The sequence below is a fragment of the Acinonyx jubatus genome, chromosome D4 (genome assembly GCF_027475565.1).
Source record: "Acinonyx jubatus isolate Ajub_Pintada_27869175 chromosome D4, VMU_Ajub_asm_v1.0, whole genome shotgun sequence".
Taxonomy (NCBI): Eukaryota; Metazoa; Chordata; class Mammalia; order Carnivora; family Felidae; genus Acinonyx; species Acinonyx jubatus.
This window is the reverse complement of record NC_069391.1, coordinates 66,544,974-66,801,917: the sequence shown is the minus strand read 5'-3', so window position 1 is coordinate 66,801,917 and position 256,944 is coordinate 66,544,974. Positions and strand designations below refer to the sequence as shown.

At 41.0% G+C, this 256,944-nt stretch overlaps 3 protein-coding genes across 6 annotated transcripts; 2 read left to right on the top strand and 1 right to left on the bottom strand.

The window, feature by feature from the left end:
• The first annotated feature begins 74,167 nt into the window (after positions 1-74,167).
• NAA35 (N-alpha-acetyltransferase 35, NatC auxiliary subunit) lies at positions 74,168-175,242 on the top strand. Of its 4 annotated transcripts, none has more exons than XM_027048158.2 (23): positions 74,168-74,321; positions 75,179-75,307; positions 86,493-86,526; positions 90,641-90,755; positions 91,800-91,874; positions 92,458-92,625; positions 110,573-110,639; positions 110,719-110,762; positions 111,993-112,043; positions 112,924-113,007; positions 113,971-114,085; positions 139,064-139,242; positions 143,397-143,456; positions 147,995-148,101; positions 162,335-162,401; positions 164,216-164,314; positions 165,130-165,308; positions 168,342-168,478; positions 169,343-169,410; positions 170,352-170,492; positions 170,884-171,006; positions 174,072-174,152; positions 174,898-175,242. In XM_027048158.2, exons 2-23 carry the CDS (start codon positions 75,184-75,186, stop codon positions 174,955-174,957), a joined length of 2,178 nt encoding a protein of 725 aa, XP_026903959.1. In that variant the 5' UTR covers positions 74,168-74,321; positions 75,179-75,183; the 3' UTR covers positions 174,958-175,242. The 4 variants fall into 4 exon arrangements, with proteins under 4 accessions (XP_026903959.1, XP_026903960.1, XP_026903961.1 ...); XM_027048159.2 differs by having other exon boundaries at positions 74,209-74,452; XM_027048160.2 differs by lacking the exon at positions 74,168-74,321 and adding an exon at positions 74,532-74,771.
• LOC113596131 (mitochondrial intermembrane space import and assembly protein 40) lies at positions 118,295-131,951 on the top strand. Its single transcript, XM_053205192.1, is given in 1 exon segment — positions 118,295-131,951. A coding segment is annotated over 1 exon segment (417 nt). The 5' UTR covers positions 118,295-129,229; the 3' UTR covers positions 129,647-131,951.
• Positions 175,243-176,479: 1,237 nt separating the features above from the next.
• GOLM1 (golgi membrane protein 1) lies at positions 176,480-233,213 on the bottom strand. Its single transcript, XM_053205193.1, is given in 10 exon segments — positions 176,480-178,708; positions 185,362-185,475; positions 186,961-187,228; positions 187,909-188,079; positions 192,691-192,820; positions 200,144-200,246; positions 203,534-203,588; positions 219,543-219,722; positions 221,538-221,686; positions 233,071-233,213. Coding segments are annotated over 9 exon segments (1,227 nt in total). The 5' UTR covers positions 221,667-221,686; positions 233,071-233,213; the 3' UTR covers positions 176,480-178,631.
• Positions 233,214-256,944: the final 23,731 nt, after the last annotated feature.

Below are 256,944 nucleotides of genomic sequence, written 5' to 3'. Positions count from 1 at the left end.
CTCAGTTGGTTAGGCAACCGACTTCGGCTCAGGTCATGATCTCGCGGTCTATGAGTTCAAGCCCCGTGTCGGGCTCTGTGCTGACAGCTCAGAGCCTGGAGCCTGCTTTGGATTCTATGTCTCCCCCTCTTTCTCCCCCTCCCTGCTCACGCTGTGTGTCTGTCTCTCAATAATAAATAAACGTTAAAAACAAATTAAGAGACAACAAAAAACTCGAATAAACAATCTAACCTTACATCTAAAGGAACTAAAAAAAGAGAACAAAGCCCAAGGTGAGTAGAAGGGAGGAAGTAATATAGACAAGAAATAAATGTCATAGAGACTGAAAAAAACAATAGAGAAAATCAAGGAAACCAAGAGCTGGTTCTTCGAAAAGATAAACAAAATTGATAAGCCCTCAGCCAGACTCATCAAAAAAGAGAAAGGATCCAAATAAATAAAATCAGAAATGAGAGAGGAAACGTAACAACTGACCCCACAGAAATACAAAGTCTTCTAAGAGAATACTATAAAAAAATCATATGCCAACAAATGGGACAACCTAGAAGAAAGGGATAAATTCCTACAAATATATAACTTCCCAAAACTGAGTCAGGAAGAAATAAAAAATCTGAACAGATCAATTATAAGTAACAAAATTGAATCAGTAATCAACTACCAAAAAAATGAAAATCCAGGACCAGATAAATTGACAGTGGGATTCCATCAGGCATTTAAATAAGAGTTAATACCTATTCTTCTCAAACTATTCCTCAAAATAGAAGAGGAAGGAAAGCTTCCCAATACATTCTATGAGGCCAGCACTACCCATGATATGAAAACCAGACAAAGACACCACAAAAAAAGAAAACTATAGGCCAAAATCCCTGATGAACACAGATGCAAAAATCCTCAACAAAATATTAGAAAAACACATACAAAAATACATTTAAAAAAAATCATTCACCATGATCATGGAATTAATTCCCATGATAAAAGGATTATTCAATATTCATAAATCAAGCAATGTCATACACCACATCAACAAAACAAAGGCTAAAAATCATTTGATCATCTCAATAGATGCAGAAAAAGGATTTGACAAGATTCAACATCCATTAATCCGTGCAACGTACAGATTCAATGCAATCCCTACCAAAATACCACAGCATTTTTTCACAAAACTAGAACAAATAATACTAAAATTTGTATGGAACCACAAAAGACCCCATATAACCAAAGCAATCCTGAGAAAACAAGAACGAAGTTACTAGATTTCAAGATATACTAGAAATCTGTAGTAATTGAAGAAATATGATATAGACACAAAAAATAGACACATAGTTCAATGGAACAGATAGAGATTACAGAAATAAACTCACAGTTATTTTCAGTTAATCTATGACAAAAGAAGCAAGAATATACAATGGGGAAAAACAGTCTCTTCAATAAATGGTGCTGGAGAAACTGTAAAAGAATAAAACAGGACCACTTTCTAACACCATACACGAAATAAACTCAAAATGGATTAAATCCCTGAAACCATAAAATTCCTAGAAAAGAGCAGAAGTAGTAATTTCTCTGCCATCAGCCACATTTGTCTAGATATGTCACCTAAAGCAAGGAAAACAAAGCAACAATAAACTATTGGGACTATATCAAAATAAAAAGCTTCTGCACAGCAAAGGAAACCATTAACAAAACAAAAAAGATAGCCTACTGAATGGGAGAAGATATTCGCAAATGATATATCCAGTAAGAGGTTAATGTCCAAAATATATAAGGAACTCAATACCAAAAAAAACAATCCAATTAAAAAATGGGCAGAGTACTTAAAAACATTTTTTCCAAGGACAGACAAAAGGCCAATAAACACATGAAAAGATGCTAATCTTTTCTAATCATCAGGGAAATGCAAATCAAAACTACAAAGAGATATCACCTTACATCAGTTAGAATAGCCAAAATCAAAATGACAAGAAATAACAAGTGTTGGCAAGGTTCTGGAGAAAAACAAACCCTCATACACTGTTGGTGGGAATGTAAATTTGTACAGTCACTGTGGAAAACAGTATGGAAGTTACTCAAAAATTAAAAATAAGAATACTGAATGAGTCAATAATTCCACTATTAGGTATTTACCCAAAGAAAACAAAGACACTAATTCAAAAAGATATATGCACCCATATTTTTTGTTGCGGCATTATTTACAAAAGCCAAGATATGGAACCAACCTAAGTATCTAACAATAGACAAATGAATAAGGAAAATGTCACACACACACACACACACACACGCACACGCACACACACACACAGAATATTGCTTAGCCATAAAAAAAGATCAGACTGTGCCATTCAAGATAACATGATGCATCTAGAGGGTATTATGCTAAGGGAAATAAGTCACACTGAGAAAGACAAATGCCATATCAAAAAGCAGAATCACACCTATAAATACAGAGAATAAATTAATGGTTGCCAGAGGAGAGGGGGATGGTGGAATGGGCAAAATGTGTGAAGGGGAGAGGGTGATACAGGCTTACAGTTCTGGAATGAATAAGCCATGGGAATAAAAGTAATGGCACAAAGAATACCATCAATGATACTGGAACAGTGATGTAATGGGACAAATGGTAGCCACACATGGGGTGAACATAGCATAATGTATAAACTTGTCAAATCACTAACTGATTTGTATAACTGCAATGACTATAACATTGTGTGTCAACTATACTAAATTTTTAAAAATGCATAAATGAAAATAAATTTTAAAATTTTAACATAGAAAATAAAAAAGACTTGAGTCTCCCAAGTTTCCAGCAAGATATTGCAATCACTCACTCTACAAAAATATTCACATTTATATATGTGAATTATATATAAATATTTATAATTTTGCATTTTTTTCCTTTTAGAGGGCTCCCAACAAGTGTGAGAAAAAGAAATTTTTCCATCATTTTCAAGTCAGCTTCTCAATCCTACAATTTAGACAACTGTGTTTGTTTTAAGTGTTTATTTCAATTCCAGTTCGTTAACATCGAGTGTGCAATTAGCGTCAGGTGCACAACATAGTGACTCAGCACTTCCACACAACACCTAGTGCACATCGCAACCAGTGCACTCCATGTCTTTGTTTTGTTTTGACTAACCAAAATAAAATAAACTTTTTAAGCAAAAATCATAAACACCAGAAGTACCATTGTTTCCTATTTAATAAAACTGTTCAGCATTTCCAAAAGACTTCCTCATCAATAACTAACTGATTCGAAAACATTAAAGAAATGTTTCATATCAGCTATTCAGAACTTCCTGGGTAGAATCTGAAACAAGCCCCCTCACCATCGCCTCCCCAACCACAGGGTGGAGGGCACAGAGAAATAAAAAAAAAAAAGAGAGAGAGACAATCCACTCCGGATTGGTAGGTCTTGAGCGGCCACAAGATGAGCTCTCTGCAGCCATCTGACAGTTCGTAAATTGCAGAGGCCTTAACTGGGTTCAGCCACAGATACCACCCAGAAAGTCTCAACACCAGCCATCTCAAGGGCAGCCTCCAGGAGTGGGGAAAGCAAGGAGAACGCACGTTCCAAACACAGGGGAGGGGGTGAGGAGGCTGTGATTTCAGGGGTTCAGCTCACATGAGTCATGTCATCTTGATACTCTCCCCTAATACTAACCATTAATTAGAAGAAATTTAGAAACAGAGTCAAAACTAAATTCACTTTTTCACATTTAAGAAACTTTTCAGTGTCTATTATTGAGAAAAGCAACTTGTTGAACTGTATAGAGTATATGAGCCCATTTGGATTGTTTAAAAATCAATACTATGGATGGGGCGCCTGGGTGTCTCAGTCGGCTGAGCGTCTGACTTCAGCTCAGGTCAGGATGTCTCAGTTTGTGAGTTTGAGCTCTGCATCGGGCTCTGTGCCAACAGCTCAGAGCCTAGAGCCTGCTTGGGATTCTCTCTTTCTCTCTCTCTCTCTCTCTCTCTCTCTCTCTCTGCCCCTCCCCCGTTCACACTCTATCTCTCCATCTCTCTCAAAGATAAACATTAAAAAAAATTTTTTTAAATCAATATGATAGAAGAGACCACGCATTTACACTCTCATTATCAAAGTTATGTCAGGAAAAATAGGATTCTATTTGCTAAGAAAGAGACCGTTCTATTTACTAGAATTACTTGAAGACAAGTTGAGGTAGGTGTAACCACTTTATATATTTTGCACTGTTTAAAACATTTTTAAAGTAAGCATGCAATGTAACCAAAGATAAAATAAAAATTGAAATCCAAAAAATAGAAGAGAGCCTCAAAAATTATATAGGCTTCAAAGCCCACAAATGCTAGATCCTAGAATATACTTTGAAGTTCTAACAACAGTTATCACTTGGCAGTGGGGGTGCAAATCATTTCAAATTTGTTCTTTTTCTTTCTCTGTTTATTACATTTTCTACAATAAAATATTTTAACAAAAAAAAACTAAAACATTCCTTAATTTATAGTCATAACTAACTCTGAAGTTGTGAGTAGATTAAAAGGTAGGGTATATGTTAAAGCAGGCAGTAAATCATAAGGCACTTACAAATGTTAATTACTGTTCACCTGGCTTTAAAGCAGGTGAACACAATAGGCTGGATTAGCCTGAAGCCAGGAGTAAGCATTAGAAAATCTCATTCATACATTAATCTCTTCTGTCACAATGAACCTTGTAGACAAACACCGTTTTTTTAATTTGATTTTTTTTTAGTTTACATCCAAGTTAGTTAGCATCTAGTGCAACAATGATTTCAGGAGTAGATTCCTTAGTGCCCCTAACCCATTTAGCCCATCCCCCCTCCCACAACCCCTCCAGTAACCCTCGGTTTGTTCTCCATATTTAAGAGTCTCTTATGTGTTGCCCACCTTTTAAAACAAGACTTTATGCAGATACGAAGGATTTGGATTTTTTTTTAAGTTTATTTATTTTGGGAGAGAGAGTGCAAGTAGGGAAGGCGCAGAGACACAGAGACAGAGGGAGAGAGAGAGCGAGAGAGAGAGAGAAAGAGAATGAGAATTCCAAGTAGGCTCCATGTTGCCAGCGCAGAGCCCAATGCAGGGCTGAACTCTCGAAGAGGTGAGATCAGACCTAAGCTGAAAACAAGAGTCCGAGGCTTAACTGACTGAGCCACCCAGGCACCCCTGGAAGATTTTAATTATAAAAAAAAATTCACCTGGAATTATTTTAAAACATAATGAATACACTTCCATGATTTCTTGAAGAAATGTTATTTGCTATTTAAGGATATGTGAAATTGGGGGATACCTTCGTCCTCTTGGGACTCAACCGGACTTGGATTCCTGATTCATCACTTTGATTCCTTTGACTCATGTTGAGATGGAAATCTCTGGACAATAACCGATCAGATCAATGAAAGGGCTTATTTATTCCCTGTTTGCATCAGTCTCCATGTTTGAGAGCCAGATCTTGGAGAGAGCCCAGCAGTGACTAACTGGGTGGCTGAGAGGTCACTGTGGTCTGTCTGTGCTTACAGAGATGGCTGGAAATCCACTACCCAGGGTGCTGGGAAAAGCTATTCAAGGGGAGGTGCCTCACTGGAGACACTCCAGTATGACACTGCCTGAAAGAGTGCCAGCTACTGGCCACTGGGTGCTGGTGGTCATCTGGTGACCATCGGTGATTACCCGTGTGCTATAGGTGATGACCTGTGGAAGCCATGTGTTTGGAGAAGGCACCCAAGTGGACATAATGTTTTGCTGTTGGCAAATGAGGCACGTAGCAGCAGCATTAGCCAAGTCACCCTCAGTGAAGGTGAGTCCATGTTCTTGAGCCTCTGTCCCTGCTACCACAGTCACTCTGTCCCAGGGCCTGTTGAGCAAACCCTGGGATGGCTGGATAAAGTGACTGACATCCCAGAGAGCATCATTTAGTTCACCTGATAATTAAGAGCCTTCTCTGCAGTGCATGCCCAGTGGCGGGCCTTAGTGTGGATCTCACATGTGTTCGCAGCTTATGACCTTTTAGAGAGGCTCATCCACATACCTCTTCCCTAAGAGGTGACCCTTCCCTGTCACCCATCTTTCAATCCTGTTTCTTCCAAGCCCCTGACCCACTAGCAACTGCCCAAGAAGCAGTGTGTAGACCCATACTTCTGGCCATCTCTCACTCCAGACGTGGACAACCAAATGTATTGCTTCTGACTCTTGGTTTCAACTCAGGTCATGAACTCACAGTTCCTGAGTTCAAGCCCCACATCGGGCTCTGCGCTGACAGCACAGAGCCTGCTTGGGATTCTCTCTTTCTCCCTCTCTCTCTGCCTCTCCTCCCCTCCCCCATTCCCTCTCTCTCTCTCTCTCAAAATAAAAAAATAAACGTAAAAAAAAGTTCTGCCCACCGAAAGGATTTTCCTTCACCCTTGTCCTTTGGCATCACCACCGAGAAGGGCTGTAATGCTGTAGCTGTGAACTGTAGATGGTTCTAGCACATTGAACAGACCCATCTGTGAGCCAGGTTTGATTATTTTTTCTTCCTCAGACGATTAGTCATATATACAACGTCCCCAAAATATCTAGGTAGTGTCTGTAATGCCTTCACTCTTCTTCCTGTCATGGGAATCCTCAATTTTCCAAAGGATTCTAGACCTGTAATTCCTCCCTGAGAAATTGAGGGTTTCTCATGACCTTACTGTGAAGTCTCTGCAGACGCAACCAACTTTAATTCCGGAATACTGGTAAAAATACTTTACAACTTCCTTTTGCATGGTTTGAGACTCAAAGCGACAAGCTGATACCTTGATTATTTATAAAGAAATTCATGTCAAAAAAATAAGGACATGGGATTCACAAATAAGAGGGATTTCAACCAAAGGATGACCAGTGAGACATGAAAATATTTTACAGGAAAATACTCAGCGACTCTGACCTGCCTTATTGATGAACAATAGTCATAATTTGCTAATATATTATTTCTGTAAGAAATGAAAAAATTTGCAACTTAAGTAGGGCCAGACATTTCAGGCCCCATTTTGGGATTTTCCTGAGAAAACACAGGACAGCATAGAAGGAATGCTCCTTTCCTTTAGGAATTCCCTTCTCCTGGTCCCTGTGGTAGGCATAATGATCCCCCAAAGATGTCCACATTCTAATCCCCACAACCTGTGAATATATCACATTACATGGCAAAGAGATTTTGCAGACTTGATTAAATTACGGGCCTTGAGATAGGAAGATTATTCCGGATTATCAGGATTGTTCTGAATTATCTGAACCCAATGTAATCACCTGAGAACTTGAAAACAGAAAGCCTTTCCTGGCTGCGGTCAGAGGAAGATGTGATTACAGAAGAGATCTCAGAAAGATGCAACATTGCTGGCTTTGAAAAAGGAGAAGAGGTGGTGAGCTGGAAAATGTGTGTGGTCTCTAGAAGCTGAAAAAGGCAACAGAGAGGATCCTCCCAGAACCTCCAGCAAGGAATGCGCCCCGTGAGTATTTTATGCAGGGGCGGTGGGGGTGGGGGGGGCTCAATCTCACAAACCTGGGATCACAACCTGAGCCAAAATCAAGAGTCAGATGCTCAACCAACTGAGCCACCCAGGAACCCCTCTATACTGACTTCCTAAACACACATTTACTCAATTCTAAATGTGTATACACTAGGTTTTTTTTTTCTTTTAAGCTTTCTCGACAGAAAACGTAAATAGGTTTTTTACTTCTGATTTGGAAAAACTTTCATTGTTATGCAATTCTCACCTTACCAACTGCCAACTCCCACCCCCAAGTCAGAATAACTGATTCTCTAAATGAAGTTACGCTTAAAGCAACATGCACACAATAGAGGCTTCATAGGTACGTGACTTCTGATCATTATAACAGTAGTAGTGACCACAGATGAGAAGCGCTCTCTAACCATAAAGAATAAAGCATAGGAACAAAACAACAAAAACCAAAAACCTTTTTTAAAGATTCTACTAAATTAAAAAACCACTTTCACATAGAAACCAGAAATCCTTTCTTCAAGCTAACTGTTACAATTGACAGATATACCCAGAATATCTCAGAAAAAGTAAACAAGGAATTTATAGCAATGTTGGCCTCTGAAGAGAACTGGTAAGCTATAGTTTGTTGAATGCCATATTGTGCTTGTAGATTATACCATATGCACGTAGTGCCTACCGAAATAACTACTTGATTTTTAAATTTTTGAGGCTTTTACGTTAGCCTCAAAATTTAGAATTTAGAATTCTATATAGATAAGATCAAGCTGCACCCGCGTGTAACAGATGATCAAACCGATGAGGACCAGCCAAGTGACATTACATTGTGAACTCCAAATTTAAAAACCCCTTTCAAAAAATAAGGCGTGTATGAGTGGGTGTATATGTGTGTGTGTGTGAACAGCTACTATCTTGGGATGGTGGATAAGGTGATTTTCACTTTGACCTTTTTGTTTTTTAATTTTCTGAAGTGTTATAAAGGACACTCAGGTCACTGTTGGAATTAAAAGAGGAGCCATTTTATTTATTTATTTATGTATTTATTTAGACAGAGACTGCACAAGTGGGGAAGGAACAGAGAGGGAGAGAGAGAATCCCAAGCAGGAGGCCCCCAGCGCAGGGCTCAAATTCACAAAACTGTAAGATCATGACTGGAGCCGAAACCAAGAGTCGGACACTTAACTGACTGAGCCACCCAGGCACCTCTATTTATTTATTTATTTTTAAAGGGACTAGCCACAATCCTTTTTTGTTGTTGTTGTTTATTTATTTATTTTGAAAGGCAGAGAGCATGTGAGCAGTGGAGGGGGAAAGAGAGAGACAGAATCCCAAGCAAGCTCCGTGTTGTCAACACAGAGCCCCACACAGGGCTCAAACTCAAGAACTGTGAGATCATGACCTGAGCCAAAATCGAGAGTTGGATGCTTAACCAACTGAGCCACCCAGGCGTCCCTAGAAAAGGACCCATTTTAAAAGGTAAAAGCTTCCCATGAATTGAGCCCAGTTCACCTGATTGACTCATTTTCCAGTTTCCTTGTAGCAGAGAGAAAGTTTCCAGTTGCTACATGTGAGAGAAGGAGCTATCAGAAAGGATAGTGTGCTGACCACCCCAGGAAAAATCTCAGAAGGGCAATTCCTCATCAATGGGTCTTGTCTTCAACATGGCTAATTATGAAATTCAAATTTTCAGTTGGTGCATCCCAACTTTATCAGTTGGTGAGAAACTAGTTGATGTTAACCAAACTCACAAGTGGCTGAATTATTCCCAGAATGGTAATTTGTTAATGATAAAGTATGTGCTCTTCTGGTGAGCCAAGAGCTCTGGCCTACTATTTTCAAAAGTTTTTTTTAGCAGTGGTCTGCTTTCTTCAAGCAACGGGTTGGTTGGTTTGCTTTCTGTTGTTCTTGTTTTTGTTTTGTGGGGCACCAGTATGTAAAACAAAGAAAATGAATCTGCTCTGGTGGCAGATAGATGAAAATCTGCTCAGCCTCATGTTAATCCTCCTCCCTTCCCCAGATGTCCCCTAAGGGAGCTCCTTAGAATTCCCAGGACTTTGAAGAACACCACTGAACACCAATTCATCTACTGGTACCAAATAAATAAGCAGCAAATTGCTCAGCGAGCAAAGAGAATTGTGGGAATGCTAGGTCCAGGCTCTGGGAAACGCCTGACGAGCTATTCCAGCCCCACGATAACACACACCTCTGTGAAAGATGGAAACACACACTTTCCTGACAGATAGTCTCTGCCTTCAACGGCGCTAGGCAGTGGTAGCCCGCTAACCTAGCTCTCTGAGAACAAAGCAAAACAACACTAACCAGCAAAAAGCCCTAGTCTCTAGCAATTGCCAGTTTCTGTGATATAAACACTCGCACGATGGCTGATTTCAAACCACCGACAGAATTTAACGACGGCTCACAGAATTCCCAAGTATTTCACAATCGGCTCTTATAAATCTGTACTGCCAGCTGCAGCACAACACTGCTATATGTGTGCTCCAAGCAGAACACAACATGCTGTGCCTTCATTGGTTCACAGATTTGGGTTATACTGTAGTTAATTAGGGTACAGCCTTCTCTGGTGATGTTCCTCTCTTAATGATCTATTTAGGTCATCTTTATCAAATGTAGGGGTCTCCTGGATCTCTAATGATCCCACACCTACAAACCATCTCCAGATGATGCTTACGGTAAAAAGGTAAATCTACTTGTCATGTGTTCATCCTTACTGGCATTGTGCAGAGAGCATCCAAATTCGGAAAGTCACATTCTTTATTGACAGCAGTGATTCTGGCAAATTGTAGACATCTCTTTGGCCTCGTGATGATTTCATACCATACAGGCCTTTTCTTCCCTTATGAATCATGCTATTGTTTATTTCTGGAAGGGAGATGGGCAATTTTTAATAAATGCTGTGTTCACATGGGCATGGGAGAATGGGACCCAAACAAATAATTGGGTAAGTCCCTTTTCACTGTGTCTTATCCATGTGTTTTAGTTTTGTACTGAGGACCTGGATGGCCAGTTCTGCTTCCCATGATAAAGTAGTTCCTGGTTCAGCTTTTTGCACAATCATGTAAGATTACCATCTTGCGCAGAATCACAAACATTCTAAAAATTTTCTATTCATCTTCTAGGCAATGTTACCTAGCGTTAGTGGCTGTGAAGGAAAGAAAGTTCAAAATAATTGCCTACTCCAAAATCCATATCTCCAACTGCAGGCACATTGAAATTCCTAGCCTAGGAGTCACTGATATCACATCAATTACACTTCTCCAAAGGAACTTATAGCTATGATATATTTAACCTATGAGGGAGATGGCCTTAGCAGTTAGAAACACAATTTTTATATATTTATGAATTTAATGAAAAGGACACAGGCAACCAAAGAGATTATCACGAACGGAAGGGAGCAAGATGCAGAGCTTGGAAGGATGTCGTGTGCAGGCTCTGGGCAGAGCAAGACTCAGCGAGCTATGAAAGTGAGTATAAACTCAGTCATGAAATGCAAGGGAATAGAAGACAGAGTTTAATTCTGTCACTTTCCTTTGTTTCTCTTGCTGGCTTTGATTCTGGCACATACATGATTCTGGAAAACAAAACACATCTACTGCAGTGCTTCAATTTCCTTTGGCACTGCAGCTGAAACTGACAAGTGTGTGAAGACATACCAGCCCTGTGCAGAGTCCTTTCCTCTAGGAATCAGCAGTAATCGTGAGTATTAGCCAACAGATTACACCTGGAAGGCCGCCAGCATGGAATGCAGTCAGGTACTGCTAACCATTACAGGAAAATGAAAGTCAACAGTAGCTAAAGAAGAATTTGAGCCAAGGCGTGCAGCCTGAAAGCAACTGGAAAGCTGAATCATACTATGTGCAAAATTGATCCTTCCGGTCAGTCTTTGGGAGTCTCCCTTATTGCCAAGAAGGGTTTAATTCAATTAGCAAAGAGCTGTGGGAAAAGGTCTGTGCAACCTTGAGCCTGGCTGGATATCCTTAGCTCTGAAGCAAAGTTATTTTAGGAGAAGCATCATAATTCACTTGCTTCAGCACCTCAGCCCATCCTGGATATGCTCCCTGAAACTCAAAAAAAAAATGCTCCGTCCCACATCCTGTGTTTCTGAATGTAACCTGCCATGAACTTTACTAATGCTCCCTACGCCCACTCCTCGCCCACCCCGCTTCCACTTCCTCTCTACTGAGTTTCCTCATTTCAGAGACACAATCTAGTCCGTCTTTTGCATCCTCCATACACTCCCCTCTCCCTGAATTGGCTGGCCCTATCTCTCCCCCCCGCCCCCCCCCAACAAGTCTCAAGTTATACCCTCCAAGCCAGAGCATCCCTACCAATACTCTACATGATAGCTAGATACTCCTCACAGTGCAGGTCAGCGTTGTGGCAAGACCCTGGAAGTTTCTCATTTACATAAGAAGAAACTGAGACTCAGAGAGGTTAAGTAACTTACTCATGGCCAAACAGCTAAAAAGAACAGCAGCCATAATAGCTATTATTTATTAAGCATTTATATGTCGAAACTGTGCTGAGCCACTTACATACATTATCTTAGAATCAGAAACCTAGGGTTTGATTCTGGCTTTAGTGCCCTTTCCACTTTATCTAATCTATAGTTCCAATTAATATAAAAAGTACTCTAACATGAATCAATGTAAAATACTGTGGGGATACACAGCAGCTTTATTCACAATAGCCCATTTACTGGAAATAACCCAAATGTCCATCAATAGGTAAACAGTTAAACAAATTTTGGTCTATCTGTACAATGGATACTCATCCATGAAAGGAAAAAAACCACTGATACAGACAACAACATAGACAAGCCTCAAAAATATTTTCCTGAGCAAAAGAAGCCAGAGGCCAGAGAGTATGTATTGCTCAGTTCCATTTTTACAAAATTTTGGAAAACAGAAATCTATAGTGACAGAAAACAAATCAGAGATTCCCCCTATGGCTGGGATATGGGGTGCGGGAGGATTAACTTTTGGTCATGAGGGAACTTTTGGAGGGGACAGAAATGTTATATATACTGACTGAATACACAGATGTATTCATTTTTCAAAATTCATTGAACTGTATACTAAAAATAGGCTCATTTCATTGTGTGTAAGTTTTATTGTATCAAAGCTATTTTTTTTTTTAAATAAATCACTGGTAAAAAGAAGAGGGAATGAGTAAAAGAAGAGGGAGTGACTAATCGCCCAGAGGGGCTAAGGAAGATTAGGCAAAGGAGGTAAATAATCTAACTGGGTTTTGAAAGATGAATAGGAGTTCATCAAGGGGAAAGGAATGAGAATGGGAAAATGGAGTGGTATTTTTACATATATCTGTTGCTTCCACTAGACATAAACAAAGGAACAGGAAGTTGGGGACCCTGGCCTACAGGCACTGTGAAAGGGCCTGACAGTGGCGAGAGGGAGTCATCTCTAAACGGAGCCCTTGGGAGAAACTCCCATTCCATATATGCCCTCGGGTAAGCCATACCACCTCTCTGGGCCTTGGTTCTCTCTTTTCTAAAACTGAGAGGCTGGACTATACAATCTCTAAGGTAGCATTTCCAAGTGTGTGTGCCAGGTAATACTAATGCACCAGGAACGGCTCTATGGGCAAGCTGACAGTCATCTGGTGACCCCCAGGTGGTCATGCTGGTGTCCAGTGTACATTCTGATTGGTCAATAGCTGTGCAGTGAAGGTTGTTAACAGTGTGAGGACCATCTCTGGAGACCCCTGGGTCTGCTTTTTCCAGCCACAAACCGCCAGATCTGTTTTTCTTGGGGTACTGTGTATACCCCAATGTCTACGAAAAATGCTGGAAAACATTAGATCCCTTTCAGAACTAACATTCTGTGAACATGTGAGAGTAGACTTTGCATCTTCCAGAGGGAGAGCTTCCAAACCCCTGGAGAAATATGCATGGGAAACCAAATTGGTTTCCTTGGGGAAGCTCAAAAAGGCAAGAAAGGTGTTTTACAGCAGAGGTAGAGAATTTGCAGGTTAGAAATAAGAAGAGTTGGCCTTTGGAGACACATGAATATTTTTTGCACCTGAATAATAAGATAAAAATAAAAAGTCCCTCATGCAGATCTGGCATAAGGATATGCTCAGTAAAAGATGAATGAATATATGACCTTTACTAAGCGGCCTCAGGGTACTAGGATTATACCGATAATCCTGAAGTTCCCTTGGTAGGTCTTAAGCTAGCCATTTAGGTATATCTGTTGCCTCCAGTAGACTCTGAGGGCCTCTTGAGCAAATAAAATTTGTTTTACAGCACTTTACAAAGTGCTTTGGATATACTATCCACTCAATGCAAATGTACTGAGTTTAATTTAATTTAGAGATACCAGTTTGGAACACTCTCTGCTTTTAAAAAATTTGCAGTGCATTGGACAGGGGGAGCAAGGCTAATCAACTTTAATAACTATACACATTACGTTTATTAACATTATAAATTATGTTTATTAATATGCAGATAATTATAAGAATGCTTATTAATAAACTGTACACACAATTCAGTCTTATCTTCATTAAATGCACTTTTCTCTTTACCTTTCAGAGCTCTCCCCTGGGACCTGAAGTTGACATAATTATTTTTTTCTTCCTTGATGGGAGAGTTCTCTACTTTTTGAAAATCACAGTCTTCTTCCTTCTCTCTCGGTGGCTAGCTCCTTTCCAGGCTTCTGGGCTCAACTGGGTTTCAGAGGGATATCTCCAGGGCAGGGACTGACAAAAGGACTTAGGGAAATTTTGCTTTTTTTTTTTTTTTATGTTTATTTATTTTTGACAGGGCTGGGGAGGGGCAGAGAAAGAGGGAGACAGAGGATCTGAAGCTGGCCCAACATGGGGCTCCAACTCCCAATTGGTTAGATCATGACCTGAGCCCAAATGGGATATTTAACCGGCTGAGCCACCCAGGCACCCCTGCATGTGGAAAATCTTGGTAGTCGAAGCTACCAAGAAAGCTCTGAGGCAGAATTGGAGGTGGAGTGCTTGTCCACACACATAGGGGAACTGACCCCTGGAGGTGCAGTTTAAGTCAAGGTGAGTTTAACACTTAGAGAGGCTCTCCGCGAAAGCTGGCAGTCCTTCAATCATCTTGCATAACAATACAGATCATCGTTAAATATTTTTTTAATGTTTATTTTTGAGAGAGAGAGAACCAGAGCCCAAGCAGGGGAGGGGCAGAGAGAGTAGATCATCTTTAATTTACTGATCAAGGTGCATCATTGTTGGCCTTTGCTCATGAAACAGCTAATGTTTTGGGAGCTTTTTTTCCTCTGGGAAAGCCTCCTTCGCTGTTCTCAATCCAGGAGCTTCAAACGAAGACTCCAGTCTGGGTTCTAATAATGGCCGGGAGGCTCCCGTGGGCCAATCAGAGCATCGCGTTCCCAATCAGCCAATGAGAAGTAACGAGATATATCCTGGGGCTTGCTCTTCCCCCAAACTGCTGCAACACTTTGGCACAGTTAGGAGCAAGCTTGTTTCAGCAAGGAGACAAGCCACAGAATGCATTACCAGAAGCACACTTGAAAGAACTCGTTTGGTGACCTAGCCTGAGATGCTAGATAAAACTTTACAGGAAGCAAGCTCTATTTCTGGATTTATTTTTTATTAGCCAAAAAATTCCCCCTTTTTCCACAAGCCAGTTTGGGTTCAGCTTTTCCATCCCTTGCAAATCAATGGGTCTTGTTATATTACCTCACTTACCCCCCTCGTAGACTGTGTATCCCATGACAGCAGAGACCTTATCTGTCTCATTGCCTATTGTATAAGCAGATATTTGCACACTGCCCGGCACATAGGTGCTCGATGAATGTTTGTTGACTTAATTCTCCTTTGCCTTTGAGCAGGGTAAAATACAAAAGGGAGAAAATTCTAATGTTGAAAATAGAATGTTAGTGAAGTGGAGGTCCTGGCAGGAACTCAGGCTCAGATGTCTTAACTGAGACTTTAACGAACAGACTATTTAATGAGGGGACAATTGGTCCTTCATGCAAGAACCAAGCAAGAGATGTTGGGGCATCTAGAGCTTGCAGCAGTGGGAATCCACTGCTGTGCTAGGGCTAAAGAAACAAGGGAATGAAATACTGTCATCTGAGCTTAGGAAGAGCGGAGCTGGGCAGAAGGAACCATCCTGGGAGAGCTGGAGCCATGGAAGGAAGCTGCCACTATTGAAACCACAGAGCCCCAGGGGGTTGAAATGGTGGAATTAATACCCGGACCTCTATCTCTTCCCCATAACCCTGCAAAAACTAACCAGAAATCAGTCTATAAGGGAGCTGGATGACGGAATCCCTAGAGGTAGCCTCCAGGAACAAGGCAAAGAAAGGCAAGAGAATGGATCACGGTCAGTCAAGTGGAGAACATCTACCACAAGTACAAAAGAAGATTTTCTTGAGATCGTAAAGAAAACAGACCAAAGAAAAATGGGAGGAAGTGAAATATGACAGAAACCTTCAAATCAAGTGTCAATGCCGCTGCGCTTCACTTTCATGGGTTTTTTTTCTCCTTGTAGTAGGTATATCTGTCTTCATCTTTTCCTGTTGAACCTAATATTGCCCTCATCTTCCTGAACATTGCCTTTATGTGTACAAATTTTAACTATTACAGAAATTCCCAAGCACTGGGAATACATAAAACTAGAGAGCATTGTATAATATTCCATTATACCACCCAGCTTCAATAATTAAAAACTCATGGGGAATCTTTCTTCCTCTATAATCCCAACCATTACCCCTACCCAGATTATTTAACGCCAACTCCCAGGCATCATACACACATAGTTCAGTATGTATCACTAAGGATGAAAATTCTTTAAAACATAAATACAATATCCTTATCACACCTAAAAAGCTAAGCTGAGTTAGCATCTAAATACCAACAAATATGCAATCAAGCTTTCACAGTTCCCTGATTGTCTCATAAAAAATTTTTATACTTTGTTTTTTGAATCAGAATCCCAGTAGGATATGTCTTAGTTTGTTTGGGCTGCTGTAACAAAAATATCATAAACTGGAGAGCCTAAACAACAAGCATATATCGCTCCCAGCTCTGGAGACTGGGAAGTCCATGATCAAAACAGATTCTGTGTCTGGTGAGGATCCTCTTCCTGATTCACAGGTGGCCATCTTCTTTCTGTGTCCTCACGTGGAAGAAGGGGGAAAGGATTTCTCTGGGATCTTTTTTATAAAGGCACTGGTGCCATTCCTGAGCACCCTATCCCCAAAGACCTAATCAACTTCCTAAAGGTCCTATTCTCCAAATACCAACATATTGGGGATTGGGGTTCAACATATGAATTTTGAGGAGACACATTCAGTTTATTGCAATTGTTTGATATGTCTTACAGCTCAATCTATAGGTTTCTCCTATGTTTTTTAAAATGTCTTGCAACTTTTTATTAAAGAAAAAAAGGTTAGGGGCACCTGGTGGCTCGGTTGGGTGAGCGTCCAACTTTGACTCAGGTCATGATCTCACAGTTCATGAGCTCGAGCCCCACATCAGGCTCTCTGCTGTCAGCACGGAGCCTGCTTAGGATCCTCTGTCTCCCTCTCCCTCTGCCTCTCCCTCACCTGCACTCTCTCAAAAATCAAAAACGTTAAAAAAAAAAAGAAAAGAAAGAAAGGAAGAAAAGAAAAAAGACTAGTTGCTTCCCACAGGCTAGATTTTGTCCCTAGGATTTAATTTAACACATTGCTCTGAACTCTACACTGATGCTTCAATTTAGAGTGTTGACCAGATTCGAGTTTGATATTTGGGGGTGGAGTGTGGGGGGGCAGGCAAGACAATTCCACAGGTGGTGTTACATTCTTCCATCAAAAAGCCTATGCTGGGGGCACCTGGGTGGCTCAGTCGGTTAAGCGTCCAACTTCGGCTTAGGTCATAATCTCACAGCTCGTGAGTTCGAGCCCCGCGTCGGGCTCTGTGCTGACAGCTCAGAGCCTGGAGCCTGCTTCACATTCTGTGTCTCCCTCTCTCTCTGCCCCTTCCCTGCTCATGCTGTGTCTCTCTGTCTCAAAAATAAATAAACATTAAAAAAAAATTTTTTTTAAAAAGCCTATGCTGGCTACTTGTCTTTGCATGTGTGTTTGTGTTAGCCGCTGATGATGATGTTGACTAGATTGATTACTAGAAACTGAAAAATGGAGATACCCTACTTCTATCATTATGCTTGATTCTTTGGCCTTTACCAGTTTTTAAAATAATGAGTTAGCTGGGGCACCTGGGTAGCTGGGTCTCTGCTCTCAACACAGAGCCTGCTTCGGATCCTCTGTCTCCCTCTCTCTCTGCCTCTCTCTCTCTCGCTCGCTCTCTCTTTCTCTCTCTCTCAAAAATAAAAATAAACATCAAAAAAAAAAAAAGTAATGAGTTAGCATCCTCCAAAAGATGACCAATGGTATTTTTTCTTTAGTGTCATTATGAAATCATGGATTTTAAACATACTTGAAGTATTTTAATATCTTTCCCTTATTGATGCTCAAATTTCTCCATCTTTGGCCACTAGAAGTCTATGCAAGTTGGTTCCAAGTCCCCTCCCCCTCTTTTTTACTAGGCGCAGTGTTTCATAATCGTCGTATATATCCTCATATGTATTAAGCAGTATTTTTTACTGAGGTATAATTGACATACATTATATTAGTTCCAGGTGTGAAACATGATGATTCAATATTTGTATATCTTGCAAAATAGTCACCAAGTAAATCTATTTAATATCCATTACTGTATGTAATTATAGAATATTTTTCTCGTGATAAGTTTTAAGATTTACTCTCGTGGCAACTTTCAAACATGCAGCACAATTTTATTAACTATACCCACCATACTTTACATTACATCTCCATGACTTATTTATTTTATAACTGGAAGTTTGTACCTTTCAACAGCCTTCACCCATTTTGCCCACTCCCCATTCCCTGCCTCTGGCAACCACCAATTTGTTTTCTGCATCCATGAGCTTGTTTGTTGTTTAGTTGTTTAGATTTCACACATGAGTGAAATCATAGGATATTTGTCTTTCTCTGACTTATTTCACTTAGCATAATGTCCTCAAGGTCCATCCATGTTTTTGCAAATAGCAAGATTTCATTCTTTTTATGGCTGAATAACACAGAGAGAGAGAGAGAGAGAGAGAGAGAGAGACAGACAGACAGACAGAAAGATATCACATCTTCTTTATCCATTCATCTGTCAACAATGGACACTTAGGTAGTTTCCATATTCCAAGGCCCTTTGATACAACCCTACTAGCCTTGATAGCTTTCTAATGTCTGGTATTATAAGATACTCCAGCCTTATCTTTTACTTTGCTTGCCCAGACCTGGAATCAACCATTTCTCCAAAGAGTTTTGGTGCTTATTCCAACTCATTTGAAAATATCTAGAAACATGGTTTCCCTCTCTCTCTCTCTCTGGGTGGCTCAGTCCGTTAAGCTTCTGACTCTTGATTTCAGCTCAAGTCATGATTTCATGGTTCATGAGTTCAAGACCCAAACTGGGCTCTGTGCGGACAGCATGGAGCCTGCTTGGCATTCTCTCTCTCCTTCTCTCTCTCTCTGCCCCTCCCCTCTCTCTCTGCCCCTCCCCCACTCATACTTTCTCTCTCTCTCTCTCTCTCTCTCTCAAAATAATTTCAGAGGTTGCTCTGAAATCATGATAAATTGTAAAAATGGGCATAAATCCCTCTTCTTCCTGTATGCAATATGTCTCAAAGTGTGACTTTGACACTCACATCAAAAAGTGGAATGTATTTCTCTAACCCAAAAATCTGGGCTTGGCTATGTGGCTTGCCTTGGCTAACAGACCACAGTAAAGTTGACAAAAGCAGAGATTTAAAAAGCACATGTGTGGGGCGCCTGGGTGGCTCAGTCAGTTAAGCGCCCAACTCTTGGTTTTGGCTCAAGTCATGATCTTGCAGTTCATGGGTTCGAACAGCTCCGTGCTGTCAGTGTGGAGCCTGTTTGGGATTCTATCTTTCCTCTCTCTGACCCTCCCCCAAGTGTGCTTGCTCTTTCTCTCTCTCTCTCTCAAAGTAAATAAAAAATAAACATTAAAAAAAAAAAGTGGCCAATGCAGGCTTGTTCACTGTACTTCTAGGAACAAGACTCAGTTAACTTCCTGGAGGATAAAAAACCACATGGACAGAGGCACCCACCATCCTGCCTGATCCAGCTGAGCCCACAGACATGTGAATTATGCTGTCCTACACAATCCCTCCCCAAACTAGCCAACCCAAACCAGAAGACCCACCCAAGTCATTCACAGAATCATGAGAAATGAAAATGTTTCCTGTTTGAAGCCATTCAACTTTGGGATGGTTTGTTAAGCAGCAAAACCTGACTGATACAAAAATACAAATTTTAAAGATAAAGTATATCACATGTTCACATTAATAACTTAATAACCTTGAGTTAAAATCCATATCTGCAGAGTTTTTATGCTTGATCTTCCACTGAGACTTCTTTCTCCTCCGAAAATTCTGATTTTAAGCAAACTGGACATGATTACTCATTTGTTTTACCTCAAGCCACGCATATAAAGGTCTCAGAATAATAGCAAAATACTGCCTCTGTCACAGGTTGGGTTTTCTAGAAGGAGACACTGAGTTAGAGTTAGGATAAAACATGAGAAAGGTCAGGGTGGGGTGGTGCAGAATTAGGCAGACTCCACCCATGTCTACCAGGACCTCTGACAATATGATTACTGAAAACAGTTGAGGATTATTTTTACAGTTCTTAGTCTTTTGGGTATATACCCCTAGGTATATGCAATCAAATTACTATATTTTAAAGATACTTGGAATAATGCCTCTCTCTCTACTTATGCCATCAACTGGATCTACTTTTAAGTTCATTTGATTATATTTTAATTTTACACCTGATTTTATGTTACGATTATGTGAAACATAAACATGGTTCCAAAATCCAAAACACGAACAAAATACATCTGAAGAAATACATTTGAATATTTTTCTGCCCCCTCCATTCTTTCTCTCCTACAGGCAACCTATTTTTTAAATGTAGTGGTTTGTCCTCCCAGTGTATTATTAATTTTAATCACTTCACAAAGTAGTTTTAAGTAACTTATTTTGTTTGGGAATTAGAGCAATTTTGTTAAGCCTTACATTTGTCTAGAACATCACAGTTTACACAAGTCTTCATTGATTCATGATTGCATCACATAAGGGGCTTCCAGAGGAAAAAGTACCATGAAACCTCTTGATGGACCTAATCTCAAGTGAGGTATGATTTTAAAGATGCACATTCCCCCCTTAAAATTAAAAAGACAGGGGCAAGTGTATCAGAGGGCCTGTTTGAAGAATAAAGGTGGGACCATAGGCTAACTAACATTTTTTTCCAGCTGTTGGCCCAGGCTCCTCTACTCTTTCTTGGTTCCACTCCAACAGCTAAATTAAATGAAAAAGAATTTGTCATTTGCTTCCACAACGCAGCGCATATGATTTGGAAAATGGCTGCTAAGTGCCATAGGGGCTAGAACAGAAGGCAACACCCAGCACTTGACTCCAGAAGCTAGGAATCAAGCGGATTTTTAAAACCATTTCAACAACCTCAACGCATCTTTGTTCATTGAAAACAGTCCTATTTCACCTCGAATTGGTATTTTTCTAGGAAGCTTCACCAGACCTTAAGACTTTGAGCCCGAGTTCCAGAGTTTGGCAATAAATCAAATAGGTTCTGCTCCTTTGTTTCTCTTCAGATTAATTGTGGAAAAACTACCTTCTGACTCTAGGGTCATGCCCATGATTCTGTAAAACCAGACCCTTGCTTCTTCAACATTTCTGTGCAGGGTGCAGCTCCCTCCAGCACAGATTGTTCCTGAACAGAACCTCGGGATAACGAGCTAACATGCTATGCTGTCAGAGAGACTTATGTAATATTTCCACATAGCAGCAATTTTTCTCTCTGAGGTTCTGAACTAGAATCTCGAGAGCTGATTGAAACAGTTTTGCAAAGTATCCATAAAATAAATGAACAGAAGGAATAGTTTTTTATACTTTGTATCTTATTTCTAAATTCTCGTATTTAGGAAAGAAAGTAAAGAAAAGGCAGATGACTTTAATTTTTTTCCTGTGTTGTCAACCCTTTAGAAAGTTAAGGGTGTAAAGGTCTGTGATTGTAAACCTTGCAGTCTGCAGATAAGAAGGCGGTGTTTGGGTGTTTTTAAAGGAGGTCATTGCAAATATACAATTGAAATTATAAATCCAAATCTCATCATCTTGTAAACATTCACTTTCTAGCTGCTAGAGTTATAAAAGAAATAGATGATAATACTAATGCTACTAATGTACTATCACATACTTTTTGAATTTAGTGAATACTTAGACCAGGGGTCAGCAAATTATGGTCTGTAGGCTAACTCCAGCCCACTGTCTGGATTTAGGATCTTAAAAAATCCTATCCTCATTTCTGGATTTAAGATCTTAAAAAATCGTATCCTCATTTGTATTTCAGTTTCTTCCTAATCTTCTCATTTATTTCTTCTTTTGACAATTGAAAGAGCTTGACTTTCTGGCCAGCTAATTTTGATGCATGGGCCCAGAGTGAGCCTTAGTTCCTGCCTAAGAACGGTTTTACATTTTGAAGTGGTCAGAGGATAAAATCAAAGGAAAAGTAATATTTCATGGCACATGAAAATTACATATGCAATTTAAATTTCAGCATCCATCAATAAAGGTTAATTGTCACCTTGCCACAACCATTCATTTACATATTGTCTGAGTCTGCCTGTGTGCTACCACAGCTGAATTGAAATGGTGTAACAACCCATGTAGTTCATAAGGCTTAAGATATTTTCTATTTGGCTTTTTATAGAAAAAGTTTACTGACCTGTACCAGGCAGACCAGGGTTGAAGGGTGCACTGATGAGTCATAAAAGACAAGATTCCTTGCCTCATGGAACTTACTGCCAAGATACTATCTCATTTAAATCTCACAGGAGCGCCTAGGTGGTTCTGTCAGTTGAGCCTCTGACTCTTGATTTTGGCTCAGGTCATGATCCCAGAGTCATGGGATCCAGCCCCGAATTGGGCTCCACCCTAAGCATAGAGCCTGCTTACGATTGTCTCTCTCTCTCTCCCTCTGCCCCTCTCCCCCACTTGCACATACTCTTTCTCTCTAAAATAAAAAATTAAATAAAAAAAAATGATTCTCACAAATTTAGGAGAGGAGGTTTGTTGCTATTCTGTCCACAAGGCAACTGATGTGCAGAGAGGCTAAGAATCTTGTCAAAGCCCACACAGATCCCCGAGGGAAGTGGGTTCTGCAGCTCGCCCTAGACCCCGCGACATGCCTGCCCATCCAAGTGAGCTGGCTACCAAGTTACACTCTTTAAATTTTAAAGAAGAAAAAACTGACTATGAAGACATAGTAATGAAGATGCTATTTTATCAATAGACCTGTTTTTGGACAGTTCTAGATTTACAAAATGTTGACCAAATAGTATAGACAGTATCAAAATACTGCCCCCACCTCTGCACAAAGTTGCCCCATTTTTAAAAGTGTTTATTTATTTTGAGAGAGAGAGAGCGTGAGCAGAGGAGGTGCAGAGAGAGAGAAAGAGGGAGAGAGAGGATCCCAAGCAGGCTCCATGCTGTTAGTTCAGAGTCTGACGTGGGGCTCAAACTCACAAACCATGAGATTGTGACCTGAGCCAAAATCAAGAGTTGGACACTCAACCAACTGAGTCAGATTTGCCCCATTTACAAGTGTGTTACGTTTGTTACAATTAATGAGCCAATATTGGCTCATTATTGATGTATTATTAACTATAGTCTACACTTCATTCACATATCCTTAGTTTTTCCCTTATGTCCATGTTTCATCCCAGGATCCCATCCAGGATACCACATGACACCCAGTTGTCATGCCTCCTCTGGGTTCTCTTGGTTGTGACAGTTTCTCAGACTTGCTTTGTTTTTGATGACCTTGGCCATTTTGAGGAGTACTGGTGAAGTTTTTATAAAATGTCTCTCAGTTCAAATTTGGTATTTTTATCATGATAACTAGGATTATGGGTTTGGGGGAGGAAACCACATAAGTGTCATTTCCATCACATCAAAGGTATAGACTATCAACGTGATTTCTAACTGTTGATGTTGACCTTCATCACGTGGCTGAAGTAGTATTTGCCAGGATTCTCCACAGCGAAGTTGTTCCCTTCCTCCCTTTCCATACCATACTGTTTGGAGGGAAGTCACTGCACAGTCCACACTTACAGGATGGGGAGTCATGCTCTCCTCCTTTAGGGCACAGTACCTACATAAACTATTTAGAATTCTTCACAGGAGATTTGCCTCTTCTCCCCCGGTTATGAATTTACTCAATCACTTATTTATATCACTATGGACTCTTGGATATTTATTTTATCTTTTAAGTGTTTTAAATGTTTATTTTTGAGAGAGAGAGAGAGAGAGAGAGAGAGAGACAGAGTAGGGGAGGGGCAGAGAGAGGGAGACACAGAATCTGAAGCAGGCTCCAGGCTCCGAGCTGTCAGCACAGAGCCCAACATGGGGCTTGAACCCATGGACTGTGATATCATGACCTGAGCCAAAGTCAGACACTTAACCGACTGAGCCACTCAGGTGCCCCTCTTGGATATTTATTTTAAATTTTGGGTCATAATCCAATACTACTTTATTTTCTTACTCAAATTTTTCCAACTTTAGCCATTTAGAGGTCTTCCAGTTGACTCCTGTCTGCCTTTAAAACACTCCCATACTGGGGCGCCTGGGTGGCTCAGTCGGTTAAGTGTCCGACTTCAGCTCAGGTCACGATCTCAGGGTCCGTGAGTTCGAGCCCCGCGTCAGGCTCTGGGCTGATGGCTCAGAGTCTGGAGCCTGCTTCCGATTCTGTGTCTCCCTCTCTCTCTGCCCCTCCCCCATTCATGCTCTATCTCTCTCTGTCCCCAAAATAAATAAACATTAAAAAAAATTTTTTTTTTTAAAACACTCCCATAGGGGTTCCTGGGTGGCTCAGTTGGTTTAGGGTCCGACTCTTAATTTTGGCTCAGGTCATGATTCCAGGGTTGTGGGATCGAGCCCCCACCAGCCTCTGCACTAAGCATGGAGCCTCTTTCTCCCTCCCCACCCCCACTTGTGTGCTCTCTCTCTCTCTCTCTCTAAAATAAATAAATAAAATGAAATAAATAAATAAATAATTTAAAAAATAGAAAATAAAAAAAATAAAGCACTCCCATAAATGTTTTTTGCTGTCACTTTGAACACTTCCTTACTTTCTTGCACTACAAAATGTTCCAGGCTCATCTTGTATATTTCCTGTCCCAGTTACAGAATCAGCCATTGCTTCAGGATCCCTGGTTTCTTCTACTGGATAATGGTATTAGAAACCAACATCTGGACAATGGATATACCTGTTGCCACCAGGGTGCTGTTTCTCTTAGGCCCTCTAAGCTGTCAGGGGAAACACATGTGTGTGTACTAATCTGTGTATAGTAAGCCAAAAACGTGCTGCCCCCTCCCTCTCCAAAACCCCTGGAGCCTGTGAATGTAAATCATTTGGAAAAATTGTCTTTGCAATAGTGATTAAGACTCTTGAGATGAGATAATCTTGGATCATCTGGGTGGGCCCTACATGCCACCAAATGCCTCCTTATAAAAGAGACACAAAGAGGAGGAAGTGAAGAGACACCACAGAGGCAGAGATCAGAGCGATGCAGAAATACACCAGGGGATGCCCAAAGCCACCAGAATCTGGAAAAGGCAAGGAATGGACTCTCCCCTAGACTCTCGAGAAAGGGTATAGCCCTGCTGACACATTGACTTTGGACCTCTAGCCTCCTGAACTGTGAAAGAATAGATTTGACCTGTTTCAAGCCATTCAGTTATGGTAATTTGTTACAGCAGCTACAGCAAACTAAAACACCTTGTATATGCACATACATAAATATCTCTCTGTATGATCACCTGTATCTATTTCATGTTAAACCTGAGTTCTTCCTGATGTCGCCAACTCTAAATTGTTACCATATGGGCCATTCTAACCTCCTATCCTGATCTGTCAGCTCCTACTTCAATAGTGGGAAACCTGGCTCCCACATCTGTCCTCAATTTACTTAACTGTTCAAGTCCAGTATACATGTATGGTATCAGCCTTCCTATCCCATTAAAGGAAACAATGTTATCAAATGGAGTAAAGTATTACCGCGGTTCATTTTGCCCTTAGTCTCACAGACTCCATTCATTGCCAGAGTTATTGAGGTCAGCACGTTTTTCTTTGTCCCTCCAGTGAGGTTCACACATTTGTCGTGCAGTTGGAGTCTCCTGTCAAGAGTCTGCATGTTTTCCTGGTACCCCCTGACCTCCCAAATACATCTTTAAATTTGTATACGTTACAATTCACTCTTTGCGTTGCAAGGATCTGTGTGTACATTTTGACCAATACATGATGTCATGCACACACCACAAATAGGTAAATATCTGGTAGTGTGATTGCTGAATCATGGGATGACATGATATTTAGTTAAGGTAGCAAGGATATTTATGGATACTCTTATTCTAGAAAGCACGAGTATTTCAGTGATAGCCTTACTCCTTTAGGTAAGAGAATCCACTATGTTTCAGCATCTGATTGCTTTCTCTGTGTCTTTTTTATTCTCCAGGTCATTTTATTGCCGTGGCAATAAAATCTCATGCATTTAGAAACTCTATTACAAATAAGAAAAACTCTGAATTAGATAATTTTTAGAAATAATTTTACTACCTTCATACATGTAGAGTCAGGAAATTAATGGCCAAGTATGCACTGACTAATAAAGTTCTCATTTACTAATAAAAGAATGCTTTTCACTAACAGATAAGAATGATCAAAGGTAGTACAATATGTAACTGGATTTGAAAACTGTATGAAAGAAATTTGTTTATTAATATATGCCTGACATTCTTTATACTTTTATTAGGATTCTAAGCTCGCCCCTTCTCTCCCCTACCAACAATAAGGTAACCTGTGTGCCTGTGCTCTGCTTCCATTATTTCCCTTATGCATGGCTAATGCTATATATCTCCCCCTAATCCCCTTGAAGCAGGGACTATACTCTCTTCAGTGCTAATTTGTAGCCCAAAGTCTGACATATATTGGCCACTAAGTCAGTGGTCATTAAAAGAGGGATGGGGGCACCTGGGTGGTTCAGTCAGTTAAGCGTCCAACTTCAGCTCAGGTCATGATCGCACAGTTTGTGAGTTCGAGCCCCACATCGGGCTCTCTGCTGTCAGCACAGAGCCTGCCTCAGATCCTATGTCTCCCTCTCCCTCCCTCCCTCTCTCTTTCTCTCTTTCTCAAAAATAAACATGTTAAAAGAAGAGGAGGGATGGATTATCTTGAAACTAGAAAGAACTTTGGTTGTGAGTTAGAGCATCTTTTAGACAAATAACCATCCTCCGAGACCTTGTCTGGACTATCACATATTCTAAATCAGTGGACTCTGAATTAATAAGGTAACTGTTGAAGAATCTGTGCCTCCATACCCAGCACCTTTTACATTTTACTTCTGTTCAGTGTTTATTGTCTGTTACGAACTCAGCAATGTACAGTCAACCACAGCCTGGACGACTTGTCCCCCCAACCACAAACCACAAGGTCAGGGCTGTGTCTGTGGTAATTAACGGCCATCAGATGCCTGGACTAACGACATCCTACAGACACAGAGATCCCACAACCTTGGGAAACGACCTGAGTCAAAATCAAGTGTTGAATGCTCAAATGACTGAGTCACCCATGCACCCCAACATGGGGGAACCTTGAGGGTATTATGCTAAGTGAAACAAGCCAGAAAAAGAGGGACAATTTGATACCACTTGATATCACTTACATGGAAACTGGAAAAAAAAAAAAACACCCAAGATCATAGATACAGAGGACAGACTGGTGGTTGCCAATGGGATGGGGTGGGGGGAAATGTGTGGAAGGCACCAAAAGGTACAAACTTGCAGTTATAAAATAAATAAGTCAAGGTAATGTAATGTACAGTATGGCAACTATAGTTAATAATACTGTAGTCCATATTTTGAAGTTTCTAAGAGAGTAAATCTTAAAAATTCTCACAAGAAAAATAATTATACATGTACAGTGACAGGTGTTATCTCGAATTATAGCAATCACTTAAAATATATACAAATATCAAATCATTATGTTGTACACTTGAAACTAACATAATGTTGTGTCTCAATTATATCTCAATAAAGACTTTTTAATAAAATAAAATTACAAGTAAAGACAGTAAAGCTAATAATAGTTTTCACATGCACACTTTTAAAATATTGAAGTTAGCTTATACCTTACAGAAAGCTGACAAGATTCATTTTCTTTTGGTAATGGTATTTTTTTAATGTTTATTTATTTTTAAAGACAGAGAGAGAGAGAGAGAGAGAGACGGAGGATGAGCAGGGGAGGGACAGAGAGAAAGGGAGACACAGAATCTGAAGCAGGCTCCAGGTTCTGAGCTATCAGCACAGAGTCTGACGCAGGACTCAAACACACAAACCACAAGATCATGATGTGAGCCAAAGTCAGAGGCTTAACCAACTAAGCCACCCAGGCACCCTGGTAATAGTATTTTTAAAAATTAGATGCAGTAGAATTATTTCGTACAGGGAAGTTAGATTCTTTTTTTAATGTTTATTTATTTTTAGAGAAAGGAAATGCATGAGCCAGAGAGGGGCAGAGAGAGAGAGAGAGAGAGAGAGAGAGAGAGAGAATTCTAAGCAGGCTCCATATTGTCAGCACAGAGTCCGATGCAGAGCTCAATCCCATGAACCATGAGATCATGACGTGAGTCAAAATCAAGAGTTGGATGCTTAACCCACTGAGCCATCCAGGCACCCTGGAAGTTAGGTTCTAATCTAAAAGACAAAAATTGTCAAAATTCTCTTTAAAAGCCCTTAAGACACAGAAAAAATATAGTACGTATATATATTTATAATCAGTTTTCGTTTTTGTCAAGTACATGTGTTGAATTCATACAATTTAAAATCATGAGCTATGCTAGACCTCCACTATATAGCATTGGAAAAATAAAAATGCTAAAAATGTATTTCATTAATATCTATTCATCATTGATTCTGGTTTTGTTCAATTAGCAGATAGCTGTTACTCATTTGGTAAGTAAATCTAGCACATACAACAAAGAAGAAAAGGTCCTCTTGGGTAGAAAAAACATTCCTCCATTCCCTGAAATTAAGATCGCATGCATTGGGCATGACTCTAGAAGACCTCAAGAGATCTTAGTTAGCAGTAATATTGTACACGTATACATGCTTTCACATAGCAGAGGGGGAAGACATAAGCTATGAAATGATCAGTGAACATTTGGAACCTGTTTTGTTGGCAGTGAAACCCTGCCGTAATGATCACATCTCTCATAAAAAGATGCAATATGCATTTATTTCATGACTTAATAACCTTACCTAAGTCAAGAGTGGATTTTTTTTTTAATTTTTTAATGTTTATTTATTTTTGAGAGAGAGAAAGAGTGAGAGTGGGGGAGGGGCAGAGAGTGAGGGAGACACAGAATCTGAAACAGGCTCCAGGCCCTGAGCTGTCAGCACAGAGCCTGACCTGAGGTCATGACCTGAACCGAAGTCGGACGCTTAACGGACTGAGCCACCCAGAAGCCCCTAGAGTGAAATTTTATTCTGCCTTTAGGATTTCATGCTGTCCACCCATGAGCTTTTGGAAATGTTATTCAGCCTGCAATTGTTACTGAACAGCTGCACCTATTAGACCACAGTCTAGAACCTGGGTAGAGAGATCTGAATTTGAATGGTTAGTAAAACCAGCTTTAATCAGCCTTAGAGTATATGCAGACTTCTGAGACACTGAGTCCACCAAAAGGAGGAATGGGCATTCTTCTGCTACAACAATGTTAGCTTCAACTTTTTTATAATACTCTCACAGTCTTCCTAAAATTCCCCTGATTACTTTTAAGACTGTTGGTTTTGTCTTGTTCCCCCCATCCCAACACGGGTCTTAAAATAGCTATTCATGTTGGTTGTACTTGAAGTCTTTCAGCACTGGAAACATCTGTACATTTCTTTTTTAATTTCAGTCTTTCCATCCCCAAAACTAAAAGTAGAAATAATTTCATCCTTGTTCTACAGTAAATGCTTTATTGTAGTTATTAGCTTTTGCGTTTCTGGGACAATTATGAGTCACTCAGAAACATACATACTCTCTTGGTATTGACTGTTTTCACATTTAATAATTTCCAAACCAATTTTTAGAACCTATCACCAATTCATGTGCTAAAATTATTTGTGCATATATCTTATCTCTTTGGTGTTAGATTATAAGCAAACTGAGAGGTAGGGTCCTATACTATGCCTTACAATAAATGTATGAATGTTCTTTTCTTTCTATAAAAACTTACATTCTAGAATATTCTTTGACAACATTTGGGAGCCACCCTTATAAAATTGAGAGCAACCAATGCAAAAACATAAGTTTTACAATTTTTTGAAACAAATATTATACATTACTTGGAAACAAGTATTAATTGATTAATTTTTTTTGCAAGTATTACTTTAGAAGAGAGATTTAAGTCAATGTCTGAATTTACTCGAGATTTGAAATATCCAGTAGATACACATATTGATTACATTTATATATGGAGACAAAAAATTCAGAAATGCCAATTTTAACATTATCTGCAGAGTAATATTTTATCAGGTATAGTGTTAGGGTCGGCTAAATTGCTGTAACAGAGAAATCAAGAAATGCAATGGCTCAAACACAAAAGAACTAGACTTCTTACTTGGGTAACACTCCTGATCGGCGGAGTCCAGCGTCTGCTCTCCAGGAGGTGACTCAGGAACCAGACTCCTTCCATCTTGTGGCTCTAGTTTAGGGTCTTGTCTGAAACCACATGATGGAACAGGAAAAAGGGGACAGAGGCATGCACTTATTTCTTTAAAGTCACTTCCACCCATAAGCCATCAGCTAAATTCAGCCACATAATCACATCTCACTGAGAGGAAGGCTGGGAAATGGAGTCTAACTGTGCCATTAGGAAGGGGAAACACATTATTTGTGAGCCATTAACAGTGAGCCATTCCTGCCACATATGGTCAGACAACCACGGGTGATTACTGCTATTTGGGAAGTTATTTTCTAGGTGTGTGGAGTTGTTTGGGTTATGATTTAGGCTAGTCTTTCTTTTTGAAAGATTTTAGTCTGGAGGAGTAGTTTGCCTCCAGTCTTAGTGAACTGTGGGTGTGTATCATAGAGAGGCACTTAGATATAAAACCAGAGCTGACAAGTTGACCTGTCTTCAGTAACAGGAGCTGCTGCCACCTGGAGGAAGAGAGAAAACCCCATTCATGGGAAGCTCAGAACATCCACGAGAATGCCTTCTCTCTTGCTTCTTAAAGTCTCATCTGCAGGTGTAATGGCACGTTGGTTCCAAGTCTTTTCCTTCCTAAACTCTACCCAAGCAACTGTGTTTTTTACCCTCAGAAAAAATAGATACACGTCACAGCAATACAAAGATGAGTCAAACCAAGCTGTGGGGGAAAGCTCTGAGTGCCAGTAGCAAGGCTTTGCTGTGGGGTTTTGAAATCTTTGCATTAAGACCTGGATCTCTTGGGACCCCTGGGTGGCTCAGTCAGTTAAGCCTATGACTTTGGCTCAGGTCGTGATCTCATGTTTTGTGGGTTCAAGCCCCGTGTGGGGCTCTGTGCTGACAGCTCAGAGCCTGGAGCCTGCTTCGGATTCTGTCTCCCTCTCTCTGCCCCTCCCCCACGTGTGTGTGTGTGTGTGTGTGTGTGTGTGTGTGCGCGCGCGCGCGTGCATGCGCTCTCTCTCATTCTCTCAATAAATGAATAAACATTAAAAAAAAAAGACGTGGCTCTTTTGCAATCTAATTGATTAAATTTGTTTTCTCTCTTCAAGTGTATATGAAATAGGAAGAAACAACTTCTACGGATTAAGAATTCCCAGAGTCAGAGATCTTTAGGTGGACAAGGATCGGCTCTGATGTGCAAGCTGTTATACGCTGTCTGGGCATCCATCTGAATGTTCAGGCATCTGCCATAGCCACAAACATTGTTTTTTATTTTTTACTTTTTAATGTTAATTTTTGAGAGGTAGAGGGAGAAGGCAAGCAGGGGAGGGGCAGAGAAAGAGGGAGACACAGAATCCGAAGCAAGCTCCAGGCTCTGAGCTGTCAGCACAGACTTCAACAACGGGGCTTGAACACACAAACCACATGATCATGACCTAAGCCGAAGTCACACGCTTAACCGACTGAGCCACCCAGGTGCCCCCATCATCAAACATGTTTAATATCACCTTGCACAGATCTCTGTCCAAGAATCATTCTGTCAGACTTAGGGATAAGGACTCAGACCTCACAGGAGGGCCTCCTTAAAGTCAGATTTTGATAGGATGCTTCTACTTTGTGAGTAAAGGTTTTTCCCCATTTGGGTAAGGGGTCTGTTCCTCCAAAGCTGGCATCACTATGCCACCTCCAATAAAAGACATGTGCTTCCCTTGAAAGCTATCTCTGAACAAAAGAGGATGGCCCACTTCCATAGGGAATTAGCAAATAAAATTACAAAGTCCCTAATTCAATGATGCTTCTATTTTGATTGATTTCTAGACACTACAAGGTACTTAAATCTCAAATAAGAAGTGTCAAAGATTTCCAGGGGTGGGGTGGGGGGAGAAAGTAAAAGAAAAGAAGTAAAACCTTTAATGCTATATGAGCTATGCTCTATGCTCTTTGAGAAAAACTTTCCAGGATGGAAGAAATAAGTGTGAAGTTCATGGAACTGCCAAGCAGTATGATATACTCTATAACTTGCACAAATACTTTAAAATACATTAAAGAGATCAGTCTTCAGGGAACTAAATCTTATAATGGTTTTCTACCTGGAGAAGATCCTTTTTCTATTCCAAGTAAAAATCAATTACTCAACTGAGTTATGAGACCATTACTTAAAGGTAAGTATCTTTAGCAAATGAAAATATAACTTTGGTTTATTATTCTTCAGGGTCCTTGCATCTGAGTTACAAGATTAGGACCTAAGAAATGCACATTGGCACTGTTGGCATTGGGCCGACAATTAGCAATTGTAAGAAATCTTTAAGGAACGCTTCTGTACTAAGATGTTTTACTAAGATTTAGAGGGTTTTAGTACTAGACCATAAAATTGATTTGGAGAATTCTGGTTTAAGCATTAGCTAAGTTCACTTAATCCTTCTAATACTAAAAAAATCCTTAAACAAATTAACTTTATTTTATGAATTGGATATGAAAGGACAGCTGAGTGTCTTCTCTCTGATTTATATCACAGTGAAAAAATTAAGTGCAAACATGACATTGTCATTTGTGCCAAATCTGAATTTGTTTCTTGGAAGAAAGGTTAATTAACTGTAACCTCCTAAATTTGTTATCCTTATTCCTTACACCATCAATTGATAATATATACAGGGAAACGGATTGCATTAAACTGAATTTTTAAAACAATTGTTACATAATTGGCTTGTAAATTTCTAACATTACTGAAGACTTGCAGACATTCTCCAATCACACTATCCTGGGAGGTTTTCTTTTTCCGATGCCTTCTTAATAGTAACAGGGATTTAATGATTTAATGTCAACTTAGATTATACAGTCTAACTGACTTTGAGACCTTGGAATATTGGTAAATTGAGGTAATTAATGAAGAATCTTATGTCACCAGGAAATTTTCTAAAGAAGTTCACATTTTGAAGGGCAGAGAAGATAAATTATGTGTTGTGTGTGTTTGAATAAAAATTTTATTATTTTTGGATATTGACCAGGATATTGACATTGATACAGTCAAGATACTGGACAGTTCTATCACCATGCAGCACTGTTTGGTCAACTCCTCCCCCCCAAACCCCACTCTGTCCTTAGCCCCAAGCAACCACTACTCTGTTCTCCCTTTCTGTAATTTTTTCATTTCAAGGATGTTACACCAATGGAGCCATTACAGCATGTAACCTTTTTAGATTGGCTTTTTTCATACAGATAAATTCTCTGACGGGTCATCCAAGTTAATATGTGTATCAATATTTCACTCCTTTTTATTGCTGAGCAGTAGCCTGTGGTGTAGACATACCGCAGTCTGTTGAACCATTCACCTGCTTCAAGGTGAAGGGCATACAAGTTATGCTGTGAACACAAAATTTCATCTCTATGGAACAAATGCCCAAGAGTGCAAATGCTAAGTTGTAGGCAAGTTGCATGTTGCATTTTAAGAAACTTCCAGCTTCCCAGAGCAGCTGTACCATATTACATTCCCACCAGTAATATATGAATGATTCAGCTTCTCTGCATCCTCAACAGCGTTTGGTGTTGTCACCATCTTTTATGTTAGCCATTCTCATAGGTGTGTGGTGATATCTCCTCCTGGTTTTAATTTTCATTTCCCTGATGAGCAATGATGTTGAACATCCCTTCAAGTATTTATTTGCCATCTGTGTGTCCTCTTCAGTGCCATGTCTCTTGATGGCTTTTGCCATATTTTATTTAGACTGTTTGTTCTTTTACTGTCGAGTTTTGAGAGCTGTTTATATATTCTTTTTTTTTTTAATTTTTTTTAACGTTTATTTATTTTTGAGACAGAGACAGAGCATGAACAGGGGAAGGGCAGAGAGAGAGGGAGACACAGAATCGGAAGCAGGCTCCAGGCTCTGAACCATCAGCCCAGAGCTCAACACGGGGCTCGAAGTCACGGACCGTGAGATCGTGACCTGAGCTAAAGTCGGACGCTCAACCGACTGAGCCACCCAGGCACCCTTGTTTATATATTCTTAATACTGTTCTTTTGCCAGGTATGTGGCTCACAAGTGTTTTATCCCAATGTGTAGCTTGCTTTTTCATCCTCTTATCAGAGATTTCCACAGAGCAAAAGGTTTTAATTTTGGTCAAGTGCAGTTTATGGATTTTTCCCTCTTTCGATCATGCTTTTGGTGTTGTCTGAGAACTCTTGGCCTAGCCACAGATCCCAAAGATTTTCTGCCATGCTTTTTTCTAAAAGCCTTATACTTTTACATTTTGTATTTAAGTCTGTAACCCACCTAAGTTCATTTTTGTATAAGGCGTGACTGAATCAAGGTTCATTTTTTTTTTGCCAGCAGGTTTCCGGTTGCTCTGGAACCATGTATCAAAAAAGGCTACTCTTCCTCCACTGAATTGCTTTGCACTTTTGTCAAAGATCAGTTGAGGGTCCATTTTTGTGGGTCTATTACTGAGTCCTCTGTTCTTTTCCACTGGTCTATGTGTTCATTCCTTCCCAAGATCACAGTCTTTATTACCGTACTGATACAATAAGTCGTGAAACCAAGTAGATTGGTCCCCCCATTTCGTTCCTTTTTTTTTTTTTTTTCAAAAATTTTTTTAGCTGGTCTAGTTCCTTTACCTTTCCATATACACTTTAGGATGATTTGTCTATATCCACAATTTTTGCTGGGCTCTTGATTGAAATTGTATTAAACCTACATATCTATTTGCGAAGAATGAGCACATTTACTACGTTGACTCTACCAACCTGTGGACAAATTATGTCTCTCAATTTATTAAGATCTTCTTTGATTTCTGTCATTAGTATTACATTGTTTTTAGCATACAAGTCCTATACATTTTCATGGGATTGACACCTACATATTTCTCCCTTTTTTGAGCAATCGTAAATAATACCACATTTTAAATTTTGCTGCCTACATGTTTACTGCTACGCTATAGAAATACAATTGATTTTTGTCTGTTTATCTTATATCCTGTGACCTTGCTGAACTTAAGTTTTAGGAGCATTTTTATATATCCTTTAGGATTTTCTATGTAGACAATCATGTCATCTGCAGATAAGGACAGTTTTATTTATTATTCTTCATGCTTGATAAATCGTAGCTCTGGGCATAATGTTAACTCGGAGATGCAATGTGGCCACTGTTTTTAGGAATGTCTCTGTATTCTTAAATCATAAATACTTGTCAGATTTCTTTACCAACACAGAAGAGGACCATTGGAAGCTTGACTCTGCTGACACATGACTTGAGAATCTGTCTTAATTTAGCATAAGATTGTTAATTTAGAGAGACTTTCATTGGATACCTACATGCATTTTATTCAATAATAAGTTTTCTATTTAGGTTTTATGATATCTTTTAAATACCATTGCAGAAAATAAAATAAATATGAAGCCATTGCTCCATAATATTAGTCTGTACATTCCTCCTTCCAGATAATCAAATTTTCACTGATCCGTATGAAAGGAGAAAAATAACAAGGTGGTGAGCTTTACATAACACCAGTTTATCCAATTTTGAAGGATAATCGTTTATGAAGTTATGTCCCGATTTTTTGGCTGAAGTATACCTTTTTATACTTATAGTATGAGCTTGCTGGTGATGACCTCTCATTTAATGTTTTTTTTCTTGAAAATGCCTTTACTCCTACATCATTTCTAAAGGGCATTTTCACTATTTACTGATTTTACCAAGTAGCTATGGCATCTAATTTCTTCAGCAAATTGAAGGTGCCATTCCATTGTCTTCTAGCTTCCATTTTGTCTATGGAAAAGTAAACTTATCATTTTAGTTGCTCATTTTTAAGACGATCTGCCTTTTTTTCTGGCTGCTTTGAAGATTTTTCTCCTTTTCTTGGGTTTTTGCAATTTTACTCCAAAGCGCCTAAGTGTGCTTTCTTTTTCCAATCCTGCTTAGGGTTCGTAGTGATTCTTGAGTTGGTTGGCTGATTATATGATTATATATCTGTGATTACTACATGATTTATATTTCCTCTGTTTGCTCTCTGTTCCTTTTTCCTCTCTATCTTGACCTCTTTTGTGTTGATTGATTTTTTTTAATTTGACTTTTAATCTCTATTCACTAAGAAGTTACATATTTCACTCTTCTTTTGTGGTTGCCTTAGATATTATAACACGCAGGGTTTTCTAAAAAATATTTTTATAACGTGCAGTTTTTAGCTTGCCAAAGTTTAATATTAGTGGCACTTTTACCCATTCCCAGTACAATTGGAGGTTTCTGGAACAGCACAAATCCATATACCTCCCTCCCAAATTATACACCATTGTGGTCTTATATTCAACCCTACAAATACTTGAAACTAAGACATTATTAATTTTGTTGTATATCATAAAAACACATTTAGATTTACTAATACCATGATTTTTATTATTCCTCACTCCTTTCTGCATCTCTGATCTTCTATACACATTAAAATAAAATAAAATACAATAAAATAAAATAGAATACAATAAAATAAAATAAAAAGAAAGACAGGTCCTAAAATTGCAGTGACCAGAGAATTAGAAAGCAGGAGGCTAAGACTCTCCAGGAGCCAAAGCACCGGTCTCCTGGCTCAAGCCTCTTTTATTTTTGCAAATTGTCTGATAACAGCAAGCACATACAACATAGTATTTGGCATCTGGACAGGTCATGTACCTGCGGTGTATTCCATACTGGGTCAAGAGTACATCTGGCGCCAGACAAAATATTCTTATCCCCAGGCCTGGTGCCCATATGATGTCCTTCTGGAGAGAACGAGCAGTCCCAGCGGCCTTCCGTCCTGGGAATAAAACTGCTTTCAGTTTCGTGCTGCTCCGTCCCTTTCCTCAGGACATTCCTACAGTGCCTCCGGCTTCTTGCTCTCCAACACAATTCAAACACAAAAAACCACAAGCTAATTAAAAAAATAATCCCCCAGGAAGATAGTTCTAAGTTCCTCTTCTCAAACGTATCTATATCACACAACTAACTGCATATAGCCACTTAGCTTTGGTTTGAATTTGTAAACCGTAGGAATCTCACTATGTCACTACATCCTAATCCAGATCATTCTTTTCAAAATTCAGATCCTTTGCCTCCAATATTAAAGTCCTTTCGTTATTGAGCCACAAAGTTCATCCGAGTTTTACTTTATGGAGGCATAGACAATATATCTGTGATAGTCCTCCAAATAGATGAATATGGCTACCTCCTTTTTCCTTCTACCTATCGCAGGTTCTTTGTAACAATGTTTTACATGATCTTCACCATCTTTTTATATTATTTATGAAAACAGCTTTCTTTGGATTTGACCCAGCCTGTCAAATTATTTTTGGATTCTGCTGCCGCTGTTCATCATTTTGGCATGTCCCTCAATTTTGTATCATTGGGAAATGATCCTAAAGCATGTTTTTTCTGTTTTCATTTTGTTCACTGAGAAACGTACTGAAAAACAAAATATTGAATAGAGCACTTTTGATGACAGTGCTTCAAAGCAGGCACTGCAGAACTTTCTCTAAGTTGACCTTGATCCACTGGTCAGCATGCTGAAGGTCTGAGCATTTAAACGTTAATGACAAATATAAATCAATGATAGCAATAACAAGTATAAATCAATAGCCAGCTCACATTTCTCCAATTTGTTTACAAAGTTAGCACGAGAGGCTTTGTTAGAACATTTTACTGAAATTCAGACATGCTAGATCCACTTATCAGACTAGACATAACAATCTCAGTGTGCTAGTAAATCTCACTTCCATTTGTTTATAGGGAAGAGAGGCAACTGTAAAATGCAAGTCTACAGATTTAGGTTATTTTACTGCAATAATCCAGTCCCTCGTCTGTCTATAGGCACTGAAACTGCTGGGCATTACTTTACTAAGAAGATGCCATGTTGGAATGTACTGGATCTTTGAAATCTTGGAGAATCCCCAGTGGTCCCAAAAGCATGTGTAATAAGTAGGTAGAACTAGTGATAGTGTTCAGAGACTTCAGGGGCCATTGCAAAGAATGGCAAGCTAGACAAAAGTCTCCTGGCCTACAAAAAGTTAAAAAAGAGGTCCAACTAAAACTCAGAGGGTGCTGGTCTCAGCATCGAGGTGAAGAAGATCTCTGGGACATTTGATTCATAGCAGCACCCAAAATCTGAGGTTCTTCTTAGTGAAATGGAATCATGGCTATGGACTCCTTTCCTAGGGGATCAGTTGGTTGAGTGTTCGACTTCGGCTCAGGTCATGAACTCATGGTTGGTGGGTTCAAGCCCCGTGTCGGGCTCTGTGCTGACAGCTCAGAGCCTGGAGCCTGCTACGGACTCTGTGTCTCCCTCTCTTTCTGCCCCTCCCCCACTTGTGCTCACTCTCTCTCTCAAAAATAAATGAGTAAACTTAAAAAGAATTCATTATGTTACTAAATCAAACTCCAAAAGGCATAGCAGCCTTTAGAGTTGGTGGATTCCTTAGTGCAGGTCTGTCATCATCAACCCAAGAATATTTTCCTCACTTCACTTTGGAAGAGAAATAGAATTATTACAGTTGACTATACATTATTTATCTGGGGTTGAACATACATGGGTGAATCAACCACTGTGCATCACAGGGATTTTTTAATCTTGTTTTTTTTTAACTATATTCATTATGCTGTACCATTCATCCCCATGACTTATTTATTACTTAACAGGAAGCCTGTATCTCCCACTCCCTTTCACCCATTTTGCCTACTCCCCACCCATTGACTTCTTTTTTAAAAACATTATTTTAACGTTTATTTATTTTTGAGAGAGAGAGAGACAGAGAGAGAGAGAGAGACAGAGCACGAGTGGGGAAGGGGCAGAGAGAAAGGAAGACAGAATCTGAAGCAGACTCCAGGCTCTGAGCAGTCAGCACAGAGCCCAATGTGGGGCTCGAACTCACAGACCATGAGATCATGACCTAAGCCCAAGTCAGACGCCCAACCAACTGAGCCACCCAGGCACCCCTGCCACTCATTGACTTCTGAATGCAGAATAAAACTGGCTCTAAGCCAAAGTCTCCTGACTTTTTAATTACAGTAATAAAATTGAAGTTAAGGGTGTAAACTGACTGACCTGAGAACATCTAATAGGATGTAATTTTACCCCCAGCTATGAAACTATATAGCTGTAAGAGTTTCTCCAACACAACAGTAACATAGTTCTTGAATTCTAATAGAGGCCTGGGGTAAGAGCGCTAACAGAGGCCTGGTGGGAGAGCACTAGTTTCACAGATATAATGTTTGAGAAGAAGCCGTTCTTTTCTTTTCTTTTGGAAGCTCGTGGTGGGAAATCTACCAGAAGGGAAGGACACCTAGCCTAATTTTAATCAACCTAGCCTAATTTTGACAAACAGTAAAACATAAACCTTTGATTTTATATTTCATTGCTCATTCAGTAATAGATTTAGTGGAGAGGATATTTAGAGGAGAGGCTGGAACTAATGAATAAAATTAAAGAATGGGTTGTTGATTTCATTAATGTGTGCTATCCTCACATTTGATCGTGAATATATGAGCAACAATATTTTCCTTAATTTATTTCTTACTTATTGAGATATTTTTAAAAACAGTCAAGGAGGGGCCCCTGGGTGGCTCAGTCGGTTGGGCGTCGGCTCAGGTAATCATCTTGCTGTCCATGAGTTCAAGCCCTGCGTCGGGCTCTGTGCTGACAGCTCAGAGCCTGGAGCCTGCTTCAGATTCTGTGTCTCCCTCTCTCTCTGCCCCTCCCCCACTCATGCTCTGTATCTCTCTCTCTCAAGGGTAAATAAACATTTAAAAATCAGTCAGGGAAATATTTTTGATAGTCTAATTTATCACACATACTAAAATTACAGTGCATGCTAGAAAGAGGAATTATTAGATGAATCACTGAAAATGAAACAGTGATTTTGCCAGGAATGATTTCAATGTTCTTAGACATGTATATTTGTCTCAGTCATGTGGACTGCTCTTTCAAAGAGAAGAGTATTGAAAAGAAGAGAATTTCATTTCTACAGTAAGAGTGTGTAACTTCTGTTGACTAAGAATAAAAATTGCCTTGAATTAAAGCAAACCTCATTCAAGCCACATATTTTCTGTCTAGCTCTACCTTTGGGGAGCATATAAGTTTCCAAGAAATAGACAGGGAGAGTGCCAGATTTGCATACAAATGCTGGTACTTTTTCCAAATTTAGCTCTCCAATGCAGGAAAGCGATCTCAGAAGCTGATAAAATATATTTGAATAATGGAAGCGTGGGTTTAGAAAAGAAAATGTATCTGACGCTTGCACTGTGCTCCATAAATAATTGCAAGTTAATTTTTTATATCAATATTTTAACGCAAATATTTCAATAAAACTTTAAGACTCGCTCAGCTTCCTGTGTATTAATTTAGCTGACTCTTTGCAACTTCATAATTTATTACTTCGTTCAACACATCTGATATGTGCCAAACAACCACTGTTCTAGGCATTGGAGATATAGTGAATACGATGGGTATAGTCCTTGTCCTTGAGGAGATTACATTCTTGGGGTGAGGAGTAGGGAATAACCACGCAGACGAATGAACAAGATAATTTCACATAGTAATAAGAAAATGGGGCAGGATGGCAAGATAGAAAGTGATATAGGAATACGACATGAGCTAGTCAGACATGGCCTTTGCAGAGGTGATCTTTGAGTTGAGACAGAAATGATGCAAGAGAGGCATCCACCTGCGTAAAATCTTAATTCATTCCGATATGAATGATACATAGAAAGGAATAGTGCAGGAGTAGAACAATGATTATTCCTTATGGCTGCCTAAGCACTCAAAAACTTGTCTCATTAATGGGGCGTCTGGGTGGCTCAGTTGGTTGAGCGACCCACTTCGGCTCAGGTCATGATCTTGCGGTCCGTGAGTTCAAGCCCCGCGTCAGGCTCTGTGCTGACCGCTCGGAGCCTGTTTCAGATTCTGTGTCTCTCTCTTTCTCTCTCCTCCCCTGCTTATGCTGTGTCTCTCTCTTCCCAAAAATAAATAAACGTTAAAAAAAGAATTTTTTTTAAACTTGTCTCATTGAAAAAGTGTCACATTTAAATAAAGTGCTCACAACTGTATATGATAATTTGTTAAGCAAAACAGGAACAAATCTAGCACCTGCCTTAAGATGCTGATGTCTGGACTGGGGGTCGCTGAGGACCAAAGGAAGAACTGTAACTTGCTAACTTCTATCTCCAGCTTTACTGGTCAGTTTCAGTTACTAGGGCCTCATGAAATGCTCTTAGTGCAAATGTGAGTATCTATGGCTGCTTTCTTGTTTGATTTCAAGTTGGGATATAAGTTACTTAACAACACAAAAAAGTAGACAGTCACTTTCACACGTCCGAGACACATCTTCCTTAAATATTTCCATGTGTTCTCACTGTAACTATGAGATGGTAGATATGATCAAACACAGAAATGCAGGGGGCTGTTGTCCAAAATAGGCCAGTTGGTAACCTTTCATGAAAATGTATATACGAAGACGCAGTCCTGCCCCTAAACCTTTCTCTAATATTATTTTAAAACAAAATTTTAAGGCCATTTCAGGAAATCACATGATTTTATAAATGTTGAATAACATGTTTTTATACATGTTTAGTATATGTGCTGCCGAAGCGAGCACGTGATTGTTTATAATGGTTCAAACGGTCGGAAATGGCTCATATTGAACATGATATTATTTACACCTCCTCAAGAGATGGGAATTATTCTACGAGGATTTTGTTTTCTGAAAATTCATGACTTAACTCCTGTAATTACCAGGTTGTAACGGAAAGCAAAATTCGTATAAAAGACAAGAGATGCCATGCAACCTGACATATCTAGGACAGTTAATAAATGAGGGGGAAAAAATTAATGAGGATGATTAGGTTATGAGAGGAGCTTCAAAACGGAATAAGTTAACCATCCAAGGATTCTGAAAGGCCTCTTGAGAAATTTGATTACACCCGTAAGTATTTTTGCAAAAACACTCGTGCTGTGAAAGTCGGTTATAAAGGATGGCATCTCCACTATCCTGTAAAACTCAAAGCTAGGATTCTTCTACTTCATTCCATTATTCAAGGCTTAGCTGAAATTATAATCTAAATTTTGTTCAACATAAGAGAAAAGGTTTACACTGTTTAGTTTTGTCTTTCAGGATAAATTTCTAATTGAACTTTTTTTTTTAACAATTTCTATGAAATTCCCCCTATTCGAACTTCTCCCATTGTAGAGAACTTTTTCTAGTACTAGTTATTCCTGATTACCAAATACCTACCTATGCTTCTTACGAAGACTCCCACTCCATAAACCAGGTTCTCATCTGGACCTGCAGCCTTGGTTCCCTCTTAACAGTTAGAAAGTAACTGGAGCGCCTGGATGGCTCAGTAGGTTGAGCATCCAGCTACAGCTCAGGTCATGATCTCACGGCTCATGAGTTCAAGCCCCACGTCGGACTCTGTGCCGACAACTCGGAGCGTGGAGCCTGCTTCGGATTCTGTGACTCCCTCTCTCTCTCTGCCCCTCCCCTGCTCATGCTCTGTCTCTCTCTGTCTCTCAAAAAGTAAATAAATGTTTTAAAAAAATTAAAAAAAGAAAGTAACTTAAGACATTTGTCACATAAGTAATCAAGGGGTGGGTAAAGAGGGCAGTGCACTAGCTGACATCTCTTATGCTATGTAACATCCTAATAAATCTCAACACAGCCACTGATTCCACTTCTTCTTCCTGTCTCCCAGTGGTTCCCCCTGGTATCATGGGCTGTCCCCCCCAGACCCAGAAGAGGAAGTTGTGCACTGATTTAAGGAAAGTGCCATATTTCTGTCTGTAATGCAAGCATCTCCTTTTAGTAGATTTATATGAGGGAGGAGAAATACAACTCCTTCCGGCATTGTTAATTTCCTTGCCAGCTTTTGTTTTCTTCTGGTTTAACACACACATAACACTAGTCACATGCTTGCTTTAACCCATTTAAGTCTCAAAAGTGCCACACAGGATAGGTACTGTTGTTGTCACCTGCACTTTTTAAATGTTTATTTATTTTGAGGAGAGAGAGAGAGAAGGAATGTGCACACAAAATCAAGAGTTGGACGCTTAACCGACTGAGCAACCCAGGCAACCCTACCTGCACTTTTTAGATGTAGAAATATCTACAGACCTCGTTAATGGCAGAGTTGGAGTTTGAACTAAGAGTTTCAGACTCCAGAGCCTGTGCTCTTAACCCCTAATCTTTACTCCCTTCATTGACTATCCTGCCTGCAGTTGAAGACATTCTGTAAATATGTTGTGTATTTGTAAGGTGTAATCAACCCTGATTCAGGCCTATTGCTTTGTATAAAATGCAGACATTCAACAAGCCATAAAGAATTTCCAGATAAGTAATAATCAAGATTGCAATGCTTTGTGACCTGTGTTCACCCTTATCAATGTGACATAAACCACTGTCCCAAAGCTATCACTATCAACCACTGAAGTAACTACAGATAATGTTAATGCCAATCTAAACTTCTCTAAGGATATTATACTATTGAGCAAACAAATTCAGAACAAACATCAGAAAAGCAACTTGCTTTTATTAAGAAGTTGTTAAAATTGTCATTCTATAAGTATTAATTGAATGCTTCTACTTGACAGATAATCGGGGAATTTTAGGGCACTTAATAAATAACATGCTTTGCCCCTCCAGCATTCCAAGTCGATTGAGAAGTGGATAGTCTATATATTAGTTTGTTAGGGCTGCTATAGTTATAAGACCTAAAAAAGCAAGACATATTTATAGCAGCATTATTTACAATAGCCAAATTATAGAAGCAGCCCAAGTGTCAATGAATACACAAGTGGATAAAGATGTCATATATATATGTATATATATATACATATATATATATAGAAATATTACTCAACCATAAAAAAGAATGAAATCTTGCCATTTACAACATGGATGGAGCTAGAAAGTATAATGCTAAGCAAAATAAGTCAGTCAGAGAAAGGCAAATACCATATGATTTCACTCATATGAGGAATTTAATAAACAAACAAGCAAAGAAAAAAGAGAGGGAGAGAAACCAGGAAATAGACTCTTAACTACAGAAAACAAACCGTGGGTACCTGGGTGACTCAGTGGGGTTAATTCCGACTTCAGCTCAGGTCACGATCTTGCAGTTAGTGAGTTTGAACCTGTCGTCAGGCTCTCTGCTGTCAGCACAGAGCCCTCTTCAGATCCTCTGCCCAATCTCTCTCTCTTTCTCTGCCCCTCCCCCTGCTCTCTCTTCTCAAAAATACATAAACATTAAAAAAAGAGAGAGAGTAATAACAAACTGATGGTTACTAGAGGGGAGATGGGTAAGGGATGGGTTAAATAGATTGATGGGGATTAAAGAGTGCACTTGTCATGATGAGCACAGTGATGTATGGAATTGTGGAATCACTATATTGTCACCTGAAATTAATATAACACTGTATGTTAATTATACTGGAACTGAAATAAAAACTTAATTTAAAAAATTTAAGAAATAAAACACTTTAAAAAAATTTTTTAATGTTTACTTATTTTTGAGAGAGAGACAGAGTGCAAGCAGGGGAGGGGGAGAGAGAGAGAGGGAGACACAGAATCTGAAGCAGGCTCCAGGCTCTGAGCCGTTTGTTAGCACAGAGCCTGACGTGGGGCTCGACCCTACGAACCGTGAGATCATGACCTGAGCCAAAATCAAGAGTTGGACACATAACCAACTGAGCCTTCCAGGTGTCCCTAAAAATAAAAGATTTTTTATGAATACAAAAAGAAGGAAATAAAAGTGACAGCTAATAAAAGCGGATGCACAGATGGACACAGTGTTAGAATCAGCAGACAAGGCATTTAAAATAACAGTGACATATAAAGATGGAAAACATGCAGGCAGGGACTTTCATCTCAGAAATGGAAAGTATAGAAAAGATGCAAATGGAAATGCTAGGACTGGAAAAGACAATGTTAGAAATAAAGATTTTACTAGTTGGGCTTCATAGCAGACTTGACAGAGTAGAGGAAAGATCAGGGAATATGTTACAAATTATCCAAACCAAAATGTAATAAGAAAACAAGTGTAAAAACTGAACAAATCCTCTGAGACCGGGGGTTATAATCTAATCATCTGATGCACATGTAATTGAAATCCAAGAGAAAAATAAAAAAAAAAAATCCAAAAAAAATGGGGCAGAATAAATACTTGCACAGGTGATGCCCAAGGCTTTTCCCAGATTGGTGGGGGTTGGGGAGCAGTTCACAGATCCAGAATCTTCAATAAGGGGGTTTTTGCTGACTAATCAGAAGGAATGGAAGCCAGAAGACAATGAAACAACATCCTTAAAATGCTAAAAGAAAAAACCAATCTGTGAACCTAGAATTCCATCTCAGTAAAAATATCCTTCAAAAATAACAGTAAAATAAATACCTTTACAAGCAAAAACTAAAGAATTTATCTTCAGCCAGTACTATAAGAAATACTAGAAGTTTCAGGCACCTCGGTGGCTCAGTGTGTTAAGTGTCAGACTTTGGCTCGAGTCATGGTCTCACTGTTTGTGAGCCCCACGTAGGTCTCTGTGCCTTCAGTGCTGGAGCCTGCCTGGGATTCTCTCTCTCCCTCTCTCTCTCTCTCTGCCCCTTCTCCACTTGTGCACTCTTTCTCTCTGTCAAAAATAAACAAACAGAATCCAAAGCAGGCTCCAGGCTCTGGCTGAGCTGTCAGCACAGAGCCCAAAGCCCGGCTCGAACCCACGAACCAGGAGATGATGACCGGAGACAAAGTCAGACACTTAACCAACTGAGCCACCCAGGCGCCCCTTTAAAAAATACTTTAAAAAAAACAACAACAACAACAAAAGAAATACTAGAAGTTCTTTAACTGTGAAGGGAAATGATACTAGAGGGAAGCTCAAATTTGTAGGAAGGAACGAACAGTATCAGAAAGAGTAAATGTGTGGGGTGCCTGGGTGGCTCAGTCGGTTAAGCCTCCAATTTTGACTCAGGTTATGATCTCATATTTTGTGAGTTTGAGCCCAGCATCAGGCTCTGCGCTGACAACTCAGAGCCTGGAGCCTGCTTCAGATTCTGTGTCTCCTCTCTCTGCTCCTCTCCTGCTCGCACTCTCTTTCTCTCAAAAATGAATAAACATTTAAAAAAAAAAAGAGTAAATGTGTAATGCAAATAAATTTTTTAAAAAAGAATAAATGTGTATACAAACAAAAAATTATTTATCTGTATCACACATTCGTTAATTTCTAGAAAATGTTATTTATTTTTAAAGCAAAAATAATAACAATGTATCATTATATTGTGGGATTTATAACACCTTACTATAATACATAATAACAAGATAAGACAATCTTAAATTGGTTAAGCCCCTGATGGGCTGGGGTCATGATCTCATCATGAGTTCCAGCCTCGCATTGGGCTCTCTGCTGTTAGCACGGAGCCTGCTTCTGATCCTCTGTTCCCCCCGCCCCTCTCCTGCTTGTGCAGGAGCTCACGCTCTGTCTCTCTCAAAAATAAACAAACATACAAAAGAAGAAATAACTCAAAGAATTACATGAAGGAAATGGAGGTGATAAAATGGAATACCAAATAACAACAAAACCAAACTTGATTAACCCAAAGGAAGGTAGGAGAAAAACAAAGGCAAAAAGAAAACACGGGCCAAACAGAAAACAAATAAAAATCAAAAACCACCCACAATAATTACATTGTACTTATTTACATTGAATGTAAAACCTAGGTACTCCAATTAAAAAGGTAAAGAGGAAGATACTGGATTTCCAGAAATGCGCCAAAACCACTCCTAGATCATATTTTCATAAACACACCAATCCCATTCTTAGCCATTTAAGAGAAATGAAAATATATGTCCACAAACAAACATATGCTGTAACGTTTGTGTAGTAGCCTTCTTCGCAAAACTGGAAACAACCCAGACGTCTACTAACAGGAGAGAGGATGAAGAGCTAGTGGTATAGACACACAGTGAAATACTAGTGAGCAATAAGAAAGGATTAAACTGCTACATGCAGCAACATGGATCCCTTTCAAAGAAGACAAACGCAAAAGTACACACTATATGATTTCTTTGCTATGAAGTTCTAGAGGCAGCGAATGTTATCTATTGTGATGAAAATCAATATCTTTCAACTCTGGGGCTGAGCAGGAATTGACCGAGAGGGACACAGGAAAACCCCCCGAAGCGATGGAAATATCCCGAGTCTTGATACAGTGTGGGTTGCACAAGAGGGCATATGTGTATATCCATCGGTTGGATGAGGGAGTAGACAGACATGACCCGCAGGCAAGGACAGTGATAAATAGGTTACGTGTTAGAAACCCAGAGGCACAACATCACACATTTAGAAGTCTGGGGGCACAACATCCTGACTTTGTGACTTCCAAGGTCCCTCATCATCCTGGCCTTCTGGTTTTTAAGACCCTGGGGCTAACAGACTAAGAGCCACAGGTGTAGGACATGTGCTCTCCTCTTCCAGCTCTGCCCCAGGGTAAGCCCTGGACTCATATTGCATTTGCATTGTGGTTTTAGCCGTGCCCTTCATGGCGGGGGAAGGCTGCCATGATGGTTCCAGCATAAACAGGGTAGGGTCAAAAACTCCTCCTCACAACCTGTGGGAGGAGTTCCCCAAAGGATTGGAAGCAGCCTCCCTCAGAGACCACCCAGTCCAGGACCCTAGACGTCCACCCCACCTCACATAAAAAGAAAGGACCCCTGTAGCCTCAGAGCAGTCGCCACCTCTGGCCTTGACCAGAGGATACTGTCTTTAATAAACTGCTTTGTTCTTACTACCTTCCTTCTGGCTGTCTTTATGTGAGCTCGGATCCTCACTTAAGTCTTTCCTGGCAAATCCAAGAACTGAAACCTCCATTCACACAACACAGGCTCTCCTACTGGTAACACAATCACCTCACATTGTGAGTTTCAGATTTGTGTATTTAACTCAATGTGGAATATTCCTCATTTAAGAAAATTAAAGGGCAAAATATAATAGTTAATACATATGAAGTTTTTAAGTAAAAATATTTAAATAAAGCTGAACCTTTTATTTAATTTTAAAAAATCAGTACCGGGTACTTTTATGTCAGGGCGGAGAAGGTGGAGTTTCTTCGTGTTTTTGTTCTCTCTCTCTCTCTCTCTCTCTTTTTCTCTCACTGCTTTTTTAAAAACTAGTATGGGTATACTGGTTATTGGTATATTCTGATTTTTATTTCTGAAATTTGGAGACTTGCGTTGTCTAGAAAAAACTCTTCACTGATGGAAGACCAACATTTGCCACTTTAACATCACAAAGCAAATGGGGCCCCTGGGTGGCTCAGTGGATTAAGCAGCCGACTTTGGCTCAGGTCATGATCTCACGGTCCGTGAGTTCGAGCCCTGCGTTGGGCTCTGTGCTGACAGCTCAGAGCCTGGAGCCTGGAGCCTGTTTCAGATTCTGTGTCTCCCTGTCTCTGACCCTCCCCCATTCATGCTCTGTCTCTCTCTGTCTCAAAAATAAACATTAAAAAAGAAAATTTTTTTTTAAAAATCACAAAGCTAAATAAATAAATAAATAAAGTCACAAAATGGCCACTTCATTCTGTCTCTTGGTGGGTGCTGGGCAGTGGTCCTCAGAGTAAATCAGTTGTCCCTAAGTCCATTATGATTTCAGAACCAAGTAGGAAACAGTGGAGAATCTAACTCTGGATTCAGTAGCCCCTCAATAGGCTCAAGAGTTGGTTCTCCCACTAGATGATTTCTGGTTGGTTCTCAGTTGGTTAATCACTGACCATTATATCAGTTCATCTCAAACAGCCCTAATTTTCACCTATGGTTCCACACAAATTATTATTAGAGCCCCTTCCTCTGAGAAGTAAAGATGATTCATTTTCAGAAATACCAAATAAAAGCTGTGCTGTTTAGTTAACAGTAGGTTTACAATCTATTGGAAATATGTACGACCCTCCCCCCCCCCCCACCTCACCCCCACTCCCACAGTGGAGTCCCAAACCCTTAGACACTTCACTTCCTGGTTCTTCTTCCCTTCTGCCTTTTCAGGGGCTCATTTTCCCAGCTTTGCGATGAGCATGCACCAAAGAACAAAGGAAGAAGGGACTGAAAGTCTCTGCATCACCTCAGGGAAGGTACATTTGTTCCAATCAGACTACTTTTTGCCTTACATGGGTAAGGCTGATTGGGCCTGTAGGCTTTTCCATTCTCAGATATATCCTGGTTTAAATGATAAATCATGTAATCATCCTAAATATGAGGAAAAATCTTACTTTAGGGATTTTTTTATTTTATAGCTTCATAATAATACGCAGAAGAAATAGATACCATGACATAAGGCTGGAAACGAGTACTTTTTGGAAAAACTGGACACTACGCCACTATATTCAGTATTGGAGCCCTCAGGGGAAATGGATATTAAGTTTGAAAATAGTTATGGTGAGAAAGAAACACACTTCAAATAAAACCTAGGGATTGAGACCACTACTATTGCCAACGTTTAAATTTGCAAGGGAACAAAGGGTCTTAAACATCTTTGAGAGATGAGAAAGACTCCATTGGTGAATTATACTCACAGATTGTTTTCAATTTTTTCATTACTGCGAACAATATTGCGGTCACAACTCATATTTTAGTAAAGGAATTTTGTCTCTAATTTCCAGTTTGGGTTGTTGAAAGAATTGACTTGGGAAGGGATTTTATGGCAAAGCATAAAAGATTACATCTTTGGAGGAGATGCCTTTGATCATGGGTGGGGGCAGTGGGGGGTGGACAATTGTGGCATATCACAGATCTTCTACTTGGAGCTACTAAACTGTGTTTGGAGAAATACATGGAAACTTGCCAGTTTCTGGTTGGATCTGACATGGACTCCAGAAGTCAGGTGTTCCATGAGGTTTTTTGGTATTCTAGTGTGATCTTAAGAATTTCGATTTAAACCAGACTTAAATGATGGATACTGTAAGTTGCCTGATGCAACATCCCTTGCACTATATATTTCCTAAGTGGCTTCTATACAAAGCCTGGAAGCTAAACTCTTATTTATCCATTCCCTACAGTTGCTGGTTTTCCCAAACAATGTTGCAACGAACATCCTTGTACATGAGCACTTTGTGACCTGTGTGTATGATTCTCTGGGTGTATGCAATATGGGGTTGTTCTATCACAGAGGATATAGTACACATACCCAATTGACTAAGTACTCTTGGATTACTCTCCAGAATGGTGTGACTGAATGACTCTCCTGACAGAGTATGAGGGTTCCATTTTCCTACATTCTCACCAATATTCGGTGTTATCAGATATTCTAAGCTTTTGCCATCTGATAGGTGAAAGTAATATAACCAGTATGTTGAACAAGCTTGACTTGATTCAGGGAGTGTGGTTAGAAAACACTTTCCTGCCTTTCTCTCTTTTTTTGTTTCAGCTTCCTTGGGTCAGCATTTCAGAGAAACCAGAACAATTTCATATTTTGTTTATGTGACTATTAATGTTTGGTCTAGGGATATATTCAAACTGTAGTCTCTGATTTAGTTTTTCTTTAGAGTGTACAACTTGGTGTTTTGATATACGTGTATATTGTGAAATGATTACCACATATGTTCAGCTAGTGAACATATCCAGCACCTCACATAGTTACAATTTTCTTTTCTCTTTCTTCCTTTTTTTCTTGCGTGTGTGACAAGAGTACTTAAGATCTACTCTCTTCACAGATTGCAAGTATTCAATGCAGTACAGCGGACTCTTGAACAACACAGGCTTTGAATTGCATGGATTTTTTTCTGATAAAGACGGTACAGTACTGTAAATGTCTTTTCTCTTCCTATGATTTTCTTAATAACATTTCCTTTTCTCTAGCTTGCTTTTTTTTGTTTTTTTGCTAGCTTACTTTATTATAAGAATATAGTATACAACATATATAAAGTACAAAATATGTTTTAATTGGCTGTTTATGTCATTGGTAGGGTTACTGCTGGTCAACAGTAGACTATTGGCAGTTAAGTTTTGGGAAAGTCAAAAATTATACATGGATTTTTGACTGCTGGAGGGGTCAGCATTCAAGGGTCAACTGTATTAGTAACTGTAGTCACTATACTGTACATGAAATCCCCAGAAAATATGCATTTTATAAGTGGAAGTTTGTACCCTAGGCCCAACAACTCCCCATTTCCCAACTTCCCTCACCCTCCAACCCCTGGTAACCACCATTCTACTCTGTATCTGAGTTTAGCTTTTTTAAGGTCCTTTTTATCTAGTGTTTTTCAAGTCAGGCGTATCTTTATTGATTTTCTGTCTGGATGTTCTATCCATTATTGAAAGTGAGGTATTGACTCCCGCTATTATCGCATTGCTATAAATTTCTCCCTTCAGATCTGTCAATGTTTGCTTTATAAATCTAGGTGCTCTGATGTTGGGGGATGAATATATTCATAATTGTCATATCTTCTTGTCGAATTAACCCTTTTGTCATACAATAAACTTCTTTGTCTCTATAGCCAGTTTTAATGTCTATTTTGAGATTTATGCTTTCATATTATTTAGCATGTTTTCATTTCAATTTGAAGGACTCTCTTATGCATTTACTGTAACACAGGTCTGATGGCGTTGAACTGTATCAATTTTTGTCTGAAAAAGATTTATCTCTCCTTCATCTCTAAAGAATTCTTTTGTCAGATGTAGTATTCTGGGTTGGCAGTTTTTCTTCCATTTAGTTCTTTGAATATATCATCCTGGTCTCTCCTGGCCTGCAAGGTTTCTGTGGAGAAATCCACTGGTAGCCTCACTGGGGAATCCCTTCTGTGTGGTGAGTCACTCTTCTCTCACTATTTTCAAAATTCCCTCTCTGCCTTTGCCTTTTGACAGTTTAATTAGAATATGTCTCCATATGGACCTCTTTGTAGTCAGCCTATTTAGGATTCTTTGGGCTGCATGGATGTGGATGTCTCCTTCCCCAGTTTCAGGAAGTTTTCAGTCATTGTTTGTTTAGCCAATCTCTCCGATCCCTTTCTCCTCTTTTTCTTCTTCTGAGACTCCCAACAATTCACTTGATGGTGTCCTATAAACCTTGCAGGATTCCTTCATTCTGTTTCATTCTTTTTTCCTCTGTCTCCTTCAAATGGATAATTTCAAAGGATTTATTGAGTTTGCTGATTCTCTTTTCTGTTTGATCGGGTCTGTTGTCTAAACTCTCGACTGCATTTTTTGTATTCCATTCATTATATTCTCCAGCTCCACAACTTCTTCTCCAATGATTTCCATCTCTTTGTTAAACTTCTTGTTTCGTTCATGTATTGCTTTCCTGATTTTGTTGAGTTGTCTATCTGAGCTCAGCTGAGCCCACTGAGCTTCTTTAAAACAAGGGGCATTGAGGAGGACACCTGTTGGGATGAGCACTGGGTGTTGTATGGAAATCAATTTGACAATAAACTTAATATTTAAAAAAACAATTATTTTAGACTTCTTTGTCGGGTAATTCATAGGTATCCATTTCTTTGGGGCCAGTGACTGGAAATTCGTTGTGTTCTTTTGGTGGTGTCACGTTTGCCTGAATTTTTGTGTTCCTTGTAGCCTTGTGTTTCTATCTGTACACTTGAAGAAGTAATCACCTCTTCCAGACTTTCAGGATTAGCATCAGCAGGGAGAGACTTTCAATTGTAGGTGGACAAAGGGGTGTCAGCTGGAGGGGGGGTGGCAGTGCTAGGTCTGGTGCAATATCCAGGGACATGTGGTGATGCTCATTCTATGGACACGTTCTGAGTTCCAACAAGTCCATGGTGTCCCTGGCTCTGGTGGGTATGTAGCATCTCTAGATATGGAGTGGGTGAGTATGAATGCAGTGGTAACAGGGCTGTGAAAGGGAGGTGGGCCACAGTGGGGTTGATTCAGGGGGAGGGGGTACACTGGCTTGGGCTCCCAGCGGCTCCAGCAGCTGAGGTCTCCATTGGCCAAGATGGTTTAGGTCCTTGGCAGTGAAGGCTGTGGGGATCCAAGGAAGGACTGTGGGCTGCTGGAGTCCTTAGTGTTAAAAGCTTCTGGGATCCTTTTGCTCTCCTTATCCCCCTTAGAGGAACACATGGTGTAGGGGATTCCTCTTGGCACTAAGTTGTGCTGGCCTGCTGGGGGGCAAGGGGGCAGGTAAAATGGCTCCTACCTTCTCTGTGTGGCCATTCTTGGTTTTTGTGTTCCTCTGGGTTGCCATAGCTTCTTAATTATAATCTGGAGCATTCCCAGTGCTCTTTTCATCCATGGATAGTTGTTAAATTATTATTTTTTTTGGTTAACCTTTAAAATTCTAGTACAGTTAACATAGAGTATAATATTAGTTTCAGGTGTACAATGTAGTGATTCATGTTAAATTATTTTGTGGGAGCTCTTTGGAGGGCTGGTGGTGGGGGCTGGGACCTCCTTATATGCCGTTTTGCTGAAATTACTCTTTCTTTACTTCCACTCTCCCCTTAAATTTATTCAGTGGGAAGTTACTTTCCCTACTTCTGTTTGAAAATGTAGTCATTCCCATGACATTTCTTTTACTTTTAGGAAATAAAAAAAGAAAGATATAAATTAAAATATAGAATAGAAAAATGAAGCCTTCTGAGATCAGCTGTCTGTATTAGCCTATTTTCCTCTGAGTGAACTCAGACCTGGTGGGCCAGCTCTTTGCTAATCTACTGAAAGGATAGAGGGAATGAACCTCCAGGACCATGCAAATTTGTACCTCCCATGCAATCTGCTTAGGCATCCTTTGGACTGACAAAATATGTCTTGGCTGGACATTGGAATCGTTAGAGAATTCTCTATTCCCTGGCGAAACCCTGACCATTTAAATGAGAGTTTCTGCAGGTGAGATCCAAACATCAGTATTTTTTCAAGCTCTCTAGGAGATTCCAACGTGCAATCAAGTTTCTGTGAACCTCTGCCTCTATAGAAACAAAGGCTTTGAAAGAGGAAACAGAATTACTTTGGGTGATTCAACATAACTTCCACCAACTTCCTCCTGATCATTGATTTATTCGGGTCATCTAGTGCATGGCTTTTAAACGCAGGCAATCCAATCCCATTCCATGTTGCGGTTGGTGCGGAAGGGTAGGATGCAGTGAGCCGTGTTTCTGAGAGTTTCCCAGAATACATATTTTGCTTTCCTTCAACTGTTTCTGTTTCCTTCCGTCTAGCTGAATTTTGTTGCTGGATTTTCAAGATGTGCTCCCTGCCACTTGGTTTGGAGAAACATTTATACCCCTATCTGCACCGGGGCTTTCGTTTTCTCATCAACTGCCTGCTGTGGCCATCAGTGAGCACACCCACAGCCTCTGGTGAGTGACTCCTGCTCCCCTTTGCTTGACTGACTCTTCAGAAGCCCACAACTGACTGGCCTCCCGCTTCCCCTTTTCCTATACGACCACCTCCAAGAACCAAGCTCTGGGCATCTGCTGTGTGCCAGCCGTTGCTGAAAAGTTCTTGACAGTCTGTGCTTTCCCACGTATGATCTTTTAGAAATCTTCTCAATGGTGCTGCGAAGTGAGTACTGTTATTATCCCCATGTCATGGGAACTTTCTCTTTAATAAATCTAAAGCTGACCAAAAAACTGTGTATCTTTTTGCTCCTATAAGACTAGGAACCTATTGAAAATCAATTGTGTTGTTTCTTTTCTAGGTAGCTAATGTAGGGTTTGGAACACACTGGGCACTTATTAAATGCTTGAGGCATGGATTCTGTCCTCTAGTGCAGCGTTAAAGTGTGGTCGAAAGACTAGTAACAAGGCATTACCTGGGAAGTGCAGTCATGGGCCTCATCCTAGACCTACCGAATCAGGATCTCAGGGTGAAGAAGCTCGAGCTAGCAAACTCCCCCTCCCCCAACCTTCCAGGGAGTTCTGATACACTCTCAGGTTTGAAAAGCTCTGCTTCAGTGGCTTCTACTCTGGTAGACTAATGTGAAAATCACTTAAAAATAAATATTCAGAATGGAACCTACGAAAAGCCATGTTAATGTCTCTCTATTAGAATAAAAGAGGTTTGAGGCACCTGGGTGGCTCAGTTGGTAGAGCGTCTGACTTTGGCTCAGGTCCTGATCTCTCTGCTCACGAGTTCAAGCCCCTTGTTGGGCTCTGTGCTGACAGCTCAGAGCCTGGAGCCTGCTTGGGATTCTGTGTCTCCCTCTCTCTCTCTGTCCCTTCCCCTGCTCGCTCGCTCTCTCTCTCCCTAAGATAAAATAATAACACATTAAACACATTAAAAAAAAACAAAAATAATAAAAGAGGTGTGAGTGCCTGGGTGGCTCAGCCGGGTGTCCAACTTTGGCTCAGGTCATGATCTCAAGGTTAGTGAGTTCGAGCCCTGTGTCGGGCTCCGTGTTGACAGCTCAGAGCCTGGAGCCTACTTCTGATTCTGTCTCCCTCTCTCTGCCCCTCTCCACTTATGCTCTCTCTCTCTCTCTTTCTTAAAGATAAAATAATAAGACATTAAAAACAATTTTTAAAAAAAGAATAAAAGAGGTGCTAGTTCACCTCACAACTTTGGCTTTCTCCTTCTCCTGCTTCGTGCCTCTTCATCCCTTCCCTTTTCATGCCTCTGCTGTTCAGAAATCCAGGTAGGAATCGGTTGATGTTTTGCTCCTTTGTGTGCAACACTGAGAGCATCGGCCCACAGACGGGGTTATGAAACTGTTTTTCCCACCTAATGAGTTGGAAGAGAAAGGAACATTCGTTTGTAGAGGTGTGTCAGTATAGCTCTGAGGCAGCAGAGTACGCTCTCATTAGCACAAAACTTCACAAAGATAAGCATCGGCCTCACCTGGAAGGCTTGTTACAACAGATTGCTAAGCTCCGCTCCCAGGGTTTGCAATTGACTAGATCTGGGGCGGTGCCTGGGAATTTATGTTTCTAACAAGTTCCCGGGTGAGGCTGAGGTCTCTGGTCTGGGAAGCATTGATGATACACAAAGATAACAGAGACAGGCGTTTGCACGGGGGGGGGGGGGGGGGGTTGGAGAGCGCCTCCTACAGGAGAAATGCATGAACTTAGGGATATTTAGGGTGACTGCTTTTCTTCCAGGTTTGGGTATTATTATACAACACGGGCTTTTTGAGCTTCTAAAAGGCTGGGTTGCATTTCCAGATGGCAGGAGTTTGAGAAAAGTCCAGAGTGCAGAGAGAAGCGTCTATTTAACAATCAGAGCTTAGCATGTAGAGTCACAGAGGTTAAGTTCCAATGACACAAGTGGAGTGTGTAGGGAGGAAAAAAACTAATGCAAAGCTTTAAGAACCCAAGCAAAGTATTTTATAAAAAAGAATTATCTAGGAATGGAGTGGAGTAGTGGTGAAGATTATTTAGTAGCCCTAATGCTTTTAGTAAACTAAAATATTTAAGACTGTGGTATCTCAGTAATATTAAAGTAAAAACATGAATGAGACTTCTCTAGGCCAGAGGGAAACATTCATTCACCTTCTCCCTATGACTTGATGCTTTCTCCTTTCGATGACCCATGTGCTGGTGAGGGAAACAGAATTGATTGTAGCAGTTCTCGAAGCCACCATGACTAAGTGCTTTAGAAACCTATAGATATGGAAGTCAGTTACATAGCAGTCTGTAAATTTCTCATTGTTTCCCCTCAGTTACCAGGAAAGGAAACTAGGAAACTAGGCTACAGAGAACCAGACAGCTGTCTCCAGTCTCCTTACTCCTGCTCCTGGGTGCCTTTTTGTGTTTCCTGCAGGAGCAGCAGATAGGGCTTGAGATCAAATACCACTGTGACGGTTTATTTTATGTGTCAACTTGAGTTGGCCACAGGGTGCCCAGACATTTGGTCAAACATTATTCTAGTGTGTTTCTGAGGGTATATCTAAATTTTTTTTTAATGTTTATTTATTTTTGACAGAGAGACACACAGCATGAGCGGGGGAGGGGCAAAGAGAGAGGTAGACACAGAATCTGAAGCAGGTTCCAGGCTCTGAGCTGTCAGCGCAGAGTCCGGCACGGGGCTCGAACTCACAGATCAAGAGATCATGACCTGAGCAGAAGTCTGACGCTCAACCGACTGAGCCACCCAGGCGCGCCTCTGAGGGTATATCTAGATAAGATTATTAGCATTTTGTAAAATTGGGTACTAAATGTCATTTATTTTTATTATTATTTTTTTTAATTCAAGTTAGTTAACATATAGCATAGTATTTGTTTCAGGAGTAGAATTTAGTGATTCATCACTTACATACAATAGCCAGTGCTTATCCCAACGAGTGCCCTCTTTAATGCCCATCACCCATTTAGCCCATCCCCCAGCAATCCTCAGTTTGTGCTCTGTATTTAAGAGTCTCTTATGGTTTGCCTCTCTGTTTTTACCTTATTTTATTTGTCTTTCCCTTCCCCTATGTTCATCTGTTTTGTTTCTTAAATTCCACATACGAGTGATATTTCTCTTTCTCTGACTTATTTCAGCTAGCAAAATACACTCCAGTTCCATCCACATTGCTGCAAATGGCAAGATTTCAGTGGATATGATTAACATGTGAATCAGTAGACTGAATAAAGGAGATTCTCTTCTCAAATGTGGATGGGCAGCATCCAATCAGTTGAAGGAATAGAATAAAAAGGCTGACCCTCCTGTGAGTAGGGGGAAACTCTTCCTGCCTGATTGCCTTCTGGCTGGAATATCCATTGGTTTCTCTGCCTTCAGGCTCTAACTAAAATAGTGACTCTTGAATCTCAAACCTGCTTGAACCACACCATCGGCTCTCCTGGGTCTCCAGCTTGCCAATTGCAGATGTTGGAAGTGTTAGCCTCCAGAATGGCACCAGCCATTTTCTCATAATTAATATATGCATACACGTATACACCCTACATTCTATTGGTTCTGTTTCTCTGGAAAACCAATCACAAGCACAACACAGCCTGGCCATAAGCAACTTTTCTGAGGGCACCTGGTGAGGAGGCCAGCAAGAAGGTGTTTTGTTTTGAGTCCAGTGATTCCTGTTAATGAACTGGTCTTGGAACAGAAAGCTGAGCCTTTGTTTTCAGTATATTCATGCTCATCCAAGGTACTTTAGGCTACACCCAGGCTAGATTAGCTAAATTTACATTAGAATTCAATGGTGTGGTTCCCCAGCTTGTATTTTTGACAATTTTCTCTAGAGCAGTGGGTCTCAAGCCTGGCTGTACATCTAGAAATCTCTAACCATACTGCAGACCAAGTAAAGCAGAATCTCTGATGGGGGCTTGGATATCAATATTTAAAGACTTCTTGGTGATTCCAGTGTGCAGCCAAGGTTGAACTTCCGAGTCTAGAAGATTCCAAATTTTGCTAGAAACCAAATATTACCTAAATTACAGGTATGAGTCCCAATGTTTCTTTCGTTATAGTGTATATACTCACCTGACATATTGGGTTCAGAAAAGTAATAAATGTTTAACAACTGATTCTTTTTCATGACCAAATGCTGTGCTGTTTTGTAGGATAAAGTTTATAAACATCTTGATGATGCCTCATTTAATTCTTAACCCAAACCTAAAAGATATGTAGTATTATGACTACTTCCAAGATGGTAAAATTGAAGCTTGGGTATGTTGTGACTTGAAGTTCGGAGAGCTAGTAAATGGTGAAGCCAAAATTAAAACTCAGGTGTTGGTGGATCCAAATTCAGAGTCATGTTTACCCCTGATCTGCCTATCAAATAGTATATTCCTCTGTGTCCTGAGAAATCACTGTTTTCACTTTGCACTAAACTCTAAACTCCTATTAAACTCCTCTTACTGGGAGTCATATAATAGATAATGTAAAATGTGACAATTCTTAGAATTAGTGGGTTATTGGCAAGTTAGTAACCTAAACCTCAATTTAAAGAAACTTAAATGAAATTTCTTAAATAGGCATATTCAAAATTGGAACACTACATTTATAAAACAATCATCCAATGCTGCTGTTTTTTCAGACCACTTCTTTCTTGAGAATCTGTCATGTAAATGTCACATTTTATATTTAAACAGAAATTGCCTTCCCTATCTTGGTAACCTATATTTTTATCCTGCTTTGTTCTTGATTATCAGCAAATATAAAATCAGTCCTTACATGTTTGCTATCTTTTTGTTATCATTACGTCTTTCTGCTCTTTCTCTCTCCTTTTTTTTTTTTTTTTATTTTGAGAGAGAGAGAGAGAATGTGGGAAGGGCAGAGAGAGAGAGAGGGAGAGAGAGAATCCCAACTGGGCTCCAAGATCAAAATCAAGAGTCAGACACTCAACTGAGCCGCCCAGGCATCCCCTGCTCTTTCTGTCTTATTCTGAACCTATCCTGGGAGTGGGGGAGAGTATCTCACTTATTCCTGTGGCTTCAGGGGTATAGAAGAAATTCTCTTATATTTGACAACCCTAAAGACAGGTAGTTCTACAGATGATGAACTTGAGGTTTGGCCAGGAAAAGTAAATTTTCTACTTAGATATTTAGCTGGTAAGTGCCTGAGAAAGACCTCAAGTCCCGCTTCATGCAGTCACTACCACCTACCCTTTGAGATGACCCCCAAACCCACATTTCCAGCTCTTCTGATTTTTCTCCGGAGATCCTACTGTCTTAAGGACTCTGGGCCTCTAGCCCAGCCTGAGCACTTCAACCCACACAGATTAGATGGGCTGTACTAGTATGTCATCCTTTCACTTAATTTCTCCATCAATGTTTGTTTGCTTTCAATTGCCAGGTATGGTACTGATCTTGGACAAGGTACTGTGTAGTGGGCCACATTAGCTTGGTTCCTGGTGGTTGGTAGCTCTCAGCCTAAGACCAAGGCAACATCTTATTCATATGCTACTTGAAGGGTTTTTTGGGATGCCTCTGGAGTTGTGAATATCACAGTAAGTAGCTAAGCTATAGTGAGCGATCAGGGTTCCACGTTTGGCCAGAAACTAGGTACGTGTTTTTACCTGCTCCATGGTCTTAGTGGAATCCTGATGGGCCTGACTGGCAGAGAAAACAGGTAATCAGACAAAGCTCTTTCCTTGCCATTCCAAGTCAGACATCCCGTCTGGATCATAGATACAGTTCTGCCTGCATTGATGGCTAGCCATATGGGTATGTTCTGGCCTGCCAGGCATGGGAGAGAGCAGAGGCACCAGCTGGGTATGACTCTACTTTGTGCAGAAAAATTCTGAACTCCTGACTTCTCCTGGAGTTTTATAGATGAATCCTCCCCCCCGGTCCCCATCCATTTGAACTTTGGCATTCTCTGGGGGTTTTAGAACATTTCATCTGCCAGGAAGCAATCCAATCCAGTGGGTTCAGATAACTTGTGTCCCAAGAAGTTATCTTCTTACACTGCAGTGTAAGAAGATACCATGGATGGCCATGCCGTGCTGGCAAGCCTACTATACATAGCTGTGTGCTCTGAAGGTTCACGTGGGGCCATGACCAAGTGCTCATCTTTACAAGTTGCCTTTTCTTGGCCACCTAACCAGTGGAAAACCAGCATGGGACTAGTCACCTGGAATTTGTGAAATACTATTGTTAGCAGCAACGCCTCTGGGTGTTGAGGCTGGCCACAAATTATGCTGCCTTACGGAACTTCTGCTTCAGGAAGCATACTATTCCAGAAATTTGAGTTCTTACCAAGACTGTTTCTTGCTGTTGAGCCAGAATCCTAAGCCCTCTGAGAGTTTACTTAAGTTATATATCAATACTTTTTATATACCATAAATTTTATTCATTTTAAGGGTATGCCTCAATGATTATTAATAAATTTAAAGTTGTGAAACCATCATTATAATAAAACATTTTCACCACCCCTAAACGATTCATCATGACCATTTGCAGGCAGTCTTCATTCCCACTCCCAGCTACCCCAAATCCTTTTTTTAAAACAGCTTTATTGAGGGGCACCTGGGTGGCTCGGCCGGTTGAGCTTTGGACTCTTGATTTCAGCTCAGATCATGAACCCAGGTCATAGGATCAAGCCCTGCATTGGGCTCCATCCTGAGTGGAGTCTGCTTGAGATTCTCTCTCCCTCTGCCCCTCTCCCCGCCTCATGTGCATGCATGCTCTTTCTCACTCTAAAACAAAAAAATAAATAAAACTGCTTTATTGAGATGTAACCCACAAACCGTACAATTCACCTATTTAAAGTGTATAAGTCCATGGCTTTTAGCATATTCAGAGTTGTGCAATCATTACTAGAATCAATTTCAAAACACTTTAATTACCTCAGAAAGAAACCCTGTTCCCCTTAGCAATCACCCACAACCCTCCATCGCCCCTGGATTTTTGGCTTCTTATCTCTACAGGTTTGCCTATTCTAGATGCTCTGCATAAATGGAATTGTGTGTGATCTTTTGTGATTGGTTTATTTCACTTTGCCTAATGTTTTCAAGGTCCATTCATCTTATAGCACATATCAGTACCTCATCTGTTTCTATAATCTTCCCTTGTATGGGTATACTACATTCTATTTATCCTTCTTCAGTTGATGGGCATTTTGGTTATTTCTATTTTGGGGCTATTATGGATAAGGCTGCTATGAGCATTCATGTCCTTGTTTTTGTGTGGATATATGTTTTCATTTCTTTGGGTAGAAGCCATTCTAGGAGCAGAATGGTCTCCCTATGTTTAGCCTTTTGAGGGATTTCTAGACTGTTTCCAAAGCAGCCGTACCATTTTAAATTCCCATCAGCAACGTATGAGGGTTACAGTTTCTCCACATCCTCGCCAACATTTTTTATGATGGGTCTCTTCTATTGGCATGAAGTGGTATCTCATCGGTATCTCAGTTGATTTGCATTTTCCTGGTAGCTAAAGATGATGATTATCTTTTTGTGTGCTTATTGGCCATTTGTGTATCGTACTTGGATCTTTTGTCCATTGTCAAATTGTTTCTTTTTATTATTGACTTGTAACAGTCTTTAATATACTCTGTTTACAAATCCTATGTCAGGTAAATGAGTTACAAAAATTTTCTTCCATTTTTTGGGTTGTCTTTTCACTTTCTTCAAAGCTTCTACCACTATTGTGGCACTTTACTTCATTGTGGCTCCTGTTGTAGTTGTTAGCTTGTAACTCTCTCCCTTGAAATTAGAAGCCAATTGATGGTCATATCTTTTTTTTTTTTTAATTTTTTTTCCAACGTTTTTCATTTATTTTTGGGACAGAGAGAGACAGAGCATGAACGGGGGAGGGGCAGAGAGAGAGGGAGACACAGAATCGGAAACAGGCTCCAGGCTCTGAGCCATCAGCCCAGAGCCCGAAGCGGGGCTCGAACCCAGGGACCGCGAGATCGTGACCTGGCTGAAGTCGGACGCTTAACCGACTGCGCCACCCAGGCGCCCCATGGTCACATCTTTTAGTATACCCTCAGAACCCAGATTGTTCTCTGCACATATGCACAGTATCTTTGGGGATTGAGGTCTGAATCATAGGTTCTATCATCTGAAGAATGTCAAACATCATCTCTAAAGCCAGAGATTTTGCTTTCTTTCCAAGTAAAGGCAACCAGACTCTTTTCATCTAGATAAAATAAATGGGTGAACACAATTGACTATCCACTGACAATTGTTCCCTTTAACAAGGAAAAATAGCATTGCTGTAACAGTCAAAAGTTTATAAATAAGCCCTATTCCAAAAATTCACTTGCATGGTAGTCATTGGTAATGTCACACATATTTTCTTCTAGCACCAACGCAACAGCAGTTGTTCACTTTACAATTCTGGGTCCGAAAGCCATTTGAATTTTTGAAGACGCTTCATGCTAAGAGTATACCTAAGTACATCCAAGACCAACAAAGCCCTTCGTGATCTGGACTGGCCTGGGAATTGAAGCATCATTAATCATTTTATTTCTATGGGAAAGTATGTCACACCATTGGACAACAGCATAAACATGTGTCTCCTGTCTGTATAAACCCATTACAAGCCTAGCCACTCCTGATCAGCAAGTCCGAAGTTAAAAAAAAAAAAAAAAGGATTTGGGATATAAGTAGCATTTGTCAACAAACCCCAGTAGAGATTAGTTTTCCCTAAGGATGGAATATGTGAACTGGTGTTTGGGATCCCATCCAAATACCAGTCTCAAGAAACAGTGAACACTTGAATATTATCAACGATAAAAATGATGATTGGGGTGCATGGGTGGCTCGGTTGAGCAACTGACTCTTGATTTCGACTGAAATCATGATCCCAGGATCGTGGTATCAAAAGCTGCCTTGGGCTCCATGCTGAGCATGGAGTGTGCTTAATATTCTCTCTCTCTCCCCCCCTCGGCCCCTCTCCCCTCCCCTTAAAATTAAATAAATAAAAATTTTTAAAAATGATAATCATGAAGATTATGCGGTTACATGGGCACACACTTACAAGGAGAAAAACCTAGGATGTGGTACGTTAATACCCCGTCACACTCCTGCCCCCAACAAAGGAAAACAGCCAAAAACTCTGGCAGAGGGGGAGAAAATAACTAGAAGCAAAGAGAGCAAAATACTAATAATAATTGTGTTGGCATAGAATTTCTTTTTCCTGCTTTTCTTTCTTCTGAATTACCTCTAATTAGATTTTTTAATAATAAAACACCAAAATAACTTACCTTCCTAAGTTGTAATTTCTGTGAGAGCAAGGATCTTATTGGTCTTGTATCCTGTGATGTCACCACTGCACAGAAGAGTACTCGACACAGAAAAGGCGCTTAGTAGATATTTGTTGAGTTATGGAAGTAATCAGTAAAAGTTTCAGAACCGAAAAGTGGAGTTTGGAATGCAGGACTTGATAACAAAGTAATTTTTTCTTTATATTTTTCTTATGTGGAATAAAGAGAGGCCATGACCACGTGAAGATTCAAGGAAACCTGTAGTTCTTACATGTCTATGTTATGTGGAAAGATTCCCCAATGTGGATGCACACTGCCATTAGCAGGAAAAAAAATTATGCAGAAATGAAAGTTCTGTACAAAAAAAACTAAGAAAGTCGTTTCATGTCTTGCCCCATCTACTTTAATTTCCAGAAAAGATGAGCAAATAATGAAAGAATAGTGTTCCAAACACCTTGCAGATCTCTCGTACATTGTTTGTTTCATTGCAATATGTGTGTGTGTGGAAGGTTGGGACTCATAGCTTAGCCTCTCCTAGAACCTGCAAGTTATGTTGCTTCAGATTCTTTTTTATAACTCTAGATTTTTCAACACTCATGTGCTGGCATTATATTATAACATGAACTCTATATTTCATATATTGGCATATCTGCAGAAATCCCAGTTCTTGACTGTCTCCAAAGAGAAAAAGGCTAGAACAATACTGGAAATGTTATGAATCATAGTTTGTACCAGATGAACTGTTTTTCCCCCCTACACACTTGCCAGTATATTTTATCTGGATTATTTTCAAATTATTTTGGTAATCATTTTGTAAGGAAGTTTGTTAGAGTAGATTTCATTTTGCATTCTTTAGTTACTGCATTTGGCTTTGAATAAATCTTAGTCTTAACTTCACATTATATATTTTCACTTAATAATACCAATGAATGTTATTCTCCTTTGTTTATCCTCAAGCATATTTTAAGAATAACTGGTGCAGAAAGATGGAAATATACCATTCTATAAATAACAAAGTTTCCTTCATGATTTTCTACATTTGAGTTGCCCAAACTTTAACTTTGGCAGAGTTCTCCAAGGACTCCAGATCCTAAGAGACTGTGCAGATTAAAGTAACATTTCATATTTTCTGAAAGATAAACATGATCATTTGTAGCTTTTTAAGTCCTGTTCAAGGGCGTCTGGGTGGCTTAGTCTGTTAAATGTCTCTTAACAGCAGCTCAGGTCATGATCTCAGTCATGGGATGGAGCCCTGTGTCGGGCTCTGTGCTGAGAATGAAGCCTGCTTGGGATTGTCTCTCTCCCTCTCTCTCTGCCCCTACCCGACTTGCGCTCACTAGCTTGCTCTTTCAAAATAAAACATTAAAAAAATTTTTTTTTCTTAAATAAAAAAATAAAAATCATGTTTGAAGATAAAGAGAAATTTACAAGATCATGTCTCATGTAAGTGTCTATATTTTGGTTCAATTTAGTTAGAATAAAAGTGGTTTAACATTTTATCTCAGGGCTGATAATCATAAGAGGTTTCCTATAAACCTTCAAGCACCTGAAAGCTGTTCTTTAGGCAACTGAAATTATTGTTTTCAACTACACTGCGTACTTGTAAAGTACAGAATCTGAAGCATGAGTGCCTTAATAGTTTTATAAACTCAAGTCACTGAAATGGAATTTTGAAGAGACGGGAATATAAAATAAAGATCCTTTTCCTCAAAGATGTTTAAAAATGGAGTAAGCAGCCATGAATCTGAGTGTGACAAAGTACTAGAACTTTACTTTCAGTATGAAATAGCCTTCTAGACAATATAGACAAGTGGCACTGAATAACCAAAATATCAGAAAAGTAGGGGAAATTTACATTATGTAATTTTATAATCCACTGAAATCAAGAGTTGGATGCTTAACGGACTGGGCCACCCAGGTGCCTCAAAACAGAATTTTTTTTGGTGAAAAAATTGACCAGTTCAAGAAATCTGATATCTGAAGAATATTTCTAGAAGTTGAGGACAGAGGGAAAAGGGAAGCACATAATAAAACACTAAGGTAACTCGCTAGACCTGAAAGATGTGTATTTTTACATTCAAAGGGTTCATTTAATGCCCAGAAAAATACATGAAAGTAAGAGTTATGCCTTAGTAAGTCATTATAAAATTTCAGTACATTAATAAGAATAAGATAGGAATAAATTAGAAAAAATACAAAAAAGACAAAATTAAAAAACTGGTTTTTGAAAAAAAAGGGGTAAATTGTATGAGTTAAACTTCTTACAAGCACAATAAGGAAAAAAATTGACAAGATCAGTATCACAGAGGAGAAATGACCACATCTGTAAGTGGGATTTAAAGGATTCCTGAGTGGGAAAATACTTGTGTGTCTGAGTGTTCTACAATAATGATATTCAGAATGAATCTTGAAGTTAAAAAAATAGAATACAAAACAATATGTACAGTGAGAACCCACTTTTAATAGACAAAATAAAAACCTATATATGCATGGGCAAAATGAATAAATAGTATGAACAAAGGTTTTCTCTTACCTGGGATTATGGGTGATTTTTATGTTTCAGCTTACATGCATGAATAGCTTTTTAGTTTTATTTAAAAAAATTTTTTTTAATGTTTATTTTTGAGAGACAGAGAGAGAGAGAGAGAACATGAGTGAGGGAGGGGCAGAGAGAAAAGGAGACACAGAATCTGTAGCAGGCTCCAAGCTCGGAGCTGTTAGCACAGAGCCTGATGTGGGGTTTGAACCCATGAATCATGAGGTCATTATCTAAGCCAAAGTCGGACGCTCAACCTACTAAGCTACCCAGGTGTTCCAAACTTTTTAGTTTTATAATAAGAAATCTACCTAGTGGTCACTGCAGGACATTTTAAATAAACATTAAAAAAAAATTAGGTCACTGAACAGTAAGTGTTTAGTGTAACATTTAAGGGAAGACATTTTTATTTTTAAAAAAAATTTTTTTTAACGTTCATTTATTTTTGAGACAGAGAGAGACAGAGCATGAACGGGGGAGGGTCAGAGAGAGGGAGACACAGAATCCGAAACAGGCTCTGGGCTCCGAGCTGTCAGCACAGAGCCTGACGCGGGGCTCGAACCCACGGACCGCGAGATCATGACCCGAGCCGAAGTCGGCCGCCCGACCGACCGAGCCACCCAGGTGCCCCAGGGAAGACATTTTTAAATTCCCAGTTTGCAGTGTCCACACCAACATGTTTTATTTCACAGCAACTTACTTGCAGTGTTTTATGTTATTTAAATGGCTAGGTGTCAGAAAGTAGGGGAGAGATGGTAAAGTATCCCCTGAACCGAGTAGGCACTTTGAGACAGGAAAACGAAGCAGGCAACTCCATTCAGTTTACACGAGTTTTATTCAGTGTAACTTCCTACCCGGGAGTATCGGGTGGAGGTTGATCCATGGCAGCTGCTTCATTATTCTCCAAAAAGGGCAGACCTTAGTCCACAGATTTTATAGAGGGAGGGGGCACACCGAATGGCTGTGTAGTGAGATCAAAGTGTTCACATGTGCCTGACAGGTAACCCTTAATTAGACCTTGTGGCATCTCCTGTGTACCAGGAAGGCAAAAGACTGTTATCTCTAACAGAGTCATGGGAAGCCAAAGCAGTCCTCCCCTCTACCTATCCTGACCTTGGCAGGCATTTCTAAGGTATGTATATTAATCTCCAAGGGGCCTGGAAGCCCCAAGAGAGATGAACATGAACAAGATAGAGCATCAAAGATGGCATCAGTATTGTCAGCACTCCTACACTGGGACTATAGTAACACAGCAGAGTAAAGAATATTCTTCAATGAGCTAAAGCCATTAGGGACAAACATGTGGTTCTTAATTTCTTTATTAAGGAAAAGTTTTATTATGGGAAAATTAACCAGACAAAAGTAGAGAGAATAATACTGTGAGTGGTTATATCCATCACCATCTTCCACAATTATGAACACATCTTATTTCCTCTCTCTGTTTATCCCCAACCCACAGGATGATTTTGAAGGAAATACCAGGCATCATATCTTTTCACTTATAAATATTTCAATATGGGTCTCTTAAAAAACAAAGGTTGTTTTTTTTTTAAGATTACTACAATGTCTTTATACCATGTAAAAATATTAATTTCTGGATATCAAATATCCAGTCGCTGTTTAAGTTTGCTCAGTAGTTTCAAATTCTTCTCAGTGTATTTCAATTAGGATCTAAAGTTTATCTAATTCATAAAGGTTTTTTTCCCAGTATTTATTGGTGTCTGCTCTGCTCACTTCCCTTTTGACAGAAGTTTTAGAGTTTCAAGATCTAATGGATTAGTCAACTCATTAAGGGAATTCATAAGAAGTCTACATATGTAGTTAATCCTTTTGTTAAGTAAAAAATTCACATGATAAAGTTTGAAGGAACTGCTGAGAATCATTTATAAAAAGGAATTATGAAAAGATTTTTTACAATGAAAAGACTGTAATAAGTTATGTAAGTCTTATTACAGGGATAATTGAGGGGCACCCAGCTGGCTCAATCAGAGGAGTGCATGGGCTCTTGATCTGGGGGACGGAAGTTCGAGCCCCACATTAGGTTTAGAGATTACTTAAATAAATAAATTTGAAAAAAAAAGAAAAAAATGGAGGAATTGGGCTTCATGAAAATTAAAAAAAAAAAACTTTAAAAAAGAGGGATAATTGAGAGTTGACATCTCTTTCAGATTCAGTGAACCACTCTCCTGATTTTTCTCTTGCTTTGGTCTTTATTCTCAGAGCCCTTCCATAGGTTCTCTTCCTCTACCTGATCTCAAATGTTGGGCTTCCTCAGCACTCCATTTTGATCCTACAGTAAAACCTTGGTTTGTGAGCATAATTCATTCTGGAAACATGCTTGTAATCCAAAGCACTTGTATATCAAAGCGAATTTCCCCATAAGAGATAATGGAAACTCCAATGATTTGTTCCACAACCCAAAAATATTCATATAAAAATGATTACAATACTGTAATATAATACAAAATAATAAAGAAAATACTAAATAAAAAGAAAAATAAATTAACCTGCACTTACCTTTGAAAACCTTCGTGGCTGGTGTGAGGGAGACAAGAGAGAGAGGAGGGTTATTATGTAGGAAGACTTTCACTGTGACTAACAGTATCACTGTTACCTACTGGCTCAATGGAATCTTTCTTCTTTTTGTGCAACGTTAACAAGGAACCTATCCAATGACACTTGCTTTTGCCTCCTTTTGAGGATTTCTCAGAAATGTGCCATTGCATTGATGATCACCCACAATCCCACAGCAAGAGAGAGAAGAACCATTGGCTCAGTTGTGATCATGTAATGTTCAGCTTCACGTACTACTTGTATTGCAAGACATTGCTTGTTTATCAAATTAAAATTTATTAGAAATGTTTGCCCATCTTGCAGACCACTCACAGAACAAGTTACTCACAATCCAAGGTTTTGCCGTAGTTCTCTCTTGACACCATCCTTTTATGGCGTCTCAATAATACCCATAGTACTAAGTGACATCATTGTTGATAAATTTGACTAAAAAATACTTTCATGTAGCAAGTATAAAAGAACAACCAAAAGCAAAGTAAAAAGACATATGACACACTGGTTTAAAAAATTGCAACATAAATCCTTACAAAGTTAATAGTGAGAGCTTCTTAAAAGTAGAAAAGAAAATAACCAGTAATCTACAGGAAAAAAAAGGCTAGAGATAAAAACAAAAAGATATAAAATTCACTTAAAAAGATAAAGAGACTTTCTACCTCATTTGTGATAAGAAAATGCATATTAAAACTATGCTGAGATACCATTTTTATCATGTAGCCACATGGCAAAACTCTAAAAGTTTGACCATATACTGTGTTGATGAGGCCATGGGAAAATGAGTGGTCTTGCATGTTGCTGGTGGACATTAAAAAAGGAACAAACTTGGGGCACCTGGATAGCTCAGTTGGTTGAGTGTCCAACTCTTGATTTCAGCCCAGGTCATGGTCTCGTGGTCATGGGATTGAACCCCGTATCGAGCTCTGCACTGGGCATGGAGTCTTCTTAAGATTCTCTCTCTTCCACTCTGCTCCTCGCCCCTGCTCCTGCACTCACTCTGTCTATAAAATAAAAAATAAAATTTAAAATAATGTTAGAAAAAAAAGGAACAAATTTGGTAGAAGGGTATTTGGCAATATAAAATTACAAATGCATGTATACTTAGACCCCAAATTCTGTTTATGGGATACACTGGCAAAATTGCGAAGAGACATAGGTGCAGAGCTTCTCATGGTGATGCCATCTATAATGGTAAAACCTGGAAACAACCTAAATGTCCATCAACAGAGAGCTAGTTGAATAAATTATGGTACATTCACTCGGTGAAGTTGGGGATTATTTATTTATTTATTTATTTATTTTGAAGTGATCTCTACATCCAAAGTGGGACTCAAACTCATGACCCCGAGATCAAGAGTCAGATGCTCTTCCAACTGAGGTGTCCCTGAGACTCCACTTTTAGGCTATCAATCCAGGACACAGCCATATCGGGAAAAAAGACATATACAATATACACACATGTGTTATCACCTTAATATTAAATTATGAAAACTGGATGTTTATTTGAAACTATTCTGTATTGAATTTTCTGTTACTTAAATGCTGTTATTTAAACAAAACTACAGGACTAGTTAACAGTGGCAATAAGGGATGGATGGAAACAACTAATTAAAAATGTGTGAGAAAATGTATTTATAATGACACATTACAAGCATTTTACAGAGGATAATTATACATTATCCTCTAATACAGAAGTTTACTTTAACTTTTTAAATAACTTTTTATTGGATTTCTGTGTATCATTTTACTTTTTTCTTTATACAGAGGTATAGTTGATACACAATATTACATTAATTTCAGGTATACAGCATAGTGATTCAACAAGTCTGTACATTATGCTATGCTCACCACAAATGTAGCTACCATCTGTTCTCATACAAAGCCATTAAAGGTATCATTGACTACATGCTGTACCTTTTCTCCCCATGAATTATTCATTCCAAACTGGAAGGCTGTATCCACTGCCCTTCACCCATTTGGGCCATTCCCTTGCCCTCTCCCCTCTAGCAATTGAGAGTTTGTTCTCTGTGTTTATAGGTCTGTTTCTGCTTTCTATTTGTTTATTGGTTTGTTTTTTAGATTCCACATGTAAGTGAAATCACATGGTATTTGTCTTTCTCCATCTGACATATTTCCCTTAGCATAATACCCTCTAGGTCCATCTATGTGGTCACAAATTATTTTTATAGCTGGGTAATATTCCATTGTGTGTGTGTGTGTGTGTGTGTGTGTGTGTGTGTGTGTATCACATCTTCTTTATTCATTCATCTATAGATGGATACTTGGGCTGCTTTCATATCCTGGCTATTGTATAACTATGTATTCTTTTTTAAAAAATGTTTTAATGTTTATTTATTTTTGAGAGAGAGAGAGACAGAGTGTGAGTGGGGGGAGGGGCAGAGAGAGATGGAGACACAGAATCCAAAGCAGGCTCCGGGCTCCATGCTGTCAACACAGAGCCTGATGCAGGCCTCGAACTCACCAACCACGAGATCATGACCTGAGCCGAAGTCCGACACTTAACTGACTGAGCCACCCAGGTGTCCCTATACTGTATATTCTTGAGATACATAAGACTTTTAAAAAGGAGAATTAAATACAATAGAACTAACTAAACTGATTTTACCTATACTTAATAAAAAAAATAATGCCATGTTTCTTTCTGTCACATGGAACAGTAGGGTATTTTTACTCCGTTTCCTTTTTTTGAAAGCATTTCTCTGAACTGCCTACAGGCTTTAGGACATCCTTAATTTATTTTATGTAGTGATAAAACTGGATACACTCAGACATAAAGGTCACTTTGGTAGCTCTGCTTTTATCAAACTGATGCTACACTGGTTCCTTGTATCAATATAAAATAATCATATCAAGCTAAATTTCCTTTCAATATTAATGTTTAAGCATGGAATACTTAGGATTTTATGAGTCAAGATTTAGTTTCATGGGAATTTGTTTCCAGCTGGCCAAATTGCTCATCTACTCTATATTTGTAGACATGTTTAGGTAGACAGACTATTTGTTGATCGATTACATTCATTTATTCATCATGTAGTTTATCTAATGTCTAAAATATTCATCATTTTTTAAGCCTGTGAGGCATATGGGATGTCATCATAAATTAAGCCTCTCAGGGAAAATCATTTTTATTTTTATTTATTTTTTTTAAAAAATATTTATTTTTTGGAAAGCTCAATGGGGGAGGGGCAGAGAGAGAGAGAAGAGAGAGGAACAGAGGATCTGAAGCAGGCTTTATGCTGACAGGCTTACAGGAGGAAACCCATTGTGGGGCTGGAACTCAGGAGCCACGAGATCATGGCATTAACCAAAGTCAGCTGCTCAACCAACTAAGCTACCCAATTGCCCAGGGAAAATGGTTTTTAAAGAGGAGAGGTAATTAGAGCTTGTGAAAATTAACTTGAATTTCAAGTGAATTACAATTTTAGTAAAGAAGTTAAGAAAATCCTTTTTCATTTGGCTGCCTTGTTCTGGTGATTTTTTGTTGTTGTTTTGTTTTGTTTTTGAGTTCTGAAGCAGTCTTATTTCAAAACATTGGTAGGGGGTTTTTGTTTTTCTGTTTTCTTGCTATATCAGTTTTTGTCACAATCTACACATAATACTGAATAACTCAGATGCAGTCAGTTCATCCTTTTCTAGATTTCTTATGGCCTCTGCAAAGTTCAGCAAATGGTTTTGGAGAAACAGTATAGATTTTCTTTATTGTAATTGTCCCTTATATTTTCATCCTTAGTGCCTTTAGTGAGAACCTACTACCTGCCAACCACCACCCTAAGTGAGGTGGATATAATTTTGTTCAAAACTGGCAAAGCTCCTGCCATTATAAAACTTATCATTCTGTAAGAGACACAAAGATTACTTTTTACTTTTTTAAAATGGCTACTGGATAGTGGCTACTATAATCAAGAAACAGAACATTTCTATCACCTCAAATCATCTAGCCCTATTCTAGTTAATCCTTCCTTGACATCTGGGCACTCAATGCTCTGTTTTGTCAGTATAAATTGCATTTTTATTTTTAAGAGTTTCATATAGGGGCTCCAGGGGGGCTCAGTTGGTTGAGCGTCTGACTTTGGCTCAGGTCATGACCTCGCAGTTCCATGAGTTCGAGCCCTGCGGCGGGCTTTGTGTTGACAGCTCAGAGCCTGGAGCCTGCTTCAGATTCTGTGTCTCCCTCTCTCTCTGCCCCTTCCCTGCTCATGCTCTGTTTCTGTTTCTCAAAAATGAATAAACGTTAAAAAAATTTTTTTAAAGTTTCATATAAATGGAATCATATTCTTTTGCTTATGCTTTTTATTTCCTTTGCTCAACATAATTTTTTTTGCGATTCATGATTTTGCATGTCAAGTAGTTCACCCCTGTTTGTTGGTAATTATTATTCATTACATTGTATGGATGAGCGGTAAGTTTATCCATTCACCAGTAGATGAACATATGGGTTTCCAGTTTTGGATTATTAAAAATGAAGCTATGAAATGTAAGGTACAAGTGGACACATATTTTCGTATTCTTAGGAAAATACCTGGGAGTGGAATTGCTAGATCAAATGGTAAGTGTATGATCAATTTTCTGGTAAAAGACAAACTGTTAAAAGTGATTGTACCATCTTGCTTTCTCGTCGGCAACAGGAGAGGTCCAGTTGCTCCAAATCCTTGTCAACATTTGGTGTCGTCTTTTAAATTTTGGCCATTTTAATGGGAATTAAATTAGTGGTAAAGATGTGCTTCTTACTCGTGGAAGTCTACTTGCATAATCCCACTTTAAAACTGATCATTTTGTTAACTTTAAGAAAAACGTAAAATATTTACAAGTCTCAAAGAAAATGGCTTGACTCTAGATATTTCGTTTCTCTTTTCCCCCAAGAAACCTCCAGGCTCTCTAGGAAACATAAATCCTGTGTCAGGAAGCACTAGCTCGATGAAATTCACAGCCAGGCTCTTCCGGCGTGGCCACAGCTGCTAAGGTCTACAAATATTGTCCTTGCTTTTTTCCCCCCCCTTAGCGGTACCTTTCTAAAAATATCCCACGGAGCCCGTCTGGGCCAGCTCTGAGACCACCCCCTCTGGCTCCACCCCTCATCGGGACCCGCCCACTGCCCGGGACTCGGCTTGAGGCAGAAGGAAGGTAGCTTCCGGTCTCGCGATTGGCTCTAATCCCGCGAGAAGAGAAGTCGGCTGCCGTCGGCGGCGGTGGTGAGGGAGGGGGTGTGGCCGGGGTATGCGAAGTCCCCAGGAGTGAGGGAGAGGGGGCGGGGTCGCGCGCACCCGGCGTACGCATGCGCGCACGCGGCCGGTCGGGCAGGGCTGAGGGGAGGGGGCGGCGGCGGCAGAGGCGGCGTCGTTATTTCCGCGGTTTGGACGGTGCGTGGCGGCGCGGGCGGCCACGGGAGAAGTAGGTAGGGACCGCCAGCGCAGAGCCATTGAAACTCCCTCCCTCCAGTGTTCTAGAGTCGCAGCCCCCCGTGCGTGTGGCAGACCCTGGGACGCCAGGTCACCCTGGGGCCCCGGCCCTCCCGCCGCGCTTCAGGTAGGAGCTGGAGGCTCTCCCGAGTCCGCTGCCCGCCGAGGCCCGGGCCTTGCCGGGTGTTGCCGGGGCGACGACCCGGCACCGGGCGTGCCCGCCCTCCCGCGCGTCGACAGCTCTGCCCTTGCTTCCGTGCCCTGTGGGGCCGGGGCCGGGGCCGGGCCGGGCTGACCCGGGGAGGGCGGACGTGGGGCGGGTCCCCGCCTCAGGTGCGCCGCCACCCTGGGCCGGGTGGGTTGGACCCCGCGAGGCGCTCCCGCACTCCGTGCCCACCGTGCGAGGCTATGCGGAGGTCCAGGTCGGCCCAGAGAGTTCCGGCCAGGTGAGGGACCACCCTGACTTGAGTAGTTGCCTCATGGGCTCCCGGGCTGTAGGAGGGACTGTGAAGAGTGTCTTGGCCATTTGTGGCCAGTGTGGAAAGTTGAAAGCTCTGGAGTTGGTTCTGTTGGGGCCAGTGGTGGGGCGGCTTGTGATTTTTCTTCTTAGATAGTGGGAAGGCAAACTCTTAGAGCCCTGGTAGGTGCTGGACTATTAGTAAATGAACAGCGATAGTGTCCGTGTAAGATAGTTGCATTAAGGTATTTTTTTTCCAGTACCATCTTCAAACTCGGATGAGGTCTGGCAATTTAGTAAGACTTCCATCGAGTACTTCAGCAAACACACAAGGATTGCAAAAATACCCTTGCCTTGAAAGCAACAATCTCTTTTACACCAGTGTTAATTTTATAGGCATTATGGTCATGAAAGCTTCTGTAGAAGATGATGATTCAGGATGGGAGCTCAGTATACCAGAGAAGATGGAAAAAAGCAATACAAGCTGGGTGGACATAACCCAAGATTTTGAAGAAGCTTGTCGAGGTGAGTTTGAATTTTTGGATTAGAAGCTCAAAATCTGGGAAAAGATAAAATACAGTCTTGATTGTGATTTGTGGACTAACTCATTAAATGTAAGGAAATCAACAGGTAAGTGTGCTTTATCAAGTTTGTTAACCACACGTATTCATTCTCTACCTTCTGATTTTAACTTTCATTCAAAGCCAGTCGGTATTTGATATCGCATGAAATACAGATGTTGAAGCAATTTCTTCAGTTTGTCTAGCTTTAAGTAACAGAGTGGAGAGTACATGGCAGTAATTTCAAACTGTGGAAACATGAGTTGTATGGAACTAAAGATGTTAGTATTGTATGTTTGAGGTTTGTAAATGATCGAATCACATCATTCCCTGTTTAAGAGCCTTCAGTGGCTTCCTGTTCTGTGTAGAATAAAATCCGTATTCTGTCCCCATGGCCTGTGTGTCTGGTGCCTGCCTACCACTGACTTCGTTTTTGTACCACTGCCCCACTAGCCTCATTATGTTAGTCACAAGGTCCTTTTTATGTCATTAAGTACACCAAGGCAGTTTCCCTTTGGACGTCTGTATATTTCCTTTTCTATGTTTTAAACTCCTTTGCTTCCAGGTCTTCACGTAGCCAGCTCCTTAAATGTTACCTCTCCAGTGAGGATTTCTCAAAACAACCGGTCTAAGCAGAGTTAGCCCCATTCTCTTCTGTACAGCTCCACCTCAGTTGAATTACTTGTTTTATTTTTATCGTAATGCTTAACCTACTGTCAGAAACCGTCATTTTCAGTTATTTCTTGTTTATTGTCAACCTTCCCCACTGGAATGTAAGCTCTGTGAGTGCAGAGATCTTGATGTAGCCCTAGCACACAGAACATTTCCTGGTACATTGTAATAGTTTAATAAATGCATAGGCATAAATGATGAGAGAAATGAGCATACTTGTTGTCTGAGAGGAAGGAGCCTTAGGGAGAGACTGAAAAGTGAAAGAAACAAATGGTAGAGTGAGAGCTTGAATTTGAAGAGGATGAGATCAAGAACATGGTAGGGAAATTAACTTTTGGGTATAGAATAAGGACATACTGAGACAGGAGGAACTGAGGTTAGGATTGGTGAAGAAACATATTTCTAAGTGGATGGTGAGACATGGTGGAGGGATGCACACCTGGACGGCTTCTGTTTTGTTACTGAATGAGTTGTTTCTCATGCTGGTGAGGAGGAGTGTTTAGTGCTCTTGAGAGGAAGAGTAGAGACTTGGAGCAGCTGAAGGTGGAAAGAGAGCCAGCTGAATATAAGCAAAATGATAAATCATGTGCCTGCCCATCCACTGTTTCGAGATACGTGTCCAGTTAAAGTATGCGTAAGTGAGATAGTGGAAAGAACATTACACTGGGACTAATTGGGGGACTGCTCATATCTGTGTATCCAAGGGAGAGAGAAAGAAGTCTAAGTTACAGTGTAATTGTTGTACCTAGAGATCTTAAACTATTAAGTGGATCATACCCATCATTTTGCACTGATTATTTATTTATTTACATTTATGTATTTTTGAGAGAGAGAGGCAGAGCACAAGTGGGGGAGGGGGAGAGAGGAGACACAGAATCCAAAGCAGCCTCCAGGCTCCGAGCCATCAGCACAGAGCCCGAGGCAGGGCTTGAACTCACAAACCATGAGATCATGACCCGAGCTGAAGTTGGATGCCCAACTGACTGAGCCATCCAGGTGCCCCTGCACTAATTTTTTAAATGATCTATATTAGAGGGCTGTCATTCTGAACCTAAATGGGAAAGGTTTTATGAAGTTCATAAGGCATGAGTTGGGCTTTAAAGGAGTGATCGAGTTTCTATAAGTGGATGGGAGGGAATTATTCTAGACAGATGAACCATTACAGCCAGAGTTTAGTGAGAGTTTGATGTTTGAGGAAGAATAAATAATTTCGCTGCTTCATGGAAGAAACCTTGAATAGGCAATATGGTTTAATACCTGTTTCAGTGGGGATTGAGAGGGGGTAGCATGTCATTTTGTTGCCAACCTCAAACCATTCTGTTAAATCTTCCATAATTAGCTCTTGCTTTGTCTCAGGAGGCACAGGTGTGAGGCATTCTTGAACCTAAAAAGTTAATGTAGATTTAGGACTTAAAGGCTGTTGGCAGTTCTTGAGCCTGTGGTATCAATAATTTGTTTTCTCTTCCTGAAATAATCAGATTCATGATGTCAATTTATTTTTGTATTTATTTAATGTTTATTTATTTTTGAGAGAAAGAGAGCTCACGTGAGCATGTGCATGTGGGGGAGGGGCAGAGAGAGGGGAGGGAGAATCAGAAGCAGGCTCAAGGCTCCAAGCTGTCAGCACAGAGCCCGACGTGGGGCTCAAACCCATGAGTTTTGAGATTATGACCTGAGTTGAAGTTGGATGCTCAACCGACTGAGCCACCCAGGCGCCCCTCAGTTTATTTTTTAATAGAGTGTGTTGGGGGAGAGAAGCAGGGTAGAGGGAGAGAGAGGGAGAGAATCTCAAGTAGACTCCACACTTAGTGCACAGCCTGAGGGGGCTCGATCCCACAACCCCAGGATCAAAAGCGGGACACTCATCTAACTGAGCCAGCCAGGCACCCCCATGGCGTCAATTTAGTTTAGACTTCTGTTCTAGCAACTTTCAGAAGACCAAATTTAAAACAAATATTCTTAATACCTTTTAACTGTTGTAGTGGTCTCTTCAGTAACACTGTGATGGCATTTGGCTAAACTATGGTGATTTATTTATTTATTTTGGTACTGAGAAAACAATCTGCATAGTGATCACAGTGTTCTTCATGCACATTTCTACTTGTTCTTTTAGTGGCTCGTCAAACTCCTCTGGATCAAATTGTAACTTTCATCACTTCCTTTATCTCCTGTTAGGCAGAGGGCACACATTCCCTTGACATTTCCTGTATCTGACATTGAGGCCCTTGGCTTTTTTTCCCCTGAAATTATTTTGAATATATGGTGCCATTATTGTTACTTTGCCTGATATATAATATATTCATCTAAATAACACCTCTGAGCTTTGCTTCTCCAGGAAACTTTGCCGAATTCAAACCATCTCTGCTTCCTATAAAAAGCTTTTGATCTTCGTATTTCATTTGGTTGTCTAAAGTTAGGTGCTTTCTGAATATAAACAAACCCTCAATTTAGAAATTTCACTTAAACACAGAAGATCATAAAACGTACGTTGCTCCTTCTACCTACCAGATTCCCTTCTTCCACACACTCTGTGGATAGCCAACAGCCTCTCCTAGGATGATGATACCTTCAGGTGACTAGAACCCAGAGGTAATCCAAGGTTCGTTATCATTACTTCATCTTTTTGAGCTTTAGTCTAGAAAGACATGGGCCCTTCCTGTCATCCCATCTTCTTATGTCTTTGATGGCTTCACTCATTCGTCATTAGTCTGTCTTTCTCAGAGGCCCTGTTGTTTAAGGTCTCTTTTCCCGTCCACTTTCTTCAACTCTTGCCCATTACTTTTCTTCAGAAGACTCCTTTTATTGATTTCTCTTCCCTGTTTCAAAACCTAGGATTCTTAAGCTTCTTTCTCTTCCTTTCTATATTGTCTTCTCTCATTTAGAACACTTGTAGGTGTCTAATATATATTTGTTTTAAGAATGAATGAATATATTAAGGCCGTGTTTCTTCAAATCAGAGTATCTGGATCTCCTACTTCAGAAGTTTTAGAACCCCTGCATTACATTAAATGGTATCATTTTGGGTGATTGCCTGAAACTAGCTTCATTATGAACATAAGATTGAGCACTGAAATTGTAGCAATACTTGATTATAAACCTTATTATCCAGTTGGTTTGCAGTATGCTTCTGTAATCTTTTTAAAAAAAATTATCGAACTGATTATATAGCATTTAACAATTATCGTAGAAAAAATATAGACTCCTCCCTTGCTGAATTCATAAACCCCAATTTGAGAATCATTGTTCTAGGAATTTGCTGTTTGTTAGCACTTTATTCAAAGATAAAAACAAAAAAAGATGGATGGACATTGTCTTGGTGAAAGATCTGGGCACCCTGTAAAATACTTTTTTTTCTTTAAGTGATTTTGATTTTGGAAATGAAAATTATGTTTTCCTTGTTCCATCCTATCAAGAGTGTTTTCAGTCGTAAGGCATGGGGACTGGGCAGCGCTGGTAATTGTGGGTCACTTGAGATCAGCAGTTCTCCACCAGGGATGATTTTGCCCCTCAAGGAACACTTGCCAGTGTCTTGCAATGTTTTTGGTTGTCACAGTGGGGGGGTGGACTGTTACTGGTGTCTAGCGGGTACATAGCAAAGATGCTGCACAGGGTAGCCCCCACAAAGAAGTCATTATTCTGCACAAAATGTCAATAGTACTGCATAGTTCACTCTCTTTAGATAACTTTCAAGAATGTTCAACTATCATTTACCCTTTCTGACCCTGGATTCTTCAGGAAAGGAACATATGGATACTGGATGTCTTAACACCTCTAACAACTAGCATTAACATAGAGCAAGCAGTGGGAAGAGAGTGGGACCGTTGATACATTTTGAGGGCTCTTCTGCATTGTTGAATGCATCTATCAGATTTTCTTCTTAATCAGGTGGGTATTGTATATCCTCCTTTATGTTGGGAGGTTTGGTTAACAGAAGAGGTGTCCTCAGAACTCACCCCTTTCCCTCTTTGAGGTGGTTATTCCAGTATTCATAATTATAGATAGCATGCTTCTATTGTTACTTCTTGATTCCTCGCACTCCCAATTTGAAATCACGTATGTACCTCTACCCATATAGTTATAGCTACACTATGGATAAGCAAATATTACCTATTGTGGAGTCAAAGAGTAAAGCTGTTATTTTTCCTTCCCGCACAGTTTTGTTATATACAAAAAACTCTTATTCAGAATCTTTGTAGTTATCATTGGTTCTACCTTAGATTGTTCATTTGTCTTAAGCTCCTTAAGACATTCAGATACCTCAGACATCGTATTGTTTTTCATCTCTTTGAAGAAATTTCTCCTCGAGCCTCTTACTGCTCCAGTCTGAAGCTTTGTACATAGTGTGATCCTGAGATCATCAGCCTGGGGTTTCTTACTTTTATATAGATTAGACATCTTTTTTTTTTTTTTTTAATTTTTTTTACATTTATTTTTGAGAGACAGAGTAAGACAAAGTGAGAGTGAGGGAGGGGCAGAGAGACAGGGAGACACAGGATCAGAAGCAGGCTCCAGGCTCTGAGCTGTCAGCACAGAGCCCTATGTGGGGCTCGAACCCACAGACCGTGAGATCATGACCTGAGCTGAAGTCGGACGCTCAACCGACTGAGCCACCCAGGCACCCCTAGATTAGACATCTTTTTTCTCCTTTTGAGTAAAATGCATGGGAGATACAATTTTTTGAGGCTCTGGGTGTCTGAAAATATTTTTATTTTATCCTCCCACTTTATTGATAACATAGTGTGTCTGGATACCTTTAAGAATTTTGAGGGCATGACCCATTGATGTTTTTGCTCTGATTTTGCTATTAAGTAGTTTGATGACATTCTGATAACTGAGCTTTCCTATGTAACCTTTTAGAGTCTTCTGTTTGACCTCTTATACAGACTTCTCATAGTGGCTTGCCTGGTTGATGACTCTGGGGTCTTCTTACCTTGTCTGATCCTTCAGTTCTAAGAAACTTTCTTTAATTACTCTATTCTTTCTTTCTTTCTTTCTTTCTTTCTTTCTTTCTTTCTTTCTTTCCTTCCTTCCTTCCTTCCTTCCTTCCTTCCTTCCTTCCTTCCTTTCCTTCCTTCCTTTCCTTCCTTCCTTTCCTTCCTTTCTTTCCTTCCTTCCTTTCCTTTCTTTCTTTCTTTCTTTCTTTCTTTCTTTCTTTCTTTCTTTCTTTCTTTCTTTCTTTCTTTCTTTCATTATTTTGTATTCTCCTTACAAAAGGATACTGTTTTTTGGATACTGAACCTTTCTTTGGGAGGTGCTTAGATCGTGAGAGTGGAGCCCACATGAATGGGTGTAGTCCCCTCTGATATTTGAGGTTACCATAGAAGGATGGCTATCTAGCAAGTAGACCCTCACCAGATATTTGCTGGTGCCTTAATCTTGGACTTCCCAGCCTCTAGAACTGTGAGAAATCAATGTTTGTTGTTTATAGCTGTCCAGTTTATGGTATTTTTTGTTGCAATAGCCTGAATGGACTAAGACTCGCATCTTCCAAACCTACTGATTTTTTCTTTTCCACTGTAATGTTTTTAAGACTTCTTTTCTCAGAACAATTCCCCCCTCCCCTTTTTTTAAGTAAAATGTCCTGGTTTTGTTTCAGTGTTGCACCGTTTTATCTCTCTAAGGATAATAGTTCTTTTGAATTTTCCTCTACATAGTGTCTTTCTGCCAACTTGCCTTTTTGTTTTTCAAGTTTGTTTCCCTTATATCTTTCATATTTGAGGATTACTTCAGATACCTAAGATTTCTTTGTTGTCTGAGGGTGGGAGACCAAAAGCCAGTGGGAAGCTCTGAATTTTTGAGTGGGACTTACTGATGTGGACTTGACTGGTGCTGGTGCTCTGACTTGACTGCCTGTGATTTAACAGATAAGTGAGGGAAGAGATCTGGGGTTTTCACATACTCACTTAATGCCCCCTCCTTCCAGTGTTCTACCCTGGCCTTCAGGTAACCTTATGTCCCTGGGGACGTTTTCCCCCTCTTCACAGAAAGTTTTCAGTGTTACGTGTGGGGAAGGGAGGGCAGTTGTCCTGCTCTGTACATTAGGACAGGGCTCTGCGCTGTCTGCTCAGTTCCATGTTTTAGCCTCCCTTTATCTGTACTTTTAGAGGCAAATGGTAAGTCATGTTTTGGGCTTTCTTCACTCCTGCTTTTTAGGATTCGGTTTTCTTGAGTTTGCTAAGAAACTACTTGTCTTTTTGTTTCCAAGTTGTACTATTACACTATTTCTGTACCTGTTTCTCTTCTTTGGAGTGTATACCTTTCTTAAAACACAAACACACACATACATACTTCCTTTGGTTGTTCTAATGAAATTTCTGGAGGGAATTAAAGGTAGTTGCCTGTGTTCAATTGGCCACCCTTACCCAGTGGTAAACCTCCGTCATTTTGTTTAAATATTACTATTACAGTGGTATTGGATTTCGGTTATATCATAGATTCAGTAGGGTATTCATAAGGATCCTAGCTGGGAACTTAACCATCATTTACAACGTTATGGGTAGAAATTTTATCAAAGATCTATAACATCAGTTTACACATGATCTCATTTACAAGATGATAACGTATATGTATTTGCATTGTCACATAGGTGCATGTTTTTCTTTTGCAAGATAACGTTTCATCCAAATGAGCATATGCTTCAACTGCTGCATACCCAAATTCCACCACAAGTTATGATTCATTGTTCATTTCCAAGGCAAAATGAATGATGTCCTCAGTAAAATGTTAGGAGATTCTGTGACCCACAAAGTTGAATTAAATTTTCTCTCACAGCAGATCCATTCATACTTTATATGAGAGTGAGGATAAAAGAAAAAGTTGATTGTCAAGGTAGTCAAAAAATTTGAATCATCAATTTTTCCTCATATCTAATTTTTTCCTTTGCTTGGAGTGGTTTAAGCTATGTACTATTGTACCTATTTAAGGCTTTAACTTAAAAGTAGAAGTAACTACTTTTTAATCATCGTGTTAACTTAGTTCAGTGGTTTGGTGTGTCTGTAATCCCTAGGATCATCAAGAACATTTCCCACAGCATGCAAGATCAAAACAATTTCTGTAGTAGTACTAAGATGTTAACTTGCCTTTTTGACTCTCATTCTCTTATTAGTAGTCCAGAGACTACATGATATGTTATGATGTCATTGCTCTGACTGCTAATGATAAATGTAAAACATTATCCTTCTTGCTAAGTCTTTTCAGAACTGCTGCATAGTTGGATAAGACCCAGACTACTCAGGTCTGTAGTGCTGTAGAAGAGCATGATTCCGTGTCCAGGTGTTGATCATGCAGTAAAAGTGCTTGCACTCTGCTTAGTTGAGCAAATTTTCAAGCTTCCTGTCTATAGTTTACTGTGATCTGATTCCTGGTGTTCTAAGGGACCATACTGAGAGTCAGCTAGTTCAGCAGTTCATTTTACAGATAAGGAAACCAAGGCACAGAGTGACTTGGTTCAAGGTCTGTGGAGTGTTTTTCTTTTTAAGTTTGGTGAAGCTATTTGGTACCTAAATCTACCATAAGTATTTGATAAATTATTACAGCAGTTCTCAAATTTTTTGATTTTGGGACCCCATTATACTTTTAAAAATTATACCTTTACACTCAAAAATTGTGTGTTTCCATATGGATATGGATATAGATGTTCATTAAAACTTAAAACAAATTTTAAAAATACCTCCCAATTGATTTAAAAACAATTATAAACCCATTCCATGTTAATATGTCTTTTGATGAAAAATAAATTATTTTTCAAAAGAGAATAACTTCCAAGACTAGAGTTGTTTTATATTTTTGAAAATCTCTTTAATGTCAGCGTAATAGAGGGCATCTGAATTGCTAATCTGTCTGTGTTTGTTGGAAGTATATGAGGTGAATCTGGCCTCACCAGATATATAGTTGAAAAACAGGAACCTTTTCAGATAATTGTGGATATACTTCTTTGATATTACAGTACAACAAAACTTGACAGGTGGTAGTTTCTTAAAGATGAGTTGTGATATGGAATCTGAAGATCTGTTATCAGTGGACTTTCCATTCTCTCTGTTACATTAAAATCCATTGGTGTGCCTTGAACTTGGAATGGTTAATTTTGGAACGTGTGTTTCCATTTGGAAAATATTGGTTCATTGACTTAAGCATATCTTCTAAATGCTGATATATAATACTGAAAAGCACATTTGTTAATATTACCACTATTATCAGAAAAGTCTTTTTTAATATTGGGAAGCTATCAGGTTCACAGTGGTAGATACGTTTCTCCAAATTCTAAGTTTTGCTTACAAGCTCGAATTTTATCATTGGCAACACAAAATTTCAGTTTTTCTTAAAGCAACAAACTCCTTTCCAAGAAAATGGCATATTCTTAAGTCTGAATAAGTATAGTTTGTCATTTGTTCTTTCAAGTAAAAATGGTGTTCCATTGTAATTGTGCAAGTGCTTTTCCTTACAATAACAGCTTACTTTGATATGCAGCAGATGTGTTTGTTTATATTTCCTATTTTGTCAAATAGAATATTTAAAAGATGTACTCAAAGATTGAGACTTAATCAGGTAAATCAGGACCAGCACTAGAATGAAGTGAGGCACCTAGGGTGGAAAACTTAAGAATTCACTACCTGAGGGGCACCTGGGTGGTTCAGTCAGTCCATCTCTTGATTTCATCTCATGGTTTGTGAGTTTGAGCCCCATATCCGGTTCTGTGTTGACAATGTGGAGCTTGCTTGGGATTCTCTCTCTCCCTGCCCATCTCCTGTTCATGCTCTCCCTCTGTCCGTCTCAAAATAAGTGAACTTAAAAACAAAAACAACTCACTACCTGAAAGTGAGTTCATGCTTAAATTTCTCACAGGAAATGCTTCACTTGCTGCACCCTGGTCCCAGCCTTGAGATTAGTGATTTTACTGCTTCATCAAGGACTTAAGTGACATTTAAAAATGTTGTCTTTTTAACTGCAAGTGCTTGGAGGTAAAAAAATACACTATTTAGCTTGGGGGCCACTGTCTTAATTTGTGGTGAAGCTAAAGCAGTGTAGCCCTCGTTGCTTTTTTATTTTTCCCTTTATGCTGTTGCTCTTGTATTATCAGTGCAGATGTCAATACAACGAAAAAGAAAATGTTTTAATATTACTGTGAAAGTAATTTTAATGTTACAGACACCTGCGTTCCCAGACCATCTGTGAGAACTGCTGTTATGTTCTGTCATACTATATTGTAGTTTTTGATATGCTTCTCATTGATTTATCTGTTTTGTTACCTGGAATTGTTAAAAATGAATGTTCTTTAACTTAAGATCAGTAGGAGGGGTACAGTTCGGAAAACTGGGGCTTTGCATCTTTTACCGGATTTGACCATCAATATTTAAGTTACTTAAAATGTTACAGTAGTAGTTCTCCCCTTTCCTGCACATTGGGATTTTACCTGTAGTGGTTTGAAACCATTGCAGAGGGGCCACCCCTAGAATTTAATTGGTTTAGGGTGCTGCTTGGATGTTGGGATTTTCACAGGCTCCAGAGTTGATACCAACATGAAGCCAAAGTTGAGAACTGCTTTATAGAGGATGAATACTGTTTTGATTAGCTGTTTACTCAGGTGTTTTCTACATTTAAATAAAATGGGATTTCCTTTTGTTCTTTTTTCTTTATATTTATATTTATTTTTGGGAGAGCACAAGCAGGGAAGGGACAAAGAGAGAGGGACAGAGGATCTGAAGCAGGCTCTGCGCTGACAGGCTGACAGCATGAGCCCGATGTGGGGCTTAATTAACGAACGTGAGATCATGACATGAGCTGAAGTCAGACGCTCAACCGACTGAAGTGCCCCTAAATAAAATGTAACTTTAAAAAGTAGCTTTGACACTGTTCCTGGGACAAAAAAAGGTTAGATTATGACCCCAAGCGATTTAAGAAACAACTTAAAAGTGGTAGGGGCACCTGGGTGGCTCAGTCAGTTAAGCGGCCGGCTTCGGCTCAGGTCATGATCTCACGGTCCGTGAGTTCGAGCCCCGTGTCGGGCTCTGTGCTGACAGCTCAGAGCCTGGAGCCTGTTTCAGATTCTGTGTCTCCCTCTCTCTGTGACCCTCCCCCGTTCATGCTCTGTCTCTCTCTGTCTCAAAAATAAATAAACGTTAAAAAAAAAAAAGTGGTTTAAGAAAGTTAAAAAACAGCAGTCAGTTCTGTGAAAAAGCATAGTTGGGGGAAATTTACTGGTGATATTTTAAAATGAGGTTGGTAATTCTGATTGGATTTTTGTGGCCTGTGGTGGGTTGCTTGCTAATTATTAAAAGTTCAATTTATAGGGATTAAATATTCATCGTGTAGAAGGCATTATGTTAGTAATGGAGTAGAAATAATTTCTTAGAAAATGAAGCTTAAAGTAATGAAAGCCCATTTTCAAACAAAACTGTTTTGTTTCTTTTTTTTTTCTTAGAATTAAAATTTAAATATAAAGATGGTGTTATTCAAAGGATTTTTCTGTTTGTTTCTTTTAGAATTAAAGTTGGGAGAACTGCTTCATGATAAGCTGTAAGTATTTGAAATAGCGTAGTTTAATATTTCTGGGTTTTTTGTGTGTGTGCAATAGTATTCCTTGAGGCCTGGGTAATACTACATTTCAAAGCTGTAAAAATAAAATGAATTAGAAATCTATTTTTAATCTTGGTGAGCTGTTTTGGGGCAGCTGACCTTAGTTATGGTATGAAATGGTTGTACCTGGTAAAACTATGATTTATGGTCCTTTCTTTAAGAGTTAGATGTATAGGATATGGAATTTCTTGAGGAAAAGATACAGATTTTGTGTTATCTGTGATAGGCTGGTTGATGACCAACGATGAATGATTTAATGGCTGGATGAGAGAATCCTGGGAAAGGCGAAAAAAGGGAGATGCTTGATTTTATTTGTACTCCCGCAGGTAACCTCAATTCCCGTACTACTATGGCCAGGCTCAATTTCAAAATTAGGAATGTGAAATGTTAAATCAGTTAATGGCCAAGATGGGACATTTGAGGAGCAGGAGTAGATCCTGAAATTTAATTTTTCTCAAACTAATGTGAATCAGAGAAGACATCAAGGGGTTTTTAAAACACACATTGCTGGGCCCAACCCCCCAGAGTTCCTTCTTTAGGGCTGGTGTGGGACCCCGCAGAAGTTGAAGTTCCAACAAGTTCCCAGGTGAGGTTGATGTGCTGATCCAGGGATCGACCACACTAAGAACCACTCTGGGTCATCCTGTTGGTGCTGCAGGCAGTTCTAGGAAAGATAAACGAAACCATACCACAAACAAATGCAGGAAAGAGTGTGACTCCTCACTGTGGAACAAGATTTGAGAGAAGACAGCTGAAGAGGGACCAAGTGGTCTTCATTTCCCCAAGGTTTTAGGCTCAGCCCAGGAAACATGATTGTCAGCAGCCTCCCCTGAACACCTGTTAAAGTTATATTCTTGTAATTTATCTCTCCCTTAGCTGTCTTGTATTTTCTCCCTACTATACAATCTTCTAACATATATGTAACTTTTTATCTTTACTGTTTGTTTCTTTCTCTGGAATCTCGGCAGGCAAATTTGTTTTGTTCACTTGAACCTAGAACTGCGTCTAGCATATATTAGGTGCTCAGCATTTGTTGAATGAATGGAGAAATCCTAATTTAATGCTGCTATAATTTCTGTAGAGCGTTTACTAATTAGGCAAGTACTTCACTGGTCTAGGGTTTTTTGGGTTTTTTTTTCAACGTTTTTTTATTTATTTTTGGGACAGAGAGAGACAGAGCATGAATGGGGGAGGGGCAGAGAGAGAGGGAGACACAGAATCGGAAACAGGCTCCAGGCTCCGAGCCATCAGCCCAGAGCCTGATGCGGGGCTCGAACTCACGGACCGCGAGATCGTGACCTGGCTGAAGTCGGACGCTTAACCGACTGCGCCACCCAGGCGCCCCTCACTGGTCTAGGGTTTTAATTGTGCCATTAAAAACTTGTTTTTGTTCTCTTGTAAGTAATGGATACTTTGTTTTAAACAAATTCAAACATTAGAAATGAAGCAAAAATTTCCCATTGTACTGCCCCCACGTCCCCCATGCTTACTCTTTGCTCAGATATCATCACTATTATGAGATTGTTGCATGTCCTTTTGGACCTATAAAATATATATATGAATAAAATCTGTAAAAATAGTTGATTATAAATTCCTGTCTACAGTATGTATTATTTTGAAAATTCTTTTCCCATTCAGTGTATCTCGGAGATCTTTTCATGTTAGTATATAAGCTATACCTCGTTCATTTTAACTGTTGCTTTGTATTTTACAGTGACTATACCATAATTTATTCTGCAGTATCCCTATTGATGGACATTTAGATTGCAACATGGGAACATGGGATTAGTAACATGGGAAAATTGAAGACATTTAATTTATACAAACCTCTTTGTATGCATGTGCAAATATATTTTAGGATGGAAGCCTAGAAATCAAATGACTGGATTTTAATAGGTTCAGCCAAACTTTACTAAAAAAAAGTCTGTATCAGTCTCCCACCAACAGTATATGAGAGTAAACTAGGTATATTTTTTAAGCTTTCTGAGTGGCCAAAGCAATTCCTCATTGTTTTGTTTTGCATTGCCTGATTACATTTGAATTTGAGCAGCTTTTCACTTTTATTATAAATATACACTTTTTTCTTTTGTGAATTGTCCATTCATGTCCTTTGCCTCTTTTTTTTTTAATTTTTTTTTTTAAGTGTCTGTTTATTTTTGAGAGAGAGACAGAATGTGAGTTGGTTAGGAGTAGAGAGAGAGGGAGACACAGAATCCGAAGCAGACTCCAGGCTCTGAGCTCTCAGCACAGAGCCCGACGCGAGGCTTGAACTCACAAGCTGTGAGATCATGACCTGAGCCGAAGTTGGATGCTCCACTGACTGAGCCAGCCAGGCGCCCCTGTCCTTTGCCTCTTTTTCTTTGGACTAGTTGCCTTATTTGTTGTATGAGTCAGTTGTATTCTGGATAACAACTTTTTAAAAATTACCTATATTAAAAATACCCTTTCTAGATAATTATGGTGTTTTAACTATGGTTTATTATCATTGCATATAAATTTAAAATATTTACACAATTGCATACATCAGCTTCTCCTTTTATAGTTTTTTGAAATTATTGAAAATCTTTTTTTTGTTCAGAAATTCAAAAATTATTGAAATCTTTTGTTTGTTTGCTTGTTTTAGGTATAGAACTTAAATCTGCCTGGGTTTACTTTTTAAAATTGTGTGAATCAAAGATTTCACATTTTCCAGATGGTTAGCCACTTGTTTCAGCAGTATTTATTGATTAATCCACTATTTTTCATTACTTTGAAATTCTGTCTTTATCATATAGAATTCCTACAGAAATGTGGGTTTAGACTGTTTTCTATTGATCTGTGTGTTCCAGAATGTTTGTAATTATTATGTCTTATAGTATCTTTGATATTTGGTGAATACTGTTTTTGTTGAAAGAATTCTCTTCCATTTTTGCATATTTTCTGTTTTGGCTTGGCAAGCTCTTTGAAAAATACTATTTGGGTTTTGATTAGCATAGTTTAGAGTTGTTTTCAATAATAACATACTCATCTTGTCAGATTATCTTGAAGCATTGAGAGATTTGAGGGATTGAAGGGAAGAGTTTGTCTCCTTAAAGCTGGTTTTAATGTCTTGCTGCTTTTCTAAAAGGAAATGATGTATTGTAACAAGGTAATGTCTTTATTTTCCTGGTAGTCTAATAGCTTAGACTAAGCAAAATGTGAAGTCAGTAGCTTGATCACCTATCAGACTTTCTTTTAAGCTTTTCTTGTTCCTGTCCCATTTTTTAAGGCATATCTGTTAATGATATACTCACTAACCAGTCCACAGTGCACCACAACTATCTGTTTATATGGCTAATAAGCCATAAATACCAGATACAAGTTAACACGACTCCTGGATTATTTTTCATTATGTTACTGCCAGAACTTCGGGCATTGTAGATGGTAATGTGCTGCATTATTCCTATTATTCAAGATATAAAGAAAATAAATCAAAAATTACATTTGGTAATGATTATTCCAATACAACTTTCTAAATATTAAGTAGAGAAAACCATTTAAAGAAGGCAAAGTGAAATCCATTATAGATCAGTTGATCTTTTTTCCAAAATTTCTAATGTGCAACCTTTTTAAAGGAAACACAAAAAACAACTTTTGTTTTTTCACCTGCACAGTGTATGCAAATAATATGACCACTACATAGAATTTTTATGTTAAAATAAGATTATTTAATTTTTTAATTTAAAAATTTTTTTTTCTTTTTTTTTTGCGAGAGAGTTACATACATGCATAAGCCAGAAGTGGGTAGAGGAAGAGAGAGAATCCTAATCAGGCTCCATGTCCAGTGTAGAGCCTGACAGTGGGGCTCAATCTCACGACCCTGAGATTATGACCTGAGCTGGACATTTAACTGACTGAGCCACCCAGGTGCCCCAGAGGGAAATTATTTAATTGAAATAGAAGTGTTAGCAAATTGGGAAGACTAAATATATAGAACACTATATATTTAAAGTACTATAATTATTATATCATTGAGGGAACCTGGGTAAACTTACTGGTTCAAAACAATTTGTGGGGTCAATTTTTTTGTTTGCAGATTTGGTCTTTTTGAAGCCATGTCTGCCATTGAAATGATGGATCCCAAGATGGATGCTGGCATGATTGGAAACCAAGTTAATCGAAAAGTTCTCAATTTTGAACAAGCTATCAAGGTAAATACCATTGTGCTTTTTGTTTTATCATTTGTTATTCCACATGTTAAAACAGTGCCCATCAAACTTGGCATATTAAAATACAATTTTTTTTACAAGCATCTCAGGTACATAAACAAAACTTAGTTACAAGCTTTAGTTATCTTTTTTTTTGAAGTCTGTAAAGTGTTCAAAGGTCTTCATTACAAGCTGGCACTAAATTTGTGTGTGTGTTTACTAATTTTTAAAGCATTTCAGTATATATTCAAATACCAGGGTAGTTGGTTAAGCCATTAAGTTTTATATATTAACACACTAAGCAGAATGCTTGTGGTTGTGAATTTGAAATTCATTCTGTGAGGATTGACTTAGAAATTCATTCACAGTTGCCACAGAGTTTAATTTTGCATATTTTACGAAGAAAGATTTGCTAAATAAATGGATATTTAAATAAAATTTACAAGTAGTAAAATTAATCACCTTGAAGGGTTTTTAAAAATTTTTTTTTATTTTTATTTTTGAGAGAGAGAGCGAGCACAAGTCGGGGAGGGGCAGAGAGAGAGGGAGACACATAGTCCGAAGCAGGCTCCACGCTCTGAGCTGTCTGTACAGAGCCCAATGTGGGGCTTGAACGCGTGAACCGTGAGACCATGACCTGAGCTAAAGTCGGATGCTCAACCAACTGAGCCACCCAGGCACCCCAAGGGAAGGGTTTTTAAAAATGTTTACTTTTCTAAGTACTTTTGATCCGTTAAAATGATTCATATTTATTAATGCTTAAAACTAATTTGAACTGTGTTTTTAAATACTTGTTTAACTTTTTGTTTATAAAGGCCTTTATTCTTTTCAAATTAAGAGGCTTTGATTTTTTTGTATTGAAGATCTATTTAAGATATATTTCAAGAATACAGAGTTAATTTGGCATTTTAGTTTTTATCAGATGATGATATAGTTCTAGAATTATTATTTTTTAAGTATTTAATTCTTGGAGGCCAAAATGCTACTGGACATAGAAACTATAACTTTTATAAAAACTTCTCATATGTCATATTTCTCCTCTTTTAGGATGGCACCATTAAAATTAAAGACCTCACCTTGCCTGAATTGATAGGAATAATGGATACTTGTTTTTGCTGTTTGGTAAGAGTACACTTGGTTAATCTAAAAACTGTGACTTCCTAGAAAGTTCCCTCTGGTTGGGAGAATTGAATTAGAGAAGAGAGGTAGGAAAACCATTGTGCAGTTTCTTGGAGTAATCTAGGGGAGGTGTGATGCTCTTGACTAAGTTAATAGTAGTGAGGATGAAAAAGGAGAGTTAAAGGAGTGGCTAAGCACCTGGTTAGTTCTAAAATTGTGAATTCCCTACTTAATGGATTTTTATTGACTCCACTGTGGAATTGATTGCTTTTAGATTCTATGTAAGGTGGCATTCTAATTCCATTAGTCTCCAAATATATTGCACACTGAATTCTGTATAAGAATGTTTCCCTTAGATAGCTAATCATATTTACGGTGTATGATTTTTGAAAGACTTTAGTCAGTGAAAGTGAATTGTAATTCTTCTGTCTTTTCTTAGCTTCCTTTTAATCATCTTTGAAATCCTGTGGTTAATTATATATTTATTTGGGTCTGTGGCTTTCTAGCCCTTGACTGTCAGATCTGTTTAGACTTTGCAGACCCTCTGTGTCATCTTAAACATACACATTCTTTTACTTCTTTATAGATAACCTGGCTAGAAGGCCATTCCTTGGCACAGACAGTATTCACGTGCCTTTACATTCATAATCCAGACTTTATAGAAGATCCTGCCATGAAAGCTTTTGCTCTGGGAATTCTGAAAATCTGTGACATTGCAAGGGAAAAAGTAAATAAAGCTGCTGTTTTTGAAGAGGTAAGATTCTGTAATATAAGAATTCCTGAAACTCATTGACCACTTTATTTATTGTGATGTATTTAAATGATTATATGATACATGTTTTTATTGATACATGTAGTTAAAAACAGTTTTTAAAAGTGATGCTATGCTGTTTACAGATACATTGACTGAAATGATCCAGTTCTAAGAAAAAACTTTCATCTTAGTGTATGTTCGTTCTGTTGGTACCATTCGTTGAGTATCCATTATGTGCTGAGAGAGTACTTTGCTCTGAATATTATGGGGATTCACAAAGACTATGAAGACACAGCCTCAAGTCTCTTAAAAATTATAACACAGAAGTGTTGTACTTTCAGTTTTTGGATAATAGGGAGCTAAGGAAAACAAAGGTATGAAAAATATTTCAGGATATAAATATTTTCTTCCAGTTTATGCTAAGTACCTTGCCCTTAGGAAGTGTTTTAAGTTTTAGACATAGAAAGATTTTTTTTCTCCTTATGAGAAATTTTATGGAGAAATGTGATAGTATTTAAAATTATTGATAAGTAATTATTTTTTTAATTCTTTCTTTTGTTGAAACTTATGTTTCTTTTTAACACTATTACTAATCCAAAATAAATATTTTAGTCTCCTACAGTGGTTCAGTGTATACAATGTATAGCTTTTCTAAATTTATATATGTGAGAATAATTAAATATATAGCTAATATCACATTTAAATATATGGCTTGTGAGTTGTCTATGAAATACCGCCTACTTTTATACACTTATTTGTTACTTAACTACCTATTTTAATTGCTGTGGGTATCATTATGGAATATCTTACACATTTGAGTGAAAATTTTAAAAAGATTAAGTTAATGAGAAGAGATACACAAATTATTAAATACTTACATTCTCAACGTATGCCCAAAAGGACATCAAAAATCCTAGTCCTAGGGCAGAGAAAGGATTCATTTAGCAAATAGTACTCAGACAGTTGGTTAGCACCCTTGAGAATTAACTTATCATCATTTTATATCTGCCTTAATCTTTTGGGTTGTTGTAACAACAGAAGTTTATCTCTCATATTTCTGGAGGCTAAGAAGTCCACAATCAAGGCACCAGCGGCTTCAGTGTCTGGTGAAGGCCTGACTACTGGTTCATAGTTGGCCATCTTTTCACTGTGTCCTCACATGGCAGAAAGTGTAAGGGAGATCTCTGGGATCTCTTTTACAAGGGCACTGGTCCCATTCATAGGGCTCTACTCTCATGGCCTGATCATCTCTCAGAAGGTGCCCCACCACCAGGTACCATCACATTGGGTGTTAGGACTTAACAGGAATTTTGGAGGGACACAAACATTCAGTCTATAACAACATCAAAATAAATTGCAGATCAATGAAATATTTTAAATGTAAAAAGTTGTTAAAAGTCAGAAAATAGTTTACAGAAAATAAAATGGCCTTTAAACATGAGAAAAGATACATAAGAGAAATGTAGATTAAAACTGAGGTGCCTTTTTTTACCCATTATTGGCAAAGATTAGAAATTTCTTATACTATGTCGATGAGGGTGAGAAACAGGTACTCTCGTGCTGTGTGTGTGAGAGAGAGATGAACAGTCATCATTTCTCTCTTTTTAATCTTTTTTTAAGAAAACCTTTTTATTTGGAAATAATTTCAAATTATCAGAAGTTATAGTAACCACAGAAAGAACACCATATATCTCTCACCTTGATTCAGCTGCTATTAATGAATTGTTCCAATTGAATTACTTCTTCAGTTTCTGTTGTGTATGAATATACATGTTTATGTATTTTTTTCCCCGAACCGTTGGGAGACTAAGTTGCATACATTTTGAAGTTCTCCCTCCAAACATCTGTCAGTGTGCATCTCCTAAGAAAGAAGCACTTTCATACACAGCTACAGCACAGTTATCAACTTCAGTGAATCTGTAATAACAGTCCCTTCTCTATATTCTGTTCCTGTCAGGTGACCCAGCATTGTCCTTCTTTGCATTTTTACCCTATACTACGGGTTCCAGTCTAGGATCATGTCCTGCATTTGGTTGCCTATCTTTTTAGTCTCTTTAATCCACAGAAGTTCCTCAGCCTTTTTTTTTGTCTCCATACCGTGGATAATTTTGGAGAACACAGGCCTCTCCTGGTTTGCCTTTTTTCATGGAATGTTCCTCACTTAGGATTTGTGTGTTTTTCCTCATGATTACATTCAGATTAAGCAATCCTGGCTGGAATACAACAAAAGTAATATTGTGTCTTCCTTCTGGTGCCACAGCTGAGGCATACAGTGTCCATCGGCCCCCTCAGTGGTGATGTTATTTTGTTCCAAGGTGTTTTGTGATTACTGTATGGTTAGTTTTTAGCCTGGCATATAATAAGCAATCTGTAGGGAAGCTCTTTAAGATCATGGAAATATCCTGCTCATTAAAACCTATCCCCTAGATTTAGCATCCATCAATACTTGCTTGGTTTAATCTTCACTGTAAAATGATGATTTTCTAAGTTTAGCATGCCCTCCACATTTGTTAGTAAGGACTCAGGTTTCCAGTGTAAGCAAGACTCATATGTTTTTATGGTATCATAAATTCACACAACTGTTTTAAAGAACAATTAGTAATATTAATATAAGTTAAAATGTGTATGACTTATCTCCGCAGTTTCACTTTTAAGAATTCTACAAATAGATCTGTGCTGTGCACAAAGACTTGTATGCAAGGACATTAATTGTAGTTTTGTTTGTAGTAACTAAGGTCTAGAAACTATCTTAATGTCCATCAACAGGAGACTCATTAAGTGATGCTACCTTCATACAGTTGGGTATTGTGCCCCCTTTACAAAGGAGGTAGGTTTATGTATACAAGTAAGATTAGGTCTCCAAAATAAAGTAAAATAAGTCAGGTGTAGAAAAGTATGTAGTAGGTTACTACCATTTTCTTTTCTTTTTTTTTAAATGGGAGGTATTTATCTTCATAAATAAGATAATTGGAAGATTTTATTTAAGTTTATTTTGAGAGGGAGAGAGAGAACGCAAGTGAGGAAGGGATGGAGACAGAATCCCAAGTAGGCTCCACGCTATTAGCATGGAACCCAACGTGGGGCTCAAACCCACGAACTGTGAGATCACGATCTGAGGCAAAGTCGGACACTTAACCGACTGAGCCACCCAGGCACTCCAAGATAACTGGAATCTTGAGGATTGGGATATATACTTTTTTGTGCTGTTGGAATTTTTATTATGTGCCTGGATAAATTTGTTTTAAAATAAATGAAAATGGGGCAGCTGGGTGGCTCAGTCAGTTAAGCGTCCAACTCTTGATTTTAGCTCAGGTCATGATCTCGCAGTTAGGGAGTTTGAGCCCTACATTGGGCTCTGTGCTGCTGGTGTGGAGCCTGCTTGGGATTCTCTTTCTACCTCTCTCTGTCCCTTCCCTGTGCTCTCTCTCTTTCAAAATAAATAGAAAACTTTAAAATAAATGAAAATAAATTTTTTGTAATATAAATATAATTGAAATTCTGCATATCCTCTGGATGAAGGACTTACAAATGGGAGAAATTGTAAAGGAAAAGACTAATAGGAAAAAGCTGATAAAAAATTTTTTAGAAAAATCTGGATAACAAAAATAACCAAATATTTCTTTATTAGGCTCTCATTCAAATAAAGCATAACAGTGAAGCCCAGATGAATAAATGGGCAGTAAAATAAACAACTTACTCTTGGAGGAAGGTAATAAATTGCCATCATATTTTTAAAATTTAGCCTTATGTAATCCAAGAAATACAATTAAAATAAAAAGTAGTTAGATCATTTTTCATCTACTAAATATATTTATAAATGAGACCATTCAGTATTGGTAAGGATACAGTGAGTTGTCATTTTGGTTTTTATTATAGTGGGAGTGTGCATTAGCACAGGTGAAATTAATTCATCTCTAGAACTCAGCCTTAAATGATTAGAAGCATGGACACTTCATGCCCAATACTTGAATAAGTTTTCAATAGTGATAAGTTTTCAATAGTGATAAGTTTCAGTAGTAATAAGTTTTCAAAGTTAGCATCAACCAAAATGCCACCATTAAGGTTATGCTTGAAGTAAATTATGGATAATTTATTACCATGGATAATTTATTATGGATAATTCTAAATAAATAATTTATAATTTATTATACATAGTGATAGTGAAAATGATGTTTAGAATCATAGGAGAGTATATACTTTTAAACAGGAAAGTGGCACATAGTGTAAGCAACTGTGTAAAATTAAAAGAAAACTAGGAAGAAATATAAGTAAAATCTCCTGGGCTGAAGAGAGTGTTTTTTCTTTCTTCTTCTGTTTTTTTAATGTTTGTTTATTTTGAGAGAGTGCTGGGGAGGGGCAGAGAGAGAGATCCCAAGCAGGGTCCACACTCAGCACAGAGCCTGAGGAGGGCTGGATCTCATGACCATGAGATCATGACTTAAACTGAAATTAAGAGTCAAATGCTTAACTGACTGAGCCACCCAAGTGCCCCTGTGTTTTCTTGTTTCTATAAACTTTTCAGATTTGCTAGATAGGTTTATCTTGTTTTTAAATTAGAAAAAGAATTGATTGCCTAGTGAAAGTTCTTAAGAGAGCTAGTAATGAATAAGAATGAACTGTAATAAACCAGTCATTTCTTTGTTTGAAATGCTGCTTCTGAAGTTCTAGGTGCTGTTATATTTTGCCCTCAAGATGTGTCTCTGCTTTGTTTTTACTTCTGAACTGGAGACATTTCACTTGTCTAAAGATGTGCCTTTCTTAATATCCTGTGTACATATACAAAATGGGAACCATAGTTCCCCCATCACACCGCTGGTCCACTTGCATTCTACATTCTTGCAGAATGGTATCTATAGGGTTATCTGATTGAATTCTTTTATTTTTACCTTTCAAGTGTCTTGAATCTGGGCATTGCTTTTCCTTCTCTCTTATTGTTCCTGCTTTACTTTGAGCCTTTCTTAGCTTCAGGTTTAGATTCCTTGTGAGTGTCTGTACTCTTCCTTCTGGCCCAATCTTTCCCTCTAGGCCACTCTCCACTTGACCACTAGTTACCTTCTTAAAAGTAGGTAATTTGGTCATATCTGGTTTTGCTCTTTGAAAATTTTTCCTACTATGTGTATTTTAATAAAAGTACTTGTACAAGGGCACCTGGGTGGCTTGGTTGGTTGAGCATCCGACTTCGGCTCAGGTCATGATCTCATGGTTCATAAGTTCGAGCCTGGCATCAGGTTCCGTGCAGACAACTCAGAGCCTGGAGTTTGCTTTGGGTTCTGTGTCTCCCTCTCTCTCTGCTCCTCCTCTGCTTGCACTCTGTCTCTCTCTTTCAAAAACCAAACATTAGAAATAATGTTTAAAAAGTACTTGTACATACTATGCAAAATCAAGTACCCCACAATATGCATAATGAGAAATTATAGTTCTCTGTTTTTTTCCTCATTCCATAATAATATTAAATTTTTTTTAGCTTTTTACCAGTAGTTAATTCCATATTTCTGGATAATAGGCGTGTATTCTAATTTCTGGATAAAAACAATTTGAAGTGCTTATTTCTGAGAGAGTGAGAGAACACACATGTGAGCAGGGGAAGGGTAGAGAGTGGGGACAGAGGATCCAAAGCAGGCTCTAGGCTGACAGCAGAGAGCTCGATGCGGGGCTCAAACTCATGAACCCTGAAGTCATGGCCTGAGCTGAAGTTGGAAGCTTGACTGAGCCACCTAGATGCCCCTGGATATTAGCAGTTTTTAGCTGGTATGTCAGCACATTTTTAGCATGTAACTAGCATTCACATATTATCCTGTCCTGTATCCAAATAGTAATTCAGTTTTTTGTTAAATCATTAATCAGTGTTGACATTATTGTGATTGTATAAATACTAATGATAGATGAGCCAAAGTGGTGTAAACGTACATTTCCGTTCTCATACAAATTTTTGTTTTTCTTGAAATGATAACTGCCTCTTGTTTTTTGGTTTGCTTAGTTTTCTGTGTACTTGGTTCTCCCTCTCCCATCATAAGATCGTCTTATCGGTTTATGTATTTTTTGAAATTATCCTCTTTAGCTCCTTTGTTCTCTAGGTTCAGGCTGGATCAGTGCCCTTCTAGGTCCACTGTAGCTGGGATTCCAGTTTTCTCTTCGCCCTTCTCCTGGGAATTTCATTTCCCTCTCTTTGTTAGATTTCTGGTTACCTGGATTTTATGCCTTTATTATTATTCTTTATTACTTTGGTTGGTGCAGTATTTCCAGTTCCATGGGGAGACGGAGAGGGAATTGTTCTTTGAGAACTTACATGTTTGCAAATGTCTCCCCTACCCTCACACTCGATTGAAAGTTTGGTTGTAATAGATTTCTAGGTTGGAAAATAATTTTACTCTGAATTTTGAAGGCCTTATTCTACTGACTCTTAATTTCAGTGTTGCCATCCTGATTTTTTATACCCATGTTTTCTCTTTGGAAGCTTTTAGGAGTTTTCTTTCTAATGACTATACCTTAAACTTGGTCATTCCAACCCTTTACTGATCTCAGTTTGAAGGATCCTATTCTCAGACTCCAACCTCTGTTTCTGGGTTGCTTGTATTCTGACTCCTATGGTTCATCTCTACTTGGGCTCCAGTTTATCATATTGGTTTTTTTGTTTGTTCGTTTTTTTTGCATTGTATTTATTTATTTATTTTAATTTACCTCCAAGTTAGCATACAGTGCAACAGTGATTGCAGGAGTAGATTCCTTAATGCCCCTTACCCATTTAGCCCATCCCCCCTCCCACAACCCCTCCAGTAACCCTCTGTTTGTTCTTCATATTTAAGAGTCTCTTGGGGCGCCTGGGTGGCTCAGTCAGTTGAATGTCTGACTTCAGCTCAGGTCATGATCTCATGGTCCGTGGGTTCGAGCCCCGTGTTGGGCTCTGTGCTGACAGCTCAGAGCCTGGAGCCTGCTTCAGATTCTGTGTCTCCCTCTCTTTCTGCCCCTCCCCCATTCATGCTCTGTCTCTGTCTCGAAAATAAATAAATATTAAAAATTTTTTTTTAAATTAAAAAAAGTCTCTTCTGTTTTGTCCCCCTCCCTGTTTTTATTATTTTATTATTTTTGCTTCCCATATGTTCATCTGTTTTGTATCTTAAAGTCCTTGTATGAGTGAAGTCATATGATATTTGTCTTTCTCTGACTAATTTTGCTTAGCATAATACCCTCTAGTTCCATCCATGTAGTTGCAAATGGCAAGATTTCATTCTTTTTGATTGCTGAGTAATACTCCATTGTATATGTCATATTGTTTTTTTACTGTCATTACCCGTTTGGTCCTATTTTCTGATTTTAAATACCATCTTCCTTCCTTGCAATAACTCCCTTGCCTACACTTGCAGCTCTCTTCCTCTCTTGCCTTATTGGACCTCAATTCTAGTTAAATCCAACCCTCCATCTCCTGTGCCTTTACACTAGTGTAACTGGAGTTACATCACAGTGTAACTGGATTTCCTACTGATTTCCTACTTTCAGTTCATCACCACTAACTTCAAGTGGGCCATGAGTGCTCCTTAGCAGTCTTACATTACCCTGGTTCGTTCACCCTCCCTCACCTCAGGTTTCCAATTTACTCACTTGAAGCAAACCTACCTTCCTGCTGCCCTAAATAATGGAAGTAATCTCACCTACCTGCACATGTGCCCTGTGTTCTTTGGCCCTTCTATCCAGATGAACCTTCTCTCCTGTCTAAGGTTGATCCCTTCTGCTTATGTATTAGATCCCATATCCTGTCTTATATTCAGAAATATTGCTCTAGTAATTCTCTCTGTCCCTTGCATAATGAATTTGCCCCTGTACTGGATCATTCCTGTCAGCATGCAAACATGCCTTATCTTCCTCAATCTTAAAAAAATGCCATTTTTTGGCATACTTCAGCTTCTGCCCCATATCTCAGTTCTTTTCAGCCAGACTTCTTGAATTCACTCGAGTTCGAGTCAGGCTTTGAATGGTATTCCACCAAAGCTTCATTGTCATGGTCATCCAAGACCTCAGTGTTGCTAAACCCGTTGGTTAATGTTTGGTCTTAAACTTGATTGGTCATCAGATTTTTGACATGGAGTCCATCCTTGAAACAAATTATTTTCTTGGCTCTTTTTCCCTGGTTTCCTGCCTCACTGATTGTTCTTGTTTGTCATCTCATTCTTTTTTTAAAAAATTAAAAAAAAATTTTTTTTTAACATTTATTCATTTTTGAAAGACAGAGACAGAGTGCAAACGGGGGAGGGCTAGAAAGAGAGGGAGACAGAATCCGAAGCAGGTTCCAAGCTCAGAGCTGTCAGCACAGAGCCTGACACTGGGCTCGAACTCATGGACTGCGAGATCATGACCTGAGCCGAAGTCAGCCGCCCAACCAACTGAGCCACCCAGGAGCCCCTAAATTTTTTTTAATATTTATTTATTTTTGAGAGGTCGACAGCACAGATGAGGGAGAGGCAGAGAGAGAGGGAGACACAGAATCCAAAGCAGGCTCCAGGCTCCAAGCTATCAGCACAGAGCCTGACATGGGGCTTGAACCCATGAACCATGAGATCATGACCTGAGCCAAAGTCGGATGTTTAACCAACTGAGCCACTCAGGTGCCCGGTTTGTCATCTCATTCTTTAGGCCAGCACTGTCCAATAGATAACAGAATACAAGCCATTTATATCATTTAAAATGTTCTAGTAGCTTATCGGAATTAATTTTGGAACGTTTTATTAGTCCAATATATCTAAAATAATATTCCAGTATATAATTATTTAAAAAACATTAATGAAACATAAAATTGTATTTTTTGGTACCAAGTATTCCAAGTGTGGTATGTAACACTCACAGCACATCTCAGTTTGAACCATCCACATTTGAAGCACTCACTACTTGATTGGTTGTGTGATGGCCATATTGGACAGCACAGTCTAAATATTGGTGTGGCTCAGGCTCCATCTTTACACCTCTGTCTGTACTCACTTCCCTGATGACCTCTTGCAGTTTCATAGTCTTAAATTCTGTCTCTACTAATGAAGCCTAAGTTTGTATCCTCAGCCTAGACTTTAGACTTCCCTAAATCTCAGACTTCTATGTGCTTACTGCCTGTTCTGCATTCTCCATTTAGATGTCTGTCTCAGAGTTCACGTTTCCAAAATGGAGTTGCTGATTTCCCCCTTGCCTCCTAACTTCTTCTTTCTGTAGTCTTCTCAATCTCAGCAAATGGAGCTCCGTTCTTCTCGTTGTGTAGAACAAAAATCCTGCAGTCATCCTTGATTCTTCTCTTTCTCTCATTCCCCACATATAAACCCTCAGGAAGTCCTGTGAACCAAAGGCTGTCAAACTACAGCCTGCAGACCAACCTACCCTGTTGCCTTTGTTTTTTATGGCTCTTGAGCTAAGAACGGTTTCTGTGTTTTAAACAGTTATATAAGTACCTACATAATATTCTCCACTTTACCACTTGGCCTGCAATGGATAAAATATATATTATCTGGCTCTGTAAGAAATAGTTTGCCTGTCTTTGACTGATACTGTCTATTTGTTAGCATGTGCCAGGTGCTGCTGGGTGTTAACGCACCTTAATGACAGGCACATATTGCCTTGCTTATGTAGGGTGAGGGTGGAGGGAGACTAAGAGCTCCTTCCTTAAACATCAGCTTCTTCTGATGCCATACCTCAGTCTACAAAGGTGTCTGATACCTCTAATTCTTTTTTTTTGTTTGTTTGTTTATTTTTGAGAGAGAAAAATAGAGCCCCCATGCAAGCAGGGAGGGGCAGAGGGAGACAGAGGATCCCAAGCAGGCTCTGCACTGACAACAGCAATCCTAACGTAGGATTTGAACTCAAACTGTGAGGTCATGGCCTGAGCCAAAGTCAGACATTCAATCAACTGAGCCATCCAGGAACTCTGAATTCTTGAAAGTTTTCTTTGTCTTTACTTCCGAGTGGCATTGGTTTAGCTTTTTTCACTCACATAAGTCAGTTACTTTTTGTCCGTTACTTTGCATCTTCCAAAAATTGTCTTATGCATTTTGTCTCTTGTCCTCCATTCTCTTTGTCCTTTGGGATTCAAACTTGTAATTCCTATAGTGTCATTGTTAGTATGATTTTAAGAGGTATAGTAGAAGTCAGCATTTAACCAGAAGTTCACCCTTTCTGCTGCCTACATGATAAAAGTCAAAAACCTCTTAGAGTAATGCTGTCCATGAGCCAGCCCTAACTTTATTACTCATCTTTTTTGTTGTTTTATTGAGTTATATTTGACATACAGTGTTGTGGATGTTTAAGGTGTAGTGCACATTGATATGATGCATTTATATTGCTGTATAATTGCCATAGCTCACACCTGTTGCATCACATAATGATCATTTCTGCTAGTGCTGGGAATGGTTAAAATCTAGTCTCTTAGCACATTTAGTGTTTATAATAGAGTTTTGTTGTTTATAGTCTGTGCTTGTGTTAGATCCAGGACTTACCGCCTAGTTGTAAATATGTACCCTGAACACCTCTCCCATTTCCTCACCCTCCAGTTCCTGGCAACCGCCATTTTATTCTTTTACTCACCATTTTACTAGCTTTTATAATTTTGGTTTTCTTAGATTCCACCGTAAGAGGTAACGTATAGTGTTTGTTTTTCTGTCTCTGACTTACTCATGTGGTATGGTATTCTCCAGGTCTATCTATGTTGTTGCAAATGGCAGGATTTCCTTTTTTCCCATGGCTGAGTAGAAGTCCATTGTCTATACATACATACATACATACCACATCTTTATCCATTCATGCATTGGTGGACACTTAGGTTGTTTTTGTGTCTTGGCTGTTGTGAATAGTACTGCAGTAACATGGGAGCTACGTAGGTCTCTTCGTTATCTGCTTTCATTTCTTTTTGATCTATACTTAGAATTGGGATTGTTGGATCATAGGGTAGGTCTTTTTTTTTTTTTTTTTTTAGGGTAGTTCTATTTTAATTTTTTGAGGAACCTCCATACTGTTCTCCATAGTGGTTGAACTAGTTTACAATCCCACCAACAGTGCACAAGGGTTCTCTTTCTCCACATCCTTGCCGACACTTGTCATCTCTTGCCTTCTTGATGATCACTCTTACATTGTCATTTCATTGTGGTATTCATTACTCCTCTTCCTTCTCCCTGTGGCATATTGTTGTTCAGCTGCTTCTGAGTACGCTATTCTCTTTCATTATCCCATGCCTGTGCACTGTATGCTCCTTCTGGCTCTTACGTCTTTTCTCCTTACCTATTTAGGGAAAAGTCCTATTTATCTTTAGGCTTGGATCCCACACTCCTGACTTGCCCATACAGATTTCAGTTTTCTTCTCTGCTCTTCTTAGCACATTCTTCTATTACAGCTGGTGTCTGCGTACTGGCTTGCATGGAACAGTCTTACTTGGCACCTTTTATCCTGTATGGTTATTAATAGCATCCCTTTTTACTCTCAATAGTGTGCCAGTTTGAATAATGAATGCATGTATAGCCCACTCCTTCTGTCATTTTCTTTGATTATGGATGTAATGTTTGAAGGTAACTCCTGCTTCATCTTGTAAACTTGAAAATCTGAGATGGTCTCAGCTTAGGATGATGGAGCTGAAAGATTACTTCTGGTATTCCTGTTATTTGGCATGCTAGAAGTGTGTATCACTTAAGTCACTGTAGTTGGATTTTTGTCTTATTTGCAGCCAAACATATTTCTAATACAAAAATAAACTATAAAAGTTGGTTTGGGGTGCCTGGGTGGCTCAGTTGGTTAAGCATCTGACTTTGGCTCAGGCCATGATCTCACGGTTTGTGGGTTCGAGCCCCATGTTGGGCTCTGTGCTGACAGCTTGGAGCCTGGAGCCTGTTTCAGATTCTGTGTCCCCCTCTCTGTTCCTCCCCTGCTCAAGCTCGGTCTCTCTCTCTCTCTCTCTCTCAAAAATAAATATTACAAACAATTTTTTTTTTTTAAAGTTCTGGTTTGCCTGGTAAAGAGTAAATGCTATTACCCATTTGGTGTATATTTCTTCACATACTTCCTAATGATATGTATACATGTGTATTTTATTTAACGTGATAAAATTACATAAACTGCAACTTTTTCCCACAGACAATAGAAAATAGATTTCTATACCTACCAACACATGTAGGTGGAGAGCTACCTCATTGTTTTTTATTAGCTGCATAACATCATGTTAAGAGTACAGGTTTTGAATAATTATCTGTGGCATGAATCATTAAAGGATGCTAAAACTAGTGAACAAAAGTATAATGAGCACAGGATTTGTACCTAGCCTCCAAGTATCTTCTGGCAAGATATATACTAATTACAAAGGGAAGTGAGTAGTTTACAGTGAAGAAACGTGGCAGATACCATCTTAGCTAAGTGGCCAGACTTAATATCACCAACAATAGGACAGGTCAACATGTACCTCCAGATACAATGCTCCATGAAGAACACAGCATCACTTCTGTGGTATTCCTATCCAGTATGACATAAATTGGATTTAATCTTGGGGAAACATAGGCAAACCCATATTGAAGGATGTGCACAGAATAACTTTGGCCTGTACTATTCCAAAATGTCAGGCAGGAAAGATAAGGATGGAGGAAATGCTCCACATTAAAGAGACATGAATTTCCTAATTTGATCATTGTAGTGTGATTATGTAAGAGAGTGATTATTTGTTTTGGAAAAATCACACAAGTATTTATTTAAGTTTATCTTGAGAGAGAGCATGGGCACAAGCAGGGGAGGGCAGAGAGAGAGGGAGAGAGAGAATCCCAAGCAGTTTCCACTGGGAGGCTCAAACACGTGAAACGTGAGATCATGACCTGAGCGGAAGTCTGCCGCTTAACTAACTGAGCCACCTAGGCGCCCCCTTACTGAAGGATTTAGAGGTAAAATGGCATCACAGGGTAGGACTTAGTATCAAATGTTTAAGAAAACAATCTAGAGAATCATAATGCAAATATGGTAAAATGTTATCATTTGAAGAATATCGGAAAGGAATATGGGACTTTGTATTCTGAAATTTTTTCAAAATAAAAGTTTAAAAAGTACAGCCTGCAGGGATTGACGCCACCTAAGTTTGTGTTCTTCCTCTGTCACCTATACACTGGTGTGGTGCTTCTCTGCCTCAGTGTCCTCATTTATAAAATGTAGTTTGTAATAGTCCCCACCTCGTGAGGGTTAGTAAAGTTAATACAATAAAATTTTTAGAAGAGTGTCTGGCATATAGTAAGTACATAATAATGTTATTATTTATTAGTATCCCATTGTATATACAGTAAATTACAAGGCACTTACTAATGGACATTTAGATTGTTTGAAGTCTTGATGTGAATCATCTGTGACCATATTTTACCCTTCCTTGTAGCCCTAATGTGTTACTCAGTATCTGGTCTGTAGAAGGTACTCAGATTTGGTTGAATGAATCAAATCATTTCAGGAGCCTCTGAAATGATTTTTTAAAGCAATATTAAATTGTAACTGATATATTGCAATTGTTTTAGAAGCGGTTGAAAACATTTTTACTTGATTAGACTGTTATATTATTAGCACAGTCAAGATTACTGGTTTAGTTGGAATGGCATTAAGTACTGGTATTGGGTGTTCTGCAGTTATGATTATAAATATTTTATCATTCTAAATTTTCTTGTGGTGCTGCATTGTTTTAAATACTGTGTTTTATAGAACCCTGAATATCCGTGATAACTTTCTGCAACTATATCTTGGCAGTATTGTAAAGTACAGTAAAGAACATGGGGCTTTGTACCTGTTAAGATGCCTTAATTCTCTCACTGGATAACAGACTCTATAATGGCTATGGTTGTGTTTCGCCATTGTATCCCTGATTATCTAGTCCATACCAGCCACCATTGTGTCCTCAGAAAATGGTTCAGAAATGGATAAGGGAGGCAAAACTTTCCTTACTAATCTACACTTTCAAGATGTTGAATTCAAAAATACTACTCTTTGATCGCTACCACTTACTTTCTGGCTTCCCCTGCTCCTGCTATCCTTCAGTTCCACAGAGACCTCCCAGATTCCCAGATGCTGCTCCTTTCTCTCTTGTGGCCTCATTTCCATGGTCCGCTGGTGAAATCATTCGTTTTCAGACACCCTTAACTCCCTTGCCCTTCTCATCTCATCATAATGTGTCACTTACATGGCAAAACCCCAACCATCTGTCTACTTGCTGCTTGCACCCAAACAGCAGAAGGCTGCTCGAGAAAACCCACATCTGTGTGTCTATTCTCACTTTAATTTTAGGACTGCAAATCTCAGATGGGCACTCAGCACTAGAGACAGTCCTGTCTTTCAACACTTCGGTGGTAAACTTGGTTTCATAGCCTCTCAGGGACTTCTCCACATCTTTTATCTCTCAAGACCTCCGTTGCCAGTGTCAGCTTACTTTGTACCTTAATGAAATATTTGATGGAATCAGACATAGGTAGGAGTACCTCATCTTCTCACAACCACACATGCTAGCCTGTATTGGAACCCACATCATCTACCTATTATCTTGTGAAAATTATCTTGTGAAAATCCTTGACAATATAAGCTCAGCCTCCACTTGTGTTCTCCATTCTGTTCCCTCTTGCCTGCTGCAATCATTAACCCGTCTCTGTATTGCATTGTTAGTGTCTCTTTCCCTACTAGATTATTCTTACGGCATATAAACATGCTTTAAATATCAATCAGTTTAAAAGAAAATACCACAGTTCCTTTGATCCCATGACTCCTTATATCTACACTGTCATTTCTCTGCTACCCTGTGCAAAAAACTCCTTGAGTGAGCTGTTAATGTTTACTTATTTTACTTTCTCCTTGTCTCTTCTCACCCTCTCGTACATTTTTTTCTACCACTGCACAGAAACTGGTCTTAACAAGGCCCTTAATGATCTCCATTTCGCTAACTCCATTGTTTATACTCTGCAGCTTTTGACTTCATTTGACACAGTTGACCTCTCTTTGAAATACTTCCTTCTCATCTTCCTGATACAGCTGTCTCTTGGATTTCCTTCTTCCTCATTGGTTAGCACATATCTCGTGTTTGCTCCTCTAGATGCTGGAACGCACCTGGGCTCCTGTGTCCCTTCTGCTTCAGTTGATGCCCTCTGGTTCTGCTCCATATTATACCAACTCTGTGCTGATGAAGCCCAAATTTATGTCTCTAGTCCTGATTCCTCCCCTGACTTCCAGACTCACGCAAGTGCCTTCCTGAAATCTTCACTTGGATAACTAAAGAAATTATAAACTTAATCAAAATTGTACTCCATTTCTGCCTTTAAACCTACTCCTCTGAAAGTCTGCCCCCTCTCAGTAAATTGTGCCATCATATACCAGTTGCTCAGACGAAACACCTGAAAATGATCCTTGATTGTGAAGTTTACCTCCTACTCCACATTCGCGTCTTTGGCACATCGTGTAGGCTTTACCTTTTCAATATATCCTGATTTCAACAACCTCTCATCACCTCCAGTTATAATCTCAATCCAAATCGTCATCAGCTCCTGCTTGTACTGTTGGGTAGTGTCCAGTAACTGGTCTGTCTCCCTGGTTTCACTTTGATTTTTGCACTTGTTAAATCTACAAGGTTTCAGGAATGATCTTTTAATGGTAGCATCTGCTTATGTAACTCGGTCTGCTTCAGTCCTCCAGTGATTTAGACGAAGTTCTCATTACCGAGGCTAGTATTTATTTACATAGACCTGCGGTATTCTATCATGTGAATGCTTTTCCTTAGATGCAATGATTCCTCTTGGAAAACGTTGCATCGATGGGGCTTACTGGTGTGTTTTGTTTCATCTTCACGGTGTTGGCCTACTTAATTTTTAAAAAATGAGTAACATTCAAAAGTTGGAGGATTTTATGTTAAATTAAGTTTTTGTTCTGAAAAACACTAGTTGTGCCTTCATTACTCAGTAAGATAAGTAGTGGCTGGCTTCCTTCAGATGAAGCATGTCTTCTCCAGTTTGCCACGGTGTCCACCAGTCCCACAAGTATCCCGAGCCAACTTGATCTACTTAGGAAGATGACCAGGAAAACAGCCCCTGTCCTACGGTAGGTCATCATTCAGTTGACAAATATATTTTGAACAGTACTTTGTGCCAAGTACAGTTCTAAGCCCTGGAGATAAAGCAGTGAATACAACAAAGCCTTGATGTCATTGATCATGCATTCCTTGAGACAGATAGTGTGTCACTAAGCAAATACATCTCATCAGGTGTTGGTAAGTTCTATGTAGAAGAGTAAAGCAGGCACAGGGCATGTAGAATGGCGGGGGATGCTGTTTTAAAGAGAATGCACAGTGCAAAGCTCTGTTTTGAGGTTTGACACGGGAACAGAGGCTAGAATACAGTGAGTGAAGGGGCTTTGGAGATCTTAGGAAGAAACTCCTTGTAGGGAGGGGTCAGCATGTACAGAGGTCTTGAGAAGAGAACGTGTTTGATGTGTCTGAAGGATAATAAGGCCTGTGTGGCTGCAGTGCAGGGATTGTGGAGAAGAATGGTAGGTAGAAGGAAATGAGGTTGGAGAGGGAAACTGGGCCACATGGTGATTGATGGAGGGCCTCAGTCCATGTAGGATTTTTGATTTTCCTGTGAGGAGGGAAACAGTTGAAAGGTTTTTAGTAGGAGGTGATGTGAAATGACTTATTTTAAAACAACCCTTTCGGCTTCTGGTGGTGAATAAATTGTAGCAGGGATAAGCATGGAAGGGGGGGCCCTGTGTGGAGGCAGTTGTGGAAGTGAGAGGCGGTGGTGCCTTCACTAGAGACAGCTGTGAAAGCCGGGAGCTGCGCTTAGATGAGAAATTGGAAGTTTGAGTCTGTCATCTGTTCTGATGATCTGATACAGAACGTGGGAAAATGAGAGGAATCGAGGTGAAGGTTTTCAGCCAGAGTAACTATGGGTGGATAAAGGTGCCATTTAGCAATGTGGTAAACACTGGGAGAGTTCCTTTTTAGACGTGTAAAACATGAGAATCCTATTTGGTGGCCAAGTAGGGGTAGAGCATAAACTTTACCTAGAGGATAAGCTCACAGCTTTGTAACACAACATGAGATTTTTAAAAGTCCCAATCCTGTGAGTCCTGTAATAACACTAACAGTTCTTTGAACCCAGGGACTTTGATGTTTATGTGTTTGTTTTTCTGTTTGTAACCTATAGTACATGATATAGATTACATATAGATTACACTGATACTTTTAAGAATCCAAAAATTCTGCTATAGTTCTGGCCCCTGCTGTAAACGCCTGTTATTCCATTGTATTAGGCTTCTATATATGTGTTAAGAATTCTAACATGACAGAAACATTCCTTTAATAGAGCTTGTGACTTAATAGAATCAGCCAAATGATATTAAATTTCTAGTCTTCAAAGTGAGTCTAGCAAACTACTTAATTTGTTAATGTCTCAGCAGTGTTTTAAATGACTTTGCAGGTAGGAATCCATGTATGAATAACTTTTTCTTTATAGTGGGGCTGAGTGGAAATGTGCTTTTGCTATCACTTTGAGTAATTTTATTTGAGAAGGCTTAACCTTTGTAGCCGAACAGTGTATAAACAAGCATTTGATAATTTTTGAATTAAAAGTCTTGTTTAAATCTTTCAATCTTATCAAGCAGTAATTTCTGTGTATTTACTGTTCACTTGTGAATGTGAGAATACTCCATAAGTGTGAATTACTATTTTCTGATATTGTCATAAGCATTAACCTTATTTTGCAAATGAACACACTAAATGCAGGTGTATTTAAATTGCCTAAAGACAAACAATTAAAGATGGAGACAGCATTAGAATATGATGTTTTAAGGATACATTATAGGGAAAACGTGGATGTATATAGATAAGCTGATGACATTTCACTACTGTGTTCATATTAGCAAATTGTGATTTTGTAAGAGAAATCTAATAAAAGGTTTTGCTAGTACTCAAAGGCCTAATTATCGCTTTCCTGTACAGGAAGATTTTCAATCAATGACTTATGGATTTAAAATGGCCAACAGTGTGACAGACCTTCGAGTGACAGGTAAAACAGTTTATACGATGATTCACAAGTTTTGTGTTTGGATTTGTTTCCCATTTAAACTCATGGTCTCTCTTTCTAGGCATGCTAAAAGATGTGGAGGATGACATGCAAAGAAGAGTAAAGGTATTTTCCATCTCTCATTGCTTTGCTATAGGATCTTTGAACTCTTCTAAGTGTGAGGTTACCTTTAGCCGATTACAGCTAGTGAAGGGAGGACCACCCTCTTCCTTGATATATGCTGTGTCTTTTTTGCAATGAATTTGAAGACAACTTCACAGGAGGAGTTTCTGGTGAATTAATGTTCCTTTCAACTATTGAAAATGTAACCTTTAAGATGTTTCACTTTTTTGCCAGTGTCTTAGAATTACACTCTGCTGTTTTAAGAATATTAAATATTAAATATTAATAATCTAGAGTGTTAAGTTCCTCAGAGGTAAGGACTATTGTCTTCAACTTTGTATCTTCAATAGCTAGTACAATGTGTGCAACACAGTAGAAGACCTCAGTAAATGGTGGCTCCCCAAATCTGGTGAAAGCCTTCTGTGAATAATATCCTTGAGCCAGATGATGTGACGATTTGGTTTGCACAGAGATTTAAAAAAGGAAAAAAGTTCTATTTCTGCTGTTTTTCTACGCTCGTATAACACAGCATGGTTGTCACAGTGATTATATATTATTGCCTTAGTTGATATTTATAATTGTGCAGTGAATTAGGCAATAAGTTGTATACAATGCCCTAGTTTTAGATGAGGAAAACACAGCTTAAAGGAGTTAAGTAAACTGTCTGAGATTAATACAGGGCATGCCACTAGGAAGTGGCAGTGCGGGGCTAGAATCCTGATCTTCTGCCAGATCTTCCCATAGTACTGCCCTGCAGTTGTCAAAATAGTCGTGTGTCAGTCACGTATAAACGAGAGGTTTTGCATTTTAGTGTAGAATAATCAGTATTTACAGTGTGACTTTATTTTTATGATGTGATTTTTATAAAGGTTACTATTTTTTTCTAACAGGGTTAGTTTTGAGAGTGTCAAGACTTTCAATTAATACATCATTTTAAAAAGAAAGAAGTACCGTGTGCCACATGCTTTTACTTATTTCATTGTTTTGCTTTTGCTGTTTTTAATACCTTACTCTTCCATATGATCTTTATAATTTGTATCAAAATGAACTTTCTGTATATAGTATTAATAGGAAAATAAATAGTAGATACAGCTTTTTTCTTCCAAATATTTTTCTTAAAATCAGATTCTTGCATATACTCAATAAATTAACTTAGTGCTTTATTTTGGTATTTATAAACTAGTATTTCTACAAGTTTGTGTTTATTTTAATTCACCTTTTTTAAAATTTTAGAGTACTCGAAGTCGACAAGGAGAAGAAAGAGATCCAGAAGTTGAACTAGAAGTAATTGAACTTATTTTCTGGTAGATAATATCAGAGAAGTCTACCTCTTAATGTTGTAGTTTTATGAACTGCGTTATAATTTATGGAAGCCCTTTTTAAGGTATTTCTTTAAAAGTTGGACATTGCAAGGGATTTTATTTCCCTTGTATTTATTTTGATAGAATGATAGTACACCTCTTTCAAATACATGATTTCAAAGCTCTTCAGTATTCCTGTGAGGTAGGAAGAAAAATGATTTTTTACAGATGATACACCAAAACTTGGCAAAACTCAAGAACTTGGACAGTATGAAAAGTTGCTGAACCTTTGTCAAGATCCTTAATTTTCTGACTCTGCTTACAGCATCTTTTTATTATTCCTGTTAAAAATGCTAATTCATGGGCACCTGGTTGGCCCAGTCGGTTAAACATCTGACTTCAGTTCAGTTCATGATCTCACGGCTCGTGAGTTTGAGCCCCATGTCGGGCTCTGTGTTGACAGCTAGGAGCCTGGAGCCTGCTTTGGATTCTGTGTTTCCCTCTCTCTCTCTGTCCCTCTCCTGCTCATGCTCGTTCGCTCTCTCTCTCTCTCTCTCTCTCAAGAATAAATATTAAAAAAAAATTTTAAATGCTAATTCAGTTTTTGAGATATCAATGTAACTTTTGACTTAAGGAAAAATTCATCCCATTGATAAAAAAGTTTTACTTTATATCTCTATTTCAGTAGAATAGGTTTTATGTTTTCTGCAGCTCATTTTCAGGCATTTAAAAGACTGTAAGTGAAAGTGTGTGTAATATAGTAAGTCATTAACATTGAGATTTAGGACTTAAAATACCATATTTGAAAATGAAATTCCTTTGCCAGACTTTGCATCTCTTAACTTCTAGTCCTTATTTTTTAGCACCAACAATGTTTAGCAGTATTCAGCAGAGTGAAATTCACTCGAGTGTTACTGACAGTGCTCATAGCCTTTACTAAGAAAGAGGTAAGGGCATTTACTATAATCTATTTTAGTGGGTTATTTTTTTTTTCCCTTTGGGGGGATAGAGTGTGTTATTGAAGTAATTCTGAGGCTTTTCCATCAAAGCACCCCCAACCACACATATACAGAATTGAGCATTTGGTATATTTTTATCTGGTGATTTTATATATATTTGTGTGTGTGTATATTATCACATATATATAATATTACATATATATGTAATATTAGAGTAGCCCTGATAATTTTTTCAAAAAGTCACATGAATTTACATTCTGCTCCATAACATATCTGTGTCTGTTGTTGGTATATAAATATATTTTATATTACTTGTTAATGGATATAATAATAGAAGCTGAAATTGCTTGTGGGTAGTCTTGTTTTGTGAATTGAAAAGGAGAAAGCAAAAATGGGAATTTTAGGTAGACATCTTTCATTCAGTTAAATAATTAACTGTTGGATTTGTGTAGAACCAGAAGTAAGCCCTAGATGGTGAATGCTTTTTCTTTGTGTGTATTTGTATTAATTGAAGTCAATTACAAACTAATATGTAGATAGTTAGAAAGTGGTGAGTAGAGAGCCAACCTTTACCATTGATCTAAGTCTGTTGTTTTCCTGTTTTCTTTTTTTTTTAATTTCAACTTAATGAATAGCATAGGAGAAATGTTGAAATTTTCCAGTTGCCTGAAACTCGATTTTTTTTCCTTTCTTTTTCTTAAATATAAGATGAACAGAATAAGCCAGCATTGTTTCCTGTTAGTTTTTAATGGCTCCTACAAGATATAAGAAGGGGTAAAAAACTAATTTCTATCCTAACAGGATCTGAGCATCCTGTATTAAGTGAATAGTTTCTGAAAACCAATGTCATTACAACATTTAATTTCATTATTGTTTATAGGATTTTCCTATTTAATGTATATCTTTCAGTGAAAGAATATGTAAGAATGTTTTTGGTGATTTATTTGCTAGACCAGTGCTGTTGCAGAAGCTCAAAAATTGATGGTTCAAGCAGCAGATCTTCTTTCTGCCATTCATAATTCATTGCATCATGGCATCCAGGCTCAGAATGATACTACAAAAGGAGGTAATTGTCTGTTTTACTCTTTTTCTTTCTTACCCATCCAGATTATATAGTTTGGTTTGTTCTAAAATTTCGTGTAAGTCAGCCTGTTGGGACCATGAGATGTTTTACTCCGTAGACTTACATAAAATGTACTATAGAACTTGGCCATCTCCTGTATCTTACTGTTTGGGCTCTGAATATTTACCCTGTCTGGTGATCATTCTTTGATGTCAGCATTATATTCTTTTTTTAATCACCTCTCCCCTTTACTCCTTTGAGAGATCATCACCTCAGTTACATAGTATTCCCTGAATACTTGGCCTAGATATGCCCTCTGCGGCCTCATTGCACTCATACATGCCTGTGTTAGAACATGTTTTTAGTATATCACATTGTAGTTGTTTGCCTGTTTGTCTTTCCATGACAGTATCTTAGGCCAGGAGCTGTCTTATTTGTGTTATCTCTGAAGTGCTTGGCACATTGTTGACAGTAGGTTATATTTATGAAATATGTCTTAAAATGAAAGGAATAATGTACCTTTTTGTTGTAAAAGTTGCAGCTGAGTTAACATTTTAGATAATTTGTAGCAGTAGTGATTCTTCAAACTCACTATAACGAGATGATATTTATATTCTCTTTTTTTTTTTTTTTAATTTTTTAACGTTTATTTATTTTTGAGACAGAGACACAGCATGAACGGGGGAGGATCAGAGAGAGAGGGAGACACAGAATCTGAAACAGGCTCCAGGCTCTGAGCTGTCAGCACAGAGCCCGACGCAGGGCTTGAACTCACGGGCCACAAGATCATGACTTGAGCTGAAGTCGGACACTTAACCAACTGAGCCACCCAGGCGCCCCTTATATTCTCTTGAATTTTGTACTTTCGGTAGATGAATTATATGGTATGTTAATTGTATCTCCATAGACTTGTGATTAAACGAAAATGGAGCCAGGGGCGCCTGGGTGACTCAAGTGGTTAAACATCTGACTCCCATCTCAGCTCAGGTCTTGATCTCAGGGTGATGAGTTCAAGCCCTGTGTTGGGCTGCACACTGGGTGTGAAGCCTGCTTAAAAAAAAAGAAAGAAAGAAGGAAAAAAAATGGAGTAGTGTTTTCAGAATTTGGGTGAGAGGATATATTCTAATCTCGAATCCTAGTTTCAAGGTATCATTTAATTGTGAAGGAAGATAATTGTAAGTAAAATCTCCAAATTAATCTCCCCAAAGCTTTTTAAGTTACCACTGGGTATGTGCTCCAAAAAAAGGACTAAGGGGATTCTGGGGAAGATGGCAGAGTGGGAGGATCCTTAGATCCCCTCATTTCACAGATACACCTTATAACACCCACATCAGTGTTAATTACCCAGAAAACCACTGGAAGCCTGTCAGAACAACTCTCCATAGCCAGATAGAGAGAAGAGGCCACATGGAAGAGGGTAGGAAGGATGGAGACGTGGTCAGGAGTTAAATGGATCATCAGGGCTGTCTGTGGGAATGAGTAACACTGAGGATGCGGAGAGGGGAGAGCAGCAGACCCCACATCAGGCAAAGGGGACCTACGCTGGAAAGATAAATCCCCATAACATTTGGCTTTGAAAACCAGACGGGTTTAACTTCTTGTGTTCATACAATCAGTGGGGCTTAACACCTGGAACTTTAAAAATCAACAAGCTCAGCTCTGAGCCAGAAGGCAATAGGAAATTGAGACACTGCCCTTCAGGAGACAGCACAACAGCCCTGCTGAGATATTGCATAGAAGCAGCAGTTTGAAAAACATCTGAGGTATACAGGAACAAGATTTATTTGCTGGTCTCTGAAGTATGCTGCAGGAGAACAGATCTTTAGGAGACTTCTCGAAGAACAAAAGAGCTGGCAGGTGCCATTTCCCTTCCCGTCTGCCCAGCTTAGATAAACAGTCACGGGAACCAGTGCAGGATACACACTCTCCACCTAGCTTGCTAACAGCACATCCCACCTCTATGGTCTTCTGCCACCCACAGCAGGAGTTTTCCAAAGCCACTCTATTACCCTATCACAACAGACCAGCACAAACCTTGGTAACACGGTATGCCCCTCCTTGCATTCACCAGCAGACCCGCCCCCTCTAACACTTCCTCAGCCGGAGTCCATCCAGAGTGGTGCCTCAAGCATGACAGTGTGCAAGCATCCCCAACAGGGATCGGCACCTCGCAAAGTGACTCCTACCCTGGGAGAGGGAAAGATAACCACACACATTGGTCTGACTGTAGGCCCTGCCCACCAACAAAAGCTACTCAGGGGAAGACACAGGGAAAGTGGCCTGCAGTACTCTGTGACCACGGCTCTGGCAAACGCCTGGTCTGACCCACCTCAAACCCAAGGCAGTGGCAGACTGGTTCAAGAACAACACAGGCACCAAACCCTGCTCACAACAGGCAAAGAGAGTCATTGCAGATGACTGCACTGAAAGCAAACACAGCTCAGTAACAACAGTAGGGTGCACACAACACATATAGACACTCTGAAGCACCAGGTTCTGGTGTACAGAGGACATTGTACTATGGTACCACAGGACCTCTTCTTCATAAGACCGCTAGTGTCAAGAGCAGGAGACATAGCTGAATTTCCTAAACATAGAAGCAGCCACACAGAGAGTTAGAAAAAATGAGGAGAGAGGAACAGGTCCCAAATGGAAGAACACAGAAAGAGACCTAAATGAAACTGAGGTAATAGGCCTGTTATGCCATTCCGAATAATGGTTATAAAGATACTTACCAGACTTGAGAAGAGAGTGGGAAATCTCAGCGAGATCCTCAACGTGGAGATAGAAAACAGAAGAGAACCCATCAGACGTGAAGCACTCAATAACTGAAATTAAAAATACACTAGGGCGGGCGCCCAGGTGGCTCAGTTGGTTAAGCTTCCAACTCCTCAGGTCATGATCTCAGGTTCACAAGTTCGAGCCCCATGTTGGGCTCCCTGCTGCCCATGCAGAGCCCTCTTTGGATCCTCTGTCCTCCTCTCTCTCTCTCTCTCTCTCTCTCTCTCTCTCTCTCTCTGCCCCTCCCCCACTTGTGTGCTCACTCTCTGTCAAAAATAAAAATTTGAAAAATTAAAAAAAAAATAGAGGGCATAGATGGTAGACTAGAAGAAGCAGAAGAATAGATAAGTGACTTGGAGAATAATGGAAAGCAGTCAAGCCAAACGGGACCAAAAAAAAGAATAATTTAAAAAATGAGAAGTAGATTAAGTAGATTAATATTGTCAAGTGTAACATTCACATTTTAGGGATCTCAGAAGGAGAAAAGAGGGCAGAAAATTTACTTGAAGGAATAATAGTGGAAAACTTCTTGAATCTAGGGAAGAAAACAAATCCAGATCCGGGAAGTACAGAGAGTCCCCAACAAAATCAACCCAAGGAGGTCAATACTAAGATACATAGTAATTAAAATGGCAAAAACTAGGGATAAAGAAGATTTTAAAAGCAGCAAGACGAAAAAACAGTTCTATACAAGAGAAACCTAATAAGGCTATCAGCTGATTTTTCAGCAGAAACTTTGCAGCCCAGAGGGAGTAGCATAATATATTCAAAGTGCCAACAGAAAAAAACCTGCAACCAAGTCTATCTAGCGAGGCTGTCATTCAGAATAGGAGAGCTAAGAGTTTCCCAGACAAAAGTTGAAGGAATTCTTCACCGCGAAGCCAGCTCTATAAGAAATGTTACTTTTTTTTTTTTTTAAATAAGAAATGTTAAAGGGTACTCTGAGTGGAAAGGAAAGACCATAAACAGGATTAAGAAAAGTAGGAAGCACAAAAGTTGTAAAGTAAGTACAGTTAGACATCAGTCAAGGGATTCACAAAAGGATGGAAAGTATGACACTGTACACCTAAAACATGGGGGAGAGAAGAGTAAAAATTTAGTGCTTTTAGAATGGGTTCAAACTTGGGGCACCTGGGTGACTCAGTCACTTGGGCGTCTGACTCTTGGTTTTAGCTCAGGTCATGATCTCACAGTTTGTGAGTTTGAGCCCCACATCTGGCTCTGTACTGACAATGTGGGGCCTGCTTTGGATCTTTTCTCTTTCTCTCTCTCTCTCTCTCTGCCCCTCCCCTGCTCACGCTCTCTCTCTCTCTCAAAATAAACAAACTGAATATATATATATATACGTATATATATATATACATATATATATATGTGTATATATATATATATATATACATATATATATACATATATATATATATGTATATATATATATATATATATGTTCACACTCAACTGACCATCAAATTAATATAGATTACTTGGTAACTTGTATAGGTAGCTTGTTATAAAAACATAATAGTAACCACAAATTAAAAACTGGTAATAGATATACATAAAATAAAGAGAAAGAAATCCAAGTATATCATGCTATTTCAAGAAATAATAGAGGAAGGAAAGCTTCACTTAAGAAAGCCAACAGACCATGAGAGAAGAAAGCAAGAGAAGAACTACAAATCCGACCATAAAATAATAAGTACATAACTGTTAATAGTTACTTTGAATGTAAATGGACTACATGCACCAATCAAAAGACATAGGGTGGTGGAATGGATTAAAAAGCAAGATTCATCTATATGCTGCCTACAAGAGACTCATTTCAGACCTAAAAACACATGCAGATTGAAAGTGAAGGGATGGAAAAGCATATATCATGCAAATGGAAGTGAAAAGAAAGCCAGGTATAGTAATACTTAAATTGGACAAAATAGATTTCATAACAAAGACTGTAATGAGATAAAGGATACTACATAATCATAAAGGCAATAATCCAACAAGAAGATACGACAATTGTAAATATTTATGCACCCCAGATGGAAGCACCCAAATACATAGAGCAGTTATTAACAAACATAAAGGAAATAATTGATAGTAATACAATGATAGTAGGGGATTTTAACACCCTACTTACCTCAATGGATAGAACATCCAAACAAAATCAACAAAGAAACAGTGGGTTTGAGTGACACATTGGACCAGATGGATCTAATACATTGGGAACGCTGCACCCTAAATCAGTAGAATGCACATTCTTTTCAGGTGCACATGGAACATTCTCCAGAATAGATCACATGTTAGGCCACAAAACAAGTCTCAACAAATTCAGAAAGATTAAAGTCATAGCATGAATCTTTTCCAACCACGATGGAAACTAGAAATCGACCACAAAAAAATCTGGAAAGAACACAGATACATGGAGGTTAATAACATACTACTGAACAGTGAATGGGTCAACCAAGAAATCAAAGAGGAAATAAAAAAATAAATGGAGACAAATGAAAATGAAAACAGTGGCTCAGAATCTTTGGGGTACAGCAAAAGGTGTTCTAAGAAGGAAGTTGGTAGAGATACAGGAAAGAAAAAGCAAGAAAAATCTCAAACAACCTAACCTTACACCTAAAGGAGCTAGAAAAAGAACAAGGTTGCCTGGGTGGCTCAGTCAGTTAAGCATCCAAGTCTTGATCTAGGCTCAGGTCATGATCTCATGGTTTGTGAGATCAAGCCCACGTTTGGCTCTGTGCTGAGAGTGTGGAGCCTACTTGGAATTCTCTCTCTCTGCCCCTTTGTCCCCTCTCAGAATCAATAAATACATTTCAAAAATAGAAAAAGAACAAAACCCCAAAAGAAAGAAAGGAAATGATAAAGATTAGAGCAGAAATGAATGAAATAGGAACTTAAAAAAATGATAGATTAATTAAACCAGGAGCTGGGTCTTTGAAAAGATCAACAAAACTGATAAACCATTAGCCAGACTCCCCAAAAAGGAGAGAGAAAGAGAAAGGACTCAAAAAAATGAAAGAGGTCAAATAACAACCAACACCACAGAAATACAAAAGATTATAGGAAAATGTTATATAAAATTATATGTCAACAGATTGAGACAATCTGGAAGAAATGGATACATTCCTAGAAACATAAACTACCAAAACTGAAGCAGAAAGAATTAGAAAATTTGAACAGACCAATTACCAGGAATGAAATTGAATCAAAAATCAAAAAGCTCCCAACAAACAAAAGTCCAGGACCAGATGGCTTCACAAGTGAATTCTACCAGATATTTAAAGAAGAGTTAATACTTCTTCTAAAACTATTCTAAAATAGAAGAAGGAAAACTAAGTTCATTTTATAAGGTCAGCATTACCCTGATACAAAACCAGATAAAGAAAATACAAAAAGAACTATAGGACAATATTATTGATGAATATAGGTGCAGAAATTCTCAGCAAAATACTAGCAAACCACATTCAACAATACATTAAAGAAATTATTCAACATGATCAAGTGGAATTTATTCCTAGGATGCAAGGATGGTTCAATAGATTTGCAAATCAATCTACATGATGCATCACGTCAACGAAAAAGGTTAAAAACTGGGATAATTTCAATAGATGCAGAAAAAGCATTTAACAAAGTACAACATCCATTCATGATTAAAAACAAAACCAAAAAAGTAGGTATATCTGAATATAATAAAGGTCATATATGAAAAATGCACAGCCAACATACTCAGTGCTGAAAAATTAATAAGAGTTTTTCCCCTAGGGTCAAAAACAAGACAGTGCTGTCTACTCTCACTACTTTTACTCAACATAGTACTGAAAGTCATAGCCGCAAGCAGTCAAAGAAAAAATAAAAGGCGAGCAAATTGATACGGAAGAAGTAAGGCTTATTTGCAGATGATATGATACTGTATGTAGAAAACCCTAAAGATGCCACAAGAAAAACTAGTAGAAGTGATAAATGAATTCAGTAAGGTTGCAGAGTACAAAATCAATAAGCAGACATCTGTTGTATTTCTGTACACTAATAAAGTAGCAGAAAGAGAAGAAAACTGTCCCATTTACAATTGCATCAAAAATAATACCTAGGGATAAACTTAACCAAGGAGATGATAGACTCTGAAAACTATATAAAATGTTGATGAAAGAAATTGAAGATGGCACAAATAGATACTCTATGCTCATGGGTTAGGAGAACAAATATTGTTAAAATGTCCACAATACCCAAAGGGATCTACACATTTAACATAATCCCTGTGAAAATACCAACAGCATTTTTCACAGAACTAGAACTGGTCATCCTAAAATTTGGTTGGAACTATAAAAGACCCTGAATAGCCAAAGCAATCTTGAAAAAGAACAGAACTGGAAGTATGTGAATCCCAGATTTCAAGCTGTGCTACAAAGCTGTAGTAATCAAAGCAGTATGGTACTGGCACAAATATAGTCACATAGATCAATGAAACAATAGAGAGCTCAAAAATAAACTCATTTGACAAAGGAGACAAGACTATGCAATGGGAAAAAGACAAGTCTCTTCAACAAATAGTGTTGGAACAAGTGGACAGCTACACGTAAAAGAATGAATCTGGGCCACTTTGTTACATCATACATACAAAATAAACTGTAAAAATCCTTGAGGAGAGTTGAGGCAGTAATTTCTCTGACATCAGCCATTAGCAACATTTTTTTAGATAGGTCCTCTGAGGCAAGGGAAACAAAAGCAAAAATAAACTATTGGAACTACACTAAAATTAAAAGATTCTACACAGCAAGGGAAACAAAACAACTTTCTGAATGGGAGAAGATGTTTACAAATGACATATCTGATAAGGAACTAGTATTCAAAATATATTAAAAACTTCTACAGCTCAACATGAAAAAACTCAAATCCAATTTTAAAGCAGGCAGAAGTCAGGAACAGACATTTCTCCAAAGAAGGCATACAGATGGCTAATAGACACTTGAAAAGATGCTCAACATCACTCATCATCAGGGAAACGCAAATCAAAACTACAATGAGGTATCACCTCATACCTGTGAGAATGGCTAAAATGAACACAAGACACAACAGGTGTTGGCAAGGATATAGAAAAAAATGAACCTCTGTGCACTATTGGTAGGAATGTGAACCAGTACGGCCAGTGTGGAAAGCACTGTGGAGTTCCTCAAGAAATTAAAAATAGAATTATCATATAATCTAGTAACTTCACTACTGTGTACTTACCTAAAGAAAAGGAAAACACTATTTCAAAAAGGTATATGTACCACTGTGTTTATTGTAGCATTATTTATAATAGTCAAACTATGGACAAACATGTCCATTAATAAGTGAATAAAGAAGATATGATACACACACAAACAATAGAATACTACCTGTAAAAAAGAATGGTCCTTGCCATTTGCAACAACATGGATAGATCTAGAGTGTATAATGGTTAAGTGAAGTCAGTCAGGATAGGCAGATATACCATATTTCACTCATATATGGAAATTAAGAAACAAAACAACAAAGGAAAAAAGAGACCAACAAAAATCAGACTCTTAAATATAGAGAACAAACCTATGGATACCAAAGGGGAGGTCGGGGAGGGAGGATGGGTTAAATAGGTGAAGGAGATTAAGAATACAATTACCGTGATAAGCACTGAGTAACGTATAAAATTGTTGAACACTATATAGTGCGTCTGAAACTTAATACTGTATGTTAATTTTACTGGAATTTAAGAACATAACTGGAGTAAATCAAGAAATGGGAAAACATGGAATTTTGGGAATATGAGAATCCAGCATAAGAGAATAATCAAGAAAATCCTGAGGGTAATTATGCAGTGAGATCACCAGATAGTAACTCAGCAGTGTATACATGGTGAAAAAGTTTAGCTTGGAGACAGTCACAAGGCTCTAGGGGAGATGTCTCAAATATAAAACCTTTCGTCACCAGTGAAATTAATACAATAGCTGTTGTGTTTAATGTAGTAAGAGTTTTAGACAATTGGCAAACAATTTGGGGTTGAAATGTTAACTATGTAGAAAGAAGGCAAACATAAAGTAAGACAATGATTAACTGCAAAATAAGTCTAAAAGTTAGTTATTTCCATGTTTGCAAAGTTTTCTGTGGCCTAGATATGAATATCATTTACATAATGGTGTACATGTCTGAATATTGATCATGATAAAATTGTGATTTAACCATATTAGAGATGAGGGGGCGGCAGTGTATATATGTATATAATTTATACATGTTTATAGTATACATACATATATCCGACTTCTTGAAGATGAAGGAGTAAGTCAGAGATAATATGTAAAACTGAAAAAACATGGAGTAGCATTATAAGCCTGTTATTTGGTGATATGGGGGTAAGTTCCAAAAAAAATACCTAAGAGGAAGTGGAAGAGATGGCTTCATTTCATAATATGGCACCTCTAACCTCCTGAGGACTGAGCTTGGTGCTGAAACAGAAACTGCTTCCTTAGTCTGGTTGATTTTATTTACCAGCTGGCAGTGTACAAGAGAGATGGGAGCTGACTTTTTTAAAAATCACAACCTGTTAGGCCTGTGCTGTGACGTACTCTTGGCGAGAAACTTGAGTTGTTTACTTTTTTTTCAGTTGAGATACAGCTGATATATAACATTAGTTCCAGTTATATACCATAATGTTTCAACATTTATATTACTCTTAATTAAAACATTTTTCTTGTTAATAAAAAATCCATGCACACACAGTCCCACCCATGTGGGTGTTTGTGTATAATCCAGAAGACTTCTGGTTTTGGATGTTAAAGATGTCTGCAGCTTCTCTACACAACCAACTGAAAACTATAAAGAACATAAGAAACAGAATCCTCCCAACTTCTTAAAAAATAAGAAACCCTTATAATACAAATAAAAATAGAAGGGCTTAAAAAAAAAAAAGTGAAGGGCTGCCAAACACATTAGCAATAGAACCCAGATGAGGGAGAACATTAAGAATGGATTCCAAGATTTCTTGGTATAAACATAAGTTGACCAGCAAAGCACATGTTTTCCAAAGTAGTTGGTGTAATCTGAAAGACAAAACCAGGGACGCTTTTGGAATAAGGTAAGAGTTGGGTATTAAGTTGGCTGTGGGTACCTGTCTGATTAATATCCTGGGGATACAAAGGAAGTAGGGCCATGCAAATGCACTAAAGATGTTATTCCTGCAAGATGAAGAGGATGCTAATTAGCAAGCTAACAACTGGTAATTTTTGTTCAATAAAGGAGATAGATAATTTCCTTTGCATGCTTACATAGGCACATCATATGGGGCTTAACTGCAGGTCAGTGAGGCTTCCTGTTAGTCTAGAGTACTATTCTTAACATCTCAGCCAAATAATTGCCTCAAGAAGCATTCATTCAGTGATGTGATATGAAAAAAGCAATTGCATGATATTTATATACAAATATTCCAGAAATTTAATGAACAAAGAAACACAAAAGGCAGATGAAAAACACAGACCAGAGACATTGTTCTGCACAACTTCAAAGAGTTTATTAGAAAATTATAAAACAAGACTGCAAAGCAGGAATACTAGAAATAAAGTAAAAAATAATAACATAGTACAAGTGAGCAGGCAGAGTCCAGCTAAGAAGGAGAAAAGTCCTGAAAGTGAAAACAGTAAAAATTGGACTGCCTGGGTGGCTCAGTCAGTTAAGTATCCAACTCTGGATTTCAGCTCAGGTCATGATCTCATGGTTCATGAGGTCAAGCCTTACATCAGGCTCTGCAGTAAGGGCACAGAACCTACTTGGGATTCTGTCTCTCTCCCTCTCTGTCTCTGTGCCCCTCCCCTGCTGGTTCATGCTGTCTCTTTCAAATAAATAAACTTAAAAAAAAAAAGTAAAAAGTATGCTACCCATTGCTGAAAAGCTGGAAAGGACATGGAGATCAGGACTGAGGAAATAACTGAGCAAAAGGAAAGTGAATAAAAATAGCCAAAGAAGATTCAATATATTCATAATTGGTGTCCCTTAAGAGAGTAACCAAATTATGGAACAGGAAAGAAAATCTTAAACATTTCTAGAAAGAAGCAAATACAATTAAATTTACAGGCTTAATTAGAAGCCCGTATAATGACATAATGTCCTATGCAACATTGGTAAGTATTAATTACTTCAGATATAAAGCAACAGTTATGTGTGCAGCCTGACTTCAGAGTCCTTCACATCAGCATTCAACACAGAAAGTAGGACAGAATCTAAAAGTTCTTGGTTAAAGAAATGTGATCTAAGAATGTCATATCTCTTAAGTGCCACTCAAATATTATTAAAACTTGCAAGGACTCTGGAAATATTTTTTCTTTGACTTTCCTGGGGGAAAAAGATTGGAATAAAGAATGAAATTCAACTTACTAAGGCATAAATGGAAAAGCTGTGGCATAAAGGATGAGCAGTAAGTAGTAAATCCATTTCATTGTAGGAAATTGGTTTTACTAAATATAACTGAAGTGCCATGAACCTTGACAGTATAAAAGTAATCACTTAAAAGTCAAGAGGTAAAGGAGGAAAGAAGACTTTTTCTTTTCTTTTTATATTGTTTTTGTCCAAAGACACTAGTTAACAGTCAACAAATTGACCACAGAAATATAGTTAGATTTAAATATATAAAGGTAACTGTGATGGAGATAATTCTAATTTGGTGGGTAAAGGGAGGTGAAAATCATTGATTTTCATGGGTGAGGAGTTTAATAGATATCTGTCTGAAGATATAGAATGTTAGAGATATTCAGAAACTTAGTTATTAAATTTAAGAAAACTTCTCAATTATCAGAAAGAAAATATGCCAAAGTAAATGGTAGTGAAAGAAAAAATTAAAAGCAGTGCAAAGGACAGCATATATTTCCTGTGACATGGGAACAAAACCAAGAATGGTTTCTTGCTGTTTTTTCCTTCTGCTCTTAAAAAAATTCAGTCCTGAAGTCTTGAAGTTGGCCTGAGCAAGCAGGGACTTGGTACTGGAGCAGGATGTTGGAGGCTGACCCAGGATTAGGATGGTGTCGGCAAAGGGAACCGTGTGTTGCAACCATGTGGTTAGGAAGGATGCGATCATAGCAGGACATTCCTCAGGGCCATCAAAGCCTGTGTGGGGTGAGGATATGTCTGTGTCAGAATGGTAGTGGAGTGAAAGCAGGCATAAAGAGGTGGTCCTAGAACAAGATTTTGGAGGTAAAGTGGCTTGAGAGAAGACAACATGAATGGGCTGCCTGGTTAGATTCACTGTTTCTCGAATGAGGTGAGAAAGGGTATCTGCACATAGGGCAACTGACCTTGAGATGTCAGAGCCTAGGCAACATCAGGAGGGTGACTACATGGGAACAATTTGGTTCAGTGTGTCAAAAGCCTAAATAGGGTAAGGAGAGTGGGGGCAAAGGGGAGGGGTGGGAAGCAGCCTAGTGCAGGATTTTATAGCCTAAAAGGAATGTGGGAGCCCAGACAGGGTGAGGAGGGCATGTGAGTGTAGCCTGGCCTGGAGTGTTAGAAGCTGAGGCAGATTCACAGAGGCAGCTAGGTGCCTGGTTGTTGGAGACCATGCAAGGGAAGAAGGGCATCTGTGTACGGAGCTGGCCTGGTGTGGGGTCTCAGAGCCTATGCATGTTGAAGATGTTTCTGTGGAAAGGTGTCCAAGTACAGGCTGTCAGATCAGAAGCAGAGTGAAAAGAGCATCTATACAGGAGGATAGCCCAGCATTGAATATCAGAGCCTAAGCAGAAAGAAGAGGGTGTCAGAATGGAAAGATGGCTCTGTGAAGGGAGTTGTAGCTGAAGCAGGCTTAAGAAGGGTATCTGTACATAGAAGTGGCCTGGCATGGAGTTTCAGAGCTTAAATGGGGTAAGGAATCATCTCTGTGGAAGAATGACCTGGCTTGAGGTACAAGAGCCCAAATGGTGTGGGTATTGTGATGGCTTGGCATGTCAGAACCTAAGTAATATGGGAGCACATCTGTGTAGGGGAGGTGAGTGTCATTGATAGGAGATTGTAATGGGCTAAGTGATAGCCCTATGCATCAGAGTCCTAATTCTCACGACCTTATTTGTGATTAAGTAAAGATGTTTTGATTATCTTGCACTTGTCCTTAGATTATCTCGTTGGGCCCTAAATACTGCCTAGGTGTCTTTCTTAAAAGAGAGGCAGAGGGAGATTGGACACACACACAAAAGGAGAAGACGATTGGGGCGCCTGGGTGGTTCAGTCGGTTAGGCGTCTGACTTCGGCTCAGGTCATGATCTCGCGGTCCAAGAGTTCAAGCTGTGCGTCAGGCTCTGTGCTGACAACTCGGAGCCTGGAGCCAGCTTTGGATTCTTTGTGTCCTTCTCTCTCTGCACATCCCCCACTTGCACTTTGTCTCTCTCTCTCTCTCTCTCTCTCTCTCTCTCTCACACACACACACACACACACACACAAATAAATAAACATGAAAAAAATTAAAAAAAAAAAGTGATGTAAAGACAGAGGTAGAGATTGGTGTGAGCAGCTATAGACCAAGGAATTCTAATAGCCACAGAAGCTGGAAAAAGCAAGGAACAGACTTGCCCTTAGAGCCTTTGGATGGAGTGCTGCCCTGCTGACACCTTGATTTCAGCCCATGAAACTGATACTAAACTTCTGGCTTTCAGAACTGAGAGAATAAATGTTTTCACCCACTTTGTGGTAATTTGTTACAACAGCCTTGGAAACTAATACAAAGATAAACTATAGTGAAATTGATCAGATATAAAAATGTATTGAGAATCATGGTATGCCCCATTTCTCAGTTGGGGAGTTGAGTTATGCTAATTTCTAGAAAGGGAGGAAAGTAGATTGAACTCTGTAGTGTTGCATTGAAATTAAAGGTATGGGAATAAATTCATGGTTTTGTTTGTTTATTTTAGAGAGTGCAAGTGGGGGAGAGGGGCAGAGCTGAGAGAGAGAGTCTTAACTAGGCTCCACGCTGATCCCACGACCCTGGGATCATGACCTGAGCTGAAATCAAGAATTGGACGCTCAACTGACTGAGCCACTCAGACACCCCAATTCCTGGTTTTTAATATATAGATTGATATAGAAATGTAGATGTAAGTGTGTATGTGTATGAATACATATATGTGTATATGTAAACACAGATGTATGTATGTCCTTATGTACATACATTTTCTGGCTCTGTGATCTAGAGAACCTGGGAGCAGTGACACCCTAAAAGTGAAAATGCCTAACATCCAGTTCTTGCTTCCCAAGACCATTGTCCACTAAAATGAACTAGGGGTGGGAGCTGATCAAGATGGTGACATAGGATGCTCCCTTCCTCCCATGGACACACTACTAAATGCACAACTGCACATGGAACACTTCTTTCTGAATGAAATCCAAAAAATAGCTGAGTAAGTCCTACACGTCAGATGAGAAAATACCTACATTAAAACAGGTAGGAAAGCCTTAGACACCCTCAACTACTGGTAGCTGCTAACAACAGAGGAAGAGGCTTGGATAGTCCAAAGTTTGAGAGACAGCTAGGAGCTTGGGCTTGGCTGATCTGCAGAGTTTATCTACATGATACTACTCTGTCAAGACTAGGAAAGGTAGCATTTTGTCTAATATTCAGAAACCAGTCAAAAGAAACAAAGGAATATGTTCTAAACAAAAGAACAAGAGAAATATTCAGAAACAAACTAATGAAGCAGAGATAGATGATTTACCTGAGAGTTCAAAATAAGTCATGAAGATTCTCTCCAAGGTCAGGAAGCAATGTATGACTAAAGTGAGAATTTCTATAGGACATAGAAAATATATAAAGGACCAAACAGAAATCACAGAGGTGAAGAATTTAATAACTGAACTGAAAAATTAAGTAGAGGGTTTCAAAGCAGACTAGATCAAGTGGAAGAAGAGATCAGCAAACTTGATGGGGCAGTGGAATTCCTACAGAGGAATTCCTACAGAGGAGCAAAAAAAAAAAAAAAAAACAAAAAAAAACTGGGGATTTATGGGACACCACCATCAAAACAAACCAACATATGCATTATAGTAGTCCCAGAAAGAGGAGAGAGAAAGGAGCAGAAAGCTTACAGAAAAAGCTGAAAACTTTCTTAAACTGGGGAAAGAAAGAGACATCCAGATCTAGGTGGGCTAGGAAGTACCAAGAAAGATAAATCCAGAGACCCACACCAAGACATATTATGATTAAATTGTCAAAAGTTAAAGACAAGTATAGGCACGTGGCGGGCAGGCCTGGAGGGGGCGGGTCCGCATCTGCGTGGGCCTCAGAGACTCCCGCCCAGCCTGAGGAGAGGTCACAGCGGGAGCCTGCTGCCGCCTAGGCCTCCGCTGCCGCTATTGCCGCGAGGTCTGAGTGCCGGGGCTGCAGCCATGGCCTACTGCCAGCAGGAAGGGAAGGATCGAATCATATTTGTGACCAGAGAAGACCATGAAACCCCAAGCAATGCAGAGCTGGTGGCTGATGACCCCAGTGATCCATATGAGGAGCACGGATTGATCCTGCTAGATGGAGACGTTAACTGGAACTGCCCATGCCTTGGGGGAATGGCCAGTGGCCCCTGTGGGGAACAGTTCAAGTCGGCCTTTTCCTGCCTCCACTATAGCACAGAGGATGTCAAGAGGTCAGACTGTGTAGACCAGTTCCGGGTCATGCAGGAATGCATGCAGAAATACCCCGACCTCTATCCCCAGGAGGACGAGGAGTAGGAGGAGAAGAAGCCAGCAGAACATTTAGAAGAGACTGCTTCCACTGAGGCCACTGTAATCAAAGAGGAAGGGTCAAGCTAATGAAGGCCATAAGGCACTGAGCTCCATTCCTTCTCCTTCAGAGTGATATGAACCTTTTGTAAGATGCCTTTTGGTCATTCTCCCAGAACGTGTTTTTCCCTCTGTTGTTCTGTGCACTGTAATGTTCAAAATAACTTATTTTGATGATCAGGGGTCTTGGTCCTTTGACATATACACTGGAAAAAATATAGGTGTGTCTCCCATAAACCTACCGGCAAATGTAGCTGTCACTTTTGAATTTTCAGATTATCCTGAATTTTGCCTCTTTGAAATAATGTCCTGATTATGCTCAGCAACTAGAAATTGTTATCTGGGAGTATCTTGTGAGTGAGCTGATTTATTCTGATTGATTATATTCCCTTGTAGATTTTATATCCCTGTGGGAAATGAAATAGAAACAAAACCATCTTCCTTTAAAAATGCTGGAGTGGGGCCATTCCCAGTAAAAGGCCAGATGATCAGATACGTATTTCTCATGAACCATCTTGACCTTGAGTATGTGAGGAGGTACTGTAGTTCATTTCTGATGCATTTTGGTTTCCATTTTCACTTTGAGCTCCAGGTTTTCCATGTTTGGAAATTGGAACTGTGGACCCTCTGATTCACAGTCCCTTTCTAAGTGAAGAGAAAGGCTGGTTTTGCTGTTGTTGTTCTTCTGCAAGCCCTGGTTTGGGGCCTGTGTTCACACTGGCTCTGTGTCAGCCTGTTCAATGCAGTGTTCTTGAGAGGTGGGGACCTAATTGTTACCAAAGTAGCAGCCAAGAGAAGAAACGGTGTGAATTAAGTAGTCACTTAAAAGGAAAATAAGACTTTGACCTGGTGTTGAATGTGTGAACTAAAAATGTTTTTGATATAAGGAAATATAAATATGAAAAGTTCATTGAAATTCCTCCTTGAAGATACTGGTAAGCCAGTTTGAGTCCATTAAAATTTTCAGTGTTGAATTAAAAAAAAAAAAGTTAAAAGACAAGTATAGACTATTGAAAGCAGCCAAAGAAAAGCAACTTGTTATGTAAAAGGGAACCCCTCTCAGCCCCCCGCCCCATAAGACTCAGCAGATTTTTCAGCAGAAACCTTGCAGGCCAAAAGGGAGAAGGATCATATATTCAAAGTGATGAACAAAAAAACTGCCAACCGATTATACTTTACCCAGCAAAGTTACCATTTAGTATTGAAGAAGAGATAGAGTTTTCCAGATAAGCAGAAGCTGGGAGAGTTCATCATCACCAGACCCACCTCACAAGAAATGTTTAAAGGAATCTTTCAAGATGAAAAGAAAGAATGCCAGTTAGTAGCAGGAAAAGAGTATAATACTCGAAGCCAGCATTACCTTGATTCCAAAAGCAGACAAAGACCCCACTAAAAAGGAGAACTATAGACCAAATCTCCCTGATGAACATGGGTGCAAAAATCCTCAGCAAGATACTAGCCAACCGGATCCAGCAATACATTAAAAAAATTATTCACCATGACCAAGTGGGATTTATACCTGGGATGCAGGGCTGGTTTAATATCTGCAAAACAATCAGTGTGATTTATCACATCAATAAAAGAAAGGACAAGAACCACATGATCCTCTCAATAGATGCAGAGAAAGCATTCAACAAAACACAGCATCCTTTCTTGATAAAAACCCTTTAGAAAGTAGGGATAGAAGGATCATACGTCGAGATCATAAAACCCATGTACGAAAGACCCAACGTTAATATCATCCTCAATGAGGAAGAACTGAGAGCTTTCTCCCTAAGGTCAGGAAGAAGACAGGGATGTCCACTCTCACCACTGTTACTTAACGTAGAATTGGAAGTCTTAGCCTCAGCAATCAGACAACACAAAGAAATAAAAGGCATCCAAATTGGCCAGGAGGAGGTCAGACTTTCACTCTTCACAGATGACGTGATACTCTATATGGAAAACCCAAAAGATTCCACCAAAAAACTGCTACAGCTGATCCATGAATTCAGCAAAGTGGCAGGATATAAAATCAGTGCACAGAAATCGGTTGCATTTCTATACCACAACAGTGAAGCAACAGAAAGAGAAATCAAGGAATCAATCCCATTTACAATTGCGCCAAAAGCAATAAATACCTAAGAGTAAATCTAACCAAAGAGTTGAAAAATCTATACACTGAAAACTAGAGAAAGCTTATGAAAGAAATTGAGGAAGACACCAAAAACAGGTATGCTGTTCAAAGGGGTACTGCACCCCGATGTTTATAGCAGCGCTATCAACAATAGCCAAAGTATGGAAAGAGCCCAAATGTCCATCAATGTGTGTGTATATATATGTGTATACACACACACACACACACACACACACACACACACACACACAGTGGAGTATTACTCCGCAATCAAAACAATTAAATCTTGCCATTTGCAACTGCATGGATGGAACTAGAGGGTATTATGCTAAGTGAAATTAGAGAAAGACAAATATATGACTTCACTCATATGTGGACTTTAAGATACAAAACATGAACATAAGGGAAGGAAAGCAAAAATAATATAAAAACAGGGAGGGGGACAAAGTGTAAGAGACTCTTAAATACAGAGAACAAACAGGGTTACTGGAGGGGTTGTGGGTAGGGGGAGGGACTAAATGGGTAAGGAGCATTAAGGAATCTACTTCTGAAATCATTGTTGCACTATATGTTAACTAACTTGGATGTAAATTAAAAAAATAAAAACTTAAAAAAAAGGAGAAGAAAGTATAAAAAGCAGTGGTAAAAAGTAGTACATATATGCTTGGATAACAGGTATTCAATGCATGCGTGTAACAATGTTAGCTATAACAAGCACCATTTGAAAATTCAGAGGAACCTTTTAAGGATTTCAAACAAATTCGACTTTCAGTATAACTGCACCTAAAGTACTTAAACACGGGTCATCAGAACGTCTATTTGTCATAAACTTTTGAGTTTATTGTTGGGACCACATAAATCAATAAAGCCCGGATAACCTTTTAGAGATCCCTTAAATATGGCCACAGTTGCATTTAAGCAACCAGGGCTAAAGAAAAATGTCATTAATTCTTTTAAAACAGACATAAAACGGAATTATCAACTGAGAGGAAAAAAAGGTAAATAAAAGTATAATACTCACTGATAAAAGTAAATATGTAGTTATATTCAGAATACTCCAGTTCTGCAGTGGTGATGAGTAAATCACTTGTAACTGTAGTATGAAGGTTAAAAGCATTAAAAAATATCTGTACCTACAGTAATTTAATGGATACACATTGTGAAAAGATGCTGATTGTGACATCAAAAACGAAATGGAAGTTTTTGTGGAAGTTTTGTTATGTGTTTGTTATGTGTTTGAAGTTATTATCAACTTAAAATAGACTGTTACATATATGTTTTTTGCAAACCTTGTGGTAACCACAAAGCAAAAACCTATAGTAGAAATACAAAGTGTAAAGAGAAAGGAAATCAGAGCATATCATTATAGAAAATCACCAAATACCAATGGGAGAGAACAAGGAAAAAAAGGAACATAGGAATTACAAAATAGAACACAATTAACAAAATAACAAATGGTAAGTCTGTAACTGTCAGTAGTTACTTTAAATGTAAATGGACTAAAATCTCCAATAAAAAGATAAAGATTGTATAGTTAAATGTTTCTTGGTTTTGTGTATCTTTTAAAAAACCAGCTGTTGATTTCATTGATGTTTTCTGTTATGGGGGGAATGGGGTCTCCCATTTATTTCTGCTCTGGAGACTTGCTTTTTGTTGTATGTAAGTGGGGTCATACAAGATTTGTCCTTTTTGTCTGCCTTGTTTCACATAACATAATGTTAATCATTTTATGAAAGGAAATCATGTAGACAAGAAGTGCAGCATCACTTAACAAATCCTTAGCAGCTTCTGCATTGTTTTCTAGAATTCCTTCCAACTTCAGAGCATCCAAAACTTGTTTCAGGAAGTCTACACTGTCTATGTAACCTTGGGGAGAGATGTCTGAAAAATGATATATTATCTCTATCTCTTGACTAATATATTTCTGGATCTTTAATTATGGCATCTAATTAATTTTAGGATAATTTAGTTTGTTAAATTAAAGTACATTGTTACTGTAAATCTTTGACCTAAGAACCTTGTACTATTTGTAGTACTTTTCTGCTATTGATAATGACCGGTTATCAAACAAGAATTTTAGTAATCTAAAACACTCTGATCCAGTGTGCTGTATGTTTTGAAAGTAGCAATTAGACTTTATTACTTTGTTTTTAAAAGAGTCCTAGTGGGAGGGGAAAATCCTCTTATTTGGCATTCTTGTACTAGGAAGCATTTTATGTATGAAATATTTTAACTGGAAAACCAAGATAATTTTTTGTACATCTGCAGACTTGGAACATCAGAAAAGAGACTAGAAGTATCTGGTTTGTCCAGTTCAAATCAGGAAAACTTGATTAAGCATAGCCCACACTGGGTGGAAAGTAATGTGAATTACCTTTTTTTCAGACTCATTTAGTAAAGGCTCTTCAGGTTATTTTAACAGAAGACAGTGTGAGATAAATTGTGGTAGAGAAGATACATGACGTATAGTGAGAAAATGTTAGAGCATTTTATTCCAGGAGAGGTTTGGATGTGGTAAAACTTCTTGTAACACTTCATAGGTTAGGTTGACATGAAACCAGGTGCAAACTCCCACCTTACTCTTAGCCCCTCTCCTGCTCAACTGCTCTCTGTTCTGAGCAGCTTCTTCAGTCTTTTCTACCTCAGCACTTCTGTTCTTCTCTGTTCAGATGGGTTACCATGTCTATAGGACAGTCACAGAGTTCTTATGCATGAGATTCAGCAACAGCTGAGACATAAAAATAGTTACTAGGAATCATTTTAACCATTAACGAGGACTAGGTCCAGAGAAATGGGGGGTGGGGAGAAGAGTTTAAATATATGTGGAAAATGGAGAGAAGCATACAGGTAACTTCTAGCTTTATGCATACGGACTTTGTCCCCTTTCTGTTCAGATGCATATATTTTTACTCCCTGAGAGTGGAGAAATTACAACTTGGAAAGTTACAGTGCCTTATGGAAAAAAGAACAGGAGCTATATTCTCTGTCCTCTAGGCTTTTGATATGCTTGGAATACTTTTTTCTGACTAATATTTTACTAATATCATTTGAGTCTTTCCTTAGATTTTACTCTTGTCAGTCTTTCGTCTAATTTTACCATGGATTAGATGCTCTTGTTACATCCTGAGCTTATCCACACTGAATTAAATTTGCTTATTGTATTTGTCTAGACCCGTGTTTCTCAACTGGGGCTTCCTGGGACATTTGGCAATGTCCGGACCCATTTTTGGTCTTCCCAATTGTGGGGATTCTACTAGCATCTAGTGGGTAGAGGTCAGGGATGCTGTATGTTGCATTTTTAAATTTGTATAAAAATGTAATGAAAAATATACTGTATGTGGTATCCATTTCCCATTAATATTTCCTTCTTTTCATGGTAGTGTAGACTTTCATGAGTGGCTATATCTTCTAAGTGTGGTTTGAAACCTTAAAATATGTGTATTAAGAATAAGAATATTGGGGCACCTGGGTGGCTCAGTCGGTTAAGTGTCTGACTCTTGATTTGGGCTCACATCGCCATCTCATGGTCGTGGGCTCAAGCCGTGCATGGGGCTCCACGCTGAGCACAGAGCCTGCTTGGGATTCTCTCCTGCCCTCCCTGTGTGTGTGTGTGTGTGTGTGTGTGTGTGTGTGTGTGTGTGTCCGTCCGTCCCCCTCCCCTGCTTGTGCACTTGCATGCATGCTCTTTCTCTCTCAGAAGTAAATAAATAGGGGCACCTGGGTGGCTCAGTCAGTTAAGCATCTTGATTTCGGCTCATGTTATGATCTCAGTGTTCGTGAGTTCAAGCCCCACGTCAGGCTCTTGGCTGATAGTGTGGATCCTGCTTGAGATTCTGTCTCTGCCCCTCCCCTCTTTGCACTCACATGTGTTGTCTGTCTCTCAAAATAAATAAGTAAACTTCAAAAAATAGTAATGAAAGTAAATAAACCTTAAAAAGAATATTTCTGGGTAATAATTTCAGATGAAAATTAGCATGCTTTCAGGGAAAATAAGGATAATAAGGATAATGTACTATTTAATGTGCTATTTATTATGTATTTAGATTCTGTGCATTTATTATTAAATCCCAAAATGTATTGGTATGGTAACAAAGCTTCTTGCAGCATCCTCATTACTACATTTACCTTGGTTTTAAATGAAATGTTGTAAATGAGAAATTCCAACTGTTCTTTATAGTGGTAACAGTCTTTCATTTTATTTTGAGTATGCAAATCTTGTCATTCAGAAAGCATGTATCCATTGCCTATAATAAGCCAGGTATTTCGGTGTTTGGGACACAAGCCAGTTATTGCTTTCAAAAGAACCAGGGAGAAATGACGTAATCCCACAAGGATTACACTTAGCAGCCTTTGTACACAATACTTGGGGGAGGACTAAGCAAGAGAGGGAACTGAAGCTATCGCAGATCTCTCAGGCTAAGAATAAGGGGTAGACTTTATAGGCAGAAAGAATAGTTACTGTCTAAGTAAAGAGGCATAAAGAGCATGATACTTCCAAGTCATTGTGCTTGATTATAGTTTATGGTGCTTAGGGAATAGAGTGTGGTAAAAGATGATTTTCAGAAAAAAGTAAAAAGAACTGTGACTGTCTGACAGATACAACAGTGAACATGTGTTTAGGATTTTATTAAACTCATTCAGTGAAATAACTAGATAGAAAAGTTTTAAAACTTTCAATTTTATATGAAGCATCAGAATGTTGAAATAAATTATAATTGGAGGCAGAACTCTTCTGTAGAGTTGGGAGGAAGTCAGGTGAGTCTTTGCATGTCTTCTGTCAGTTATCTACCATTTGTAGATTTGTAAAATAGCTGCCTTGAATTAATCTGACAATGCATAGTTTTCCATTGGAATACAGATTTTTTTTCCCTACAGGAGTGACAGGAAATTGTAAAGTACCTTCCAGTGCCCTGTCAGACACCTTGTACTGTATATAACAGGGAGTCAACAGAATTTTTGGATTAGGAGAATGAAATCAGGTTGTAATTTTAGATAAAACAATTGACGTGGCAGCATATAGGATTAATTAATGAGGGAACATTCAGTGTAGGGGAATGAGTTAGGCTTTTATAGTGGTAGTAAAAGTGAAGAGTGGGGAGGGGCGTCTGGTTGGCTCAGTCAAGTGTCTTGGTGACTCTTGGCTTCAGCTTAGGTTATGATCTCATGGTTTCCTGAGTTCAAATGCCGTGTCAGGCTCCACACTTGTGAGAAATAAGCCCACTGATCCAATAAAGGAGGGATGCAGAGACTGGGAGCACAGTGAAGTGAGGCTTTAATCAAGGTTCCTGCAAGAACTGGTGTCTGATGGACAGGCACACTCGGGGCAGTCACAGCAGACATTTTATCTCCTAGCATGTAAGTCCCTCCCTTTGTTCCTCATTGGCTGAGCACTACAGAGGCTACAGACTTACCCAGACATGGCCTTTGCCCATGTAAGGCAAAAAGTAGTCTGATTAGAGCAAATTTATTCCCTGAGGTGATGCAGAGACTTTCAGTGCCCCCCTCCCTTTGTTCTATGGCTCATGCTCATGAGCAAAAATAAGCCCACAAAATGGAGAGGGGAAGAACCAGAAGTGAAATGTCTAAGGGTTTGGGACTCTACTGTTGGGGTGGGGGCTGGGGGAGGGGGGTTCATACATATTTCCAATAGTCTGTAAACCTACCGTTAACTAGACAGCACAGCTTTTATTTGGTATTTCTGAAAATGAATCATCTCCCTCACTTCTCACACACTGACAGCGTGGAGCCTGCTTGGGATTCTGTCTCTCTCTGCCCCTCCCCCACTCACACTGTCTTTGTCTCTCTCAAAATAAATAAACTTAAAAAAAAAGAGTGAAGGGGGGGATGGTCAGTGGATGTTAGGATGTAGACTACTTTAAGACTTACGCACTGATTAAATAAAGCAGACAAGGAGGTTTCTGGCCTAAGCAATTGTAAGGGCAGTGGGTCATTTTACTGAGAAAGGGACTACAAGGAATATAAAGAGATGCAGTGTTTGGGGCAAGATCATGGCAGTTTTTGGACATGGGCCTTTTGACATGAGGTGGGGAACCAAGGTAGAAATATCCATTATACAGTTAGAAATCCGATTTGGAGCTCAGAAGAAAGATTGTGGGCTAACGATTTTAGCCTGGAAGACGTTAGTTAAACTGAAATTTATATAACAATAAATACCTTCAACCAGGGAGGACTTAAGTATGGAGGAAAGGAAGAAGGCCAGAAACCCTGGGGAACATCTTTATTTGCTTGATACTCAGGAATAATTATGTATGTCACAGAGCGTTATTATGATTTGGTTAAGTATCAGTCTTGCTTTTAATTTTAATAATGATGCTTGCTTAGCTTAATTTTATCTTTCATTAACATCTGAAGCTATTTTATTTTTTCTTAGTTTATAGCCTATTTGTAGTACAGCAAGAGAACTTTGAAACCCAAATTCTTTTTTTTTTTTTTAATTTAAGTTTATTTATTTTTGAGAGAAAGAGACAGAGCATGAGTGGGAGAGGGGCAGAGAGAGGGAGACACAGAATCTGAAGCAGTCTCCAGATCTGTCAGCAAAGAGCCCGATGCGGGGCTCAAACTCACAGACTGCGAGATCATGACCTGAGCCGAAGTCAAATGCTTAACTGACTGAGCCACCCAGGCGCCCCTGAATCCCAAATTCTTAATTCTCACTTTATATACTAACTCATTTTAGATTACAAGTTGACAGAGACTTAGTTTGGAGCCTTGCGCTAGTGTGAAAAGTGGTGTCACCAGTGGACAGAAAATGGGAAAGAGGAAGTCACCCTTAGGTCTTTTGTAATGGGTTATTTTCATTAAAGCACTGTGAATTTCCATAATTAATGTCAGTGTCAAATGCATTCCAGATTCATTGGGGTGGGAGCTAAGTTTGCATTATTATTATGTAGCTAAGTTTGAGTTGATTCTGCTGTTCAGTAATTGAAGGGAAGACAGCCAAAATTTATGTTCCCATTTTACCTTTTCACAATCTCATAGTTAATACAGCATTGCCTTTTTTTTTTGAGGGAATATATTCACCCTATTTTATCTTATTCATGACTTGTAGTTAATTTTGAGGTAGCAACCCCTTTCCATCACTACTACCGATTACTTGTAGATGGGAAGTACAATTTTCAGGTTATTAAATCTGCTTATCTCATTTTTAAAAATGCACATGTGTAGATATGTGTAAATTATAAAATTCATTTAGAAAATACTGTCACAAGAATTTGGAGATGCTTTTGAAATTGGCCTCTTTTCATATTTACTAGTATTTGAGGATTAAAGTTCAGCAAAACATTGAAAAATCTTACTTTTTTTCTTTTTAGATCATCCAATTATGATGGGTTTTGAACCCCTTGTTAACCAGAGGCTACTTCCACCTACCTTCCCTCGATATGCAAAAATAATTAAAAGGGAAGAAATGGTCAACTATTTTGCAAGGTTAATAGATAGAATAAAAACTGTTTGTGAGGTGGTCAATTTAACAAATTTACATTGTATTCTGGTAAGTACAAATCTCTGTTTTGGATTATGATTTTGATTGAACAACAGAATAGTTTATCACTTTTTAGACTGTCCCATGGATAAATAATATTGTTTGCTTTCTTTGATAGCTGGAGGATTAAGTGTTGTATGTGTATTGTGTGTATTTTTCTATTTAATCTTCACAAGGATTATATACTATCCATCTTAGAGATTAAAAGACTGAAGTTTAGATAATTCACCCAAGTTTGAAGAATGGGTATTTAAACCCTGGATTCTGTCTTCAAAACTTTTGTGTGTATACACATACGTATGTACATGCATGTATACATGTATATTTTCATATAAAAATTAGATCATGGTGCTTGTTAACCTGCTTTCTTTTATCACTAATCTCTATATCATGAACATCTTTCTTTTCATGTCAACAAATAAACATATTTCTATATTATTCAATTGGCTACATGGTATTCCATTGTAAACATAGATCATAATTTTTTCCAGTTCATTCATATTATAGTGAGGCCCTTTTCAGCGTTTTAATGCTATAAACGATACTAATGTGAACATTTTTGTAGGTAGACCTTTGTATCATCTGCTTCCTTCTTCCTTAAGTTATAATCCTAAACCATGAAGCTGCTGGGTTGAAGAGTATATACATTTTTACATTTTTGGATTAATCTTCTTTATGGGTTAAAATATAGAAAAGCAATGTTAGGAAGGTAGAAAATATGCAGAATAATACTGTTGTTATTTAGACATAAGCACACTAATTTATTTTGCACAACTCTGCATAGAGATACGTAATTCCTAGCCCATGTCATTTTCCCTGTGAGGTCTTCCTTGTTGGTTCTAGGCTGCTTCTGTTCCTGTATTCCTGGAGATGATTATTATCTCATTTACATTCCTGGAATTGAGCAGCAGCCTCTGGAATATATTTTTTCATGGTCAGCAAAGATTTGTGCTTTTGTTTATGCTTTTTCTTGTAATAACTTTGTTTTCCCTTCTAATTCTTTGTCATTAACACCAGTATGAGTCTTCATTGCTTAGTGAAACTTCCCGTTTGTGTCTTTGTTACCCCATTTCTGTTTGCTTTTTTTTTTTTTTGTAGTTTTTTCCTTATTCTGTCATAAGAATCATGGAATCTTAAAGGTTGAAAAGATCATAGACATAACCCAGTTCATTTTATAGTTCATCGTATAGGTAAACAAAGTTAAGGCTTAGAGGGCTTGTAACCAAAATAGATGATTGGTTAGTGGTATATCAGGAGTTAGAGACTTTCTTATTCTTCTGCTATATCTCCTTTTTTGATTCTTAATTATTAAAATGTATATTTGTGTTCAGATTAATTGTAAGATTTTTGAAAAGAAATTGATCAATGTGAGTTGGAATAAGAATAATGCAACAGTTGGAATTTGACATTCTGGCAGAAAGTTATGGATTGCCTTGTCAGAAAGTTGAATGCTGAATGACACAGCATAGCTGGGGGAGTCAGGCCTGCACTTCCAGCACTGGACATGAAGAGGGCATAGAAGGAGAAGAATCTGGCTCCCTGGAGCACTTGGGACAGGAATACCTGTTGTGGGATGAGGGGAGGTAGGGAGTAGTTGAGGCTAAGAATAGAGGAAAAGATTAAAGTTAGAGGGAGAAGGAACCAAACAGTCTGGTAGTTCTGCCTAAGAAACCGGTCACTGTTCAGATAAGGAGTACATCTCAGTGGAAAATTGGGAAAGGACATGAGCATACACACTGAAAAGGAAGTAAATGTGAAAAAGGTATAACCTTACTAGTAATTGAAGAAATGCAGTTTATAATAACTAGATTGAAAAGTATAGCAATATTTAATGTTGATGGAGGGAAATAGTAGCTCTCCTATACTCCTGTGGCTGTCTCTCTCAGAAGTTTTAAAAATAGTGTATATCCTGACCCAGCAACTCCCATTCTAGAGATTTAGCATAATAAAATCATCTAAGATATGTTGTGAAGATGGACTAAAGAGGTATTTGGTGCGTCATCATTTGTAATCTTGAAAAACTAGAAACACTGGTGATACCACTATCCATCCTATGGGTGTGTGTAGAATATATGCCACAGTGCTGTTAAAAAGCATGTTATAGAAAAATATTGACATAAGGAAATGTTTGTGAATGTCAAGTCCTGTTTCAAAAATGCTTTACCCATTTTATACATTGTCACACAGAAGTGATGGTCAGACACAGCGAAGTTCAGTTTTTCAAATACTGGAATAACAAATATCAAGATGTCAGTTATGACTGTAGTTTATGGTCTGCATGTTTCTGCATTTTCACATGGGTGAATATGGGTGGGGCAGTTAAATAAATGGATTAACAGTTTGGGAGATGTGGTTGACTGTAGAGAAAAGATTGGAAAGGAACAGAGTAAACACTCTGTTTTAAATAATAATAAATAATAAATTAATAGTATATAATAATAGTAAATAAAATAATAGTAAATAATAAATTAAGAGACCGTTACTGCAGTTCAGGAGAGAGAGAATAGAAGGATGGCAGGGAGGTGACATGAGGTTGTCAAAGTTAGAGCTATGTATGAACTAAAATTGATAGCATATTGGTGATGAATTAAAATATGGGACATGAGAGAGCTTTCAGGAAGGCCCAGGGTTTCTGACTTGCAAATCTTGATACACACTGGTGCTGCTTACCGAAATGGGGAAATTCAAAGACCCTTAGTCAACTGAGGGTCTTAGTAAGGCTGATTTTGAGGTACGTTTGAAATATTTATGTAGAGATATTGAATTAGGTATTGATTATATGGATAGAATTTAGAAGTCTGTGTTCAATATATAATTTTGGAACTATTACAAGTAGTAATCAAAGGAAGCATGAATACGGAGACGATTGTGAGGGAAAAAGTATATAGCTTGAGAAAAGAAAAATAGTCTGGAACTAAACTTTGAACCTACAGAGCAGACTGAGAAGTGACCACAGAGGAAGAAACTCATGGAAGTCAGTTAAAAGGTTTTTCAAAAAGGAAGTCCTGTCACATACTGCTGAGAGGTCAGATGAAAGAGGTGAATAAAGTCCAAAACAGATGTTGATTGGATTTGGTGTCAGACAACAGTGGTGACTAGAGTGAAGAGCCAGGCTAGCGTGTGTTGATGAGGGGGGCCTTTGAATAAGGAGAGATGATGCAGCCAACTCCTTTAGAAAGTTTGGCTGAGAAGGCAGTGGTTAAGAGTGAAATGTGGGAGCATGTGACAGTATTTTTCTTTTTAAAGATGGGAGAAAATTTTACTTAAATGTAGGTGGGGAGGATATGGCAGAAAGGGAGAACTTAAATATCAGGGGAAAACAAGGATGGATTATTGACCATGTGTAATGTTCTGATAAGACCAAAAGGAATGCAGTGTGTAGTACAAGTTGGGGGTCCTCCGTTGTTAAAGTGGGCAAGGTAGGATCTAGGTACAAATGTGGGTTCAGTAATAACATTCAGAGGCTGAAGCAGAGGATTGCCTGCTGGATAGATGACTTAATTTTCTTTGTAATGTTAAATGGGAGGACATCTGTGGTGGAGAACATTCACTTTGAAAAGTGTGAGCAAGGTATAAAAGTTAATTGTTAAAAAAGTGAATTGACTAGAGAAACTTGGTAGGATTTGGCAGAGCACCCCTTTAAATTGAGGATCATGAGTCTGGAAAATACAGAAAAATATGAAAATGATAGGTAACTACTACCCTATATAATCTACAGAAGTTAACATTTTAGTGTATTTTCTTAGCTTTTTTCTTTTATCTATGTATAAACCCATATATAATTTTCTAAGCATATCTTTCAGGAACAGTTATATGAATCCAGTTGGCCTGGTTACGTGGTATTTATTTCTGTGAAGTAGGAAGTAAACTTCTACCATTAGTTAGGAAATTATTATTGGTACTATTATTTTCATGGTGTGCATACATAATATTTGTATACACAATTGACTATGGTTCAGGTAAAAAAAATTAGGCTCCAAAATCCTCCATCGTCCTATTGATACAATTAGACAATTCCTATAGAAATGATTCTTAGCTCTTTGTCATATTTTAATTCTACTAGTATTTAATTTGCAGAAGGTCTGATAAAAATTGCATGCTAAATAAAACATTTCTGGCTTTTATTAATCTATTAATGACATTACTTTTTCTGTGTGTATCAGGATTTTTTCTGTGAATTTAGTGAACAATCTCCTTGTGTTCTTTCAAGATCTCTATTACAAGTAAGTTCTACATAGTATTGAAATACTTCTTTAAACATCAAATTATTTGTGTGTCGACATTGTTTTATTGATTGCTGGAACAAAAGTAGATGCTTTTAAAGGATGTTCAACAGTGTTATATTTTTGTGATAGAAATATTGGAATATTAGACATTCACCAAGACCATATGCTGGACTATAAAACAAACCTTAATAATTTAAAATCAGTTGAAATCATACAAAGTATGCTCTTTGACTATTTTGCAATGAAACTAGTAATCCATAAATATTTTCCAAATATTTGGAAATTAACACACTTCTAAACAACCCTTGAGCCAAAGAAGAAGTCTTGAGGATAATTTGAAAATATTTTGAACTGAATAAAAATGAAAATATAACATACAGATTCTGTGGGATATAACTGAAGCAGTGCTTAGAGGAAAATTTATAGGATTAAATGTTTATATGAGAAAAAAAAGAAAATGGTTGCCAGAGGGGTTGGAGATAGGGGAATGAGTGAAATAAGTGAAGGGGATTAAGAGATACAAACTTCCAGTTATAAAATAAATAGGTCACAGGGGTGAAAAGTACAGGATGTGGAATATAGTCAATAGTATTGTAATAACTTTGGTGACAGATGGTAACTGCACTTGCCATGGTGAGCATTTCCTGGTATATAGAATTGTCGAATCACTGTGTTCTACATCTGAAACTAATATAATACTGTATGTCAACTATACTTCAATTAAATTTTTTTAAAAAGAAAGCTCTGAAAATTTAAGCTTCTGCTTTAAAAAAAAAAAGAGCAAATGAAACTCAAAGCAGGCAGAAGAAAAGAAATACTACAGATAAAAGCAGATATCAGTAAAATAGGAAACAGGTAAACAGTAAAGAAAATTAATGTAACTAAAATCCTGATTCTTTTGAACATATCAGTAAAATTGAAGAACCTCTAACCAGGCAGAACAAAAAAATGAAGGTATAGTACAGATGAATAATATCACAAATGAAAAAAGTAAGGACCACTGCAGACTCCAAAAGGGTCTGTAAAAGGATATATGGGAAATATTATAAACAACTCTGTGTCCATAAATTCAAAATCATAGATAAAATGGACTAATTTCTTGAAGGACACTATCAAAACTCATGAAGAAACAGAGAACTTGAATGATCCTACATCTGTTAAATTGAATTCATAGTTTAATACCTTCCAACAGAGAAAATTCCAGGTCAATTCTGTACAGTCTGTTCCAAAAAATAGAAGAGGCAACAATATACATAATAAAGCCAGCATTATCTCAGTAGCAAAACCAAAGACATTAAAAGCATGGAAAATTACAGGCCAGTATCCCTTATGAGCATAGATAGAACCACCTTAAAGTATTATGATATCAAATTCAGCAGTATATAAAAAAAAAGATAATACATCATGACCAAATGGGCTTTATCCCAAAAATGCAAGCCTGGTTCAACCTTTGAAAATCAGTCCATGTAGGGGCACCTGGGTGGCTCAGTCAGTTAAGCGTCCGGCTCTTGTTTTCGGTTCCAGTCCTGATGTCCTGGTCATGAGATTGAGCCCTACTTTGGGCTCTGCAAGGAGTATGGAGCCTGGTTGGGAGTCTGTCTCTGCCCCTCCCCTGCTTGCGCTCACTCTATCTTTCAATAAACATTTTTTATTTAAATTTTTAAATTTAAATTTATTTTTTAAATTTGTTTTTTAAATAAACATTAAAAAAAAAAAAAACAGTGTAATCCACCATACGATCAAAGTCTCATGGGGCGCCTGGGTGGCTCAGTCGGTTAAGCCTCCAACTTTGGCTCACGTCATGATCTCACGGTTCATGAGTTAGAGCCCTGCGTCCAGCTCTGTGCTGACAGCTCAGAGCCTGGAGCCTGCTTTGGATTCTGTGTCTCCAGCTCTCTCTGCCTCTCCCCCACTTACACCTTGTCTCTGTCTCTGTCTCTGTCTCTCTCTTAAAAATAATAAACATTAGAAAAATTAAAAAAAAAAAATAAAGTCTCAGTACATTCAGGAAAAGCATTTGACAAAAGTCAGCATCCATTCATGACAAAAACTCTCGTCAAAACTAGGAATAGAAGAAAGCTTCCCTTAACCTGATATAGGGTATATACAAAAAACTTGCAGCTAACGTCATACTTAGTGATGAAAGATTAAATCCTTTCCTCCAAAGATTGGGAGTAAAGTGAGGATGTCAGCTCTCTCACTCCTCTCTTATTCAACATACTACAGATGGCCCATGACTTAAGATGGTTCAATTTATGATTTATCAACTTTGTAACAGTCTGAAAGTGATGTCCATTCAGTAGAAACCATACTTTGCATTTTGAATTTTGATCTTTTTCTGGGCTAGCAATGTGTATTATAACACTCTCTCCTGATCCTGGGCTTGACCAGCAAGTTGCAGCTCCCACTCAGCTACACAATCACAAGGGTAAACAGCCCGTTTAACCATTCTGTTTTTCACTTTCGGTATCGCAGTCAATAAATTACTGGAGGTATTCAACACTTTATTATCAAATAGGCTTTGTGTTAGATGATTTTGCCCCACAGTAGGCTAATGTAAGTGTTCTGAGCACATTCAGAGTAGTCTAGGCTATAAGCTGTGGTGTTCGGTATGTATTCAGATGTATTGAATGCATTGCAGCTTATTCAACTTAAAATGGGTTTTGGGATGTAACCCCATTGTAAGTTGATGGAGATCTGTATTGGAAATTTTAGCCAGTGAAAAAAGGCAGGAAAAGGAAACAAAAGGCATACAGCTGAACAGGGAAGAAATCATCAGCGTTTTATAGACATTATTTTCTGTGTAGAGCACCAGAATTTTGAGAGAGGTTCCTAGACCAGATGGGTGAGTTTAACAAGAGCACAGGATATGAGGTCAATATACAAAAAACAATTGTATTCTTATATACTTTCAGGGAACAATGGGAAGTCAAAAATTTAGCAGTACTATTTACAATAATCTCAAAAAAACCACAAAATACTTAGATATAAATCTAATACCTGTTTGTAGACAATGCAGAAAAACTAGAAGTATTGGTGAAAGAAGTCAAAGACCTAAATAAATGGAAAGGTATATACCTTGTTTGTGGATTGGAAGAATTAATATTTTTAAGATGTTCTTCCCAAAATTGTTCTATAGATTCAAAGCAGTCTCAATAAAATCATAGCAGGATTTTTTACAGTGTTGCAAGAACAATTGGACAGACATATGCAAAAAAAAAATTGATTTAGAATGCATCATAAATCTAAAATGTAAGACTATAAAACTTTTACAAGAAAAGACAGGAGAAATCTTTGACTTTAGAAGGCAGAGTATTCTTAGGTATGACACCAAAAACACAATTCTTAAAAAATGGTCAGTTGATCAACTTAAAAGTATAAGTCTGTGGAAGATACTGTTAAAATGAAAAGAGACTACAGAATGGGAGAAAATATTTGCAAATCATGTGTAGCATAGGACTTGTATTATACAAAGAAATTTATAAACCTAACAGAAACAGACAACCTAGTTTTTTTAAGATATTCAACATAATTGGTACTAGGGGTATGCAGATTAAAACCACAATGAGATACCACTATCTTTCTTTTCTAATATCTTTTAAAAAGAAGAAAGAAAAACTGATAATACCAAGTGCTGGTGAGGATGCATTTACTGATAATTCCATGAAGTGCTACAACCACTTTGTAAAACAATTTGCAGATTCTTAAATGTACAAATCCCACTCCTGCTTAATGTTTACCTAAGAAAAGTGAAACCCAGTTTTCTCCTGGAAACCTGTATGTGAATGTTTATAGCTATTTGTTTCATGATCACCCAAAACTGGAAACAACCCAAATGGGTTAGGAAATCAAAGAAGGGATAGTATAGGAAATATTAAAATATGCTGAGGTCAGTAAGGGGAGAAAATGAAATGCAAACTATTGTTAAATAATTTATTTTAAATTTAATCATTAAATAATTTTTCCAATTTCAGGAAGTGTGTATTCCAAAATGTTCATTAGAGACAAAGTTTGTCAACTAAATGTTTATAGCCATTTGCTGTTTAATAACTTATGAAGCCCTCTTTCTTATATATTAGCTTATTTGACGTATTCAGACTAGTCATTTGATTTTGGGGTTTGTTTTTTTAAGTTTATTTATTTTTGAGAGAGAGGGAGAGAGAGAATTCCAAGCAGACTCCTCACTGTCCGCACAGAGCTGGACACAGGCACAATTATGAACCTGTGAAATCATGTCCTGAGTTGAAACAAGAGCCAGCTGAGCCACCCAGGTGTCCCTGGTCAGCTCATTTTGACTAGTTCACTATTATTGCCTTTGGCTTGAGAGGTATTTTTTCTTTATACACCTTCATCAGAATACATCTTAAATATAGATTAACAAGTAATAACCCATTGTGGAGGTAGCGATTCATTGATTTCCACCAGGTTTTTATGCTTTAATCTCTTCTGTTGTGTTCATGTCACAGTAATGACAGTTATATGTACAATATATCAAGATTTTGACAGCATTACTAATACATAACATTTGTTTTAAGACTACTTTCCTGGTGGATAACAAAAAGGTCTTTGGAACCCATCTCATGCAAGACATGGTGAAAGATGCACTCCGGTCTTTTGTCAGTCCTCCGGTGCTCTCCCCAAAGTAAGTACTGTGAGACTTTTCATAGCGTGTACATTTCTTAAAAGCCCCAGGTCTCTGCTCGTTTACAGCCAAGGCATAAAAACTGTTGGAATCACATCTTCATGCAGAAAATAAATAATTCATAGTAAAATTAATTGATTTCTGCTGCATATTGTTTAGATTTAAACTGAAGTTTTTGTGAGGTTGACATTAGGCTCAATATGAGAAGAAAACCTTACAAGGAATTATCAAATACAGTAAGTTGTATTGATTCTTACTGTGTGCAAAGCACTGTGTTAGGTAAGCACTTTGGGAGTAATTATAAAAAATCAGATAAGGTCTCTTAATGATCTGAGTCTAGATAAAAATAGAAAATGCAGATAATTATTTCTTAAATTATGTTCTGATAGAAACATGTTGCTTTAATAAGAGGCTGGAAAGGATTTCATACAGCAAGAAATCATCATTTGTGTTGGCATTTTAGAAAAGGAATAAAGCTTTTCCAAAGGGGACGGAAGAAAGGTGTTGTTATTTCTTAGCAAAGAAACCAGCATGTCTAAAGACATGAGCATATGAATTGTGTATTTTAGGAACAGTTAGTGGTTCAGCATTCAATTTGTTGAATAAATCATGCCACATCTCACATAAAACTTTTTCATCTCTTAACTTGGGTTTCTCAGAAGCAAATCCTGCGACTTAGAAAGTGTTCCCAGGAGCAGCGCCTGGTGGCTCAGTCAGTTAAGCGTCCAGCTCTTGACCTCAGCTCAGGTCATGATCTTACACTTCATGAGATCAAGCCCCTCATTGAGCTCTGCACTGGCAGTGTGGAGCCTGCTTGAGATTCTCCCTCTTTCTCTCTCCCTCTCTGCCCCTCCCTCCCTCCCTCCCTCTCCCTCTCTCCCTCTCTCTCTTTCTTTCTCTCTCTTTATAAATAAATGAACTTTAAAAGAAAAAAAAAAAAGAAACTGTTCTCAGGAGAAACCAGCGGTGTTTTCGGCAAGTGGGACATGCAAAGGAAAAAAAACCGTGCAGAGGTATACTTCAGGGAAAGTAACTCTGGTTATGTCCTGGTGGGAAGCTCTGGAGATAGTGTGGGTAGCACCTCAGAGTTGTTAGGGATAAAACAAAGGAGCCTGAGAATTTACCCACATACGAGTCCATTAAGGACTGACTCTGGGAGGAGGTAAATTCCCAGGCAGCCTCAGGGTTGCTTATATTCCCTGTTTCATTCACAGTAAAAGCCACAGTCCTTATGATTGAGCCTAGGAGGTCCCATACACTCTGGTCTAGACTCCTGTCCTGATGCCTCTCTGGCCTCATCTCTTACCCCACTCCCCCCATCAGCCACACTGCCCTTCTTGCTATTCCAGGAACATACAGGCTCACTCCCACCCTACAACCTTTACACAGAGTCTGAGGTGGAGGACATTTTACTCAGAAATCCCCAAGACTGACTGCCTCACCTCCTTCAAGTCTGGTTAACTTCATCTCAGTCAGGACTGCTTTGATCAGACTGTTTAAGAAGTACAACCTCTCCCCTGCCTCAGCCCAGCACTGGGCTGTATATAGTTCTCTCTCCTGTAACAACGATCTTCTTACCTGCTGTATAATTTGCTCCTTCACTGTGCTTACGTGCTGTATATATACACTACATAATTCTTCATTGTGTTCATTTTTTATTTCCCTCTCGTCCTCCCCCCACTCCCGTTAGAATATGAACTCTACAAGGTCAGGGCAGGTCGTTTTGGCTCTTTGTTCACTAATGTATCACAGGTGCAAGAACACTGTCTAGCACACAGCACATGATGAATCTTTGTTGAATGAGTGAATAAATAAATGGCAGTTGGATGGTTAAGATAGTTTGGATGGTTAAGATAGTTTGGGACTTACGAGTTTTGAATGCTTTGGTAAAATTTGGTCTTTATGGTCAGTGAGGAAGTGCTCAGGTTTTTAGGAGGAAATTAGCATAGGATAGTATGTATTTTTTTATGGTGCGTAGTTTTTAACAGGAAACAAACTGGTAGTGATAAAGGAGGCAAAGTGTTGAGGTAGGCCAATTCGGTACTACAGGCAAGAAATGATAAAGGATTAAACTCTGGGATTATAAAGAAGACAGACCTGAGGAACATTTCAGAGGTAAAATTAATAGGACTTGACAACTGATTCAGCAGGGGAAGGAAAGGAATAAGAAGGTAAATAAGTTGCTTTAAAAAAAAAAAAGAAACCAGAAGCTGGTTGTTTATATTATTATATAATATTATGTTTATATTATTATATAAATATATGGTCGTGTTTGAAGTTTAGACAGTTCATAAAATGTGAAAAATAATAAAAATCCCCTGAAGTCTTAGCCTTGAGGTAACATTTTGATGACCATCACTATAGATCTCTTAGATCCCTTAGATCTGTGCTACATAGATGTATGATACACATTTGACTTTATGTAAATGGGATCATGTTAAACAAGCTGTTTTTATCATGAACTTTTAATTACTTTTTGTGGATTGCTTTCTTAAAATTTTTGTTTTTAAAATTCTTTTTTTTCCCCCACTCAAAGGTACATCATGAATTTGTGTTTCAAATGATCTGATGTAGATCCAATTAATTCTTTATAATGGTTGCCAAATATATCATAATGTGAATGTATTCTGTGCATTGGGGTTTACTGGATGGGGGCATGTGTACTTATAATAGATATTACCAGATTGCATTCTAAAAGATTGTAACAATTGTATTTCTGTTAGCAGTATATGAGAGTGCACATTCCCTAACTCCTTTTAATTTTTTCCAGTGTATTTAGCAGGAAACAATATCTCATTGTTACTTTAATTTGAGGATTTAATACAATATTTATTGAACATTTAGAAATACTTTTCTATGAATTGTTTATATCCTTTGCCCATTAACTTTTAAGTGGTTTACTTTTTTGGAAAATTTATATGAGCTGTTTGTACATTATGAGTATCTAATATACATTGTTAAATAATAGTATCTATCATACAGTATATAGCTCCTCATAGTATACAAGTCCTGACTAAATTATCTTTCAACTCCTTCATTTGTGATAGGCATTGCAGATTTTTTTTCCTTAAGTTTTCTTTTGCATCACAATTTTTGCCTTCTGTGTGGTAGTTTTTGCTACTAAATTTTATCCAATATTTTAGGTTTCTTGTTGGAGGTAAATCGCCCCAGCACATAGGTTGTACCTTTAGTCACTTCCAAAGATTTTTGTTCAAGGTTTTGTCTAAAGATTTTTATTCTTGTGCATTTAAGATTAAGTGGTGTGAAGATAGAAGTTCAACCTGATTTTCCTTCTAGGTAGTCTGGTGGGTGAACATCACTTACAATATAAACCATCATTTCCCACTGGATTAAAAGAAGACCACCTTTATTTTACTTGGAAATCCTTTATGTATTGAAATTTTTTTCCAGTTCCAATGATAGTGTTTTCTTTTTGTTTTGTTTTTGATGATTCTTATTATTGTGGCTTTGTCTTAAGTTTTAATATCTTGTTAAGACATGTCCTCTGGCTACATTCTTTTTCAGGATTTTGTTGGCCCTTCCCTGGTTAACCCTTTATTGGGCGTGTGGTTTGCAAATATTTTCTCCCATTCTGTAGGTTGCTTTTTCATTTTGTTGATTGTTTGCTGAGCAGAAGCTTTTCAGTTTGACGTAATCCCGCTGCTTATTTTTGCTTTTGTTGCCTTTGCTTTTGGTGCAAAACCAAAAAATCTTGATCCCCTATGTTTTCTTCTAATACACCAGAAACTTCAGATCTTACATACAAAAGTGGGTCTTTAATCCATTTTTATTTGATTCTGGTGTATGGTGTAAGGATCCAATGTTATTTCTTTTACATGTGGCTGTCCAGTTTTCCCAGTATTACTCATTGAAGAGTCTGTCTTTTCCCCATTGTATATTCTTGGCTTCTTTGTCAAAAGTTAATTGACCATATATGCATGCTTTTTTTTCCCCCTAGGCTCTCTATTCTGTTTTATTGATCTATGTGTCTGTTTTTATGCCAATAATATTCTGTTTTGAATACTGTCACTTTGGTAGTATAGTTTGAAATCTGGGAGTGTGATGCCTCCAGCTTTTTTGTTCTTTCTCAAGATTGCTTTGTTTTCAGAGTGTTTGGGGTCCCATATAAATTCTGGGGTTGTTTTCTCTATATCTGTGAAACATGCTGTTTGAATTTCAGTAAGGATCGACTCTAACAATATTCTTCCAGTCCAAAAGCACAGAATATCTTTCTATTTATTTGTGTCTTCAGTTTCTTTCATGAGTGTCTTACAGTTTTCAAAAGTGTATTGATCTTTCCCCTCCTTGGTTAAATGTATTCCTAAGTACTTTATTGTTTTTGGTGCTCTTATACATGGGATTACTTTCTTAATTTCTCTGATAGTTTATTGTCAGTGTATAGAAATACAGCAGATTTTTGTATATTGATTTTTTATACCCTGCAGCTTTACTCAGTTAAGTAGTCCAACAGTTTTTTGATGGAATTTTTAGGTTTTCTACATAATATGTCGTCTGCAAACAGACACTTAAAAATTATTTTAAAATTTGTAATTAAATCCAGTATTCAGATTTGTATAAGTGACATACAGTACCATGCATTTAAACAATATTTTTCTTTGGTTTTTATATATTCACCTTTTGGAGAATTGATAAAATTTGATAAATACTTAATGCATATTTATATGAATTTATAAATTTTATCAGTTCCCTTATGTAATAAATATAATAAATTAGTACTTGCTGTTGCCAGGCCAGAACCTTTTTGGGTTCTAGGGAAGAGAAGAACACACCTGCTAACAAGGCACCTCGCATCCAGTGGGAGAGACTGAACAGTAGACAAATACATAATGTGAGTTTGTAGAAAGATAAAGGGGATAGATAGTTCTCTTAGGGCATAGTTATAGAAAGCATGTGGTGAAACGTGAGTGAACTGAGGTAGTGAGCTGTGCAGAATCAGGGTCGGGCTTCCGACAGCAATGTCATGTCCTAGAGTAGAGCTGAGCTTGAATATCAAGGAGCAGCTAATTTTCACGAATTAAATTATTAGAAATACATCTAGATCAGCAGTTCTTAAGCTTTTTTGTCTTGGGACCCCTTTACATTCTTAAAAGTTATTAAAGACCCAGATAGCTTTTGTTTATATGGGTCATGTGTATTGCTACCTACTGTTTTAGAAATTAAAACAATACTTTAAAAATATTTATTAATTTTTTTAAATAGGAAACCCATTACATTAATCGAAACATTTTTGTGGAAGACAACCATGTTTTTAAGAAAAATTAGTGATAAAAGTGGCAGTTTTACATTTTTGTAGATCTGTTTTCTGTCTGTCCTAATAGAAGATAGTTGAATCATTTTGACCTGCTTCTGCTTTCAGTCTGTTAACGCATGCCATGTAGACTCCGGAAACACTTACTGTACACTTGTGAGAGAAGGAATACCAAAGGCGAATAACATCCTAATGTTATTGTGAGAATGGTTTTGACCTTGTCCCCTAGAAAGCATCCCAAAGTCACCACCCCCACCGGGGGAACCTGGGCCATATTCTGAGAGCTGCTGGCTGCCATTTCAAATCCAACTCCCCACACCCCCCCACCCCCAACACTCCATCCAGTCCTTTCCTTCACCTCTGGTCCTAGAGGTGTCTACTGTGCACTACAGTTTGTGTCTCTTATGAATGCTTATACACTTCACCCAAATATGTGTCCAGAAATAATATATCCATTTATTTTATATGTTTTTAGACTTCACATAAATGTTGTCACACTGTATACATCCTTTTGCAACATGATTTTTTCATTCAACATTAGGGTTTTGAAATCAACAGGTTTGATACTTCGTTCATTGAAATCCACCCTTGGAATATGTTGCAGTTTGTTTTGCTGCTTCTCTATAAATGGACATTTAAGTTCTTTCTAATTTATTGCTATTGAAAACAGTGCTGTAGTGAACTTCTTTGAGTATGTCTCCTTGTGCACATAGGCTGTCTATACTTAGAACTGGAATTAATTGCTGATCGTAGGGTATGTGCATCTTCAACTTCACTAGTTTTGCCAAATTGCTTTACAAAATAATTTAACCAATTTGTATTCCAGACAACAGGGTATAAGAACTCCAGTTTTCTTAGACTTTGTGCTTTGTCATAATCAGACTCTTCAGTTTTTGACAATCTGATATGTGTGAAATAGTGTCTGTGTCTGATTTGCATCTTTCCCTTTTCTATTTAACAGTCTCCTTTAGCACTTTTATTATTACTTATTTAGGGTTAGTTACAGTTCAACCTTCAATGTTCGAAGATTCCACATTTGCAGGTCTTGCTTACTTGCTAAGATATATTTGTAACCTTCAAATCATTGCTCTGCTCTCGCTGAATTCATGGACATGGGCAGAGCAGCAAAAAAAAATAAAAAAAAATTAGAGTCTCCCGGTACTGAATAAGGAAACTCTCTACCTTCTTTTTCAGTTCGTTTATTTATTTATTTATTTATTTATTTATTTATTTATTTATTTATTTTAATATGTGAAATTTATTGTCAAATTGGTTTCCATACAACACCCAGTGCTCATCCCAAAAGGTGCCCTCCTCAATACCCATCACCCACCCTCTCCTCCCTCCCACCCCCCATCAACCCTCAGTTTGTTCTCAGTTTTTAACAGTCTCTTATGCTTTGGCTCTCTCCCACTCTAACCTCTTTTTTTTTTTTTTTTTTTCCTTTTTTCCTCCCCCTCCCCCATGGGTTCCTGTTAAGTTTCTCAGGATCCACATAAGAGTGAAACCATATGGTATCTGTCTTTCTCTGTATGGCTTATTTCACTTAGCATCACACTCTCCAGTTCCATCCACGTTACTACAAAAGGCCATATTTCATTTTTTCTCATTGCCACGTAGTATTCCATTGTGTATATAAACCACAATTTCTTTATCCATTCATCAGTTGATGGACATTTAGGCTCTTTCCATAATTTGGCTGTTGTTGAGAGTGCTGCTATGAACATTGGGGTACAAGTGCCCCTATGCATCAGTACTCCTGTATCCCTTGGATAAATTCCTAGCAGTGCTATTGCTGGGTCATAGGGTAGGTCTATTTTTAATTTTCTGAGGAACCTCCACACTGCTTTCCAGAGCGGCTGCACCAATTTGCATTCCCACCAACAGTGCAAGAGGGTTCCCGTTTCTCCACATCCTCTCCAGCATCTATAGTCTCCTGATTTGTTCATTTTGGCCACTCTGACTGGCGTGAGGTGATACCTGAGTGTGGTTTTGATTTGTATTTCCCTGATAAGGAGCGACGCTGAACATCTTTTCATGTGCCTGTTGGCCATCCGGATGTCTTCTTTAGAGAAGTGTCTATTCATGTTTTCTGCCCATTTCTTCACTGGGTTATTTGTTTTTCGGGTGTGGAGTTTGGTGAGCTCTTTATAGATTTTGGATACTAGCCCTTTGTCCGATATGTCATTTGCAAATATCTTTTCCCATTCCGTTGGTTGCCTTTTAGTTTTGTTGGTTGTTTCCTTTGCTGTGCAGAAGCTTTTTATCTTCATAAGGTCCCAGTAATTCACTTTTGCTTTTAATTCCCTTGCCTTTGGGGATGTGTCGAGTAAGAGATTGCTACGGCTGAGGTCAGAGAGGTCTTTTCCTGCTTTCTCCTCTAAGGTTTTGATGGTTTCCTGTCTCACATTCAGGTCCTGTATCCATTTTGAGTTTATTTTTGTGAATGGTGTGAGAAAGTGGTCTAGTTTCCACCTTCTGCATGTTGCTGTCCAGTTCTCCCAGCACCATTTGTTAAAGAGGCTGTCTTTTTTCCATTGGATGTTCTTTCCTGCTTTGTCAAAGATGAGTTGGCCATACGTTTGTGGGTCTAGTTCTGGGGTTTCTGTTCTATTCCATTGGTCTATGTGTCTGTTTTTGTGCCAATACCATGCTGTCTTGATGATGACAGCTTTGTAGTAGAGGCTGAAGTCTGGGATTGTGATGCCTCCTGCTTTGGTCTTCTTCTTCAAAATTCCTTTGGCTATTCGGGGCCTTTTGTGGTTCCATATGAATTTTAGGATTGCTTGTTCTAGTTTTGAGAAGAATGCTGGTGCAATTTTGATTGGGATTGCATTGAATGTATAGATAGCTTTGGGTAGTATTGACATTTTGACAATATTTATTTTTCCAATCCATGAGCAGGGAATGTCTTTCCATTTCTTTATATGTTCTTCAATTACCTTCATAAGCTTTCTATAGTTTTCAGCATACAGATCCTTTACATCTTTGGTTAGATTTATTCCTAGGTATTTTATGCTTCTTGGTGCAATTGTGAATGGGATCAGTTTCTTTATTTGTCTTTCTGTTGCTTCATTGTTAGTGTATAAGAATGCAACTGATTTCTGTACATTGATTTTGTATCCTGCAACTTTGCTGAATTCATGTATCAATTCTAGCAGACTTTTGGTGGAGTCTATCGGATTTTCCATGTATAATATCATGTCATCTGCAAAAAGCGAAAGCTTGACTTCATCTTTGCCAATTTTGATGCCTTTGATTTCCTTTTGTTGTCTGATCGCTGATGCTAGAACTTCCAGCACTATGTTAAACAACAGCGGTGAGAGTGGGCATCCCTGTCGTGTTCCTGATCTCAGGGAAAAAGCTCTCAGTTTTTCCCCGTTGAGGATGATGTTAGCTGTGGGCTTTTCATAAATGGCTTTTATGATGTGTAAGTATGTTCCTTCTATCCCGACTTTCTCAAGGGTTTTTATTAAGAAAGGGTGCTGGATTTTGTCAAAGGCCTTTTCTGCATCGATTGACAGGATCATATGGTTCTTCTCTTTTTTTTTGTTAATGTGATGTATCATGTTGATTGATTTGCGAATGTTGAACCAGCCCTGCATCCCAGGAATGAATCCCACTTGATCATGGTGAATAATTCTTTTTATATGCCGTTGAATTCGATTTGCTAGTATCTTATTGAGAATTTTTGCATCCATATTCATCAGGGATATTGGCCTGTAGTTCTCTTTTTTTACTGGGTCTCTGTCTGGTTTAGGAATCAAAGTAATACTGGCTTCATAGAATGAGTCTGGAAGTTTTCCTTCCCTTTCTATTTCTTGGAATAGCTTGAGAAGGATAGGTATTATCTCTGCTTTAAACGTCTGGTAGAACTCCCCTGGGAAGCCATCTGGTCCTGGACTCTTATTTGTTGGGAAATTTTTGATAACCGATTCAGTTTCTTCGCTGGTTATGGGTCTGTTCAAGCTTTCTATTTCCTCCTGATTGAGTTTTGGAAGAGTGTGGGTGTTCAGGAATTTGTCCATTTCTTCCAGGTTGTCCAATTTGTTGGCATATAATTTTTCATAGTATTCCCTGATAATTGTTTGTATCTCTGAGGGATTGGTTGTAATCATTCCATTTTCATTCATGATTTTATCTATTTGGGTCATCTCCCTTTTCTTTTTGAGAAGCCTGGCTAGAGGTTTGTCAATTTTGTTTATTTTTTCAAAAAACCAACTCTTGGTTTCGTTGATCTGCTCTACAGTTTTTTTAGATTCTATATTGTTTATTTCTGCTCTGATCTTTATGATTTCTCTTCTTCTGCTGGGTTTAGGCTGCCTTTGCTGTTCTGCTTCTATTTCCTTTAGGTGTGCTGTTAGATTTTGTATTTGGGATTTTTCTTGTTTCTTGAGATAGGCCTGGATTGCAATGTATTTTCCTCTCAGGACTGCCTTCGCTGCGTCCCAAAGCGTTTGGATTGTTGTATTTTCATTTTCGTTTGTTTCCATATATTTTTTAATTTCTTCTCTAATTGCCTAGTTGACCCACTCATTCGTTAGTAGGGTGTTCTTTAACCTCCATGCTTTTGGAGGTTTTCCAGACGTTTTCCTGTGGTTGATTTCAAGCTTCATAGCATTGTGGTCTGAAAGTATGCATGGTATAATTTCAATTCTGGTAAACTTATGAAGGGCTGTTTTGTGACCCAGTATATGATCTGTCTTGGAGAATGTTCCATGTGCACTTGAGAAGAAAGTATATTCTGTTGCTTTGGGATGCAGAGTTCTAAAGATATCTGTCAAGTCCATCTGATCCAATGTCTCATTCAGAGCCCTTGTTTCTTTATTGACCGTGTGTCTAGCTGATCTATCCATTTCTGTAAGTGGGGTGTTAAAGTCCCCTGCAGTTACCACATTCTTATCAATAAGGTTGCTTATGTTTATGAGTAGTTGTTTTATATATTTGGGGGCTCCGGTATTCGGCGCATAGACATTTATAATTGTTAGCTCTTCCTGATGGATAGACCCTGTAACTATTATATAATGTCCTTCTTCATCTCGTTACAGCCTTTAATTTAAAGTCTAGTTTGTCTGATATAAGTATGGCTACTCCAGCTTTCTTTTGGCTTCCAGTAGCATGATAAATAGTTCTCCATCCCCTCACTCTCAATCTAAAGGTGTCCTCAGGTCTAAAATGAGTCTCTTGTAGACAGCAAATAGATGGGTCTTGTTTTTTTATCCATTCTGATACCCTATGTCTTTTGGTTGACGCATTTAATCCATTTACGTTCAGTGTTATAGAAAGATACGGGTTTAGAGTCATTGTGATGTCTGTATGTTTTATGCTTGTAGTGATGTCTCTGGTACTTTGTCTCACAGGGTCCCCCTTAGGATCTCTTGTAGGGCTGGTTTAGTGGTGATGAATTCCTTCAGTTTTTGTTTGTTTGGGAAGACCTTTATCTCTCCTTCTATTCTAAATGACAGACTTGCTGGATAAAGGATTCTCGGCTGCATATTTTTTCTGTCTAGCACACTGAAAATCTCGTGCCAATTCTTTCTGGCCTGCCAAGTTTCAAAAGAGAGATCAGTCACGAGTCTTATAGGTCTCCCTTTATATGTGAGGGCACGTTTATCCCTTGCTGCTTTCAGAATTTTCTCTTTATCCTGTATTTTGCCAGTTTCACTATGATATGTCGGGCAGAAGATCGATTCAAGTTACGTCTGAAGGGAGTTCTCTGTGCCTCTTGGATTTCAATGCCTTTTTCCTTCCCCAGTTCAGGGAAGTTCTCAGCTATTATTTCTTCAAGTACCCCTTCAGCACCTTTCCCTCTTTCTTCCTCCTCTGGGATACCAATTATGCGTATATTATTTCTTTTTAGTGTATCACTTAGTTCTCTAATTTTCCCCTCATACTCCTGGATTTTTTTATCTCTCTTTTTCTCAGCTTCCTCTTTTTCCATAACTTTATCTTCTAGTTCACCTATTCTCTCCTCTGCCTCTTCAATCCGAGCCGTGGTGGTTTCTATTTTGTTTTGCATTTCATTTAAAGCGTTTTTCAGCTCCTCATGACTGTTCCTTAGTCCCTTGATCTCTGTAGCAAGAGATTCTCTGCTGTCCTCTATACTGTTTTCAAGCCCAGCGATTAATTTTATGACTATTATTCTAAATTCACTTTCTGTTATATTATTTAAATCCTTTTTGATCAGCTCATTAGCTGTTGTTATTTCCTGGAGATTCTTCTGAGGGGAATTCTTCCGCTTGGTCATTTTGGATAGTCCCTGGCGTGGTGAGGACCTGCAGGGCACTTCCCCTGTGCTGTGGTGTATAACTGGAGTTGGTGGGCGGGGCCGCAGTCCGACCTGATGTCTGCCCCCAGCCCACCGCTGGGGCCACAATCAGACTGGTGTGTACCTTCTCTTCCCCTCTCCTAGGGGAGGGATTCACTGTGGGGTGGCGTGGCCGTCTGGGCTACTTGCACACTGCCAGGCTTGTGGTGCTGGGGATCTGGCGTATTAGATGGGGTGGGTAGGCAAGGTGCACGGGGGCAGGAGGGGCAGGCTTAGCTCGCTTTTCCTTAGGTGATCCACTTCAGGAGGGGCCCCCTGGCAGCGGGAGGGAGTCAGATCCGCTGCCGGAGGTTTGGCTCCGCAGAAGCACAGAGTTGGGTGTTTGTGCGGAGCGAGCAAGTTCCCTGGCAGGAACTGGTTCCCTTTGGGATTTTGGCTGGGGGATGGGCGGGGGAGATGGCGCTGGCGAGCGCCTTTGTTCCCCACCAAACTGAGCTCTGTCGTCCGGGGGCTCAGCAGCTCTCCGTCGCTTTGTCCTCCAGCCTTCCCGCTTTCCGAGCAGAGCTGTTCACTTATGACCTCCCAGACGCTGAGTCGCGCTTGCTGTCGGAACACACTCCGTCTGTCCGGCCCCTCCGCTTTTGCCAGCCAGACTCGGGGGCTCTGCTTGGCCGGCGAGCCGCCCCTCCGCCCCGGCTCCCTCCCGCCAGTCCGTGGAGCGCGCACCGCCTCGCCGCCCTTCCTACCCTCTTCCGTGGGCCTCTCGTCTGCGCTTGGCTCCAGCGACTCCGTTCTGCTAGTCTTCTGGTGGTTTTCTGGGTTATTTAGGCAGTTGTGGGTGGAATCTAAGTGATCAGCAGGACGCGCGGTGAGCCCAGCGTCCTCCTACGCTGCCATCTTCCCTCATCTCCTCTCTTTTTCAGTTCTTATACCGTGAACAGCTCCATTAGGTGCCATGTTCTTCACATTTTTGTGCTTTTTGTTGGTGATTTCATAGTTTCAAATGACCTCCATCTGTAATGATACGCTGTCTAGTGTCCCTTAGCACAAGAAGGCTGTGGCATGCCTTTCAGAGAGAATATGTGTGTTAGATAAGCTTCACTCAGCCATGAGTTTGGTAATGAATTGGCAATATACATCACATAAAGCATCTTTAAACACATAATGCAAGGTCATGTAGTGATCAGTTGATGAAGATGGTGTCACCAGTGGCTGGCAGGAACCTAACCCAGTATTTTACCCTAGCGGCAATGTTGCCGTATTCTCTAATTCGGTGTCTGCAGCAGCTTTAAAGAATAGAACTATCATGAGTACCGGGAATTGACTGTATATATGACAGAGTTCATTGCATGATAATATGTAAATGTTATTCCACTGTTTTAGAATTCCAGTGTTAGAGATAAGAAATGTGATCCTGATCTAATTCTTTTTTTCCTTTGTTAAGTGATTGGACACTTTCTTCTGGAAGATTGTAAAGTTTCTGGGTTTTGTTTGGTTTGGTTGGCTGGTTGGTTTTTCTGGAATTTAAGAGTTTTACCAGAATGTACGTGTCTGATTTTCAGCAACACCTGTCAGGAACTCAGTCCTTAAAGCCTCAAGTCTTCCAATCAGTAATTTTCCTTTATTTATCTCTTGTCATTTTTGCTGTGATGTGAGAAAGTTCTTCCTTGACCTTCAAGACTACAAGTGAGCATCTTTTCATCTGTTTTATTTTTAAATTTGAAAATCCTAATTTTGGGATCCAGAAAGTCTTTTTTTTTTTTTTCCTCCTTTAAGAGCTTTATTTTAATCACCTTAAGTAACTTTCTTACTTTGGAGTTAAAGATCTAGCAGACCTTCTAGCACTTCTCTTTTGCCACCACCTGTTCCTGGTGTTCTGCCTCCTCTTTCTCATGGCTGCTGCGTGCACTGTCATTTTCCATTGCATGATTGTGGCTCTGTTGATCTTTGAGGCTCTGGTCAGATTGTTCAGTTATGGCAAATACTTAGAAGTAGTGAGTTGTCTGCTCCTGTCAGTGTGCCAGGGAAAAGTCTTTGCTTTTTTCCCATGTTCTTAAGTGCAAAGGCCACTGACCTCAGGGATAGAAACAAAAATAATCTTCCCATCTATTCAGCCCCCGAATTGGCTGAATTGGCTCCTCTAGAGCCAGGCAGGTAGCAGACCCTCCCAGACTGCTCAGGAAGGCTTTAGTCACTTTAATAACTGAGACAAGGAGCACCAGAAAGGAAATCACTTGATGAGGATAGAGGATGAGCTGCCAGAAATGTATAAGTGAGGATTTTGGCCAGTGGTTGGAAATGTGGATACATCTTTAAAAAATTAGGATTCTGTATAGCATTTTCTTTGTAATTATTATTATGGGTATAATCTATGAGGGTGTTAGTTGTAGAAAAATAAATAACATTGTAGTAGGGCCATGAAAAAGTAGAACTTTGGAATTTTTCTTCTCTCCTTGTTAATTTGATCTTGTTGGATCCAACTCTGTCCAAGTATAGAACTGGAAGAATTGGAAATGTACATTTGTTGTGCAAATAACACAATAATAGTGAAATATTTCTTAATCTAATGCTAACAGTGTTTAATTTAGTAAGGTATTTGGTTCCATTTTCTCTTTTTTCCACAATTTTGGTCTGTTGGTATCCCTGCTGCTTTTTGTAGGCCAAATAGTTTGATTTTAATGAGCATTATCTTACAGGTGCTGCCTATATAATAATCACCAGGCTAAGGACTGTATTGACTCCTTTGTTACTCACTGTGTTCGGGTAAGAACTGCAGTTTGGATCGTTGCGATGGATACTTTAAAAATTGTGGGGAGTGGGGCGCCTGGGTGGCTCAGTCGGTTAAGTGTCTAGTTGTTGGTTTCGACTCAGGTCGTGATCTCATGGTTTATGAGATCAAGCCCTATATCAAGATGCCTGCTTGAGATTCCCTCTCTGCCTCTTTCTGCCCCTTTCCCGCTCACACACAGGCACTCTCAAATAAAATTTTAAAAAATAAAATAAAAATAAAAATTGTGGGGTGTAACTCCTTCAGTCACATTCATTTGTGTTACTTTTTTCATCCAACAGTTCTTAGTCATTTTCCCCGAAAAAATGAAAAATTTCTGTCTGTTCTTGCACTTGAGTAGATAGCTTTCTAATGTGGAGTCTTCCTGGCAGGTCGTTAAATACTGAGGTACCTTTGATGTCCTCTCACTGTAACCCCCAGAGACCACACAAGCAGAATTAAGTTATGACCCCCATCTGGGAAAACAGAAGTTGTTAAAATTTTTTGTAAATGTGCACAAAAACTATTTTTGACCATATGAACAAGGAATGTTTGTACCAGCCCCAGATACTTCTCTTTGTGCTACCTTAATGAACAGGATTATAGTAAAATTAAAATTACTACTTGAGATGGGAGCACAAATTTTTTTCAAATATAGGGTAATTAGGAAAAAATATGAATCTTGTAGTGGATTAAATTAATCATAAATCATTCTAATTTAATTATATAAACATTTCTTTTGGAGAACTGAAACAGTTTGGGAGGCCTAATTCCAGTTACTAAAATATAGCAAGGCACCTTGGGAGGGTGAAAGGAGGAGAACTAAAAGGCCAGATCTCGTCTGTATCATTAACATTTTATCATTGTCAGGAAGATCACTTCACTTTTCTGTAAATTCCCCCGTCTTTAAGAAGTGAAGTATTAATACTGCCCCTGTACCTCATACATAGGCTAGTTATTGATCAAGTGAGATAATATCTATCAAACTGTACAAATTTAAAACAATTCTATTTGAAGGATCTTCTGATTCGCATTTCTTAAATCAGAGCATCTTACCATTCGTGCATATTGTCTGATTAGTGAAGTGTTAACAATATTTTAGGATATAGAATAGGAATTGAAGAACCTTAGGGTTTATAGAGAACAGTTGACCCTTGAACAACACGGGTTTCAACTTTGCAGGTGCACTGGTGTGCAGATTTTCTTCAATACGGTACTATAAATATAAATGTACTTTCTTAAGATTTTCTTTATAACAATTCCTTTTCTTTAGCTTACTTCATTGTGAGAATACAGCATATAATGCATATAACATACAAAATAGGATGTTATCAGTAAGTCTCCCAGTCAACAGTTGGCTATTAGTAGTAGTTAAGTTTTGGGGGAGTCAGAAGTTATACGTGGATTTTCAACTCTGCAAGATATAAGTGCCCCTAACCCATGTGTTGTTCAGAGGTCAGCTGTATCAGCCATTACTTAAGCCTTATAATTATTCTGGTATATTTAAAGTAGCACAGAAATGTTACCCTTGAACATTGGCTTATGGCTTGAGATCCTCAGAAGAGGAAACTATTCTCTTGGAATTGTGGGAAGATATCTAAAGATTGAAGAACATATTTTTGCCATATGAAAACAGGTTTCATAAGTTTCCTTAAAAAGAAATACCTATGTAAGAAATACGCATAGTCCTGATTCTTACCTCCACAGTAATTTTTTCCCCTTAAACTAGATTTTGAAAACTTAGAATGTTAATTTTCTTTAGTGTCAAGAAGTTTCACATTGGCAGTTAACAAATCGTATGTATTTGCAGCCATTCTGTAGTCTTATTCAGATCCATGGACATAATCGGGCTCGACAGAGAGATAAGCTTGGTCATATTCTTGAGGAATTTGCTACCTTGCAGGATGAGGTAAGAGCCAACAAGTTGCCCTCCCTTCTAAAATTAAGCAGTTCATTTACCTTGATCAGATTTTTAAAAACAGTTCTTTGGAACAACATTTTAACTATTTAAGTTTTTAGCATGATTAATTTACTTTTAACTTAAAATGTAACATTTCCATATATCAAAGAAAGAGTTTACAAAAAGAGAACAATAATCCAAACTGAGAAACCTCTTAAATTATTTCTTTGATAGTCAGGATAAATTATAAAATATGTGTAGAACTATAGTTTTATAGCAAGTTCACATTCTAACAAAAATCTTAAGACAAACCATAAGAGACTCTTAAATACAGAGAACAAAATAAGGGTTGCTGGAGGGGAGGTGGGTAGGGGGTTGGGTTAAATGGGTGATGGGCCTTAAGGAGGACAGTTGTTGGGATGAGCACTGGGTGTTATATGTAAGTGATGAATCACTAAATTATATTACTAAAATTAAAAAAATAATAAATTGATTTATTATGTAGCTGTGGAAAAGAAAACCTTAATATTCCTGTCAGCAGCAATATTAATCGATAACATAATTAAAAGCCTAAAGTCAATTATTTTGTATTTTTGTTTTATAAAATGTCTTTTTAGTTTAAGGAGCATTTAGGTAAACATTATCCATTGTGAAATGGGAAGTTTAAATGTGAATGGAACCAAAAAATGTTTTCAAAGTATAAATTCTTTAGTGACAAGTTTTATATTTTCTGTCTAAATGCTATTTTTAGCTGTTTGTCGTTTTTTTTCATTCTTTCATTACCTTGAAACGAAAGTCCGTGTTATGACATTTTATTCTGATAGGCAGAGAAGGTTGATGCAGCCCTTCACACCATGCTGTTGAAACAGGAACCCCAAAGGCAACATTTGGCCTGTTTAGGTACCTGGGTCCTTTATCATAACCTGCGAATTATGATCCAGTATCTTCTGAGCGGCTTTGAATTGGAACTCTACAGCATGCACGAGTACTACTACATATATTGGTAAGAGAACAATTTGAGTTAAAATCGGTAGTGGGGAGCAAGTAGAGAAGATCTGAGAGAGCATCTGTAGAACAGAATATAGTTTCAGGGTACTTTTTCATTTAATGTGTTGTGGGACAATTGAAAAACATCTGTTAGAAATTAGAGCCAGATTGTCTTGAACATCTTCAAGTGCTGTAACACCATACAAATGTTTTTTCCAGCCATTGAATGTTTGTTTCCAAATTAATAAAAGTGATTCCAAAGTAAATGGATTAATTGAAGAGCTTTTTTCTGTTTCTAGGGAGAAAAATCACACACATTTAGCTCTGACTTCAGTGACAATAGGTGCTAGCTGTGGAATGTACTTAAGTGAATTAAAGTTCAAAATTTGAACCAGATCTTTCCTCTGAGAAGAAATGAAGATTATCATTGGGAGCCATAACTGTTGCATACTGCCACCCTGGGGGTTTCTCTCAGCAGTTTTGAAGGAGTTCATAAGAGCTGTCCTCCTCAGCCAATAGTTCTTTGCTTTCACTTGAAGATGAAATAGAGAAACGTAGTCAGAGGATACTTGGAAATACTTCAGGCACGGGAAAGCTGCCATAGAAAGAAAATAAATTGAGAGCTAATGGATCTTTTTTTTCAGTCTGGCCATGTATGGTGGTAAATAACCAGTGTTGCTTATCACAAACAGCTAAGTTTAGTATATCTTAATAAGGTTCATCTTTTTAACTCCTATTCGAATTATTTAACAGTAATTAAGATACTGTGTATTCCTTGGAGTCATCGCTATGAAGGAAGGAAAGTAATTCTTTTCCAAGCTGACATGGCTTTGTTATCATGGCTGCCAGGGCTCCTAACTTGGTTATGAAACTTGAATTTGAACATTGAACTAAAGTAATTCGAGAATAATATTATTTGCTATACCCTCTGACATTTATGTAGGTAACAACTAACTCTTACCAACAGGTGTTAATATAGTTACTTGGCATGTGTTTTGTTACTAACTCACAGTAGACAAAGTATCCAAACCAGACATTTTGTGCGGGAACATGCTCAAGTTCCTTCTCTGAGGTTTGAGTCAGCTTTTGGGAAGCTTTTGTGCTCTTGATTTCTCAGAATAAAATTTATATATATATATATATATATATATATATATATATATATATATATATATATGCTTTTTGGCACAAAGAATTGGGCTCTTAATTAGCAAATAAATGATAATCAGATAAACACTCTATTAGAAACGTATATTTGAGCGTATATTAGAAATCTGCATATTTGAGCAGATTCATTTCTTGTTAACGAAAAAAATTTTAGTTATGCCTGTAAATACCCTTGTGGTCTACATTCATGTTAGTTTTAACTACTTTTAGTTTCAAAATTATACATTGGGCTCCAGCATTTTCACAAGATAAACGTGTTACATTGTTCATGAATATCATCCCTAAAGCATGTGGGCCCTTTAAAAATCACCAGTGGAAAACATTGATTCTTAAACTCTGGAGTGCATCATAGTCACTTCTCAGTCCATCGAGCTCCTGGTTTAGCAGGTCTGGGATAGGCCTCCATCATTTGCATTTCTCACTAGTTCTGGCGATACTGCTGCTGGTCCGGTGATCACAATTTGAGAACCACTGGTCTAGAGTATCGGTACTTTGACTCTCCATAGATATGATTGTGTATTAATTTTGATAATGCACTTAAAAGCTCACTGAGATGTCTGATATTTGACAAGAAAAGCATGACATGTGCCATATTATCTCCTTCACTCATATATGCCCCTAGGGTTTGATATTTGGAAGGTAGAAGGCAGCATTCGTTCTCTATAGAAATCCTCTCATTGAGTTAAGATACCCTCAGATTTTGTAGTGTATTGGTGGGGGGGGGATTCATTTGTATCCCGTGTATTTGCAGGGGGGTTGGAATTCATTTGTATCATGTAAAAGGATACTCTAAATGCCTTTCTTAAATTCACTGTCAGCAATTATTTTCATATGAAATTGTATGCTTTTTTTTTTTTAATCAAACGAAAATATGTTTGCCAGTTTGCCATTGCTACCAGGAAGCATAGCATTCAGTTTAACTTACAGTACCTAAATCATTCCAGGTGTTTGGGTTTTTTTTGGTTTTTTGGTTTTTTGCCAGTTCATACTGTTTTGATTTATCGAATGTGTGGGTTTTGTTTGGCTACAACAAAAAGGAATGTTGTTTATCCTAAGGTGTGTCTTCTGACTAGTTTTCGTTTTGCTTTAAAATATTTTTTTTTGTAAATATTTTAATATTGTAACCTGCCTTACAACTTTTGGGGGAATTTTGGAAATACGAATTAAATGCTCATCCTTGATCATAATAAAATTTCTTCTAAATCTTTGATTTTAGCTTAATGTAGTAGTGGTCCTTAATGTTTATTATGATTATGTTATAATCATAAATTTTCATATCCTAGATTTGAACTGCTTTTCTGGCATAGGAGAATGTAATGTTGGTTAAACTTCTGAAAAGTTAGTATTGGGTGTACTGTTATCTGTTTCACATTTCATTTATTGATTAAGCTCAAGTAAATTATAAGCCTGAATGTTCTTAATTTTTTAGAATGCTTTGGTATATAATGCCTACAATTCAAAATTTTTTCAGTATTAATTGCTTTCTTTCACAATTAATGGGAAAATAAAATATTTACTTAATAGGTTGAAGGTGAAGTGTGTTCTGATATAGTTAGTAAAAAGGAAAATACAGCTTAATGGGCATTCATTTGATTTATATACATCATTATCAAGAAATTCGTAAAATGCATATCACTGTAGGAAATTAAACATTTTTGAGCATTGTCCAGCAACATATAAGTCTACAAGAAAGGAAAAGTTAACCATCTGTAATGCTAATTTCTTGTAAAATCTGTCAGTTATCTAATTGGATAATCCAGGGTTTGTTTGTTTTTTAAGATTTTTAAAGCAGTATTAAAAATATCTCTTTATTAAGAGATACATGTGATAAAGCTGTCTCGTGTAGACATCTTCCATTAACTCACATTTGGTACCCTTTAAGGTATCTCTCTGAATTCCTTTATGCATGGTTGATGTCCACGTTAAGTCGTGCTGATGGCTCCCAAATGGCAGAGGAAAGGATAATGGAAGAGCAGCAGAAAGGCCGGAGCAGTAAAAAAACAAAGAAAAAGAAGAAAGGTACTGTGGGCTATTTTTAAATTCAAGAAGTAACTAACGTTGGAGTGCACTTTAATTTCTACACATAAATAGATGCAGAGCCACCTGTGCCTTGTTATGGTTGAATTAGTCATTACACCTCAATTCTCACCCATCTTCTCTTGAGCCAAGTATAAGATAGACACTGAGTCCCACTGTTAGTGACATAAGCCTCCTTGGAGCCTTCCCTTGCTTTTCTTTTACTTCTTTGCTATTCCATGTGTTGGAGGGCCTTAGGACAAGATGACGTAGACACGTGGAGTATGCAGGCAAGATAAATTAAGGCACAAGGCAACAGGAGATCCTTGATCTTTTGACAGAAGGCTGACAGCTCAGGAGGGAAGTGGGTCCCGAGCTGTGCTGGTCCAGTGGCACAGAAAGATGACCATAGAGCGTGGTGGGCAAGTGAGGAAGAAGAAATGTTTCCGGGGCACTGCCCTCAGGATCACTAGGGAAGGGTACAGATACTGCTCCAAATGTTAACAAAATATTACTTTGTATTTCATGAGGGTTTCAACAGCTTGGGTGGGTTATTAAATGACTATAGCCATGGGTTTCCTATTTTAGAAGTTAAGTCTCTGTAATGGTGAATTCAAAAGAAACCCAAATTACTTCATACCAGAATTTTATGGTATTACTTATTTTAGGGAATATGACTTTTTAACCTTCCAGTTATATTTTATTATTTGTAGATTTTGTTCATAAAACTAAATTTAACCTGTAGGAACAAACTGTGAATTTTTAATTTTAGTAAACAAGGTGGAAGATTTTTTTTTAATTAGATTTTCTCCTGCAATAATGTGAGAGGAGGGGGAAAAGACTGGGTGATTTTCTTTTTAATTACAGTTCGCCCATTGAGCCGAGAGATCACAATGAGCCAGGCATATCAGAATATGTGCGCTGGAATGTTTAAAGTAAGTTGTCGCAAATGGAGTTCTTTTTGCTTTTCAACACATAGTTTAATTAAAATGGGCTTTCTTCTGTGATATTTCCAGATTCTGATTTCACCTTTGTGTTTATTAACCATCTGCTTGAAAATTACCTTTTGCCCAAGTCTAGTTTTCATTAATTTGTTTATCAAGTGTTTATCAAGTGTTTAATTATCAATTCGTTTGATTAACGGATATTAATTTAACACCCTTGCTGTGTGTCACATATCTTCTACTGAGTACATTTAAGGATACCGAGTCTAATCAGAGGTGATCCTTGTCTCAAGTGTCTAGGTAATGACGGGTCAGGTGACATGTGTGACACAAGTAATAAGAGAAGGAAGAGTTTATTTCTGGTTCATGATCAGAAGAGGTTTCTTGGAAGAGAGAGGTTTGTATTTCTTTAGGAGCATATTAGGAAAAGGGTGAGCTCCACAGCTTAAGCAAAGCACTTTTAGGAGGTAGTACATACTAATTAACTCATAAGTTGTGCTTGGCAATTCGAGAGATTATTTGCTGCAATTTATATTCAAATACATAAAACAGAGCACGGACTTGTGTTTGAAAAACAGGACCTGCGCTTTTCGTATTATATCCTACTTTTTTTCTTTAGAAGCTTTTATTTGAAGGTTTCAAAGCTACGGTGAAAGCTTAAGTCCTAGAAAAATAATGTGCATGTGGTACAGTTTCACTTGGAAAGGTAGTAATATATTAAACATTGGAACTTGACAATTTTTTATATAATGATGGCATATTACATAATGAATACTGAAGCCAGTTTTTCTCTTCCTATTTCTGATTTCTGAGCCTTACAGTTGTTTTAGCCCTGTGTAAATAGCTGTTTCTTGTTTTCTATTCTGTATTAATAAGGATGTTCACTTTGTCGTGTTGATATAAACTTTTTTCTCATTTTCTTTCCCCTTTAGACCATGGTAGCATTTGACATGGATGGCAAGGTACGAAAACCCAAGTTTGAGCTTGATAGTGAACAAGTTCGATATGAGCACAGATTTGCTCCGTTCAACAGTGTGATGACACCACCGCCGGTGCACTATCTGCAGTTCAAGGTGATTTGGCTCATGAAGCAACTTACTGTAAAGCATTCCGTCTTAGACCTTAGGTCTTGTACCTAGCCATTGTATTAAAATGGTCCAATCCAACCATTATTGGGCCAGTGACAAGGTGGTAAAAGAGCAGTTTTAATTAGTGTGAAAATTACTTGGCTTTTTTTGGATGCACTCATCAAATTGAGAGTTACTTTAAGTATGAGGATCATAGGATCATATGGAGATTGAGAATTGAATATTACACAGGAAAAATAGGGACATATACCAAGTATTTGCGTTAGTGTCTCTATATAAATCATGAGTCAGTAAAGAATTCTTTAATTAAAAAAGGTATTTTAGAGTTTTTCATATTAAACATGTTTTGAATAATATAGCATTTCCCCCTTTTTAGGAAATGTCTGACCTCAATAAATACAGCCCTCCTCCTCAGTCTCCAGAACTGTATGTTGCAGCTAGTAAGCACTTTCAGCAGGCAAAAATGATACTGGAAAATATCCCAAACCCAGACCATGAGGTAAGACTGCAGTCATAGTAATTCTAGAGGAAAAGCTTGGCAGGAAATATGTATCTTACTACTGGATGACAGTTTATAAAAATGAACCTTAACAGTATTAATAGTGAAGCCTGTCGTGTTTTTGGCAAGGATTTTAAATGGCTTTGCTTACCCTAGCCTTTTAAGACTTAAAATTTATGTGATGAAAGTAAATGCTCTTTTGTGCAAATTGAGAAATCAGTGCAAGGAGAAATTAAGACATAGAACCGTAAAATGAGTAGGAAGAACACAAATAAGATCCAAAATGATCCACAGTTCAGAAATGTTAACATATAAAATATTTATTTTAATGTGTAGTTTACTATATTGAAATATAATTATATAAATCTTAAAAATATTAAGAATGAGGGGCAGCTGGGTGGCTCAATCGGTGGCCATCTGACTTTGGTTTAGGTGATGATGTCATAGTTCGTAAGTTTGAGCCCCATGTCGGGCTCTCTCCTGTTAGCACAGAGCCCGCTTCGTATCCTCTGTACCCACCTCTCTCTCTGCCTCTCCCCCACTCATGCTCTCTCACTCTAACAATAAATACACTTCAAAAAAAATTTTTTTTAAATATGAAAAATGATCTAGTCATTTATCACAGGAAGTAAAAACCTTATTCCACTTGACCATTTAAAATGCTAGTTCGAACACTTTGAGATATCATCATACAGACCTTAGAACTTGTAGAATACTAAAGTTGTGCGGTCTTGTTATTTTCACAGTTTGCTGTGTACCTAATCACATTGAAATGCATGTATTCCGTAAATGAGAATGCATTGCCTGTAATACTCAGACTGTTTTGGGGAGTGTGTCTTGGTACAGCTTCCATGAAAGAGAAGTTAATAGCAGTTCTCTGTTTAAAAACACAGATGCGTAGGCCAAGCAGTTCTGCTTCTTGGGGTTTATTTTTTCTGCATGAGCACGTGTGGGAAGTGAGTGCTTAATACACAACAGTATTCATTGCAGCAGGATTCTGATGGCAAAGAAAGGAAATTTCACTGTCCCTCAGTCGGGACTGTTAAATGAATTACAATACATCATATATTGCAATAAAAGGACAACAGAAGATCTTTATGTACTGTAATGGGATGTTCTTCAAGATACAAGAAGTTGAAAAAAAGCAAAGTAATAAACTGTGTATAGTATGCTGCCAACAAGTCTGTGTGTATGTGTGCAAGGATTATGGGAATATAATATATCTCCAGAAAGATACATAGGAGTTGATAACAGTGTTTGCTTCTTAGGAGGGGAACTGAGTGCCTTGGGAAACAAGGATAGGAGAGAGATGACTTTTTGTCGTGTATAACCATGCAATAAAAGAAAATACAAGGGGAGAGGAAGGTACCTATAATAGCATAGATTTATTTCAGTGGACTTCATTCATTTACTCAACAAATAGTTGTCTACTATGTCCTCAGCCCTGTGGTAAAAAACTAGTGGGGGCCCCTGGGTGGCTCAGCTGGTTAAGCGTCCAACTCTTGGTTTCAACACAGGTCATGGCCTCGTGGTTCTTGGGTTCAAGCCCCACATCAGTCTCTGTGCTGACAGTGCAGAGCCTGCTTGGGATTCTCTCTTCCCCCTCTCTCTGCCCTCCCCTGCACGTGCTGTCTCTCTCTCTCAAATAAACTTAAAAAAAAATTTTTTTAATAGTGAAAAAAAATAGACAAATCCCAGCCCTCCTGAGGGCAGTGGAGGCTAGTGTGTGGCAGACACCAAATAAATAATAGAGTGTACTAGAAGATACTAAGTACTATGAAGAAAAATCAAGCTAGGAATGGGGATAGCAAATAGAAGTAGGGAGGTGGGAGGGGGATGAGGCATTTTTTAATTAAGATGGCCTGTGAGCAAATCTCAGAGGGAGGTGAGAAAGCAAGTCACAGGGCTACAGGAATGGAGCCCTGTGGGCAGAGGGATCTGCATGTGTACAGGTGCCTAGGCCACTGCTGGAGCGGGGTGAACAAGGGGGCGCTGCTGGAGAGTTTTGAGCAGAGCAGTGACCAGAGCGGATTTTTGTTCTGAAGGATCACTCTGGCCCTGGTGCTGCAAATAGACTGTGGTAGGGGCAGAGGTGGAAGCAGAGGAGCCAGTTGGCAGGCCACAGCAGTAATCTGGTGAGAGATGGTGGGGACAGTGGAGGTCATCAGAAGTGACTGCATTCTCTGAGTATGCCAAGGTCAAGATGGATCGGATGTGGGTGAGGAAAAGAAGAGTTAAGGAGGACATCAGGGTTTGGGCCTGAGCCCCTGCATGGATGGAGCCAGTGGGGAGGGCTGCGGGTAAAGCAGAACAGGTGGGCGCCAGGGCTGGGAAGTCAGGAGCTCAGGTTGGGAGGTGCCCGTTAAATGGCCAGACGGAGCTGTCATCTGGACAGGTGGATGTGTGATGAGGCTGAGGAGAAGCCATTCCAGACCTGCAGTGAGGGGTGTTTCTGGAGAGAGGTCACCAAGGAGCAGTGGGAACATTTTTCCTCATACTGCACACTACTCCCTTTTAAGAGGAATACAGCATTCCTGTCCTCTGCTGTTCATGTCTAGGTGAAGGCTCTTGAGCGAGTAGTAGTCAGGAGTGACTGTAAACACAGGACACTGCCTCCCTGCCGGGTGTGGTTCCCAGCTCACAATACGTATTAGCTCATTTAGTAACCCTCCCAGCATGTCTGCAGGATGAGTCACATTATTGCCCCCATGTTTATAGATGAAGAAACTGAGAAACAAAGAGGCTAAAGAACTCAAAGGTTTCATAGCTAGTACCTGGCAGAGGTGGGATTTATAGCAGACAAACTGCACAGTCTGGGCCACACCAAGTGCCCTGCTGCCACCTCTGCAGCCTGACATTCTTCAGGTTCAATGAGAGGGAGACCTAGGGGCCCTTCTAGGCGGTCAGGGCTGACCAAACTAGAGCCCTGTGGAAAAGTATGTCTGTCCATGTTGCTCAATTGCCTTTGTTTAATAAAGCAAAAATAATAAAAATTTTAAAAAATCTAAAATGTAAAGACATAAATGAATTTTATGTTTTGGTAGCTTAATGTTGTCATTGTTTAGGTCAATAGAATTTTAAAGGTTGCCAAACCCAACTTTGTGGTCATGAAGTTATTGGCAGGAGGACACAAAAAAGAATCTAAGGTAAGTACATTGTGGGGAAAATAAATGGGTGTTAAATTATTGTAAAACCTTTTTTAAGTAAGATGCATAAATATTATTACAGAAAGAATTAAAACATTCAAAAAAGAGGTTCATCGGCAGAAAATAACCTGAGTGTACCATTTTGCTTTGAAACGGAGAGATTTTATGGACTTGGTTTCTAAAATCTGCCCTTCCATTCCCCTCCCTCCCTGTGTAAATTACCAAATGACTTGGAGTAAAACAAAATGTGTGAAAACAAATTTATGGAAAAAAGGTAAAGACTTTGTTGAATGGCTTAAGAGACGGTAAATTCTTTAAACTTCTCTTGCTGGTGGTGTTACCCCATCAGTGCCGTATCAACATGTGGTGTGCTGCTAACCATTTGCCCATTACATGTACCTGTTTATTCCCCGAGCTTCTTCCTGTCTGGCTTCCTTTTCTTCCTGTCTGGCTTATCTTCTGCCTTGCTTTATTAGATACATCTCATTGCTTGGTACTCTGTTGACCCAGGAACTAAAAAACGCGCTATGACTCTTTCCCGTAATTTAAGTCCATTTTCCTTTAAGTGTTCTTTCATAAACCCAGAGATAAGCTAGTTTTCCTTCCAGTTTAGTTTCTAACTTGTCATTAAACAAGTTTTGTATCTCTTGTGCTGTCTTACCTCTAAAATCTGGAGAAACTCTAAAAAACTGTACTGTCTGAATATTTGTAAATACATTAGTTTACTTTCCGCCTTTCTTTACAGGTTCCTCCTGAATTTGATTTCTCTGCTCACAAATATTTTCCTGTTGTGAAACTTGTTTGAGAGACTGAAAGGGTCATAAAGGGGTAGAATCTACTTTCAGATTCTAAGAGGATCCATCCGTCAGTCTTACCACGTAACGTGAAGTGAAATGGATTTCTTAGATAACAACCTATTATAAGAAATACTTTTAATTTGACAGCCTTATACGACGTGAATGAAAACTGCTGTTTTAAAGTGGTTTGTTATGTTCCATGGATGAAACTGGTCTTACTGAATGCATCGATGAACGTTCTATGGTTTTATTACAGATTTAATCATAAATCATTTTTTATGAATGAGTGAAAATAGTGTTTGTAAAGGTTAATAAATTTCTTGACAAAAAAATGCACCACTGGAAATTAGAAACAACAGCACTTTGTTGATGCATGTTAAGAATTGAAGGTGTTTACACTTAAAGTCATTCAAACAGATTATTCAAAAGTTTCAAAACAAGGGATTTAGCAAACACTTGTATGGGGTTTTGGCAAAATACATTTAAAGGGAATGGCGGGTGGGGGGGGCTCTAGACTATACAGGGAGACCAAATTACATGGGGATTGTGATTTTGTGTGTCATGATGTCTTAAATTATATACCTGTAAGAATATAGAGGTTTTTAAAAACATCCTTTAACTGTCCTTTTGGCACTTTTAAAACATTATGCGTAATGTTGGCTAGTGACATTTTCAAAAGGTAGGAATGTATAGATTATGTGTAGGGTTAGGTTTAAATGTGGCATACTCCTTTTTGGTTACTACTAAATACTCAGTTTAACCTGTGAAATATTTTCAAGTGGGGATCTTTCCAGGATCTGCTGGCTTGGAAAACAGACTTCAGTCCACCTGTACCTGCAGACCCATCGCTAGAGACCCCACCCTTCCTTCGCTGCACATCCATCTTCCTTTCTCATGCTATCAGGGATTTTTATTCTACTTTAGATGGTGTAATTTGTCTCAACTAGTGAGGGCCTTGGTTTACAAAACTCATTGTATGAAATTTATACATAATTTAAAGATGTTAAGTTCTTTGACTTTCCCAGAGATGTGTTTCACAGGCACACCAACGATGAAGCATTTTACTTTAGCTTTTTAAGTGCATATGAGAATACTAACTTTGAGTAAGCCTTAAATGTATACATTATCAGAATTTTATAAGCCATTTTCTAAGGGACAGCTTAGTACACTTTGTACTGCTCTCTGAGAAATAACACATACCATTATTTACACAATTAAGCCATTTCCCCAACTCAGACACTAATGAACATTTTCAAAGCCTAAGCTGACAATGTGAAAAAATATATAACCCAGTTAATGGAATCTTGTGTTTTTTCTAAAATTCACTTCAGAGACCAGCATTAGAAGTTGAGTGTCCTATAAACTATCAATTATTTGTAATTAATAATCTCTTGGAGTAGACTGATCCCTTGGACCTTAAAGAACCTTGAATTTGTACCTCAGGTTCCAATGTGAATGGATAACCGGATACTACCAGTTTAAACAATCCTGCTAGTTATTGGTCTAGTTATAGAATGACAGCGCACAGACTTAACAGGGATTGGTTTATTTCTCAAATCCATCACATGAAAGTACATTATGTGCAGTGCTTACACTTCAGGAAATCTGATTGAGTCTTGCGTAGGGAATCTGCAGTCCCATCTGTAGAAAAAAGATGAATCCTCACACTCCTGTCTACATGCCATTTTGAGTATAGAGGAAAAGGTGTGAATTTAAAAGTTCGCACCTATTAAAAATGGGAATAGGTGATTTAATTTTGGCTGAAACCAAAAAACCGAAGTGTAGGGGATTTGAGATCTACTTATTACACAGGTTTTTGTTTAAAACCACAACACATCTATGAATCGTTGCCTTGCAATAGGTGCCTGCATGATCTCAAGGTAAGCCAGGGGTAATAAAGCATGACTGTCTGGAGAAACAGCTCACAGGACACCCCTCCTGAACAAATGGCCTTTGGAGCCTCAGCACATGAAGATGGAATCAGTGTGGTTATTTTTTTTTATTTATATTCATGTCCCAGCTCAGTCCACAAAAGGTTTAATAAGGCAAATCACCACCCTTAATCCAGTTTGCAAGCTGATTCTTCAGGGACCCAGTAGGGCATGAAGGGAAAACAAAGCAATTGGACTAACAGTCCTTTATTTCTCAGAACTCTATGCACACTGATTAAACGTGAAATGAAGAGACTTTATTAATTATTGAAAAAGCAAAACTATCAGCCCTAAGGCTAAGACACAAAGGGAAGTTGGACAAGGACTTAGATAAGACCTTACAAAGCTGTGTTTAACACCCTTCTTTGCCTTTTCCAGGTGGAAGAGTTTAATCTTAGTGATTAACAAGATATCCTACGTGAGTAACATTCACATTGGAGATCTTAACCTGAATGCAAACCAGGTCCTGCCTTCAGGGTCTGCCAGGGGTATGGGGAGTCCAGACCAGCTGAGGGGCCGGTGTCCAGCTTGCCAGCTGTCTGGCCTGCAGGGCTCTAACTTCTCTGGGCCCCCATTTCCTAATAAGCATCACCACCCACTTGCCCTTTAGAGGGCCTGAGAGTCACACAAGTGTGACTCTGCCAGTCATTCGTAAGTGGCAAGAGCCTATTTACCAGAAATACTGAGAAGCAGCTCAATGTGAATTAGGATTAGTCCTTTTCAAATTAACATTGATTTTTAAATCACTTTTTAAAATAGTCCTCTACTATGAGCCAAACATATAGACTGCCAAAAACAACTTGCGTTTCTCCAGCCTTTCTAAACTTTCCATCTGTGTAACAACTGTATATACCCTTAAGCGTCAGCTTCCTGTCCTCCTGTAGTGAACGGGCAGTCTGTCCACAGCAAACACGCCACCGTGTGCCTTGCTGCCCTCCATGCTCTGCCACAGCCCCAGGATCAGCTCTGCTGCTGCCCCTGTAGTGGCAAAAGTCAATCCGTTTGTGGCTCTTGGTAATACGGACTTCTTAGAGACAATTTTGCTTTGCCCACACATAACTAAGCAAAGTAAGAACACAAATGTTCAAATTATAAGTCACTTAGAAGCATTTTTGTACATTAATGACAAAGGTTATACAAGTGGTCTTTTAAAAATTTCTCACAAAATGTCTCTGTCTACAGACTTGTTTAAAACTGTTGGTAGTGATGTTTGCATTAACAGTTTTGCGCTCTAGGCCACAGAATGAACCCGAAGTGAGCGCATGACAACATAAACCAGTAATCATTCATTGCTGATCGGGGAGAACAGAAATACCAGGCTGGTACCTGCTGCTCAGCACAGCATGTGATGGGGACACCAGAGGTACCAGAGAAGAATGCCCAGGTGTGGTGGGTCGTCTTGGTGTCAGAAGACAGACTCTTCCTACAGGCTCTGATTGTTTTCAGCAAAGTTACATTCCAGAAGAAGTGCCACTGTCACCATACTTGCAGGAAACCGTGGGTTCTATTTTTGGTGTTGATCTTCTCTTACCTATCAGCTGACAAACTGACACCATGGTACACACTTCAAAAATACCCCCCAAAAACCACCTAACAGATCATTTTCCTACATAAAATACATATTAAAACTCCACAACAATCATCTTTAGATGTGTATTTTACTTAGTACATTTCATAGTATTCAACCCCTCATAAATATTTTGTAGTGATCTCTGTTCAATCCTGACATCAAGTACAGGATTCCAATCGATTCAGAGTGTGTGATTCCTCTTTTCATGCTGATCAAGTAAATTTATCATGTCTCCTTTCTGATTTTCAGCATTAAGAACTAAAAAAGAAAAAAAAAACCACACATAATATTCTGATATTAAAACATTTAGGAAAACCAGCCAGGCAGGCTGCATTTGACCCAAGTGTCCAGAAATTGCCTCATCAAGAAGACAGCATCTCCCATGGCAATATCATGGGGCACTGCATTCCCAATCAAGGACAGCAGAGCAAAGAGGCTACAGGTCTGGCCACAAAGGTGCCATGAAATAAAGCCATCAAATAAAAACTCCCTATTTAAAATAGTGAAATAATGCCCCCATTGCCCTCTAAAATGGACAATACAAAATGTACTAACATTTTTTTGATATCACAACCCTTGTGTGTTGCTCACATCCCTTTTGTGAAACTGACAGGAAGCCCGACGCAGGCACTGCAGTGCATCTACTGCCACCCCCCACCCCCGTCAGCTCTACTGCAAAGTCTTCCCTTTACAGAGCCGAAGCCCAAAGCCTCCCTGTAGCTCGACTGTCCTTGCTCTATCCCCTGACACACAAAGGACAAGAAAAGACCTCACAAAATCTAAAACCACCATGCTGACTTACAACTACTACATATTAAACGGTGATTTGCTTAAATGAATTAAATGGCTGCCTTGAATTAGTAACTGTCTTTTAAAGTTCTCTATTCAGAGTGCCTGTGTGGCTCAGTTAAGCATCTGACTTCAGCTCAGGTCATGATCTCACAGTTCCTGAGTTCAAGCCCCACGTCGGGCTCTATGCTGACAGCTTGGAGTCTGGAGCCTGTTTCGGATTCTGTGTCTGTGTGTGTCTCTCTCTGCCCCTCCCCCGTTCTCTCTCTCAAAAATAAAACATTTAAAAAAACTTTTTAAATTAAAAAAAAGTTCTCAAAGCTGGAAGGAATGCCTTTTTCTAACCTCCCTGGAGTCAGCAGGGTCTGAAAACTAATGATATGATGGTGATAATTCTTCAACTTAAAAGAGCTGACAGAGCATTTTTCTCTGCCTCTGTCCTCACTTTGTTGGAGCACCTGAGTGTAGGGGATGAAAGCCCAAAGCTTCACTGCAAAGCCAGACATTTAGGACACTACTGATTTAAAAGGATGGTGAAAGAGGTGTAAGGCAGTAACCACACCAGAAAAGGTGTGCAATCCTCCAAGGACTGAGGTGCAACCAATGATAAGGAACAGAAAAATTGGCTTTGTACTTGCTTAAAATTCTGACTTGCTAATATGTTCATGTTCTGCACTAAATCGCCTACACAGTCTGAAAATAACTTAAAAATCAAGTTAGGATTCCCATTTCTAGAACCCTCAATTCTACCAACTATAGTCACTGATGCTGGATTAAATATGAAAAGATATTTTAAAGAAGCACTGTTGAATCAAACCCAAATTGGGGGACTTTCTACCAAATAACTCGCTACAACACTTCAAAAACTATCAACGTCGTAAATGATGAAGACAAATGGTTTGGGGTTAAAGGACCCAAGGAGGTATGACAATAAATGCAGTGTTTAATCCTGGATTTAGATCTTGGACCAGAAAAGTGGTATTAGTTGGACACTTCACTACATTAGAATAATAGCATTGTGTCAGTATTAATGTCTTCATTATAAGATGTTAACATTTGGGAAACCTGGGTGAAGGGTATATACTATTTTAAATTATTTTTAAGTTAGAAAGTTAAATTTTAAGATACTACAATGCATCGTCTATAATAAAAAAAAAAAAGGAATAAATAAAAGGGAATCTGGGGCACCTGGGTGGCTCAGTCAGTTAAGCATTCAACTCGATTTCAGCTCAGGTTGTTGTGATCTCATGGTCATGAGATGGAGCTCCGCCTAGGACTCCATGCTGAGTGTGGAGCCTACTTGGGATTCTCCCTCTCTGTGCCCCTCTCTCACTCTCTCTCAACATAAATAAACATTAAAAAAAGAAGAAGGAATCTATGAGGCCAAAAATGAAGTAAAAGTTAGAACTCCTAAAGGTAATAAGCATCAAAGCTACACCTGCCCTGAGGACTTCTGAAGCCTGAAGACTCCGGGCTTCTCCCTTCATAGCATCAAAAGATGCAGAGGAACAAAACATAAAGATGAGGACTGCACTCAAGGCAGCAAGTCCAGAAGCAGACCCGTATATAAAACTGAAACTCCCAAATGCTCATGTCCTTGGTTTAAAGGTAATGGAAAAGTGGTGCAGTGAAAATGGGCAACAAGAAAACCTAAGTGATTAGAATACGGGACTTCTTAATCGAGACGACCATGCAAGTGTATAATTTGAACTCAATTTTCCTATGTGAAACAAAATCCGAAGAGAATTTACTGAAGTGGTAGTGAGTCTGTAACCCTCCTTGAGGCTAATAGAGGTGAATGATCTCTAGTGCAATACTACTCTAACTCAGTCCCCTGAGACTTCCTACAGATAAAGTTCCCAGGAAACTAGCTCACAGTTAAAAAGCACAAAACACAAGGAAACAAGCTATCATGAGGACAATCTGCAGAAACAAAAGAAATACCCATAAGGTTTTCAGACACTGCAATTGGAAAACATGGTATAGAAAACTTGGGAAATTATATTTATATATATTTTTTAATGTTTGTTTATTTTTGAGAGAGATAGCATGAGTGGGGGAGGGGCAGAGAGAGGAGACACAGAAATCTGAAGCAGGCTCTAAGCTGTCAGCACAGAGCCCGACACAGGGCTTGAACTCATGAACTGCAAGATCATGACCTGAGCTGAAGTTGAATGCTTAACTGACTGAGCCACCCAGGTGCCCCAAAACTCAGATATATTTAAAGAAATAAAAGATGTTTGAAAATAGGAGCAAGGAATAAGAATACTTAGAAATGAAAGCAAAGCATGAATTAAAGAACAGAGAAGGCATAGCTGAAGGAAAAATTGGTGAACTAGAAGGAAAAATTGGTGAACTCAGATTTCTGAGGAAATCATTCTGAATGCAGGGTAGAGAGGCAGAAATGGGTAACAGGACGGGCGCCTGGGTGGCTCAGTCAGTTAAGTGTCTGACTTCAGCTGAGGTCATGATCTCACAGTTCATGAGTTTGAGCCCCGCATCAGGCTCTGTGCTGACAGCTCAGAGCCTGAAGCCTGCTTCACGTTCTGTGTCTCCTCCTCTCTGCCCCTCCCCTACTCACGCTCTCTTACTCTCTCAAAAATAAACAAACATTAAATAAATTTAAAGAAAAAGAAATGGGTAATATGAAAAAGGGAGTAAGAGACAAGAAAAGAATGGTAAGGTCTTTTTTTTTTTAATATGATAGATTTTTTTTTTTAGGTTTATTTATTTTGAGAGAGGGTAGGGGAGGGGCAGAGGGACAGAAAGAAAATCCTAAGCAGGCTCCACACTATCAGCACCAAGCCTGATGCAGGGTTCAATCTCGTGATCTTTGAGATCATGACCTGAGCCAAAATCCAAGAGCTAGACACTTAACTAACTGAGCCACCCAGTTCCCCAGGATCTAACATTTCTGACCAGAGTTAAAGAAGGAAAATGGGAAGTATTATTCAAAGAGATCTTGACTGAGATGTTCCAGAAGGACTAGCTGTTACACTTAGAACATAGTGGTACAGTGTGAGTAAGCTGAGAAACCAATGGAACAAAAAGACCAAAAAGTAGATCTGAGTACAAATGGAAATCTATTTGGTAAAGGTAGTGCCTCAAATCACTAGCCTTGAGATGGTGTTGGGCCAAATGAACGGCTCTTCGGACAAAGAAAATTGGACCCAAACTTGTGCCACATACTTGAATACATTTGATGTTAATCAAATGAATCGGAGATCTAAATGTAAAATATAAAACCAGATGATCCTGGAAAGACAGTGGCAACAGTGACACAGTTTTTGAATCTCTGGGTCCCCACATGAAGCCACTACATTAAAAAACTCAAAAACCACAGATATTCACAGCAAGAGTAGATGACAAGGAATCCTGCAGACCCCAAAACACAGGCAGAGACAAACAGCAGCAGACAGTGTCTAGAAAAAAAATGGGAGCAATGGAGCACCTGATGGACCTGAGAAGAGGAGAAAAGAACCCCAAATAGGCAACACATTTACACCAGAAAGTACTGGGCCAATGTACAAACTGCAGCTTGAAGCAAGAGGGTTTCTGCCACCCCCACAGCAGGTGACCACAAAGTGGCCATGGCAAAGACGAGGGGGCTGGGGGAGGCTGAGCCCCACAAACTTCTGAAACTCATCTGCTAAGGCTCCTTCCCACATAGAGCCCCACGAGCAAAAAAAAAAAAAAAGAAAACTCAGAGAGCTGAGTGTGAAGGAGAGCAGAGGCTGAGTAGGGACAAGGGACCTGAAAAGCGGATAAAAGTGGGGAAGGTCCCACTAGTCAAAGAAGATGGGACAACTTGAACTTCAAAAAGAATAATAAATACAACTGAATGAAACCCATCAAAATAGGTTTAAATCCATTAAGTTTGTATATTTAAAATCATCACCTTCAAAGGATAACAGGAAAAATAATTCGTTATTGTGAAAATTGATAAATAAAAAGAAGCATTTATCCTACGTTCTATGCCTAAAACCACTGACTTGCCTATTTATAAAAATATCCCAATCAACCAATGAAATAGAAATGGTTCAATTAGAACACCACCACCAAAGAATTAAGGAAGGCACTGAACATCAACTGATCCTTCCATCACAAAACAAAGACATTACTTGCCTCCTGATGAAAGAACATACCACCGCCTACCATGTTACCACAGGCTTGAACTCAAACACAGTCTTATCAAGCCTCTGGATATCAGCTGCCAATTTACAGGAAACAGAGCAGAAATAAGAACATACTAAGTTGTACTATGAATATGTAACCAGCACTGTATAGACTGTGGAAAACTCCAGGGCAAATGGAGGAAAGGAATGGAAGGGGAAGCTGTAGACTGAGAGAGACTTAAAGATGTATCAATTCTAAGAAAATGGGAAAAACTAAATTACGGTGTTCAGGGAGACCCACTTGAGCAATAAACCCATTAGCAACTCAAGAAAACGCTTACTAGATGTGGGGAATAAGTTTAAGAATTCTCGGAGTTTGCACCAATAGGTTAACAAAGCTTAGGGCGGAAAGCCGCCACAGGACGAAAGCGCTCATCGTAGAACAAAGCACAGAGCGGAAAGCCACTTCCACAGAAAGAAAGTCTGTTCGAAAACAGGTAGAGGCGGAAAGCCATGGCAGCAGGGCAGAAATGCCCAGGGTTAGTCATTAAGTAAAACAAAGCACAGGGTGCAAAGCCGCCACAGGGTGAAAATGCCCAGAGCTAATTAGTGAGAAAAATACCTTGTTGACCCTGAGGTAGCATGCTCTGTCTTAGCCCCTAGAAAAGCTAAGATAAATAGACATAGCACCTGGTGCCTGCCATAAACAGCCATCTGCTCAGCACTGGGATTTTGTTTTGTATTGACCCAAACCCCTAACACCACATATCTCACACCCGAGTTAATGATCACTGTTTCATTGTCTCTTTCTGCACGTACATCATGTTTGTAAGCCTTCTGATCCTAACAAAAACAGAGCAAGGACCCTTTCTCAGGGTTCTTGTTTCCTCCTGGACATTAGCCTCTCTCGTATTCAATTCTGCATCCACTCTCTTGTGGGACAAGAGAGAACTCCAGACTCAAAAGTCTGCGACGACTAGAAAGATCAAGATAGGGGATAAGTCTAGGGGATGGGGAGAAGGGGGAGGGGAGGACATAAAAGATTTTAAAAGTCATATGACAGAAAGACACTATACAAAACCAAAAATCAAACTGGGAATAAGTATTTGCAACTGACATCATGGATAAAGGGCAATCTCCCTAGCATATAAAAGAACTCTGAAAAACTAAGAAAGGAAACACCAAGAATCTGACAGAAAAATGAATTTTAAAAAAGGGAACCAAGGAAGCACAGGATACTAAAACAAGAGTATGTGGCTGGAGGGATCCTTCAAGAACAGGAGGTAAAAGATGTGAGGGGTGACAGGGTCAAGAAAGCCACCAGTAGACGGGGTGTCCAATGGATGCTAAAGCCACACCATTTCAAAGCATCCCCCTCAAGTGACAAAGGGAAGATGGACCTTCACGATGTCAAGACCTGGCAGGCAGTGCTGTCAACAAACCAGTATGTGCCTCCCGGTGTGAAACAAGAAGAGCACATACAGCTACAAGATGTCCAACTGGAATCCAATCACAAGCCAATGGACAAATCCAGAATCTGATACATCCCACTGCCCTGCGTCCTTTAAAAATTCAAAATAATAACACAAAGTGCCACTATAAAAAGCTGCTTGGAAGTACTGTGCAGACAGTGAGGCCTTTTGACTGTTGCTACAGAGTGATCAAGTGGTGACCTTCCACTTGCTACAGAGTGATCAAGTGGTGACCCTTCCTCTGTCAGGAAACCCCTAGAAGTCACGAAGACAAATGCTCCAGCTGATACCCGAGGGCTTTGGCCCCCTGAACATGCAGATTTTCTGAAAGGTCTTCATCTTGGGCTTCTCTGCCATCCCCTCCCTCCACTGCACGATGTTTAAAGGCTTCTGAAGAAAAGAAAGTCTCCTTCAAATGATGGATTACTTACAACAGTAATGTTGGGACACATTGTTTAGTCACTGCCAAAGTGAAGGACCACAAGGGGAAATGCAAGGCGAACCTCCCCACCCCCGCCTCCACTACACTTCTTACCATTCAGATTTCTGTCATTCCCTGCAAGGGCTGCCTGCTTGTCTGTTTCCAATTCTGCCTCATTTTCGTCCATGTTGTAGTCCTCCTCTCCTCCCAGCTTCTGCTGGTTTCTCCCTGCAAACAAGCACAGGCACAGAGCACACAACCCACATCATTTCTCTCTCGAGGCCATAGGGGCACCCGAGCCCAGGAACTGGGGTTTTCCAGGTGACAGCTTAATGATCTGGTCTTTCTGCGACCTCTCGGGAGGCAGGGAGGACTTGTGTGCCTGCTGCCCGAACAAACAGCAGGTACGAGGTCTCTACTTATGTTCTGTCCAATTAAACCATGGCCCTTAACACAGGACAGTACTCAGGGCTGGAACTGAGGAACCTAATGAATTAAACCCATATTCCAGTTTTCTGAAGAGACAATCCACTCAAGGTTAAAGGAAGGCACCACTGTTGCTGGAAACAACAGGTTTCTAGTTAATGACGGCACCTCCACAGAAGGGCTGGTGACTCTGACAGAAGGAAATAGAGCAGCTACTGGGAGTCGAAGGATGGCTTTTTCCATCCTGCCTACACAATTCAACTATTCATCACTTAGGTCAGCCCCACAGAGAACAACCAGAAAAGATCAGGACAAAATGCGTTCAAGAGACACGTTCGTAGGGTTTCACGTGAATGTCTCATATACACATATTGATAGACTTCACTCTGGTATGCTTCCCTCTGCTCACTGCCTGACATGGAAGTGAAGCACATGCCTTTGGCCCCTGCCACTTTCTTGTACAATCAGGTCACTACAAATGCCCCAGGACGACGTGTATCCTGCAAGCCCTGCGGGACCTCGAACCAATCTTCAGCTGTTACGCTTCACGGCCAGTCTGAAACCTGAGAGCCACTGGGTCGGCTCCCTGACTTTCCTTTTCTTTTTAATTCTTCAACTGCACCCTCGTAAGAGCACATTCCTCAGAAAGAGAAACTTGAATACAAATTCGATCGATAGAACATCAAGGTAATTTTCACAAACAAGCACATTCCCACTCCTGTTAGTTTAGTGGGTCTTCTCTTCCTAAGTGTTCCTGGCTCAGTGGGGAGTGAAGTCTTCCACACTACTTTTAGGGACCCAAGTACACCCCAGGATACTGTGCTGATCTCCATTTCCCACAGTTTTGTGTGCCTTTAAAGAAAAGTCAACGAAACCAGAGACGGAGGAGTCACGTGTCACTTTGCTGCAATGCTCACATCAGCACGAAACCCCCTCTACCCAGTCATCCCTCCCTCCCCAGGGCACCCACCGGTGGCAACACCACACCACATGAGGCTGCGGAAGACGCAGGCCAGGCGCGTAGTCCAGCGTGGGCTACGTTCACAAGGCACCTAGCACCCACGTCAGGCCTTCCCCTGAGACGCGCCCCCCCACCGACTCCCTGTGAACCTGTAACTGGTGCGAGCACACAGCTCTTCCCTCCCGCCTCCCACTCGGTAAGACACCCAAGGAATGAGACCAGCGGATGGCAAACTGCTGTTCGGGAAGCTTCCTAGGGGCCCCTCCAGTGTCAGGGGATGGTTGGTGGAAAGGAGTCTGCGGACTCCCACAGAGCAGCTCACGCACCTTCCTCATCAGCATCCTGCTCCTCCTCCTGCCCGTCGGGGACGACCAGCTGGTCCCGCTCTAGGTCCTCGGTGTCCTGGTTCTCTGGGCTCTCCAGCAAGGCTGCTGGCGCCCGCGGGGTGTGACCCACCGCCTCCGCTCCCCCAGTGCCTCTTCCGCCTGCAGGCCTGTCTTCATCAGCCGCCTGCTCTGGGCCCGGCGGTGCTGGCGGCAGCCCCGGCCCGTCCCTCCGAAGAGCCTCCTCACCGACGGCCTGAATCTCGTTGGTCTCCTCTGTGCACAGAACACCGTTCACTTCAACCTCACCAGCATTTACTTTCATTGGAACAAAAACACAACCCCTCATACCACTCAGTTTCTGGAGCCTTCCCAGGGGCTGTGGCTAGGGGAGCAACTGGGTCATTTACTCTGTGACTCTGTAAAGACTCCAGGTGCCACTCAACCTGCAGCTCATCTTCAGATGCATGAGGAAGAGAGAAGTGCTTCAGGGAAAAAATTTGGACTCAGTTATCCTGATTACAGGGACAACCAACAAGCTGAGGTTATCTGATGGCAGTAACGGAGACAAGTACTTGGGAGTGGGCTGTGCCAGCCGCCACGGAGTCATTCCACAGGGACACAGCAACCCCTGGTTCCCAGTGACAGCTGCCCAGAACTCAGCCATCTCCCTGTAATCCCACAGTCCCGCTGATGTCCTCAATAAAGCACGGCCTGGGCCTCTCTTTACACAGCTGCCAAAGAACAAGGCACTTGGTTTACAGGGACGAGAGGTAAGAGAGGGAGGCGCCAATTCCAGGTGCCCACAGAGACTGTCACCTTCCTCCTGCAGCCCAAACCCAGCTCACCAACCGCCTCCAGCAGGGACACTCTGTCCTGAGGCCCCATGCACAAATATTGGACACGAGCTGTCATCACATGGCTTTGCAGAGGGCTTCCGTGTATAATTACCAAGCTTCACTCATCTTTCTCACCTCGTTTCAAATCCAAAGCCCCCTCAGAACTGGGGGCTGGTGTCTGGGGCTCGCCATCGCTGGGCACGTTTCCTTTCACTGGTGGCACCTCTGCCTGGGGCAGGTCGACTTCCTGTGGCCTGGGCTGAGGCTCGTCGGGGGCTCGGAGCTGAAACAGGAGCACAGGACGGCCAGGGGGCTCCGTGACCTTAACCTCACAACAATCCCAAGCAAGGAGTGGATGTCCTTCTGACAGTCAACACACTGAAACCTTGAGAAATGCTACGATATACACCGATCGTGCTCTACCAGCTGGCATAAATCCAAGCTCTGAGGTTAAGATCTCCCAGAAAGTATCTTCAATACTGTATTAACAAGTAGGCAGAAGACCAACAAGGACAAGGAAGACCCGAACACTATAAACCAACCACACCAGAATGACTTCTATAGAACACTGGCCTGACAAGAGCAAATCACATTCTTCAAATGCACATGGAACATTCTCAGGGAGAAACATACTTAGGCAACGAAACAATCCTCAACAAATTTGAAATGATCGGAGAACATGCTTTGTATGATGTCAATCACAATGGAATGCAATTATCAACGACGATAAAATTAGAGAAATTCACAAATATGTAGAAATGAGACAACACACTCCTGAATAACCAGTGGATCAAAGAGAAAACAATAAATGCAAACAAATACATAACATACCACACTTAAGGGACGCTGCTAAAGCAGTGCTTGGAGGGAAATTTACAGGCCTATATTAAGGGAAAAAAACAGAAAGATCTCAAAACAGTAATCTAATCTTCTACCTTAAAATACTGGAAAAAGAAGAGCAAACTAAACCTAAAACAAGGAAGGACATAATAAAGGTCAGAGCAGGAATTAAGAAATATAGAATAGAAAAACAACAGAAAACATGCATGAAATCAAAGTGAATTCTTTGAAAAGAACAAAATTGACAAGCCTTTAGCTAGACTAAACAAGAAAAAGAGAAAACTCAAATTACTAAAATCAAAAATAAAATAAATGCAAGTAAAATATTAGACCTTACACAAAAATATTAGAAAGGAATACTGTGGGGCGCCTGGGTGGCGCAGTCGGTTAAGCGTCCGACTTCAGCCAGGTCACGATCTTGCGGTCCGTGGGTTCGAGCCCCGCGTCAGGCTCTGGGCTGATGGCTCAGAGCCTGGAGCCTGTTTCCGATTCTGTGTCTCCCTCTCTCTCTGCCCCTCCCCCATTCATGCTCTGTCTCTCTCTGTCCCAAAAATAAATAAACGTTGGAAAAAAAAAAAAATCTTAAAAAAAAAAAAAAAAGGAATACTGTGAACAACTGCATGTCAACTTTGAGGACTTAGATGACATCAGACAAGTTCCTAGAACAATACAAACTACCGAAACTGACTCAAGAAGTAGGAAATGTGAGTGGACTTACAACAAGACATTGAATTAGTAATTTTAAAATGTCCTCCAAAGAAAAGCCCAAGCCCAGATGACTTCACTAGTGAATTCTAGCAAACATTTAAAGTATCAATACCAGCTCTTCACAAACTCCTCCAAAAAATAAGAGAAAGGAATACTCCCCAACTCATTCTATGAAACAAATATTACCTGAAACCAAAACCAAAGACAAGAAAACTACAGACCAATATCTCTTAAGAATACAGACACCAAAATCCTTAACAAAATACTGGCAAAATCAAATCTAGCAACATATAAAAGGATTATATACCATGACCAAGTGGGATAAATCCCATGAATGTAAGGTTAAACATACAAAAATCATTCAGTGTAATATATCAACATAAAGGACAAAAGAACACATGATCATCTTAATAGATTCAAAAAAAAAAAACTGACAAAAATCCAATGCCTCTTCTGGATAAAAACACTCAACAAATTAAGAACAGAAGGGAACTTATTCAGGTTGATAAACTCCATCTATGAAAACACACAGCTAACATCAGACTTAATGATAAAAACCAAATGGTTTCTCTCCATGATCAAGAACAGGGATGTCTGCCCTTCCACCTCTGTTTAGCACTGCCCTAGCCAGGGCAACTAGGCAATAAAAAGAAATAAAAGGCATCCAGACTGGGAAGGAAAATGTACAACTATCTCTCTTTTTTGGTGACATAATATTGTACACAGAAAATCCAAAGGAATCACACACCAACAAATAATATTAGAATAAAGAAGTTCAGCAAGGCTGCAATATGATATATATCAATATAGAACAGTGAATTGTATTCCTATACACTAGCAATGAGTAAGACAATAAAATTTAAACAATTCTATTTATGATAGCATAAAAGATACAAATAAACTGAACAAAAAAAAGTGCAAGACTTCTGTAAACTACAAAACATTGTTTGAAAGAGATTTTTACACTTGATCTTAGTCAAAAGGTTGAGAAGCAATGTTTGAAAGAGATTTTTAAAGGACTTAATTAAATGGAAAGACATCCCACATTCATAGAACAAAAGATGTCCTTTGTTGTTAAGATGGCAATACTTCCAAGCTGATCTACAGAGTCACTGTAATCTCAGTCAAAATCTCATCCAACTTTGTTGAAGAAATTGACAAGCAGATCCTAAAATTCATATGGAAAGTCAACCAACAAAGAGGAGTCAAAATAGTCTTTAAAAAGAACAATGTTGGATGATTCATCACTTCCTGACTTCAAAGCTTACTACAAAGCTACAGTAATCATGGTGGTATGGTAATGACATACGGGACAAACAGACCAATGGAACAGAACTGAGAGTCCACAAATAAACCCTCATATTTATAGTAAATTGATTCTCAACAAAGGTGCCATGGCAATTCGGTGGAAGAAAGAATTGTTTTTTCAAAAAAGGTGCCAAGAGACAACTGGATATTGACACGCAAAAGAATAAATTTGGACCCCTACCTCACACCATATACATAAAATTAACTCAAAATGGATCACAGGACTAAATGTAGGAGCTAAGAACTATAAAACTGTTAGAAGAAATTATAAATCTTCATGACCTTGGGATAGGAAGCAACAGAATAACAAACTGGACTTCGTCAAAACTAAAAACTTTTATATTTCAATGAACATCATGAAGAAAGTGAAAAAATAACTCATATAACGGGAAAAAATATTTGCAAGTCATATAGCTGGTATCTCTCTATATATACATATATACGTGTGTGTGCATATATATATATATATATATATGCATACACGTGTGTATGTATATACATACATAAAGAACTCCTACAACTCAATTATAAAATAACTCAATCAGAGGTATCTGGATGGCTCAGTCAGTTGAGCATCCGACTTCAGCTCATGTCATGATCTCATGGTTTGTGAGTTCGAGTCCCACATTGGGCTAGCTGCTATCAGCACAGAGCCCACTTCAGATCCTCTGTTCCCCTCTCTCCCTGCCTCTCTCCTGCTTGGTGTGTGTCTGTCTCTCTCTCTCAGTAATAATAATAATAATAATAATAATAATAATAATAAAACATTAAAAAAACTCAATTAAAAAATGGGCAAAGGATCTGAATAGACATTTCTCCAAGAAAGATATACAAATGGCCAATAAAACACAAGAAAAGATGCTCAATGTTAGTTATTATGGAAATGCAAATACAAACCACAATGAGATAGGACTCCACACCCGCAGGGATGGCTATAATGACAACAACAGATAATAACCAGAGTTGGCAAGGATGTGGAGAAATCGGAACCCTCAAATTGCTGGTGAAAATGTAAAAGAGTGTGATTGTTTTTTGAAAACAGTCTGGCAGTTTCTCATTAAACACTGAGTTACCATATGACCCAGCAATTACACTCCTGGGTATATACCTAAGAGAAATGAAAACTTAGGTCCACACAAAAATGTCTACATGAATGTTCACAGCAGCATTATTCATAATAAGCCAAAAACTAGAAATAACCCAAATCCCCATCAATTGACAAATGAATCAACAAAGTGTGGTGCACACACACGATATTATTCAGCCATAAACAGGAATGAAGTATACATACATGCAAACACATGGACGAACCTTGAAAGCATTATGCTAAGTGAAAGGATGTAGACACAAATGGCCACATATTATATGATTCTACTGACATGAAATGTCCATATAAAGCAAATCTATGGAAACAAAGTAGATTAATGGTTTTCTAGGGATGAGATGGGGAGCTAACAATTATGGGTTTATTTGGGGGTAATGAAAATGTTCTAAAATTTACTGTAATGGTTGCACAACTTTTGAATATACTAAAAACCAATGAATTGTGACTGTTACATGGGTGAATGTATGGAATGAAAATTACCTCTCAATAAAACGGTTATATTTAAAACTAACAAGCAAAGATATCCTGAAGGCTTCGAGCAGCAGCTTCGTGGGCCAAACTTCACGCACCCTGCCAACATGGGCTCCCGGCCCCCCTACTGACCAGCTGGCGCAGAGGCCACAGTATTTAACCATCTCCATGAGCCTCAGGGCCTTCAAAACAGAACAACAGCAACTCTCTCCCAGGGTGGCTATGGAGTCACCCTGGTAAAGTCACCCTGGTAAAGCCCTGAGCACGGGGTCGGGTCAGAGCCCGGCATACCCGGTCAGAGTCCCAGTGTCCAGAGACAAGGCTGGTATGTCTCAGGGAGCCAAACCTACCAGGGACGGCAAAGGTAACAGCAAATCAGACAGCAGATAAGGGAAGTGAATGTCTGAACTGAGGGGAGGAAAGCCTTCTGGAAATTCTGGACAGAACAAAAACGAGGATTACCTGCTGGCCTTGGTCCTTTTTTTCATTCAGGTCCCTGGAAGCGACAGCTTCATTTCCCTTTTTGGTGACTTCTTCTATTCGCTCCTCACACTGCTCCTTCACCTCTTTCATCTGATTGATGCACTGGCTCCTTTGGTGAAAGAAAGCAAAAAAAAGAAAAGACAAATATTTAGGGATGTGTCTATACACCAAGTGTTTCCTGCCATGACCATGGAATCCACTGTGTCAATAAGAGACAGAGCTCATCGTTTTCCTGCTTCCAGCTCTGTATCTCAAGAGCATACGTAAGGCAGGGCAACATGTGTGTTTCACTTATTAAGTGGCAAGAAAACTAGTTGACTGAAACTCACTAAAAATTTGTCACACTGTTCTAAAACAAGTGAATTTTATTGGTTAGAAAAAAAAGTATTTTAAAAAATACAATCTGTGTTGTGGCGCCTGGGTGGCTCAGCTGGTTGAGTGTCTGACTCTTGATTTCAGTTCAGGTCATGATCCCAGGGTTGTGGAATCAAGTCCTACATTGGGCTCCATGTTGAGTGTGGGGCCTACTTGGGATATTCTCATTCTCTCTCTCTCTCTCTCTCTGCCCCTCTCCCTGACTCATGCTTTCTCTAAAATAAGTTAAAATTAAAAATATATATACAACCTGAGATATAGTAAGAAATACATACATTTGGTCTTGTCCCCAGCTATTAGCTCAGAGCACCTAAAAGTCCTTAATTTCCTGAGTAATAGGAGAGTCTTCTGTTAGTCAAAGGGAGTCTCTCTGGACCAGACCTCAGATTATGCTAATTCGATGGCTCATGAAGCCTTAGGATGGGGGCTGGTGGCCAGAGGAAACAATCCCATGATTATAGGGTTGGACTTTCAGCCCCACCCCCATCCTCCAGGGAATGGGGAAAGTAGAGATGGAGTTCAACCATGCGACCAATGATTTAATCAATTGTGCCTATGTAATAAAACCTCCAATAAAATCTCTGGGTGATGAGGCTTGGCAAGCTTCCCAGCTGGTGAACATACCAATGTACTAGAAAGGTAGCACCGAATTCCACTAGGAAAGGAGCTGTCTCCCCCACAAATGCCCTAAAACCAAGTCTCTACCATATAACTTGTTCCTGAGTTACATCCTTTATAATAAAACTGCAGTAGTACATACAGCACATGCTTGAGGAGTTCTGTGAATCATTCTAGAGAATCATCAACCCTGAGCAGTACAGGAAGCAGAGTTCAGGTGGCCTGGGGACACTCAGAACTTGTGGGTGTCATGTGAAGAGGGGAGAGTCTTGGGACCAAAGCCCGTTGTAACCTGTGGGGTTTGTGCTAACTCTGGACAGTGTCAAAATCCAACTGGACTTCCGCTTCCGGAAAGATGGAATAGATGTATTTTTCCCTAGACCTCCCATTAAGCACAACTAAAAACCCTGGGCATTGTATTTAAAACAAACATAAGAGGACTGAACAGTAGAGAGAAGAAGGCAGACTGGCCAGGGACCTCGGATCCACAGAACACCATGGTGGTGTCACTGGAGAGCACGTGGGAAGACTGTGTTTCCACCCACACCTGACAGGAACGCATCCTCTCCCCATGGGGTGATGTCAGAGGGTGTCCGTGAAGAGTCCAAGCCTTCTTGTGTGAGTCCCAGGCAGCAAGAAGAAACGAAGAGGAAAGGGAAAGGAGAGGAGGGTGTGGTGGACTGTCCTCATCTTCAGAAGCCTTCCCACACTACCACTACCTTTCCCCACTGGCCAGAATGTAGTCACTGGGCCATACTTAACTGAAAGGAGGGTTAGGAATGCAGAATTACATTGGGGGATAAAAAATAACAGATTTAGAGAGGCAATGGCCAGTCTTTTCCATAACAGTTTCAAAAATATTTTGAGCCACAAAATATTAATGACTGCATACAGTCCCAAGTTGAGAACATATTCAATTATATACTATTATATTAACTTAAAAGGGTTAGAATTGGAGACACCAGCATGAATTCATGCTTGGTTTAATATGAATACAGCTGGAAACATACAGAAACATTTATCAATGTCTGCATATAACCCAAGTTAGTACACACACACACAGGTCTCTCTACTCTGTAGCTGATAGGGCCCAGAAACACCACCACCCCAGCAGCAACAAACACACCCAGTCCCCAGATCTTGGCTTCTTAGCACCACTCTCCAACTAAAAAGCAACCAGGAGCTCCTCAGAGAAATGGTTGATTGAGTGATTCTAGGATACACAGAAGATGAGTCTGGAGCGTCTTCTGGTGCCAGAATGTCACGGAGTGCTCAAAAAGGGGGCGGGGCACACTGCTGGGAGTATGATCAAAACTGGAACAATGTGAGCAAAAAATAAATAAAATAGTAGTGGATTATAAAATAGATATTCCTAAGTCCACGCTGATATAAATAATAGATATGTAAGAAGAAGGGCCAGATCTCCTGTGCAGGAAAATTTCAAATAGCTTATGTAGACACCCTGCCCTTAGGGGAAATGGAGCGTAACACCCCAATCTTCAAGTGTAGGCTATGCACACTGACTTCCTAAGACGGCAGCACAGAGGGCGAGGTAACAGTAAGTTTACGGTGAAGAAGCCTGATAGACCCCACCACGGTAAGGTAAAGATTAACAAGAGTGACAAGCCCTATGGACAGTAAGTCCCCTTGATACCAGGCTGATGGAAGCAGCACTTTACTTCGGTGGCCTTCCCCTGGAAATGTGTTGCCCCAGTTTAACCATGAGAAAAACACCAGATAAAGCCCAACTGGAAATTGTTCTACAAAATACCTGACCAGTATTCCTATCAATATTATAAAAAGTAAGTCTGAGAAACTGTCATAGGAAAGAGGACTCTAAGGAAACATGGTGAATAAATGTTAATGGGGGATCCTGGAAAAGAAAAAGGACATCAGGGATAAACTGAGGAAACGCGGATGAAGTATGAACCTTAGTTAATAATGTATCCACACTGGCTAATTGTGACAAGTACACCACATCCATGTAGGAGTGTTAACAATACAGAAAATGGCTCTGCGGTTTACAGGAACTCTCTGTGGCAACGATGTAAGCCTAAAACTGTTCCAAAATTGAAGATTTATTTTTAAAAAATAAAAATAAAAATGAACTGAGCTGGAGGACACCCACCCAGCTGGTGTCAGAGAGTTGTTGTTGGAACATATAATCTAATTCAGACTGAGCCCCTATTTAGCTAAGACATTCTGAAGCATCACAGTTAGCTTTCTGCATAGGATTTATTTTCAGAGTATCTTGTGTGTCAGGGTTGAAAAGTGATGGGAGAATTACCCACTTGTACAAATAAGGAAGCTGGGAGGTGACACTGACCAGAGCCAGAGGACAGAAAGTGACAAGACTGAACCCAGAAGGGACTTGGGGTTTCCTGGCTCTGTGCCAGACCTCTATGACACGGCCACCTCTTCTGAGTCACAGGCCTTTCAGAGCCAGGTATGGGTGCACTTAGCCTGGAACTCCTGTAATGTGCCCTTCAGTTCAAAGGACTGAGTGGCTCTCAATGACCCACAGGGAGAGAAGGGCATCAATGAAAGCCAGACTTCCTGACCTTGGACAGCTTACAGAACAAGAGAAGGCTTGTTGAAAAATTCATTTAAATAAAATTCTTACAACCACACGAGTCCCCGGTGGTAGACCAGTAGCTTCAACACAGAGAACAAAAAGAGGTATCTCTGTCCTCAAAGTACTAACCATTCCAATTCACTGTTATCAGATGTTATCCCAGAAGCAAGTGAACAGGTGCACAGCCATTCCTGAGCCTTTAAAAACCTACCAATGGGAAACAATGTACTGTTTTCACCTGCTCTCAGCCCTGCCAAAATCAAGTACAAAGAGCCTCTCTCTCCCAGCTTTGTGGATGAAGGTCAGCTTTCCACATTCCAGCTCAACAGCATTAAGGGAACAACCTCAGATTGAAGCTCCAATTCTAAGTCGCAGGTCATATGGACTGTGACAGTGTTACTTCCTGAAGGCCTCGGGTAAGCTTGCTCTTCCACGCATGTGGTGAACATTCAGTCATTAACTAGAGCTAAAAGGAGAGACACACAGGACTCAACCACCAGTGATTATTGTTAACGGGTGGAGTCGCTGTAAATGGAATGTACACGGTACAGGGATCTATCAAGGCAGGTCGCCCGATCATCCAGGGCACTGATCATCCGACTGGTGCTGTTGCATTCCAGCAGTAGCTTTTGCAAACTATTTCCTCATGGCATGGAGATGAGATGACAAGCAGTTCATGTGAGAAAGCAACCCTAAGTGCTCTGGGGAGAGAGCCTGCAAAGCAGTGTGGATCAATACAGTGATCACTTAGTGATGTCTGCCACAGGTGCAGGCGTGAGAAGTGGGGATGCGGGCCGCCTCTGATCCTAAAGAAAGAATATTAACTTGTGTATCAGGAACCCTGGCCTTGCTGTCGGCTTTTTCACTGCCAGGACTGCCTTCTATAAAAGGTTTAGGCCAGACAGGGTGTCTTCACAGGGGGTGAAGGTATGCTTCAGGTGTCCCATGAACTGAATGCACAACTTTGAATATATGGCTCACAAGGTGCCTGTAACTTTTTATCAGATTCTCAGAATGGGTCTGTATTTCAAAGAAATTAAGAATAACTCATTCTAGCTACCAGCATTCCACAAACGTCATCCCCACGAAACCTGCTGTATCTGGGACAAGGCTCTGGGCACAACCACTGCAATATATGAGGTCAGCTAGAAAGAGCTGCAATCTAGCTTCCGACCTCCTAAGAGAAAAAGAGTGAGGCCAGCACCCATAGCCATTGTGCTCACTGTCTGCTCCTCCATGGGGAGCAGAGCTGCCCTCCCCGTTTCCTGGGCCTGGCTGATTTCTGATTTCCGGCTGGGCCAACCTCATCTGGGTCAACATTTATCAAGTGAGGCCATTAATGGCTTATCCTATTTCAATCAATGGATGGAAAATGTGCATTAGGGTATCTTTTAAGGATGAATAATAAGACTGGGGCAGTCTTCACTTCTGTCTGAATGCATCTTGTTGATTACTAGCCTAACTCAGGGTTTCTCTGCTGAGCACTACTAGTGTTTGGGGCCAGAAAAAAGATGCTGTTGTGGGGCCCGCCCTGTGCATCATAGGAGGCTCAGCATCAGGTCCTCGGACATTGCCAAAGGTCTCCTGGGAGCAGAATCGCCATCTAAAATTAAGAACCACTGGCCTAGCTGAGTAAGTTTCCATACGTGTATTTTTTAATGTGTATTTATTTTCAGAGAGGGAGAAAGAAAAAGAGAGAGAGAGAGAGAATCTCAAGCAGGCTTTGCACCATCAGCACAAAGCCCAATTCAGGGCTCAATCCCATGAACCATGAGATTGTGACCTGAGCTGAAATCGAGAGTCAGATGCTTAACTGACTGAGCCACCCAGGCAACCCATATGCATATTTTCGAATTATGTTTCCTTTGTATTGACTGTTGGTGCAGGTCCTCTGAATATTTACGTAGTTGGGGCTTCCTGGTTTTAGTTTAGTTGGTTTTAGTTTAGTTTAGTTGGTTTTAAAGTGATCAGGAAAAAATTGCTTTGTGGGGGGGACAATCTTTCGGAAGGACTTCAGAATCCTAAAGAGGGCAGCGGTGTGAAGAACCTTATTCAGAAGGCAACTTGGCAATTTATAAAACACTAAATCTACAGATGAGTCCTTTTTAGAAGGAAATAATCCAAAATAATAATTTTTTAAAGTTATATGTATTGATGTCAAGCTTGTTATAACAACCAAAACTTAGAAGTAACCTAAATATCCAAACAGGCAAATCGTGAATTAAATTTGGTGCCCCCACATCATAGAATATTAACCAGCCATTTTTAACGATACAACATTTTGGAGCAGTACAGACTTTTATTTATACCTAATGCAAGTAAGTGGAAAAAATGATTTTAAAATGCTACTGGTGACTACAATTACGTGAAAAATTTGTATGACCTCGAACACGGACTAGGGAGAAGTCAGCAAATGGAAGAGAGGACCAGGCTCCTAGGTGGCTAGTTGCCTGTGAATCCCAGACCCCCTGTACTGGCATTATTCTGCCTTTATGGGGAAAAAATACACAGACTACAACTTACTCTCCAGTCTCTAAGTTGGTTTATACTATCCTACTATGGGGTCTAGCTAACTTTCTAGAAGTTCATCATTTTGTTGTGATCATAAAAATACTCTGAGAAGTAAAAGTGTAGGGTTTTTGTATGCAATGGAAGTCATCTGCTTAAAACAGACTGTCGTAACTGGAGACGGGACAGACAGCACGGGGGCTGTGGTGACTAATACCGTACTGTACTGTATGCCTAGAACTTGCCGAGAGTGAAGATTGTAAGTGTTCTCACCACACACACACACACACAGAAGGATGAGGACTCGTTAACTAGCTTGATTTGGGACATCATTTCACAAGGTACAGGCATATCAAAATATCACACTTTATTCCTTACATTCACATAATGATCATACTTCAGTAAAGCTGAAAAATAAAAGTACTCCATTGTCACTGCAGAAATTCAGAAAGACACTAAAATCTCACAGAAACAGAATGTCCACAATGCCGACACCTAGAAACAAATCACTGATACCATGCCAAAGTGCCATTCAGTCTAGGAGATGGACTTGGGACACATCTGAGCACTTCAGGAAAATGTTTTTAAAGACTTTCAATTATTAACCACCAGTACGCCTGCACTTTAAAACTTAATGTAACTTCACAAAGTATGTTGATAAGGGGGTGCCTGGGTGGCGCAGTCGGTTAAGCCAACTCCTGGTTTCTGCTCAGGTCATGAGCTCACAGTTTGTGGGTTCGCTCCCCGGGCCTCCTCAGGATTCTCTCTCTCCCTCTCTCTCTGCCCCTCCCCCACCCATGATTTCTTTCTCTCTCTCTCTCCCCCAAAATAAACAAACATTCAGGGCGCCTGGGTGGCTCAGTCAGTTGAGCATCTGACTCCAGTTCAGGTCAGGATCTTGCAGTTTGTGAGTTAGAGCCCTGCGTCGGGCTCGGAGCCTGGAGCCTGCTTCAGGTTCTGAGTCCCCCTCTCTCTGCCCCTCTCCTGCTCATGCTCTGTCTCTCTCCGTTTCTCAAAAATAAATAAATGTTAAAAAATTTTTTTAAATAAATAAACCTTAAAAAAATGTCATAAAAAAAAGTGTGTTGACAAAGTCATTTCTTTCTAAGGAGCACCGCCCTCTTGTTTACTTTGTATTATGAGCCACCGGCTTTTCCACAGCTTTCTGAGGCACTGCTCACGCTTAAGTAATAAAGCACGTTGTTCTAAAGGACTCCCCTGGAAGGACTGGACCTCCCGCAGAGCCTGTGTGCTCCATGACGGGAAGGGGGAGCCCAGCTTATGCCCACCGCCCGCCCCCTGCTCAGAACACATCAGCCCCCGAGGGGTGAGCACTAGATGTAGAGACGCACTTACAGGTCGTAGGAGAACTTCCTCTCCAGGTTGGTCTGGTTCCTCTGAAACTGGAGAACACCCTGCTGCAGCCTGCCATAATTCTTCTGCAGGGCCTTTAACTGGTCTGAGCCAAGAGGAGGACCCAGAATCGCGCAGGTCACAGGCACAGCCATCGTGACAACAGCAGACACATCAGAACGCAGTGGGCGGTGGCACACAGGAGAGTAAGGAGGGAAGGAGAGAGGGTTCAGAACATTCCAGAACCATGGAGGAGCCCTGGCAATCAGCAACCCGACCCAAATCTGCACCTAGGTTCTTTTCCAAACCTCTCACTTAAATCTCCTTCCTGACCTCTGGCCCTTCAAAAGCGTCAGGGGGTTCTATTCACTTGTTTCTTTTTTAGACATCCTACGAGCTGTCCCACAAGGTGACACATGCCACTGTGTCCCCTGGCCTGCAGCAGACTCATCCAGCCTCTGAAACATTGATTTGGACATCTGCTCAGAGAAGCAGTCCCTCACGGAGGACCCCAACCTCAGCCACCAGGCTCCCTGCCAGCGGCCCCTCCTGTGACTCACCCACACCAGCAATTTCCTGAGGCCTGTGTTCCTTTAACCACCCAAATCCCGTCTGGGAAACAGCAGCTTTCCTTGAGGAAATGCAACAGCCCATCCCTGCTGCCCTGACCTTGGGCTCCTAAAAGCCTTGCAGAAAAAGCAGCAGCTGACAAAGGGCCAGGCTGAGCAGGAAAGAGAAGCTGCCACGAAGGTGACAGCCGAGTGGCCAGATGGCCGCCACCGGGGTCCGGGACACGGCCCTGGACACACACCCACATCCTGGAAGTCTGTCCTCATAACCCCGTATCTACAGGGCTCTCCAGGGGGGAAATAAAATTAAATAAAAGCGAAGGATTCCACGAAATGCTGAAGCACACAGCAACAACGATCCATCTCACAAGCATTGCTAGGACATGTTCCAAGAGTTCAAACTGCAGGGTTTGTAGAACCACCCAGCAGATGGCTGAGGCAGGGGATTGACCACAAAGGGTTAGGGGGCACCTCCTGGAGGGACAGGGCCTGGTCTCAACTGTAGTGGTCCAGGGGATGCAAAGAACCCTACAAAAGGGTACACTTTATTGAGTAAATCACACCTCAGGAAACCTCACTTAAGAAAAAAAATTCCCATAATCAAACCAAGTATGGGGCAAGGGAACACTGCTTGGCAAAAAAAGGAATAAAAATATTGACATCCACAGCATGGATGAACCTCAAAAGGCCAGACAAGACCAGGAAACTCTGCAAAGGCCCCGGCAGCAAGTAACCCACTGAACTCCACGTGACCTTGCGTCTCTCCTACTCAGATCCTTAGAAGCAGAGCCGGAACTAGAATTCTAGACCAGCCCTGTCCAACAGAACTACGATGCAAGCCACGTCAGTAAACCACAGTTTTAAGAACTAAACCAGATGTAGCATTAACTTTAATAAACCACCTGATCTAACCCAACAGCGATGCAACATTATCATGCCAACACAGAATGAATATAAAAAATTATGAATATTTTATATTCTCTCCTTCACGTTGTCTTTGAAATCTGGTGTGGACAATTACAGCACGTCCCCATGCAGACGTTAAATGTGCACTGGGAATTCATGATCTGAAGTGAGCTTTCACAGAATCTACCCTGGAAAAGTAGACTGATATATACCCAAGCTGCCCCCCAAACACTTAACGTTCCCAATAACGGAGTCAAGTTTCAGTTTTAAACTTAAATTACTGAAAATTAAACAAAAATGTAAACTTCTGTCCCTTCCCATGAGCCATATTTCAGGTGTTCATTGGCCACACGGCTCGTGGCCACCACTCTGGATACTGTGGCTCCAGATGAACCTTCCCGTGCAGAGGCGGAACTGAGGCTCGGGCGGCTGGGAGTAGTTTCCTACCCACGGCAAAGACCGGCCCTCGTGGGAACCAGTGCTCTGTGATTTTCCCCAGGCTCGTCTTGTGGCCATGTGGGCTGTGGGCCCCCAGTCCCAGTGGAAGGGGGAGCCAAGCACAGAGGGGCTCACCCCACTACTACCCACACTGCTGCTTCCTAGGGCCTGACAGAAAACCGGCCTTGACTGCCAAGCTGAATCAGGGCAGCAAAGAAGTGGAATTGGGCTGCATCATTTTTACAATTTTCATCAAGAAAATTGGGGGTGGCCCCATTAAAAGAAATCCTATATATACCATACATATTATACATATCACGTGCCATATATATCACATACATATGAAAGGTGATCTGTTCTATATACTTCTTAACCTATCAAAAGGTGAGAATCTGAATTCTTGTGTACATAACATGATAGGAATAGACAGGATTCAGTAGGCAGAAAGGAAAAAGTTAGGATGTGAGGTCCCTGGGTGGGGAAAAACACAGTCTGGAACAATGCTGGGAGGGTCTGACCACAGCAAACCCCCTTGGGCGTCAGGTTCCCCTTAAGAATGTAACAGACACCACCTACTCCCCCCCAGGTTCCCTCAGGAATTTGACCAAAGACCTAACTGAAAACAAGTAGACCTTAAAACGTATGACCCACAAGGAACGGTCCTCACGATGAGAATGAGCCAATCGGGAATGGACGGCCACAGATGCCCCCCCCCCCCCCCCGCCTCAAACGAGCCAATCAGGAATGGACAACCCAGCACAGAGAGCTACCCGGTAAGTGAGGGTAGGACATGAGAAGGAATAATGGGGAAGGGATGGGGCGGTGTGACCAGACCTTATGAAACAAGGACCCTCACCTACAGTCTTCAAGCATTCACTTTCAAATGCCCTCTCTCTGCAAAGAGAGCTTTCCTACTATTCTTTCTTTCTGATCTTACACTTTAACAAACTTTGCCTGCTGCTCATTTTGTGTCCACCTCCTCATTCTTTGAAGTGGGGAGACAAAGAACCCTGGGTATTGAGGTAAAGAAAATTCTTACAATAATAACACCTTGTAATGCGTTCAACAATGTTTTTAAAAAGAAAAGTTCTTTAAGGAACTGTAGTTTAGCAAAAAGAATATACCAAAGATTACTCAATTTGGGGCACTGGGATGGCTCAGTCAGTTAAGCATCTGACTTTGGCTCAGGTCATGATCTTACAGTCCATGAGTTTGAACCCTGCACTGGGCTCTCTGCTGTCAGCCCAGAGCCTGCTTTGGATCCTCTGTCCTCCCTCTCATTCTGCCCCTCCCCCTTGCCCCCCTCTCAAAAATAAACATTTAAATAAACAAACAACAACAACAACAAAAACAGATTACTTGATCACTTGTGATCCTACCCATTAGATTAGAATGGGAGTCGCCACAAAGGGACAAGAGGAAAGATGGGCTTTTCCTAAAAGATCTAATGTCTGGTATAAAGAAGGGGATTAGAACTCACCTTGCAGGGTTCTGATGAGCTTCTCACCTGTGGTGATATTATTCACTAAAACCGCCTGCAAGGAAGATAAACACAATATGAAACACCCACAACCTAACAACTTAGAAGAGCCTTGATAAGATGTTCCTACTGGAAAAAAGGGGGCAGTGCCCCCCCACCCCCATCCCCCACCTCCCAGCAGCTGTTGGGAGGGATCCGGCACAGCCCTCTGGCTGGGCACTCGGACGGTGCTGCAGCCAGAAAAGGAGCTCACACGTTGGGAGGTTTGCTTTCTGAACAACAGCCTGTAACCAGAGCAAGGGGTAAACGGATCCTCCAACTACACTTGGGCCCCACAACGTGCTCCCCTCCATGAACTTCGGACTCTCTCTGGGGGAGCCCAGGTGCAGACACAAGTCAGACCACAGTGGGCAGAGGAGAGGAAGGGCTCTCTACACCCGAGGTGGGGGGTGGGCGGGACAGAGGGTTCACAGGGCTTACACCAAACTGGGGAGGCTGAAAACAGAGGAGGAAGAAACAACACAGGACTCAGGAGAACAGTGAAAACCAAGGAAAAAGTGAGGGAAGGAGTGTGGAGTATAACGTGACAAGCAGCCCGTGACTGAGAGCGGCTGACTGCTTTCACCAGGCGCCCTTCTGAGCTCTCCCCGTCTGCTCACTCGCTTGCTCTCCACGCCAGGTTCAAGAGGTAGCCAGCAGAGGATCCCGTTTTAAAGGACAGGAAACTGAGGCACAGACTGCTTAAGAGCCTCAAGGCCATGAGGCTTTCTTCACAGCAAACATGCAAAGCCTAAACCTGAGCCCGGGCAGGCCTGATCCAGAAAGCAAGCTGGTGGTCACTACTTGCCAAATCAGGATCTAAACCCCCAGCAGGATACCAGGCTTGTGGGCTGTGCCCAAGTGCTAAAAGCAACCGAAAACCTGAAGAAGAGGGGACTAAAATATTAAATGGTAGAGCACCTTACACAGGTAGGTGTTGTTTTGCACACACACAGAGCTGTGCATCAGACGGTCATGTGAACACTTCCTGCCTCGTTACAATCAACGAAGTCTGCAAACTCCCACTCGCACACCGGGCAGGCTGGAGAGACGCGTGTCTGCCCCGTTCCCGCTCACTGGTGGACAATGACAACCAGGCCACCCGCTGCTTCTAGCTTCCTCCCGGACCTCTGTCCAGCCCCTACTCTTCCTTTGGCTTGTACAGGGCTTTCTGGAGTACAGGGGTGTGCTCCCAGAAACGAAATGTGGCCAAACAAATCGTGTTTATTTTGGGAGCTCTGAGGCCACAGAACATTTCCTGGCACAACAGGAAGGAAGTCACAGTGATGGTATCTGGACAATTAATCTCTCTGGGAGAGATCATCCAGAGAGGTGTTTGTAGATATTCTGGCGGGTGGGGGAGAGAAGAGAGCCCTGAGTGGCAAGTTGGCCGGCAGAGAAGGGCGGGGAGGGGGCAGCTCTCACAGCAGGGAGTCAGATTTGCACAGCTCAGTTAAGGCTTTCCCAAGTTCGGCTGCAGACATGAAAGATGACCACAGGATCGCTGCTGCAGTCCCACTTCTAAATCTACAGCCAAAAGAACTTAAAGCAGAATCTTGAAGAGTTATCTGCACCCCCGTGTTCACAGCAGCGCTATTTACAACCGCTAAGAGCTAGAAGCAAGCCACCCTCAACAGACGACTGGATACAGAAAATGTGGCATCTACATCCAAGGGAATATCATGCAGCCTTGAAAAAAAAAAGGACTGTCATATGCTGTCACAACATGGGAGAACATGGAGGACATCATGCAAAGCAAAATCAGCCAGCCGCCAAAGGACATATATGGTTGCATTCCATTCATGTGCTGTGTCCAGGGCGGTAACAGAAACAGAAAGAAGAAAGATGGTCTCCCCGGGGCTGGCAGAGGGGAGGGGCATTAGCAATTAATGGGTCCAGAGTCCCTGTGCTGCAAGGTGAGGGTGAGAGTTCAGCTGCACAACAGTGGAAATGTACACTTGAACATCCCCCCCTGGCACATGCATTGAAACCACCTTCCCTCCCAACAGCAGGGCTGACACAAAACAAAGAAAGAGGGGCGCTTGGGTGGCTCAGTCGGTTGAGCATCCAACTTCAGCTCAGGTCATGATCTCATGGTTCGTGAATTAGAGCCCCACGTCGGGCTTTGTGGTGACAGCTCAGAGCCTGGAGCCTGCTTTGGATTCTGTGTCTCCCTCTCTCTCTGCCCCTCCCCGCTCACTTGCTGTCTTGCTCTCTCAAAAATAAACATTAAAAAAAAAAAAAAACAGAGAAAGAAAAGGGGCACTTAAGAGACTGCACTCTGATGATCTGCAAAAGCAGATTTCTCCTGGCTAAACCATTTCTATAAAAATCATGGCATTTTCACTCACTCCTTCTCCACTTGCTCTCCTTGGACCCACTCCAAGAAATCCACAGTGGAGTCTGCAACTACCTGAGGGGTGAGGAAAGTTTAGGAACTGCTGTGTCAAAGTACCTGAGATCTCTGCGTCTCATGTGACTCTACTCTTCCAAAGAAAATACATTTTAGTTCTCTTCCCCCACCTGCTTAGTGATGCATGGAAAAGTACAGTCTCTGCTGAAGTAAATGAGCAAAGAGCCATAAAACACCATCAAGATATTTTAAGTGCAGTTTTATATTTATTGAAAATCTCTTAAATCATTTTCAGGAAACCATGAAAATGCTTCTAGCTTTTTGGAGATTCAATATGAAGAAAAAAAATCTGCATTAAACAATATTATTTTTAAATGAATTACATATGCTACTCCAAACAATCCAACTGTTTTTCCCATTTTGGTACTGACTGGCTTCCTGCAGAGAGAGAGAGAGAGAGAGAGAGAGAGAGAGAGAGAGAGAGTGTGTGTGTGTGTGTGTGTGTGTGTGTGTGTGTGTGTGTGTGGACTGTCCCCTGGGACACTCAGCAGCAGGCGAGGAGGCAGGAAGTGCCACCAGAGTGTAACTGGAAACTGAACTCGGAAGGCCTTCAGATGAATCACCCACGTACAAATTAATCATAACCATTCTATTCTGGGAAATGAGTACACGTGATTAAATTATTTCTACATTAGATTCCTTAAAAAAAAAGCTCAACATTTCATAGTAAATTTTCAAAGTAGTAATTTGACAATAAATTCTATTACTCTAAAAGCTCCGTTAAGACATAAATAACTTTTAAAAATCATAACTTTGGGAAAGCTCGCTGCAAGTATGATAAGGATCATGTAATAAATGAGAAAAGGTGACCTCTGCTGCATTTGTTTGGCTCATTAAAATAATCTGCTTTGAGCAGCACCTGGTGGCTCAGTCAGTTGAGCCACTGACCCTTGATTTGGGCTCAGGTCATGGCCCCAGGGTCTTGGGTTTGAGCCCCACACCGGGCTGGGCATGAAGCCCTGCTTGGGATTCTCTCTCTCTTCCTCCCTCTGCCCCTCCCTTGCTCTCTCTCTCTCTCTCGAATAAAATGTCTTATTCTTATTAAAAATAATAAAAATTTTTAAAAAGAAAGAAAGGAGGGAGGGCAGAGAGTGAGTCCAATGGCAAAGAAGCACCAATTACTTATTTATGGTGCTCGGCTAAGATTACACACTCACAGCAGCACCACTCACGTCACCAGCAACCCCAACCACCTCACATCACGGCCCCTGTGGGCCACATACTGGGGGAGGCAGGACTCTGGGAGGCACGCTGTCCTCCGGCCCAGGGGCCACGTGAAGAATTCCAGAACTCAGCACACCTGCCCGGCGTGTGCAGCAGGTGTCCAGCACGAGCGTGGGCCCAGAGGCACGAAGGTGGGCCTTCCACACTGCCACCCGGCTCCCCAGACAGGCCTTCTGCATAAGTCAGAGGGAAGGGGATGCAGGCACAAGTGACACAGCAGAGAGGGGCTAAGTCCCAGTGAAAAAGAAGACGGTCCTCAGAAAGGCTAGGTCTAAGCATAGACCCAGGACACCAGAAAGTATAGGAACCTGCAGCTGGACCTTATTCAAGGTCCAGCAGACGGCAGGGGCACAGGAGTGAGCGTCCGTGCGTGGGTGCGGAGATGGGAACAGACCAAGACGGAGAGTATCAGACGTTCCGCTGAGGGAAATGAAGCCGACACAAAAGGACAAACACCACACGATCCCCCTTATGAGATGTGCAGGGCAGTCAGACTCCGAGACAAGAGGTAAAACCTCCACTGACAGGACTCGGTGGGTGGGGGGATGGGTGTTAGTGTTTACTGGGGACAGAGCTTCACCAGGGAAGATGAGGGCGCTCTGGAGGCGGCTGGTGTGACGGGTGCACGGCAATGTGAGCGTAATTAACGCCACTGCACTGTGCATTTAAGTACAGCTAAAATGGTCATTTTATATCATGCACATTTTAGCACAATAAAAAACAATAGCAAAACCCCAGAAAGAGCATGAGGCAGGGAACGAGTGTGCAAGGGCATGGATGCCAGAGAGCAGGAGTGGGCAGGGGGTGAACAGGAGACCAGGGGTGAGCACGTGTGCTCCAGGGGTCAGAGTCAGCAGAGCGAGCAGGAGGACCCGGTCAGCGGGGGCCGCCGGGAGGGCAGAAGGTGGGTGGGCAGGAGAATGGGCTCAAGCCACGGAGTTGTGAGAGGTCGTGGGGGGATTAAGCAAAACTCTATGTGAAGCTTGGAAAAAAGAAACACACCCATCCGGGAAAACACCCAGTTATGCGCAGGGCACAGCTGCCATCTACACCCAGAATGGCCATCTGTCTTCTGTCCTCGGTCGTGAAGAAAGAACAACATCCCCCACCCCAGCTGGCTGGGGGGACAGGGCTGAGCCCAGGATAACCCAGGCAGGTCACCAGGTGTCCCCGGCTCTGCAGAGAAAGGCCCACTTTCCACTGTGGTGACAAGCACGACGTGCAAGGGGGGGCGGCTTTGGACAGACTCTGGCCCACGCCCACCCCCAGGAAGGGGCACACTGCTGCAGAGGGGGAGGAGGGGAGGAGGGGAGGAGGGGAGGAGGGGAGGAGGGAGGGATGGGGCCAATGGAGGAGACTGCCCTCCCCCATCCCCCCCGTAGCACCTGCCACAACTGCCTTTTAGGTCAAACCCACGCAGGGACCTACTTAATCGGGGTCGAAGAGAACTCCCAGGAGGACCTGAACGGGACACGCCCTGGGAACTCCAGAAGGTTCCTTGATGTTTCTCCAGCAATTGACTGAAGCTAAGTCCACAAACCTGCATCCTTCTGTCAGCAACTGCCTGCTGCCAGAGACTCTGGGTCCCTTCCCCCTAGAGCTGCTCCCTTTCATCTTGCATTCCTCATACCCAGCCCTCAGCTCTTCCCGCTCCCTTCCCGACAGCAGCCGGAAGTCCTGCCCGGGTAGAAGAGCATACCACAGGGGGGTGCGGGTGGAGGGCAGGGCCTGAGATCACCATCTCTGTGTTCAGAGGAGGACAAACACTCGCGGCAGCACAGACAGCACCAGGATGTGGAGCATTCCCCCTGCTCCTTAACCAGCCAAGGAAACAGCCCCGCTGGCCCTGCGGGGCAGAAGCCCTGGGCTGAGCCCCTTCTGCAGGCATTAGTTCTTTTGTTCCCAAATGGGTATCTGAACAACTTCTCCACCCTCACCTGTGGGAAAGGCCACAACTTGGCAAATTCAGACTTTTTGCAAACAGGTGCACACAGATACTCGGGGACTAGAGAGGAAATAAAAAAGGATGCGTAAGGGGTCACAGAACCCACTCCCAGACCCCCGCTTGTCAAGCCAAAGAGAAATACATAAAGAGACAGGTAGGTTAGATGTTCTTTACGTATTTCACTGTCCTGCAGTGCGGGGTTAAGAAGTTGGGAGGCGAACCTGGGGTCCAGCAATGCCATGTCTCCAGCCAGATGAAAGCCCACCACCCCCCACACCTGCCACAGCAAGGAGGACGGAGATGCTCCTTCTGGTAAGAAGCCAAGTCCTGAGCTGGCACCTCCACAGACACAGGAGAGCGATGCACAGAAAACGCACCTGTCAGTCCTCCCCCGCAACTCCACATCGCACCTTCTGCTGGAATCAATCCCAGGCCCCTTCCCACGGGGGGCAGGAGGGAGGGAGGGAAGGAGGGGACGCCCGCTGCAATGCAGGGACAGTGCAGAAAAGGGAGTCTGTGGGAGGGTCACGTATTCTGCGGTTTCCCCTAACACACACTTTTTTAACATGGGAGATGAGTTACTCGAGTTTAATTACAAAGCTGTCTGAAGGCCACATCTAGCTAGCAAACCACAGCCAGCAAACCTCTGTCTCCAGGGAGACAGATTTCTGACGGACTCCCTTCCTGGGCATTCCCACTGCTCCTGCACAGGCCTTTCCACATCCCACCTGTCACGGGGCCCATTGATGCCTCTCCCTGCTGCTCACCTCCATTCTGCCTCTTCCCTGCCCTGCTCCCTGCTCCAAGCAGGCCCCCAGGCCCCCGGACCTGCCTTTCAAACCCCCCAGAGAGCTGGCAGCTTTGTTCCACCGACAGCTTAACCCGTGTGATGGTTCCCATCCTCAAACTCAAGTCCAAGCTCCTGAGTGGTTAAAAGATCCTTCTTCAAGGGGTGTCTCTGCTCTATCTGCCCAACGCTGCCCACCCCCCATGCTCAGCCACCAGGGGCTGCCCCCACCTCCCCACACCCTGGGAGGGACACAGTTACAGGGCACTGCCAGGTGAGACAGGAGGGGACTCTTCCCCGGCTCATGCAGTGCAGAACGTGGACACCGTGCCCTGCCTGCCTGGAGGAGGCGGCGGAACGGCTCCTCCGTGTCTCCGGCACACAACTTTTAGTGTGCCTTCCTGAACAGCAGAGGCTCTAACGCTAAAGTACATTTTCCAGACTCATTCCCTATAGGATTTAGATTCCAGTCGGATGCACTCACTTGACACTGAAATGCTGTGCAGTTGGGGGGCTGTAGGTACAGAATGGAGCAAGAAGCGGGGTGCCCCCCAGCTCTGCGCTAAGGCCGCAGTGGCAGCCTCCTGGTCCAGCCATCCGGGAGGCCACCCCGGGATGAGATGCTCCTCCAGACCCTTCCCACTTTTCTGCAGGCACCTACTTCCCTGCACTAAACCCTCTCTGCTTAACGTTGCTAGAATGGTTTCTCTGTCTGCAACTGGCCCTCACAGACCCACTTACTCATCTTTTTCCATCACCCAACAGGCAGACAGCAGACGCAGACTATTCCACCAAGGGGCACAAGCCCAGCACCTGGCAGAGTAAATACTGAATGGATGCACAGACAGACATGGAAAATCAGCGGCGATTAAAAACAGGAAAGCTGTTCTAGAACACTTGATTCTTCCATCAATCACAGTAATAAAAGGGGATAAAAATCGAAGACAAGTCCACTCCGGTCCCCCAAGAAAACCACCTCTCTGGAAGAACATCACCACGCTTTCAGGGGCACAAGAAAAGCTGGCCCAGAGAGAAGAATCTGGAACACTCTGAAGGCTGTAAGAAAATTCAGCAGGGTAAAGCCCAGGTGATGGAAAGCACCAGCAGCCGGAGCCCAGCCCCCAGGCCATTCTGCAGGCCCGAGAACCAGTGCATGACCTCTCCAGGGCCCAGGCTGCACCTGCAGCTCAGAGCTAAGGATGGGCACTTCCAGCAATGACAAGTGCTCAGTGTGTGAAAGCACTCTGAAAACTCTGAAGTAGAACAAATGACCAGACTTAACATTAATCACTTGTTCTTTAGAAAGTCACTCTTAGGGGCGCCTGGGTGGCTAAGCTGGATAAGCATCCGACTTCGGCTCAGGTCATGGTCTCGCGGTTTGTGGGTTCAAGCCCCGTGTCGGGCCCTGTGCTGACAGCTTGGAGCCCGGAGCCTGCTTCGGATTCTGTGTCTCCCTCTCTCTCTCTGCCCCTCTCCCACTCATACTCTGTCTCTCTCTCTCTCTCTCAAAAATAAATGAGCATTAAAAAAAACCACCTAACCTGTTTGAGGGGCACCTGGGTGGCTCAGTTGGTTAAGCATCCAACTCTTGATTTCAACTCAGGTCAATCTCACAGTTTGTGAGTTCAAGCCACGCATCAGGCTCTACACTGACAGCACAGAGCCTGCTTGGGATCCTCCCTCTCCCTCTCTCTCTCAAAACAAACAAATAAACATTAAAAAAAACCCTGTTTGATATGTAAAAATATATTCACCTGTAAAAAAATAAAAGTATTTCACCAAAACTGTGGTGGCTTAAAAACGTGACCCCAAGGTCTTTGACACTGTTCCACAGGTGGAGCCTAGTTCCAGCCCTTTTCAACGTGGGCCGGCCCTAGCGACATGCTCCTAGGAATGCCAGTGACCCTCCTGACTTCTGAAGCAGCCAATACAAGGGGCAGTGGGTTGGCCGGTGTACCCCCAAAATTCATGTCTACCCAGAATCCAAGAATCACCTTATTTAGAAACGGGGTCCATGCAGATACAGTCAGGATAAAATGAAGTCCTGAGGATGGCGCCCAAGTTAGCAGGACTCAAGATAAGAGGCAAAAGTTCCAGAGACACAAAGGGAAGATGGCCAGGTGAGGACGGAGGCAGAGCCTGGGGACGACAGATGGCAGAGGCCAGAAGCGGTTAAGGAAGGCCCCTAGAGCCTTCAAGGGGGCACAGCCCTGCTAACACCCTGATGTGGAGCTTCCAGCCTCCAGAACCGGGAAACGATACGTTTGTACTGCTCTACGCCTGGTTTGGGTGAACTTGTTATGCGGCAGCCCCCCGGAAACTAACACAGAAGGTGACGGCCTCCTCCAGGCCCACCCTCTCCCTCACTGTCAGAACGGCACCCTGAGAACCCAGCCTCCAGGCTTCAAGGAAGCCGAGCGGCCGTGTGGGAAAAGCAAGCATTGTGGCCTTGACCCCACCGAGGTCTTGTGTCACTGACCACCAGACATACGAATGAGGGAACCTTCAGGCGATTCTGCCTTGAGCCTTTGGGCACCCAAACAGAGAAATGTGGAACAGAGACAATCTTCTGCTGAGCCCTCCCAGATGAGCAAAATAAACGCTGTCAAGGTTTTAAACCTCTAAGTTTTGCGGTAATTTCTGAGGCAACAATGGATTACCAGAACGTGACATGTGCATCTTCCTATTCAAAACACAGTCACCTGTACCAATTAGATATGAAGGGAGTCTACAAAAGTTCCCTTCAGCAAACATTTATGAAGAATATTCTCGTCTGGAAGGGGTGGTCACCTCAACGCTGTTAAGAGAATAATGAATAAGCCAAGAGTTTCTGGGTTTTTAATGATGTGCAAAAACCAGACGTGTTCAAGTGTGTTTCTCATTTAATCCCCCCACCCCTGCTTATTTTCATAGCTTACTTACATTTACAAAAACTTGAATATAACAATGATGTTTAAAAGTTTAGATGTCAACCTGTATGTTTTAAAAAGAACATTGTCTCTGAGTGATGGAAGCACGGGGGATTTAAAATTGTTTTTCATTTTCAAAACTAAGAGTAATAGTATTTCAGTCATTTAATGTTTATTTATTTATTTTGCGGGGGGGAGAGAGAGAGAGAGAGAGAGAGAGAGAGCGAGCGAGCATGCAAAAGTGAGCAGGGAAGGGGCAGAAAGAGGAGAAAGAGAATCCCAAGCAGGCTCCACACCGTCCGTGCAGAGCCTGACACAGGGCTCGATCCCGTGAACCTTGAGACCGTGACAGAAGCCAAAATCAAGAGTCAGACACTCAACGGACTGAGCCACCCCAGGACCCCTCAGTAATTTAAAAGGCAATTTTTCTGAAAGTTATTTAAGGCTGCCTTACACAATCATTTTGTTGTTTATTTCAAAAAACTGAATATCCCTTCTCATATACAACTCACAAAGCAACTACACAGGTGTTTCTGCCAAGTTACAGAAGTGTATGTTAGCCTACATAATTGCGTTTATGGAGTCAAATCATCTTCACCGACCTATTTCTGCCACAGATGAGGAAGCAGAAAAGAAGGGAAATGAAAACAACAGGTCCATCTTCAAGAATCAGCTGAAGTCTCAGTTGAAGTGATTACAATAAAAAAACAAAACTCAGGGCGCCTGGGTGGCTCGGTCAGTTGAACATCCGACTTGGGCTCAGGTCATGATCTCATGGTTCGGGAGTTCGAGCCCCGCATCAGGCTCTGCGCTGACACCTCAGAGCCTGGAACCTGCTTTGGATCTGTGTCTCCCTCTTTCTGCCCCTCCCCTGCTAATGTTCTCTCTCTCTCTCAAAAATAAACAAACGTTAAAATTAAAAAAAAAAAATCAGAAACTTCGGTTCAAATTTTTAAAAAATCAGTGAAGGGAGCCTGGGTAGCTCAGCTAAGGGTCCGACTCTTGATTTTGGTTTAGGTCATGCTCTCATGGTTTGTGAGATCGAGCTCCACGTTGGACTCTTCTGACAGTGGAGCCCGCTTGGGATTCTCTCTCGCTCTCTCTCTCTGCCCCTCCCCTGCTCGTGCTCTCTCCCACTCTCAAAATAAATAAACATGAAAAAAAGTCAGTGGGTGAATTCAAATTACCAAGATAGAATCTGACTGATCAATGCTCTGGCCGGTCGACACATGTAACAAACTATTACCTCTGAAATTCTTAATAGTGGGGTGAATGGGTGAACAGGTGATTGGGGACTAAGGAGAGCACTTATTGTGATGAGCACTGGGTGATGTAAGGAAGTGGTGAATCTTTATTCTGTCCACCTGAAACTAACACAACACCGTATGTTAACTATGCTGGAATTAAAACTCTTAAATAAAAGTTAGTGACGGTGACTATCTTTGGGCAGGAAGGAAAGAGGGAAAGAACAGAGAAGGAGAATACAGGGGACCTCAACTTTATAATATTTTTTGTTTTAAATCCTTTCTGGGGGAGGAGCACATAGGCACGAGCTTATTATTCTTGTGACTTCTCCGCAGTTCCTGCTTGCAAAATAACACTGTTCTAGGTCTTGTTACAGACCCACGGCGCGGCTATCCGGAGCTCACGTGAGGTTTCACACTGGGACCCACCCGTTCCGGGCGACATGGGAAGGGGTGCCCGAGCAAGCTGGCCTCGGAGCTGAGGCGCTGCACACACACCCATATTCCCACTCTGGGGGAGCTGGCAACCTCGGGGGAAAAAGTGGTGAGCAGTAAGTTTCCAACTTGGCGCACCTCCTAAAAAATTTCCAGGATTCCAGTAAACGTAGGTAAAGATGTAAGAAATACCTTAGGAAAAAAAAGTATTAACATCAATTAACGTTGTAACAACACTGCTAGATTATTTTTAAAGAATTATATCTCTCGGGGCGCCTGGGTGGCTCAGACGGTTGAGCGTCCAACTCTTGATCTCGGCTTAGGTCGTGATCTCACACTTCATGAGATCGAGCCCCGCGTTGGGCTCAGCACTTCAGCATGGAGCCTCTCTCTTTCTCCCCCCTCTCTCTGCCCCTCCCCCGCTCACTCTCTCCCTCAAAATAAACTTAAAAAAAAAAAAAGAATTCTATCTTTTAATCATAATGCCCATAACTTACTGCCCTCTACTTAAAATCATTTCATTGAGGAATCAGATCTGAGGGTCAAAGAAATGAAAATAAAAACCCTGGTAAGGCAATTTTATTTTTAAAAATGCAATACTGCAAAACGCCCAGCGTCTCTGTCACCGTTCTCCAGATGAGCTACCTGCATCGCAAGGATCTGAGCACTTAGAAACAGCTGCACACGTGTGTGCATCATCTTTTGAGAAAAATTCAATAGTCTCTGAGACCCAACATCTGAGCGACAGATGCATTCACAGGGAGACCGGTCGCCTGATCACAAGGTGACCTCACCTCCCAAGGCCCAATTCTGAACCAAACAGCAAAAGGCAAAAGACACCAGAGAAGCTAAGAAGACCAAGCCTTGGCCCAACTGCTCTCCCACTGAACAAGACTATTAATCAGCAGCCAAACCCAGCCTTTTTATTACCAGAGTTCTGCCTCTATCATTCACACCTGTGCTGTCCTATATATGGCTATTTAAATGTAGTTAGAACTAAATAAAATTCAAAACTCAGTTCCTCAGGCCCACTAACCACACTTTAGGTGGTCAACAGCCATATGTAGCCAGGGGATCTATTAGACCACCAGGTGACTCTTGATCATTCTGAGAAAGAGCCTCATTCCAACTCAAACTACAGGTGCTACCCTCCTAACGTAAATATACACATACATTATGTACATATATATACATATGGTGGGGGGCGGGGAATAACATACAGGGGTGACAGACCAGCCCCACTTCTCTGCAAACTTCTGGCCATATTGAAAGAATCAGGTGTTTTTGCCAGAGAATTTGGAATTAGGGCCAGAGGAGAGCTAGCTGGAATACTGTGGTCTTTTGGAGCATAGAGATACACACAGGATCCCATCACCCAAGCTTCAACAACTTTGGACTTGGGCCAGACTGGTTTCCTGCGGCCCCCTCCCGTCCCCCCCCCCCCCGCCGTGTTATTTAGACGATGGAGAGCTCTGGAGAGCCCCCCCCTCACCATGGCCCTGTGTCTGCAGAGCCGAGGGAGGCCCACCGGGGGGCTGTCCAGGGTCTGGGCCTCATCCTGGGGGATGGCTACGAATTCTCTGAGCCTGACTGGCGATCTCATGAGACGGTTGAGAGAAATTCAGGGAACAATCCCTGTGGCATGCTTACCTTGGTGCCTGGCTAAGCAGAGACTCCGTGAACGTGAGCTCTCGTCGCTGGGGTGGTGACTGTCACTAGGACACTCTTTCTGTGGCCCAGCTGCAGTATTCGCTCTTGGTTCTCATGGACAACCTAGCATCTTTTTAATCCTTTCTTAAAGGTAGGACAGTTTTGTTTCACGGTTTCAACTGGGGGGAAAAAGGTCCTTACCAAAAAGAACAGCATTACTACCACTGATGCTGTGGTTTACTACTACCCCTGTGTCTGTGCTATTATTGTTAACTATGATCACTAGGGTTAGTTGTAGTAACACCAGCTACTGGGTTTTGAGCTGCTAGTCTGTGTCAAGCATTGTGTTAAGCCTTTCATAAATATTATCTCACTGAAACCTCACAAAGCGTAACGGGGATTCTGCTGTTATTCTCAGTCGAGAGCTGAAAACACAGGCCCAGAGAATTTAAGTGATTTGCCCAATATCATGGAGCTACGGAAAACAGGATTTGAACCCAGGTCTGCCTGACTGGACACCCCATGCCTTTTACCACCACACCAAGTTACAGCTTAGATCCTCCTAGAGCTAAGAAACTAGCCCCCCATGCCCAAAATTAAACCAACTTTCTATCACATATTCTAAAAGTTCAAAACTCCAAATGAAAAGAGACTCTTATTCTTCCCCAGTGTCTTTCAAATGTGTGTTTCACCCTCTTTACTGGGACTCCTTGATTTTCAGTATCTACCGTGAGTTGTTTATTGCAACTACAAGAGCCTCCCCCCACCTTGAACCCCCAAACAATTCTTATTGGGCGTGTGGCAGGACAGCTAAGACCTTGCATTACGCCCCCTTTTAAAAAGAAGTCATAAAACTGAAGCATTAGGAACTAAGATGAGGGTGGCTCATAGGTCAAGCATCTGACTTTGGCTCAGGTCATGATCTCGTGATTCCCGGGTGTCCTGCTGTCAGGACAGAGCCCACTTCGGATCCTCTGTCTCTCACTCTCTCTTTCTCTACCCCTCCCTTGCTTGTGCTCTCTCAAAAATACACAAACACTTAAGGAAAAAAAAAAAAAAAAAGGACCAAGGTGAAAGAGTCACCTGGTTTCTGGCTGGAAGATGTTCCCTCTCATTTCTTCTTATATAGGGAGATGTTTCCAGGAAACAGCTGCTCAGTCATATTTCAAAGAATTCCAAGCTTGTGATCTTATCTCCACATCGGCTTATACTTAAATGAACCAGCATTTCTATCTCGAGGACTCACCTGTGGGATGATGCTTCACTGACTGCATTACCTAGAATTCTCTGGAACAAACGATTTTATGCAGCACATTCTCTGAGGAGTCTGCCCACCCGATATGGGAAACCTGGTTGTTTGCCGCCCATTTTACAGGGGTCTGGAGCCAAATTAGCGTGTACCCATACCCGAGCAGAATGCCCACGAGCAGAAATTAACCCACAACCTCTTTTCCTTCTCCCCACCCAAAACGTGCACTCACACTTTCATGCAACATACATGAAATGTTCAGAAGTTTGGAGGAGACCGAACAGAGTGAGAGATTATCACGCCCAGAATTTTGGATTTTACAGGACGATAAAACTTCAAAAGCACTTGGTAGACTGACGGAGTTAAGAAAACAAAGATACTTACATTAAAAAAAGGGGGGGGTGGGGCCTGGGCGGCTCAGTCAGTTAAGCATCTAACTTCAGCTCACGTCATGATCTCACGGTTCGTGGGTCAAGCTCTGCATCAGGCTCTGTGCTGACAGCTCAGAGCCTGGAGCTTGCTTGGGATTCTGTGTCTCCCTCTCTCTCTCTGCCCCTCCCCCATTCGCACTCTGTCCCCCCCTCTCGAAAAATGAATAAACATGAAAAATAAATAAATGAAAACAAGGATACCTAAAAGCAACAACCAAACACCACACATGGACACACACACCGTTTCAAAAAGAAAAACCCTAAAAATAAAAACATAGAAAGGCCAGAGGCTCAGAGTGAAAGGCCACTCTTCCTAAGGAGGAGAGTTCAGTTTTTAGGTAATGACACATGTACACACACAGGAGTGTCAAAGCAGGCAGACAGACACCTGAAACACCCCCCTTATTTTTCCTCCCTCCCTGCACAGGAGAACAACTAATTCTAGACCCCAGCTGGCCCTGGCAGGAGAAGCAGCCCATCTCAGCCCAGTCCTGCTGGTCCCTCCCGGGTCCCCTCCCAGCCCCACACTCCCCAGTTCCCACCACACTCTTCCTTCCCAACCTGCCAGAGGCCTGGAGGCCAGAGACCTTCTCTTCACATCCTGCAAAACCCACATGGAGTTTCTGCCAACTCTATTCCTGCAGAATGAACTCTCCTTTCTCCCCGAAATCTGCCTTAAGGGGTTCTGCATACAAACTGTAAGTGATGCCTGGGTCCTATTCTAATCAGTTCCAGGGGATTTAAGGAGCATAAATAGTGCCACCCACCTACAAGATAAATGAAGAAAAATTCAGAAGCAATTTACTCTAACAACATTGAAACTGGAACAATTTCCAGAGGAGAAATACACATTTGCGAACGTCGTAAATGAAGAGTATTTCTCTAAACCAAAACCACAGTGAGATATCCCCTCACAACTGTCAGACGGCTAAAGTTGAAGAGACAAGAAACAACAAGTGTTGGCGAGGATGTGGAGAAAAAGAACCTTCCTGCACTGCTGGTGGGAATGTAAACTGGTGCAGCCACTGTGGAAAGCAATATGGAGGTTCCTCAAAAAATTAAAAACAGAAATACCATATGATCCAGCAATTCCACTTGTGGGTATTTACCTGGACAAAAATACTAATTTGGAAAGACACTCCATTTTCACCGCAGCATTATTCACGACAGCTGAGGTATGAATGCAGCCCAAGTGTCCATCGATAGATAAATGGACGAAGACGACGTGGTACAAACGTACAACAAAATATTTCTTGGTCATAAAAAGAGAATGAAATCTCGCCGTTTGTAACAACACAGGTGGACCTAGGCACTATTATACTAAATGAAATAAACCAGAGAAAGGCAAATAGGTCATAGGATTTCACTTACCTATGGAATCTAAAAATAAGCAAAAAGACTCACAGAGAACCATCTGGCGGTTTCCAGAGGGAAAGGGGGTGAGGGATGGGTGAAACTGGGGAAGGGGATGAAGAGACACAACTTTCATGCACAAAATAAAGAAGACAGGGACACCACGTACGGCACTGGGAAAAGCCAGTGTGTCACAGCACGGTCAAGAGGCCCATGCCACATCATCACAAAAGTCCCCACACGGTCGCTCATTCTCCCACTGAGACGAACCCGACGCTGTCTCAACTGCCATCTGGAACAGAACTGAGGGGAAAGCAAAGCGGGTCTTGCCTTTTCATCCTGGTATATCTTGTTGACGCTCTCCAGCTGCGAGTCGTGGCTGGACTGGATCCGGTCAAGCTGCTCCCGCTGCTTCTCCAGCTCTCCCTGGAACTCGTTCTTCTTCAGCTCCACGGCACCTCTCTCCGCGGCCGCCCTGCGGACCCTGCCCTCCAGCTCCAGGATCCGAGTCTACAGGGACCCCACAGCGTGTGAGGGAGAACCCCACGCCGTCCCTGGAGGGCTTCTCCTTCCCAGAAGCCAGCGACACGTGGCACACAGGTGCTCCAGGGCCCCATGGGCAGTCCTGCTGGACCTTTCCTCCCGAGTCCCCTTCCCCAGCCAGACACTCCCCACTCCTAACTGGGCAGAGGCCTCGTGCCCCAGACCTTCTCTGCATGTTCTGCACAGCCCACATGGAATTTCTGGAAATTGTGTTCCTGGAGAATAAACCACTTCCTCTCAAAAATGTGCTTTAAGGGGTTCTGTCTGTTAAGAACAATACTGGAAGTGAATTGTGCAGAAGCTACGACAGGGTTTCGAGAGAGACAAGTGGTATAAGTAGAGGCATTCACTTCTCTGGGCTTCCTTATGGCCACTGTGACCTCCAAGGAAGTACCACCGCACCCCTCCCAGGGACTCAGGGAGGCTGGAATGAGGTAAGTACATAAAGGGCCTCACGCTTTACCAGGTGCTCAAATATTTAGTTCCGTTTCCCTCCCCTGCTGACAGAGCACTTAACTCTTTGGCAGACAAATCCTCTGAAGACAAATTCAGTTCCTCAACCCTGGACACCAAGCCCACATCTGCCCAGAGAACGGCTCTAGTGGAAGATCAGATGAAAGCACCACCCCCCCCCCCCCACCCAGGGCAGGCAGGTGTGGGGACGCTCAGATGGGATGGGGTTTCATGGCTGCGAGCCCAAGCTCTGCCACTGGAAAGACTGGGATGGAATCCCAGCTGCTCTTGTGCCTCGGTCGGCACCCACCCGGGGAAATGGGGAAAATAAAGTCCCACACTTAGAGTTCGTGTACAAAAGAAGACAGTGTATGTAAGCGCTGTTAAAAAGTATTCTGACACCATTAACATGGCAAGGAAAACTTCCTTCAAGACTCCTGCAACAGGGGTCATGTCTATGCAGCAGGGGAGAGGACCGGTTCCACTGTGAACATGGCCAGGACAGTTAAGGATTTAGAGCCAACAGAGTGAGGGGTCCGTGGTGGGACAGTATTAGGAGGGGACACGGAGGGCAGGCGGATTTCTTGCTAAAGGCAGGCCAAGGGGTCAGACTTCAAGGAAGAGGGAGCGGGTGCCTGATCAGATACTGGGAGGTAGGGATGACTTAGCAGGATTCTTTGCTAAGTGGGCTGGGCTGGCTGAAGACGGGAGGGGTGGAGGGAGGCCAAGACGGAGGCCTCGTGGGGAAGAGGGGTCAGAGGCACCCGACAGGAGTCTGGTCAACGAGACTCTCTGTCATTGTGTAGCACCTGCCTGACCCACGATGACCAACAACAAAATGGAAAACTAAAATGCATATCCTTAATTGATATGGATGATATGACTGATATGATGTTACTGGCAGTAGCCAGTAACAAGTGGCACCTCTACATACACATTTCTCACACGCATTATGCACATACATCCCCAACACCGCTGAGACCTAGAGAGGACTGGGGGACCGGATGGGCTGCGGTCAGTGTAATTAAGTAAGCGGCCTTCCCAGAGCCAGCCCCAGTGGCTCGACTGAAAATCGTCCGCTCACAGGAAAAGCAGAGAGGGCTGCTCTGGCAGCAAAGAGGTCCTCTCCCACCCCAGGGCACAGCTGGTGTGCAAAGTCCGGCCCCGGGCAGGGGGCAGGGATATGTGGAGGCCCCAATTCAGGGTAGGGAGCGTTCAAGCCACTGAGTGTAGTGCTTTAGGGGGTAGTGAACGGCAAACCCGTCAGACCCCACCACTTGGCAACTTTAAATACTCTCAGACACCCATGCAAACAAACCAGCAAGACACCTGGAGATCCACACTGCGGGAGCTGGCGATCCAGTAGTTGAAGCCCAGGACGATGATGCAGGCCACCAGGGCGGCCAGCACCAGGGGCGGCGACTTCATGCTCCGGCGTCCGTTTCCCAGGCCCATCATCTCAAAGGCTGCGCGAGAATCTGCCAAATAAAACAAGCAAATAAGCCTCCACGCCAGCAGTGCCGGACCCGAAGCAGGCCACATCCACCCTCACAGCCAACGCGAAGGCGTTTTCGCCTCAAGAGGACAAGCCATCCAAGGAGAAGACCACGTGGGCAGTGCACCCCGAGCCCACGCTGATGTGCGCCCCCAGGGGGTGGGCCAGCCTCCCCAGGACAGGCTCGTGGGAGTGAGCATCGTCCTGGAGACCCATCACCTGCTGGCTCGAGACCTTGGGCACATAACAACTTCTTGTGCACCTGTTTCCTCCTCTGTAAAATGGGGATAAGCGTAGTACCTGCCTCTCCAGTACAGGTTGAGAATTAATCATCTCTGTGAACAGCAGTAGCAAATATGAAATGGTTCCGCATCACTTTAGGGGAAAAAAAAAAAATCCCATTTCTGATTTATTCCCCAAAGAGGGCTTTTTTATTTGAGGCCTAATAAGAGAGGGTTTTTCACGCTGGACAGAATTACTAATGACACCCAATTAAAGCATTTGGTGAGCAAAGCCGGGAAAGCGCCCAGGACTGTGGATGCCCACGGAGTAAGTGGACCGCCCGCCCCCCGTAGGGCTCTGCCAGCAGGAGTGAGGCACTGGCCCAGCCTTGCTCTGAATGCCTGCTTCTCTCTCTGGGTTCATGTCCACGTTAAGCAGGAGAAGTGCACGGAGCGATCCCCTTCTCCAGAGAGGCCCAGACATGGCCTCTACAAGAAGGGAGCCATCAGCTTTGTCCGTGGGCTTCCACCCAAGACCAGGTCTGCCTAGACACCAGCACTGGGCACAACGCACAAGGAAAGCCGACCTTTCCAGATGGCTTTGCTGAGCCAGATAAAATGAGACCTTATCAGAGGGAGGGTGGCACGCACAACAAAAGGCATCTCTGAGAACAGGGACCTTTTTATGCCAGGTGTAGGCCACAATGGAGGCAGGAGGGAGGTGTGAAGGGCGAGGGGGGAGAGGAGGGGCAATCAAAGACCATGTGGGACTCAACCTCCAGCTTAAGTTCATGTGAGTAAGCACAGAGAAGAGCTGACAGGGCCGGCTCTAGCCCTAAAGTATTTCTAAGTGTGTCACCGGGAGACCTCTTCCTTCTCAATAATTAGTACTAGTGTGGGAGTCTAAATGGAGACATGCACAATCTCGGCGACTCACCTGAAATAAAGCACCCCCAGAATGCTGAAGCACAGAACTGACCTCAGCCTCTGCTGGTGCCTTCCTCACCAGCTTCTGCTCTCTCAGGATGAAAGAGGAAAAGAATTTTTTTAAAAATCGATTATCAGTTGCAATCAGCAAGCATGTACCTATTAAAGGAGAGTAATGCTCAGAAATCCTGAACTTCTGGAAAATTCTATGTATCTGCTGAAAATGTGTTTTTTCACTGCCTTATATCTGATTTCCATCCAAAAGTCTTTTTATACTCTTTTTAAACTTAAAAATATATATATATATAACTACAAGTACAACTGGGGAGAAAAACACAGTGCAAAGACTCCCTCCTCCCACCTGATGTCATCACCCCTTGTATTCCAGGTGATGTCAACCCTTGCAGGACACCAGCACTGCCTGGGACCCAAGCACGGGCCCCACTCCTCCACTTCCAACTGGGTGGCTTTAAAGGATTTTGTTTTGGTTTTTTTTAGTGTTTATTTTTGAGAGAGAGAGGCAGACAGAGAGGGGCACAGAGGATCCAAAGCAGGCTCTGTGTTGACAGAGTGGGGCTTGAACTCACAAACCGTGAGATCATGATCTGAGCAAAAGTCTGATGCTTAACTGACTAAGCCACCCAGGCACCCCTCCAATTCAATAGCTTCAGAGGAGGACCCAGGTATTGGTATTTTTCAATCTTCCCAGGGGATTCTAATACACAGCAACTCTTCTAGAGGTCACTCTAGATGTTTCTTAATGCATAAACGAGCAGTGACACATTTTTAAGTGCAAACAAGATCATTCACACTGTTCTGTAAATGTCAATTATTTAGTAATATATCTTATCGTACTTTTCCTAGAGGCAGATTACCATGTGCCTTTTTCTCTTTAAAGGTCTGAATGGGGCACCACTGTGTGCCAGGATTTACTTAACCACTCTCCTACAGAGGATCATTCGGGGTTTTCTAGGCTTATTTCCAACCACGCTGCCACGAACACCTTTCACATCCACGTTTGTGTCTGCAAACTCCTATCCAGGGGTGCCATCCCTCACCCACAATCCTGAAATCCAAAAGGCTCTAAAAGCCCAAAGGGATTTTAAAAGACTTACCCAGCAACAAAACCTGACCTGAACTCAGATCAAGGTCTGATCAGAACTCACCTGAAGCTACTTACAGTCTTTATCTTTCTCCCTTCATGTGAATATTCGTATGTTTTGCTGCAGAAGCATTAGTGTCTGGTTATGACCCTGCTGGGGCTGTCATGTGATATATAAGTACATCTTATTATCCTCTGAATTCTGAATTCCAAACACAGTTGGCTTCCAGGGGCTCTGGGAAGGGAGGCTGAACCAGCAAGGAGCTTACTGTGCGTGAGGCACTGATCAAGTGTTTCAAATACAGCGCTCACTGAATCTTCCCATCAGCTCTGACAGGGGCACTGGTCACCCCCATTTTGCAGGTGATGAAATAAATCACAGACAGGTGGAGATAAATTTCAGTAAGTGGTACTGCGGGGTCATAGGCCTTTAAAACTGATGGCCCTTGGGACACCCAGGTGGCTCATTTGGCTAAGCGTCCAGCTTCAGTTCAGATTATGATCTCATGGTTTGTCAGTTCAAGCCCCGCATCACAGAGCCCTCTTTGGATCCTGTCCCCCTCTTTCTCTGCCCCTCCCCTGCTCGCCTGTGCACATGCGCACTCTCGCTCTCTCGAAAATAAACAAACATTAAAAAAAACTTATAAATCTTATTGCCTCCTAAATATTTAGCAAACTACAACGGGCACACAGTGGAGAACCCTGGCAGATATCACTTTAGCCAGGCGATCAAGGTAAACGTCACCACTGAGCCACGCTGACGTCACGTAACGCCTAATACGATGCACCGGGAGAAAAGTTCAGGGGAACTTAAATTGAGGGACCTTCTACGAAACACCTGACTAGCACTCTTCAAAGTGTCAAGATTGTGAAAAGCAAGGGAAAGACTGACAAACTGTCATAGAGACATGACAACTAATTAAGGGGATTGCTGGGTGAAGAATACATGGGAACCTTCCGTACTGTTTTTGCAACTCTCTTATAAATCCAAATTCTCTAAAAAAAATGTTTGATAGCTCTTACTATATTGGCTTCCAAAGCAGTTCCAACAATTTACTCTAGTAAATACACTAGTAGTATGAGAAATGTCTGTTCTCTCACACAATAACACACAAAATAAAACATTTTAACATTTGGCAATCTCATCAGTAATGATATTTTAAAATACATTTCTTGGGGCACGTGTCTGGCTCAGCGGGTAGAGGACATGACTTTTAACCTCAGGGCTGTGAGGTCAAGCCCCATGAATGGGCATGGAGTCTATCTACTTAAGAAGAAATACATTCCTTGGGGCGCCTGGGTGGCTCAGTCAGTTAAGCGTCCAAACTCTTGATTTCAGTTCAGGTCATGATCTCACAGTTCATGGGATCAAGCCCCATCCAGGGTTCTGTGCTGACAGTGCAGAGCCTCCTTGAGACTCTTTCTCTCCTCTCCCTCTCTCCTCCTCCCTCCTCCACATCCTGGCTCACTCGCTCTCTCAAAATAAATAGTAAAAAAAACCAAAACATTTCTTTAGTTATAAGCATAAATGAACATCTTTTCATTTACTGGTGATCTGTATGTTCATTTTGGTAAAATGCCTTTTCATATTTTCTGTCCATATTTAAACTTCGGTGTTCATCTTGTTGATCTGTAAGAGCTCTTTGTTAAACAAACCTTTTGTCTTTCATGGGAATATCTTTTTTTCTCAATTTTTCATTTGTTCCTTGACTTTCTCTTTGAAATCTTTTGCCCATAGTTTTTAGTTGTGGGTGGTGTTTTAAAGTAACCTAATTGTGTCAGTCTCTTATTGAATCTGGATTTTGTTTATACTTAGACATTTTCAACGTTTATTTATTTTTGGGACAGAGAGAGACAGAGCATGAATGGGGGAGGGGCAGAGAGAGAGGGAGACACAGAATCGGAAACAGGCTCCAGGCTCTGAGCCATCAGCCCAGAGCCCGACGCGGGGCTCGAACTCCCGGACCGCGAGATCGTGACCTGGCTGAAGTCGGACGCTTAACCGACTGCGCCACCCAGGCGCCCCTATACTTAGACATTTTCTACTCTAAGTTTAGAAATACATTTACCCATATCTCCTCTCAACATAACTATAGTCTCATATATTTATTTAAATCTTTCATCCACTTGGAATTCCCTTTTGATGTAAGAGGTAAAAAAATCAAAAAATACAGGTTGTGTTTTTTTTTTTGTGGTGTTTTTTTGTTTGTTTTGTAATGGCTAGTCAGTTCTGTCAGCACCCTTTACTGAAAAATCTGTTTTTACCTTGGGGTTTGAAAGCCTATCTTTATCATATACTTAAGACTATATTTCTAGATGGGATCCTTGGATGACCTTTTGTTATCCCAGCAGATAGAAGTCAACGGATGGGTAGCCTACAAGTCTGAAAACTATAAATATAGACTCAATTCTCACTTCAAGGGAAGCGTTCTGATGATCATTCAATATTCTCCTTTCTTGAGCCAGACAACTAAAACGATACTGAGCAACCACCAGGAGACAGGTGCTGTGCTAGCAGCAAGCAGCTCAGGGCAGTGTTAACAGAACAAACTCTGGAACCTGCTGGCCAGTGTGGGGCCCTGGTTCCACCTGTCAGGAGCCACAGGACCTATCTGAGCATCACTCTCCTCCTCACAAGGTTACCGTAAGGACTGCATGAGTTGAGATAGAAGGGCTTAGAACCACATCTGGCGCATAGTACCTGCTCAATAAATGCTATTATTATTAGAGATGGAAAGAGGATTAAGAAACCATTTCTACAGCGAGTCTTCTCATCTTATAACAAAAAGGTGACGGATGTCTTCCTTCCACCACCATGCTGCTTTATAAGGAACCAGCCTGACGCGTTCATCCTGTAGACTCTGCTGTCCCGAAGCACAGTAACCCCCATCACCGGCGCCGGCTCCCGGCTGCCGCTGCAGCAGGAGCACCCCCGACCAGGACCACGTTATGAAAAAGAGAGGTTCCAGGAAGCCCCTCACTACGACCCAGTGCTTGGCTGGCCAGGAAGGGGTGCGGCTGCCCAGAAGGCACAGTTAGGAAAGCCCTGGGCTCCCAATGGACACAGGGCCGCCCAGGTAAGAGGGTGAGATGCGGAAGGGAGGCCAGCACCGAACCCCTGGCCGATAAGGTGCTTCAGCGCCGACTTCCGAGACTGCAACAGAAGGGCACTTCCAGGGAGGAAATGCCGAAGCCTGAGGAACACTGAGACAGTCACGCAGGGCCACAGTTTACAGGTGGCAGGCACACCAAACACCCTCCTCCCTTCACCTTGGAAGTGCTGTGGACCTGGGGGGTGGCAGCAGCGGTAGGAGACACATCAGGCGTGTTAACGTGGGCTGCAACTGAGGCTTCACAATGCTTTGTCTCATACTGGATTACAAGTATCTGACATACTGGAAAATGATTAACCTAAATTAGCGGAACTCTGTGAAGGCCCAGGTTTCCTGCAGAAAGAGAAAGCGGTGTGTTTTTTGCACCGAAAGTCTCTTGGTAAATTGGAGAAGGCATGAAAAACCGCCAATTCTTTCTACTGGCTTGATTTTATTTTTTTTAATGTTTATTTTTGAGAGAGAAAGAGAGAGCGTGTGCATGTGTGAAAGGGGCAGGGGTTGGGGGGGGTGGGAAAGAGGATCTGAAGCAGGCTCTGTGCCGACAGCAGAGAGCCCAATGTTGGGCTGGAACCCACAAACTGCCAGATCATGACCTGAGCCTAATGTTCAACCGACTGAGCCACCCAGGTGCCCCCCAAACCCGGCTTAATTTTTAAAATTCAACCTACCGAGGGGCACCTGGGTGGCTCAGTCGGCTAAGCGGCTCTCGATTTTGGCTCAGGTCATGACCTCACGGTTCGTGGGATCGAGCCCTATATTCTCCCTCTCCGTCTCTCCCTGCCCCTGCCCTGCTCGTGCATACTGGCTCACTCACACACTCTCCCTCTTAAAATGAATAAATAAACTTAAAAAAAAAAAAATTCAACCTACTGGTTAAAATTACTATTTGTCTAGAAGACAAAAATTTTTATAGAAGACAAAAACCACTAATTACGTTTTTAAAGAAAAGAAAAAACACCTGAAAAAGAGCAATCTGCTAAATGCACTGGCCCCTTGAACCTACTGGTTAAATACTTTTATTTTTTTCTCATGTCCTTTCTTCTACATAGGGTTGTGTTTTTTTAAAGATTTTCTTTTTGGGGCACCTGGGTGGCTCAGTCGGTTAAGCGTCCAACTTCAGCTCAGGTCACTATCTCGAGGTCTGTGAGTTGGAGCCCCGCGTCGGGCTCTGGGCTGACGGCTCAGAGCCTGCAGCCTGCTTCCGATTCTGTGTCTCCCTCTCTCTCTCTGCCCCTCCCCCATTCATGCTCTGTCTCTCTGTCTCAAAAATAAACTTAAAAAAAATTTTTTTAAATAAATAAATAAAGATTTTCTTTTTAAGCAATCTCTACACCCAACATGGGGCTCAAACCGACAACCCCAAGATCAAGGTTGCCTGCTCTACTGACAGAGCTGGGCAGCCCTCCACACAGGGGTTTTTAATCCTATAGGCAAAAGCTGGACCTAAGACCAATCAGATCAGAACAGCTTGTTAGACCAACATCACCAGGGTAGAAATAAGATGGCTTCTCCAAATAGTGAGAGAGCCCCACCTTTATTCCTTCTCAAAGGAAATGGCCTCGCATGATCTTGGACAGCCAGAGAGGTGCTCAGCAGGAAGTTCAGACGTCCCGCAGTGAGCAAACAGACCTGAGAATGCCCCAGCTCGGTGCTGTCAGTCACCAACATTTTTTTGAGGGCTTAAAGATATTCTAAGATGCCCCAAGAAGGTCTCCAAGCCAGGGGTCAGCATACCAGCCCCTTGCAGTAGGCCTGCTCTGTAAATACAGCCAGGCCTGTTCCTTTTATCACGCACCGTGGTTTTGTGGCAGAGTTGAAGAGCTTATCCACATCTACTCACAGGGTTACTACGAGGACTAAACTGGTTAAAATACTTATTATCTGGCCCCTAAGAGAAGTCTGTCAACTCCTGCTCTAAACCATTAGGACTGAATGACCAGGTCCATTGCACTCTTCTTAAATTGCTCTAAAAACTTACCAGGAAGGGCAGAGAATCTCCTCCTCTCACTTCCTCAACCCCCAATTATAAACACCATGTTTTCCCCAAGTCTGGAAGCTGACGGTTTATAAAGAAAAGGCTTCATCAGCGTGGAGACTACAGTTAGTAACACTGTACTGCATATTTGACTTTGCTGAGAGTACATCTTAAACGTTCTCCCCACTAGGAAAACAGTTTTGTAACTGTGGTGACAAACGTACTGTGGTGATCATTTTGCAATAGGTACAAAGACTGAATTATTACACTGTACATCCTGAAACTAGCATAACCTCACATGTCAATTATACCTCCAAAAAAACCTTTAAAAAAAACCCCTTAAAGGTTAATAAGCGTATATAATATTACATAGTGGAAATAATCAGAGAGCAAGATGGATGAATGAAATGAATGAGAGCAACCAAATTCCACTGTGTTTTTTTCCAGCACTTGGAATTTTCTGAAGAAAGGCCGCCTCCTACATGAATGCCAAGACTACCTCTTGGCAAGAACTCCCAAATATTTCCTCCAGATCCAGAGTTGGCAAACTGCAGCCCAAAGGCTGAATCCTGCCAGCCACCTGTTTCTGTAGACTGCCTGTAAGCCTAGTTTTCATAGTTTTTAATGGCTGGAAAAAAATCAAAAGAATAAGATTTCATGACATGTGAAAGGCACATGCAACTAAAATGTGGGTGTTCATAAATAGGGTCTTATTGGGACACAACCACTCCCATTCACGTATGCCTGGTCTATGGCTGTTGGGCTGTAAGAATTGAGTCTGCCAGCAGGGCCCCTGCATCCCAGAGGGTATAGCAGATGTTCCACAGGGCTGGGGCAGAAAATCCTAAAAGTTACATTTTATTTTTATCCAAAAAGCGAGAGCAACTATGTTTCAGTAACAAAACAATTACATAAAAATAACTTAGAAGTATATATTATATGTATCCTAATTATACAACCATAAAATACTAATGGGTGCAAGGAGAGGTAGAAACTAAATCTGCATTCTCAACCCCTCTGTTGAAGGTCAAAGTCACCACCCTCTGAGCTGCCTGAGGAACTCCTTGGATTTTAGCACCCGGCACAGCGAGGTAGACTGAAAAATTGTAACTAAACCAAACCTTACAGGGGCGCTGAAGCTTTCAGATTCATATGGAAGGCACAAATTAACGTTACTGCAATAAACGTAGGCATGGGCAAACACAAGCCAGCCCCTGGAAGGTGCAGGCTTCTTATCCCTGGTCAGCTCTGCAGGAGCCGCATCACAAAGCAAAATCGATGATGACAGAATCGGACCTGACAAGAAACAGACCAAAAAATACTCAAAATTCAAGGAGTATTTGGAACAGGGGTCCACCTCCACTGTGGGGAAGCAGGGATCCAGCCCCGACTGCACACTGGGCCTTGAGATAGAAGACCATAATAACAGCCCGTGCCCCTGATTGATAAATAACGAACTAAAAAATGGTTTTCTATTAAGATAACTGCTAGACAACACTGAATTAATCCTGTTTCGTTTAATTATGAGAATAATCAAAAAATTTGGGAAACCACAGCAAACTATAATCTGTATCATTGTAATCATATAGTACTTTTATAGATATTTATCTCCTGTCAGGCACTAATTAACCTTCCAAATCTTAGCTAGGGGAAGTTCTATTAACACAGCCCTGAAGGGTTTTAAGAAAAAGAAGATCAAGGTATTGTAACAATCTGAGAAGGCACGCATCTTTATTCTTCTTTTTTTTCTGAAAAGTGTAGGAAATTTCTGTGTGAGGCAAAGTAGACTCTGGGAACTTAGTAAGCAGTTCTTAAACTTCAAGCCAAGACTGTTCATGTAATGGCATCACTAACTGGAAAAGTCTAGAAAAGAAAATGACCACAACCTAAAAATGTTTCTTGCGGGGGGGGGGGGGGGGCAGGCAATGGAAATACCACTCAACACTCTTCTGAAGTGAGACAAAAGCATTATAAAGACCATTCCTCCTACTTCTGCAAAAAAAGAAGTGTAGTCTTTTTTTTTTATATTAACTACAACAACAAAAATAAGAGGTTCTTCCCCCCTCCCCGTTATCCAAATGATGGATGTTATTTCTCACATTAGATCATTAAAAAAAAAAGGAATAAAAATAATACAACTAAATTAAAACCAGGGCATGGAGCCTCTCGTCCCTCCCTTCCTGGGAGCCATGCGGCCTTCAAGCTCCCTTTCACCAAAGTGCTCAGCCATGGGACCTGCTCAGCCCAGGCTTCTGGAAATGACACCCCACGCCTCCAACTCTTCCCTGGAGAGGCAGCTCCTCCAGGCTCTGCCCTTCTCCCCTTTGTGCTTCAGATGCAGAAAGCCTGCCTGCACATTCAGAGGATTTTCAATAAGGTCAGCAGTTTCCTCCCTGCTGGGGGAAGGTGGCCACAAAAGCCAACGGAAGATAGAGAGCCCTGGGCTAACACAGTCAACCATCCTCATTCTACCCCACCCCTCAAAAAATAATATAAATACAAAATCTTGTCACCCCCCATCAATAAGTGGGCCCATGGCCAGCAATCAGAAAGGAGAGGACATCCTTAGCTCCCGAAAGCAACGTCGTCCATATCTGATAACCCACCCCCTCCCCCCAGACTCCCTACCACCACTCGGTCCTCTCGTTCACAGTCCTTCATTTTTGAACTAAACCAATTAAAAAATATATACACACACACACACACACACACACACACACACACACACAAACCTCTCCATAGGAGAACAAGATACGTCTGGAACAGCTTATTGTTTTCTTTAAACATCCTAAGAATTCAACGTCTTTTTGACCAGTGATGCCTTAAAAATTGAGTTCTGGCCTAGGGACAGCAAGTCTTACCAAATTACTGGTTTCTGCATTCTTCCCAATCACATGAGCTTACCTTAATCTTCTATAACACAAGCAGGAGGAGCTAGAATGCCCTAGGAGACCCACAAAGACCAAACCGCCAAGAGATTCCACGCCTCCCCAGGTCCCATGCTCCAAAAATTTCAGAAATACTAAAGCTGCCTAAATTTGAGTCAATCTGATGGCCATAAGCCAAACAGAGTCACTAGAATGTTGTTAAACATTTCATCAGGCTGTGGGACATCTTAACCCATCCCTAGGAATGCCCCTCAACATTTGCGGGATTTTGAGCTGTAGGGCCTTCAAGACCCCAACCCAGACAAAGGAAATCTCAGACCCATGAAAGCCACACAAGTTTGGTCACGCAAATGTGGAAAGGGGCTATCTGAAAACGACCAATATGATGGCATTCCCAATACAAGGGTTCTCAAATTCCTCTGAAAAGATCATTCATCAAACTAGGTTATTTTCTTACTGTGTTTAAAAAAAGAATCATTAAAGTAGCACACACGGCTGTGAAACAGAAACTAATGTATAAGCCCAGGAGACTATCTTTACACCAGAGCAAAAGTTCTATCGATGCTCCACACAAGCCAAAGGTGAGAAACACACGTAAGGGAGGGCGCCCAGAGCGTCCCCGACACGGGCTCCGGATGCGCTGTAGCGCTCGTGGCCGGGGGGACTCGGCGCCCAGCTCCCGGTCACCTACCAGGACGCGACCGCTGCCAACGTGGGCACCCGCGCGGCGCCCGAGTGCCCGGACGCGGAGGTGAGCGGCGCGCCGCGGCCCCCCTCCCTCCGTCGGCGCCAGTCACGCCCGCGGGACCGGCACTAGTGCGACTTCGGGGCTGCACGCCTTTGACTTCGGATGCCGACGCGCGTGACAAAGCGGAGAACAAAAAAGAAAGGCCCCGCGCGTCCCGACCGGCCTCCGCAGGGGCAGAGAGCTCGCACGGCCCCTCGCGGCGGCCGGGGGTCCGGGGGCCGAGGCGGCCCCGCGGCGAAGGCTCGGGCCACGAACGGGCTCCGGTGACTGGCTGCGGCCCGGGCGCGAGCCGGGGGACCGTCTCCGGACGCGGGCGGTGCGCCAGGGAGGGACGGGGAGGGGCAAGGCGGCCGGGGCGGCCCCGGAGCCGGGACACGCGCGCCGCGCACTCACCTCCTGCCGCGGCTCCGGCGGCCGATCGGCACTGCGGGCCCGGCTCCCAGGCCGCCTGGCGCTCCCCAGCCGCCGGCCTCGCGCTCTCGTCCGCCCCGCGCCGCGCCCAGCGCCGCCGCGTCTCCGGCCTCCGCAGCGGCGAGTCCCCGCCCCCGGACCGCGCCGGCGGCGTGGGGAGGAGGCGGCGCCGCGAGCGCAGGGAGGCGAGGCCGGGGCCGCGCCCGGACGCCGGCCTCACGATGCGCGCGCCCCGGCCCGCCGCCGCCCCCAGGCCCGCGCCCCGACGCCGGCGTCGCGCCCCCGCCTCGGCCGCGGCCCCCCCGGCGACCCCTGCGGGACGCGCCTCCGAGGGCGGCCATCGAGTGGGCGCGACGCTTCCGCAGAGGAGGCGCGAAGGTGGGACGCGGCGGCGCGGAGCAAAGGGACCTGGGGGAGAGACGACCCCTCACCCCTCACTGCGACCCCGGGCCGCAGGGGGGTTTCCGGAATGTAGGACACCGCACCCAGCGCCACCCACCTTGCCACACTCGCGTCTCCTTGCTCGGTGGCCCCGGTCCAAACTATGTAGAGGAAAGGGGCCGACCAGTAACAGGAACTTCGGGGGTCTAGACTCACGAATTTGCCTTTTCTCATCCTCCAGCCCTACCCTGTTCCTAACGTCCCCACGGCTGTTCCTTCTCAAGCTTTAATTTTTCGGGCTGTGACCCTCCAGACTTTGTAGTGGATAAAAGGAAGAATCCTGGACGCTGCGCAAGGGAGACCTTCTGGGACTCCCTAAGGGTGAAGCGTGGGAGCGTGAACGCCTGGAAGTTTCAGAAGCACCGTTAGGCCACACCTCCCGGATCACCTACTAACGATCTGCAAGGTATCCAGACTAGAAAATTCTAACAGTGGTTCCTGATCCTGACAGCCTCGGCCAGGCGTTTTAATGATCTGAGAGCTTTGGGGATATTTCAGTGCTAGGGTCCCATCCCCAGAGTCTTGAGCCCAAACGTAGGTGTTTTTGTTTGTTATCAAGCTTTCCAGATAATTCTAACATGTGCTCAGGACTAAGAATAAGTTTAAGATTTACCTTTTTTCTCTAGCCTACGTAGCTCTGGTTTCTAGGAAAGGAATGCCTTCCTCTCACCCTTCCCAAATCCCAGCAACAACAAAAAACAAGTAAATACACAAACTCCTAAAGGGAATGCTCACGGTGGACATAGTTTTCAACCAAAACAAAGATTCACCTTGAGAAAGGTGACCCAGATTCCTTACTGCCACCTGAGCAGGGTCTCCTTAAATTCAGGAAAAGGATCCTTTATGAACCAAAACCTCTTAACTGAATTTAGAGTAATATTCTACTCTAGCCCCAAATGGTAGTTTTGTTACCTGCTATTAAACCGTTGCCCTGCTGGACCAAGACTGCAAGAGCCGAGGGTGTGTTGGACATCAACCCTGGCTTTTCCCAAGACTTGTGTCACTTCTTTCTAATCTTCCAGTGACCGTAAGTGACCACAATCAGGGTTTGGAGACAGGTAGAATAAATTCCCTTAATTGTTCCTTCTGGCTCCCCTCGTTATATTTTGCCTTCTTAGGCTGGTGGGCCACACCTTCATCTCATTTGCCTCTCGGTAGGGTTCCATTGTGCCCTTCATTTATCAGCAAGTAATTAGTGACTTTTTTACAGTTTTATTGAGAAATGATTGACATATCTGACCATTGAAGTTTAAGGCATATGGCATGATCGTTTGATTTATATATTGTGAAAGGACTACCACAGGAGGTTCAGCTAACGTCCATCTTCTCATATAGGTGCAATTGTTAAAAAGGAAGAAAAAATTTCTCCTTGTGATGAGAATTCTTACGAGTCACTTTCTTAACCGCTTTCCCATACATCATACAGCAGCGTTAGCTCTGGCTGTCACGTTGTATATCACGTCCCTGGTACTCAATTATTTTATAACTGGAAGTTTGTACCTTGTGGCCACCTTCCTCTAATTCCCCACTCCTGGCCCCACCACCTCTGGTGACAAGTCTGATCTCTTTTTCTATGAGGTTTTTGTTTGGTGGTTGGGTTGGTTGGGTTTTTTGTTGTTGTTGTTGTTGTTAATTTTTTTTAATGTTTATTTATTTTTGAGACAGAGAGAGACAGAGCATGAACGGGGGAGGGGCAGAGAGAGAGGGAGACACAGAAGCTGAAACAGGCTCCAGGCTCCGAGCTTTCAGCACAGAGCCTGACGCGGGGCTCGAACCCACGAACCTCGAGATCATGACCTGAGCTGAAGTCGGCCGCTCAACCGGCTGAGCCACCCAGGCCCCCCTGGTTGGTTGTTTTTTTAAGATTCTACATATAGCGAAATCATACAATATTTGTCTTTGAGCATAATGCCCTCAAGGCACACCATGTTGTCATTAATGGGAGGATTTCCTGTCTTTTTCTTTTTAAGTTTATTTTTATTTTTATTTTGAGAGAGACAGAGAGCAGGGGAGGGGCAGAGAGAGAGAGAAAGAGAGAAAATCCCAAGAACCCCATTGTCAGCACAGAGCCCAACATGGGACTTGATCCATGAACCATGAGATCATGACCTGAGTGGAAATCCAGAGTCAGAAGCTTATCTGACTGAGCCACCCAGGTACCCCAGGATTTCCTGGGTTTTTTTTATGGATAAAGAATATTCTATTATATACACACATACAGAGCCCAGCACAGTGGAGACACTCTAAATATTAAATACCTGAGATCAATGGAATGGAATAGAATAGAAAGTCCTTATCACATACATCTTGCCAAGTTTGCTTTCCAGCATTCATTTTCCCTGTCTCCAGTTACCAGCATCACCATTTTTTTCATCCCTCCTCACTGACTTTTAGTCCTAAATGTCTATAGCAATCCAAATGGTGACCATCCCCCCCCCCCAAAGCTATTTCCATGGCCTAATCCCCGAACCTGTGAACATGGCCTTTACAGGGCAAAAGATGTGATTAAACTAAAGATCTTGAGGGACTTGTCCTGGATTATCCAGGTGGATTGGAAACAAGCATAAATGTCCATAGGAGAGAAGGGCAGAGAGGGTCTTAGACAGAGAGGGGAAGAGGCCATGTGATCACAAGGCAGTGTGACCACTGAACCACTGGAGTGATGCACCGACAAGCCAAGGAAGGCCTGGAGTCACCAGAAGCTGGAAGGGGCAAGAAACAGTTGGTCTCCTAGCGGCTTTGGACAGAGCCCAGCCCTATCCCCACTGCCATGAGACAATAAAACTTGTGCTGTTTTAAGCTACCCAGTTTGGATGATTTGTTACGGCAACCACAGGAAAACTAACACAATCCTGGAGTCCGCGGGTTCACAGATAGGCATGTGACCCAGCTACCTCAGCGAGACTCCATTTGGCACTCACCGCACCCACTGGGAAAGAGAAGCTCTGTTTTCTACTAAGGCAGCCCATCCTGGGAGAATATAACCCTAGAGCCGAGTGTCACAGTGTGGAGACATTAGTCTGATATTCTGAGAAAGACAGATAGACACCTAGTGTTGATGTCTTTTGATCTTCTGGATCCAGCTGTATCTGAAACCAGGGCTATCCTGGATTTTCGGTTATATCAGCCAATTAATTTCCCATTTGACTTAAGCCAGTTAGCACTGGGTTTCTGTCACAAGCAGGGCCAAAGAATTCTGACTTAAAGGCCTTTTGTTACTGGTGTAGGGTTCTGAGTTACATGTGAGCTTCAACAAGTTAGCATAAGTATGTTCCAAATATTGCATGGGTCAGATACTAAAAGAAACCCAAAAAACATTATTTGTTACTTATCTGAAATTCAAAGTTACCTGGGCAATCTGGATGTTTAGTTTTTGGCTTTTGCTAAGGCAATCCTGTGTCAGAAGTTTTTTTATTGATCATCGGAAACTTTTGGAAAGCCAGGTTGTTATAGCACAAAAGGTAAGAATAATCTTTCTAAAGTAGATGCTTCTTCTAATTTTAGACATTCATATAACTATCTTTGGGGCACCTGGGTGGCTCAGTCAGTTAAGCGTCCAACTCTTTATTTCAGCTCAGGTCATGATCTCATGGTTTGTGAGTTGGAGCCTCATTGGGCTCTGCACTGACAGTTCGATATTCTCAGGAAAATCGAGGGTTCTCTCTCCCTTTCTCTCTGCCCCTCCCCTATGCGCGCGCTCTGGCTCTCTCTCTCTCTCTCTCTCAAAATAAATAAACTTAAAAACACACACACAGATAACTGTCTTCGGTGTCCTGTATTAACCGGGGTTGTAAAACAGTGTAATTATACACTCATGGTGTTTTGAACCTTAATGTGTTTTGAAGTTGAGAAAGAAAGACTCAGTTTTTAAAGGTCTCCTGCCACTGACCAAAGCAGTAAAAAGGTGCTTTTGTATGTTGTGAAACCTACAATTTCCTTTAAAACTGATGCCCTTACAGAGCTGTGTTCACAGTTGCTTCTGGCTGTGTGACATACGTGTTACGGAATGGTCCAGAAGCAAAGGATTATGAAGGACCCAGCTGGAGGCAGGGGAGTGGGCGGTGCAATGCCTATCAGCTTCCTTGAGCAGAGAAGAAAAGGCCAAGCTGAGGGTATCCTGAAATCTGGGGACCAACCTGAAGACGTGATGTTTTGCATATACAAGGTGATGCCATAGCCCAGGATAAGTCCTGTGTTTTGTGCCAAAATGAAGTTGTTCTAGAAAAGGTGGATCTCCTGCTTTACGTCTCTTTTGTTCTCAAAATACGTTCCCTCAGCCTCTTCAGAAAAGACTTCTGAAGCGGGTTGGTTCTTTGACCTTGAGAATTAGGAATACAGAATGGCAGATTCACAGTTTCACTTTGCAGCAATATTAAGAATACTTGAAAATGTACAAACTTAAGTTCCCTGGCTCATGGCTTTCCTATTAGAGCTGACTTTCCAGTGATGTTTGAAAAAAAAAAAAAAGAGGCTATTTCTTGAAAGTACAGTTTGAAAGGTCTATTGTATTTCAGTGGTTTCCATGCTTTGTTTTGATGTGTATTCTTTTTTCATTACAAGTATGTACTTAAAGTGCTGTGGGATAGAGCACACGTACCTGGCTCCCTCTCCTAGTTTGATTTATGTGCCCACTGACTTACTGTCTTACCCAGTCTGGCAAGTTTCCCGCACCTAGCAAGATCTTCCAACAACCTGACTGAAGAACCACTGTGTCCACTCAGAGTAACCCAGAGGTCACACCCTTATGGTTACTGGATGGGTCGTTCCACTGTGTCTACCCAGAGTGAGGTTACACCCTTATGGTTACTGGATGGGTCATGCCAGGTATTAGTCATGGGAAAAGATTTTTAAACTGAAACATATTTGAGATATAACATTGTGTAGTTTTAAGGTGTACAACATGTGAGTTCGATTACACTTCTATGATTGCCATTGTAGCGATAATCAGCACCTCTGTCAGGCCACATAAATTATCTTTTCTTTTTTTAGTGGTTGGAATAATTAAGTTCCAGTCTCTTGGCAAGTCCGAAGACTGTAATACAATATTGTGGTCTATAAGAGACTTCTGTTTTTTCACGATGACTCACGGGGTGGGGGAGGGGTCTACTATTGACCTTTAGGTAAGTATCCTGCACAAGAAAAAATGCTCCCCCACCAATGCCAACAGTGGCTCCCTATCTCTCTCTGCAATTGACAAACACTGGTCTCAACAGAGAATCTAATGACCCAGGGGGCAGTACAAGGACACTTGCCAGGTGGAAGGACCTGGGAAGTTGGAGCTTTTTTCCCTGTGGGCTTCCACTTTATGGAACATGAAATTCAAACTGAGAAAGGGAGCCTTGCTTTTTACATCAGTTTAGGATGAGGCTCAGCTGCCGGTGACAAGAAGCCTAAATGATAGTGGCTTAAGCTCACAAAGGTTTCATCTCTCACAGGATAAGTCTTTGAGCTGACGGTCTTGGCTGTCTTGGCAGAGATTCAGGCTCCCTGCACCCAGATGTGACCCTCATTCACAGGGTCCAAGATGGGAATTGCAGCTGAAGCTGTCACTTCCACGTTCCACCCAGATGACAGGGGAAAAAGAAGGGCTTGCTCCCTCCATTTAAGGAGACCTCTTAGAAGTTGCATGTGACATTTCTAATTACATTCCTTCGCTAGATCTTAGGCACGTGCCCACACCCAGCTGCAAGGTATCTGGGAAACAGAGCTTCCTACTCTGGGTTGCCATCTGCCCAGCTAGAAACCATGGGTACTGTTTCCAAAAAAGAAAGGAAGAAGAAGAGATCTTTGGTGACAGCTGGCAGTCTTTGCCATTCCTAGGAGGGCCAATTACCTGCATCAGTGCCAGGTGACGCCCTAGTATTTGGTCAAGCTGGGTTTCAGTGGTCCAGCCTTGACTCAGGGGAAGAGGAAAGCATTGGCTTGCTCTAGCCCCCAAATTCTTCAATGCTCATCTGTGGAGGCTGGGCACTGTGTCTCCTCCCCAGAAATCTAAGTGGGGGCTTCTGACTGCTCCAACAGAACGAATACAACAGAATGCATGCTGAGGCTAGGTCACAAAAGGTGACACAGCTTCCAGCTGGCTGTCTCTGGGATGTTCACTGTTGGAACCCAGCCACCATGCTTGGGGCAGGGGGAGCCCAGGCCACATGGAGAAGTGACACGTGGGTATTCTGCCCACCAGCCCCAGCCAGGGTCTCAGCTGACATCTGCCATCAACTGCCAGACGTGTGTAGGAAGAAAGCCCCATATGATTCCCCCATGGTAATCTGTGCCCATCCCAAGTTTTCCATCTGAATGTGGCTGCAGAAGTGGCCAGCTGAGCCCAGTCAGCATGCCAACCCTTAGTGATAACCATAAAATGTTTGTTGTCTTAAGCCACTACATTTGGGGTGGTTTGTGATGCAGTAATGGATAACCAAAAGCCAGCAGGGCATTGATACTTTAGCATTGACCAGTCCAGTACCATTCTGAGGCCAGCAACTGGAACTCCATCAGGAGAGGCATCAAGGACACAGTGACTCAGGGCCCAGGGGGAGGGATGGAGGTTTCAGGCAGAGAGGATGTTGCGAAAGACAGCAGCTCCTCCTCAACGACGGCATCTTCTTCAGCCCTCGACCTTGGTGGCACTAGTCTGTCGCACAATACTTCCAGAAGAAAAGCACACGATGTGAATAAAAAGGGGGGGACGTATTATGTGTGCCAAGGGGCCAGGACTGGAAATGAGGAAAGACAAAGTATCCACAAATCTAAATGGTATACACTCCCGTCTTCTGTGGTCATCCTACACAGAATTGTGAGGAACACAACTTCTGTGTCTACTTTGGGGCTCCTCTACCCTCAGTTTTCTCTCTGTCCCCCAACCCCAGCCTCCCAGAGGCTCAGTCTCTGCTGTCAGAAGCCCAGATATGCCCCAAGGCATTGACTGATGATCACATCACATTGACCCTGGACTTCCGGAGACTTGAAGCCTTAACTCACCGTTTCCTCCATCTGCTCTGACATCCAGACCCCTGTCACAGGGCAGGATGGTGGTAACTTGGATATGTAAGGAGAGCACAGCTGCTCTCTTGTGTAGAATGAATCCCTTCTGAGGACGCCTGGCTGGCTCAGTCAATAGAGCATGCGACTCTTGATCTTGGGTTGTGAGTTCGAGCCCCCATCAGGAATGGCATGGAGTGGGAAGGAAGGCCCGGAACCCACCAGTTAATGTCTTAATGTCTATTTCAATCTCTTCTGGATTTCCTCCTTTTCCTCTGCTCTCTCTACGAGTGTCTGGTGGAGAGAAGAATTAAGCCTTGGACTCACTAGGCTGCTCAGTAGGAAGCTAGTCCGTCTGGTAATCTGTTGCATCTTCCAACAAAGTGGCCTAGACTTGAGGCTTGAGGAGAGTTTTGTTCCCCATGTCACAGAATCCTAACGTTGGGACCTTAGGTATCATTGGGTCCAACATCCTCTTTTTAAATGTTTTTTATTCTTATCTAACATATCTTTTTAAAAATTATTTCCAGCACTTCTTTCTGCCTCTTGCCTACCCTGCTGATGGTGCTTTGGGGTGATGGTGGGGGTTTAGATGGTGGCCAAGAAAGAATTCTTTGAAGATGTCTTTGGTGCAAAAAAAAAAAAAAAAAAAAGGTGATTTTATTAAAGTACGGAGACAAGACCTGAGGGCAGAAAGAGCTGCACTGGGGTTGTGAAGAGTGACTAATTATATACCTTTAGGTTGGGAGGTGGTTAGGGACAGCATAAGTCTGTAAGGAATGTTGGAAGCAAGCTTTCCAAGACCTTGAGGGTCTAGCTATTGTTAGGAAAATGTCATTTATTACTGTTTAGTAAAACCTCAGTCATGTGGCCCTTTAGATGTGTATCAGGGGGCCATAAGCCTGGAATATGATTACCAACATATATCTTGGGTTGGGGGGTTGGGAGGCTGGTAGAGATAAACAAAGTTTCCAAAGCAATTTTTATATGTTAAACTAGACTCAGAGGATCTTAGAGGTTGGGATAATGTCAAGCTAAGATTCCCTTTTGCCCCTAGCAAAGTGTCATGATTGAGGCAGCTGAGCTCCTAGAGGAAGGTCACTCTGCCCGTTTCAAGGACTTGTCAATGGACTCTAGGCAGTAAGGGGAATTTAATGTTTCATTTGCCTTTGTTTCCCACATTGCCATGACAAGTACTTAAACCCCCTTACGTCTTGATGAGGGTGACATTAGGGTTCCAGGAAATGGAGGCTATAGGTTTCTGGAGATTAGACTATGGATAAGATTGCCTTTTTCTTGCAGTTTACTAAGTTCTCTGTAAACTGAAGGAGACTCCTGTCCTGCATGACTGTGATCTCTATCAGTCAACCATTTGTTTCCTTTCCTTTGTCCTTGGGCAGCCAGGAGTGCCTGAGCAATGTTCCACACATCCCACCTGGTGGGGGGGGGGGGAGGTGAGTCTGTACTTTGCCCTCAGCCTGCCTTATGCTCCTTCATCATCTGCCATCTCTCATCTTTGATCAGCAAAGCCAGAGGTTCTCAAATTTTGGGTTTTAGGACTGAAAATTTTTAAGTAAACACATTTAAAAATTATTGATGACCTCAAAGAGTTATTTTTATCATGTGGGTTTCACTATGAATATTCTAGACATTGAAATTGAGAAATCTTAAAAACATTCTTCGTATTCACAGTACCTATGACTTTGTAACCAATAAGAACACAGATGTTTTCATAACACATATTTGTATCAAATAACATGTATGCAAGTCAACACTTTGAAATCAAGGTACTTGATCTTATTAATATATTAAGCAAGCACATATATTACACATTTGTTTTTTAATATATTGACAACCATGTTTCAATATGATTGGTTTCTTTATTGTTTTTTTATGTTTTATGTATTTATTTATCAGTATTATTATTATTATTATTATTTTTTTTTTTTTTTTTTTGAGAGAGAGAGAGAACAAGTCTAGGAGGGGCACAGAGAGAGAGAGAGAAATCCCAAGCAGGCTCTGCACTGAAAGCACAGAGCCCAATGCAGGGCTCGAACTCATGACCTGATCTGAACCAACTGAGCTACCCAGGTGCCCCCATTTTATTTTTATGCATTTAAAGTTTTTGTTCTGAGAAGGTGTCCAGAGACTCCTGATCTAGGCCCTCTGTGACTAGCACAGGAACAACAGAAAGACAAAAAAGGTTTAATTGTTGTTTGAATTTCCAAAGCCCCAGTGCTAGGGAGAAATGGAGGGTAGGTTTCACCTCCAGAGGCCTTCAGCCCCCTCTTGGCACCCAGGAGGCCTCTGTGGGGGCTCTTCCAGGCCTACAGCCCCTCTGCTCTCCATCTGAGTGGGTGCTATATTTGCCTAGGCCATAGACCTGTCTCTGTTCACTCAGACACTGGTAAGGGTCGCCTTCCTCTGCAGCCAGAAGCCCCCATGCACTGCCTAGGAGACCTGTGCCTGTGTCAGCTACCCAGTTGTGCTCAGTCCCAAACAACCCATTTCTGCCTCTTTCCTAGATATGAGGTGGACCTAGGCCCTTCTGGGGGTAGGTCCACCGTGGAACAGGAGGCCCTGACCTATACACCGGATCACGCCTGTGTTGGGTGGGATTGGTCAGAACCGTCTGGAGATTTTCCTCTGCGTTAGGTTGGAGAAAAACTCCTATGATAACAAGAGAGGGTGGAGGTCTGGAGGCGTGCAGTAATTTGTCCAGGAGATAATATTCGCCCACTGTTAATGTCTCTGAGCTCAGAAACACAGAGTGGCTTCTTCGGTGGGCCTGGAGGGGCTGTGGCCCCAGATCTGGTGTTGTGTGTGGAAGCGAAAGCTCACCACCCCCCTTCTTTGGCGCTGATTTCTGCAGCGTGCCCCTATTGCTATGGTAATGAGCCAGGGAAGCTTTTCAAGCCTGTCGGGGAAGAGCAACCTTCATAAAAGAAAAGATAAATCAGGACCACAGTTTGAAATCTGGAAAGAATCAGAGAAGTGAGACGTGAGAAGTTGAATTAATGGTGGAAGAAAAAAATACAGCAGCCAAGCCAGCCTAACCCAGGGGAGGGGCAGGGTGGCAGAGGGGGACATTCGGGAGGCTTGGCTATAGCTTGTCCTAACCCCAATGGTCCCCACAAAAAAAGCCTAACTGTTCCAGATGCCTGATAGGTACCAGGGGAACTTTATCTCCTTGTTTGCTTACATGGTCTTCTCCCTAACACATATGTGCATTTTTAAGCAGACCCTCCAGAGATAGAAATATATATGTATATATCAAGGCACTAAAACATTTGATAATTTAAAAAAAAAAAAATATATATATATATATATTTTTTCTTCTCCTGTACCAGAATAGAGCACAGTTCACATAGCAGTAGCTGGAAAGGGGACAGAAGGAGGCACATATTATAACGAAGAAGGGAGAAGAGAGAAACATGGAGAGGGGGTTGCTAAAGATGCACTTTTGAATTGTCGAAGATTCTCAGGACTAGGGTGAAAGAAAAATTATTCACCACACTGGTAAGACCAAATGCTGGCAAGCATGCGAAGCAATAAGAACTCGCATTCATCGCCAGTGGGAAATGCTGGCACAGAAACTTTGGAAGACGGCTGGGCAGTTTCTGATAAAACATGCCCTTCCCAAATGACCCAGCAATTGTGTTTCTTGGTTTTCACTTAAAGACAGTGGAAACTTTCGCTCACACAAAAACTTGCACACGGATGTTTACAGAGACTATCTTCATAACTGCCAAAACTTGGAAATAACCGAGATGTCCTTCAGTAGATGAACGGATAAGTAAACTGTGGTCCATCCAGACAACGAGATACTATTCAGGACTAAAAAGTAATGAGCTATCAGGGCACTTCGATGGCTCAGTCGGTTAAGCATCCAACTTCAGCTCAGGGCATGATTTCCCGGTTCATGGGTTCGAGCCCCACATTGGGCTCTGTGCTGACAGCTCAGAGTCTGGAGCCTGCTTCAGGTTCTGTGTCTCCCTCTCTCTCTGCCCCTCCCCAACTCATGCTCTGTCTCTCTCTCCCTCAGCCCCTCCCCTGCTTGGGTTCTGTCTCTCTCAAATAAACATTAAAAAAAATTTTTTTGAAGTAATGAGCTACCAATTCATGAAAAGATGTGGAGGAACTTTAAATATGTATTACTAAGTGAAAGACACCAATTTGAAAAGGCCACATACTGTATGAGTCCCAACAATATGACATTCTGGAAAAGGCAGGACTGTGGAGAAAGTGGTTAAAAAGACCAGTGGTTACCAGGGGTTGGGGTGGGAGCAGGATGAATGGGCGGGTCACAGAGTTTTTCCAGGGCCATGAAAATACTCTGTAATGATAGATACATGTCATTATACATTTTTTTTCAAACCTGTAGCATATATAACAGCTAGAGTGAACCCTAAGGTAAACTATGGAATTTTTTAGTGATGTATCAGTATAGGTTCATCAGTTGTAACAAATGTATCACACTGATGAGGGATATTAATGGGAGAGGCTATGCATGTGTGGGGAAGGGGGAAAAATGATGGGAAATCCCTGTACCTTCCCCTCAGTTTTGCTGTAAACCTGAAACTGTTCTGAATAAACAATGATACAAGGGCACCAGGGTGGTTCAGTCAGTTGAGCATCTGACTCGTGATCTCGGCTTAGGCCATGAATCTCACAGTTTGTGCGATCGAGCCCTGTGTCGGGCTGTGAAGGAGAAAAGACACCTTTTGGTCGGTCAATTTCTTAGCTGTACTAAATTAATTAATTAATTAATGATTTTATGTTTAAGTCATCTCTTCCCCCACTGTGGGGCTCTAACTCACAACCCCAAGATCAAGAGTTGCACGCTCTTCCAACTGAACCAGCTGCGTGCCCCAATTGCGCTTAATATTTAGATATTAAATATTATCTATTTAATAGATAATCAACAGATGCTCCGTCGATTAAGCATCCAGCTTTGGCTCAGGTCATGATCTCACGGTTCATGAGTTCAAGCTCCGCTTTAGGCTCTATGCTGTCAGTGCAGAGCCTGCTTTGGATCTTCTGTCTCCCTCTCTCTCTGCCCCTCCCCTACTCACACTCTCCCCTCTCTCTCTCTCTCTAAATAAACATTTTTTTTTAAATGCTGGTCATTAAAAAAACATCTAGATACAATGAAATGCATGGACATTTGGACACTGGTTGGGTTTTGATAAATGCATTTACCTGCATAACTACAAACCCTATCAAGATACAGCATATTATTGTCACGGCATCTCTAATGCGTCCTTTCCAATTTAATCCTTGCCCACCCAGAAAGGCCACTACAGTTCCGAATTTTTGCCCTGCTCGGGAAAAATTATTTTTATTATTTTTTATTTTTTGAGAGAGAGAGAGAGAGAGAGAGACCCCGAGTGAGCGCACACATGAGGGCGGAGGGGCAGAGAGAGGAGAGAGAATCCCAAGCAGGTTCAGCGCTGTCAGCACAGAGCCCCACACGGGGCTTGAGCTCACGAACCGTGAGATCATGACCTGAGCTGGCACCAAGAGTTGGACACTTAACTGGACTAAGCCACCCAGGCGCCGCTGTGTCGTCTTCTTAAAGACTTATTTACACTTAAGCTTCCCAGGGGCCTGTAAGGCATTTGCCACATTGGTCTCAAGCTCCCTCAAAACGCAGTGGAGGCTGGGCGGGAAGGAAGAAAGATCGGAAAGGAAAATTGCACTTTTAAATCTGGCTGGGGGGGGGGGGAGATCTATAGAGGCTGATTATTCTGAATTCTTAAAGTAATTTTACATAGCATTAAAGAGTCACCCCCGGGCAATTGATTAAAAAGAATAGCCAACCAAGTCAGCCACAGTTAATTAATCACAGTTTCCAAAACGCCACCACAGTGCGAGCTCTCTGCAGGGAAGCAGGCTGTTTTCTCCTCACCCAGGACTACCCGCGAGCTCCTATTCTACCCTCCCTGCCTGCGTCCTTCTTAAGGACTAGCTTCTACTCCCTGTAGCTCTGTGGCAGACACAATAGCCCCTGCCCGGTAGGACGGGCAGGTATTACTGTCCCCGTTTTACAGAAGAGGAAACAGGTTCAGATGGCTAAAGTACCCACGGCCAGTGAGCAGCATGTCAGCTGCCCTTTTCAGACTACAGTCTAAATGACTGATAATGGCTCCCTGGACAGTCTCACCACCTGGGTGCCAACACTGACCAGTGTCCAAGTGAAATACTGCTGTCTATCTCTTAGGACAGAGACCCATTGAGTTGTATGTGCATTAAGTGATCTAAGATAAAGGGGGTGATGTGCTCTCTGGGAAGAGATTGAAAGCATCTGGCTCAAATGTAGTGGCATCAGCTTTTTTTTTTTTTTTTTTACAGTAATCTCTATACCCAATGCGTGGGGCTCCAACTCACGACCCTGAGATGAAGACTCACGATGCTCTACCAGCTAAGCCAGCCAAACGCCCCAGGTCACCTGCATTTCAATCCTTGATCCCTTTTGCTGAAGGACTGAGGTCTTGACAGTGGGATTTTAGGGCAGACCTGAGGTGGAAAGGCAGCTTTCAGGCATCTTGGCCTTGAATCCATGGCTCACAGGGAGCCTGAGTACGCCGTAGAACATGAAGGAAAGTGCTACAGAGCCTGTCACCTTGATCAAGTGAGTGTGGGGCCCAGTGTTGAAGAATATTGAGTCCGTGAGTAGGGGCGCCTGAGTGGCTCAGAGAGCTGAGCATCTGACTCTTGATTTCGGCTCAGGTCAGATCCCAGGGTTGGGAGATCGAGCCCTGCATCGAGCTCCATGCTGGACGTAGAGGCTGCTTAAGATTCTCTCTCTCTGTCTCTCTCTCTCTCTCCCTCTCCCTCCTCTCTCTCCCCTTCCCTCTTCCTCCCTCCCCCTCTTTCTCTCTCTCTCTCTAATTAAACAAAAAAAAAAGGAATATTGATGCCATGGGTAGAGTGGTGCCCATAAATCTGGATTTTAAGTGAAGATCCTAAGTCATTGCTCTACACTTTGAGAATGCTGCCTTGGGAATAAAGGAAATGAATGAAATGTGGCACAACATTGATAATGCAGAACCCAGAGAGAATCTTCCAGCTCATCCACATACCAAATCAAGGGTGGGTATTAGGTTCTGAGGGGTGCCATAACAAATTAGCACAAACTGGGTAGCTTAAGAAAACATAAACGTATTCTCTCATGGTTCTGGAGGCTAGAGGTCTGAATTCAAGATGCGGGCGGGGCCATGATCCCTCTGAAGGCTCCAGGGGAGGGTCCTTCCTGGCCTCTTTCAGCTTCTGGTTAATGCTGGCAATCTTGGCATTCCTTGGCTTATAAGTACACCACCTCAACCTCTGCCTCCTTCTCTGTGCGAATCCGGGTGTCCTCTCCTTCTTATAAGGACACCGTGGTTGCATTTAGGGGTCACACTAATCCAGGATAGACCTCATCGTAATTTATGTCTTAATTATATCCCATTTCCTAATAAGGTTGTATTTACAGGAACTAGGGTTTGGGACTTGAACACATCTTTTTGGTGGACACAATTCAACCTATTACAGAGTGCTGTACTCAAAGCATGATCCTCAGACCAGCCGCCGTGGTCTCACTCAGGAGCTTGTTAGAAATGCATAATCCTTGGGGCGCCTGGGTGGCTCACTCGGTTAAGTGTCCGACTTTGGCTCAGGTCATGATCTCACAGGTTCAAGTCCTGCGTCGAGCTCTGTGCTGACAGCTCAGAGCCTGGAGCCTGCTTTGGATTCTGTGTCTCCCTCTCTGTCTCTGCCCTTTTCCCACTCATGCTCGCGCGCTCTCTCTCTCTCTCTCTCTCTTTCTCTCTCTCACTCAAAACTACATAAACATTAACAAAAGAAAAAGAAAAAAGAAATGCGTAATCCTGGGGTCTACCCCTGACCACGGAATCAGAATATGCATTTCAACAGGATGCCCTGGTGATTAATCTGCACATTAAAGTTTGAGAAGTGCTGTGTTATAGGTCTGAAGAGTTCCGAATAAAAAGGGCACATGTTCTGTTCACACCTAACCGTGGGAAATAAGGGCTTGTTTTCCCTGGAATTCCCAGCTGGATTCCAGTATCCTGTTGGAATCAACTCTTCAACCCCACAGCAGCACATGCTTTTGAGAACTGGCTCTGGTAGTTACTTTTACAGGGGGCAGACACTAGTCACTGTCCCCTGTTATCTGTTCTCTTCTTTGCAGTAGTAGGAACCTCGAGTTTCCATGGGGCATGGGACCACCTTGACTCTATTCTCCATTTCCCCACCTGCTCTGGCAGGAAAGTCTGTCCCTGTGGCTAAGTTCTGGCCAGCGGATTGGAGGAAGTGCTGTATGTAATTCCTGGTGGTGTTGAAAACCTCCGTGCTTTGGAGCCAAAATACAGCTCGAAGACTGAGTTTGGGATACAGAGGAACAGTAGCTTTAATTGCTTTTCTGGGCAAAGTAGGTTCAGCAGGCTGTGGTCTTCAAAACACCTCGAGCCCTCTTGGAGGAAGGGGCTGGGAGGTGGGGATTCGTAGGGAAATACAGGATCTAGCTGGTTTCGACAGGAATTATGTATGCTGCTGGCCTCTTTCCTCCTATTTTCAGGGTGGTACTGAGTTCCGGATTCTGGATACAAAAGGCTAAGAAGGGAGGAGAGGAGGTTTGCAAAAGAAAGGATAAAGGTTCCCTGAAAATCGAGCTTCTCTGAAGCATCAGCACAGCCATTTTGATTTCTGTTCACTTTATGTATTTAAGCGGTTTCACTGCAACATGTCCCTACCAGGAAGGGGTGTGGGCTTTCTTTCCTCCGTCCTCCATCCAGCTGCAAAGCTTCAGTGGTGCTGAGTCATGGGCTCTGTTGATGCAGACCATAACTTAGTTTCGATAAGAGAGAAGGAGATAGAACCCTTTTTCTTTTGCTTAAGTATTTCAAAATAAATTGCAGGGGCACTTGGCTGGCTCAGTCGGGAGAGCATGCAACTCTTGATCTAAGGGTTGTGAGTTCAAGCCCCATGTAGGGCATGGAGCCTACTTAAAATGAAATAAAATAAAATGAAATGAAATGAAATGAAATGAAATGAAATGAAATGAAATGAAATAAAATAAAATACATTACAGTTCCAAATTCACTCCAAATACCTTAATATTCATATGGGGGGAAAAAACCCACATTGTTCTGCATAGCCATTATTCAGATACCTAACAAAATTAATAATAATTTTCCTAATATCATCTGTACTGTCCTTATTCAGATATCCCCAACTGAGCATTTGTCTTGACCTGTGTTTGCACAACAAGCCTGCTGTTTTTTTTCAGCTGTTAATTTGAGGTAGTTGTTTGGGGACTGCCCCTCCCCCTCCGCCCCCCTGTGTCACTGACCTGAGCACTGGCACCTGTCTTGAAGGGGCACATTATGGGGTGGCTGGGTGGCAGGGTCAGTTAAACGGTCAATTTTGGCTTAGGCCATGATCTCAGAGTTCGTGAGTTCGACACAAGGTTCTGCACCTCCCTCTCTCTGGCCCTCCCCCGTTCACGCTCTGCCTCTCTCTCAAAAATAAATAAGCACTTAAGAAAGGGTGGGGGGCACATCAGCTATGCCTATCAATTTCAAATCCTTGTGTCTTGGTATAATGACTGGGGTTAAGCACCAAACTGAGCTTCTCAGCTCTTGTAAGACTCTGCCTCCAGTGGGCAACCTTGCCCCAGATTCTGCTGTAAGCCAAGACAGGGAAACAGGAAGCAGTTTTGGAGACTAAATAAGACACTTTTAAACAACCCAACCAAACAATAAGTGAAATGGGAATGAAAGAATAAATAATGGCTGTAGATATTAACGAGGTAAGAGAATTTTACAAACAACTTCATGCCAATAAATTCAACACCTTAGATGAAATGGACAAATCCCTTCAGAGACATAAACTACCTTTGCTCACCAAAGAAAAACATACATAGTCAGAATAGCCCCATATTTATTAAAGAAATTGAATTTGTAATTAAAAACCATTCCATAAGGGCTCCTGGGTGGCTCAGGTGGTTCAGCGTCTGACTCCTGATTTTGACTCAGGTCATGATCTCACAGTTTGTGGGTTCAAGCTCTGCATCAGGCTCTGTGCTGGTAGTGCGGAGCCTGCTTGGGATTCTCTCTCTCCCCCTCTCTCTGCCCCTCCCCTGCCCTCTCTCTCTCAAAATAAAGGAACATTAAAAAAAAAAATCCCATAGGGGCGCCTGGGTGGCTTGGTCGGTTGAGCGTCCGACTTCAGCTCAGGTCATGATCTCACGGCCCGTGAGTTCAAGCCCTGCGTCGGGCTCTGTGCTGACTGCTCAGAGCCTGCAGCCTGTTTCAGATTCTGTGTCTCCCTCTCTCTCTGCCCCTCCCCTGTTCATGCTCTGTCTCTCTCTGGCTCAAAAACAAATAAACGTTGAAAAAAAAAATTAAAAAAAAAAATCCCATAAAGAAAACTTCAAGCTGCTAGGGCCTGAATGTGTCACCCCAAAATTTCTATATCGAAACCTACCCCCCAAGGTGGTGGTATTAGAAGCTGGGACATTTGGGAGGGTGGAGTCCTTATGGATGGGATTTGTGTCCTTACAAAAGTGGCCCAAGAGGGCTCCTTTGTCCCTTCCACTGTGTCACGATAAAATGAGAAGTCAGCAGTCTGCAACCCAGAAGAGTGCTTTCACCAGAACTCGACCCCGGAAGCTCCTTGATCTCAGACTAACAGCCTCCAAAACTGTGAGCAATAAATTTCTGGTATTTACAAGCGACACCCAGTCTATATTGTTTTGTTCTGGTAGCCTGAAGACACAGAGACAAAGCCCCAGGGGCTCTACCGGTGAATTTTTAAAAGCATTTAAAGAAGAAATAGTAACAATTCTACACAAACTCTTCCCAACACATTGAAGAGGGAGAAGAAAAAGAGTTCCCAACTCATTTTACAAGGCCAGCATCATCCTCATACTGACACTAATCAAAGATATCACAAGAAAAGGACACTACACCCCAATATCCTTCATGAACATGGATACAAAAATTCGAACAAAATTTTGGCAAACTGAATGCAACAATGTATTAAAAAGATAAAACAACGTGGCCAAGGGGGTTTATCCCGGGAATGTGGAATGGCTTAACATTTGAAATCATTTATTGTAATTCACTGTATTAACTGAAAGGCCAAAACCAAGAACGCAATCCTATGCTATCTCCTTACATGGAGGAAAAGTGTTTGACAGAATCCAATATTTATTCCTGATAAGAACTTTCCGCAAACTAATAACACAAGGGGACTTCTTCAGTCTGATAAAGGGCATCTACAAAAACCCTACGTCCGACTTCATACTTCGTGGTGAAACACTGAATACGCTCCCCCTCAGGTCAGGAATAAGGCATGAGTGCTTGCTCCCACCACTTTTAACGCCGTACCAGGGGTGCAACTGGGCAAGACAAATAAAAGGCGTAACAGGTCAGAAGACTATCTTTTTTTTGCACACATCAGCATCAATCAGATCACTGTATCAGAAAATCTGATGGAACCTGCAAAAAAAGCCCCAAAACTAATAACACAACAAAACTACAAGAACCAAGAATTTGGCAATTTCTCAAAAGGTTAAACGTACAACTACCATATGATCCAGCCATTCCATTTCTAGATACTTTTTTAAGTGTATTTATTGTATATGTAATCACTATACCCAACATGGGGCTCAAACTCATGACGCCCAGACCAAGAGTCACACACTTGGTGTCCTCTACTCTAAATACTTAACCAAAAGGAAATATTCATCCATATAAAGACTTGTACAAATATGTTCATAGCAACTTCATTTGTTTTTGTTTGTTTTGAGAGAGAGAGAGAAAGCATGAGTAGGGGAGGGGCAGAGGGAAAGGGAGAATCTTAAGCAGGCTCCATGCTCGTCGCGGAGTCTCACACAGGGCTTGATCCCACGACCCTGGGATCATGACCTAAGCCAAAATCATGAGTCAGATGCCCAACTGACTAAGCCACCCAGGTGCCCCCACAGCAGCTTCATTTGTAATACCCAAAGTCAGGAAGCTTCCTCCGTCAATGGGTAAATGGGTTCAAAAAATGTAATATATGCATATACAGAATATTACTCAGTGGTAAAAAGGAAAGAACTATTGACACACCCAACAATATGTGAATTTCAAAATAATTCTTCTGAGTGGGGAAGCCAGGTGAGAAAAGAATAAATATTGTATGATTGTGTATATATAAAAGTTTAGAAAATGCAAACACATCTACATGGACAGAAAGCATAGCAGTGGTTACCTAGGATGGGAAGTAGGTGGGGAGGGTCACGAGGGAGGCCCTACCTTGGGGCCCAAGGGCACTTCTGAAGGGGTTGGGCATGTTCTCTACCTTGATCGGGAGGATCATCTCATTGGTGTACAGGGTCAAAGAGAAACAAAGCAGCACACTAATTACAGGCCATAGGACAAAAGTTATTCAGTACTACTGCCGTGGGGGAAAGACTCAGTATGACCTAAGCTTAACTCCCCAGAAGCAAAAGGCAGGAAGCCCTTTAATAAGTGGGGTGAGCTAAAGGAAGGCCACTGAAGGATGTTCAGGGATGTGATTAAGACCATCTGTGTGCAGGGGCGCCTGGGTGGGTCAGTCGGTTTAGCATCGGACTCTTGATTTGGGCTCAGGTCATGATTCGTGGTTCATGAATTTGAGCCCCGCGTCAGGCTCCGCACCCATGGTGTAGCCTGCTTGGGATATTCTCTCCCCCTCTTTGTCTGCCCCTAAGGAAAAAAAAAAGTTAAAAGAAAAGACCATCTGTGTCTGCTACCTGGTGCTTCTCCAAGTTAGGCTCCTACCGTTCCTGAGACTGGGAAATGGGGGGCCACATCCTTCCTGATGATCACATTTCAAAGGAAAGGCTCCCACATTCTTGAGAAAGATGTTCCTGAGTTGTAGAAACATGTATATATCTTTTTTGTAAATGGTTTTATTTATTTTTTGAGAGACAGCCTGAGCAGGGGAGGGGCAGAGAGAGAGAGACAGAGGATCCGAAGTGGGCTCTGTGCTGACCGCAGTGAACCCAATGTGGGGCTCGAACTCAGGAACTGTGAGATCATGACCTGAACTGAAGTCAGAAACTCAATGGACTGAGCTACCCACGTGCCCAAAAATCTGTATATATCTTAGAGAGACAGGATAAAGGATTTACAATTGCAGGTTTTCTAAAGCAAATGCTCTAAGGCAAGGGAGGTTGGGGGCTTATCCGTCTTGGCTGGAACAAACAGTAAATTCTTTTGTCAGCTTGAGCTTTCCCAGGCGGGGGCTCAGTCATTCCAGACCTTAGGCTACTAGGCACCGTTGTAGAGTCTTGTGGTGTTGGGGGGCTGGATGGAGTCTTCAGTGCTGAGACTTTTTGCAATTCTCAATACATATGTCCAATATCAAATTATACACTTTAAATGTTACAATTTATTATCTGCCACTAAAGCTGACTTATCCTCAATAAAGCTGCTTTTAAAAAGAAAGGAAGACAGGGGTGCTTGCCTGGCTTAGACAGCAGAACATGAGAGTCGATCCCGGGGTCATGAGTTCGAGGCCCATGCTGGGCATACAGATTATTTAGAAGAAGAAGGAGAAGAAAACAAAACAAAAAAAACCTTCAAAAAAAGAAAGGAAGACAAAAAAAAAAAAACATCTTGTGGACTGTGACCTCTTACAGGGGAGAGAATCAGAAATCCAGCCTCTGTCTTGACAAAGTTTCTTGACTTTGGGACTGGATATGAACCCCCCCTGGACTGGCAAAGGCTGAACACCTTTCTCAGATGTGATCTCTCCTCATCTTCTCAGACAGAACTTACTGTCTTTGGAAAGTCCAAGAGCCCCAGGACCTAAACCTTATCTTGAATTGTTCTGATGGACAATTTGATTTCTCTCTCTCTCTCTCTTTTTTTTTTTTTTTGGCTTGCCAAATGGAAAGTGTATAATACTTCCTGATAATTCTTCTCCCAACTGGAAAGTTAGCATAAACTGCACTTTAAGGAGTGTCATAAATGCTTATTGAATTTCACTGTTTGAATAGTTAATACATTCACATGATTCGCATGTTAAATACGGACACAGTGAAAAGTGTCCCTTCCTGGTCTGCCTCCAACCAGCTCCCAGCCTGAAAGAAGATCGTCACTGCCATCAGTTTCTTGTATATCCTTCCAGAGTTTGCTATGTACATGCCCTCTATCCCGTTCCTTGAATTCTTGCCTACTCTTTGGCCGATACCATGGTGTTTTGAACAGCACAGCTTTACAATAATTCTTGAAATCAAGTAGTGTTAGGTCTTCAACTTTGTTCTTTTCCAGACTTGTTTCGGCTCTTCTGGGTCTTTGCATTTCCATTTGAATTTTATTTTGTTTTATTTCATTTTTAATTTTTTTTTCATGTTTGTTTATTTTTGAGAAAGAGACAGAACGTGCGTGGGGGAGGGGTAGAGAGAGAGGGAGACACAGAATCTGAAGCAGGCGCCAGGCTGCGAGCTGTCAGCACAGAGCCTGATGCGGGGCTCGAACTCACGAACTATGAGATCATGCTCTGAGCCAAAGTAGGACGCTTAACTGACTGAGCCACCCAGGCGCTCCTCCATTTGAATTTTGGAATCAGCTTGTCCATTTCTACAAAAAAGCATGCTTGAGATTTGGATTGGGATTGAATTCAATACACACACACACACACGCACACACACACACACAATGTTGCTTCTCTTTACCCCAAATAAAGAATGCTATTGTGGAGGGGTGCCTGGGTGGCTCTGTCGGTTAAGCGTCTGACTTCAGCTCAGGTCATGATCTCACGTTGGCAGGTTCGAGCCCCACATTGGGCTCTGTGCTGGAAGCCTGGAGCCTGCCTTGGATTCCGTGTCTCCCTCTCTCTGCCCCTCCCCCACTCATGCTCTGTATCTCTCTCTCAAAAATAAATAAAAACATTAAAAAAAATTTTTTTTAAAGAACACTATCAGGGAGCCTCAGTGGCTCACTTGGTTAAGTGTACAACTTCGGCTCAGGTCATGATCTCCCAGTTTGTGGATTTGAGCCCCACATCTGTGCTGACAGCTCAGAGCCTGGAGCCTGCTTCAGATTCTGTGTCCCCCTCTCTCTCTGCTCCTCCCCTGCTTGTGCTATCTCTGTCTCTCAAAAACAAACGTTAAACAAAAATTTTTTAAAGAATGCTACGTATAGGTGTCTTAGAAGTTATTTTAAATTAAATTCAAAAGATCATAGAAGCTAATACACCCACACTGTAACAAATTCAACATGTAGTGAAAAGTAAGTCCCGCCCCACCCCCACTCCAACTCCTAATTTCCTAGTTTCTGTCCTTAAAGGGAAATCTGGTACCAGTTTCTTGGGAATGCTTCTGGGTTCTTTCTCTGCATGTTCACATTCTCTTCCTCCCCCTGGCCACTGCCTGTCTCCACCGACGGGCAACACATCACACATGCTGTTATGCTCCTAACTTTGGTCAGTGTCCAGTGGATCCCAGGATTATTCCCTCTTAGCACATGTGGCTCTGCCTTGTTCTTCTTGATGGCTGCATAGCCCTGTTCTTGGTGCTTTAAAGCTATGCATTTAAACGATTCGTCCTCCATTTACTCAGCTCTAAAGTTGGTGATCTCACAGGCTTACCCCTGGTAGCCCCGGTATCAGCTGGGTTTATCCACTTCTATTCCACTTTATCTGATTGTTCATTTGTGGACCCAAGAGATTTCTGAGTTTCTTGAGGATAGGGACTCCAGTCTCCGAGGCCATATCCCGCATCGCGAAATAGTGTTCTGCTCCACACATAGCAGATACAGAGAGAGAGAGCGCACAGCGCGAAGTTTGCATCTAGCCAGCTTCAGCTTTGCAGAGTAAGCAGACTGTCCATTAGCAAGAAGGTGGCATCTCCGGAAAAACTCTCCGGGCTCTACGGTCTGTGAGAACACCGCTCTGTATTGGGGTTCACTTACCGAGTGTTTGTCTTCTGGAATTTTCCCACCACTCCCTTTAGGAAAGGCTTTGAAAGCTGTGGAAAACTCAGTGTGTGCAGTCACCGACAGGGCAAAAAGCCAGTTGTGGTTGTCCATGGTACTTTTCACGATCAAGCCATGTTTGGGCCAGAGGTAGGGAGGGGAGAAAATAGGCTTGCGTCGCGTTCTCTATAGCAGAGCTCAATCAACATGTACGAAGAAGGCTAGGTCACTTCTGCCTCCGAGCCCCCTCTTTGGTGGCATGTGCCTTTGTAAGGAGCCAGCTGGGTCCCCAGGCACAAACAGTGTTTCTTTGGGCAGAGCAAAGGAACGGCTGTTCATTCATGAAGAACACTAGCTGTCTCCATAACAACCACCGTTAACTTGACTCTGCTGCAATACTGGAGTGGCCCCTGGTCTCCTGGTCTGGCCGCCACCATGCCTGTGGCCCTTGGAGTCCCTGCAGCACTGTGAAATAGGT

Coding starts and splice junctions, on each gene's coding strand:
- NAA35 (XM_027048158.2), top strand. CDS start 75,184: ATGGTCATGAAAGCTTCTGTAGAAGATGATGATTCAGGATGGGAGCTC. Junction 90,756..91,799: donor ATTTTGAACAAGCTATCAAG/GTAAATACCATT, acceptor CTCCTCTTTTAG/GATGGCACCATTAAAATTAA. Junction 170,493..170,883: donor TGCACTATCTGCAGTTCAAG/GTGATTTGGCTC, acceptor CCCCCTTTTTAG/GAAATGTCTGACCTCAATAA.